The sequence below is a fragment of the Perissodus microlepis genome, chromosome 12, assembly GCF_051167445.1.
Source record: "Perissodus microlepis isolate ML-2025 ecotype Zambia chromosome 12, ASM5116744v1, whole genome shotgun sequence".
NCBI lineage: Eukaryota > Metazoa > Chordata > Actinopteri > Cichliformes > Cichlidae > Perissodus > Perissodus microlepis.
In genome coordinates, this window is record NC_140472.1 from 2272631 (window position 1) to 2516423 (window position 243793).

At 40.4% G+C, this 243793-nt stretch overlaps 12 protein-coding genes across 17 annotated transcripts; 6 read left to right on the forward strand and 6 right to left on the reverse strand.

Annotated features, from left to right (window-relative positions):
- The first annotated feature begins 490 nt into the window (after window positions 1–490).
- On the forward strand, window positions 491–5060 carry LOC146375572 (uncharacterized). Its single transcript, XM_084946687.1, has 10 exons — window positions 491–497; window positions 936–1145; window positions 1398–1475; window positions 1612–1767; window positions 1989–2024; window positions 2211–2237; window positions 3697–3906; window positions 4159–4236; window positions 4373–4528; window positions 4766–5060. Exons 1-10 carry the CDS (start codon window positions 491–493, stop codon window positions 4768–4770), a joined length of 963 nt encoding a protein of 320 aa, XP_084802813.1. The 3' UTR covers window positions 4771–5060.
- Window positions 5061–23039: 17979 nt separating this feature from the next.
- tubb2b (tubulin, beta 2b) lies at window positions 23040–25734 on the forward strand. The gene is made up of 4 exons (XM_084946464.1): window positions 23040–23173; window positions 24136–24244; window positions 24337–24447; window positions 24530–25734. Exons 1-4 carry the CDS (start codon window positions 23117–23119, stop codon window positions 25588–25590), a joined length of 1338 nt encoding a protein of 445 aa, XP_084802590.1. The 5' UTR covers window positions 23040–23116; the 3' UTR covers window positions 25591–25734.
- A 3003-nt stretch (window positions 25735–28737) lies between these two features.
- bcl2l16 (BCL2 like 16) lies at window positions 28738–29168 on the reverse strand. Its single transcript, XM_084946689.1, is given in 2 exon segments — window positions 28738–29072; window positions 29075–29168. Coding segments are annotated over 2 exon segments (429 nt in total).
- A 31271-nt stretch (window positions 29169–60439) lies between these two features.
- On the reverse strand, window positions 60440–64391 carry lmo4lb (LIM domain only 4-like b). Of its 2 annotated transcripts, none has more exons than XM_084947129.1 (5): window positions 64024–64391; window positions 63136–63425; window positions 62933–63029; window positions 62508–62666; window positions 60440–61792 (listed from the first exon to the last, which is right to left on the reverse strand). In XM_084947129.1, exons 2-5 carry the CDS (start codon window positions 63348–63350, stop codon window positions 61784–61786), a joined length of 480 nt encoding a protein of 159 aa, XP_084803255.1. In that variant the 5' UTR covers window positions 63351–63425; window positions 64024–64391; the 3' UTR covers window positions 60440–61783. The 2 variants fall into 2 exon arrangements, with proteins under 2 accessions (XP_084803255.1, XP_084803256.1); XM_084947130.1 differs by having other exon boundaries at window positions 63136–63373; window positions 64024–64390.
- A 13462-nt stretch (window positions 64392–77853) lies between these two features.
- On the reverse strand, window positions 77854–81823 carry ccn1l2 (cellular communication network factor 1, like 2). Its single transcript, XM_084947317.1, has 5 exons — window positions 81330–81823; window positions 80980–81193; window positions 79420–79767; window positions 79047–79249; window positions 77854–78952 (listed from the first exon to the last, which is right to left on the reverse strand). The coding sequence occupies exons 1-5, from the start codon at window positions 81396–81398 to the stop codon at window positions 78656–78658; spliced, it is 1131 nt and encodes a 376-aa protein (XP_084803443.1). The 5' UTR covers window positions 81399–81823; the 3' UTR covers window positions 77854–78655.
- Window positions 81824–95266: 13443 nt separating this feature from the next.
- Window positions 95267–121304, reverse strand: fkbp15b (FKBP prolyl isomerase family member 15b). 4 transcript variants are annotated; one of them, XM_084946116.1, is made up of 30 exons: window positions 121124–121304; window positions 113642–113745; window positions 113475–113553; window positions 113214–113283; window positions 113047–113121; window positions 112730–112828; window positions 112371–112520; window positions 112187–112255; window positions 109731–109874; window positions 109463–109605; window positions 109332–109380; window positions 109129–109245; window positions 107409–107493; window positions 107234–107334; window positions 107032–107101; window positions 106810–106919; window positions 106614–106712; window positions 106432–106526; window positions 105762–105864; window positions 104212–104244; window positions 103540–103711; window positions 101846–101982; window positions 101572–101727; window positions 101319–101471; window positions 100813–100905; window positions 99904–100017; window positions 97849–97956; window positions 96692–97359; window positions 95966–96074; window positions 95267–95792 (listed from the first exon to the last, which is right to left on the reverse strand). In XM_084946116.1, exons 1-30 carry the CDS (start codon window positions 121171–121173, stop codon window positions 95715–95717), a joined length of 3633 nt encoding a protein of 1210 aa, XP_084802242.1. In that variant the 5' UTR covers window positions 121174–121304; the 3' UTR covers window positions 95267–95714. The 4 variants fall into 4 exon arrangements, with proteins under 4 accessions (XP_084802242.1, XP_084802240.1, XP_084802239.1 ...); XM_084946114.1 differs by having other exon boundaries at window positions 101319–101456; window positions 104212–104295; XM_084946113.1 differs by having other exon boundaries at window positions 104212–104295.
- A 2528-nt stretch (window positions 121305–123832) lies between these two features.
- Window positions 123833–132347, reverse strand: fgf17 (fibroblast growth factor 17). Its single transcript, XM_084947218.1, has 5 exons — window positions 128581–132347; window positions 128460–128496; window positions 128047–128224; window positions 126157–126263; window positions 123833–124288 (listed from the first exon to the last, which is right to left on the reverse strand). The coding sequence occupies exons 1-5, from the start codon at window positions 128610–128612 to the stop codon at window positions 124007–124009; spliced, it is 636 nt and encodes a 211-aa protein (XP_084803344.1). The 5' UTR covers window positions 128613–132347; the 3' UTR covers window positions 123833–124006.
- Window positions 132348–134256: 1909 nt separating this feature from the next.
- LOC146375579 (negative elongation factor B-like) lies at window positions 134257–185900 on the reverse strand. 2 transcript variants are annotated; one of them, XM_084946566.1, is made up of 6 exons: window positions 185334–185900; window positions 184592–184777; window positions 184371–184483; window positions 184182–184284; window positions 183290–183385; window positions 134257–135360 (listed from the first exon to the last, which is right to left on the reverse strand). In XM_084946566.1, exons 2-6 carry the CDS (start codon window positions 184754–184756, stop codon window positions 135256–135258), a joined length of 582 nt encoding a protein of 193 aa, XP_084802692.1. In that variant the 5' UTR covers window positions 184757–184777; window positions 185334–185900; the 3' UTR covers window positions 134257–135255. The 2 variants fall into 2 exon arrangements, with proteins under 2 accessions (XP_084802692.1, XP_084802691.1); XM_084946565.1 differs by lacking the exon at window positions 185334–185900 and having other exon boundaries at window positions 134259–135360; window positions 184592–185255.
- LOC146375580 (ectonucleoside triphosphate diphosphohydrolase 2-like) lies at window positions 169551–180277 on the forward strand. Its single transcript, XM_084947145.1, has 9 exons — window positions 169551–169778; window positions 171441–171558; window positions 173695–173845; window positions 173957–174116; window positions 175938–176165; window positions 176663–176935; window positions 179221–179340; window positions 179640–179774; window positions 179871–180277. The coding sequence occupies exons 1-9, from the start codon at window positions 169662–169664 to the stop codon at window positions 180075–180077; spliced, it is 1509 nt and encodes a 502-aa protein (XP_084803271.1). The 5' UTR covers window positions 169551–169661; the 3' UTR covers window positions 180078–180277.
- Window positions 185901–185985: 85 nt separating the features above from the next.
- On the forward strand, window positions 185986–204071 carry nelfb (negative elongation factor complex member B). Its single transcript, XM_084946564.1, has 13 exons — window positions 185986–186245; window positions 189318–189478; window positions 189585–189684; window positions 190257–190487; window positions 193019–193204; window positions 193313–193425; window positions 193512–193614; window positions 194411–194506; window positions 197248–197390; window positions 198810–198916; window positions 200417–200558; window positions 201427–201535; window positions 203643–204071. The coding sequence occupies exons 1-13, from the start codon at window positions 186144–186146 to the stop codon at window positions 203799–203801; spliced, it is 1752 nt and encodes a 583-aa protein (XP_084802690.1). The 5' UTR covers window positions 185986–186143; the 3' UTR covers window positions 203802–204071.
- An 11024-nt stretch (window positions 204072–215095) lies between these two features.
- Window positions 215096–216723, forward strand: LOC146375582 (P2Y purinoceptor 2). Its single transcript, XM_084947211.1, has one exon. The coding sequence runs from the start codon at window positions 215102–215104 to the stop codon at window positions 216095–216097; it is 996 nt and encodes a 331-aa protein (XP_084803337.1). The 5' UTR covers window positions 215096–215101; the 3' UTR covers window positions 216098–216723.
- Window positions 216724–230808: 14085 nt separating this feature from the next.
- arrdc1a (arrestin domain containing 1a) lies at window positions 230809–243272 on the forward strand. Its single transcript, XM_084947019.1, has 8 exons — window positions 230809–230991; window positions 235186–235296; window positions 235539–235589; window positions 237460–237614; window positions 238125–238307; window positions 239721–239897; window positions 240314–240848; window positions 241918–243272. The coding sequence occupies exons 1-8, from the start codon at window positions 230874–230876 to the stop codon at window positions 241953–241955; spliced, it is 1368 nt and encodes a 455-aa protein (XP_084803145.1). The 5' UTR covers window positions 230809–230873; the 3' UTR covers window positions 241956–243272.
- Window positions 243273–243793: the final 521 nt, after the last annotated feature.

The following is a 243793-nucleotide window of genomic DNA, read 5'->3' on the forward strand; positions in this document are numbered from 1 at the left end:
TCAGGAGGAGGCCCTGCTAGGGCTGTAACAATTATACACAAAATGTAAACACAGAATGTGGGATATCTTTAACGCCACTCTGCCACACCACTATGAGTCATGTAGAAAAAAAACAACCATCATAACCGGCAGACAAAAATACAGAAGTGAGTCTGGTGTTTGTCTCCTCCTCCAAACAGAAAAGAGGAAGGACGACATTGCACATAAAAACCAGCTACACATTAGTAAATTGAACTGTGTGTTCACAGAACTTTCCTCCACACATCAGGAAGACTCTGAAGCAGGTGAGTGCTGAAGATGACTGTAGTTACAGGACAAGATTTGAGTTTACTCTTGTTATTTAGCCTTTTATTAAATTATTCTTTCATCATCACATAATATCTGAGTGCGTGGATGATTCTTTTTCATGTTGTTTGCAATCATTTCATGGATTGTTGCTTATTATTTTCACTCTCCCTATTTTATTTCAGTTTGCAAAGCACCAAATACAATGGCAGGTAAGTGCATTTAAATATTTGTCAGAACAACCGATCACTTTTATAGTTTTTTGCAGAAAAAACAATCACTTTTAAAGACGTTTTCATAATTAGAGGGCATTCTTCATCCTGTCTACACCTACAACCAATAAACATGCCCACCTCATGTTCTCTATCATATCCAGACTATCTCTCCACTCTGTTAAATAATGCATATGTACAGGGTATGAACCCCCTTGGACGTGGCGTGTGGATACTTCTTTAAGACACTCTGGCTAGCCCGGCCACGCCCCACAGCTTACGTATAAAACAACTGCGCAGACATGAAACCGGTGATTGTTTGATTGGAACGTGTCTCCAAGCGGCATAAAGGTGGAGAGATAGTCTCTCCCTCAGAGGACCAAGGTTACAGTGTAACCGTACGTTTCCTCTAACACTTAAAGCTTGTTTGGTTTGCAGATGAGAGCTTTAAAAAGGAGTTTCTTGATACCCACAATGCCTATAGGGCACAGCATGGTGCACCACCACTGACCTTTAATACTGAGCTGGATGACGCAGCTCAAAAATGGGCCAATCAAATGCTGGCAACAAAGAAACTTGGCCACAGTGACACCAATGATGGAGAGAACGTCTTCTATGCATGGAGCTCTAAAACCAAGAAGCTAACAGGTAAATGATTCTTTGTAGATAACTCCTTTGTCCACCTCTTCACCTGTCAGAAACAGGTCGCTTTGTTATCACAATAAATTAAAGTCTCACTAATCTTTAAAAGAAACAGATTCCACTGTATCTCTTCTCATTTCAAGTAAACAATTAGAAATGTTCATCCTTATTTCATTTTAAAGTTTCTGAGCTATAAAACCCGTACTCCAACCACCAAATTAATTCTTTATGTTATTTTTCTCTGTCTCCATGTTTCAGGAAAAGAAGCTGTGGATAAATGGTACAGTGAGATCAAGGATTATGACTTCAAAAGGTCTGGACATCAATCCAAGACGGGTAAAACACAGCCCTCCTGAAAAGTTCTGCATATACCTGTACTGTATATACCTGCATTGCTAAAGTATTCGTCATTACAAGATCAGGTCATCATCAGTAAGTAGTATGTTTTTACACATTTTCCTTTTTCCACTAGGTCATTTTACTCAGGTGGTGTGGAAAAGCAGCACTGAGCTGGGTGTGGGCATAGCCACTGATGGCAATACGGTCTTTGTGGTTGGGCAGTACCGCCCAGCTGGTAACATCACCAATGCAGGATACTATCAGAAAAATGTGCTCCCAAAAGGAACAGGTAACACTCACACACATTTTGATGTTCTACTTAAAGTGTTGTGTTTGTGTCACATTATTATTACAGATTAAGAAAGACGAATATATAAAGTACTAAATTTATAATTTGTCAAAAAAAAAATCTAAAGTATGTGTTGATTTGTGTGGTTTTGGAGGCCTACATTGAAACATTAAAGTGAGTGATCACTTTTCACATTAGTATATTGAACCGTGTGTTCACAGAACTTTCCTCCACACATGAGGAAGACTCTGAAGCAGGTGAGTGCTGAAGATGACTGTAGTTACAGGACAAGATTTGAGTTTACTCTTGTTATTTAGCCTTTTATTACATTACTCTTTCATCATCACATAATATCTGAGCACGTGGATGATTCTTTTTCATGTTGTTTGCAATCATTTCATGGATTGCTGCTTATTATTTTCACTCTCCCTATTTTATTTCAGTTTGCAAAGCAGCAAACCAGGTGACAGGTAAGTGCACTGACAGTGTTGGGAATGTTACTTTTAAAATGTATTCCACTGCAAAGAGAATACATGCACTAAATGTAGTTTGTAAAGTATTCTGTTAAGTTACTCAATGTGAGTAATGTATTCTGAATACTTTTGATTACTTGTGATGCTTTTTACAACTACATGGAGCTGTTTTGCAAAGAAGAATGGGCAAGGATTTCAGTCTGTAGATGTGCAAAGCTGGTAGAGACAGACCCTAAAAGACTGGCAGCTGTAATTGCAGCAAAAGGTGGTTCTACAAAGTATTGACTCAGGGGGCTGAATAATTACGCACACCCCACTTTGCAGTTATTTATTTGTAAAAAATGTTTGGAATCATGAATGATTTTCGTTCCACTTCTCACGTGTGCACCACTTTGTGTTGGTCTTGCACGTGGAATTCCAACAAAATTGATTCATGTTTGTGGCTGTAATGTGACAAAATGTGGGAAAGTTCAAGGGGGCCAAATACTTTTGCAAGCCACCGTATTACTATTACTGAAGGCTACTTGCCACCGAGCTAACATTGCTAGCTGGCATTAGCTGAGGTTAGATTATAGACTGATTTCAGAACTGCACAGCTAGCAGGTTGTTAATACTAGCCATCAAGTCTAACAGTCTGCAGTCTATGAACTAACCTCAGGTAGCACCAGCTAAAAATGTTAGCTCAGTGGAGAGTAGCCTTCAGTAATAGTAATACATCACACAGCAATAGTACATCGAAGATACTGAAGTGGCACATAACCGAGATAACTACTCAACTAAAACAAGGTACTTGCAGTAGACTAACGATAGTTTTTAAAAAAGAACTTACTTCCAGATGTTTCTTTAGGTTGGAGTCTTTTGATGCTGACAGCAGCTTGGCTGCTGGCAAACAGAGTTTGCATTGCACGGTCAGATTTCATCCCTTTCTTCTTTAAATGTAAAACCGTGTCGGAATTTCCAAGTAAGAAATGCATTCCTGCCCGTGCACTGCTGGCTCTGTTGTGCTGGCTCCGGGTCCATTGTGTAACTGATGCCACCAACATTAACAGGACACTTACATTAGAGCCTCTTATATCATATTTTGTTTGGGTTCCCGGCAATGCAAATTACCAAATTTTGACAGGGAATAGAGAGGGGATAGCCTAACATATGAAACAGGAACTGACCCCCATGTAATCCATTTATTTCAACAAAGTAACCGCATTCTAATTATCACCTATTTAGATGGTAACTGTAACGGAATACAGTTACTCATATTGTGTATTTTAAATACGTAATGTCGGTAAATGTATTCCGTGACTCATCAACACTGTGCATTGAATTATTTGTCAGAACAACCGATCACTTTTAAAGATGTTGCTTAATTAGAGAGCATTCTTCATCCTGTCTACACCTACAACCAATAAACATGCCAGCTCATGTTTCCTCTAAGACTTAAAGCTTGTTTGGTTTGCAGATGAGAGCTTTAAAAAGGAGTTTCTTGATACCCACAATGCCTATAGGGCACAGCATGGTGCACCACCACTGACCTTTAATACTGAGCTGGATGACGCAGCTCAAAAATGGGCCAATCAAATGCTGGCAACAAAGAAACTTGGCCACAGTGACACCGATGATGGAGAGAATGTCTTCTATGCATGGAGCTCTAAAACCAAGAAGCTAACAGGTAAATGATTCTTTGTAGATAACTCCTTTGTCCACCTCTTCACCTGTCAGAAACAGGTCGCTTTGTTATCACAATAAATTAAAGTCTCACTAATCTTTAAAAGAAACAGATTCCACTGTATCTCTTCTCATTTCAAGTAAACAATTAGAAATGTTCATCCTTATTTCATTTTAAAGTTTCTGAGCTATAAAACCCGTACTCCAACCACCAAATTAATTCTTTATGTTATTTTTCTCTGTCTCCATGTTTCAGGAAAAGAAGCTGTGGATAAATGGTACAGTGAGATCAAGGATTATGACTTCAAAAGGTCTGGACATCAATCCAAGACGGGTAAAACACAGCCCTCCTGAAAAGTTCTGCATATACCTGTACTGTATATACCTGCATTGCTAAAGTATTCGTCATTACAAGATCAGGTCATCATCAGTAAGTAATATGTTTTTACACATTTTCCTTTTTCCACTAGGTCATTTTACTCAGGTGGTGTGGAAAAGCAGCACTGAGCTGGGTGTGGGCATAGCCACTGATGGCAATACGGTCTTTGTGGTTGGGCAGTACCGCCCAGCTGGTAACATCACCAATGCAGGATACTATCAGAAAAATGTGCTCCCAAAAGGAACAGGTAACACTCACACACATTTGCTGTTCTACTGCTTCTACTTATAGTACAAAGGTGAAAATTAGTAAAGTCAGTTCACATGGAAATGTTTTTATGTTAGACCTAAAGTTTCTCTACACCTACCTTTTTATGTCCCGGGCTGCTTTCAATCAAAACAAAACATACTATTACTCCTACAGCTGACTCTGGACATCAGAATAACATTTGCACAGCTCACTAATATTTCCTGTTATTTTCTAGAGTAAAACTTTCCCAGTGTCAGAGAGGGAGCTGCAGCAGACAACAGACCTCAGTGCCCGGAGAAAATGACCTGGACCGTGTTGGACCCATCACATGTGGTTTCCTTCAATGTTCCGAGATTGAACACCAAAAAATACGCCTATCGCATCAAACATGATTTTACACAACTGTCTAGTCAAATACTTTCTAAGTAGAATTGGTGTTTTGATCATCATCAGTGAATAATTTTTGAGTAATGTTTCAATGATTTGAGTGCAGTACAAATAAAAACAAAAGTCTGTGCTTGTTGTCCCCACACGATAATAACTAAAGAATTTTTTTGAATTGAAGTTCATTTCACAAAGTAGCTCCTCCTTTTCACTCAGGGAACAACTGTACATTACACAAATGAACAGAAACTTAGCAGTTAGCTGCTTTTAATATGGGTTAAGTCAGAAAGAAAGATTGTTGCACTACAATAACAAAATTATTTTGAACTGAGCCAATAAAAAAAATGACTGATGATCAACAAGACATATTTAACTCTACTCAAGTTCAGTCATTTATTTACAGATTACATATTTGGTTTTTCAACTCACCTTTTATTTGTCGTAGTAAAATTTTAAAATTAAGTTTAATTGATTAAAACATTACATTTTCATGCCACTTATATTTTACTAATTAGTTTTACATAATTCTATTTTGTCAACAGGTTCCACACAATTGAATATAGGACACCCGACATATTGTTTTAAATTTTATTTATTGCCAACACGTTTAAAACAATAGAGCAGTGCCATAACTGAAACACACACTGCTGGCCCATCATGTTTACAAACTAACAGTCTGTCAACAGATTCAGCATAAAAATAATTGATGCACAATATTAACATACATCCATATCTGCCAAAGTCTTAAAAATTAAATATCTGTATGTAACAAAAAACAAAAAAACCCCGAAAATAAACAAAGTACACTTCACAACATTACATATGCACATGTGCTGCAAGTGTTTACATACATTCACTCCATTCCAAATCACACTTTTCTATGGAAGCCCGTTTCCGCCATTAAAAAACAAAACAAACAAAAAAAAAACAAGTATCCATATCCATACCTATAATTTCGAGTTACTTCTCTCAAAATTTCGAGTTAATAATTCGAGATTTTGAGTTAGCTCTTCCAATCAGTAATCAACGTGAATGAGGTCACTTTCTTGTTACCCAGAAGCATATGGCACAAAGTAACACACACTCAAAACCGGATCGCAACAAACTGGCGCTTTTGCGAGTACGTTTGCTGATAGTAACGCCGTGTGATTCAGCTAATAACACAAGGATTCCATCATTGTTGAAGCCAGGCTGAAAATACTCAGTAATCTGTTTATTCATGACTGGATGTAATACGGGTAGCTTAGCTGTAGCATTTGTACCTGAGGGCTTCAGCTTCAGGGCAACAAGGAAATTACGTCATTCAGATTACTGACTGGCAGTGGTAACTCGAAATTTTGAGTTACTTTTCTCAAAATTTTGAGTTAATAAGTCGAAATTTCGAGAAAATAAGTCAAAATTTCGAGAAAATAAGTTGAAATTTCGAGAAAATATCTCAAAATTTAAAGATATGGATCCTTTTTTTTTTTTAGTGGCAGAAACGGGCTTCCATACTTTTTCTTTACTCTTAGTCTGTATTGTATTTGGCCTTATAATTTACATAATGTTGCATGGAATATGAATACAATAGGAAGATACTACTACCTCATATCAATATAATTTTCACCAAATTATGACATGCACACCACCCTTCAACAAACGTTACAAATATTTTCTCAAGTGTTGTTTTTCCCTCCCCTGCTATTTTCAGACAATCAATCATTTTATTCACTTTCAGCCTAAAATGAAATTCTGTCCATTTGACAGAACATTCAGCCTCCAAATCAATTGTTGCCCCATTCATGCAGTTTATTCCTGAGCAGCTGTACCTTGGCATCCAGATGAAGGAAGAAATTCTGAAATACTTCAAAGCAAGCTTTCGGTTTGTGAGGGTAAACGAGATTCAGCGTTCAGCGATTACTGCCACCTTCTGGATGTAAGAAGTATATCCTTCTTATTCACTTAAATGTTATGTGATCAAGTAACAAATTAGTATTTGGTACAGATATTAACAGATACAATTATGTAGACTGTTAAAAAAAATATTTTTACTTTAAGCATTCATTTTTTGAGTATAAACTTTACACTGCAGAAAAAACAAGAAGCAGGAAGAAAAGCAGGCACAGATGAACTCTGAGAAGTTTGTATATGAAGTAAAACCCATTTGCGCTTTTTTACTTGACTCCTCGTGTTCAAATTTTGTTTATAGTATTTTGTTTTCTTCCACTAAGAAAAAAAACATTTAAAGCACCACAGTGGCAACCTGACGTCACACAGAAATGTCACATGATATTAAACTGAAGCTCTGCAGAGAGGGCAATCATAAGGAAGCAGTTCATTTAATTTGTAGATTCGAGCTGCTCTTCACCTTTTTGCCCAGCAGGTGTCACCACAGAGGACTGTGTTGAAAAGATTCACGTAATGAACCTTTTTACAAGCTGCACAAAGCTTCATTTGGCCATCATAGCAGCTGTGGCCTCTCTCGTTCCCGTGTCTTGTTCTTTGTCTCTACAGTTATGAGTTTTGAGCGCCATGCCTTTTTCTTTTACAATCCAGTGCGGACCTCCTTCTTCTTCGCCTCCCACGCCTTCGTTTTCTTCTTCTTCTGTTTTAATGGCGGATGTTAAACACCTTTTGGATGCATTACTGCCACCTTCTAGATCGGCGAATGGATTACAATCTACCGCACCACCACCATATTCTTTTTAAAATTCCCCTTTTTTTCCACAAAATATCAACAAAAACTGTATCCCCTTAGGCTCTTTGAGGTAATACCCTCATCCTTATCTTATTCTTGTTCTTGTGAAGGTTTCTGACTAACACCTCTCTCATGGCAGTATTTATTACCGTCTAAGAAAATATATGCTCTGTTGAAATTCATCTGCAATAATCCCAATAACCTGAAGCATGTTTGCTAACTATTTTACATGTGCCATTTAATCCTGTATGGCCAACTTTCATCCGTGATATAACATCCTCTTGTTTTCATTTATTCTATGACATATTATAAAATCACCTTCTTTCTTTTGAATATTGTAATGATATGTAGCCCTTACTTCCCTATCCCATTCTTCTTGGCATTTGTTTTTAATATGCAACTTAACTTCAGTTTTGCTCATTTTTACATTAAAATCTAACACATTTTTATTTGCTGAACATTTGCAAATTTATCAGCCAACCTGTTTCTCTCTGTGCCAATATGTGCAGGAACCCACATTAACTTGACCACTGTACCATTTCTTTTTATCCTGAGTTTTTTCTAATGCAATGTCTGGTCTTGGCTCTGACTGCATATATGAATACGTGTTAAAGCGCTACTTGAGTCTGAACATACTAAAACCTTCCTCACTCTAGCTTCCTCTACCAAATCTAATGCCATCAGAATTAGCATTAGTTCTCCTGTATAAACTGCTAAATTGTCTGTTATTCCTTTATTTTCCACAATATTTTGATCTGGAATAACAAAGGATAGACCTACTCTATTTTCGAGCATTTCAGAAGCATCTGTAATGATCTTGATATATTCCGAATATTCCTTTTCCATGTATTTACCCACCTCTTTACTGTCTGTCTCCCTTTTCAAGCAAATGTTAGTCAGTAACTTGTCCAAGGATCCATGGTGGAATCTCTGCCCCTCCAGGATCTTAATATATTTAAAGTCCTTTTACCCTTTTGTTATTTATCTGCATGCATTTTCCATGTAAGTTTATTTTTTTCTATAGCGTCCTTATATAATTTAACATTAATATGAAGATTTGATTTTGGATGATGAAAATCTAAATCCCCATTCTAATGCCCAAGACTCTAAACTGTATAAAGCCTCTTGCAATGTTGCTTTAATGAATTCTTTATTTCTTCCCTTCTTCCAAATAATCCCATCATCTGCAAATAGCGAGATACCCCTGGACTGTATTGCTAAAAATATAATTGATCATGATAGTAAATAAAACTGGACTAATTATACTGCCTTATGAATTGTTTAATATGCAATAACTGATTTGATCTTTGCCAAGAGTTGTTTTCCCAGATTTCTTTAATGACGTGTTTAATTCTGACAAAGAAAACTTCATATTAATTATGTCCTCTCTACCCTCTTCACCTTAAAGTATTTCAATATTTCCCTGTGAGGTTGTTCCTATTATTATTATTATTATTATTATTATTATTATTATTATTATCATTATTATTATTCTCTGTACTATGTTCCTTTGCAAGTTTTTATGCTAATAATCAAGAGTTACATTTGTCTTTTATCCTAATATTATCATTATGTTTGGGAAGTAAATAATCCTTTGAATTACCAGGCTTTAAAAAAGGTACACCAAACCCTGTCTGGTACACTTGTATGCAGTGATTCACAGTATTTTCTCCAATAATCCCTTTTAGCTTTTTTTATGATCCCTCTAACCTTTGCTAGTTTCTCTTGTTTTATTGCTCATGTACATTCTTGTGTCCATCATGGTACAAACCTTTTCTTTTTGTTCCCACGACTTTTAGAATAGCTCGGCTGCATAAGTTGTACGAGTTCAATTCATTTATTGGTTTATTTAAATCCAGATTTTTCAAATAACCCTCACTCAGCACCTTAAGCTTGTTCCAATTTCCTTTTCAAATTTCCACTTTCCCTGTGCGTCTGTTCCTCTGATAACAAAAATCGGATGGTGATCACTAGAGATGGGCAGTAACGCGTTACTTGTAACGCGATTACTTTTTTCAGGTAACGAGTAAAGTAAGGGATTACTATTGCAAAAACGGTAATTAGATTACCGTTACTTTCCCGTAGGAACGCTGCGTTACTGCGTTACTAAAACCGTGATTTTCTTGCGAGAATGTCTCATGACAGTGACGTAAGCGAGTGCGACGTTCGTGACAACAGCTGTGTGCAGATCAACAATGGATCATATATCGAGTGCGGAGAGAGTATGAGCGTGCAGCGTTTAAAGCGTGGAAGTACTGACCTTACTTTAAGTTTGATTCCATAAAAAGTGACAAAAACATTAGTGTCCGTTGTGCGTGGGAAGAAAAATTCTTTTTACAGCGAAAAATAAAACCCTAAACTTCCAAGCAAGCACCGAGTGCGCTACCACGTAATGGGAAATTCACAGAGAAACTTCTGCTTCTCTGACCGCTGCGGCAAACCTGCACCAGGATAAACCTCCGCCTACCCCACTCCTGCTTTACAGGTGAAAATAGAGCAACAGGACCGCTAGTCTTTGATGTTATTTATTTTCTGCTGTGTTTTACTTGCATCTATTTGAAAGAGTGAGTGTAAACACACACAAAAAAAATATTTTATGTGCTGGAATGTGCAGAAAATAAGTTAAAATGTTAAACAAATTTCTTCCAGTCAGAGAATGTTGCATATAATTTAATTTTTGCTTGATGCATAAAGTTAAAAGGTTAAAACTAATAAAACAAGTTTTAAAAAGAGACTTTTCCATTTGATTACATTTTGTATGATGGATTATGTAGAAAAAGTAGAATTGGGCTGAGATCTATCGCTTTATCACCTATTCAGGTTGTAAATCGTGTTTTTAAAAAGTAACTAAGTAACTAAGTAACTAAGTAATTAATTACTTTTGAAAATAAGCAATCAGTAAAGTAATGGGATTACTTTTTTGGGGAAGTAATCAGTAATTAGTTACTGATTACTTTTTTCAAGTAACTTGACCAACACTGGTGATCACTACCTGCTGTGCTAGCTTTGATACTCTCCAGCTTCACAAAATCCATCCGTGTACCTGATCCAATATTTTAAATGACCAACTCCTTATTCTCAATTACTCCTTCTAATAATCCCCTATCACTCTCATCCTGAGTCTCCCATAAAGTGTAATGTGAATTAACTCTTTTTCAAATGGGATTGATTGTAGCTTCTCTTTTTCTAACTGCCTACACAAATTATTCCCTCATTTGCCCATCCTACAGCACTGACGTCTAACTCCTGTGTTGTATTGACTTGTATATAAATTTTGTTTTATGAATATGGCACATCCTCCTCCATTCCTATTCACTCTGTCTTTATGTAAATCAAAGTATCCGCAAATAATAAAATCCAATGATTTTTCTTGAATGCATCTAAATCTGGTTTTGTGTTGGTGTCGTAATGAATCCTTTAAATTCCTGACCATTTGCTATCAGACTACGATATTCCAGTGTAATATCAACAATATTATGTAATGTTGTGAGAAGCCCCTCAGACGAGCCTTGCCCATGTCTAAGATCAGCCTGCAGTCGTCTTATTCCTGTAGTATTAATTAATTCTTCGATCTTAAATATGATCAACCTATCTCTAATAATCGGCTATGTACCACAGGCCTTCAAGCTGGCTGTAGTTAAACCTTTACTCAAAAAGCCATCTCTAGACCCAGCAGTCTTAGCTAATTATAGGCCAATCTCCAACCTTCCTTTCATATCAAAAATCCTTGAAAGAGTAGTTGTCAAACAGCTAACAGATCATCTGCAGAGGAATGGTTTATTTGAAGAGTTTCAGTCAGGTTTCAGAGCTCATCACAGCACAGAAACAGCTTTAGTGAAGGTTACAAATGATCTTCTTATGGCCTCTGACAGTGGACTCATCTCTGTGCTTGTCCTGCTAGACCTCAGTGCAGCGTTCGATACTGTCGACCATAATATCCTATTAGAGCGATTAGAACATGCTGTAGGTATTACAGGTACTGCACTGCAGTGGTTTGTATCATATCTATCTAATAGACTCCAATTTGTGCATGTAAATGGAGAGTCCTCTTCATACACTGAGGTTAATTATGGAGTTCCACAGGGTTCAGTGCTAGGACCAATTCTGTTTACATTATACATGCTTCCCTTAGGCAGCATCATTAGAAGACATAGCATACATTTTCACTGCTATGCCGATGACACCCAGCTCTATCTGTCCATGAAGCCAGATAACACACACCAATTAGTTAAACTGCAGGAATGTCTTAAAGACATAAAGACCTGGATGGCCGCTAACTTTCTGCTTCTTAATTCAGATAAAACTGAGGTTATTGTACTCGGCCCTGAAAATCTTAGAAATATGGTATCTAACCAGATTCATACTCTGGATGGCATTACCTTGGCCTCCAGTAACGCTGTGAGGAACCTTGGAGTCATTTATACCAGGACATGTCCTTCAACGCACATATTAAACAAATATGTAAGACTGCTTTCTTCCATTTGCGCAACATCTCTAAAATTAGAAATATCCTGTCTCAGAGTGACGCTGAAAAACTAGTTCATGCATTTATTACTTCCAGGCTGGACGACTGTAATTCATTATTATTAGGATGTCCAAAAAACTCACTGAAAAGCCTTCAGCTAATCCAAAATGCTGCAGCAAGAGTCCTGACAGGGACTAGAAGGAGAGAGCAGATTTCTCCTGTTTTGGCTTCCCTTCATTGGCTTCCTGTTAAATCCAGAATTGAATTCAAAATCCTGCTCCTCACATACAAGGTCTTAAATAATCAGGCCCCATCTTATCTTAATGACCTTGTAGTACCATATCACCCTATTAGAGCACTTCGCTCTCGCTCTGCAGGCCTACTTGTTGTTCCTAGAGTATTTAAAAGTAGAATGGGAGGCAGAGCCTTCAGTTTTCAGGCCCCTCTTCTGTGGAACCAGCTTCCAGTTTGGATTCGGGAGACAGAAACTATCTCTACTTTTAAGATTAGGCTTAAAACTTTCCTTTTTGCTAAAGCATATAGTTAGGGCTGGACCAGGTGACCCTGAATCCTCCCTTAGTTATGCTGCAATAGACGTAGGCTGCCGGGGATTCCCATGATGCATTGAGTTTTTCCTTTCCAGTCACCTTTCTCACTCACTATGTATTAATAGACCTCTCTGCATTGAATCATATCTGTTATTAACCTCTGTCTCTCTTCCACAGCATGTCTTTATCCTGTCTTCCTTCTCTCACCCCAACCGGTCGCAGCAGATGGCCCCGCCCCTCCCTGAGCCTGGTTCCGCCGGAGGTTTCTTCCTGTTAAAAGGGAGTTTTTCCTTCCCACTGTCGCCAAAGTGCTTGCTCATAGGGGGTCATATGATTGTTGGGTTTTTCTCTGTATCTATGAAGCGCCTTGAGGCGACTTTTGTTGTGATTTGGCGCTATATAAATAAAATTGAATTGAATTGAATAGTATCTCCTGTTATTAATTTCTTCAATTTATCGAGATCTTCTCCCACAGGAATGCCTGAAATCACTCCTCTCGCTCCTGTTTTTATTCCCTACTATAGACCACACTACATTCATATCTTCACCGTTTGAAAGCCCACCACCACCACTTGCCATTCTGAACCACTCTCAGTCCAGATTATCCCAAAACCCACCATAAAAAAACATTAGTGGTCAGCCCGGTCCGAATCTTTAAGGCTTCCTTCTTGGAGGTTGGCAAACAACAAAACGGTTGTTTGGAGTCTGGACCAAAAATACAAAAAAAAAAATCTCTAATCTTCCATAAAAAGCAGTATATGTCCTGATAACATGCTTTCTTAACTGACGCCTCCCAATGTGCCTTTCACAACCTGTACCCCAACAATGGATTGGCTTTTCCAGCCTTTCATTGGGTTTCTCAGATTTACCAATTAGCCAGTTGTAATTCAGAGAAACATGTAGTCCAGCAGAATATTCAATTTAATCTAAAACAGTTTAAATGTTTACACAATAAACAAAGCTCTAAAACAAATAAATCACACCAAACTAATATTCTGCCTTGTGACAACAATGCGGCAGCTTTAAGTTTGCTTCAAGCAAGAAGAAAAGATTTCAAGTTCACTGATTCTGATCCTATTGCATAATATTCATCTCAGCGAGTGACAGGTGCGCATGCAGATGTTTGACGATTGGGCCTTTCCCTATCACATCTTCATTCATTGTTCTTCAGTGGCATCCATACTTCCATACAAGAGACACCTGCACTTAGAAAAGCTAGTACCTGAAATGCTCAAGGGTTCTGCTGTAACAGCCAGCTTTATGTAAACGATGCGGCAGCCACATTGCTTCAATGGTGTTTTGGTCTGGGCTCTGTGGAGGCCAGTACATCACTAAGTTGTATGTTTTTCTATCCGGGTATGGTTTTACTTCACTTGCATGTGTGTTTGAAAAACCAGATGCTTTCGAGATGGTAATGACAGTTTGATGAACATCCCCAAACAAGTAACTGAAGTGCACTGAGATTCTCTGTTTTAAAGAGGCTATAGAGACTGTGTTATCTCTCTGCAGCCCGTCTAATGTGGCATATTTCAGCCTTTTCCTCACCCAGTTTCCTTTTTGCCTCTTGACAGCCATTCTTCCGCTAAGACTATTTGTGATAAGGCCTGCCACTTTTTCTTTTGTCCACTGCCTTTCCAGTTTCTTCACATTGTTAAAGTACACACTGCAGAGCATCCAAGGAATGTGCGATTTTTGGAACAGCCCTTTAGAAAGCAAAAATCTTTGGGATTTTTCATAGATTCAGCTAAAAAAATGGAAAAAAATTATGTGTTTTTGTGCTGCTAGAAACAAAGTACCTAAAGATACTATTTAAAATGGATCCTTTGTTAATTTGACTGTTATTACAAATTCACCCCTTGAGTTGTTGGCCATTTCATGCTTGAGTCGTTCATAGTTCAGTATTAAATCACTTAAAAAAAAAAGATTCCTCTAAAAATGGTCAGCTAAAAGGAAACTGAGGAGCGCCCTCGAAGTAAAATATAAAACAATTGGGTTTTATGTAAAGACGTTTCTAATAAAATGCTTAATCAGTTACACATTAGTTTTCCTTTAAAAATAATTCCAAAAAGCACCACAAGATGGCAACATAACACAAGTGAAACGATTCACCTGCTCTGTAAGTTTCAGGGAGAAAAGACCACAACCCTATCAGTTTGAAGATTAACAATAAAAATTAAAAAAAAATCAAGTATCACACTGTAATTTTACTGGAAAAGGGTTAAACACAATAGCATTTAAAAATAATAATAACTTTTTTCTTAAGATTTTTTTTTTTTGTTCAGCTTATCTTTGCTTCCCTGCACATCCAAGCATTTAGGCTTAGAGCTTTTTATTGTCATTGTGCAGTTTCTTGCACAGCGAAATTGGGTAGCTGGACCACAATGGTGCAAAAGTAAGAAGAAGAGAAACCAATATACAACGAGGGGGAAAATAAAATAAAATAAAAAGCAATGTATATGTATCCATATATGTGAGTGAAACTATATACATGGTGTATGTGTAAGAAACAGTGAAACAGAAACATGTGGGTCTGTATACAAGGGCAGTTATATAATATAATTAATAAATAAGGGTGGAGGGGCTATGGTCATTTATGGTGGAGATGGTAGCTCTGCTGGGACCAAAATATTGCACATGAGCCAAAAATATTGCACAGGACCGAAAAATATTGCACATACCAAGGATATTACACAGAACATGGAAAGACTGAGATATTGCACATAGATGAACAACAGCAGTGTCAGAGTGGATGTGTTGGGGAAGTCTTTACACACTCTTAGTTTGCATTAAGAGTTCTGACAGCCCACAGGAAGAAGCTGTTCTTTAGTCTGTTGGTTTTGCACTTGCAGTTATTTCTGCCTTTAATCTCAAACAAAACCATTTTTTCAGAAGATCAGATGATAAATACACCTTATACCAGACTGTTACCTTAAAGAAGAAGATTTAGGTCAAATTTGATGTGAATGGAATTTGTAACATTTTAACACAGGTGTGGCATACTGATGGCAAACGTCAAGCAACAAGCTGTCAGTTATGGGATGTTTGGCAGTACAAGTGTAAACTGTTGGTTTTGTCTTTAAAAAAGGATAATGAAAATGATAAATATATGTGTAAAGATTAGCCCAGAACATGCTTAAAAACACAGTGACCGAATCCATAATACATATGTAGGTAATTAAACGCTATATTCATGTTAAAAATCAGAGATTTTGCTCAGAACCACAGTGTATATAAACAGTGAACTACTTCCATGTCTGAAATATTAGTCTGAATACTCACCAGTACTGTCATGGTGACAGTACTGGTGAGGAAAATTAGCAGATAAGAATGAATATGCTCTTTGTCTGCCTGATTTGCTTCCTGCCACTGTGAAGGTACAAGGTACAAGTGATGTGCTGAAAAAACTTGTTTGTCATCAAAGAACTGCAGGTTTGATCTCAGTGATGTATCCTCATGGAAGATACTCATGATGTAATACAAGATCAAAGAGTTGACCATTTTATTCCAAGTTATGAAGCAGTGACAATAAAATATTTGGTATAGCTGATCAAACGGACAAAGGGAGCCCTCTTGTGGCCACAGATTCTCAGAAACGTGGCTTTGAAATAGAAGCGAGCTCCACCTCGAGACACAAAGAAAACCTGATTGTTTAATGCTTCCTTTGTAACTTACTCTTTGATGACCCAACTATTTACTGCTGAATAAAACAACAAAGGAGGAAAGTTGTTTTGTTTTGTTTTTTTAATGCAGGCATCATCTATTTGTGCTGTGGTTTTACCTTTTCTATCAACACCTGCTGTGGATTTCGGGCATGCATGTAAGCTTTGTAACAGCATTATGATACTTCTTCAGTTATTTCACTGTGGTGAACCCTTTGATTTTATTTGCACAATAATCACTGTATGCTTTTTCTTTGTCATCTTTGAACCTCTAATCTTTTCCCTGAGTCATCTGGTTTATGCATTTTATATAAACCGAGCTGCTAGCAGAACTAAAAAGTGGTAAATTTACTGAACATAATGCAATTAGGAGGAGAGTCTGGGGAAGTCACACACTTTGCGCATACTGGTGATTTTTGTATAAATCAATTTGTATTTTGTTTCCTAAATAATTTTATTAAAATACTATATATTTTATGGAAATATTTTTGGGTCAAGAAAAACCTCAATACATCTAATCTAAACTTTGTCTAATTATCTAATCTATCTAAGTACAGCCGTGTAAGTGCTGCTAATGTAGATGACAGTGTTGCAGAGCTGAAGACCTGTGACTAAAGTGTGAATACAGACCGTTTCTGAACATCTGTGCACAGCAGAGAGTTAGCCCTTTTTTCTGGTTACATTTGTTGATTCAGTTGAAATTGTAGATTTATTTCATGGTGCAGCAAAGGCAAGTTTTTCACTCACAGCAGTAGATACAGTATGCTATCACAGTATAGCATACCCCAGTACAACACAGTGCAGCCAGCTAGGCCCACAGCACCATTATCCCGCTGGTATATTTTTGTAACGTGATATCCTACATGAGCAGGGTGGGTGGATGCGCTGCGGACTTTCCCTGGACCATACTGACCATCATTAGCTCTTAATGTGGTGACTGCCGGGATGTATTAGCATCAAATGGACTTCCTGACTCAACTCTCTGGAGACAGGCGAACAGATACAATGCTCTTGAAGGCACATTACACATGAAGGGAAAAATCAAAGGTTGGATGCATTTGTCCCTCTATTATTTAGATACAGGGAAAACATTTCCTCCTGTTTTAAATGTTTGAATTAGCCCACATTAGAAGTGTTTCGAGCATGAAGGGTCTTCTTAAAGTCAGGCCACAGCATCTCAATAAGATTCAAAGTAGGTCACTCCAAAACCTTCATTTAGTTTCTCTTTATTGTTCGTTTATTTATTTGTTTTGCTTTTTCAGCAATGGTTGTAATGGGACATAAACCGTTAAAAAAGTTCAACTTTTATGTCATCGATCCACATAACATTTTCATCAAAGTCTTGGGGATCATCAAGATGTTTTTTCTGGAAAATGTCAGATGAGCCTTTTTGTTCTTTTTTGGTCAGCAGTGGTTTTTCCTTTAGGACTCTCCCATGGATCCCAGTGTTGCTGCCCAGTCTCGTTATTATTGTTCAACACTGAGACAAGGAAGCCTGCAGTTCTTTAGAAGTTGTTCTGGGTTCTGGGTAATGGCTTTCATTATGGGTTGCTTTAGTACCAAAGACTTCTGTCCGTCCTTCTACACCAACGCCTCAGTCCTTTCCAGACTGACAGAAGTGTCAGTGACTTTGAGTCTCATCTGTTCTTGCGTTTCTTTAAATCAGGGCGTGATGTCACAGGCTGGGTCTCTGACCCAGCGCTCTGAGTTCATTTTGTATTTGTCTCATTTTAGATTTGTGATTAGTTTGTGTCATTCCTATTTAGCTTTAGTTAAGGAAAGGCAGTTATTATTTATTGTTTCCTTGGTTTCTATGTTTGAGTTCTTGTATCGTTCATCACGTGTTAGGTCTGTTAAGCTTGTCATGTCTAGTTTCAGTGTTTCCTGTTTTATTTTGAAGGAGTCGTGTGTTCTTTGTTCATTGTATTTAGTTTCACTTCCCCTGTCCTGTCATTAGGCTCATGTCAGTCAGCTGTTCCTCCATGTGTTCCCACTTCCCCTAATCACCTCCTGTGTATTTAAGTCCTGTGTTTTCAGAGTGTCATTGTCAGATCGTCTGCTTTGTTTGCAAGCCAAGAAGTTGTGTCAAGTTGCCTCATGTCAAGTCCATGTCCATGTTCCTGTTGTAGGTTTTTAGTTAGTTTAGCTCACCCAGTTTAGTTTATTGTTAGCTTTGCCTTTTGTTTGCAGTTATTTTGCCAGCCTCAATAAACGGCTCGTTTTCTGTTATTCAAGTCATGTTTCACATTTTGTTTTCGTCTGCATTTGGGTCCACCCTTCACTCTACACACAGTCAGCCCTGCTGTTTGTGACACGTGATTTGTTCTCTTTGGAGATTTTTTGGTCTTCACTTTAGCAGACAGGCTGTATTTAAGTAATTTCTTGATTCAACAGGTCTGTCACATATAGAAAGATAACATTCACAGTGACTTTAATGGCTAATTTTAGAATCTCCAATTAACCTAATCCCATGCATGTCTTGACTGCATGGGATTAGTTCTTTTCAGAGAACTTGAAAAGAACCCAAGCAGACACAAGGATAACATGCAAGCTCCACAATGCATCGCCTCAAACTGGATTTGAACCCAGTGTCGCTCTCTTATTAATGTTATGATATGATTCATATACTGTATTATTGCATGTGTTTATATCTTTTCACATTTCACTTCTAAATATGTTTGTATGTAGTGGATGTTTCCAGAAGTTTATTCATTTTATCTAATAAAATTTTAATTTATAACTGGCCCTAATATTCCCAAAACCATCATTAGGAATGGTATTGGAAGAGTGGCTGTGAAGAAGTCATTCTTACGAAGCAGAAACAGTGAAAAAGGACTGAGATATACCAAAATACACAAGATCTAAACTTAGAATCAGTAGTACCAGGCCTTATGGAGTGATACATCCAAATTAGATACTTGATCTCCAAAAAATTGCCAGTATACACAAAGGATATATTGGACAGTAGAGATGTAAAACAATGCGTTTGTGTAACCAACTGCCTCTAAGAAGGTTTGGGGTTTCATATCAGGCAGTGATATTGTGGATTTTGTCAGAACTGATGGAATCATTAACACTGTTGAAGAACAAAGGTGGTGTTTGTGTGTGCGTGTGTGTATGTGTGTGCGTGTGTGTGTGTGTGTGTGTGTGTGTGTGTGTGTGTGTGTGTGTGTGTGTGTGTGTGTGTGTGTGCATGCATGACTCAAGACTTATGCACAGTACTGCACATCTCTGTAAAAGTCTATCCTGTCTTTTTTTCCCCAGCTTAGTCAGAGTTGATTTCCCAGGGTTTTCTTACAAAGCCACTACAGGGCGTAACCCATAGTGTGTGTGTGTGTGTGTGTGTGTGTGTGTGTGTGTGTGTGTGTGTGTGTGTGTGTGTGTGTGTGTGTGTGTGTGTGTGTGTGTGTGTGTGTGTGTGAGGCCTGAATGGGCTGTGGTGAGACTGACTGGCTGAATGCTGCTGCAGTGGGAGGCAGTAACCTGATAGGAGAGTGAATCAGTGTATTTCTCAGCAGAGGCAGAACATTAGTCCAGCTGTTCCTGTCTAACACCATCTTCTCCGATAGCCTACTTCCCACTGTTTTTGTGAATTTCTGTATCTGTGTTAAAGCTGCACAAAACTGTGGTGGAAATAATGCTGTCAGTATCTTATATTGACAGCAATACAAGATATAATTCAATATAAGTCATGCATGGTTCATATACACTACATCTGTAAATCATTTCTGACCTGTTTTTATTGTATAATGCAACTTGTTTTACATTGAATACCAGCTTATTCTTTAGAATATTAGTTCCTAATGAACCAAACATGGACAAAAATGTAGACTAGAGATGAAACGGATTCACGTGGCAATAGAAACCAAGTGATTTTATTCAGACAGCAGAAACTGTGAAGACTAACACAGATAGAGTTGTTAAATCATCGTTTAACAGAGTTATGGTTTATAATATTTTTAGCCGCTCATTGCTGGTGCTGGATCTCTGGAAAAAGAAAGCTCAGTTTAATTTCAGTCATGTAAACCAGGAGGCCCTAAACTCGCATCCCCATCTTCAGAAACTGGAAAAACGTTATGTCCCACAGCTTCTAGTGTCTGTTAACAACAAAAAAATAACTTCAACACTCAGTTTTATTTAAATAAAGATGCAAATGATTAGCACAATATGTTTGTAAGCTTTAGTTCATTTTCTCTTAAAAAAGCTAAAAGTTCTTCATCTGGTTTTCCAAGAACCAGATTTAGAAACATCGTGTCACAGAATCCATGTATCCTGGGTTGGGCTGTGGAAATGATTTTTTCTAAGACCATATTACTGAAACAAGCTGATTCAAAATTCTGTTGCACTGGACTCTATACTGTGGAGACTGCAAATTAACATACACAGTTGCATACACAATACGTTCTGTTAGACAGTGACAGTTGTGTTTTATTTCTGTGTGCGTGTGTGTGTCTCCCAACTGCATCTGTCTCTTTAATTTAATATTGATCTGGCTACTGGAGGCTGAATGCTGCAGTGTGCTGAGAGATGCTGAGTCATAGAAAGCAGCATCAGTTCAGTTGATGCACCGCGTGCTGCTGTACTGTAAGCACGCTGACTGACTACACTCATAAAGAACATTAAACAGCAAAAGTATCTCCTCCCAGTGCCCTGAAAGGCTTTCTTCATGCTTTACCTGACTCTGCCTGTCACCACAAATCACTGAGTGCACACACATTTCATGCACCGCCAAAGAAAGAGATCGGTGAATAATTGATAAGTAATTGCACACAGGCAATAAGAACAATAATGACCCAGATCAAAAAGGATACAGAATTTGCTTTATTGTAATGAATGTATCTGGTTGATCTTATCAGAGCCTGGAATTACTGAGATACTGAGGCCATTAGTCCAAGTTGTTTTTTCTCCCAGCAGGGCCCTACCCAGCCAAACATAATCTCCCTCTAAAAACCTTTGATTATAATTATTACTATTTTATTCTATGCATTTATTGTTTTTACTCCAAACAGAATCTACAGTCACACACATTATTCTTCAATGGTGCAATTCCAGATGTGGATTGGAGCTAACTGTTAAATTAATAATGTTAAACCTGCTCTTCTTTCCCAGTGTGATTCATTTTAAGATTATTTAACAACAAGTAAAAAACTATAATTAAACAATAAGTAAAAGCAAAACCAATAAAATGATCCTAGGTGAGATCTGATCTTTGGCCTCCAAGTCAAAAGTCAAGCGTGAAGGTTTTTCCAGCACGTCTACTCTAATCAAACATCAGCTAATGCAGGATTCAACCTTGTCAATTTGATTTCACAGAATTGAAACCATAAATTTACTGATAAAAGTTCATGGTACAAGGCAGGGCCGAACTGGGTACATCTCCATGTTGGTAACTTCCAGCAAATACACCAGAAAACAACAGCCCTCTGCTCAGCTATGAGAAGCTAACTGCTCATTTGTTTGTATCCTGCCATACTTTCTCTGATGTAGCTCTGCCATTGCGCAAACAGAGAAGGCCTTTGTGTGTCAGATTACAACACATACCATGCATGAGAATAACCTATATTGTATGATTTAAGCACAGCAGAGTCTGCTTGTACTCTTGTCCATCCAGGCCCAGGGTGAATGAAAACAAAATTAGATTTAAATAATAAGTGATATAAAAACTACTCGACTATCATAAAGGCAGCACATCTGTAAAACATTTTGTGAAGAACTGAGGCCATCCCTGTGTCTGCGCCACAGTCACATTGGCCCCTTGACATCCAGATTATCTATTAATAAGCATGTGTGCTCTCATTTGCTTTCACTCATTTAAAGCACCCAGTACAGTTCTAGATTCAGCATTTTGTGGTTTCACCACACCTTTTACACCCTTTATTGTGAGAATCAACAAGAGGAAAGAGCTTCATAAGATGAACACCAGAAACTTGGTGTAACGTGCATGTTGCTTGTTGTAAAGGTATAAGAGGCTGGCTCTTTGTCCTGAATCAGTACTCTACATCATTGTTTTATTAATAATGTGCTAAAAATGTAAAGGGACTGCAGGTTTCCCATTTCAGTAGTCATTGTGCTGATAATCCTATAGACTTATTGTTGTAATTGTTCCTAAATGTAACGATTATTTTCTTTACTTGCTGTTACTTCACACATTCACACGTATTCTTTATAATAGTAGTACGGGTTTACAGCACGAAATCCACTCATAAACCAGTAGAAAAGGGAAAGAAATGGTAAATGAGATTGCAGAATCCAGCTGGATCTGTCTACACCCAGGCCTCAGACAGGCATAACTGAAAATCACTGTCCAGCCCTCGAGTAAAAAGCAAGGCGTCTGAAAGCCATGGTTAGCTCTACTGCGACAGTTTCCGCTAGGAATATTTCTGATAAAATGGTCAGCCACGTGGACTGTTGCTGCTACTAGCAGCCCACTCGGATGACTGTTTTATATCCTTATGAATCGAAATGCTCTCATTTAGTCGATGAGATGAAACCTCTAGCTGTCTGCACTAGGAGCTAACACTAGGATGTCAAAAAACAATCCCTTTACAGTGTCGCATTTTCTTTCCACCATCACGAGGAAGTAGGTCAACGTCTACAGATTAGACATTAGTCATAGGTTTGAGATGAAAATGATAGGCAGACCGGTTAGACCAATCAGAGATTAGCACATGAACCTTTGATTGGTTTACATTTGTGTCTATAAAGGAAGTGTTCGCTTATAAGCCAATAGGCACTTGAGTTGACGCCTTGAGGGCGTTTCCTGGACGTATAAAGTAAAGCGTTGAGGCATTCGGTACGCACTTCAAGTGAACCAAAGTCTGTCGTTGAAAGTCGTACGCTACCTCCAGTAAATATGAGGGAAATTGTCCATCTTCAGGCCGGCCAGTGTGGAAACCAGATTGGTGCCAAGGTTAGTGAAAATATGTGTCATTTCAGGACGTTATTAAGTTGCATTATTTACGATCAACGTGTTCTTTGCACCAGAAGCCTGTGCATTGTGCTCGTTACGTCCCAGAAGCCACACCCTGGGAATATCAACGTGTCCTACTTAAATGTTGGCTAAGAAATTAGTAAACTATAGACTTAACTATATTTTGAGAACCTTGTAGAACCGTAATATATCGACGTCTAATTAAATAAAATGGAAAAATAAATGTAATGTTGAACAGTTTTAAGATTTCCCTGCAACCCTTTGTTTTTGTTATTTAGATCAAAGAAAATTGCTGATAAACTGAATGGTAACTGTAATTGTTAACGTTTTTACGTCGAATTAACGGAAACTGAACTTGGCCATTGTTCTCTTGGTGTATGCTGCACTGCGGAAAAAAGGGAAGTAAAGCTAAGGATTGTCGACAGAATACGCAAAGCCTTAAGTAAAACAGCCCTATAGACTATAAGCTTGCTGGGTTTGTGGGTTAAACTATAATTTTAAAGATTTTTGTCACACAAGTCGGATTATTTTTATTTATTTATTTATTTTAATTGCAGTTACCGGCTTCGTGCGGCCTACTTCGTGCTTTTGCTGCAGCCCGGCTTTTTGCCTGTAGTGGGCGGTTAGTGACGTAGCAAGGAATGTTCGAATTCATAACCATAGCAGCCAATGGCGTATGAGACCGCGCGCGCCTATGGCAGAACGGCGGGAAATTGTCGACCATTTTAAACTGACGTCAAGAATCAGGCGCGTGGCTTCATCCATGTTTATGATTTGTAAATGTAACCCTAAATCACATTACTGCAACATCAAAACTACAGAATGTTAAATATAGTGTAGTGTGCCTCTTAAAAGAACAATAGACCAGGATGAGATTGCTCTATTTAGTCACTTTGTTTTATTGCTCCCTCATTTTTGCCTTTTATTTGTATTTATTTTAGTTTTGGGAGGTGATCAGTGATGAGCATGGCATTGACCCAACTGGCACTTACCATGGTGACAGTGACCTGCAGCTGGACAGGATCAATGTCTACTACAATGAAGCATCAGGTAAGTACATCATCCATACAGCTTGGCCTAGGGCTGTATGTGTGTTTAATGATATTTAACTGGACTTTTTTTTTCTCTTTTTAAATAATTAGGTGGCAAATATGTGCCCCGTGCTGTCCTTGTGGATCTGGAGCCAGGCACCATGGACTCTGTGAGGTCTGGTCCTTTCGGCCAAGTCTTTAGACCAGACAACTTTGTTTTTGGTAAGTTGCATTATATTATGTCGAAATTTCGAAATTATGTTGCACTATGGTTACTAAGTTTAGTCTGGATTTGTTTATGCAGGCCAGAGCGGTGCTGGTAACAACTGGGCCAAGGGTCACTACACAGAAGGTGCAGAGCTGGTGGACTCTGTCCTGGATGTAGTGAGGAAGGAGGCAGAGAGCTGCGACTGCCTGCAGGGCTTTCAGCTCACACATTCCCTGGGTGGCGGTACGGGATCTGGTATGGGCACCCTGCTCATCAGCAAGATCCGCGAAGAGTATCCTGACCGCATTATGAACACCTTCAGCGTGGTGCCTTCCCCAAAAGTATCAGACACAGTTGTTGAGCCCTACAATGCCACGTTATCAGTTCATCAGCTTGTAGAAAACACAGATGAGACCTACTGCATCGACAACGAGGCCCTCTATGACATCTGCTTCCGCACCCTCAAACTCACAACCCCTTCGTATGGTGACCTCAACCATTTGGTCTCTGCAACTATGAGTGGCGTCACCACGTGCCTCAGGTTCCCTGGACAGCTCAATGCTGACCTTCGCAAGCTGGCTGTAAACATGGTGCCATTCCCTCGTCTGCACTTCTTCATGCCAGGCTTTGCTCCTCTCACAAGCAGGGGTAGCCAGCAGTACAGATCACTCACTGTACCAGAGCTCACCCAGCAGATGTTCGATGCCAAGAACATGATGGCTGCCTGTGACCCACGTCATGGTCGTTATCTGACGGTGGCTGCCATCTTCCGTGGGCGCATGTCCATGAAGGAGGTCGACGAGCAGATGCTGAACGTGCAGAACAAGAACAGCAGCTACTTTGTCGAATGGATCCCCAACAACGTCAAGACTGCAGTCTGCGACATTCCTCCCAGAGGTCTCAAGATGGCTGCCACCTTCATTGGTAATAGCACTGCAATCCAAGAGCTGTTCAAGCGCATCTCCGAGCAGTTCACTGCCATGTTCAGGCGTAAAGCTTTCCTTCACTGGTACACTGGTGAGGGTATGGATGAGATGGAGTTCACTGAGGCAGAAAGCAACATGAACGACCTGGTGTCAGAGTACCAGCAGTACCAGGATGCTACTGCCGAGGAGGAGGGAGAGTTTGAGGAGGAAGGTGAAGAGGACCTGGCTTAAGTGTACTGTTGTTGCTGTTAAATCTGTTCCTCCAACTTTGTCAGGAGTACCTGACCTAAAGTCTGTTTCCAGTCTGTTCAGTTCTTCACTGACGTGTTATCCTGTCGTGTCCTTCATTGTTCTGAATAAAACTTAAAAGACATATTTCAAGTTTCTCTCTTTCGTTCTTTTTTTTTTTTTTTTTTTTTTTTTTTCCTTTTTCCTAACTGTCTTAATATTTGCAGATGCTCTACACTGTATATAAAGTGTAGTTTCTTGACAATACTGTAGTCAGTGCAACAGTACACAAATTATTTTAACTAGCTTAGTTTATACAGTATCTATGATGAAAGCTGGCTCTTAAGCTGAATATAAACTTCAAATGGGCTTAAAAAATACAACTAACAGATCATGATGAGCAGTTTCACTATTAATTTGCATATTCCAAGTCTCACTAGTTGCAGAAAGGGCTCTCTCACTACCGAAATAGCTGTGCTGTCTACATTAATGTGAAAAATATCACTTGCAAGAAATTCACAAATAGCACTAAATACTTTATTGATGTACTTGTGTAGGTTTTTTGTTTTTTTTTTTAAGTCAGTAGGGGGCGGTGTTGGCTAAGACATTCTCTTCCACAAAATGTAGGCCGAACCTTGTCCAGCTGGCAAACCAGGTCCCGCTTTTCCGAAAAGTGATACACAAACCCACACTATCAGGGAGAAAAAGGAAGTGTTAAATACTGTAATATGGGCTGCCAACATAAACAATTTTTAAAGGCACCTGTTTCAAATGCACCGCCTTCATCTGTGCACAAACCCCCCAGCCTCAGAGGCAAATGAATCTGTTTCTGGCAACTTCACATGGAAATCAACCAAATGTAAGGCAATCTCAACCGAATCCAAAAACGACGAAGGCAGTTAAGAATACAAGTCATTGTCTAGCATGATGGTTAAATCTTCAAATTAGTCCAGAAATCTTGGAGAAATTATAGAAACTTCATTTTGAATAGTTAAATAAAGACAATTACAAAATTAGCCTTTTACCATCTTAAAAATAAAGCAACATTTCAAAGATCTGTGTCTACAGTGAATGCATGAAAAACTGCTGGCAGATTAAACTGTCTTTATGGGTCTCAGTAAAACAGTCAAGCAGACAGCTAGACCAGAAAAGTTGAGTGCATTACTATTATTCTCAAATCTGGCTTCCTATGTCCCAAAAGATAGCTGAAAATACATCTACAAGTTTACAAGGCACTCGGTGAACTTGGATTGTATTTCAAATCTAACTGTGTCTTATAAAAAACATCCAGAACTCTCAGGGAAACAGAAACTGGCCTTTGTATTCCTGGAAAAAGTTTTAAAAAGTGAAGCAGTTTTTGGTTTTTATACCCCGTAGAACAAACTCCCTGAAAACCTGAAATTAGCTTCATCTGAATCAGGCCTGAAAAACTTTACTTTGACGTGTTTTATTGATATGTTTGTAACTTCTTTCTTTTCATTTCTAGTGGGTGGATCTCCATGTTCACATAGAGTCTAACGATTAGCCTTTACACAGAGGATAGCGTTAAACAGCTGTCCCAAGGACATAACATAGACTGAGTCCTCATAAAGTTTTACTGCTGTTTTGACTTTGCTTTCACCAAGGCTGTAGCAGAAACAATCTGAATTCACTGGGACAATCTCTACAGTGGACATTAGCACATGTGTGGTATGTGGGAACATGAGATAAGACTCTTCTAATGGGTTGTTCCCCATGGCCTCAAGATTAGTCATCACAGAGCAGAATAAAACCCAAATTCTAATAAAAAAGGAAAAACTCCCTTTGAACAGGAAGAAACCTCCAGCAGAGGGGCAGTGAGGGAAGTGAGACACGACCAAAGCACACTGTATAAGAGAGCCAGAGATCAATAACAAGTAATGATTAAATGCAAATTGGTGCATACATCTTTAAATCTTTGATTAAAGGGCCAAACATATGTTTTAGGCATCATTTTACACAACATTTTTGCTGCAGTTGGTCGCTGTATCCAGTTACTGCCACATCTAGAGTGACTATAAAGAATGTGAAATCACAGTCAGAGATGGATAAAGATGTAAGAAAGAGAAAATAGGAGAGGAAGAGGAGATGTTATCATTTAAAGGTAAGGACAGCTCAGGAACATTTTACAAACTAGAAATTTAAAAACTTACATAAATTGTCTAATTTTTTAAATGAGATGCTAGATCTGTAGAAGATGGAAATTTTTGATTTTTTCATGTTGTGAAAACATACTGAGGTATAATAACAAATGTTCAATGAAAATAACAGGAAGCTTATTCAAAGGATAAACAGGTTAGCTTTCAGTACTGTTTTGCATTTACAGTAATGCACTATTGGAGCGGTGCACAGTGGCTGCAGTGTTAGGTTACATAAAGGGCAGTTTAAGTCATAAGGCACTTTATATTATAACCCAATAGTCAGACAACCCCTATGACGAAGCACTTGTTCACAGTAGGAAGGAAAAACTCCCTTTGAACAGAAAGAAAGCTAACCATCTGCCACGACCAGTTGGGGGTGAGGGGGAAGGGGCCAGAACAAACGACACACTGTGGAAGAGAGCCAGAGATTATTAAAAAGTAATGAATAAATGCAAAGTGGTGTATAAACACAGAGATACTGTAAACAGGCAAGTGAAGGAGAAATGCTCTTGACATGAGGCTCAAGTTTTGCACTATTGTACGACAGCTAAACTACAGTGGCTTGAAAAGTATTCGGCCCCCTTGAACTTTCCCACATTTTGTCACATTACAGCCACAAACATGAATCAATTTTATTGGAATTCCACGTGAAAGACCAACACAAAGTGGTGCACACGTGAGAAGTGGAACGAAAATCACACATGATTCCAAACATTTTTTACAAATAAATAACTGCAAAGTGGGGTGTGCGTAATTATTCAGCCCCCTTTGGTCTGAGTGCAGTCAGTTGCACATAGACGTTGCCTGATGAGTGCTAATGACTAAATAGAGTGCACCTGTGTGTAATCTAATGTCAGTACAAATACAGCTGCTCTGTGACGGCCTCAGAGGTTGTCTAAGAGAATATTGGGAGCAACAACACCATGAAGTCCAAAGAACACAGCAGACAGGTCAGGGATAAAGTTATTGAGAAATTTAAAGCAGGCTTAGGCTACAAAAAGATTTCCCAAGCCTTGAACGTCCCACAGGCTGTACCATCACCATCGCCACTGTCATGACAGTGTATAGCCATCTGGCCAGCTAGCACATGTACAGACAGTACAGTGCTCAGTACGGTGCTCCAGGCCAGGTCCCGGCGCTTTGTTCCAGGTGTAGGGGGAAAGAAGTGCTCGTCCAGGATACATATGAGGATCAGGCAGGCTGTGTTCTCTGTCACATCCTGGAAGATGGGGAAGGGAGTAAGGAGCTCGTTGCCAGCATGGTGCATGGCTGCAGTGCAGGCTGTGGGGACTGGACCCATGGTTCCATCTGCACCGCCACTGGTTAGTCTATGTAATCATAAGTCATTAGAAAAGCTTCTCTAACCAGAGGGTCAGGACTGTTGACGCTCAGTCTGACCTCTGGCACCTCTGACTGACACATAGCTTCAATATACAACAAGCTGTATTCTCATCAGGCTGACAGCCAAAGCCCAGCAGTACTACATTCCTCAATCCCATCAGTCCGCCCTGGGAGAGCAGGGATGCTGTCAATGTCAAACGAGCACAGAAAAGAAAGGAAAAATAACATTCTTATTGAATAATTAATTTTTTTTAGTATCTATAACTTACCTTCTACTCAAAAAAAATATCAGCAGGTGAAGCAGTGCTAAGGTCCTCAAGACTTTGACAATATGTGCTGCAGTCACATAGTGTCACACAGTCCCCTTACCAGCTAAATATAGAGCTCTAGTTGGAAACTGACACAGACCTCAGCATCATGTGCACAATTACAGCTTCCTGAAACACATCGCCATTCCAACACAACTAAATATGCTCAATAAAGCACACAGAGAAGAGCACACCCACTTTACAGCAAACAATCAGAAGCCATGATGCAGGGAGCTTTTTGTCTGTATAAGCAGAATGCTTTGCAGGAATATGAAAGTTCCTTTTTTCTTTTTAGCATTGAAAGTTTCTTGTTTTGACACTAAGTTCATTGTGAAGGTACTTGAACTTCTACTTGCTGTGCATGAACATACCATGTAACAGCAGCCACATCTCAGAGTAATCTGTGCTACATTCTGACACATGTTTTGCAGTCCTTATACCACACATCTGGCCCATGCTGTACACAGGGGGGCATAACGAGTCTGTCACAGAGCGAACACAGAGGGACAGACAGACATTCACACTCACGTTTACACCTGTGGACACTTTAGAATCAACAATTAAGGAAGCTCCAAAAAACAAAACAAAACCTAACAAAAATGAGTTTTTCAACACAACCAGCATGAAGAAGTGTTGGATGGCTGTATGGATGTACTGTAACATTCATTTTCATCCATATTTTAAGAAATTATGTAAGAAAGTGTTCTTAAATAGAAATGGTTACTGACGAAGGTCGTACAGACCGAAATGTTGCAAATGAATTAAAATAACAGTGAGCGGGACAGTGTGTGGAAGTTATACCACATTTCCACAAATAGTTTTCCTTCTGTGTACATGCCATTGATTTAGGTGTGCAGAGTTTTTGATTTGATTTGAATTTGAACAATTAATATTTTCTTCAGTGAAAATAAAAGCCAACTCTAATAAAAATAGAAAACTAATAACTGTGTGGACTATCCCTTTAACGAGTGCAGCCATGCTTGTTTTTCACCACATGGGAGCACTCATGTATCACTAGTCAAACTACCCCTCATTTACCATTGTGTGTGTGTGTGTGTGTGTGTGTGTATGAGTGTGTTTGAGAGGGGTTATTTCCAGATGATTAGCTTCATCTTCCCTTCCATACGCATTCACAACGTATGCTCCGCCAGATGGCCATAGAGCACAGTACCTTTAATAGTACCACTTGATCATGTCTTTGCGCCACTATAAATCAGTATATTAACAACCAACATAACTGGCATACACGGCGTTTAATTGAGCCCTGTGTGGTGCTTAAAGCCATTTCCTGAAAGGAGAGCAAATGCTTTAGGACAATGTAGCTTTAGCCTGAATCTTAGCTCATGGGAGAGCTCTCTCCTGGAATCGCCCACAATTTAAACACATTTCCTTCAGTGAAATTTAAATGTTTACATTCAAATACGTATTAAATACATCAGGTCAGAGAATGGGTGAAGAGAGTTAGAGAGAGTTAATTGGCTTGCATGTGTGACTTGATCCCCCCTCCCTCACACACACACACACACACACACACACACACACACACACACACACACACTACTTCTGATATGCTATCTAGAGTGAGTGGGTAAATGGTTACATAGTTGTTGCCCATTGCTGAGCCAGGAAGAAAGGAAGTCACATGGCTGATAGAGGCTCCTATCAGGCCTCTCACATGCTCGTGTGGCAACATCTGCAAGTTGGGGCACTTCCCCTCTCCTGCAGAAAGGTTTTAGGTTTGCCGACATAGTTGAACTTGAAAGGAAGCTGCAAAGTTAACAGGAAACACGCTGTGACTTTGTTGCCATTTGACTCCGCTGAGCATTTTTCTTTTTCCTGTTTTGTATTTTGTTTTTTTTGCAAAATGCAGCTGACATACAACACTAACACCCTGCTGTGAACCAGGTGAAATGTTTGCCACTGTTGCCACATTAGCAGTGTTAGCATTCTGCTAGTACATTTTGCTAGTGAGCAAAAATGCCAGGTAATTGTCATGTCCAGTATAATCAAAAACGAAACTATTTAAAATGTCAACGATAAAGGATTTATCATCTGCTCCATGTCATTGTTTGTTTGGCAGAGTTAAAATCCGACTCTGACAGCTCAGCATGTACCACAGAATCACTGCATGTATCAAGACATCAAAAGTGTAAGAAAAACACTAAAAACAAAGACCTCCTAGAAGCACGCAACTCAGGAGGTGGGTTGGGAGGGTTTTCTAAATACTATTTCTCCACCTTATAAAAAGTCTCTGAATTAATTCAGGGCTGAAACAGTGCTGTTAAATATGTTTTTCATAAGATGTGTGTATTAAAGATGGGTTTTATGTTTAATGTGGTCATGGCAGGGCATAAAGTTAATGTGTTAATGTTAAGATTTTGTATCCGTTAGACACTTCAGTTTAAATCCTTCACTCTTCCTATAAATCCTTTTTTCTAAACAAAGATTCTCCCAAATATTAATTTACAGTTGCCTTCTTTTCTAGCTTTGAACAGGTTCTGCTTTAGTTTCTGTACAAACTTCTTTGGATGTCTGTGATATTTGGGCTGGGGTTTTATGGGCACTGTACTAATAAACTACAGAGAGGCCTTGCTGTTCATCCAGACCTGGCTGAACAACATCTTGTTTGCTTACCTTGTTTGTATTTCTTGTAATCCTTATAATGACTGAATTTCTCTCATATTTGTCCCTCCTGAGTCATTTTTGTCAGTAAAACAAACAACAACAACAATAATTTCAGTAATAATAAATTATTATTATTATTACCATTATATAACATAAATAAAACAAAGACAAATTATCTGCTATTATTCCAAAACATTATGTACATTGTGTATAGCTGCTGAGGAGATCTTAAGTGAAGGTAACTGATTACTAAAGATAACTAATCAGTAAGATGAGGTGTACATTTGAGCAGATACAGCAAAGTTGTGTTCTGCTGAATGGAACAATGCAGTTTTTATGTGTGTGTGTGTGTGTGTGTGTGTGTGTGTGTGTGTGTGTGTGCGTGTGTGTGTGTGTGTGTGTGTGTGTGTGCGTATTTGCCTGTTATCTTTTAACGGCACAAGAGTATTTCTCACTCTCAGGAAGTGGCTTATCAACATCTACACGGAAGTAGAAGTGCACTTTTAAGTTTCTAACCAGTGGGGAAAAAGGCTCCAGCGAAAGCTCCAAGGTGACAGAGAAAGGTTGAACGAGGCAGACGGACGAAAAATGACCTCCTCCCGCTCCTCCCCACCAACCTGCAGTCAAACAATCGCGATCTTCACGCCTCTTTGTTCAGGACTCCCATCAGCCTCGCAGTGGGAGGTGTGGTCAGAAAGAAGAGGAAATTGCTGTGAATCTGTGGGTAATTGAAAACACCTATATCCCCCTGAGCCTCCATATCTACCTGCTTTAAAAACCTCCACACCCCTTCTTTCTCACCATCACCCACCTTCTATACCAATGCACTCCTAATGGCACCCCCTTCCCATCCTGTCCTTAATCTCCCACTGGACTGAATTGATGCAAACGATTGCACGCCCATTTGCTGTCTGGTGGAGAGGTGACCCACTTGTGTGGTTCGCCCGCTGTCTCCTGCCCTGCCTTTTCCCAATTGCAGGTATTGATGCCCCGCCATTGTTTCCTCCTGCCCAGGGGGTGGAGTGGTTTGAGCAAAAATTGGGGGACCCCTCAGGTGTTTGATGGCTTTTATCGATTCACACCAGACTCTCCAGTTCCTATTTACCCTCTGCTATGCTGTGCAAGCTTTTTAGACAGCAGCTGTATCTGCAGAGGTGGCTGTTGTTAAGTAGTATTATTCTGTTCCACTGATGCATAAGCACCCCTTTTTGTCTTCTCTTTTCTTCTGTGTGGTTGATCAATGCAGACAGAAGGACCCGTGCCGGTGTTTCTGCATGTCAAATGAAAGATGTGCGACTTTCAAATATCTCTGTTATTTGCAATGTCTTTTATGAGAAATACACCCTTTATAAACAAACGTCCAGAATTCATAAGGATATTTTAGGAACTCCAAAGTTTTGACCCTTGACTTCCTTAGCTTTTAGTGTGCATACATAGTTTAAAATGCTTTTTTTTTTGGAGTGTACACTTTGCCTTGCTTGCTCTGAGTAATGGGTAAATCTAGAAGTCTAATAACTAGCTTTTTCCTTCTATTTTTTAATATTGACTACCATTTCCTTCGTCACCGAAGAATTTAAGCTTCCCTAAAGGCTCTATGAAATGTGACATAACAGCACATCCCCCCTCTTGTTTTTTCTTTTTGAAACATAGGGTTTCTATTAAGCCTCATCATCAGTAATGACCCGCTGTACAAAATTGTCACCAGAGCTTACAAATAGCTGCCCTTTTAAAAGCGTGCACCAGCAGCACCTTATTGCTCCAGTGTCAAGCTGATAAAGCTCTTAAGGTTTTTTCAGAGTGAAATGGTATTATGCTAGCATGCAAGCATTATTTTCATTAGCACAGATGTTGTGTTTCATACATTTACTACTTCTCTTTTTACATGTTTCTGTGATTTCTGTGACTGCAATTGTTCACCATCAAAGTTATGAAAAAGGTCAACCAACCCTTTGTTTTGGACATAACTGGAATTCAGTTAACAGCAGGGTAGCAAAATAAGTGATCGTGCTGACAATCCAAGAAGATTAGCACTGTGCTGTCTGAGCCACATTAAATTCAGGAGTGGACATATTTTGGGTCAAATATGGTACATTTACTTGAAGTGTTAATATATTATCGGACAAGTCGGATAAAATGGAAAATGGACAAATACTTATATAGCATCTTTTTACTCGGTTGAGGACTTTGTTACTACAAGCGGGGGCGATTCTAGGATCAGAGCTTTGGGGGTGCTGAGCACCCAGAGAGCTGCCCAGCCAGGCAAGATAAACCTGTCTCTGTCAGTCCCTGCATCCTTAAACGTTGTCCCGAGTTTTCTCTGACTGTCTCCTCGGTGCATTTAAACCCCTGCTCCTCCCTGTCCTCATCGTCTGTTGTCTTCGTCTCCGTTATCAGTCATCATAATTTTACCATCTCAGTGCAAGTCTGCAAATTTCTTTATTAAATCATAAGATTCTTAAATTCATCAAGTCTCTCTGTGCCTGGGTCCTCGTCACAAAACATGACATCACTGTTTTGTACATTTTAACACAATTTAATCCCACATTTGTGAAAGAAAAGCAAAACACATCAAGGTTATTTAAATGCTGCCAAAGAAGAATGGATTGGAATAGAAAAAATCCTAACCTTAATTACTGGAGGAGAATAATGAGTGATGCTCATAGTGAGCAAAAAGTAAACTGGGTGCATTTTTTGGACAGAGATTCACTTTTAATGTGTGTGTTTAATATAGATGTGTGACACTTGAACCGGCAACCTTCCGGTTACAAGACGAACTGCCAACTCTTTGAGCCACGATCGCCCAGTAATAATAATAATAAAGGTCATTCAAAAACCATCAGTTCTGGCCTTCTCAGTTCGACTGGACGCTACATACTCTCATTGAGTAACGTAACGGAATACGTTACAAAATACATTTTGAGGCATGTATTCTGTAATCTGTAGTGGATTACATTTTAAAAGTAACCTTCCCAACACTGACTACTTAAGTCACAGCAGCCTCAGATAACATGCATTTGTCTACGCTTTCATATTACTTCAATGCTAAGGCGCTAAGTCACAGGTCCAATTGCTCTCACTTTAAATTTGATGTTTGATGTCAAAGCCACTGGTGGCTCTGAGAATTCACAAGGTGGTGAACTGGCACAAAAAGGACTTGTTGGGTTAAGGAAAAAATGGGTTAATTGCATCAAAATGTGAAATGAAAACTAAATTTAGATATTCTCATCCTGGGCCCATTATTCTGATCATTTGCTGTACAGTTTCATATGGAAAGCTCTTGTTTTACAATGACAATCATTCCCATTATAACTAAACATGATCCATTTACTTTTCAAAGAATTTTGCCTCCATCTCGCAGCTTTCATGGGTGAAATAACCTGTCTCAGTCATTATCATATGAACCAAAATGTTGGTTAAAAGCTAAATCAGCATAATCTGCAAACCTTTCTCTCTCATTTATTTATTTTTATTTCAGTATCTGTGTAATTAGAATGAGTTTACAGTGTCTGTAATGAGGGAATATTTCCCATCCTGACTACTGGGAATTCTAACAGGCTGCTCCTTTAATCAAAGCTAGACTTTTCAACTTTTTGCCACATCTGACATACAAATTAGCACAAGTCACAATAGGCACACAAAAGCTATGACTTCAAAACACGGAGCAGAAAGACACTGCAGTAGGATACTTCTCCGAGAACTGCCGGGAAAAACTGCAGTAATGAGCGCTTAGCACCAAACAGACAAAGTAAAGCAGGAAAAGAAAACAAAACAGGGAGCTTGCAGATTGCACTTTAACAGCCTATTGAAATGTAAAAAACAATCAGTGGCGTGTGATCCAACTGCAGCGTACAGAAATAGAGCTTTAGAGGTTGTTGTGCTGCGAAGGAGAGACGAGGTGAGACTCTGGTGCAGAGAGCGGGCTCTCCATGCACATAACTATCTCTTCATCGGCGGCTTTCTTATGCTAGTGTTCACCCACTGAAATGTATATCACTTCCAAATATTTAATTTTCAACGTGACGTGTACCTCTTGTTTATATAACCACAGCGTCCTTTCAATCGGAGCACCCAGAGGAAGGGAGTGATCTGTGCCCCCTCCTGCTTCCCAAACACTCTAATGTATGAACGCGTTCTCTCTGCAGCTCCCTTCCTCACACACACTCCCTCTCCACCTGCACAGCTGCTGAGATAATGAGATTAAAAATCTATTTTTGCGTGTCACCTGCAAGTGGTGCATTAGTGGAAACATTCGGCACCACCAAGGCTATTACCAGAATGAATGGGAATGAAATTGCTGTTGCCTTTTCCTCACTTTAACACCTGTCACACTTACAGAGTTGCGTACAATGACATTTTGTAAGGGCAAGTGCTCAAGCCAAAAAAAGGGCACCTAAGTATTTACTTAACAATTGCACTCGGTAGGACACTTTGTACTTGCTTACATACTTTATTTCTGTTTCTATACATCTATTTATTTCAGCACCTATACAAACATGCACATTTCTGTCAGATGACAAAGCAACAGTTTAATAATCAACAACTTCCCTTAGTTCCCTTTCTGTCTGTTTTCTTAATCTATCCTTTTTCATGGCATTGTGCTGCGGCTGGCAATTATAAAATCAATATTGCACATGATAATTAAAGGTTAATCTGTATTAAAATGTGCAGGGTAAAAAAATGATATAGATAACTAAGTGACTTGACACTTCAACCTTGCCCTCAAATGTGCACTTGCACGATCTCGGTGGATTCGTTATTTTAATTTGGTAGTTTTATCCAGATTAGTGTCTGTCTCTGTTGGTTTTTCCTCAACAGCAGGTCAGATTCACACATACAGCACATGCTACTAGTCATATGTTGCAAACTCAAAACTCATTCACTGACTTTTCATTGTTTCTGCTTGCTCGTACCTCTGAACAGTCGACACAGAAAGAAACCTGCCTACAGTGCCAGGAACCTGATTCACTTGCACACGCACAACTACTCGAGACGTGTTCCATTTTCATCCAACGTAGTGTGTTCATGATTTCAAAATACTCCAAAATACTGAAATGTAACAAATGTTCAGAAATTCTGTACAGGTTTGAGTCCAGAATGACAGGTTGAAGACTAATGTTTCTGATGACCGAGTATTTGTATGATCTTAGTGTGCTGTTATGCTCGACGCATCGCTTGTGTGCCGGGCTGTCACATGATGTGATTTCATAACTGAGGGCAGCACGTCGACGTGGTGATTAACATTAGCACTGTTGCCTCACAACGAGAAGGTCCTGAGTTTGATTCCTGAGTTCGGGCCTTTCTTTCTCCCCATGTTTGCGTGGCTTCTCTGAGTACTCCGGCCTCCCACAGTCCAAAGGCATGCAGTGAGAGGGGTTAGGGGTTAATTGGTTATTCTAAATGGCTGAATGGTTGCCTGTCTAGCCCTGTGACAGACTGGTGACCTGTCCAGATTGTACCCTGCTACCAGTTCCAAGGGAGAGTCTCGTGAATATCAGTATTATTTCATTTTTATTCTACAACTTTAAAAAACTGTCAAAATTTCAAATAAAATAAAACTACAAAAATGGCTTATGGATTTGGTTGTGTGTCCAAGATGTACGTCAAGGCTTTACTAAAGAAGACCTGTCATATTACATGAAACAAGCCGTTTTAGCTTTCTTCCCCCTTCCTCGGAGACAGCTTTCCTCTGATTGGCTTTCCCTTGTAAAAGCACACTCGCAGCAGTCATGTGTGGGGTTTCTATGCTCACAGTCAGCGGCAGGAGTCAGGAAGAAACATGTTGTGCTCTCACTGAGCTCATACAGAGACAAGAGCAGAACAAACGGAGTTAGAGAAGAACACACAAATGGATGACAAAGTGAAAGAATTGGGGGGAAAAGCCTCAAAAGAAAGACCAACCCAAATGTATGTCCTGATTTTCACAAGTGGTTTACCCCAACAGGTGCTGGAAGATTAAGAAGTTTCAGTTCTTCTTGGCATTAATCTTCCTTGTGCCTGGAACTCTGCTGGATAGATGAAACACCGTTCTTCCAAAGCATATTTTCTCCCAGTGTGTGTGATGATGGTGGTGATAGTGAGTGCTGTCTAACACATGTTCAAAATGTCCCATAGGTGTTTAATTGGGATGAGATCTGCTGAGTGAATGCCACAGCGCATGATTCACACAGCGTTTAGTGCCCTCGTGGGGGCAAATTCTGCTGGACATATTATTTATCAGAAGTCTTCACTTATTATTTCTTTGGTGTACTGACTGATCTCACTGTGTTTATTTGTTATTTGCAGCAACCAGAATTCAAGGGAAGACGGCAGCACTAGCAGGCAGATGACACCACTGCTTAAAGCAGCTACAGTACAGGCAGAATTTCCACCAATTCCCTCAACCAACTAGAATAACAACAAAAAGTTACATTCCCAAAGTCACAAACTCATTAACCTTTGCTTAGTTTAAAGTCAAATAATGGTAAATTTGACTGGTTCCACTCTGTGGGGTCCAGGCCTGTTGGCACGACTTTCCCACCTTTAGCCTCAGATCAATTCCAGCGCATCCTGCCTACTCTGTTTGCACAGCTTGCTGCCCAACACTCATACTAATACAATACATTACCTCAAAGCAGAGCAAACTATTACCTGTCATAATGGGAAGTGACTGCAGTTGGCTCATCAAACAGGGCGACCTAACGACTCTGTGAAACTCAGAGGTTTTAGCAACTTTTAAGTTTGGGTCAGTAAGAGCTCTGTGGTAAAACATGGTGGGTAATTCTCCTCACTTCTAGTGTCTCAGTGTTTCTGATATCATTACTTGCTTATTTCATATCACTGATATATTTGAAATGTGTTGAACATGACTAGTTTGAGTTGTGGGACCTCTGGGGTAAAATGTAAGTGCTTAACCCCCTGCTCCTTCCAGACTCCAGTAGTATGTACAGTTTGGGGTACAACACTGTATGAAATGTGACAGTGTGACTGAGTATCATCATTACACCACAGACATCGAAGTCATGGCTACCTCTGACTCGCATCACTGTGGAGCAAAGACACTATAAGCTCTGCACTTGCTGCTGGACCACAACATGAAGGGTTGTAATAAACTATTGTGCCATAAAACTACTTCACGTCTGAAATACTTTTCATTCACTCAGAATTTCCTAAAGATTCACAGTACTGTTTATTGCAGCTATAACCTAGAAAATGCATGCATAATATTAGAGTGGATTATTAAATACTAGATAAAGCTTTATGCTTTTTAAATGCATGCACCATTTACAAGTATTTTTGCAGATGTAGCTCCGTTCATACGACCTTCTGAGTGATGAGTAGGCACTTTCCCCCCGTTTGTCAGTGTGATTTCAATCGTCTTTGTTTTGGTTTTGTGTGAACAACAACATGGCGGTGAATAGATCTGTTGCCATGACATAAGTTTTGTTATGAACTGCCACTATCTATTATGAAGCTGAAATGAAGTGAACAAGAACTTATTTAGAAAAAAACACTATAACAGTACTTTTTTATTCAAACAATATGAGTTTTAACTACAAGTTATATAACCGGATTATATGTTGTGGTAATACGCTCCAGTGCAGAGCTGTGATCGCAGTCAGCAGGGAAAAAGGAAGACAAAGTGTGATATTAGGACATATTCTCAAAACATCTGATTGCCAACAGTGAAACAATCGATCACTAGGATGATGTTTGTTTTTTTCCATCTCAGTGTCACAGCTGAGATCTATGTGGGACTTTTTTTATTCTAGTAAAAAATGTTTTTTTTTAAGCACTATGTTAATAAAACCAAAATAGGAAGTTTAGATTTTACATTTTCCATGTTCCCTAGTGTTGTTTTAGCCCACCAGACATATCATTTTACTGTAGATAGGAATAACAACCTTATTTTGACTACTGTGGAACTGACCCACAGTTCTCAGCTACAAGATAATTGTAAGCACCTGATGGGACAGTCGGAGTTACTGATTCACAACCCTGCCCTCGCCCCCACCCTGATTCACTGTTGAAAAGTGAAGCCTTGCAGACTACACCTCCACTTGCTACAGTATTCTTGTGTTCAGCATTCCATTGTCCCAGTCACACTCCCCCAGTTTTATCCCCTTCTCACTGGAGCTCTGAGCCACAGGCTGATTTATGGTGCAGGAAAGGCTTAGGAATAAGTTGTAACTGCAGTTTTTTATGTGGTGCTGGTGAGGTGTAGTTCAGGTTTCACATTATGAGTCTGCTTTGGTGGTCTTTGTTGTTAGCTGGGGCTGAGTGTGGAACTTAGCTGGGAGGGAGCTGCTATCCCGCTACCTCACACAAGAGTAAACCAACCCAGATGGGCTTCTTTCTGGCCAGTTAGCTGTGTGCTGTGATTGGAGCGGCCACTGAGTCATCTAGTGCTGTTAATATTATGGCTCAAGAAAAATCTGATGGCTACAAAGTCTGGGTTTTTAAGGGCGCCTAAATCAGGATGCATGAGGAAATTGAAGGCCAAATTCTGAGAAGGAGAACAGAGACTGAGCGTGCTCAGAGAGAGCGTGTGGAACTGAAACACAGATTGAAACGATACACACTGCAAGCAGATGTGAAAAGCGGGCCACTGCAGTTTTAAACGCGGAGAAGGAAAACACAGAGTGAAGGCAGAGGAGATGCTTTTGACTGGATATGTGAAACATGCAGAGACAAGAGTGTCCTGTTACTGAAAATGGGGATCAAGTCCTATGCTGGAATGTTGCTCTTGCTCCCCTACCCCCATTTCACTCCCCCTCTCACTCTCTTCTAATCGGTCCCTCCATCACTTACTTGGCCTTTGTTTGACTCCCTCTGTGATGGTCCACTTCACTTAGCTCATAAACAATGCCTCCAGTTCCCTCCACACCTTCATATTTCTGCCTGAATATGAGCTTCAGCCTCTCTCTGCATACCTCCCTCCAAGTCATGTCAGACCTTTTTAACAGTAATGAATTGAGGAACTAAAGGACAGTGAGATATTTCCTGGATCCCTCCCCATCTCTGCGAGAAAGAAAAGGATAAGGTATGGCTGTGGCGGCTGGAGCATGCTGAGATAATGACGGGCTCGTCATACACATCAAAACAAAGCCAGTACTTGGTGGGTAAAAGGCCCTTTTTGTTGCCTTCTCTGTGTGCAAACAGCATCACAGGAGAAAAGAACAAGGCAGTAAAACCAGCTGCTGCACACATCTATTGTCAGAGTACGTCTACTTCTCAGATCAATGCAATTAAAACTATGAAAAGTGTAGCTCTTTAGGATGGTTGCTGCTACACCTAAACAGTGGACTTCACGTCGAAGCAGGGGTGTCCTCTTACCAAGAAGGGTGTCGTGTGGCGGCACAATGGTATGTCCCCAGGGGGGAGCATAAGCTGCCAGTGACAACTTAGCGTCATTTAAAAGCCTCTCAACGAAAACTCCTAACTCTAATTGTCCCTGCAATGCTTATCAAGGCTGCCAATCCCAACTAGAGCGTAAAGACAGAGCAATTTCCCCATTATAGCAGGAGCAGAAAAAGGAGGAGAGACGAGGGAGCCTTGTGTCTCCAGAGAGCAGTGCAGATGGCTTCATCTCCTAGTTCAAAAACACAGACAGGAGGGGTGGGGGCGAGGGACACACAACATGAACACTCACAGGCACTTGCAATGTCCTAGTGCACTTATGTGCACGCAGACAGAGGCACAATTCATGCACTGTGACAACATGCAATCAATTAGCTTTTAACCTCCTTTCTGCAGCCAGTTTTTTCAAAGAGCAGCCATAGAGGATTCATTTCAGTGATCACTGAGATCATTGCTGTTTTAAGCTCACTGAATGTCCTGCCACAGCGGTTAGATAAGCTCGCTTCAACACTGTGTGTCCTGTGCTTTGATCTCAGAAGTCCCAACATGGACATTTACATTAAACCTGATGGGAGAGCTGCATTTCCCCATCCTCGAAACGCAAGAATGCAGTACTAGGATGACAACAAATGTTGTCCTGATAGCATCACACAGACCGGGATTCAGCCGAAGCTTTACTATCCCATTGATGAGATTAATCTGTATACAACTCAGTTGAAGTACACAGGAACCCAGGCTGAAAAACGATACAGTGTGTCTGTGTGTGTGGAGGAGAGGTTGCCTATACTAAAGTCTCCTTTTATTATCAATGCAGACATCTTTAAGTGTCTGCCGTCTGGCTCCATGAGGCTTATCAGTTCCTGATTGGCTTACACAATTATAGAAAACACACACAGAAGTGTGTTAGCACACATACACTTGAAGCCATGCTTGTACGCACACACGCACACGCACGCACACACACACACACATACAGGCAAAGAGGCATTAAGCAGCCCACTTATATCCAAAATAGATCAACTTATCCTCCTTGAGGCAGCTGAGCGGTTGCACAGCCCATTAGAGAGCAAGTCCTACAGGCCTAACAGACAGCGACAAATATGGTTGTTTTATTACAAAAATCCATCATAGCATTCACCTAGCAGCACAGAAAGTGGGACTGTGTCAGTTCCCTTCAGTTTCTGAGGTCATGACCAGCAGAGTAAGCAAACAGAGTTAAAGATGAGGCCAGCGATTGGTGGAAGGGGCTGTTGGCCTGATCTCTTTTTGAGCAGCAAACATCCACTGCAGCAGATACAGCTGGAGACACCGAGATAACCAACTGTCAGGGATATCTTTTCTTTTTCTTTTTCTTGGGAAGCCTTCAATTCCCCGAGTTTCAACAGACCAATATAGGGATACTTTTTCTTCGTGCCACCCTTAACTGTCACCACACAGACACGCATCCTATTGTAGTGGCTGTGCAGGTGTACACGTGCTGATAAGAAGCATTGGGGCCCAGTGGGTCATCGAGGTTAGGCCACATAAGGGTGAGCTCTGCCCTCAGCCCTACACTGGCATTTCCATCCAGGGAAAGTACTGCCGAGGAGGGCAGAGGCAGCAGGGCTTATCAGGCTGGAGAATGAGAGCCAGGCACCCAGCAGAGCCATGGGGACTTGAACTTCTCGCCCAGCATCGTCTGTTTCAAACAGGAAAACCACAATCCACCACTGTCAGGCTGGGACTGAACATCAACCCCACCCTAACTGACTCTGTGCACCTCTCACCGTGCTTCGCAGTGATATCTCCCTCTGAAATGCCAAACTTGAACACACACATATACGCATACAAACCAGACAGTGACATTTCAGCTTTACTCTTTCTGATCAGCCTTTGTGCTGGCTCTTCAGAATCACTGAGATCTCTGAGCAGTTGGAGGCTGTAGTGTTAAGTTATCCTTGCATCACATGTGTAATCAAAAGACTGCAGTTTCACTCACCAAAGGAGGGCATTTTAAGGGATATTTATTTTATAAAGGGCAAAATGCTTGTGGTACTGAAACCTGTATCAGTATGGATAAGTGGCGCACTTCTGACTTTTAAAAGGTCTGTGCTGAGTGTAGATAGAGTGAAATAAAGTAAATGAAGTACTGCTCGTGTAACATGAAGAAAAACTAAGATATTTTTACTTATGAGAGAATATTAGGGCTGCTGAGTGAAAAAAAAGATTCAAATTGTAGATTTACAGAAAAAATTACAAAGTTATCAGAAATAATATAAGAGAAAGCTTTTTCATATTTCTCATGCTAAAATGTTTCAGATTCTCAAATGAATTTTAATATTTGACAAAGACAACACAGGTAAGTACAAAATGCACCTTTCATGCAGGACCTAGGCCTCTAATATCAATCTAATATCTAATATCAAACAAAACAACAGAGACATTAGGAAGCAATCACCTTTTATTGATGTAGACTTCCATTCTCCTTCTGTTAACATAACCTTTATGGATACAAGGAAGGTTATATTTGAAATGTAACTGGCTACAAATTACTAGAAAGAAAGATAAAGTGTAACAAGCAATGCCAATATTAATATTACTCTGTGCAAGCAGTAAAACCCTTTTAATAATGTTGCACTTAAACATGCTTGTGTCAGGCCCGCCTGCCTTTGCCTGGCCAGCTGGTTAAAATCATTGCAGATTCAGGTTGGTTTGATTGATCAGCAAATTGGGGAAGAAAGTGCAAATTCAGACAAGAGTCCCAGTGAAAACAATGGTAAATAAATGGAGATCATGTAAACACAGAAGCAGCTTTGTGTTCCTGCTGTTGGTGGTGTTGCACTGTCAAAGCCATTCGTCCCAACGGCTTCACCACATTACAGGGAGTGCAGAATTATTAGGCAAGTTGTATTTTTGAGGAATAATTTTATTATTGAACAACAACCATGTTCTCAATGAACCCAAAAAACTCATTAATATCAAAGCTGAATGTTTTTGGAAGTAGTTTTTAGTTTGTTTTTAGTTTTAGCTATTTTAGGGGGATATCTGTGTGTGCAGGTGACTATTACTGTGCATAATTATTAGGCAACTTAACAAAAAACAAATATATACCCATTTCAATGATTTATTTTTACCAGTGAAACCAATATAACATCTCCACATTCACAAATATACATTTCTGACATTCAAAAACAAAACAAAAACAAATCAGCGACCAATATAGCCACCTTTCTTTGCAAGGACACTCAAAAGCCTGCCATCCATGGATTCTGTCAGTGTTTTGATCTGTTCACCATCAACATTGCGTGCAGCAGCAACCACAGCCTCCCAGACACTGTTCAGAGAGGTGTACTGTTTTCCCTCCTTGTAAATCTCACATTTGATGATGGACCACAGGTTCTCAATGGGGTTCAGATCAGGTGAACAAGGAGGCCATGTCATTAGTTTTTCTTCTTTTATACCCTTTCTTGCCAGCCACGCTGTGGAGTACTTGGACGCGTGTGATGGAGCATTGTCCTGCATGAAAATCATGTTTTTCTTGAAGGATGCAGACTTCTTCCTGTACCACTGCTTGAAGAAGGTGTCTTCCAGAAACTGGCAGTAGGACTGGGAGTTGAGCTTGACTCCATCCTCAACCCGAAAAGGCCCCACAAGCTCATCTTTGATGATACCAGCCCAAACCAGTACTCCACCTCCACCTTGCTGGCGTCTGAGTCGGACTGGAGCTCTCTGCCCTTTACCAATCCAGCCACGGGCCCATCCATCTGGCCCATCAAGACTCACTCTCATTTCATCAGTCCATAAAACCTTAGAAAAACCAGTCTTGAGATATTTCTTGGCCCAGTCTTGACGTTTCAGCTTGTGTGTCTTGTTCAGTGGTGGTCGTCTTTCAGCCTTTCTTACCTTGGCCATGTCTCTGAGTATTGCACACCTTGTGCTCTTGGGCACTCCAGTGATGTTGCAGCTCTGAAATATGGCCAAACTGGTGGCAAGTGGCATCTTGGCAGCTGCACGCTTGACTTTTCTCAGTTCATGGGCAGTTATTTTGCGCCTTGGTTTTTCCACACGCTTCTTGCGACCCTGTTGACTATTTTGAATGAAACGCTTGATTGTTCGATGATCACGCTTCAGAAGCTTTGCAATTTTGAGACTGCTGCATCCCTCTGCAAGATATCTCACTATTTTTGACTTTTCTGACCTGTCAAGTCCTTCTTTTGACCCATTTTGCCAAAGGAAAGGACGTTGCCTAATAATTATGCACACCTGATATAGGGTGTTGATGTCATTAGACCACACCCCTTCTCATTACAGAGATGCACATCACCTAATATGCTTAATTGGTAGTAGGCTTTCGAGCCTATACAGCTTGGAGTAAGACAACATGCATGAAGAGGATGATGTGGACAAAATACTCATTTGCCTAATAATTCTGCACTCCCTGTATATTGAAACACACCAAATGTCGGCATTCCTCCGTGATAAAAAAAGATCAAATACATAATCAAATGATTGTGCTCTATTTATATTCACCATATATCATTTATTTACTAATTAAGTGATTATAATTACATTTATTCAGCAGCGGAAATGGACTTCCCACGAAGGGTGACTGGGCCCTCCCTTAGCCGTAGGGTGAGGAGTTTGACCATCCAGGAGGGCCTCAGAGTAGAGCCGGTGCTCCTCCGCGTCGAAAGGAGCCAGCTGAAGCTGACAAAGATGCCTCCCGGGTACCTCCTGGGCAAAGTGTTCCAGGCATGTCCCACTGGGACACACTGTCCCACATTGGAGGGATTATATCTCTCGGCTGGCCTGGGAACACCTTGGAGTTCCCCTGGACAAGCTAGAGGTGGCCGGGGAGAGGGAGGTCTGGGCTTCTCTGCTTAGACTGCTGCAACCGTGACCCAGTCCTGGATAAGCGGAAAAAGATGGATGGACCGTTGGATTATTCAGTGCAATGACCTAAGTCACAAAACCTAATCTTACTACTGTCTGCTTATTCCCCCAATCAGAGCTTTATTTTCTGCCCCTACAATATCATCCTTATTTGTTATAAAAGGAAACACATTTTTAAATGTGATACTTGGCAATTGTCAAACAGCAGTGAGTGTCAGCTTACTAACTGGTCCCCAAGTGATGATATGGTGTTAAGTTATGAAATTCACAGTGAACTTGAAAGGCTTACACCTTCTTTCATGTCCTTGTTGTCTGAAAATTCATGGCCTGATATTTGAATGACTGTGTAAAGAAAAGAAGAAGAGGTTTACGCTTTTTAAAACTTGCTATCATGTTTTAGTTTGAGGAGGAAGCATAAAACATTCAGTGTTACGCAATCATTTAAATAGATTTCCTTCAGTGGTGTTATTGATTGTGCTTCGGTCAACATATTAGTTGACCTTCTTAGCTGTCTTGGTTCAGGGGTCTTTGCAACACCACACTGAGCATACATCCAATGTGGCAGTGTGATAAATGTGTCACAGTTTTATTTGTTTAATTCATTAATAATTCTGTTAGCTAGGTAATATTTAAAGACATAATATTACTTGGGTTTACAAATGTTGTTACCTGTAAAAAAAAACAAAAAAAAAAAAAACAAGAGGAAATCTGATTATTTTTCGTCATTGCAACAAATTAATGGAATGAGAGTAACAATACCAGAAATAAGAACTGCTCCCAAAATATTATTTAGCTCTTCAGAAGTTCCAAAAATATATTTTTTCTTTTTTCGCAACATCTTGATAGTCAAATTGCATGTCCATCCATTCGTTTTCTTCCATGATGGTCTCGATAAATGGTAAATGGACTGGTTCTTTAATAGAGCTTTTCTACTCGAGCACTCAAAGTAGAGTATTCAAGTAGAGTACCTCACTGGCCCATTTACACAAGCAAGGAGGATAATTAGGCATGCAGACCGGAGACTGGAGCAGCCTGGGACAGAGCCACCAACCTTCCGATTAGTCGATGACCACCTCCTCCACCTCCTGAGCTACAGCTAACCTTAATAATTATAATTATTTAAAAAAATTAACATAAAAATATTTTAAAGAACAGTAATTGCATTGTTAGTTGTGTCCCCAAAAACATGTGCAACCATGTTACCAAACTTATTTAGCCTGGAAAAGGAAGAGAAAAAACAATGAGATGACAAAGAAGAAGTGGCATGATTGGGTCAGGCACTAACTGAATGTTTCACTGTAACCAAAGCAACCCTGTTACCCATATTGCTAAAAGAAGACACATTCATTTCAAGCCTCCTGCCTTTATTTGTCTAACCACATGTATCCTTGACCTTTACAGTAGATTACATTCCACTGCTATCATCTTCTTCTGAGAAAACACCAGTACTAGCTCTGATTTGCAACCCTGTTACCATACATATACAACTTCACAAATATATCTTAAAATCCTATATAATATTAGAATTATAAAAAATGTTTGTGGTCCTGAGTATTTATTAGTAACATGTATGTCATAATCTAAAGTAACAGTAATATATCCATTCAGCCATGTTAACTTGTGCAACCACGTCAGTCTAATTTTACCCGGTTACCATATCATTTTAGTGAAAAAAGCATAAACCTTTTTCTTAGCTCATAAGGGTTTAATATATTGCCTTTGTATTGGCTTGAATTATTATATGAGTAGATTTAAAAATAAATACTGAAATACAAAAACATATGACTACTGAAAAGCAGAACAGGTTCATTTTAAAGTTGCTGAAGTGAATGTAATGAAATGATTTAATCTTTCCATGGGTACTATGTGTACAATTTTAAGGTGAAAACTGAATGCAATCCACGTTAGAATAAGGTTGTAACCAGCGAAGTGCTGTGAATACTGTCAGACACACTGTACATTTCCTCCAGTAAAACACCGAAGCTCACTTTCACTTTTGTTGTCAATCATGAGAAGTTCAGCCACTCACACCAGTGAAAGCTCAACTCAGATCCACAGACAGGGCATTTTTCTGCCTCCTACAGCTCCACCATATTAACTTCCTTCATGATAAAAATAGTCCGACATAAAGGCAATGATATATGATCTCAGTCATTCACCTAAATTGGACAAATGAGGCCCACAGGTCTGAGCTGTTAAAAGCCCCCACCCATCTCTTCCTCCATCCTCCAATGTGTGTGTGGAGGATGGAGGTGTGTTTTTATGTATTAGGATCTATTTGTTTTATGGCACTATGTGTGTGTGGATGAATATAAACACACGATGACTCTGTTCCATGACCCTCCATAGCATTGGTTGGAGTGTCTTTTTAAAAAAAGATGTGTGTTTGTTCACCTCATGCTCTGCATGAAAGAGCGAGACAGTGAGAAGGAGCGTTGTTGCATCTGCTTCTCATTAAAGGGCGCTAATGAACGTGTGTTCCTCCTGGTGGAGTGGGGGAGTTGATGAGGGCCAGCCCTTTCCCAGCTCTCTGGTTTGTCTCAAGACAAACAGGGGAGCTCGATCCCCAGACATTCATCTGACAGCAGCTTGGCAGTTCCTTCTTTAATGATGAGGGTGATGCCCAGTGGCAGGCACAACTGTGACTGTACCTGGAAATAAAAATAAGTCATATTACACAGAGTACCTGAGATAGTACAGTGTTTATATTTATATGTAAGAGCCTTTGAATAACACAAATTCACCAGTTTCCTAAAGTCATTTTGTGCCTTTTTAAATATTATTGTTATTTGTCTTTTAGTTCATGTACTTGTGTACACGTAAATGTGCGAGGATCAACTGCAAAAAATCACGTTTTGCAGTTGTTGCTTTAGAAAAGTAATGTATTTTGCATTTAAAAAAATTAACAAGTACTGCATTATGGTAAATATTTTCTCTATGAAGAAAGTAATAAATTACATGCTTTGTTGCATTACACCAGCGAAAATATGGCATGAGACATGCCATTACATAACTAACAGTTGACAATACACTACAAACCCTGGGCTCCTCATTTTTTCACTAGTGTTGCATTTGGATAGGGTCAGTGATGATACCTGGACCCTACAGACGTTGCACAGGTAGTCCTTCCAAAGACCTTACAGAGAAACTCAATCATATGACCCCCTAAGAGCAAGCACTTTGGTGACAGTGGGAAGGAAAAACTCCCTTTTAACAGGAAGAAACCTCCAGCAGAACCAGGCTCAGGGAGGGGCGGGGCCATCTGCTGCAACCGGTTGGGGGTGAGGGGAGGGAGACAAGACAAATCCAATACAGCATCATCTTTGCTTTGGGCCGTCAGCTACGCTACTAAGAGAAAGATCTTAGAGATGAGTGTCCTCGTTAGGGATTTGTGTTGGTGTGTGGGGCTGTAGCCTCAGGTTTATATTGTTAGATGGTGATTATGAGACCATGTATTTTAGCTATTTTACAGAGTAACAGGAAAGTAATGTAACAAGTAGTATAGCAAATTACTTTTTCCTGGGAATAATTAAGTAATGTACTGCATTACTTTTAAGAAAACTGTAATGTGTAACAGTTAAAAACCTCAACAAACATACATAAATGTTTGACCCCTAGCATGCAATTAATTTGCATGAATGTAATTTCTTTATTGCTGCTTAGCAAAGGCGGTTATTCTCAAAACGGTGCAAAAGAGAACCCAATGACAATCGATAAGAGAGTCGATAAGCGATATTGATAATTGCTAAATTCTTATCAGTTCCCATCCCACATGAGGAGCCTGCTGTATCATTTTTTCACTTTGTTTTTGGGCTGTCTTTGAATTCAGCTCTCTGTAGGTTGATCATTTTTATTTCCATTAAACACTGCAGTATCCTTTCATTCCTAACACATTACACAGTTCGTATCCAACATGATTTATCTCCCACTGAGATCTGATGGGTTTTTCGAGTGTGTTCCTTTCATTTTTTTGAGCATTATAACATACCAGTCCAAACAGCACTTCACAGGCAAATGTGGTGGCTCCAGGGGCGATTTTAGCCCATTTTGGGGGTGCTGAAAAATGAATCAAAGCACCCCCAAAGATTTCTTACTTTTTTGACAATATTTGCTGTTTGTGTGACACACTACTAAAAATATAAAAAGCATACAGTACTGTACTTGTTTGAGACGTAACATTTTAACAATAAAAGTATAGATAACCCCCCCTCCCAAAATGGTTTGTTCCAGCTCTCCCCTGCTCTGGCTCTAGCACGGTTGCTGCCAGAGCGATGGTGGCTGAGACGCAGCAGAGCTGAGGTGTAAGTGCCTGGCTTAAAACTGGACATATTAGCTGCATTTAACCTTCAGTTACTCTTTATATAGTTGGTAGGAGTCAGACCATGTTTCTTTTTAGCTGAAAAACATTACACCAGGTAACCTGCAGGGTTGAAAACGTGTTTTCCCACTATGTTTGCTACCCTACAATCCGTCCTGCTCTGTTGTAAAATCAGCGACATTTGACCGTCCTGTTGCTCCCATTGAAATGTATGCAGCCTATTTAAAATCTAAAACTTAAAATTGTCCACAGCCTGCTGTTGTTACCACTGTCCTGTTTGAAATGGATACTAACTAGCTAACTGACTGAATGCCCATTAACCTTATAACTCCTGTTGTGTGTGTGTGTGTGTGTGTTTGTGTGTGTGTACAGAGAGACAGCCAGGTTCATAATGGATATAAGGAAGTTTTTTCAAAAAAAGGAGCCACATTCAGGTAAAAGTGTAAAATCAAACGATCCATCAATCAAGAATAATGTTGGATCAGTGTTTCAATGTTTATCTTTTATTAGATGTTCGTGTGGTTTGGTTATTTGCCTTTTGGTTGAAAGTACACTGAGAGAGGACTTTTTGTTAGTGATCTTAATAGAATTTTTTTCATATTAATGTAATTTTTCATCTAATTGAATACAATCTATTTGTGTATGATTGTCAGTCCAAAGAGGGAGAGAGGAAAGAGGGAAATGTGAGGAGAAAGTACAAGGTCAGGAAGAACCAGGTAAGAAAACAGACAGGGAACAGTGACAGGCAGAAACTGTTAAACTGACAAAGAGAAAAAAAAACCTCACACAATCTGGAAGTTGTGTCCTCGCTATATTAAAGCTGCTAAACAGAATCTGCAAAACAAACTGGGTTGAAACATTTTTGACCCTTTTTAACAACATTCCAACATAACATTGTAATTAATTGGGGAGATTAAAATTAATGATATATTTTTTGTGGTTCAGCCACAACTCTACTAAAACCTCAGCCAGTAATAGGTAGGCCAACTTTTGGACCGTCCAGTTGTCTGTATGACTGCCGCAGTACGTACATCACATTTGCGCACTATCAGTGCCAAACAGCCCTGGTGGAGTGAGGAGCTGTAAAAAGAAGCAGAAGCTCTGTTTATATTCTAAAAATGTTTTAAGCTTGTTTCAAAGATTCTGTACAGCAGCTTTAAATGTTTTCCAAAAGCACACACACACTTATCAGTGTTTCTCACACTTTTTACAGTGTGAACCACCTGAGAAAAAGGTCAAGCTCTCCTAAGGACCACTATGAAAGCATGAAACTCATAAATCTTACAACACAAAATTAGTATTATTAAATTAGTAAAATTAGTATCTGCAGTAAAGATTTTTTCATACATTGTATACATTCTACCACAGGCAAAGTTGCCTCCATTTTTATCGTTTTTATTAACATTTTGTAATCATTTATTTGTAATAATTTATTCTGTTTGGGAGTGTTTTTTATGTATCTGTATTATATTATACACACACATTAAAAGTGAATCTCTGTCCAAAAAATGCACCCAGTTTACTTTTTGCTCACTATGAGCATCACTCATTATTCTCCTCCAGTAATTAAGGTTAGGATTTTTTCTATTCCAATCCATTCTTCTTTGGCAGCATTTAAATAACCTTGATGTGTTTTGCTTTTCTTTCACAAATGTGGGATTAAATTGTGTTAAAATGTACAAAACAGTGATGTCATGTTTTGTGACGAGGACCCAGGCACAGAGAGACTTGATGAATTTAAGAATCTTATGATTTAATAAAGAAATTTGCAGACTTGCACTGAGATTGTAAAATTATAATGACTGATAGTGGAGACGAAGACAACAGACGATGAGGACAGGGAGGAACTGGGGTTTAAATGCACCGAGGAGACAGTCAGAGAAAACTCGGGACAACGTTTAAGGATGCAGGGACTGACAGAGACAGGTTTATCTTGCCTGGCTGGGCAGCTCTCTGGGTGCTCAGCACCCCCAAAGCTCCGATCCTAGAATCGCCTCTGGGTGGCTCTCTTGATTCTACTCTAATACAGGTATAGGTAGACATGGAGGCTAAGGGGCTACCAGCCTGACTTCTCATCACCGCTTTTGTTACTTATTGAACGGGTAAGGTAAGCAGTACTTGTCTAGTGAAATATGAAAACTGGCCAATCAAAATCAATGAAATTGTATCAAAGTGAGCACAATCCTTCTTCTTTCATCTTTGTTCTCTCATAAAGTTTCATGTCTGTCTGAATCTAGCCTTTAAAATTGCCGACATCTTGTAGCAGCAATTGGCAGTTATCAGTGGAAGCAGGATTAACTTGGCTTCACTGTGTGTCTCATTAACAATGGCTTGAGCTTTTCACGTTCAGCCCACCAGCTTTTTCTGCGTGTTTTCACAGACGCATTGACGTGAACTTGATGTGAGACTAGCGTGAAAGACAATCTGCTGCTGGCTCTGATTTCACTGCTCTGAGATCAGATACAAGCTCTGCTTTGCATGCAATCACATCTGACTTTAACAAGTAGCTTCTCGTATTTTTCCTTCTCCACAACTCTTCATTATCAACTAACAGTAAATATTTTGATGATAACTAGAGAAGTCACAATATTTTACAATTCTTCAGCCATTTGGTTCAAAATTGCAGAAAGATGTCCAGAAGGGTCCATGAGGGCGTCGGCTTATATCAGAATCAGAAAGACTGTTAATTGGGATAATCCAGTTTGTCTTGTTAAGTAGTGGAGGATTTCTTTTTCTCTTTACTTACCTTCCTGTAAAGCCGCTGGTCTTGATATGTCTGATTTACTTGTGCCAGCATTAATGCATACATTACTTGCTACTTTAAAAAAAATAATGCTCTGTGTTACTTAATACTTCTGGGATAAGTAGTTTATTAGATTACTCAAGGCATTATTTATGTGTTACTCTATGACTTGGACTGAGATGCAGTTTAACATTTGGCAAACCTCAGGCCCCGGTGCCAAACACATCCCTTTGAGAAGACACACAGGAGCTTTCTTTTAAATGCATGGGAAATTTACAGCTTCTTATATCGTGTTTTTCTTCTCTCTCTGAGCACTCAAAGGGCCTCATTCCCAAATTCATACAAGCATTTTTCTACTACTAGGTGCTTTTTATTTCACATCTCCAATGATTGAGATACAACTTGGGCTTCAGAATCTTGAGACGGCTGCAGCCAAGGATCAAACCACCAACCTTCTGGTTGAGATGGCCAGCTCTACCTCCTGAGCTAAAGCCAGCCACTAATGTCTGTTTAAATATAAACACAAGACAGCAAAGTTAAAGAAGATATGAAGGTTAGAATTTTGCGGTCCAGACTGCTAATCACTTGTTCTGCTGAAGATCAGGCTCTGGCTTCTTGCCTCACGGTGTCATACACTCAGCTTCTTCATCACTCTAGGTAACACTGTCATGCTACCAATGGTTGTTTCTGTGCTGGAGTGAGATTTTCCTTTAATGATAACAATGAAAAAAAGATGAAAGCATTTAAAAACTCATTTTATATGCAGAGAATTGCTTTTTATTTCTCCTGAAGAGTAATGGGGAGTTAAAATAATTTCTTCTTTTTTTGTATTTCAATTGTTCACAGATAATAATGGTGGTTCATTCCACTGGAACCAAATACTGTATGACGGGAAATAGACTGCATTTATTTCTGTAGTCTTACATATGAGTGAGGGTGCCTTAAAATTCATTATACAGAATAAGAACAGACATTCAAACAGTGATATATAACACTGTACATGTACTCTGCAGACCAGAAAAGTCCAATGGTTCTGCGTCATATCACATAGTGAAGAAATGACTTTGTTTATTAAGCACTTTTAGAGAAATGTTACAATGTGTCACACAAGTAGGAGCAATAAACCAAAATGAAAAAGTGATAAAACTGTAATGAACAGGTTATAAATCACAGAGAACAGTAATAAAACGAACACATTATAAAGTGATACTCAGAGCGATTATAGCAATCAATCAGGCACAAAAACAAAGCAGAGGCACGTTTAAACCTGATTTTGCACTAAGATGTTTTGGCAACTTCTTGGAGGCCACTTGTCTGTTTAAGTGAGTACAGTCTGCTTTAGTTCATTATTTATTTGTTAACTTTACAGCAATCCTTAGAATATCAGGAAAACTGCTCAGTATTATTGCTGTAAAGTCAAACAGCAGATAAAGTAAATTTACCATTATTATATGTGCAGCCTGTGTATTGATGTTGTGTTTTTATCTATCAGCAGAACACTGGGGGAGAGGTGAAGTAAGCTGGTGCTTCAACCACTTTGCAAACACCCTTCTCCTCCTGCCCTGCAGCTGTCTGTGAGTCTCTGCGGTGAGAAGGCCTCCCTCAGGTTTCTCCCACAGCCTGCTAAGGTGGGTATTGATACAACACCCCTGTGAGCTCCCCTAGCACAGGCACTGCTGGAAAAATTCACATCAGTGAAGTTGGCATCTTTTTAATATGTTGGTGTTGAGCTAATCCTGTCAAACTAGTCTGGTAAGCTAAACCTCTCAATCATAATGATCAGGAGTTTTCTACAGTCATTGTTCTGGATTCACAACCACAGAGAGCCACAGTTCCTTCGGTTCTTTCAAGGCTTTGATTAGTACTTCAGTACTTAACGCAGACACAGAAATTCATTCGTCATTAGGAGGAGCAGCAAAAAACAGCGACTGACCATCATAGTGAGCGATGGCTATCCAGGATAAATGCACTGATCAGTGTGCTGCCCTGACAGCAGCGTTAGCTCAGATGTTTGACATACTTTGAGTTTTTTTCTCACTCGGTTTGTCTCTCTGTTGGCTTTAAAAGAGGCCCCACGCTGAATCACCACACTGCCACTCAGGGACACCAGTGCACTTTAAATTACTCTAAGCCAGACTTCTTTAATGTCTGCTTGGTTAGTTAGCTGCATTGATATGCTGCATGACACACTGTTAGTTAGTGCTAAGTAACAGACAAATAAAATGCTACATTTTCACTCACTAATAACAAATTTCTAGAAAGCCAATATTATTTGTTTATTAAAAATCCTCCAAAAAGGCAGAAACACCAGTCCAGTCACTTGGATTAACACAGGTGAAGGATGCCCAGAAGCATTCTTTAGGGCTGGAAAATGAAGTAGAAAAATAAGGAGGAGAGAACTGAGAAAGCACCAGGTACAAGCTTACAGGCAGATTGAAGTATCTGCAGTTTCTCCCTGTTGCAGGCATTTAATGCTTTTTTCCACTTTCAGTGTCTTTGTAGAACAATATAGCTGGGACACCAGAGGTTGAAAGGCGGGTTACATTTGTTGACTCCATCACATTTATCTGTCTTTGTGAGTCTAGCTCTGAAAACACCATTCCTCAACCGTGTCCAACGGTGACAGCTATGGGTAATGACAGTCAAACGCTTGCTTGCTCTTCATTTACTCCGAGCTGGTAGTGTAACAGTTCACTCAGAACTCTTAAGTGCTTGTTAATTTAATATGCAAATAAGGCTCTTGTCAATCTGAAAGCATTTTAATGAAACGGCTTCTGCTTCCATGGGCGGCGGCTGCTACTGGTTGACTGTTGCAGTGGAGGACGTAAAATGGCCAGGGGCAGGTTGAGCAGAGAGTACAGGGGAGGTATAACTGAAGGATAGTAGAAAGACACCGAGCTAGCTAGTGTTTTAGGGGCAGAGCCCAGACGACACATTGATGGCCACATGACACTTGACATGCACTGACGGCTGGCTGCAACACTTGCAGACGATGCAGACGTCACCTCGGCACTGGACCTCTGTGATCTGTGTTATCCAGAGCTTCAAAACAGAATCCCGGGTTTTGAAAGGAGCAAACTCTTCATCAAGCAGCATCGGCACAATCACGATAGGGTGAAGTGCATGCCACCCTCTAAACACATCTCTGTTTAGGACAGAACTTAGCTTAACCTTTGCCTACATATGGTTGGTGCAGTGTGCTGAAATTAAGGTGAGCGTGTTATTGGGAAGGTGGTGGGGGTGGATTACAGGCGGCGTTAAGTCAAGCAGGAACCCTCAATGTTGCTAATTTATTTACAGATTTAATTAGATGGATAGAGCCCTCACAGATATAAGAAAGAGAGGAGAGATGTTGCCAGCGTTACAGCACTTTAATTATGGTAGCAGCCTCCTGATCCCTGCGCTCTGCTGTCTAGGGAGCCAGTTAATTAAAATCCTCATTATTTTACTTTTAATTAGTTCCCCCCTCTTTTGTTTCCTTTCACCATATGGCCGTGTTCCGTGGTCAAATTAACGTAATTGAGCTAATTAAGCCAATCACTTTAATTATTCAAAGCGTTCCGATTGGCCAGGAGAACTTTTCTCCCTCTCCCCTTCCTGACATTCCTGAATGAGGCTCGGAGTTGTAAAGTCCCTCTCTGTCATTACGCCCCTCTACTCCCCTGCTGTAGGCAGTGAGTTATGACTGCAACATGCCTCGCTTCCTACATGTTTCAGCTCTGCCTCGTGTTTTGCTCTAGTACAATGGCAAGGTTTGCAGCACTGGAGCCCTTAGTGAGTTCAAAAAAGGATTCAGAAATCACATTCAGCGCACTATGGTTATGATAAATTAGGTGCGTGTTGGAAATTGTTGTAGCTGGCTCTAAACAGTCGTGTAGCTCTTCGGGATTTGGAAGCTACCATAAATAGCTTTGGCAGGCCGGCGAGCTTTCGGTAGGATTGCGAGCAAAGCTAAATGCCGTAGAGATCTTTAAGCACACCAACATTCAACGTTTTACATGCTTGGGTTCTGAAAACAGTGAAACCAGATGGCATTTTTACAGCAAACATACCTATGTTGAGCTCAGTGCCTCAGGGTGGACAAGACCTGTCTATCAGCATTCACCAAGCACACTCCGCACACACTGAAGCTCACTTGAATCATTCATATTGAGGATCTGATTTCCAACTCGTCATGTACTTGGTCTGAATCCCTTGCTGTATTTTAAAATACTAGGCTCCCTGTTGCCATCATTTTTAACAAGCATAGGAGGCTGATGGAATTTATATTCTGAAATAGGCTGTTAATCAAGACAGTGGAGGTCAGTTTTATTGCAAATGTATTAAATCCACCCTTTAATAAGTGGTTAATGTTGTGAAAGGGTTTATTTTTTATCCAAACGAAGTGTAATCAAGTAGCTTAACACTACATCTACTAGAGCAGCCGTCCCCAACCCCCATGCCACGGACCCATCCCGGTCCCGAGTCGTTTGGTACCAGGCCGCGAGAGTTGAGGCTCAGGTGTGAAATTTACGTTTTTCAAGGTTTTTATCGTTATTTTTTTAATCGTTTTCATGGTTAACTCGGTTTCCCTGGGTCTTTTCCGTGTGTTATGAATAAATCTTCTTTTTTTTGGTACCAGTACTGGTTTTATTTTGTATTTATCCGCGACCGCGACACCTTAAAGGCCGGTCCGTGAAAATATTGTCGGACATAAACTGATCTGTGGTGCAAAAAAGGTTGGGGACCGCTGTACTAAAGGACACCTGAAAACAAAAATGACAATCTTATTAAACCAGAATAAGTAAACTACTCAGCAGAAAAGTAAACCCGAGATTTCTGTTAGCAAGTAATAATCACGTGTAAAGGAACTGAAGGAACTGCGTTGCTGTTTGTTAACCTATCAGGCTCCTGTTCTGCGCGACCAGCTCCTAGTTTGCATTTTCACGGACCGGCCTTTAAGGTGTGACAGACACTTTCTCTGCTTTTCAGATAAACATTAAAATGTTCCTTTGGGATGGGCTAACCTTGAACTATTCCTTAGTTATGCTGCTGTAGACTGGGGCTTGCTGGGGGATTTCCCATGATGCATTGAGCGCTTCTTCACTTGTTTTTACAATATAAATAAAATTGAATCAAAATAAATAGTAAATATTTCAGAACAAAGTTGCATATTAACCCTCTGATGTATTTAGCACTCCTTCATATGTCTGTCTGCAGTATCCTTTAATACCATTGGTAGTTGCTCCATTTGCTTTGACGTACACCTCGGCTTCCCCAGCAGTTCTTTTACAGTATTTCCACTCTACTGTTCACACTGAACAATAATGATAATTCCTTTCTATACTCTTGTTTTCCTTTCTTTATTTTTACTTACTCTCCAACTAGTTGCATCAGATAGCTGCTCATCCTTTAGCCTGGTTCACTTCCTGTTAACAGGAAGTGAACCAGGCTTTTTTTCTAGTGTTTGTTCATAGGAGATTGCTGGAGAGTTGTCTTGCTAATATTTCTAAGGATTTACCTTTCACTATAAAGCACTTTGAGATAACTGTTAACCCTACAGGGTGCTGCTGTAGCCTCTCGTATTTTTACGGTAATGTAGAGGCATTTGCTGTGCATCCATAATCTTATGTTAGAGCGGTATGATACCACTTAATACACAGAAAAATCACATTTTCATACAAGTAAAATATGAAAAAAGTTAGTCACAAAACGGCACAAACTGCTCATACTGCACTGTGATAAGAAAAGCAGCACTGTCACTTATAGTACCAGTTTAAAATGTAAAAATTTCACTTTAATTTGATTTAAATCAGTTTTTTATTTTTCATACATCAATTCACAACAACAGTCGCCTGAATGAGCAAGTACTTGGCAACAGTGGAAAGAAAAACTCCCTTTTAACAGGAAGACATCTCGATTAGAACCAGGCTGAAAATATTTTCTTACCTACTCGAGTAAAATCTAACAAGGAAGATGCAGTTGGTGTTCTTAGTTTTAGACCTAGGTTAAGGGATATTGCAGGTTCGAAGCAACGTTGTTAGGGGTGGCTGGAGAATAATGAAATTGTGTCATGTTACCAAAGCATTTATTTGTCTTTAAACTTACTAAATCTCATGAGAAATGTCACAGATTCCAGTTTATAATGCATCACCTGTACATGATAGACTCTGGAAAAGAATTAGCAACGTTGACACTTGCAGGAATGCATTGCTGCCAGTTCTGTAGTTTGGGGTGATAGTTGACACTGCAAATGTAACCGGGGATACTCAACATAAAAGCACAAAAGTAACGAGCACTTAGATTTATTATTGAAATGTATACTCAACTTTTTGGTCGCTTGTTTGGGGGTTGGCTCTGGTGCTCACACTCTAGGTCACATCTGGTGACACATTACAGAGTTGAAAAACAACTCCAGCATATTGTCTGGTTCCAAATACTCCACATACACAGGCACACTCGTGAGGAAGTGCTTCTGGCTGACAGACTGACAAATCAGCATCAAGGGGGGTGGCCATTTTTGATTTGTCACAGGAGTATCTGGGCAAGGAGGAGGCATCTCCTGTCCTTCTCATCATAAGCATGTAAAAATATCTTGGCATCTTCTCGTGTCTTCACACAGTGTGAGGTGGAAGAGCTCAGGCAATTACACTCATCTGCATGTGTTAATATGATTAATTAGCAGGAATAAACACTTTCCTATGACACAAGCTACACGGTGAGCCACACACCTGCAGAAGCTCTGATAAAAGACAACGCCTCATGGCAAAGTGCCTTTTCATGAGACCCGCTAATTGGCATCTGAAAACGTTCCGGCTAATTAGGAAAAGGCAGATGAGGCTTGATTAGTTTGAATGCAAAGTGTAACTTGTGGTGTGGTGGGACTCGGGAATGTGCCAAGGTTTTATTTCTTCACCATCACGATACAAAGATAATTGTAATTGTGATCATTTGCATACGTTAATGAATTTGCGTGACGCTTCTTGATCAGACGTGGAATAAATAATTGATGCGGTATCAGCACCTAGCATGACAAGTGGGACGCTTTGAAATAACTAAGCGCATTAAGGTGCGAGTTTGATGGCTGCCATGCTCCCAGGCAAGGTGTGAAAGTAGAGCAGATGCTATCTTGTGCTTCCTGCACACGGCGCACTCTGTTGCCACTATCACACCAAGATTAGCTCCAAACTACCGACAATGCGCTAAGACTTTAAACTTTTTATATAGCATTAAAAAGGCATAGCGAGTTAGAGTGAATTAGATGCAGCTCAAGGAAATGCATTTCAGAAGCATTGCAAAGTGGCAGAGAACAAAGAACAGCGACAGGAAACAAACCAGGCTGTGTGGGAGCTTTAATTGGAACATGGTAAACAGTAAATACATAAGATTTTTCAAACGCCCTGGATGTAGAGGGAGCTACATCCCCTTTAATTAGCCTGCTTTCAGATTAAGCTTTATAAGAAGCAAGCAGCCACCGAGTCAGTCAACCTTGGGATATGCCCCGAGTTCAGCCTCCCAGGAGCTCCAGCAGCACAGATACAGGGATCATGTTTAATTGCTTCTGTAAATGGTCAGAGCTCAAGCCCCCCAATTCCATTCCTCAGGGTAATCAGGCATGTTTTCACCATACAGGGCGAAAGAGAGTGAGAGAGCCAGTAACATCCACCACGCTAGGTACCATGCAACACGTTGCCACTCTAATGCCACTAACGGGCTTAACCTCAGATCACTTTGTGACATGTTACAAGAATCGTTTTAATAGAATTTTTCTTTCAATGCCACATACCACCACCATCCCAACACAAACACCAAACACGCATCTGGTAAAGAAACAAAACTATACAGCAGAAAAATAAAGTTTCACGGGATTGTTTTACTTTGTCGATGTGCAGGGCACAAGAGAAATCGATACGTGACAAAGCAGCGACAGGCTTTAAAAGCTTTCTGCTGCGGGTTAAAGGATTTCCAATGACTGAATATTTTCACATTTTTGTCATCCATCAATTTTATCTCCTCAGTGTCAGATCTCCAGGTGAACATGTACGTAAGAGCGAGATCAGGAGTTTAGTAATAAAAAAAATTAAATTAAAAAATAAAAACAGTGATGCTCAGGGGAAAAATGCCACAAGGCATCAAGCAAAACTTCAGTCATTTTACAGCAGTCCATCAAATGTTCACTCAAGCAGCTTTTGCTCTCCTCCACTTGGCATCCAGCCTTTTGTCCTTTAAGAGCCTTTTGCTAGTGCAACTCCTGAGTCTTTGCATGATGCACAGACCACTTTAACATTGACCACAACATAGACGGGACTTTGCATGTAGTACAGAGGGTCTCTCTGATATGACGAGTTGTGGGATATCTTGAGCGAGAAACTGAGAAACTGTGTCCACTCTGGGAGGGGATGAGAAGCAGGTGGGTGGTGATAGGAATCCACAACAACGGCAACAGTAGCACAAGAGAAGAAAGGAGTGAAGCTTTGGAGAGGAAGGCAAGGGCAGCGCGTGGCACGTTTGCCACTCAGCATACCTGCAGATGAACAAACAAAAGCAGAGTGACCACAGAGTCCTGCATCACTTATCAAGTGCTCTCTTCATCTTCAAATTAATGCATAACAATGCAGAATACCTGCTATTATTACAGTTCTAAACAGCAGTGTGACAGCAGCAGCTTAGAAAAGCAAGGAGTTTATAGGACTGTTTACATGTTGCATTTCAGTTCTTTACAAAAATCAGTTTGAGATCATTTTTTCACCGTTAGAAGTGCACATTTTTTAACTCAATGTAGCGATACCGCACTACATTAAGGAAAAATGTCATTACAAGTAACAATTCAGTCATATTTGACTGAACAAGGGTTTCTAATGTTCTTTGCAGACTAGTGATGATGTCCAAATAATACATATCAAATATGTGATTTCTGACTTTTGAAACATTTTTGTTCAGTTATTTGAAAAATGAAAGTTTTTCTTCATAACACAGTGGCTGTAGTTCAGGAGCAGTTCACCTACCAATCTGAAGGTTGGTGGTTCGATCTGACTGCATTACAGTTATTAACTTTATTGGCTGTACTGTATGAATGTAAGACTTTCTGCATTTACGTTGTAGTCAGGTTACCACAAATTTTTCTTCATTTTAATAATGCCGTCGGCCTGCAATTACCCTGTCAAAGAGGGAGTTAACAGAAGTTTCATTCCAGCACAGTGACGTTAACTGACAGTGAATTTACACTCCGTCTTATTCACCTTCTGGTTTGTTAGCACAGAGCTGCTCTGGAGTGCTGGCAGGTGGCTGTTGAGCAAGGCAGCGCCCGGTCTGTCGTGCTCACAGAAAATTGTACCGTTGATGTAATGGAAACGATCGCCGGGCATTAGTCTGTTCCTGCAAGTGGCACAGCTGAAACACTGCAGAGGATCGGGAAAGAAAAAAATCTCATGTCAAAATTGAAAGATTTTCAGTTGATGGATGGAAGATATTAAAAATAAAACACTACAATGTTGAAATTCTGTTGTAAAAGCACCTAAAAACATCTTAAAAGAAGTCTCAAAGCGTGATTATATGTGGGTATAATTCCTTTTTCTCCTGACACATCTCCCCTTCAAATCATAGATGCTTCTGTCGAACAAGCTGCGGGAGATGAAGCACAGTAACGTGAGAGCTGGGGATTTACCTTGAGGTGGTAAACATTTCCCTGTGCCCTCATCACCATTTCGTTGGCTGGAATTGACTGGCTGCAGGCACTGCACGCCCCGCTGTGCCCAAACAGTCTGCAAACACAAAAACAAAGATTTGGTTTTGGTTTTTGTAAGATCTGCATGGCCTCGGAAATCTAAAAATCAGCAGCTTCCTTTCCCTCCTTCCTCTGGCTCTCACCTGATGTAGTCGCTCCGACAAAGAATCATGCCCCCTTTGCTGTAGCAGGTGGTACCAATGTCCCCCAGCTGGGCTTGGCAACAAGAGCACTTGAGGCAGCGCGTATGCCAGTAGCGCTCCATGGAGAAGAGCAGAAAGCGGTCGGCAATCTTCCCCCCACATCCTGCACAAGACCTGGGGTCTGACGGTACACCTGGCACTTGGCTGTTCACCATGATGATGTGGCCCTCTGAGGCTCCTGAATACACAGGATGGGTGAGACGGGTGTAACCAATCAAGGTTCACTCACCCTTTAAAGATTTCAAAAACAACATTAATGCTATTAAATATCTGGAATAGATCTTAAGAGAACGGAGTTAGTTCCAATCTGAAGCACTTTTTCACATTTATGGTTACACATGCTAAACGTTTACAAGGCTTCAGCATGACTGCAACATGCTCGAACAGGCTGACCTCAACAGAACATACTCAACATGAGAGAATTACTGTGATATTTTTTACCCAGAATTCTTTGTGCACAGCGAGTAAAGCAGAAAAGGTCAAATATACGGTGTAGATTTGCATTCGAGAGCTTTGTAGTTTCAAAAGAAAGCTTTTTATGACAAAAATACCGGGAAAGGATTTACTCGCGTTAACGGTATGTCAAAGGTGTGTGTGCGCGCGCGCGCTGGAGGGGTGGGGAAAGTCACCAAATGTTACTTTTGGTAGAGTTCCGGTAACTGGGAACCTCTCAAAAACTATTTCTGTTCGCGGTCCTTTAGGTATATATTATTATATCGTAGCCTAAATGCTACTTAATGACACGAGCTGCTAGCTTTGAAAGCGGAGCTGTGCTCAGAAATGCGCGCGCGGACGTAAAACAACAGGAGAAAAAAAAAGATGCGTTACCTTGCGGAGACGAAGCTTTTCCTCCTGACGAGAGAACTTTTTGAACCTGGGGAAATATTCAGCCTGCGCACGCTCAAAGCTGTGGCCCCACACTTAAGCTCGACATGCTCCAGGATCCATATCGCTCCAGAAAAGAACAAAACAGGATTAGCCACGGAACATTAAGCCCGGGACGGTAATAGTTGAGCAAACTCTCCCCGACGTCCAACTCCGCGGATAAATAACTAGATGTACGCGTGAGGACGACACATGACGCAGCTCGTGTTCCTCCGCTCTCTGTCACAGCTGTCTGTCTGCTCTCCCCTCCGTCTGACGCTTTTGACAGCGACCCTATTCATCAAATTCCGTAAGGGGGCTATTTAAATTACCAAGAGGGGACGCAGCCGACGAGAGGCACGTAGCAGCCAGTAGAAGAGCAGGAGGCGTGTCCACAGTCAAAATGATTTATGAGTTTATGGGGCCTTATTAATATGCATATTTTCATTCCTTGAGCTCCTTACAGAGCTTCACTGAGAGTGTAAACTCTATAATTATGGAAGGATATTTTACAGTGCTTTGGAATATTCAATATCATTGTGTGGGCATTTCTTTAAAGGCAGTGAATAGCTGAGTTTAGATATATATCTCCTACGTCACAGAAAACTGTCGTTTAAACTGCAGATTCTACACAAGAAATTATGGAAAGTTAGTTAAAACTTCATATCTAGACGATCGTGTAAATGCGTTTGCAACTCTGAATCCATATCTATATAATTATCTATTATCTATATACTGTGTATTGTTATGATTTAAGAGTACCATACTACTTAAGTAATAATACACTTAAGTATTTGATTGACTATATTTTACAAGCCAGAATCCAGACTTTATTATGTGTCAGTTTATTGGGTTCACCAGTTCAAAGGCTTGTTAATACAAATATCTGATCAATCACATGTTAACTACTCAGTGCATTTAGGAATTAGACTATCTGCTGAAGTTTGACCCCACACCAAGAATAGAAAGAACTTATTTAAATGGCATGGCTGTGGGTGCCAGACAGGTTTGGTTGAATGTTTCAGAAAATGCTCATCTACTGAGATTCCCCTGCAAAGCCAAGTGTGTGGCAGCTCCCTCGGTGAAAATGCCTTGTTCATGCTAGAGGTCACAGGAGAATGGCCAGACTGCTTCGAATATACAGGAAGGTAACAGTACGTCAAGTAATCACTCATTAAAACCAAGGTATGCAGAAGAACACCTCTGAATGCACAACACATGGAACTGTGAAGCAGATGGGCCAAAGCAGCAGAAGACCCCACCAACTGCGCTCACCAAATGGGGCAACAGAAACAACAGTTAAGGGTGGTGATGGTGGTGTAATGATGTGGGGATGTTTTCTTGGCACACTCTGGGCACCTTAGTACAACCTGTGCATGGTTTAAATGCCACAGCCGAACCTGAATATTGTTGCTGAGCATATCCAATCCTTTATGACCACAGTGTGCCATCCTCTATGGCTGCTTCCAGCAAGATAACGCTGCATGTCAGAAAGCAACTGCATGATGATATCATGTCACTAAGGACCAAAATCTCTCTCATCCTATTGTTTGTTTACTTTTGGAACATGGTATGGCATGGTTCAATAGTTAAAGTGAGCCAGTTAAGCATACTTGCATACAGTGATGAAAGGAAGTGTATGGTAGATAATTAGTACACGCTACGCACCCTTTTTTATTTGTCGGTGATCAGCAGCACTTCAGCAGAGCAATCTCAGTAGGTCAGAGATTTTCATTCATGAGTGTACTTCCAGCTGAGTTCCAGTAGAGGGTCGTGTCCTATAATGTTCTGAATTTGGAGGTGAGCTTGGAGAAATAATGGAATCAGTTTATTTTTCAGATTTACATTTAAAGCTTTGTTTGTGTGTTTGGTTGTTTTTTACAATAATATGCCAATATAATACATATTTAATATGCTACACTGAACCAGTTTCACAGATGGTTGAGTGTAGTCACTGATAATGATACCAGTTGGTTCCTTTTTTGCTTTTCTGAATTTAGACTATTACATTTAATCTAAAGCTGCTTTCAGACATACACCATTCCTGTGCTGTGATACCAGCACTGAACAGGTTAGACCGCCCTGGTGACAGTCCCAAAACTCCCAACACTCCCAAAACTCTGTCCAAGTTGTTTTGATGGGGCAACACACTTTCTCATTGTATCCACTAGAGGGCAGTGAACACTCACTATTCAAATCCATCAGCCTCAACACTTTCAGATAAAGAAGCAACTCATTGCTTGTCTCTAAGTTGTTTTGGTGTCTGTCCATTATTTTAAATGCCATTATAAATAATCGTAATTAAAATCGTAATTTTAAAAAAACTGCTATAGTTTATGGTATGATTGTGGATGATTATGGATGATTATGGATGATGCAAATGTTTGTAACCAATGGGAGTCAGAGGAGCAATGTGAAGAATGTTTGCCAAATTGTAATAGTGAAGTTTTTTTGTTGTTTGTGTCTATTTTGTTATGTCTTTCGTAAAATACTGCTCAAAATCTAAGCCATGATTTATTTTTATTGTGGGTGTAACCTTTGAAGAGTTAAAGCCTCTTAGTAATTCACGGAGCAGCACGCAGCGGTCATATGTAGCACCAGGGTCTCGTTTCACTCTGTACTGTACCACTGTACATGGTTGAAATGACAATAAAAGCCACTTGACTTGTTCAAATGTTCAGGTCAGCTTTACTGTTGACCTGAGGAATAGTGCACACACATATACTTCCTCTGTGATCCATAGTACTACTCCTGCATTTCTCTGTGAAAAACATTTACCTAATGCGATGCAACAATTCCTTTAGCGCTGTCTAATCATATGCGTGGTTGTTTGTTTGTTTGTTTTTTTCAAACTCAGTATTTAAACTTAGACTTGACTTAATGACAATGCAATAAAAAGTTGAAAAGTATAGAGGCCATATTACCATTTAATTTCTTTTCCATCTATCTAAAGTCTAAAAGGCCTGATGTGCCATTTGGAATGGAGTTTGTTTCAGTTTGTTTCCTGTTGTTTCCTCAGCTGAGAAGCCTCAAGGCTGGATAACGACAATTTCTGGGTCTGATTTTCTTTTTCTGTGAACGGGAACTTGAAACAACATGCTCACATCTATAAAGGATAATGAATTCATTTTTTTACTTTTATATAGCAATACACTATATTGCCAAAAGTACTTTCTCATCTGCTTTCTCATCCATATGAACAGGGTGCACAGGGTTTAATATATCAGCCCACCCTTTGCAGCTATAACAGCTTCAGTTCTTCAGGGAAAGCTTTTTATAGGGCATCAGTTGGGACCGAATGATATTGGTTTGCACTAAGTGGCAGGATTGCTTTCTAATTAATGGTATCTTTCAGCTGGTGTCATGGTAGGAGGATTATCGGGAGACTTTTTGAGTGGATTGTTCGGTTTTGGCTGTGGAATATGGATTTGGATCACAGACTTTGAAGGTTGGCATTCAGTTCAATTCACTTTTATTTATATAGTGGATCGGGGAGAAGAAGAAGAAGAGAGGATAGAAGTATGTTAGGAACTTAGAGCAGCAAAAGAAGTTTAGAGGGGAATAGTTCAGATAACGGTAATGAAAAATGATTATCAGAGAAGACTTTAAAATAATACTGACGATGAAGGGGCGCAATTAGGCCTGATAATTTAGTCAAGAGAGCTGAAAAAGAAGTTTGAAGATGTAACACTAAAGTACTCAAAGATGGAAGTCTGTTGATAGCCGTTAAAACGGAAGAGCAGAAAAATAAAGTGTTAAATACTGAAAGTATCTGCAAAAGTGTGTGAGAGAGGAAAATATTGGGGGAGTTTTAAGTGGGAGTAATCACAGGTATCCCAGTAGAGGAAGTTTATCTTGCAGTGAAGTCAGCAGGATTAAAAGACTGGCGAGAACAGTCAATCGGGAAAGAGTTGACATGTGTCTGTAGTGCTGGAATTCCAAGAACTGGTTCTTCCAGGTAGAGTTAAGATCGGATGTATGAGTTTTCCAGTAAGGCCACATATACCTCTGCCTCTCAGGTCTTATAAATGCCAGAGGGCACGTCGCTGCAGTGTGCAAGGGGAAAGTGCAAAAGAAGGGAAGGGACAGTTTCAACAATCTTCAACAGCAGACCAACGACAGACTGAAGAAACCCATCCAGCAATCAGAGTGGAGAAGATGATTTTGTTCATTGCGTGTGCAATAAACTGTACAGACCAAGTAAAACACAAAACAGAGAAGATTAAAATGATTGTGAAAGGGGCAGAGACATTTTTGGCATAAAGGAATTTTAATTTTAATTTTAATTTTAATTTTAATTTTAATTTTAATTTTAATTTTAATTTTAATGTCCTGGGAGCATGTTCATAAGAGACTGGGGGGAGATGAGAAGTCAGGAGTACCAGGAGAGAAGACAGTCTGGTTTTTAAACAGTGAATGGGCAAGACAGGTTTCATTAAGGATCTTAGAAAGAAACTGGATATTATCTGCATTCAGGAGGCCTGACTTCGACCAAGTTTGGATTTTGTTATTAAAGAGTTTATAAAGAGTATGAGAGTGTTTGGAGAGATAGAAGGGAGGGTACAGGGGAGGGTGTGTTATATTTATGAAACAAGTAGTTCAGTATAGAGTCCTCGGAGAATAGAACGCAGATATGGGGTTTTGGATCAGCTGAGTGTAAAAGCAAAGCTTTATCCATTGATCTACATCCCTGCCCTCACCTGTAGTCATGTTCTGTGGGTAGTGACCAAAAGAACGAGATCACAGATACAAGCGAATACAAATGAGCTTCCTCTGAAGGATGGCCTCTCCCTTAAAAATAGGGTGAGAAGTTCGGCCATCTGGGAGGGGTTCAGAGTAGAGCCGCTGCTCCTCCACAGGAAGGTTTGGACATCTGACAAGGATGCCTCCTGGGTGATATGTTCTGGGCATCTCCTACCGGGAGGAGGCCCCGGGGCAGACACAGGACACAGGGGAGAGGGAGGTCTAGGCTTCTCTAATTAGGCTGCTGCTCCTGTGTCCTGGCCCCGGATAAGCGGAAGAAGATGGATGGATGGTATAAATGATCAAATGTTCTAATGGATTAAGTGTTTTTGTGGTAGGGAGATGAATAACATTAAGGTGTACGACCACTGTTCCACTTCTGTGGTCAAATTATATAAACAAGAGTTGGAAAGGGTAAAACAATTTATGTTTCTGGGGTTGTGGTTTGATGAAAGGGTGACATGGACTGTCCATATTTGAAAAATAATAGACAAAAGCTATAAAGTGTTGAATATAATGAGGTGCTCAGTGGGAATTGACTGGGGAGCTCATAGGAAATCTTTGAAAGCCATATATATTGGGTAAATTAGATCAGTATTGGATTTTGGGTGTATAGTATATAATTCTGCTGCCAGAGCAAGTCTTCATAAGTTCGATAGTATCCAGTATCAGGTGCTAAGACTCTGCACAGGTGCATTTAAAACAACCCCAACAGCAGCAGTACATGTAGAAATGGGAGAAATGCCCTAGACATCAGAAGAGAGCAGCTAACACTGAACTACTGTGCAAGTCTACAAAGACATGGTCAAGATCATCCAACAAGAACTATTTTCCAACCCTGCTGGGAAAAAGAGAAAAGAGAAATGAAGAGTGGGTGGACAGTCAATCGGAAAGCGGCTGAATTTACTCTGGACAAGCTCAGCATTAGCCAAATAATACCACCATGGGTATATGGTGGTAAATCTACTACACCACTGTCCCCTGATGCTATAGTAGATTTAACACTATTGGACAAAAAGTTTAATTTCAAACCCACAGACAGTGCAGGCATATATTGATCAGTATTACGGTTATGTCAAAATCTATATAGATGCATCTACTAACACAGCCAACCACAGCGGGATAGTATTTACTGTTGCTGAGTTTCGTGTCAAAGTAAGGAAAAGGATCAGTGGTGGATTATCAGTTTACAGTAGAGTGGAATACGGCAGAAAATTGAAGAAAGGTGGCAAAAGCAACGGGAGGAAGAGAGGAAAGGGCGATGGTTTTACAAAATCCAAAGCAAAACAGAAGGAATGAGAAGCGCGGAAAGGAACAGGAGAGAGGAGACAGACATGTTATTTTTAACAGGAAAAAAACATACATGAAAATCTGACCGCAATAGAGAAGATGAAACCATAGAAAATGTTTTAGTGCATTGTCAGAAATATGATGCTGAAAGAAGAATCGCTGATTCAAAAGCTCAGAGATATGAAAGTGAAACTGGACTTGGTTGATTTATTTCACAAGAACTCGAAAAGTGAAAGTTATCGAGCCATATTTTGTTTTTTAGGACAGATTCATTTGTTTGGGAGGATATTTTTTTGTATTTCAGTCCACACCAGTTGTTGGTGGTAATGCGCCATTTCTCTGTTTGCCAACTCCCAATAAATAATAAAAAGGAAACACAAGAAGAAGCTAGCGTTGTTCTTTTAAATTCATGGTTTGATTTCTGTGGATTAGATTTGTTGTTGCTGGCATCTCATCTGGCGAAAATTTCATGTCAGTAGCACCTTTAGAAATATATTTACTTAGAAAATTGTTGATGTTCGACATTTGTTTTACCTGCTATATTAGAAAACTAGACCAGCACTACTAGCTCTTTAGGTTCCTTGTAATACATAAAGTTGCCTTATTATCAAAAGGATCAGCAGTCGCAGTACTACTGGAAACACTGTAGTAGCAATTTTAGAAGGATATCCTATAAATCAGTGGTTGACGTCACAGTGCTTCCTCGACTGTGACCTCTCGGTCTAATCAGAAGGCTTTGTGGAAAGGTTGACTTTAGCTCCATAAAAGATGTTGCTGTGACACTCTCCTGGTTCCACACGTTCTTTTTCAGCACAGCAAGAATAATAGTAATAATTTATATGGAGACATACAATGTCATTTCTCATTATCCCACTTCAGTACATCCTTCTTTGGAGTGCATGGTAGCGGTGGGAGCACGTTTCGTTTTTTTGCTATGGACAAGAGTGGCAACCTGAGCCAACTTCCATACTCCCCGAGGCCCCTGTTTATTTCCGACATAGTTCCTGTTCCTCTGTCAAGGCCATGCTGAAAGTCACAGCCTGCTGCAAGGCTGGGCAACACCTGTAGCTTCCAGTCTGAGTTTCCAGCCAATATAAACCACTGTAGAGCATCACTGGATGGCAGGCTGCCAAGCCATCACATTTATGCAGCACGCTCTGTGAGACAACCTTCCATCTGAGGCTCTATTTTCTGTTTATTTTGAGGGTAAATCAGGGTCATGTGAGTTTTGTAGTATTTGTTCAGAAATTATCCACTCTAAATAAACCTTGATGTTTCATGAGTACACATGTGCTGGAGTCACAGTGTGTTCTGTGGGTTAGGATTAGGATTATTTAGTGGTAAAATTCTGTTTTCTTCGTTTTGTTCCTGCTGTTCAGTTTTGTTCTTCCAAACACACAAACATGATTCTGTCCCAGATAATGTACCCTGCACATTTATATTGTAGATATCATTTTGAAGGATTTTAACTTCGTTTCTGAGGATTAGTGTGTTTTATGCTATTTTGACATTCCAGACAGGCCTAATACATTTGAGATGGAACAGAAACTTTTCATAGTTGCTAATCAGTATGGTCTTGCCATTGTACGTGTACAACAAATTTGTGAAGAAATTGTGCGTCATGCTAACTGTGCCAGAATAAAATATAAATAGTAGACAACAGGAATAAATAACAAGCAGGAGAAATATATACAATCAATATATACACAAATAAGAGAAATGCACACATTGGAAATCAAGTTGCAAATTGCTTAGAAGTGGTGCAATGAATAAAATCTGTGTGAGTGGCCTGAGTAATAAGGGTTACTCACAACATTGCTCAGATTAGTGGGGTGTGGGTGGGATAGTGTTTATTGACAGTCTGAATAGCCCAGGGGAAGAAACTGTGAGTCTGGAGGTGTGGGCCCTGATTGATCTGAGGCGCTGACCAGAGGGCAGCGGGTCAAACAGGTGGTGAGTAGGGCGTAAGGGGTCACCTGTGATGGCCCTTTCTTAGAACTGTGTCAGCGTGGGAATAATTACTACCAAAAATAGATATAAAAACACCTTAATCAGATTTTTTTTGGTTCATTCATTTGTTCATCTAATTTGCTTTTGATGAATGTGTGGCTAATGGTAACAGGAGCCAATAAATGTTTATAAATGCCTATTTTAAAAAACAAACAAAAAAACAACTTGTCAGTATGAGCTGAGTGCTTAAATAAATCCAGCAGGAAATGACATGTTTATGTTTAGACTGTTGTTGTATTTTCAAATGATTGACAGGGATTGTACTTATGAATACTGGGGTGAAAATGACTTTATTCGTTTCTTGATCTTGACAGTTTCTCTTTTTGGTATTAACCGCTCCAGCTTTGGAGAAAACCATTCACATGGTGTTAAAGAAGCAGAGGTGTACAAGCAAGCCTGTAAAGCCTTGGATATATGGACCTCTAGATGATACCCATAAATCAGGTGGCGTAATACTTCAGTTGCTTTGCAAACAACAAACACTATCCCTTGGAATGGAAAAAAAGAATAGTGAGTGTTATAGTAGTAACACATTTTATTATTTACAGGCTTGTGATGTGTAATCCTTTACTGCAGGGGTCGGCAACCCTGGGCACACGTGCCAGGGTTAACTGATGGCACGACCATAGCTGGACTGGTGATTTTTCGTTTTTATGGGCCGATGATTTTTTTTTTTTTAAAGTAACAGTATAAATAATGAAAGGTGGTGGATTGGCCAGATGCTGGCCGATGTGTAAAAATAACTCAGTTGTTTGGTGGTGGCTGTGGCGGAGCTTCCACAGAGGCCAGCAGGTGGATGAGGGAAGGGGAGGCAGGAGGAGGAGAGACCCGAGGCAGTGGACTGAACTTCAGGTAAGAAGTTATGACCTGCAGTCTCTCTGGGTCAGATATAAACCAAGTTTAGGTGGAGTTTATTTTCGTTGTGCTGACTTTTTACAGTCAGTTACAATAACTCGTACTGCGTACTAGCTAGCATGACGGAGTTTCTATACAGCTGGGTGGGTGCTATGATGTTACTGACAGTGAACTTTATTTTATTCATAAGGTTAGTTAGTAGAGTTTCCAACCGTCCCGTAAAAACGGAATCGTCTCGTATTCAGAGAAACTATTACGCGTTTCGTGTTGAGGTGAAAAGGAACAGTTTGTCCCGGACTTCAGCTACAATGAAAAAGACACAAAGCTGGATTTATTCTGTGTCTTTGCTGCACAGCTGACTCTCCTCTCATTCTCTCCCCTCCCTCTCCTGTTGCTACTTCAATCATGAAACTGATCAATGATCAGCTGATCGGCTTTTCTCTCTTGTTTGTTTGTCACTTTGCGCCAGAAAGAGGAAACCAGCAGATGTCGCGCTAAACAACAGCAGCACGTTTAAGCTTGATCAGCTGTTGTTAGAATTTATTTAATATTACTTTCTAGTATCAGCTGATGTTTGCTGGAGCCACAGCTGTAAAGCTGCTGGTCATGATGTCGGTTTGGATATGTGGTGAGAGGGAAACATGAAGATGAAACCAGGAGATGTCCTTACTGGATCATCAGAGCTGAACAGGTGATGGAGAAACAGGTTTACCTTTTAGGTGACATGAATGAGTTGAAGTTATGAACTGTTTCTGAGAGACAAATAACACCAGGATCCTTTTCTATGTAGCTGACAGCTGATAGCTGTGCAGGGGCGGGTCTAGCAAAGTTTTGCCAGGGGGCAGGTAGGGCATTAACAGGGAGGGGGGGGCACAAAGACATACTTTTTTATTCTCATTTAAAATTTCTCGCTTTTAATAAATAATTATCCGAATCTTACAACCAAAGTTTTTATCTGATGTCAAATGTATAGTAATCATACTTATACCAACAAGACTGTACATCACTGTCACAACAGCGTTTGTTTTCATTCAAAGGCTTTATGGCTTTAATACCTGGGGGGCCGGTCTCTAGTCAAAATGCCCGGGCCGATGTTTTGTCCCAGTGCAGCCCTGGACACGACACGCAGTGAATTAATCTGAGAAGGTGCTTTAAAAAATAAATGGCCGGGCCAGCGGTGCACATCGCAAATCAGCTCGCATAGACACATTAGTTGTGCCGCTTCTTAATGACGGTATCTTAGCTAACAACCCCAACTACCAGATTCAACTTGTAATTGGCTAAAAATAACTTCGCCTACCAGTGAGAGGGACGTTGCTAGCTGGCAGTTTTTTCAAACGGTGTTGAAATTTCCACATTCCGACACTTCAAATGCTTCAGCAGCTGTCCGCTCAGCGCAGCATCAGCACCGCGGAAATACACGGATACGTCCGTAGACTCGAGACAGAATTCACTATGTGTTTTTGGGACTTTCAGGTGTTTGGACCAATGTTTTCTTTCTGATCAAACCAGAAAGCTTTAATGAGCAGCTGGATTTGTCTCGCATTAACTGGTTGGACACAGAGGACATTGAAATGCAGCTGATTGAACTGAAAAGCTCGACTCTGTGGGGTCAGAGTTTGCAGAACTACGAAGCAGCTGGAATCCACAGCTGTGTGTGTTCACGGAGCTGCATGTTCACCTGCTGGACATCACTACCTGACAGGTTTAACTGTCTTCAGAACATTGCAGAGGCCTTATTGACAGTATTTGGCTCTACATGTCTGTGTGAGCAGATTTTCTCTCACATGAGTCCTCAGGCAGCCGTCTGAATGCTGGACACTCGGAGACCTGTGTCTCTGAGTGGGAGACCAGAGATCACATTAACATGTGTATCTCTGTATTAACAAACATGTCATATTGGTCCAGTTTATTTTTCTTATCATTGTTGTGAGGAGACCATAAATAGCATTTGTATTTTCTGTTGTACAGTTCATTTGCTGTTATGAATAAAAAGTCTTTTTTGTTTCCAAATAGCTGATAACTATTCGCTGATAGCTGCCAACATCTGCAAACAAATATAATCCTATAAAGTTGTTCTATATAGTGTGTAACTGTTAATATAGAGCGTTATTAAATTTATTTCTTATGCAATCATATGGCACACTGACTTCTGGGGGAATTTTAGATGCGCTCATCATCAGAAAGGTTGCCGACCCCTGCTTTACTGAGAGAGATGAGCTCAAAGTGTAGCCAACAAGCTCCTCTGTCACAGGTGAAACTCCAACACGACCACTAAAAGGCATATTTTGTGGTACTCTGTTGCACTTTATACATGTTCATAAATCACACCAACACTTGAGCCAGTTTCTGAAACAGAGAAGCTTCAGACTACATCAATGATGTCACTCACCCTTAAAGAAGCAATCTCAATGGTTGAGTTCATTTCAATTTCATTTATATAGCACCAAATCAGAGGTAAAGTAAAGACCCTACAATACAATGATTATGAAAAAGGATGTTGTATATTTCAAACTGCTCTTGTAAGTAATCCTCCTTTCCTCAGATCTTCCTTCCTGTTTGCCAGATGCTGTCAGGGCCTGAGGTAAACACAGAGGCAGCATACTGAGCATTGTAACTAATGTAACAATATAATCTTATTAGAGACATTACATTACAGAGACATATCAGCACTAATGACAATATATTGATATTGATATATCATGATATATATATATATATTATATATATAATTACATATATTGATATAATATATGTAATTATATATATATATATATATATATTGATATATATATAATTACATATATTGATATAATATACTAATATTCTCAGGAATATTCCCTTATATCTACCTGGGGTACTTCTTTTGGGGGTGTAAAATTCACTGAAACACCAGGATGACTCTTAAACAAAGCAGCAGTTAATTGTTGTCAGGGGCCACCAGCTTTAGTGTATAACAACTCTGATCATTTACCTGAGTTTACGCCAGACAAACAGTGCGGGTAGACAATTGTCGTCATCTAGAGGCAGTGAACAGCGAAGTGGATGGTAAGGAAGTCTCCATGGTGAGAAGGCATTTATGTAACGTATGCTTCTTTCTGCAGCTCAATTTTATTCTTATTTGTCATTGTTAATTTTACATGGTTATATCTACACAACACAGATATGCCTACTTAAACAATAATTAATAATTGTAATAATAATTGTACTGCCTAAGGCAAGCATGCATGTATGTAAACAGAACTGGTGCTAACACGGAACCCTGTGGAACTCCATAATTAACCTGACTGTGTGAACCTGACTCCCCATTTTTATGAATATCTATATTTATAGATTTATATCTATTAGATATGATTCAAACCAGCATGGTGCCTTTAATATGTACAGCAGTAGGACCAGTGGTATTCCCATTAGGACATATTTGCACTAGACCCACACCCAGTATTGATGTGCAGCACATGCAGCCCAATTAAACTAAGACAAACAAAACAAAACCCTTTTGTAGTTCAGTTGATCATGGTCAGGACTACAGAGTTGGCCAACATGTAACTCACCAGTAGTTCTAATGATAGCCAATAGATCACTGTGTTCCCCTCAGAATAAGGCACAGGTCGGGGTGAGGAATGTAGTAGTCCACCGTAATGTTTGTGCTAAAGAGCCAACACTGCACGAGGACATGAGCAGAGGTGGGACGTAACAAGGTATATATACTATAACTATATGATACTTTCTACTTTAAGTAGAATCTTCAGGTGTTTGTACCTTACTTAAATATTTATTGAAGTGTTCTATTGTGCTCATAGTATGAGGTCTTTAAGAAAAGATGGGGCCTGATTTTTGAAGACCTTGTAATGAGGAGAAAGACTTTAAAGTCTGTTATGGATTTAACACGGAGCCAGTGAAGAGAAGTCGATATGGGCCACATATGTTGTCTCTTTCTTGTTGTGTCGGTACTCCTTGCTGCACTTTGGATCAACAGAAGAAGCTTTTAGAAGAAGGTGAAAATAACGTTACAGTAGTCCAGTCTAGAAGCAAAAACAAACGAGTTTTACAGAGCCACTCTGAGGCACAATGTTTGTAGAATGAGTGACCAAGATCTCACCAGTAGTTCTGATGATAGCAGCCAATAAGCCACCATGTTCCTCTGTCCTCTCAGAAAAAGGCACAGGCCAGGTGAGGAATGTGGTAGTCCACTGCAATGTTTGTGCCCAAGAGTCAACCAGAACCGTGTGTAAGGACCTGAGGTGAGGTGGGAAGTAATGCACAGATACTTTGTTGCTGTACTTAAGTTGAATTTTCATGTATCTGTTGAATATTTATCTTTTGACAACTTTTTACATTTACTCCATTTTAAATAACTTTCTTTACGTTTTACTTCTTACATTTACAAAACTCGTTAGTTTAGGTTTACTGCATTTTGAGGGAAGTTATTATTTTACATCATTATGTACCAACCAAATGGTGGGAACAATAGTGCATAAAAGACCATCCTATTGGTGTACGAATCACCCAGGCTTATCATACACAAAGAGATTAAAGGGCCAGCTTCCAGCTGCTCGGCTCTTTGTTCACACTAGTACAGCATCCACATTACTCCTGTACCAGTCCATCTGTCAGTCTCCCACTGCCTTCGTCCTCACTTTAATAAGCTTGTTGTTTTATCATTATTTCCGACTGGGAATCCTGCAAAGCCACGAGAGATGAAGAATGGTTGAAATTTGCAGAACAACCTTTAACCTTAGCTTGGAAATGTTTGCTTACTTGGACACACTGCATTTTTCACAACACTAATGGAATAATTAGAAACATTTTAATTCATATTGCTTTCTTTTATGCTGTGGAACCTTCACCCAGCATAACATCACCTCAAACTTTTGTTTACCATAAAGACACATCACAGGTTAAGTTTTTATTTGACATCCAGGAGTTTACAACCAATAAACTTCTAATACACAAGTGACACGTGTCAAATATGAAGCTTTAAGAACCCCTCTGAAACAAACATGTATTTATTATATGTACACAGTGATAGACACACGTTAAAAAACACAACGGTATCACACCTCGAAAAATGAGGTGATCCTCGAATATTCTCACTCCACAACTAAGAGTGAAGTCTGTATAGCCTGTAGGATTTTAATCAATATACCAAAGTAGCATAATAAGCACAGTCTGTAAACTCCTTTCTGAAAGCCTGTCGCTGTGAAACAGACACATCTCACACATTTCCCCATCAGTACTTGTACGAGAAACAGGTGGACTGTATCATGCAAAGCACAATCCATGTGAACCAACAATCGATGTCACTGCTCCTCAACATTTTAAAATGTGGTGAAGAACAAAGATGCATGTCTTTGATAACCATTACTTCCTGTTAATATGCCTGTTAAAAAGCCTTCTTTATGTTTGACAAATTGTCGTGTCACCCTCTGTGGAAAAGAAAACAAAGTTGAAAATAAATTAAAGTTTCAGTTAAAGCTCTCGGCCTACACTGTGGCATAGCAGTCACACTGTTTTGTGTCATCCTCGAGACTGCATAGGACGCTGGAGAGGCACCGCCTGTAGCGTGGACAAAGTGACATCATCATGACAGCAAGCTTAAAGTGCAAGCGAGCGGACTCCTTTCCCACCCAGCGGACAGACATTGAGGCAGTGAGTTTAGCGAGGGGGAGGTGCAGAGTCCGCTGATAAGTCAGCATCAGTCTCTGAAAGTGTGGATGTCATTGTAGAGGTTGACGGAAGTGCTGGAGTGATAGGTGTGTTTACCACAGCTCGTACCGCAGCTGCAGCGCTGAATCCACATTACATTGTAGAGGATGTCTCCACTGGGGCAGTGGAAGCGGAGCTGCACGGTGCGAGAGAGAGACGGGGCGCAGCAGCGGCCGTCAGTGCAAGTCCCACAGGTACGAGGCCGATATCGCTGAGCTGTGGAGCATCCACCAAAGGTGATGCTGACTGGCTCGTGTGGGCGGAAGGTTCGCTGACATTTCTTCCACTTCAGGATGACAGAGACAGAGCCACAGTTAAATAACAAATCTCAGATGTTCCTATCGGTATTCTCCATCCATCTCCATTTGAGTATACACTACCTTCTTAGTTATGGGAAGCTGCAGGTCACAGTGCTGGATCTGGCACAGTCTGGTTTCTCTGACTAGCTGACAGTCTGGGTTGTGATTGGTCACACGACTTGAAATGCCCATCCCACATGTGGCAGAGCACTGGGTCCACTCAGTGGTCTGTGGGAAACACTGGGGCTCATGTAATACCTCAGAGAGGGGGAACGATGCGATCTCTGCGTGAGAGCACAATACAGCAATGAAGTCATGGATCCCAGCAGACATTTAGTTACCTTGTGAGTTACTTCTTGGAGTTCTTGAGGGTTTTGTGAATATTTCACATCAATAAAGTCATCAACTTATTTGAGAGTGCTGCTCTGATGATTTACAGTATTTTCAACTTTACCTCTGAGTGTATCTGCTCCGCTGGCAGCTGGGAGGGGATTCTGTCGCTGGACTGGCAGCAAAGGACTGATGTGGTTTGGGTGGAGCTGGCTCTCTGTTGGCTCACTCAGCTCCTCGCTGATGCTGTTGTCATCATCACACACCCATTCTTCACAACAGCCACCCTCGGGCTGCGCCAGCCGGGGCTTTGAGCATCGCCACCGAGGCAGGGGCACTTGGTAGGGACAGAGGGGCATGCAGCCCACCACACCATTCATGCAGGTGCACTGGTGCTGGCAAACGGGCTGGAAGTCCTCACCATGCTGGTACACTCGCCCATTGAATGCACAGGGTACGCCATGAGCTTCAGCTGACATAGAAAACAGGAAACTGAGCTGTTAGCAGACACTTTTGAACTTCATGGAAGGATACGGCAAAAACTTAATGAGTCTGTTTGCTGCGTTTTTGTGTTTTTACCTCTCACTTTGTATGTTATATAGCTTTTTACGTCTCGCTCACAGGAAACACTGCTGATGAACGACCATTTAGGCTTTTCCATGCTTTCCTTCTGTTGTTTATCTATGTAACATGTGTTGAGGCCATCCTCTAAACACAGATGCTGTCAGCTGCCTCATAGTTCACCATTTTCCATTTTCGTTTCCATGGTAAAGCCACTTTTCTAGCTGAAGACTCAGAGTGTTGCTTTGTGTGTAGCAGCTTCACAACAGGAAAACTGTTAGCGTTATCACGTCTGCAGCTTTGATGCTAACATCAACCAATAATCAAGCAGTGGCTGTGTGTCAATGTGCTGCTGTGTCACTTTTTATGCTTTAGTGCAAATCAAACTGACTTTTTATTTCCCTGAAGGTACATAAAACGGTCAAGATCCATGGAATTAAAAAAAACAAATACTCATAAAATCTGTAAAATCTGCTCAACCTTTTACTTTTCTTCACACCAGGCCAGCTGAGCAGTCAAAGAAAAGGTTTCTTATGGAGGACGAGCTAAAGCAAATCATTTCTGACTGGAGGCCAAAAGAGATGCTGAAGCAATGTATTGCAAAAAAATAATAATAAATAAGCATGTAAACATTATCTAGTAAAGTTAACCTGACTAACCTGTAAGTGAGCCTAATATTGGCCCTTCAGCTAAGACATCCTACTCTAGAGAAATACACCAAGAAATCAAATGGATTTCCTATAAGGGAGATTTCATGCTTTTTGAACAGTTTAATGCTCCCTTGTGATCTGTAATGATCCCACAGTACAGATTCATAGCACCTTTTATTACAAATAAATGTTTGCATTCCTGCTTTTTCATTTATTTATTTTCCAGCTAGACCTTAAGCAGCTCCTCCAGAGCCATTAGAGTCATTACATAAAAGTGTCCAGAGTTCCTTTAAAATGCATCTGCAGGGTGTTTGTGGACAGTTGCCCTGTAATTTCAACAGTGTGCATCTACCCTTGCTGTCTGATTCTTGGTACAGGAGCTGTGTTTTTGTTTGTAGCTTTTGTTCCAACATCAGAATAATTATTCCTTTAATGATTTGAAGCTGTGAGCTTTCAATAAACTCCTTGCTCACCTTGACACAGTCCTCTCTCTGGGTTTCCTCCAGCCCCCAGATGGCAGTGCAGCCCCTTGATGTGATCACAAGGTTCTGTCGTGCTGCAGTCCTCATTAAACTGCCGAGCACAAACTTTGCAGCAGCCACAGTCGTCAGTTACATGACTGACGCCGGGCAGGCACAGTGGAGGCGAAGGGGGACAGGAACATTCAGCTGGGCATGCACTGTCTACCTAAATACCAGGGTCAGAGGTCAGCTCAGACTGATTTTTATTTATTTATTTTTTAAAATGGTAATCAAAATGTTATCTAAAATAACTATATGGAAGATCACAGAAATAAAAAGCATTTAAAGCCACAGAAACTCACCATTTCTGCAGCTCTGCCCAGCATAAACAGGGTGAAGAAGATCCGCTGCAAAGCAACAGGACAAAGCATCCTGATCTCAGCAAATAAAGCAAGCAAACAAAAAATTCCAAAGGACCAAAGTAGGCTTTCACATCCAGATTCCCAAGAGGAAAGAAGTTATTTTTGCAGCTCCAGGATGAAAAGTATCCAGAGGTGAGTTTGGCACCCAGAGGTAAATTTGCCTGTGCCTCTCCAGCAGCGTCTTGGTGTGAGCGTGGCTCAGCTCTACTTCAGTCAGAGGTTTCTCTCTGCACTTATAGACACACATGCCCCTGCCCTGTGACATCATTACCGCGCCTCTCAGCAGAGCGTCCAGAGAGAGGAGGAGGAGGAGGTGTGAAACACTTACAGATGTGTTAACGTCACAGTGTAATTATGGATGAGTCAAGGTGTCATTAAAGGTGTCACCAGGAAAACCCTGGTTTACAAGAGCTACTAAATCCTGGTTAAACTGCTTGTAGTTTTCAGAGTGTGTGTAAAAATCATTAGTTTTCTATGCATGAACACGCTGTAAAGGAAACAGCAGAGGATATACTTAGCACATGAAAAAAAGAAGCCAGCGGTTGGACAGGTGTAATGGAAAACTTAAGGAGGGAATCCCGCTCAGTGAGGCTCAGAATGATTAACTGTGAGAATGGAGAAACTCCCTGTAAACAGCTCTCTTCTACACTGAAAGACAATGTGCTCAGAACATCCTGTGTTCCCTCGTCTCTTTCCTAATGGGCAGCATTCCAGGAAACACAGGCTTATCCTCATGTTCCCATGATTGGCAGGAAAAACTCTGCATTCCCATTGTCACCGTGGTGGCACGTAAAGAGTGTTTTGCTGGAGAGCAGGAAAGTCCTTGCATTAAGTTGGCCTAGGCTGTCAAGAAACATGGGAAACTTAATTTGGCTTTCGATAAGGCTGCTGAAGGTCTCTGGCCTGTTCCTTAAAAGCAGCACTGTGCAAAAGTCCATGATTGTCCCCTTAACTCTTTACATTTTGCACCTCACAGTTTAGTTTGTGAAGCCACTTAACACTGAGCTATGAATCTTTCAAGCCTTACAAAGACACTTAACTCAAGGGATGAACCAGTGTTGTGTCTACTTGTAACAGACTATTTTAAATTGTATATACTTTGGACGGTGGGAGGAAGACTCCGGCTTCCTCCCACCGTCCAAAGACATGCAGTTAGTGGGGATAAGTTAATTGGTTAATCCAAATTGGTGTGAGTGCGGGAGTGAATGTGAGCACGAATGGTTGTCTGTCCCTGTGTGTTGGCCCTGCGACAGACTGGCGACCTGTATACCCCGCCTCTCGCCCTATGACAGCTGGGATAGGCTCCAGCGCCCCCGCGACCCTGAAAAGGATAAGCAGAAGCGAACGGATGGACGGACGGACGGATCTATACTTTGTTACTAGCAGCCTGTGACAAAAGCACGTCTACAAATAACATGACAAGCATAACACAATTCTGAAATAGCATATACATATCTTGGCATGGTGTGCAGTGTGTCCTTACAAAACTTGAGGAAACTGGACACGCGGAGGACAAAAGAAGAAGCAGGTAAAAAGGTAAGCTATAACAAAAACTTTAAATCCTTGGCAGAGCCTCGACTATTGTGATTAGCCTGTTCTATTGATTCCTGTCGTGCATTTACTGCTACACCTTTTTTTGAGAGTGAGAGAAAAACACTCATCCCCTGAACATAAAGAATAATGATGAAGAAGAAAAATGTCTCAGCATTTTATTTTTTCTATTTCTAGGCACCACATTGTAATTCACATGTAATTCACCACACAATAGCATAAATGTGAGCAACGTCAGCCACTTATGTAGGTTGTGTTCTAGGCTCTACAAGAGTTCCCCACAGAACTCTGATTCAGTCCTGAGGCATAGAACATGGATGAATGGGTGAATGAGACATAACACATCTATCACTCCCAGCATGTAAAGCGCCTTGAGCATCATTAGACCCGGTTTACTTGCAATATTTAACATGGAGAAGAAAGGCTGCTGAAACATCCACAAAGACTCCTTTCATTCCTGCAGTGGACTATTTTCACTCCTGCTCTCAGGAAGGAGGTCCAGGTGTCTCAGGACCAGCTTTGACCCTGGTGCCAGACACCTGAACTGTGACCCAGCCTGATCACATCCACATGAAACAGCCATGAACTGTCACTCAGTGCAGCTGCTTGCTGGCAGTTATCACTTTTCCATCTGCTAATACTCCACATGCCTATGAAGTTTATGTCATCTTTGGAGGATGCTTTCATTCTTAAACTAGCACAGTCCACTGCAGCTCCTATATTATATTTATACATGCAAATATATTTTACTGCTTCACTTATCTTGCAATTCTGTTTACCGAAATGACCAAGACATTTCAAGGTGTCAAAGATTTCACATTCAGGCGTGATTTGAAGACTCACCCAAGCCTCCCACAGCCCACCCTGAGAGCTTCATCAAATCTGAGCATGCTGCAGTGAGCCAGCCTGTGGCCTTCAGCTCTCTTCCTAACAGCAGGCATTGCAGCTTCAGACTGAAGCAGTCATGTTACTGTGTGCAACATCAAATCAAACACAGTGTCCCGACTTATGCAAGCAGCCACCCAGACAGCCCGGCCAGCTGGCTTGTAAAACAACTGGGACGCTGAGCAGCAATGGGAAAGAGGAGGGGGGGAAAGCACCTTGCTGGGCAGCAGCAGGGAGGTGAGCAGTAGCCTGGATTCTTGGCATTCCTGGCCCACAAAGCCAGGATGTGTGCACTGGCCACGATGTGCATCGGACACTGATGCAGGAGCAGGAGGAGTTGAGGGTGGAGAGGTTGCCAGTTTGGCAGCCTGCTGCCCTGACTGTGTGCCAACCATTGTTTGTCAGCCAGGCAAACTTTTCCAGACCACATGGAGGTCAGGAGGCATCTGGGATTTGTTTGTTTTCTCAGTTCAATATCTGACACCAACCACCAGCCTAACTTCCTATCAACTCCACCAACAAGTCAGTTTTCCTGCATGAATCAAGCAAGGCAGCACGAATGAATCCATGTCCAGTGTTTCCTTCAGACAGCTGTCATTTTCTATCCTGATATTTTTAGATTCTTTCAATGTGAGACTTCCTGGAAATCTGGCAAACCAAATGGCACAGAAAGAGTGGTGATCACAGTTTCGAAGCAAACAGGAAGTATGTGCAGGATACGTGTGGAGGTGCTGTTGCTTCTGACCACAGCGAAACAAGAAAGACACAACAGGAACCCAGACAGGACCCACAGCAGTGAGTGGATTAGAGAGAATTTATATATATGAAAACTCTGCCCCTCTCACCTGGTGAGGGGTGATATGTATATGGTCTCAGTTTTCTGAGAATTTAATTTTAATTGAGCATTACAGAATATTAACCAAAAAATATTTTTAAAAAGCCCCAAAACCCCCCCACATAAAAGCCTCAGGATGCAGGACTTCAGGTGGTGACCTCTGTCTCACACTTTTTTCAAAGTTTTCACATAACGTCACCATTAAATAGAATACTTGCAATGATTTCTGCAGATGGGTTTTCACTGTCGTTCCCACAGATGTCTTGGTTCGACGTTACCGTTCACATTTTGTGCTACAACATGAAAATGGTCAGAAAAGAGCACACATGAATTTTACATTTTCCCTCAACATGTGGTAGCTGGTAAGTGGCTGAAGGAGACTAGAGACATTGTTTGAGACATTGATGGTCATTAAGTGAAACACAGAAGTTTAGTGGAGGTGACCAATGTGAAATGTCTTTATAACCTAAAGCTAGCATTTTATGTCTGGTGACTGTCTTATCAATATAATCTTCCAGTTCAAAACATATGAAACATATTTTTGTCATTAATCCAAAAGCCTAAGTGAAGTGGTTCCATAGTGTTGTGGTCTACACAACAACATTTGCCCAAAAGGTTCCTGTTTCAAAACTGAGACGAGACACAAATCCCCTGGGGGGTTGCATCAGAAAGAGCAGTCAGTGTAAAAGGGAAAGAAAATCCACACAACCATCTGATGTGGTGAACCATGAGGGAGCAGCTGAAAGAACTTCAGTCCTAAAGCCTGAAGAAAAACCCACTGGCTGTTTTGTTGAGGGGCTAACTTGTGGAATTGGGATCTTCATCCCGATCTCACATTTGTAGCAGTTTATTCTGCCCCTAACTAACTTTCATGAACTGGTGTACGCTTTTATAGTACCAAAGTACTATATAAGTTATATAATATAGTGCCAAAAAACCCCACATTATTATTTTGGGCAATTTATATATAATTTCTTAGTTTTTACCTCCTTAATTTCTTTTTACATTCATTCATTACAGGCTACAGGATTTAGAAGCTGCTGGATCATGATTTAATAGAAGTTAAACTCTTCATCTAACAGCGTTTGATAAAACAGGAAATGACCATTAAAGTAACTGAATAAAGGTTAATGAAAATGTGGGCTACTCCTCCATGTGGTGTCTGCAGGTGTGGCTGTCCTGCAGCTGTATACAAAAGACAGTCATGGTTCAGCTGGCAGCTGCCCAGGAACCAGGACAGAGGGAAGCTGTGGTCTGCACATTCCTCCTCAGCATCTAATAGCAGTGATGACAGCGGGGAGCACAGAGCACTAGCAATAACCTGGCCATTGTGCGTCTGACATGAGCAGGTGTGCTGCAGCTCCTGATGGTCCCACCCCTTCCTCATGGTGCATAGAGAATGCAGCGAGTGGATTTAATCAATTAGTTTTCCTGGGTGCTGTAACTCAACAGCTTCTCTGTGGGCTGTATGTGTAGTCTCTGATGTCTTTAAATTGAGTAACTTACCCTTTTATTAGGTTATATAAACTGGGCAAAAATGAGTGCTTCTCATCGTATCAATGCATAAATAATAAAGAGGATCACCAGGAGCAAATAAGCCCAGAGGGAACTGCTTTTTTTTGTACTGCATTCATGCTATTGACTCATTTAAACCTACTGATCAGGTTCATTATGCAGGGAATAACCTGAACTTCACAATATAAAAACAAATTAATCAATAAAAATAAAATAACAGAACAATGGTTCCTTAACTTTTGTCATATATACAGTACTGTGCAACCACCTAATACTGAACAGAATTTGCAAAAAAGCACGGCATCAACCAGTGTTTAATCTATGCATAACAAGCAGCTTGGCAAGAAAAAGAAACCATCCATCCATCTTCTTCCGCTTTATCCGGGGCCGGGTCGCAGGGGCAGCAGCCTAAGCAGAGAAGCCCAGACCTCCCTCTCCCCAGCCACCTCCTCTAGCTTATCCGGGGGAACACCAAGGCGTTCCCAGGCCAGCCGAGAGATTTAATCTCTCCAGCGTGTCCTGGGTCTGCCCCGGGGCCTCCTCCCGGTGGGACATGCCCAGAACACCTCACCCAGGAGGCATCCTTGTCAGAGGCCCGAACCACCTCAGCTGGCTCCTGAAGAAAAAGAAACCCCTTTTATTTTTAGATAATTTGTTATTAGCAGCCTGTCACAAAAAAACATAGTTTTAGTTTTTTTTATTGTTTTGTCTCAGTTTTAATTGTTGTCTCAAATTGCGTGAGCAAACAGCAAAGGTAGGGGAGTGGCCAGTTGCATTAAGATATTTAATTGGGCAATACAGAGTCAGTAATGACAATGAACAAATGGGCTGCTGTCAGTCCTTGTACGGCCGGTGTACAGCAGCCATTCAGACCGCCATCGGCCCAAAAGTGTGTTGGTCCACCGGCAAAGTGCCCAGGAAATGCCCTGTATCCCAGATTAACAGTCCAATCACTATCTGCAGAGGGTCAGGCAAGTCCTTGGTAGTCAGCTGAACAGTGAGAACAAATCGTGGCTATCAACACCTACGCCCTGCCGTGCCTGTCAGATACCCTGCTGGGATAATAAGCTGGCCACTAACATCAAAACCAGGAAGCTCCTGACCATGCATGGAGTCAGTACCACAGTCCAGGATGAGACAACGAACATCCACGAGTACATCAGGAAGATGTAGAAGATTAGAGGCACTAATCATGGCAGCAAAGGAAAAAACTCTAAGTACAAGTGCCATAGAGGCTGCGGTTTGGGGGCAGGATGCAAGACGCTACCAGGCAGGGCATACATGGAACGCCATAATCAAGTGGCCGGCATAGTATACCGAAACATCTGTGCTGAGTATGGCCTGGAAGTCCTGAGGTCAAAATGGTAGACGTGGTCGAGAACGACCGAGCTCAGATCCTGTGGGACTTCCAGACAAGTAGAGGAAGACGACCACTGTGTGTAGACATAGCGATACTGAATAACAGCGACATCAGGAAGAAGGAACATGAAGAGCTGGAGAAGTACCAAGGACTCAGAGAGGAGCTCGAGAAGATGTGGAGGGTGAACAGTGGTCCTGGTGATAATAGGAGCACTTGGTGCAGTGACCCCACAAGCTAGGTGAGTGGCTCCAGCAGATCCCAGGAACAATATCAGAGATTTCTCTCCAGAAGAGCGCAGTCCTAGGAACAGTAAAAAAATTCCCAGTGAAGGACCCTCAAGCTCCCACGGCTCTGGCAGAGGACCTGAGCTTGAAGGATAAAGACCATCCGCAGGGGTGAGAGGGGACTTTTTATATATATATTTATTCATACATATATATATATATAACCAGAGAGGGAAAGGAAAAAGTTAAATAGACTGGTAGCTCTGTCCTGACCAGTATCCTAGACCACATAGAGTAGGTGGGCTAGAGGAAGATGTTAGCCAAGATAATGTCCATTAGGGACAACACCTCTCACACCCTGCATGACTGTCAAGGCCCTGAGCAGCTCCTTCAGCAGTGACTGTTACAGCAGCACAATACCCACAAAGGATAAACACTGTTAAAAATCCATGAGTATTATTATCGCTCCCACTGCACGTTATGTACACATAACCAAAAAAGAGTCCTACATCGTCATTATTCCATCCACTGTGCAATGTACCAGTACCACTGGCAGCAAAACAGCCCCACAGCATTATGCTGTCACCACCATCCTTGACTGTTGGTGTTCTCACCTTTATTCCTGCAAACATACCTCTTATTATCTTATTAACAGCTCAATCTTTGTCTTGTCTGATCCTTTGGCTTGTCCATGTGGGCAGATGAAAATTTTAGACGAGTCTGAAGGTGCTGATTTTGGAGTAGGGACTACTTTTTTGGTCGGCACCCTCTCAGTCCATGGCACTGTGAGTCTTGGTGGTTCCTGGGTTGTTCACATTAACCAGTTTCCTCTTATCTGACAGTTTGGGTCTTCTTCCAGACCTTGGGAAAATGTTGAAACTGATTTTTTAATAAGTGTGGGAGTATGTCATTTGAGCTTGTATGTATACTTTTGACTATGTGCAAGAAAATCCAAAATACATTTCAAATTTCAAATTATACGCCTTTGACGTGGTATATCAAAGGTGTACGCTGTGCCATAATTCAACCCTGGAAAAAGAACAATTCAAAGAAATAATCAAAAGCCCAAAATTACATGACATTCATGTCCAAGATGAAAACGTATGTAAACTTTGAATCATAACTGCATGTGAAGCTGAGCACTAACTAAAGAAGGAAAAAAGAACTTTTATCAACTGGCTAAGCAGAGAAATAAAGCTGGAAAGGATGTGCAGCAGGTTAGGGTGTTTACAGATGTACTAACAAACATTTCTTGTTGAGACTGAGATGAGAGGCCCTGATCAATGAGCAGCAGAATGACTTCTTGCGAATCAGTAAGAGCTCTTACAGATACAACGTTTGCTTTGTGCGTGTCAACAGATAAGTACAGAGAAGTCAAAAGGAGGTGCGTAATGTCTGTGAATCTAATGACAGGATATGATCAGGTGAATCAGTAGAAGCAAGACATGCCTTCTTGCTTGTGTGTGAATGAGACAGAGACAAGTATAAGAGTGAAGCTACAAACAGTAGAGTGAAATGTGGACACGTTTAAATACTCAGAGTCAACTATCCAAAGCAACAGTGCACAGAGAGGTGAAGAAGAGATCATAGGTAGGTTGGAGTAAATGGAGGCGATTATTAGAAAAACTTTCCTTTACGTTTGGTGTGAACAAACTCTGTAACACACTTCCACTTTTGTTTGTCAGCACTTGGGGAGCCCCAACCGCTTGGGTCTGGAATCCCAGAAACCACTGTGCCATCCCTGCAACAGGTTTCAGGAGATACAGACAAAAAGGACTCTGGAGGAGTCACGATTCATAATGTCATAGGAGGAGAGAAAAAGCCAAGCCAACCAAGTGGCAGCGTGAAAACAGAACTGAAGACACTTTAGCTAAAAATGACTGAGGCCAGAACATCAAAAAATGCCGCCTCTCCCTACAGCAAACCTGAGGTTATTTGACCTGCACACTGCATATTTAGTACGCTAGAATAAACAAACTGGTATTTCAAAGGAACTTTAGTGTGGGAGCTGGCAAAGTAGCCGACTGACAGACAGTGTCCTGTTAGTGGGCAGGGGAAAGGTGGCACCACCACACAGCACTGCCTGTGATTCAGAGGGGGAAATGTTATCGCAGTAAAGCTGTAAACACAAAATGTTCCAGAGCTCCCCTACGGGAATTGGGGCACTAACACATAAAGCTCATTGTGCCCGAGGAAGCTGGAAAACCATGTACACTAAAAAAAATCAAGTCATTTTTAATGAAATGACAGCACATAAGGTATTGTACATGTGAAAAAACACAGGCCTGGCTGTATTTTGTTTCCTTTGGTGAACTAGCAACATTACTTGTTTACTTAGTAGCTAGCAGCACGCACTAATACCCAGTGACAAATACTCAGTGTTACTGGGAACTAAAATTAGGCATAGGTGTTTGTGCTGATATTCAACTGAACTGAGGTCATTTATTCAAAGGGCTCTTTGAAAGTCTTCAAGGTTTAGGGTGTGAAAATTTGGGACCAACCTGAATGGACAGCATGCGTTTGAAATCTGGGTTTCTGTAGCTTTAAAATACAATTTATACAATCAAATCAAGCCAAGGAAACTCATTTGTAAACAAAACAATGTTAGTATTAAAGCTATTCTTGCTTCTGCTGTTGTTGGTCCTTAAACCAGCCGTGGAGAAGAGCAAAGCTATGACACACACTGAGGAGAAACTGAGCTTTAAAAACAATCAAAGTTTTCACTGCAGCCGCTTCCTGTGTTTTTACCTTTTTTTTTTTGTCTTTGACGTTCTTTCACATTTCTCCCACTTCCAGTGTCTCCCAAACACCACCATCACTCCCTTCCCCATATGCTGTGGCTGTGTACTGCCAGCAGGGGCCCATGTGCCACAAACAACCACTCTGGGACACTCTGGTTCTTTTTTGTTGTTGTCAGCCTGAGCCACAGAGAAGGCCTAAGTCATGATATGAAATGGATTTCTTTATAATGAAATGAAAGCTAATGTTTAAAAACAGTACAAGTGTCCACTAACTGTTTTTCTGACTTGAGCCTTGCAAGTTTGACTTTGAGTTGAGGCCTCCTTGCCTCCTGTTCTGTCCCACATTTGTCATCTGCATTTATGAAGTGAGAAACAAAGGAAATTGTTACCTTTGACAACTTACTTAGCTCAGGTGGTAGAGCGGGTGACCTACTTACCGGAAGGTTGGTGGTTCGATCCCATTCTGCTCTGGTCTGCATGCCAAATATCCTTGGGCAAGATACTAACCCCATGTTGCCCGCCGATGCATCCATCGGAGTGTGAATGCGAGTGAATGTTAGATAGAAGCATGAAAACCCTTAGATAAAGTGCTTGTATGAATGGGTGAATGCACGAGTTGTATAAAGCGCTTTGACTGCTCAGTGAGAGTAGAAAAGCGCTATATAAGAATCAGTCCATTTACCATGATGAAGCAATGTGATGACAAAGTTCAGTGAAACCTCATATTCTGACATTCATATTTATGTTGACACCTGGCATAAACCTACATCTTGTTGCAGTCCACATGGACCATTTCGTACAAAGACCTACTCTGCAGAAGAATGTTTTATGCCGGTTTTTTGCAGTGTTTTATTTTATGATTAAAAGGTCTTAGAGGATGTAATCTTTAAAAAAAAACATTCAAGTCATAGTTTAACTGTACAAACCTCTCAGATTTCAACTTGAACAAGTGCTTCCAGGACTTTTGGGTCAGTGCTGCACCATAGTGACCCGTACTATATTAGATAGTTTATATTTGGTTGGTTTTCCTGTTGTACCTGATGTGGCTGGATGACAGGAAATGACTTTACAATAACAAGTATGTCCTTTAACAAGTATCCTTGGCATACATGAGAAGTTTATGAGGAGTTGAGACAGAATTCATTTCCAGCCTTCCTGCATGGAGGCCAGGGTAATCAGGAAAATACGTGATCAACAAGCACTCTCTACACACGACACTGAAGACTAAACCCAGCAGTTGTGTTTGTATTAGCACTTTGATCTTATTCCCACTCTCACTGTGCAGTTCCTGCGAGTTGTCCAACTGAATCGCACGTAAAAGACAGTCCTAGGGAGGGTCAGAGACCTCTTTGTGTGTGTCAGCCTCTGATTTCTGGGTCAATATAGACTTCAAATGAGGCACTCTTAAGTTTTTTTTTTGATAAATATGGTTTTATGCTTTTGATAACATAACAGGATATTAGTGGTGTAGTGCTGTTTTGTTAGCTAAGTTTACTGTGGCTTCCCAACTTGTGCAGATTTGGGTTCTTTCCCATATTGACAAATTCCCAGGTGCAATGTTTTGGTTGGCTTTATGTTTTTTTCACAACCTCACCAGTTGCAGTCCGGAGATGGGTCATTTCTTTCCACCTACAAGTTTGGCTTACTGTTTTCCATGTACATGTTGCCTGGAAGGAGGCGCTGCTCTAAAGACAGTGTCAGTGCAGCATAAGTAAAAAAGATCGCCCAAAAAGACTGTAAAATGAGTGAATGTAACCCTGATCTTTAAGATATGCAATGATTCATCACTACAAGTCCAATAGTAACACTGTGAGAAATCATGAAGTCGTTTTTGACCAGAATATATCATTCAAAGTGCAAATTAAACAAATATGTTTAATATTTGTGCATATATGCATTTGTGCAACATCTCTAAAATTAGAAACATTCTGTCTCAGAGTGATGCTGAAAAACTAGTTCATGCATTTCTTACTTCTAGGCTGCACGACTGTAATTCACTATTATTGAGATGTCCTAACAACTCTCTAAAAATCCTTCAGTTGATCCAAACTGCTGCAGCAAGAGTCCTGACAGGGGCTAGAAAGAGATGGAAGATTTCTTCCATATTGTCTTCTCTTCATTGGCTACCTGTTAAATCCAGAATCGAATATGAAATCCTGCTCCTCTTGAATAATCAGGCCCCATCTTCTCTTAAAGACCACATAGGATCGTATCCCTCCAATAGAGCCGTTCAGGCTCATCTTCTGTGCAACCAGCTCCCAGTTTGGATTCGCGAGACAGACACCTCCTCCACCAAGTTAGCGCTCCACCTGAACTGTGGACAACCTTATTCCAAAGTGGGTTAAATTCATTTTTCGCCATGAACACCCAGAACACCCCATAATGACAAAGTGAAAGAAATTTGCTTCAAATTCATCAAAATCCATCAAAAAATTAAAAAAAAAAAATACATGTACATAAGTATTCACAGCCTTTACACAATAATATGTTGAAGCATCTTTGGCAGCAATTACAGTCTTACGTCTTTTTGAGGATGACACTACAAGCACAGCTTGGTGTATTTTTACTCCCATTCCTCTTAACAAGAACTTGAAGCTCCGTCAGATTGGATGGGAGCGTCACAGCCACGTGCTTCGCCCCAATCCAAGGTCCTGAGGAGGTTATCGTCAAAGATGTCTTTGATCATTGCTGCATTCATCATTCCTGTACTTCAAATAAAATCCACTTTCAATGTATGAGAATAAAATAAAGCAGGATACTTTCTCCTTGCTTCCTGCAGTAAAGCCACTTGGCTAATGGCAGTGCTGGTAGCAGCTTCTAAGAAATATTCTCCAAAAAATCCCAATGAGCCACTCATCATCAGCCCACCCTGACACATTAACCACAGTGATGGATGGAAACACATCATCTGGTAACACATATACTGCTAAAATTAGCCATCAGCCTGCATGAAACAGTAACACATTATTTCAAAGTGCTGCAGCGGGTTGAGAGATGTCCCCACCTTCATAAACTGTTGCTGTGGCCCTGCTGGGGAAAAGATTTCACCAGTCCAGCCAAAACGAATACATAACAAGTGCATGTAAACATAAAAGAGGTTGTTGGCAATTTAAATATTTAGACAACACAAGCAATATACAACCGAAAGTGAGCATATTTTCTGCCAAGGTGTGACATGTTGAGGCGACTTCCCTGGATTCATCCGCCAGCGTTTTAACACATTATGGTCTCAACACATGCATTAATTTCAGTTCTGAGTCACAGTTTGGTAAGGATTAAGAACCAAAAGATACTTGTTTAGGTTTCAGATCACGTTTGGGTTTAAATGCCACTTTCTCAAAAGACCCCATCTGGCAGAAAGCCATGAAGGCTAACTTCTCTCCCATATGCAGTTATTTGTTTTTTATGACAACTCTTATAAAGACTACTGAAAATAGTAAAAAACAAAGTTCCCTTTAGCTATAAATACTGCAGTGATGCTTTTTTCCTTCCTTTTTGCAGACAAATGCTGAGGATCAGTAGGAGCTTGGCCTGTTTTAAAGACAGTTACCTGGTGAGTGGCTACGTAAGAAAAATCCAACAAAAAGTGGAAAAAGTCCCCTGATCCTCGCAGGTCTGAGACGATCAGGTGATTTTTGTACCACCATACTATGAAAATTTAGTTACAGGCCCTCTGAGGGCATCAGGGTGGATAAATGTTGGTGCTTTTATTCACTTTATTATCACCATCATCTTTGAGACCCAGATTCATTTTCCAGGGCCAAAAAATACATCTAAGATAAAAACTGCAGCCTTGTCAAGTGTCATATTCTAAAGCTTAAAAAAAATCACATACTGGCACCTATTCGAGTATGAAGGTAAAATTATTACTTCATTAATTACCAAATATGGTGTACAAAAACACTGTTTTGTTTTTCTGTATGTAAATTAAGGTATTTTCAGCATTAATTGATACAAAGTAACTGAGTTGGTGAATAAAAACTGACCTGGAGTAAATTGCCTGATGCTTAACATTTCATGGGAAAGCAAGGCTGAGAAATGCTTTTTCTGAGGACTTGCAACAAAAGCTAGATTCAGTTTATTAGTCCCACATGTTTTTTATGCTGGGACAAATCAGAATGTTAGCCTTGAAAAAATACCAAGTCACTAACTGTACTTAAAATCATGAGCCAATGAAAATTTGACAGCTATATCCCACTGGAAAGGACTACTCAGAAGTCATTTATATACATATATGTTTATGTGTGTGTGTATATATATTTTTTTCTTTCCATATTTTTATGGAATTTAAAGGTACTAGATTTAAATGTAAGTTGCTGGACCACTGAAAACACTGCACAGGCTAACATTAACCTCCTAACAGACTAAATGTATTAAAGGTTCACTTCACGCCAACTAAAACTAGGAAAAAGGAAAACTAGGAATTTTTGGCTTTTCTCACATTTTAATTGAATTCACTAATTACTGAAACCTTTCATCTGACACCGAGCGTACATTTTCCTACAGGTTGCTCATCAGCTTGATGGGCTTACTCAGCAGCAGTGTAGCTTTCCTCTGGTCTAGAGCTCCCTCTCCTGGTCATTGGCAGACATGCCACTAAAGAGGTAATCATGCTTTGTGCTTTAACTTATAACCAATCAATAGTTTTTATAAATAAAAGGATGATGTTCACTTCAGTGAATGTTCCTGAAATAGCCAGGACTGAACTTACACAGTTACTTAACAGTAAAACAGTAAAACACACAACAATGAACCAGGAGAGTCAATAAAGGCCACATGTCTCTGATCATTTATTTTTTGAAATTAATATAAGCTTAACAAAAATATGTAAAAGTTCAGTTTTTAAAACTGTGATTAAAAACTTAGCGAGTACAGTCAAATCATTTATTCCTGCAAGTGAATCTGCTACACTGCCATGTTAAAATCTGGGACTGAACTGATTGCATCATCAACTGTTATTAAACAAGTACAGAAAGGGATTTCATTAGATTCCTCTAATTACAGGCTTTCAAGACTGAAGCTTTGCTTTGTCTGCAGCAGCCGATCACTGACCAGGATCACACGGAGCTGCAGAGCTAGACTGACCATCCTCTGTTCAGTCAGTTCATCTCTTTCACCTTCACGGCTCTACCGTGGAGACACAGCTGGTACACCTTGCAGTGTTTGTAGCTTTGAAAATTAAAAGACGCACACTAATAGTGTTCTGGTTCCATGTCAGTTCATCCAGTCCAGATCATCATCATCCTCGTCATCACCAAACAGAGGAGCAGGTGGTGGACGCCCCTTTAGGCTCTGGACACAAAGCAGAGGCAAAAAAAAGAAGAAGAAGAAAATCACAAATAGTGTCCAAGTGCTATAACATCTCTGACACAACACACAGGGGAAGGGCTGGGTTTAGTGGGATGAGGTAAAAGTGCTCAATCAAATCTGAGAGCTTTGCCTGAACTCTACAGATCCTTCCTTACCATCTCCTCTTCCTCTTCCTCCTCGCTGGGTGCTGCGGGGGGATTGGCAGGAGTTGTGTTCTGGAAAAATGGCTCCTCTCCATTTTCCTCATCAATTCTCCCAGTCAGACTGAGAGAATAGCAGAAAGAGGTGGGGCGAGGCAATAAAGCCAGCAGGATAGAGTTTATACAAGCGGTTAGTTAGCAGGAGGGTATGTCAGTAGTAATGAAGACATAAATATGTTGCAAGTTACAAGTCTTTTGTTAGCCTTTAAGACTTCTTAACACTCTATGTGCTTAACGTTACATTATTCATTGGCTCCACTGGTAAACTTTTCAGTATTACTGACAGCTGTTTGCCACCACAGTCTAAAAAAGAATACTTGAAACATGATGCATTCAAGGACGCATTTATAAGCACGAATTATAAGTCCTCACATGATGAAGTACATGAGCCCTGCTGTTAAAAAAAAAACGATTAAATATGTCATGAAATAATATAAATGACTTTGGTCTGTTACATGGTTGCTTTAATTGTACAATGTTCACTCTGTCCTGTGTGTATAATTTTATACTGAAACATATTGTTGTGATTGGCTGGAATAACATTAACCATAAAGTGTATATGAAAAATGGACGCAGCTTCCCAGTCTATAGGGAGGCCAATGAGGCTTTTTGTTTTTTGACAAGCAGAGCCACAAAATCAAACTCGTAACTTTACCACCAGCCGCTATGACCTGTACTCACCTTGTGTTCTCTCCCGAGGTGTCCTGAAGTGCACTCGGTGGTGGAGGTGGGTTGGATGGGGGTCCAAAGGCTTTATGAGGAGCAGCATTTTTTTCTCCTACATCCTCTCCATCATCTTCCACGCTGTCCACGCATGCCTCGCTGGTCACTGCAGCGTTTGTTTCTGACACAGCATCTTGCCCATCGTCAGGTGAACGCTCATCTGGATCCATAGACTTGCTGGTGTCTTTATCTTCTGCAGAGCTTTCAGGAGCAGGTTGCTGCCCCTCCTCCTCCTGTACCTCGCACTCTGCTGCTGGTGCTGCCGTTATTGTCAGCTCTTCCGATTCGAGTTCAGTCGTTGAAACCGGATGGATATCTGTGCTTTCTGAATGTTCTGCCTGAGTTGTTGTGTTTGACTCGCACACCGTCTCCTCAGCTGCTTCTTCCTGATCCTCACGAGTCTCCCTGACTTGATGAGAATCTGAATCAGTCACATGTTCCTCCTCCTCCTCTTCCTTTCTGACCTCTGTCTCTCCATTTATGTGCACATTCTGGTGAGGTTCTTCTTCCTGTTGTTTCACATTTTCAACCTCTTCTTTCTCCTCTTCCTCCGCTGTTTCCTCCTCGTTTGTAATTGGTCTTGTTGCAGCCCCGCCTTTGGCACTAAGGAGCTGCAGAGTTACATTCTAGAAGAAAAAAGTAACCACATTAATGGCTGGTTCTAGAATTCTGTGATTCAAAACCAAATGCCAGTCAAACACTTCCATTATCATGAGATGAGTGCTGTGATTGTACAATATGGATAAATGAACAATGCCTTTCCACCTGTGGTGATGTAAGACACCAAAAGATGTGTCGATTAGTCCAAACATTTAAGAACTCTGAATTTCTGCACAAAGGCTGCATATAAAAAAAGAAAGGTGTGGTCTCTGGCTCTGCTGCAGTGGAGGGGTGGTACAGTAAGCTCACGGGGGGCGGTGCCAGGAGGTCTGAGGGGACAGGTGAAAGGAACTGGAACTAATGAACTCTTGGCGTGTGTGGTGTGGCAAGGAGCTGCAAAGCTGGCTTCCTGGTTGAACATAAGGTGCCGAAGCAGTGGAAGTGTTTTAGAATACAGGCGCTACGACTGACACTCGAATGCTGTGAGGCTCCTGATCGCTTCAAAAGGATTTTACCTTAATGGTAGAGACAATGACCCCCAGCACAGCCTGGCCGGTGTACGATTCAGTGAGATCAAACTCCCCTCGCAGTGAGTGGAACACTCCGTTCATCACACGCTTCACCTACAAGAACACAAATGGTGAGTTATGTCCCAGCATGCACTGGCCTTAGACTTCACACAGCATCACACTAATGCGCGGACCAATAAGCAAACTTTTACTTCAGCTTATTGATATGCGCTTTGAGTGCTCAGAGTAGAAAAGCGCTATATAAGAACCAGTCCATTTACCAGCTGTGATCCACGATGTGTACCCACATTAGTAAACCCACTGATTATGAGTGAGAACACGTGTTTGGTATTTTTAGGACTAAATCATAGAAGAAGAAACTCTACGTCCCAAAATCAGACCTACTGTTGATCGATCAGAATGTACTACAAAGGTTATGATGGTGATCGGTCATGCTGTCTCAGTTTAAAGGAGCGTGAACATAATCCTGTATTTCATGCTCCTCACTCGATTTTTCTATATTATTCATTATATTCACTCATTACATTTCATCTAATGATGTTTGATTTTACAGGAGCTGCAGAGCTCCTCTGACCTAAGCTTTAAGCAACCATGACTATGGTGCAAATCAGCACTTCTGACTTCCTGTTGAAGCTGATGTCTCAGATATGTCTGAAGGTTCTCAGTCATCTAGATCATGGATGAAAAGAGACTTAAAAAGAAGAAACTTCAAGAATGTTTTTCTGTCTCAGCTCCTTAGACTGATTTCTCAGAGAAACCTGCTGTCCTAACTGTTGGCTTCTCATAAAAAAGATGGAGATATTCGTACTATTCTACATAGAAAACAAAATGAGAAAATGAATTTACTGAAGCATCATTTATGATACAAACCCTCTGTGAAAAACTGTGCTCTCGAGATATTAAACATTAATTATACAGTGTAAGTGTAAGTGTCTCTTCAAACAATACATCAGTCATTTAAATCAAATTAGGTTATAATTAGACCTCCGAAAATATATAAGAGATTTTGTTAAATATAAATGTCAACTTCATGCCAGGAAGATTTTAATAATTTTATTTTGCCAGGACAGATTTTCCAGATTTTACCTGCTCAGCAGCTTAAAGCTTTTCATAATGGCCAAAATGTTTCTATATAAGCACATCATCTTAGTCTTTGTGATGCCGTGTTGGCCACAGCAGAATCGTGTCTGTTTTCAATGCAGTCCTGTCTCAGGATCTGAACATCATCAATGTTCGATACAGGTTTTTCGTGCTGTGCGTACAGACACTGCTCAAGATTCTCTGATTCTTTTACTGATATTCTGTAACATATATTATAAAATCAGCCAATACTTTACAGTTGTGCATGTAGAAATATTATTTTTAAACTGTTGAACTATGTGCCCACACAGCCTCTCTAAGTCTGGGACCCTTCCCCAACTTTACTTCTAGAAGACTCTGTTCTCTCAGACTCTAGGAAGCTCGTTTCATACGCAATCATGTTACCGAGTAAACCATTTACTTTATATGGGAATTATTTTTTACCATAACTTTCTGTGTGTTATGACAAATCACTGGATTCTGCTTATATTTACATTTAAATCTCAGCTTTTTTTGTGTGTTTGTTAAATTGTACATTAAAAAGTTTCCCTTAAAAAAAAAAGTCAAATTCCTGCCAAACATACAGCATTTTCTATAATGTATATGTTGCGTGGGTAAAGTTACTAGATACACTTGAAAGTATCTCTCAACACGTCAATATAATAAATAAGAAATGGTTTTAAAATGGGTTCAACCTATATTTAACATGACGGACTCAACATCAGAATCCAGTACTGGATTGGAAACATCAGGCAGTCTTATGGAAAACAAGCTGAAAACTAAGAGTAAAGCACCCTGCACTGGCATCTGGAGGCATTAATGAGCGACTGCTGATCATTTCTGATTTTCATTCTGTGATTTCTATCAGCTAAACAGCTTCTTAAAATGACAGATGAAGACAAAGGCTGCACTGCACCTTCTATTAATTGTTCTGTTTGAAAGATTTCATGTACTTCTCACCTCTGCTGCAGTGTCTCCAGAATGCTCCTGCTCTTCCAGTTTGCTCTCCAGTTCTGCCACTCGTCTTTGCAGCTTCTGTCTTACAGTCGCTCCCTGCTGCTCCAAGGCTGTGTACTTGAAGAGAATAACATGACATAAATATATGTAATGTAAATCACAACGGTATGGTTGTAACCCCTCCCACCCCGTGCACGCCTCCATGATGGGCCATCGGAGCACACGCAGCAAAAGACGAGTGGCAGAACTGATCCTTACAACTCCTCCTCACTCTGTAGGTGATTTTCCTGAGGATTAATAACAAAGCTATTCTGTTCCCATTCAGACCGTGCAATATCACCAACAGTTTTTCATTGAATGTTTGTTTCATCTCCCCATCACATGCTGCTACTCTTTTATCCATTTGCACAATACTATGTCACTTTAAAATCACCTGCACTGATAAGCTTCAGGATTTAGTTATATTGTTACTTGTTACGGTTATTTGATATTATATTTTGCACTATCCTACTGTATACTTGTATTCTATTGTACATATTGTATCTTATTCCTCTGCTCCTCTGTCTCTCTCGCTGCACTGAGCATGTGTACAAAAGAATTTCCCTCAGGATAAATAAAGTTCTTCTTATCTTATTTTAATCAGTCATAACAGGCATTTAACAGTTACTTCCCAGAGAAACAGAGGAGTCCCCACCACACTTATTAACATCACTTTTAACATCAGGATTCTGTGTAGCTCTGCTTTTTGCTCAGGTGAAAATGTCAAGATTTGGCTACAGCTTAGGCACAGTCTCAGTGCTAAACGGCTAAATATTCCTGGGTAGTGAAGTCGCTGAAAAAATGCATTCCCAGCTAATAATAAATATTTAATCTTGTTAGACAAGATGAGTTAAATGCAGTCATCCATCTTACTTTTTCCTGAAGAGCGTGCAACTCCTCATAATGCTTGTGTTGCTGCAGCAGACTATGTTCTTCTGAGTCTCTCAGTTGCTTCAGAGCTGTAAACTATTGACAGCAAACATGATTCAACAACACACCATGTACCGTGTACGTGTCCCAATATAAACTTTTCTCAACTTTAAAGTGAACAATTGAAGAAACTACTGCTGAGTGGCACAGGTCACCGCAGTAATGAAACGTGGTAGTATTATATTATATATGTGGAATGTTTGCTAGTTACTAAATGAATGGTGAGTTAAAATTATTATTATTATTATTATTATAATAATCATCTAGAAAAGGTCAGTGTACTTTTCACATTTCTACGTTAATTAAGAGATTCATTTAAAAGGAAGGCAAGTTTTTTGGTTTTTTTAAAACACATTTCAGTGACAAAGCACCTCAAAGTGCTTTACATGAAGTGCCAAAGGGCGTAAAATGAACATCATAAGACGATATGAGAGCACGAGCTCATGCACCTTTTCCTGCAGCTGGGTTAACTTGTCCTGCAGACCCTCTCTCTGCTCTGTTAGTTCAGCCACCTCTCTGCTGTGCTGCTCTTTAGCTGAAGCCAACATCTGGGAACACTTGCCCTTCCATTCCTGCTCAAGCTCTGCCTGCAGCTGAGACAGCTTCAATAAGCATGTAAAGCAACGTTAATGTTCACAAAACACTGTTGATCTTTCGATTTAGAAGATGTGATCGCCCTTGGGCTGGATGCAGAGATGTGACCTGTTCTGATGCAGCGTTGTCACTGCTGGTCCTGGCCTTGCGAAGTTGAGCTCGGAGGTTGTCTAGCTCCTGCTGGCTGCTCTTGCGGAGCTCCTCCACCTCCTCATCCCGACGCTGACGCTCAACCTGCCATTTCTTCTTTCTTTCTGAAAGTGCCTAAATGTGAGGCAAACCTTTTTGTCAGACATCCCTTTTTGATTTAAAGAAAACCTTTTGTTTCCATGGTGACTGTGTATTGCTGTAATTCATTCACAAAAGAATGAAATCCGCTTACTCGTTCTAGGCTCTCCTTGTCAGTCTTCAGGTCCTGCAGCTCCTCTTCCATGGTGTTCACTTTCAGCTCCGTCTCTTTGCGTCTTTGTTTCTCTGAGCGGTACTGAGTCTGAACCCTCTCTGCCTCCTCCTTCAGCTCTGAAACACATGAACACACAGATGGTTAGTCCGGTCCATTTTTCAAGAAATAGTCTGACATCTTCTCCGTTGCTCTTTATGTACCAGGCACTAGATGTTCTTACACAGGGTTGCCTTGATTTTCTTGTTGCTGATGTCACACATGCATATTTTTTTAAATCAAACGTTTCTGTTAAAGTAACATTCGTAGCTCAGATGTTGGAAGGGAAAATATCTGTGTGGTCGGTTAGCTCTGGCCACAAGTTTACAGGGAAAGACAAAAGATTTAAGGCATGGACAGAACTTTCCAAATCACCACAAGGACACTGAGGCTGCTCTCCGTTTCAGCAAAAAGGGAAAGCGTGAGCTCCCTGCATGGTCGAGAGTAGAGAGAGCATACCATTAAGGCATTCGTTGAGAATGGAGAATTCAAAGAGAATTAAAATATTCAAAACTATCCATCCATGCATCCATGGATGTCAGATACACCCTGGACAGGTCAGCCTCCTTCCACCCCCATGACATCTGTCTGTTGCAGGCCACAGAGACAGCCAGATTTAACGATTAGCCTAACCCCATTAGCTGCGTGTCTTTGGACTGTAGGAGGAAGCCCGAGTACCCGGAGAGAACCCACACAAGCGGGGAACATCCAAACACCCCACAGAAAGGATTCTAACCCAGTCTCTTCTTATTGTGGGGCAACAAAAGTGCTAACCACCGTGCTGCCATTTGTAAACTTCTGGTGCTAAACGTTATGAGGATACAGGACAGGCTTCCTTCTGTGTGGCTGCTGTATGTTTTGCAGTAAAACACAGTTTTTGATCTCCTTTTCTAACAATCCGATTTCAGCTTCTGTGTGACCTCAACTATTCCTGTTAACTGTCATAATAATGTGAAGGAACAGTTATGTTAAAGAAAAAATGATGATGACTATGAACCAGCCAAAGTACAAGCTCGTTACAGATTTAGTCAAATTTATGTGTGAGTTTGTTCGCTCTCTCGAGGCGCTCAAACCTTTGGTTGTTTTTGCTTCTTCACTTTCAAATTGTATGAAATGTATTCATCTGATAAAAGGATTTGTACATTCTATAAATAAAATGAGTCTTATCCTTCCATGTTATGTCTAATATGTCCAACATGTCTTGCTTCAGGATCAGCTGCTCTAAGTTTAAACAACAAGACAAAGAAGCAGTTAAACCTGCGTAAATCATCGCTGTGTTTTTCTGTTGCAGATGTTTTAGAGAGACATGAATAAAACTTTCATTCTTTGGCAGCTGGATTTTGTTGAGCTCATTTTACTGAGGTTTATTGTACATGTGTTTCCACTGCATTCAGCTAATTGTAATCTCGTTACCTTACAATATCAAGCACTTTGAGATGACTTTTGGGAAATGATGTGAAATTAATAAAATAGACCTAATATCTGCGGAGGTAGACTCTGTATTGAATGCACTGAATGCACCTCTCTGATTGCAGCACCAAAAAATGAAAATTCTGATATTCATGAAAAGGCACAATTTTTTATAATGTTTTTTATAATTATCGGGAACAGTGTATTTAAACTGAGCACACAAGCACCTTCCAGCTGTGCTTCCAGGGCAGCGACGCGTTGGCAGCGGCTCTCACTGTCCTGCAGCGCTGTGCTCAGTTTACCCTGCAGCTCCGCGGCCTTCTGCTGGTGAGCTGAAGCTTCGAGCTGCAGCTGAGACACCCGCGCTGCCGCTGAAGCCAGGTCCTCTGTTAGACGAACCTGGGGGAGTTGGCGAGAGGTGAGAGGGGAAGATGTACTGGTGGCACTATATCAAAATAAAAGCCACAGAGATGGTGGAACAACATAGAAACAAGCCTGGATGAGTGTCTGCTGGTGCTAGCAGTGTGTCCCTGTGGAAGGAAAATGGTGAGTGCTGATTGATGAAAAGGAAGCAGAAGGACAAAAAAAGAAATAAGGTTAGTTGAGGTGCCAGTGAAGGATGATGAAAAAGGGTGATCCAGTGGTTGCAGTCAGACTGGGATCAAATAGGAGCTTCTCACAGTTCTTTGTGCTAAATTTTGTGCTTTCTGGTCTGCAATGACTATTTAGAGTCTCGGGATTTTTTTCAGCTGCGCTCTCTTACAGCATAACAAAACTGCTTTAGGCAGCATTTTCTTCCTGTAATTTAAACATCAATTATAATTCTAGATGCTTTTTCTTATTTTACAGATTCTAGCTGACCCCAGTCTGATGGCACTACACAGAGGAAACAGGCTCACCTGGCCAGAGCCCAGGTCCAGAGGCAGAGGATGCTGAGAAGAGAGAGCAGTGAATAGGAGTTTTTCCTCAGAGCAGCACTGCAGCTTGAATACAATGAAAAGAGCATTTGGAAAAGAGTGGAATCAGCAGACAGCAAACCTTTAACCAAGTCCAAACTACAAACAATCTTCTGGCGACACACAAGTGTACAAACTATAGGAGCACAATAAGAAGGCAGGCTGGAATCAACAAATACACCACGTTATTCAACCTTACACCACACCCTTTGTACACTTAATAAGCAATTCAATTACAAAATCACAAATAAATCCAAAACAGTTTAACCAACATTTATTCTCAGGTTTTAAGAACAAAAACAACAAAAAAATCACAACTACACTCCATGGAAATCAATCAGTGCCTCCCTCCTGAACAATCGGCTGATCTTGTGTGGAACTATATTAACTAACATTGTTGGTTTTTCATTAACTACTACAGCTACCACTCTTCCAGAGGTACTGCACAGTAATATGTTTTTTGTTTTAACTGTAGAACAAACGATTTGACTCGTGTTTAAACTTAGATAGGAACAGCTTATTGTGCCCTTTTCTAACCTCCTACTTAATGTTTTTCACTTTTTTGGCATATGGGATGGGAATTGCTATTTTCCACTGGAGTAAAATGCCGACCACACAGAGAGGGAAAGTCCTCCTGCCCCTTTGTCACAATCTGATTCTTCTGAAAACCTTTATGATAGGAATGAAGCGTGTCCAGAGTCATGGCTATCTAACACAAAAGTAACACAACCTGTCGTGTAAGTACATTACTCAGTCAGTCAGGCAGGGCAGACAACTGAAAGACAACAAATGACGAAAACCGCACATTGAATACGAACAAAGAAGTTACACAGCACATCAAAAATTTTAAAAAGTCACAAATTAAGTTTCTAATGTTTTATGAAAACCAGATACAGAATAAAGAGCAGTGGGCCAAATACTGATCCAATAATTAAAGACTTTAATTATATATAATTATATAACTTTCCTGTTTATTTGTTCATAGTACACACTCCAATAGTCTCTACAAAGTGTCTTTCCTCATATATCTGTATTACCACTGAATAAAGAAAATAAATGGCAACACAGTTACTCTGAAATAAGGATGACATTTTCTACTTTGGTTTACTTCAAACATTTTTTGTGTCTTCGAAGGAAAAAGGAGCCATGACTGTTTTATTAGTAATGAAACTTAATCTTAGTAAATATTCCAAAGGTAGAAATCAGAAATGCCAGAATGTTCAAGAATGTTTCACTTTGTCATTTCTTAATAATGAGTGACATTAAAAAAAACAAACAAAACCCCCATTAAATCTCAGTTGTGAAGACCTGCAGCCGCCTGCCACAAAATCAGCAGACTCTGTAATATGCTGCATGTGACCACTAAGTCCAACACATGTCCTGTTAAGTTCTTAGTCCTTTCACTAAAAGGGAAGTCTGTCACCACAGACATCCAAAACTTAGCCAACAGCCTTATTTGATTCATTAAAGACCAAAAATACCAAAAGACTCACTTTGTCCTGCTCAGCCTGCAGCAGCCTCGCCTGGTTCTGTTCACTGGACGACTTGAGGGAGTCATTCCTCTGTTCCAGCATCAGGTGACTCTGCTCCATGTACCTGAAAAATCACACCACCAGCCCGTTCACACATCTGCATCAAGCACACTCAGGCTCAAAGGCTCCCTCGTGCTTTCAATAGGCTATATGGGACTGCTTGGTTACTGTTAAGATCAAATTACAACATGACAGAGAGACAGACAATTAAACATTAGAACTAGAAGCAACCCATTCTGAACTGTTAAAAACTGCATTACACTAAAACTCGCTGGTATTGACAGAATATCCAGGCTTATGTCATTAAAAAGCCTGAATTACAGCCTGGTACAAAAAACTGTTATTGTTTCTGCTGTTTCTATAAAGTTTCATAACAACTGCAGCATCAAGGAATTTATCTTCACGTTAGCATTTCAGCTGCTTCCACATTGTGCCTGTATTAACAAACAATGGTAAATCAAGCAGCCACACACTTAACAAACAGGCTTCAAAATTCAGAGTCTATAAATGTCTGAATTTTACTGCCAAGATCCCTGATGGCACTGTGCAAGAAATAAGAATCTGAACATCTAAAAGAGACTTAAGCTTTAGGCCCCGTATCTGTGCGTAATTCTTAATTCTTTCAACTCACCTCTGGTTCTGGTTGATGAGATCTCCGATCTTACGGTTTTGCTCCTCAATGCGAGAACTTTTCTCAAACACTTCTTTTTTTAAACACTCATTTTCCTGAAAGCAAAATAAGTGCTCAGAACAGCTGCAGATGGGGGGATTTAACAATGCCTCTATAAAGCACTGCGCTGCTGATGCATGTACCTGAACAATTCTTTGGATATTGTGCAAGATCATGGAGGTTTCCATCGACACAGTAGACAAACCCGTGGAAAGGCCCCCCTGCCTTTGAAGATCATCGATCTGTTGAGATTTTGAGGAAAGAAGAAAAAAAACTAAATCAAATGTTTCTGCTTTGCATTAAAGCTGCTTAATGATTTTGTACCATTTCAGAGTGTACCTTTGAAGCCAGCTGATCCACTTTATCGCCTACTTTTCCAACAGCTAAGCGAATCTCTGTGTTATGCTGTCTGGCCTCAGTCATCAAGAAGGAAGTCACATCCCCAGAGCCTTGAGAAACAACGGGAGCACACAAGGGTGTGTAATTTGGAACCATTGCATCCAGCATTATTATCATGAGGTCATCAAATGAACTAGTGGCTTCCTGGTGGTTGAATCCTACCCATGTATGGGACAGCTGGTGCAGGGTAGACCTGGCCCACAGGCTGCAGTGGAGATGCAGCTAGAGGAGTCTGTGTGTAGGAGCAAGGCTTTGAAATAATGTAATGCACTGACATAAACACACATTTTCCATCTCTGCCACTACTTCTTCCAACATGTATTAAAAAAATATTAAGTTAGTACAAACAGTGGCGATGCTACACCTGGAACGCGTGGCTGCTGGTTGGCAGTCCAGGCTGTGCTGTCACAGTGCTCATAACAGGAAGTAAGGCGGAGGTTGGAGGAGCATGAGGATGAGGATGTACTGCAAGAAAAACACTGCAATTTTACAGATGCAGGAAGAGAGAACTGACGGATGAGTAAGGACAAGAAGTTTACCATGTGCAGCAGCTGCGGGAGCAGTGGTGATCGGCACTGGAGATGAAACTACGGGATGATCCTTTGCTCTGCTGCCACTGGTGTCCTGGAGATAAATGCACAGCAGTGTGAACTCACCAATGATGATGCCAGAAAACATTTTGTGTGTCATATTTTCATGCGAAAGAGATGCATTAATCTCATCATTTTTCTTTTTAGACTTGGATTAGATTTAAGGACATGTCGAGCACCACTGCAACTGAAATTTTCCTCTTTGGCTCTGCTGTCTGGTAATGTCCACAGTTTTGAAATCAAAATGCAATGCTAGTTTCCTGTTTTACACAAATCAATTTGCTAAATTTAATTTAAGAGCATAAGGCAGTGTAATAATCCCACACACCTCTACAGCCACACACCATATTAATCAACAAAAATCAATAAAGACAAAGTGTTAAGAGCATTCTAAATGTATGAACATATATATACAAAGATACTTATTATTTGTTATTCATTATTAGTCATATTAAAAAAATATGGTTACAATCGCAGTTTTGTAAAATCAATCTAACCTGAAATTTAAATGACTCATACATACTGTCCTCTATTGCTAAAGACAAACATAAAACACTATTTTAACCATATAAATGTTTTAAATATCATTAATAAAAGGGGGAAAAAGTAAAACATGTAAATGTTTTACAAACATAAAAACATCCAAACATTTGTGTTTGTGCACATCCATGGAGACACACAGACACACAACAGTATGAAGTACAGTTGTGTTTTGGGACAGTGTGGCTAAGTGCCAGCTGACCCACATTTCACTCAGATGCCACTTTAAATGTAACAAGAAATATACATACAATATAAAACAGTTTCATCTTTTGTGAAAACATAAGCAAGGAGCCATTTTATTCCATATACGGCGTTTGTGGGTTTTGTACAGACAAAGTTAAACAATTAAAGCACTGGGCTAATTTTCCATTGGTTTTTTTTACAGAAAAAAGCCTCCTAATCTAAATCAACGGTGAGAGCCAAGGAACAATCTCGGGGACTTCCTGACATAACTTTTTACCATAAATTTCTGCATACGAAAAAAAACATGAAGGCCGGCCTGTCCTGGGAAGCTTAAACACCAAGTCTTTTAAAGCAGGTACTGCTAATAACACTAATAACGCTAATACTTCTAATAACAACCCTAATAATAGTAAATAAAGTGCAAACGACAGTCAGGACCCATTCCACGACCTGAAAACATGAAGGAGCAACCCTCCCATCCACCAGTAAGAACCCCAGCATACTGGCAGCAAGTGTTTTCTATCCAACATTCATACGCGTATTCATGATGCATCCATTGCAGAGCACTGGGTTAGTATCTTGTCCAGCGGTGTTTGGTATGGAGACTGGAGCAGGCAGGGATTTAAACACCAACTTTCCAATTAGTGGATGACCTGCTCTACCTCGTGGACTACAGCTACAAACATTACACCGGCCCTACAGGAGGGCGGTGGTCATTTCCAAAGATAGAAATCTTTTTAAAGAAATACCTAAAAATACACTAAACCAGGCTTAGCTGCAGGATTCAGGTACATTTTCTGGAGAGTATTTTAAGCACCTGTGGGTTTAAAATGAACTACAGGTACAGGAATAAAGTTTATCAGGCTTTGGATACAAGGGCAGTAATATTTAGGTTACTGACAACAGGAAAATGCTAAACCAGTACACATGACAAGATACTGACCTCAAGCTCAGAGTCACTGGATTCAGGCTGGCTGGCCGCTCCTGTTAGAAACGGCAGCATGGGCTGGCCCATTTTTGCCATCCGAGAAATCAGTTTGGCTTTAGTAGCATCTGGATTCTGAAATTGGAGAAGAACAGCAGCTCCAATCTTCACAGCACCAAAACAAATGAATACAAAAAACACAAAATGAGGTGCTTGCTTACAGCCAGCTGCTCACTCAGAGAGTTTGACTTTGCACGAAGTGGTGGCTCCCTGGGAAGACAAATCAGCTACTGTGAGAAAAAAAAAAGTTTAGAATAATAGTGCTAACTATTTTATCAGGTTTAAATCTTACCCTGGTCTCCCTGAACCTGAAGAGGGGGCCTGTGCTGAGGGCTCTGGGACCAGATTTTCAATACTGAAGGCTGGGGAAGGAGCAGCAGAGTCTCTGGAGCCAGCACTCGCCCGATCAGAGCCACTGTCCTTTGAGAACTTGACCTAAACCACAAAACAAGCTCAATAAGCTTCTAATATTTCAGAAAGTGGTTGAACGGTAGACTATAGTTGCTAAAACAGATACAAGCAGATGAGGGAGATGTCGAGGACTGTGCAGCGGATGTTACCCGTCGAAGCTCTGCTTCAAAGATAAGAGTGCTGTTAGCCGGGACACGGTTAGGGACACCCTTAGATCCGTAAGCTAAATCGGGTGGGATGACAATGAGACGACGGCCTGCCTTCTTCATCCCCAGCATCCCTTCCTCCCAGCCCTGTGCATACAGCGAGGAAGAGGAAAGAGATGATGAGGTAATAACATAATAGCAACAGAAGAGTGATAAACAGCACAATCTCAGTGCTCACACACTAATTTAAAGCTATGCTAGAACCTTTCAAAAGCAACTGTAGCATTTTTGGATGATTAGAAACGCAGGAGAGACCCAACACAAGAGCAAATATAAATAAGTGATGATTTAATAAACTGCAAATTCTATTTATTTAATCGACAACATCATAAGTTAAGGTGAGCCTAAAAGCAGCTGGCTAATCCACTGGTCTCATTTACGACCCCAGCATTGTAAAACAAATTAATATCAAACCTAATGTGAGAATGTAATATTGGCTTTTTTTGTCATTTAAGCAGGCAGTAGCTAAGTCGTTTCATGTATTATGTGCTTTTTATTTTTAATGAGTGAATGAACTGTAACATATCTTTAAAACTGAGGCATTCTCCAACTTTCTTGGTTGACTAACAGTCTGTGGACAGTGAAGAATGTGGGCTGTAGTCTCTCTAACTGAGAAACAAACGGCTCTAAGCACAGTGCAGGTTACAATCTATAACATAAGAATAGAACCCTCTAATGTTGCTTTTGACAGTGTTTTGTTAGCTTGCCAAATTACATCACAAGCTAGCATGAGGCATGTCAGACAGTGATGATTATTCCCATCACCAAGTCTTGTACAAAGAAAAGAAAAAAAAAAAGAAAAGCACAAAGAAAAGATTTCTGCAACATCAGTACTGATAGGGATGAGTTTTTTCTCCCATACTGGCTTCTCTTCACTGGCTGTACTGTAATTCATTATTATCAGGATGTCCTAAAAACTCCCTGAAAAGTCTTCAGTAGCAAGAGTCCTGACAGGGACTAGAAAGAGAGAGCACATTTCTCCTGTATTGGTTTCCCTTCATTGGTTCCCTGTTAAATCCAAAACTCAATTCAAAATCCTGCTCCTCACATACAAGCTCTTAAATAATCAGTCCCCATCTTCTCTTAATGACCTTGTAGTACCATATTACCCTATTAGAGCACTTCGCTCTCACACTGCAGGCCTACTTGTTGTTCCTAGAGTATTTAAAAGTAGAATGGGAGGCAGAGCCTTCAGTTTTCAGGCCCCTCTTCTGTGGAACCAGCTCCCAGTTTGGCCTAGGGAGACAGAGCTCCCCTCTACTTGTAAGATTAGGCTTAAAATTGTCCTTTTTCATAAAGCCTAAGAAAAGGATATAGTTAAGGCTGGATCAGGTGATTCTGAATCCTCCTCTACTTATGCTGCAATAGGCTTAGCTGCTGGGGGCTTACCATGATGCTCCATTTCACTCACCATCATAATCATTATTCATTATTAATATCTGACTCCCTTCCACAGTGTGTATTGTATGCTGTCTTCCTCCCATCAACCCAACTGGTCATGGCAGATGACCACCCTCCCTAAGCCTCATTGCACCAGAGGTTTCTTCCTCTTTTAAGGCAGTTTCTCCTTACCACTGTCACCAAGTGCTTGCTCAAAGGAGGGTTGATTGTTGAGGTTTTGTCTGTATTATTGCAGGGTCTTTACCTTATAATTTAAAGAGACTTGAGGTGACAGTTTTTGTCATTTGGTGCTATACAAATAAAACTGAATTTTAAATACTGAATGTAGAACTAAATCTTTTCCAAGAACAGTCAAGATGGGAAGATTAGGCAGCTCTCTGCAATATGGAGACAATAATGTTTCGAGCTTAGTTCTTTCACAACAGGCTACTTAGTCATGGTAACAGGAACTCTGATCATCATACCTAAAATATATGCTAGTTGATGTACATACCGTACATATAATATTACAACATCGTAGCGAAGGACAGTCTGGTCACACAGTGTGTTAACATGAACGACACACAAACTTCAGTTCACTTAAATCCTGTGTGCATCAGTGAGTTTATCAAGTTGCACAGAGCTCCATAAAAATGTAGCTGGAATTACAGTGTTTAGCCATGACAGCTACATTATTCATTCACGTCTTACTTGATTCAATGAATCCACACAGAAAGCAATTAGCTCAGCATGCATTATCTTGCCGCTGAAGGTTGGTTGCTAACGCACATTCAATGCTCAGGCTGCCTAGATAATGCTCCAATGTATTTAGCGCCCTGTCATGTCAATCAGCAACCACCTCATTTAGTTTCACTCGAACCACCAGCTTCATATCGCCCGCACTTATTTCACCCAGTCGCTTTTTATGGTGTTGGGTTGCCACATCGCTGCATGTCACTTCCTGTGTGGACAGCCCTTTGAGCTACTATTCACAGTCACTGCAGTATACTTTCACTCACTCTGATCACTTTCCCAGCTCCAATCTTCAGTCGCAGCAACTTGTCTTTGTTTTGGTTGGAGTCAAACATCTGTAGCAATACAAATAAGATTCAAAGACTTGTTCGTCATCATAACCAGAAAATCCACAAGAGAAAAAACAAAAAACACTGATACTTGTTAAAATGAATGATGTGAGTGTTTGACCTGTCCACAAGTGTGGTTCTCCAAAAGCCAGCCCGTGTACACCACCTCCACAGAGTCTCCATTCTCCACTGACTGGCCCTCACCAAGACTGAGCTCCTGGAGTACCACCACCTCTATAGTCGCAGCGCTGTTCACTTTTGCTAAACATACCTGATGATAAAAGATAAGATAACCTTTATTAGTCCCACACATGAGAAATTTGTGAAGACTTCTTCATCATGCTTGTACATAATGTAGACTACACACATCGTTTTTTGAACATCGCCTGATACTTTTGGATTTTGTGCTGTCAATAAACAAAGTCTGTTTGTTTTGTGTTGGCCCAACTGTAATCACAGTATTTATTATTTGAGGCTCACCTCTTTGCAGAAGTCTGAAGCTGATTTCTCTGACTCAAACATAAGGGACCAGTTCTGCCTCTGATCATCATAAAAAGTGCAATAATTGTTTTGCTGTACCTGCAGAGGAAGAAGAGCATGTAGCCATGAAAACAGTCAGTGGGGGGGAAATAACATTCTTGGTAACAGCTATTCTTTACAGCTGTTACAAGCTTTTCAAAAGAAAAAATATCTAAAGAACAGGATTTAAACAGGTATCGCAATGATTATCGGAAATATATAACTAACAGAATTTCAGATGGTGCATCTACTTTTGTATCCTTCATGACTATACTCACCGTGAAAGCAAAGCCCACGTGAATCTTGGCAGAGGTTACTTGTTTCTGTTGGCTTAAATACAGAAGCAGCTTGTACTGAAGAAAAGAAGAGCTGAGCTCATTATTAAAAACCAAACAAAAGTCAAACCAGGAGCATAAAGTAAGAGACTAAATAACAAAGCTCCAACCTCTTTTGTTGTATGGTTGCCCAGCACAGCAGCTCCCAGCTTTCCCTGCTTCATGTACTGTCCATTAATACTACATGAGACAACACAGCTGTTCAGTGAACAGAGAGAGAACTTTGGGGGAGTAAAGAGTTTAATTTGTGTAAAGAAAAGGGGGATAATGCTCCAAACAGATGTAAAAAACAAACAAACATGAAAACTGACATTTAGAATATAGCAGCCGACATATTTAGATGAGTGCTTAAAAATGGTTTTCAAACTCACTATCTGAAGGCTTGGACTGCTGTTGCAAATAATACTGCTGGAGCTCCAGGTTGTGGAGCTGGCTTCTGATTGGATGGAGCTGCAATAATATTAAAGAAATGATCAGTGGTGGCTCTGCACGACAACTGGATGTAAATTCAGCAATGCTGCAGTTCTGAGACTGTTACCTTGGTTGGAGCTCTTTCTAGGCTGTTTGGGGGCTGTGTACTGGAATGACTCGTTCCCCTGACTGGTTTCCTGGTCTAATCCAAACAGGGAAGCCAGCTTGGCCCTAAAAAACACAAACGATTATGTACATGTGGTTGTATTTGCATTGCTATATGGTGCTTTAAATAAAAAAAATAAAAAAAACATGCTGGACATCTATACTGATACTGGGTAATGTGTTGGGAATGAAAGTATGCAAAATAATTTCATGGAAATTAAAATGATTATATAAAAATTATTATATTGTATGCATGTCTGAAACATCAAACCATGATCCCAAATAGATGACAGATGGTTCCCTGGGGGATCTCCCCTCAAACACAATCTTGACCAGCTGAAGTGACACCAACACGGCAGCATGGCAGAATGCACCAGTAGATGTGACATTGTTCTGGGGAAGGGCCTCTGTGCCACAGGGGCTGAGCAGTGAGCCGAACTCTTCACCCCTACTCTACAGCCCAACTGTTTACCACACATTGGTAGAAGGTTATTGCTACGGTGGTAATACTGTATACGTTTATACGTCTGATAGGCATGCTTGACTAAAATCTGTTCCCTTATGTCATTGCATTTTACTGTATTAAGTAATTAAAAATAGCTACAAAAGAAGTAACAATGCTTGCTTGGTTTTTTTTATTATTATCATCATCATCATTATTATGACAACAGCCAGAGACATACCAATTAAAGCTAGTAACATTGACTACTGAGCTAACCAAAAACAGCCTGGGTTTCTATTTCTAATACAGGTAGACTACAAAGACAGTTGTCAGGCACAGGCTACATCCACACTAGCCCGGATAGATTTGAAAACGGCGTTTTCGTCTGAAAGCGAAAGCGAGTGAGAATTAAAGAATTTGAAGAAAAGCTATCTGCAGCATGTACAAACTGATATTAATCTTTAATAGGACTGTCAAAATTGAGAGCAAACAAAACAACTGCTGTATAATGCCCTCTGCTATCTTAGTTTAATTGGTCACATGACTGCATCACATGACTAAAATGTAATTGTTTAAAAAAAGTCTCTGTTTTCGCTGTCCACACCGCGACGTGAAAGCACTGTTTTTAAATGTATGCATTTTCGAGAGCGTTTTCAAAACGCTGCATTTTCCTTGAGCGAAAACGCCGTCTCAGTGTGAACAGGAGGCCAAAATGGAGAGAAAACGAGGTGTGGACGTAGCCACAGTGTCATGGTGCTGCCCCCACCACCCACCCCTCTGTACTGAAATCCCACCTACTCTTATGTGTGATGGCAACTCTTCAAGAGACAAAGACCAGGAAGGAACCAGGTCCAGACAGTGTGTCACCCTCCTGCCTCAAAGTATGCTCTGACCAGCTGGTTCCCATCTTCACACTGATCTTCAACAGATCCCTGAAACTGTGTGAAGTCCCCTCCCATTTCAAGCACTCCACAATCATCTTGGTCACTGGGTTAAATGACTACAGACCTGTCACCCTGATATCCTTTGAAAGACTGATGCTGGCCTACTGGTGCTGGTTGTGAATCTTAGCTTGGCATTTCACCAGGCCTCGAGTATGGACAGCTTGTTGTACTTCTTAGGCACCAGTTTCTTCATCACACCTTCCTGCAGTTCTGACAGATGGCTAACTTCTCTCCATGCTGCCTTGATCTTGGCCTCCAGTCTTCTTCTCCATGGAGGGCAATACTCTTTATGGGTATTATTCAGCTTGTAGCCAAGTCATCTCAAGGATCACTCTTGCTATCGTATAGATCAGCTGCTTGGTTTCAGTGATGGTCGCAGTAGACATTGTTGCATTAACATCTTCTAATAGACTTTCAGAGGGTACTTCATCCATTCTTTGTAACTGGCCATGGATGATCCAGATTTCCAGCTTAGGCATAATCCTCTCTTTCAGGCCAGCTGCTCTCACATTCAACATACCAGTTGTTATTCGGGCTTGGTACCCAATCTTGAAGTGTGGGGATGATGGCAAGATGGCATACAGACATATGCAGCAGCACAGCGCTCCCAACTACTGTACACCTTTTTTGTGCTTTTGTCCTCTAATGCAGCGGTCCCCAAAACCCGGGCCGCGGACTGGTACCGGTCCGTGAGTCGTTTGGTGCCGGGCCGCGAGAGTTGAGGCTCGGGTGTGAAATGTATGGTTTTCAGGGTTTTTATCGTTAAGTCGGTTTCCCTGGGTCTTTTTCCGTGTTGTAGTCGTATGTCTTATTTTGAAAGAACTATTTACGCATTACCATAGCGACCAGAGAGCATCAAGAAGCAGAGAGGAGGATCTCCAAAGGTTGATTCTGTTCCTCTGGACGTAGCGTTTTGTGGGAGAAACGTTTCGTCATTCATCCAAGTGACTTCTTCAGTCTCAGCTGACTGCAGGTTTCCCCAAACGCTACGTCCAGAGGAACAGAATCAACCTTTGGAGATTTACTTACCTGGATCACTGAGCATGCATCAAGACAGAGAGGAGGATGTTACTCTCAATGTTGTTGGCACATTTCAGGAGGTGGCTGCTAATAAAGTTACACAATTACACAGTGAATTCGGTTTATTATTATTATATTTGCAAAATACCACAGTTTTTGTCTTTGTCTGTATCATTTTATTTTGTTGTATTTGTCCGGGACACCTTAAAGGCCGGTCCGTGAAAATATTGTCTGACATTAAACTGGTCCGTGGTGCAAAAGGTTGGAGACCGCTGCTCTAATGTGTGCCTTTCTCTTGTTTTGTATACGTGTCTCATATCTGTCATTTATTCCTGCCGTCTTTATATTTTATGACCCAACTTCCTCACTCCCCCTTGCCATAGCATTTGTGCAGAGAGTAAGGAGTCAGCTGAACAAGAAAAACACAATTCAGGGAGTTGCCACATATGCCCTGTCAGTCATCAGATACCTTACTGGGATAATAAGACAGTCTGGAGGAGACTGGTCCCACTGACATCAGGGCAAGAAAGTTCCCTAGCATGCATGGAAGGTTTCACCACAAAAATCCAGCACTCTGACACTTTACGCTAAGTGGAAGGAAAGAAAGCTTAGGACTAGTGAGTGCCAGAACCACTGTTCAGGATGAAACAAAGATCCGCCAGTATATCGGAAAGATGACACAACTGATCCTACAAATGGCTGGACAAAGCTGGACTAAAATACAGCACAGAGGCACTAATCATGGCAGCACAGGAATATGCACAAGACTGACAGAGGCTGGGTCTACAACACTAGGCACGAGCCCAGGTGCAGGCTGAAATGGTGGTTGTGGTTGAGAATGACCAGGCCAAGACTTCCAGATACTGATGGACAAATTGGTGGCAGCTAACACCACATGTAGTAGTGGTGGGCAAGAAGAGGAAGAAGCCTGTAGCAACAGATATAGCCATCGCAAGTGATAGCAAAGAACACAAAAGCTTGAGGAATACCAAAAGCTAGAGATGTGGAAGGTGAAGGCAACAGTGAGCCCTGTGATCATCAGAATACTGTTGACCACAGGCAGTACCCGCCAGACGGCGGTAACAGCACCAACATTTTATTTTACAGTCAAGTTCCCGGGTATAAACTGCATATATAGCAACCAGTTAATCATCTCTATGTATGCCTTTATTCTAGCATCAATACACATGTGTAAACAAGAAAGTCTCACAAAACCACACATCATCGAGCTGGCATCGAGATGTCATTATTGTAACCATTTTAACCACTACCAGCTGATGTTTTTTTTTTTAATTTATTCAAATATACCATTTTGTCCACGGTCATAATACCCATATGGAAAAGATATATATAAATCTTCTTAAGTTTGTATCTGTCTTGTGTGAAACTTGTATGAAAAGCATACAAGAGTGAAAACAGATATAAGATCCCTTGAAAAATTATATAAATGAAACTTGTATCTTTTGGATACTTCCTAAAACAATATATGAAAGTGGCCACTTTCATGAGTAAAGCATATAAGTCTTATATGATTCACTATATGAAGTAGGCCACATCTGATGCAAGTCTTTTATAAGTTTTTTCTATTTCTTTTCCATATGGGGAGGTAAATTATGTGGCACAGTAAGTAAACTGTCACATATTTCACATGACATCAAGATTCTTTCTCTAATCACATATTTTATAAGCAAATGGCTGAAATAATTAGTTCGTTATCCAATTACTTGCCAAGTAATTTTTAGTCACCGACTAATGGTGGCAGCCTGATACTGACCCCTGGAACTCCTTCCACTGGTAATCACTGGCATCTCCCAGAACAGACATGTTGAAAGCCTTAATGCATTCATCTCCGACGGTAAGGAACTGGGCTGAGGAGGGGCAGCCAGTTTGCATGTGTGAGTCAGAATCCTTTTAATGCTTATTCCAATGCTCGTCTCGCTAGCTATGCTGACCACTCGACCCCCAGTGCTATCACACTTGTGTGACAAATTCAACAGCGTAGCAGAAAAAGAAGAAAAGCGCAGCGCTCTGGCTTTAGTGCTGCACGGGTCTTTGGAGGGAAGAGATGGGCTGTAGCAGAAGCCTTCAACTCCAGTCTACTCTAACAAGCAGCATGTGAGAGGAATTAGATTCTATAACACTTGTCCCTCCTCAACAACAGGCTCTACGCTTGCCACTGATCCCAAACGCTCACACACACACTGCACTACAGTCACACAGAACTCGTGCAGAGGGAGGAGGCATGAGAAAAGTGGCAAAGATTAAAAAGTCAGCTGGAAGCTTTCCTAATACTCAGTGAGTCTGTCCCATGACAAAAGTGCACCAAGTTTGGGTCTTTCAACACACAGATCCCTTTTTTCTTTAAAGAAGAAGAAATATTTCAAGCTTCTGGAACTACTTTTCCAATGACACTAAGAAAGCTGCAAAACGCTGCATTTTGAAAATAGTGTCAAATTAATTGTTTTAATTGTTATGCAAAGATTTGAATTTACACACAGCTCCTTTAAGCTACCGCATTATAAGGCCAGGCTATGGCTGAAAAATGTAAATAAATAAATGACTAAATTTATTCATAGGTTTGATAGTGTGCTTGGCATCATTGTCCTGTTACATGGCTGTCTCAGCCAACCTTTAGCCCTCGATAGGTGGCCTTTTACTCCACAATACATCTCCCAGAAGCTCTATGAGTGTCACCTGGTCCAGTTCGAGACATGATTATCAGATAATGAGTTCATGGTTTTTAGAAATTTAGAGAGAACATAAAAATTTAACAATAAAATACATCACTGTTGCAAGAAAGAAAAAAAATTAGATTACTACTTCATAAAATTGTTAATCTAGTGATTTAGTATGCAGTGGTAAAATACACAATTTAAAACAGGTTAACTGTTTTATTGCTGTGAGTGCTCTTTATAGTGCTGCACATTAGAGTTCTGAAGCTTAGTGGATACAGTTAACATAAAATGATAACGTCCCATAGCGTAGTAAAGGTGAAGCGAAATTGATTTTGTTTTTTGGCATATCAATGTGAAACTGCTCTTACTGATTGAATGGGTATTTGTGGCATGCGTCCTATGCTCTAACTGCATTTCCAGTAGTGTAAAACAGACTAAGAAGGTAAGTCAAAATCAAGTACAAATATGTTAACACATTTTGTGAATCGTTAAATGAATCCACACACATTCCCATGACAACGTGACACACAGTTTGCATTAACTGGGATTACATCATGTATTTTTCATTGGTAGTGTTTTAAAACACATACCTGAATACATCTGATCGGTAAACGTCCAAAACTTGCTTCTACGGACATACGTCCCCATTCTTATCAATGACCGTTTACCTTCCTAATTCCTATGGAAGCAGTAAACTCTATAGAGTCATGTGAACTCTTTTTCACATAACTGTATACCACAGTTAAATGTAGTATGGCCATCAAAGTGTATATATATAGTCTATAGTCTTTCCCATGTTGCTTGTCTGTGTTTATTGTGCTATGGTGTGTTGATATCTGTGCATTCCTGTATTATCCTTTTGTGTTACACATTTCGATGTTTTTTTTTCCTCGCTACCTAGCCTGACCTGTCTCTCCAATGTGATGTTTGTGTATTGTATGTACGGTCGGCAAGGTCTGTCATCTCGGTTGTGGGCAAAAGACCTGCAACTGACAAATAAAGGCTATCTCATCTCATCATATCACTGTGAATCAGCCTGAAGTGTTCTCATTGTATTCATTTTATTATTATTTTAAACTGTGTGTCACAGTTTTAGAAGTCCCATATCATGCCGGTTTTGTGGCTTTAGTTTCTAGAAGTAACGTCTTCCTATGCACATGCACGCTTCCATAGCAAATACATTCATTTTCATTTACCAGTTAGATGTTAATAGTCAGAATGTGGTTCAGTAAGTTGGCTTGAGGAATCCTGTACTGCTTACATTGAGGGCAGGATGGGTTAAATGTTTTTCAAAAACACTTTGAAGCTCAAACAACAGTCCAGTATCTCAATTTACTTGGCTTTCATTTTTTTCTGAAAAGAAAATATCCCGATGTCAGATCTTGTTGTGCTCATTCACCGTGTGTGCAAAGCATCTCTCCTCACTCACACACATTTTTAAACAAGAAAGTCCGTGGCCAGTTCACTCCAAATACCTGACACACATGAAAAAACATCATGCACCAACTAATTTTCAATTTTCACCTGTCCATAAAATAAGTTAATAACGGTTTTTTTTTTTCAGTAAATAGAAATAATGAAACTCTTTAATTTGCAATAGCGTCCTTCTGAACGCGATGACGTTTACTGTGAAAAGGGGTAAACGTCATCGCGCTAGCCCATGTTCAAGATGTGTGTGTTTAAAAAACAAAAAGCCCCGACGTTTTGCAGGTTTTTGCCTGATAAAATCATCTACTTCTTTTATGCGTTTATTGCGGGCGACAGATAAACACGAAAGAAAAATTACATTTGATGAAGGCTTGAACAGTCTGAGAAGCTACATTCATGAATGCTACTTGGAAAATGAGTCACAGAATCATGTGAGCAGGCAGAACCAACACCGGAGTGTTTGATATAAGCAATCATAGTGCCTCAAACCTATAAGAGGTCACACTTTGCATGACAAAACGATTCAAACCCGCTCATACCTGTTAACTTTACACTGTATTAATAGTCCTGAACTTCACTTAAATGCCGTTTTATTTTCTTCATTGTATATATGAGGTCACTTTGAAATTCGGCACCGATATGTTGCTTTGACAAAACTTCACATCACTTCACCGTGATTCTCTTGATATTCCGATAAAACACGTAACAAAGGAAATTAAAACCATAACTGAAATATGTACTACATGTTAGAAAGGGGCTTAAAATGATCCGCCTGCTCTTTAGACTTTTTTAATGGTGGTGGACTCCATTTAATCACGATTAATACAAAGATTAAAATGAAAGCTGGGTCAACGGCTAGAACATGGGCTAAATCCTGGTGAGCTAGTTAGCTTATAGCCTAAAGAGCATTAGCTCGGGGTACAAAACCAACTCACCCTCCTGTGGGAGACAAGAAGTCTCCGTCCTCATCGTCCCCAACGAACATTTTTTAAAAGTTTGAAGCCTTCGTCTATTAAATAAAAGAAACGCACAAAAATATATTAACTGTTTGACATGACTAGTCTGCGACTTCCCCTTCCTGCTTGTGCAAAAGTCAGCTGACTGTCCACCTGATCCGAGTTCAATTGACCGCAACTACCACTAGAGGGGGCCAAAGACCATATATAATCCCTGAAACACGGACAGGACAGGTGAGGTAGGCAAATGGCACAAGGTCATCAGGAGTTGAGTGTTGCTCAGGCTGTGTCCCAATCCAATCCAGTTATCACAGCTCGTACATTTTCTTTTTACACATATATGTAAGCATTGAGCCAAATTTAGTAATGCCAACATATTAAAAGAACAATATTTGCCTCTTATATATGATACATCTATATATACACTGTCAAAGATACTCGTCTTTGAGTGAAGATTTAAGGTGATAGGAAATATAAATAAACACAACTTGAATCTTTACTGAAGCTCAGTATTTGACACAGTTCAAGTTCACTGCTGTAATATATCATAATAATCTGACAATAACTATAATATTGGCCATATTATATTTACATTACCAAAGTGAGATGATTTTAGTCTCATGAACAACATTAGCTAATTGTTATTTACTAGCTAATCTTAAAATGACTGTTCAGTACAGAAAAGCCCAACAATCATGTTTTTACAGTCACGTGGTCTCAGCCTCAGATACTCAACTAATCAAAGTGATCTCATTGAAAAAAAAAAACGAATTTACAAAAAAACATTTTTTCTTCATTTCTGTCACACAAAGCTGTATGAAACGTTGCGCGCGGTTAGTATCATGGTTGCTAGGGAACCTGAGCAGCGCGACGAAGGCTACACCGTCCCATTTCACAAGCCTCGCACTTCTCGTACTTCCTAGCACGCGCCGTACCTAGTACGCGAACTGCGCGTACTCCGAAGCATGCGGTCGCTGGATTGGGACACAGCCATTGTCAGGAGACGCTGTCCTTTAGTCAACTCTGACCTTCGACCTTACAAGAAAAAGAAGAAAAAGAGAATAATTTAAAAGATAAAATAAAAGTAGTAAAATACATTAAATTCTGCTGAGCTTCCATTGTTATTCCTGATTTTTAAAAAAGACAAATGTGAAATTCATAATCAATGAGAGGGCTATGATCCCTATATATGCAACTGAAATGACTGCTGCTGTACTTTTGGGAGCACTAATTATTACAAATAATTGTTATTGCTTTGTGGTTATTATATATGTAGTACATTTCATATATTATATCAATATATTTTTTTTAATGAGGTGAAGACACTATACATACATATTCACATCTGGTTTATGAATATTTAATGAAATCATTTTAATGTTATAAAATTATTTCTATAAATTTACTGTGAAAAACATTCTGAAGCCACACATCTGATTTAAATGGGATTAGTAAATACTCGTGTTTTTTTTCAAGTGTTTTCCTACCATTGTTTTAAAAATAGATCACATTATATTCACATAAATGCAACCACATTTCCCTCCATCAGTGTTAATACTGAGTAAGACTCAAACCTTCCTTGTTTGCCAAGTTCATTAAAAGAGCTACATTCACTGGCTCAACTCCAAACAGCATAGGTCAGTCCTGACCGACAGCAACACAGTTTAATGTGATATGAGCACTGGTGTTTGTATGTAAATGTATTTGCAGACACTAACAACACTCCATCCTTTCTGTGAAAGTATAAGTGGACCACTTGCAAGCACAGATTGGTAAACTGTTAAATGCAGACTGAGTTATCTCAAATAATTTATTGTTATGATGAGATGTTCATGGTGTGTCTGTTTGCCTGTGCGTCAGGCTGGTGACCTGTCCAGGGTGTACCCCGTCTCTTGCCCTATAGTAGCTGGGAAAGGCTCCAGGCCCCCCAGGACCCTGATAAGGATAAGTGGAAGAGAATGGATGGATGTTCGCGGCGTACACAGAACAAATCTTGCTGACACTGATAATGTACAGATTTCACCCTTAGCATTCCCATGAGGTTGAGTAGTGTCCTAAAATCCAAAACATTCCCTTTAGTTCATGCACGTTGATACATGAAATATCTTTGCCACTAGGCTAGGAGAAAATGTGGTATGTCATTGATCCGATTACAACGTCAGAGCAAATATCTAGACAGTGATTGTGTAATACAGCTAAACATTTAATGTCATTTTATTAGGAAAAATTAGATTTTACATCAAATTAAAATATGTTTCTCCATTCTTTCTTTTTTAATTGAAGTGGCAACCCCCCTTCTGATCTCTCTGGATAGATTACCCCTTCATAACAAATGTAGGGCTGAATCCAGCCAGCATGTTTGGGCCAAAAATTCAAATTTGTTTTAAATCTAACTGTCCAGCTGTCTCCAAAATGGCCTTATTGGAGCTCTTCGTTTGTTACCTGCTACTTTAAAAATGTTTCCTTGTGGTGTGAATGGTAGTATTGTGTCGACCTACTGGAACATAAAGAAAAACATCCTTTAAAGCACAACTGAATGTATTTTATGATTGATTTGAAATGTGAAAGTGTAGTATCTAATGGTGTCGTGGGCTGTTTCATAGGCTTCCTCGGATTTCTTGCTAGCCACCCTATGCATCGTGTCACTTCATCCCTCAACACTCGCACAGACGCAATAGACAATTTAATACAATCCACTTGCTTTACTCTCTTTCAGTATTTACACATGATCATTTTACAGCAATATTATGGCATCTAAGGAATTTTTCACTTGTCAAAAAATATACAAAAATAAAGTTGCATCTGTTTCTTCCCATGTCACAACTGTCATCAGTCCATCACTTTTGCTGCGCCTAGGAAGAGCTAGGTGATTTTCCTGTTCCGCTTCGCTCTACGTGTGGACGGAAATCTGATGAACTCAAATGGTTTACTTTGGTCCGTGTTGGGGAAGGGAGGTAATCCTGTGTGCAGCCTCTTGATGAAATGGACCTCTCTCTGATTCTCCCTCGTTCTGGAGGCTTTGATGGGCCTCCCTTTCCGGGTGAAAGCCACATACCAGCCCTCATACTTGGCATTCTGGAAGGCTGTGTAATTGTTCTCCAGTACAATCTCAGTGAAGATACAATCTTTGCTCCGGCCATTTGGCTGTGTGAGAAGACAGAAAGGTTTCTTGTGTTACACCTGGACAAAAACCGATTCATCTATATATAAAATTATTGCTGGAACTCATGGAATAAATGGCTTTATACAGTGTCAAAAAATGTCAGTTCAAACAGCTTAAAATAAGACTAACATTTGGAAGACAAAACCAAATTCTGATATAAATGAGATGCTGAGAGAACAAGCAATAACCCAGAACAATAACCCTTCTTATTTCAGTTTACTCAACAGTGAGCTTCTGCTGACTCACTTATGCAAATAGCTTCTGATGTGTGTCAGGTAGAATTATTATTTTCTTTCTCCACTAATTGCAAAAACAAAACGTATTCAGATTGCCTAAGGTGAGGGTTAGGGTTGGAACTGGTAGTCTTTATGACTTGTATTCATGTATTTCAGTTGGAATTATTGTTCTATTTGTTCCCTTATTGCCAAGATTTGGAAGAAAAATGGAAAACCAAAACGTTCATATTATCATTGCCTAAGATTAGAATTAGGGTTAAAGTTGTGATCGTCAATGATAACGACTTAAGCCTCACGTGGTTAAATGCTGGCAAATATTGTTACCTTTGCACAGAGATGTGCTAGCTGTCTTTATGCTGCGCTAAGCTTCTGATTTTAGATTATGTTAAAACAGTTGATAGGCATCAAATTAAAAATGTAATCACCCCTTTCCCCAATGATCAAAGGAAACTAATGTGATTTAATCATTTGTTGTCATCTTCTGATATGTTGATAACAGGTACAATCTATAATACTAGAAAAATGTAACAGACAATGTGTGATGGTTACATTCAAGTTTGTTGCAACTTTGTACACAGAATTATTGAAAAGAACTGTTCTTTTTATCTTTACCTACAGACTGTGTCACTGAACTTCTTATCTCTGTACAGATATCACAGCAGCCACAATTTCAACACCTCTGAATCGTGATGAGAACGAGATTTATGACTTGTCATGTCAGCCAGATATGTGATTCCATCTTTTCCATTTCCGTGAAGGAAGTGGAGAGTTGACTTATGACCAAACACACAGGGTGTGCATGATGGGAGGGTACTTCCCCCAGTCATTGTCAACCATGGCCAATAGGACTGAGTGATATCACTCAGTCCTGAGAGGATCCCTTTTTTCCAGTACTACATCATGTCCTGAAGTGACTGACAAGGTATGAGAATTCAGTAACAATGGACTGGAGCTTTAGCATCTGAGCTACAGTGTATGTTTTATTGGATATGCAGTCTGTTAAAGTAAAGTCTGTATTTCCTCTGAGGAAAAGTTTTCTCATAAGTGGTTTTCCAGATATGTAAGATTTTTTTGTCCATCTTATGGGAAGATGGTTACGCTAACTTTACATGCTACAGACGGAACAATAGCACTGATGTGTTCTACCTGATGTGTTCATTTTCAAGATGTTCAAGGTGTTCATTTTGCCTTAACCTCTCAGTATCCACCAGCATCCACCAGATCATTGGGAACCTAGGGTTACAGTTAGGGTTAGGAGTGGGGTTTGCGTTCAGTTAATATCTACCCCAAATAAAAGTTTTGGAAAAAAAATACTGCATTGGCAAAGTGTACTTCATTTAAAATATAAAATATTGTAGTTTCTGAAAACCTTCCTGTTTAGAGTGTAGCTAAAACAAAACCCAACACTAACCCTAGATGGGTTGACCTGGTGGATGTTCAGGTAAGATGCTAAAGTTCACTGACAAAGTATCAGTCTACTATAACACAGTTTGACCGCTTTTTTGTTTCTTTATTTCTTTTTGCTTCACCACATTTGTCCCCTACTTTGCTCACTAAAGTCAGCATAGGTGTAGTTTCTGCTACTGTGTTAACACATACTCCTCAAAACATACCTTTCCAACAAGCTTCCCCTTCCGGTTCATACAGAGGTAGCGCCCACTTTCTGCACCTCTTATCCTAACTCGACTGCCAAAGGTGTCTGTCTCAACAAACAGGCGAGCTGCGGGAAAGACACAAGACTGTCAGGGGGCTGAAGACAAAAGGAGCCTAGGACACAGCCACAGACTCACTTTTGTCTTGTGTGTGTAATAAGTCATGTACAAAATGTCTTTATGGGAATCAGGTATTATTGAAAGCACACAGTGACACTGAAATATAAAGCCCAATTTCTGCTGTACCGTGTATGACCAGCATTTAGTGTCTGCTATTCACTACAGATATAAAACCTGCAGGGATAATGAGTTAATGTGCAAGCTGTTAGTATAAGAATCTGCACTTCTTTGCTCTGTGGACTCTGTTGAGCTGAAACTCCTTAGTGATAACAACCTGATGAAAGTCAAAACACCAACTGATTAAACAAATGTTATGTCTGGTCATTAAAGACCTAGATCTTGCAAGCTGAATATACATTCTCACTTATTATTCTGCAGTTAATCATGGCCATTACAACAGTCTTGTGTATTGGGACTACAGAAACAAAGGGCTTGTCCTAATCAGCCACTAAATTCATCAGACGATGGTTTCATGGATACAGCAGGGAGGCTGAATTAACATACAGGACTGAAAACACCTCAAAGTGGGAGGGACGGGCAGGCTGGATGTGAAACTGCTGGCTTTGCCTGAGGACATCAGTGCCCAGCAGGGGCTAAATAGCTGCGCTGTGGGGAACCACAAAACTCCAGATTGTCACTAATTCCTCGGAAGAGTCTCTTTAACAAGGCATTGTCACTGATTGCAGACTAGTGTACTGCATTCTGCCAAACTATGCAAAACCCTTAGCCTCTTAACCTCCACCAAGTCATTTGTGACTTATTGGGACAGGAGTACGGTTTCGGTTCAGTTGACGTCTCAGTGGATTTTAACTGAATTTCTACTGAATATAGAATTTTCTCCTATTTGGAAGATCAAAATGTTAAAGCTTTTAACAGAAAAAAATGTATGACACTTTATTAACATGTTCAGCTACTTTGTGGAAAATGGCCCTTTTTTAGTATGTGGCTAGCATCATTTTGTGCCTTTTGATAATGCAACTATTACAATATATAGAAATTGTGGAATGAACAAATTTCAGAATTTTTAACTTCTTCAATTGGATTTTAGAAAAATAAATTAATACTCAAAGCCTACTGATGATATCCATGATTTTTAAATATCAAATATATTGTGAATGTAATACACATTTGAGATATGGTAAATAAGTGTGCAATTGCTCTTTTCGAGGTTTCTGTACAGGTATAGTTACATAGTCACAAAATGTACTATAATTATTATTATTATTATTATATTATTATTATTATTATTATTATTATTATTATTTCCTAAGGAAACATTAATAATAATATCAGTAATATTTTACATGAATATTCAGCCATAATATTAATGTAGAGAAAAGTTCATACTGTGGCAGCTCTACTCAAAATAAAAATACAATCCGGTGGTGAGAGTCTGTCAATATAAATGTATTAAATTATAACTAAATGTATTAAACCAGTTTGTGATCATTACATATTTATCCTGACACGTTTTAAATGATGTTAATTGCCCAAATGTTAACTGTACTTCATAGTTTGCGTGTTTCAACAAAAATGTACCTTTACATTAAGAAGAAGAAGAACATAAAACAAATCAGTTGAAAATCTTTTTCACGTAAATGTTTTTGTATTATTTTTTCGAGGGATGGGCTGCTGGAAAGAAAATTGACAACTTAATGCTTTCTCATGAAATATCTAACGGTAGGCGATCGTAATCCTTGGTTATTCTTAAAATAATTTGTTAGCTCTTACCGTACAGATTTCCATCCTCGGCGGTGGCGGTGACCCTTTTGCCGTGAATCTGGACGTGTTTCCCGCTAGTGCGACTGTAGAGCTGGTAAACTCTGACCTGTCTTCGGCTGAGCTGGTCCGTCACTGCGCCCTGCGTCCTCACATACTGGTTAAAATTAGGAGACGGGTGATTCTCCCCCTTTTTTATGCAAAGGGAAAAATAAAATACATAATGTTGTCTTTCTAATCTGGGATAAAGAAACGATAGCCAATTTTAGAAGCACCAAAATACGTCAGATTTTTTCACAAATGAATATTCTTTTGCACACTAACATCGGCACTCATATTCAAATGTCGTTTGGATTGTAGCCTTGTAATTGTTCCTTCTTTCAACTATTCCTTATTGTTAACAGGTTTAAGTTTTAGTGGCTTACCTGAGCCTGACACCACAGCACGAAAAAATGAAACGATCTGCAGGAGTAACAAAAAATGAATGAGCAACAAAGAAGTGATTTTTTGTGGCTATCATACAATCAGAGTGTGTGGCCCGCTTACATGTAAATACAGTGTTGGTTTATTCCATACATTCTCTCTCTTATTTTAACCGGTCAAGGAGCAGAGTTCTTTCGGCAGTAAATCCCAGAAGGATGCGGTAAATAAATCCAAGCGTTCCCACAGTGTCGCATATGCACTCCTGACCTGTCCATCCACACCGACAAAGTCTGCAGCAGTTATTTCCTGTCTCATTTATCAGAAAACTGATCCAGCTGATTGGGTAGTGAAAAATTCTTCGAAACATCAAAAGCGGACGCATCCATTATAAAGCAGAAAGGCTGTAATGCTGCTCTTTACATGACTAGGATGGAAACGTGAGGGGATCCCCAGCTCGCTGCGCTCCTGCTTGGTTTGATTCCAGCTTTTGAAAAGCCCTCTGTGTCACTGGGACCCGGCTACTCACTGGTTAAATGGTGAAAGGCTCAAGTCCCTCCTTGAAATCTTGTGGGTGGGGACAGCAGCGGGACCAATAATTTACAGTTTGTCAGAAGTGCTAAGACAGATTTCTCGAAACTTTCTAAGCTTTTCTTGAAACTGTAAATGCAAAATACAGTTTTCACAGCACATTTGCATCACACACAGTTTCAGTACAATGAAAAACACGTTTGCCCTGACCAAAGGTTCGGTCAGTCTGTTTATTGCAGATGTTGATGATTACGCTTCAATTCTTTAAAAATACCCACAGGATCTATTTTTCAATTTACCCCTGCAATTCACTGCTGTCGTGGATTAGTGATATATAAATAAAAACTGAAGCGAATACTGCTGTCAGTGTTGTGTTTAAGAAATGACATCTGTGCTTTAGTTATGTTTAACTTGTCCTTCCAGAGGGAAACACCTGGGACAGGTCGCCTGTCTGTCAGGGTTTAATCTACTTTTCAACATTAATTACAGCACTGTGTTTGAAAATGAGAAGCCTAATAGCAATTTATGGGAAATGTTGGGAGGTGTTAATGAAACTACAGCAACCCCCCACAACACTTCTGCTTGTGTTACCTGGTCACACTTTGGGCTCATGTAAAACAAATCATTTAGACAAAAGGTGTGTTTTTTCTTCACATGAGCAATCAGCATCCCGAGAGAAGCTCCTGAGCTGCGCTAACAGTGGAGTTCAGAACAGCCTTTTCTTAATCCGGCCAAAACAGTGTAAGAAATCTACGCAAGGCAATTTTGGATGTTGTCCTTAGGTTTTGTTTTTTTCCTGTTCCGATTTAATGTTGAAAACCACTCTAGTTTGTAAAAGCTCTCTGTTCAAGATAAACGACCTTTTGCTTTCCTACCCTACATAAAGTTTTATAATGTGAAAACAGGAGTGCAACTGGACACAATACCAGTGCACGATTGTTGAAACCCAGCAGATAAACATCAGTCACCAGCTCTGCTATGTTTGCTACAAGTGTGAGACGGACAGCACATGAGTTTTCTGAAAAAAAATATATATATAGCAGTTTGTGCCTTACCTGAAGGCTCTTCCTGGAGCACTCACCTCACTTACTCAACTGCCTGCAGCATTCTCTCCACCTGTGGAAAAGCAGACCAGTCACCTCTTCCTCAGGAGTCCAAGTAAGCTACCTCACTTTCACTCACTAATTGGACTTTCCTTACAGAATTTATTTGGACTTCTCAGACTAATAGCTCTCTGTTCACCCAGAGTCACACCTCTCATGATCATATCAGCTAAGAAGAGTCACCTCCGTCCTTGCTGCCTAAGTTCAGCCCATGTGGCCCATTAACAAAAAGTGGTTTGGGGTTCAGTGGTTGAAGCACTGATCTTCCACTTAGCAGATGCCCAGTAGACATTAAAGCAATAGTCAGTGGTTTTGAGACTGCATACTGGCCACTGTGTTCCCGTATTACATTCCCTATGGACTGTTTTAACTGCATGCAATCAACACATGGTCAGATACACGATATTGCCAAAGGTAGTCTCTTTCCCATGTAAATCACTGAATTCATGCGTTCCAATCATTTCCATGGCCACAGGTGTATAAAATCAGTGACCTAGTCATGCAGACTGCTTCTACAAACATTTGTGAAAGAACGAGTCTCTCTCAGGAGCCCCCTGGGGAACAAGTCCAGTCATGAAAAGGCCTCGCTACTAAATATTCCACAGTCAACTTTTAATGGTACTATAACTATGTGAAAGCAACTGGTAATGACAGAAACTCAGACAAGAAGTGGTAGGGCTGAATAAAATCACTTAGTGTGGTCGGTGGATGCTGAGGCAGAAGGTCTTCATCTTTCTGCATAGTCAATTGTTACAGACCTCCCCACCTCATGTGGCCTTCAGATTAGCTCAAGAGCAGCGCATGGAGAGCTTCATGGAATGGGTTTCTGTGGCGGAGCAGCTGCATCCAAACCTTATATCACTGAGCACAATGCAAATCCAGGGATACAGTGGTGTAAAGCACATCTCCACTGGACTCTAGAGCAGTGTAGACGGGTTCTCTGGAGCGATTAATCACGCTTCTCCATCTGGCAATCTGATGGATGAGTCTGATCTGCGGTTGTTTTTCAGGAGTTGGCCTCAGATCCTTAACTCCAGTGAAAGAAACTCTTAATGCTTCAGCATACCAAGACAGCTCTGGACAATTTCATATTCCCAACTTTCTGGGAACCGTTTTGGCATGAACTTTACGGTTCCAATATGACTGTGCACTAGCGCACAAAGCAAGGGCCATAAAAGCACGAATGAGCGAGTTTGGTGTGAAAGAACTAGACTGGCCTACACAGAGTCATGAGCTCAAACAGATGGAATACATTTGGGGTGAATTCGTATCATCAGTATCTGACCTCAGCTGACCTGGAAATTTCTGTCCAGGTACCCTCTCCTCCAACAAAATGGGAAACCCTGAACAAACCTTAATTCTGTGTTGCATTGTCAGGATTTAGAAATTTGATTTAGAGCAGTAAAATGTTACCTGCACGCAAAATGCTCAAAAACAATAAACAACAAGAAGAAAACAGAAAATCAAACAGAAATGAAAAAAGACGAATGAGACAAAATGAAAGAGAAAATAAAGGAAGGTAAAAAAGAGGAGCCAGAAAAGACAAGGAAAAGAAAGATGATGAGGAGAATTAGAACAGGGGAAATATGAGAGGTGAAAGAAGGAAAAGAACAGAAAAGGCAAGTGGAGAAAAACTAAAGAGGGGAATAGGAATGAGAGAAAAGGTAGAGAAGAAAAAATGATCAAAGAAGATCTGAGAAGACAGCAGAGCTGGTAGATGGGCGTGTATTTTGTTAGCTGCTGGGTCCAGATGAGGTGTATTTTGTGAACAACAGTGTAACATGAAGCTTCAAGTGCCTTCACGTCTTGGCCTTCTCACGTTCTCTTGACCTCACTACTACAATCATCCCCACCGAGGGCAATAAAGCAGTAAAATGCAGCAGTTAGGCATCTCTGACATGTTGATCTGTTTTTAACTGCTTGACAGGAGTCAGTGTTACTGACTGCTGATGTCACCTTTACTGTAAGCCCATCAACTCATCCATCAGTTCTCCTCTAGTGGAACAACAATTAGTATTGTCTTAGTAAGAAAACACACACTTAGTAATGTGAGTGATGATTTAACAGCATGATGCAGGCTGCAGCAAGTGTGTTTTTGTTTGCCTGGGGAAATAACTTGGCCCGTGCCAGCATATAATGCTGCAGTGACAGTTCCACATCATCCATGCGATGAGAACGCTCTCTCCCATTCATCGTAAACTGTCTGAAAGAAAAAATAAACTGACAACAAAATTCTTACAAACAGCATAAATTCAGTGACTGAGTGAATGATTTGTTCATGTGATAAATGAAATGATAAAACCTTGATTTCAGACAATAAGAAAACTAAGACTAGGAAAATTAAATTAGAGATTATATGGTTAGAAATAAAAAATAAATACAAATATATGTTTATTATTAACTGTGAAAGAAATACTTTGATCAAACTGGAAGCATCCCTGCTTGCCGTGAAACTGCTGAACTGCAAATTTCTCAGAAGAAAATTCGTTAGTGTGTCTGTGCAGCTTTCTCTGTTTCTCAGGGACATCTGAGGTGAAACGAGTTTGAAATGATTATTTTTCCAAAATAATTTCTATTAAAAAAAACTGAAAAGAACTTGGATCGGAACACCATCCCTACAAATTACTTTGGAAACGGTGCACACCAAGGTCACTGGCCTACGCTATAACTTAAATAAGTTTTGTGCTCCAAATCAGTGTGTTGAAATTGTGACTTAGCATCCTAAGAATACTGTAACTATCATGGTTGTTAGGTTGAGGATATAAGATAAATGCCTGACCCCTAATCTTTTCCTTAAGCTGAATCTATGATTGAAATGCATCTTATCTAAAATCTATATACAGAGTTGGGGTAGTGAATGGTGCACTTTCATTGTATGTTAGTTTTTGGTTTTTATTATAATTTGGTTGAGTTTAGTGATAAAAAATCTGGTTAGATTTCTTTTATAAAACAGGTTTAGATGTCAAAAATTAATGGCTGGGTTTGGATTAAAAAAACAAACAAAAAAACAACAACCTAGTTCTAGTCTTGTTGTAGCCCTGATGAACAATCAATATGTAACATGAGAACAGGTTGGGCATTAGCATTGTGCTGACCATTGCGTACTTGCATTCTGTTTATGGATCCTTACTCATCCCAAATACTTTGTATATCCCAGAAACACTTTTCACAAACATTAAACATTCATAAAGATATTCTGTCAGCAGGTCTGCAGATTGCATTGCCATCAGTTAAGCTGCTTTATACCAGCTCAGAATATGTTATGGAACTGATTTTAAGACTTTTGGTCCCAGTTAAATGAATGACCTACTGGTACCACACAAGGCAGTTATAGTGCTTTAGAGCCTCAGACCTCGGGCCTCAGTGTGTGGACAAGTCTTTATCTCCTTTTCTGACTGTGTGCCAGCTGTTCCTTTGATGTGCTCTTGATAGTGCCTGACGTTGTTTTTTACGTTGTGAATGGAGATAATTTTTCAAAACAGTTCTAGAGTGGATAAAATTTTCTTTTTAACAAGTGTATTGAAAAATCGCATTTAAAAAAAAACTATATACATGTACGTATAGACAAAACTTAAATCAAGAAAGGGAATAGAGTATTGGCAGTCAGGGCCACTAAAGCCCTGGAATAACTTAGCAGGAGAAAACCAGGCAGTCTAAGTCAACAATATATTTCAATCCCACCTTTTAAGGCTGTCTCTTCATTCATAGTATTTCAAAGACTCTTAAGCACTGTGCTGCAGCCCACACGTGATGTAAAGCTCTGAAGCTGTTCAGATGTTTTTCTAGAGCAAAGCTTTTTGTTTCAATGTTAGTATTTCTTTTGCTCCTGACATTAGCTGACACAAACTGAACTTACTTTATAAGTCACATTAACAATTCACCTCATAGGTAGCATTCTGCAAGCTTAAGAAACATGACCCGCAGTTACACAAGCTAGCAGGAATTATTCTGTACTTGATGTATGATGGCTGTTGCAGGACTTGCTGTCATCACTTTGGAACTCACTGTTTTCTCTGTTGTCAGCAAGATGTTTATGTAATGGGATACAGGATGAAGATTCAGAGGAGATGGCCCTCATGAAATGTAGCTTGCCCTGCTCCTCTACATCGTCAACTTCCAATACATATGTCAAACACATTACTGCAGGGCAGAAGATACAGAAAATATTTAATGCAACATGCAAAAACTCTGTATAATACACCTGCAAGGCCCTTTATAATTCTTCCTAAATTCGGTTTGTTTTATCTGATAGTTATATCTTATTATTAGTAATAGCAGACAAGTGCTGCAACAAAGGAATACTCCAAATCTGGGGTAAATAAAATATTTAATATCTTTATCTTTACCCCCAAACGGTTGATTCTGTTCATCTGGCCGTTTTCAATTGGAGAAATGTTTGGTCACTCATCCAAGTGACTTTGGTGTCACCTGGACCTGGTGCACCTAAATGTATAATGAGGGTATGCTGGGAATGCCTAATAAAGGCCGTGGTCCACGAGATCTTCAACTCTCACCAAAGCATTTCAGCAGAAGGATCATTTTCAGCACCTCTGTTGCTGAGGCTGCTGCACTGAGCGGTGGCTGCAAGGTTGTTGGTGCCTGTCATGGGGATAACCCTGGAACCAGCTGGTGGAGCAGCACTAACCACAGTGTGGTTAGTGCTGCTGATTTCAACCGAGGACTGAGGGCGGTGGAAGGAATACTTCAAGGACCTCCTTAATCCCACTGACACATCTTCCATAGAGGAGGCAGAGTGTGTGGACGAGGGGGGCGACTCCGGTTCTCCCCTCACTCTCACCAGACTTGAGAATGTGCTCCAACTATAGGGAAATCACACTCCTCAGCCTCACCATGAAAGTCCATGCCAGGGTGCTGAAAAGGAGAGTCCATTGGTTTTTCGAATCTCAGATACAGTAGGAACAATTTGTGTTTCACTCTGGTCGCAGGACACATATTTGAGGGTTCATGTGAGTTCATTCAACCAGTCTAAATGTATTTTGTAGACTCGGAGAAGGCATTTGTCCCTTGGAGTATTCTGTGGGAGGTGCATCAAGGGAGTGATGGATCGCCAAGGGTACAATTTTTCACAGCCTCCTGGGCACCTCTTGGGTGAGGTGTTCCTTGCAAATCCCATCAGGAGGAGACCCTGGGGCAAACCCTGGAGAGATTATATATCTCGACTGGTCTGAGAACGCCAAACCCAGCCATTAATGTTGTTCTCCTCGACAAGCTGGGTGAGATGGCTGAGGAGAGGGAGTTCTGGGCTTTTCGGCTTATATGAAAAAGAAAGAAAGAGAAAACTGATGAATGGATGCATCTTTAAATCCAGCACTATATTGTACACTTTACTGTCTGGACTATCGATTTGGCAGCTGTTTAACTGAAAGTTAGTTTGACTTTACCTATAAGTTTTAAAACGTTTGGACGTTTCTGTGACTTCTATAATGTATGATTTGTACTCACCCTCACTTTAACCCCCATTTGTACTGTTTTGCTGAACACACTGCTCAGGGGTGCTTCCCCCTTCAAACTCCCCCATTTTTATGAAAAAAGCAAAGAGAACATGGACCAGGGGTCCTCTTGTGTCGACCTGTTTGTCCTCCCTGGTTTTCCCTCTCTCTCACCTGTCAGCGTGCATGTGGTCTCTTTATCTATTTCATAGGCAGGGTTCCTCGAGGGTTTTATAATATGAGGCTTGTTCAACATAGGTAACTTTCTGTTATCTGAATTCACTTACACTAACAATGGCGATCAGGATAAATGCCACACGAAACTGGCTATCAGCTCATTAAGTTAACCCTGAGTTTCCCCTGCACATTCTCATTAAAGGGAGAATCTAACCAATCTCTACATGGATCATACAATTTTTCTTTCACAGAAAATGATGCTTATTAGTGCTGCCTACTCCAGAGATGTTATCAAACAGTGATTAAACATCTGCAAAGGACATAAAAATACAACAGTTAACTAGAACACAAGAGAACGCAATTAATGCTGCAGAAAATGATTAACCCTTGTATGGTGTTCGGGTCTGTGAGACCCGTTTTCAGTTTTTTTCAAAAGAAAAATTAAACAATTAATTATTTTTTCAACCTGAAATTCATTGGCTTTGGTTTATTTTCTGTGAAGAACATAAATCTGAACTAATTTTCAATGACCTCATACTGTACCTCCCCCCACGCATTTACATTACATTCAAGGTGTTCGGGTCCACTGGACCCAGGTCTAATAAAAGTGTTGAAAGTGTAGGTCCTGTGTTCCCACACTCTGTCTTCCTCCTTTCTGGTGCTGCTGATAGTGTTTTCTTCCCCTCCTGCTCCGCACAAAGTTGCAACATTGTTGAAAATTCAACTATCAACACGTCTGCTCTTACATTCCCGCACATTTTACCCTCTTTCTTGAGGGATCCAAATTTTATTTTCTCATACCCTGTCCCACCTGCAAATTAGGGGCATAATACTATAAATAAGACTTTGCCAGTGTGGTTATTTATCACAACTGATCAAGATGGCAAAAGATTATCTGCTGCGAGGGCCATCCAATTGATTTTGGAAGAGAGAGGGGCTTCGGATGATGATGTTGACAAAGAGGGTTCAGAATATTTCACATTTCTGAAAATTCAGAGTCTGACAGTGACTTTGAAGAAGAGGATGAGGTTGAGCACCGTTTAGTAACAAAACGAAGACGAGTACCCCATCAGCAGCCAGCTCCAGGACCAGAACAAGCCCACCAGACAGCAAGTGAAGAAATATGGATGTCAATAACTGGTGAAATTGAATGGTCTTCTTGCCCAAGAAATGAGCCACCTTGCAGAGCTGTTACTGTGATAAGTCAGGGCCAACACGGCTGACAGTTACTCATGTGCAGGACATCAAGTCTTCATTTGAGCTTTTCATCCCAGATTCCATCCAGAAAATTATTCTGGATTGCAGTAATCTAGAAGGAAGGTGTGTTTTTGGAGAGAGGTGGAAGGAGATGGACCAAATTGATCTAAGAACCCCAAAGGCCTACTTTGGGGTTCTTATCCTTGCAGGAGTTTTCAGGTCCAAAGGGGAATCCACAGAATCCCTGTGGGATGCAGAAACCGGCAAGAACCTTTCCGTGCATCAATGTCTCTGGAAAACTTCCACAAAATTTCCAGGATTATCCGTTTTGATGACCGAGACGACAGACCAGCTCGACGGCAGAGAGACAAGCTAGCTGCCATCAGGACAGTGTGGGATAAGTGTGTGCACCACCTCCCCCTGTTTTACAACCCTGGGCCTAATGTCACCATTGATGAGCAGCTGATCCCATTTAGTTGTGAAACATATTGCTTCACGTGTAAATGTGTTGTCTTTCCACTCACTCCACTTGATTAGAACTGATTTATGTTTTTTATAACATTTTATAAAAAAACCCCAAAAAAAACGAGAAGCACATTAATTCATAAATGTGATCTAACAAAGGTAAAGGGAAAAAATAACTATGTTTGCTGTTCATATGGGTTGTAATGGGGATGAAGTAAACATCTGTTTAGTAATTTAACATAAAATTGTTTGATAGTGTTAATTTGGAAAGCCAAAAACTCTAGCGGGTCCACCAGACCCATGAACACTGGCTGAGTAACAAAAATATGAACACCACACAAGGGTTAATCTGGTGAGTTAGCGCTCAGAGCAGTAAAATAAACATTTTAACGCCAGTTAATTATTTTACCATGATGGCTACACATTAGAGCTCTGAAACAGTTTGATGCAATTACACATTAAAGCTTACCAACCTAATGAAGGAGAAATTAGTTCAGTTTATCGCAGAACAAAGTGACATTAATTTGACTGATTGAACAGTTATTCTTAGTATGTGCTCTGCTATTTATTAGCTGCCGTGCCAAGTTAATTGGTGAAAAAAATGTACATTACTTGAGCAGCAGCCTTTTCAACTGCACCATATTTGTATAAAAGTCAATAATATTTGTTTAGGAAATTTAATGACATATGGATACAAATAACAGCATTGTGTTTTGGTTTCATCAGACTTTTTTCTTTTGCAAACTCCCACACAACTCCGGCCTTTCTCAGGGCTACTGTAGCTCCAGTGACAAACCAAAGGGGAGCTGGTGGTCTCCAAACAGCTCTGACCACATCGTAAAAATCTCAGCCATAAAAAGCAACTGGCAACTCTTTCTGACCCTGCAAAAATAGAGGCAAAGGTTCAGAAAGTGGGTGGTCCCCTTATGAATGATCAAAAGAAGAGAAAAATTTAAAAAGAAAAGAATGGAGGATTCACTTGGGCGAGCAGTGGGGGTCTTCTTGTCCTTCACAATCAGATCAATCTTCACTGCTCCCAGTCAACTGATTCTGCATCCTAGGAATGTTCTATTCAGAATGTGTGTCATTAGTTTTTATTTTGATGACGGCTCACAGGCAGAGAGAGATGAAAATGTACAACTTCGTGCTTATTACAAAGGCTGCTGACCCTTAGGTATTGCCCTGCCATTTGGAAGCTGACCATTTGAGCTTGCCAAATTTGACACAGCTGACGCAGGCAATAAATTTGAACTAGTTTCCCCACCCCCTATATCTATAATGAGTATTCCACTTCAAGGTCTTTGTACACACACGTATTCAAGCAATCATAATGGAAATCCTAATGTGATAATCATGGGATAAAAGTTGCCTTAATGAAGAACAATGCCAGCACTGCAGAATTATGAATCTGCACATGTGAAAACAATGTTTAAAATGTAGCATCTGCAAGTCAGAATAAGGTGTGTGAATAACTAAAGCGGATATGTAAGAGGTAATGGGTGACAGACAACATTGTTAAAGTGACCAGACTGTGCAAATCCCTCCCAGTCCTGCAGCGCTCCAATGTCTGACAGGTGAAACCCAAGTTGCTGATCCGTGATTAACACTTGCCAGTTGCAGACAGGCTCTGCCTGCAGATGAAGCAGTCAGAGAACTTAGGAACATGTCAGACTTCAAAACTAATAAAGTGACTCACACAACTGCAATTCTCAGGGCAACAGACACTGAGAGTATGGGAGGGTGAGGGGTTACAAGGGGTGGTGCTAATGAAAATAGCTGGATGCTGCCCAGCTACGCAGAGTCCACAGTGTCAAACAGGGCCCAGCATCTGTGTTATTTTTAAGGAGCAAAACGTCACTGAGCAATGAACATGCTCAAGGCGCATATCTAACAGGGTTAGATGCAAGGTCATACCCAAGCCAGATCGCTTTCTGAAGACAGACGCTGTCGCTAATAGTAGTGACACACGTGCTGTTGCTTTGAAGCAGTAACTGAAGAGAGGGCTCGAGAAATTCATTGTTGCCTTTTAATTGATGGTATTGGCATGAAGCTGCACTTTCTGTTGTGTCGTTTAAGAACTAACTGATATATACCCACAGACCAGAGCACAGATCCACAGGTGGGACTCTCATAGCTGCTTCTAAAATCTTGACCAAGACTAAATGAGTAAAAAAACAATTAGCCAGTGCCTTTCAGTTCTACAGAATCTCTTCATACTACTCAAATCTCTTTTAAAGCCTCATAAAAAAAAACATTACTCTTTGTTCTCACTTTTGTTTTATATCTTTTAAGTATAATTTTGATCCTATTTATCTGTATTTTAAAATGCTTACAAATAATTTTATTGATCTTTTATTATCAAAATGTACCTATACAAAGCACTCAGCTGGTCAAGGAATCCTGACTTCTACCATTATCAATTTAAATCTCATATTTAAAAAAACTGCAGATATCTTTTTATGAAATTAAAAAAACTGTCACTTGTCAATTTCATGTTCACATGTACAAACAGGATTTATAATTACTGGGTTGCATACATCTGCTGGCCACCATACTACTGCATCTGACAAAACACTGAACACTTGGGGATTTCTGGGCTGACTGAATCGTATCTTATCAGCTTACTCCACAATCAGGGTGGTGACCACTGGTTCATGTTCACGGCGGATGGTTTATTGCCAAGCGGAAGAGCCTCTAGTGTTTCAATGTTTCAAATTATTCACATTTGTTAAAGTGCTTTTCACTCACCGTGAAAAGCACTTTAGACTTTTGGCACAACTTATGGTTTTAGTCACCACTGATAATGAGCAGTGTTTGTAAACTCTTTTAATGACTCAATGGAAGAAATACATGTCGGCTTCTCATTTGGAATTGTCTTCATCCACAAGCAATTTCCACTCATTCTTTTTCTTCCTATTACAATCAAAGTCTAGCCTTATTTTTTTTACAGGTCATTTATCCACAATGCATTGCACACACAATGTAATGGTAGCACAAGTTATGGGAAAAAAATCTATATTAAACAAACTGATGTTCAAAACAAATTAATAATTTATTTTTGTAGTTTGTAATGATGTGCTTTAGCAGGGAAAGGCATCGTATTATATAGCACATTATGGTCAACAAACTGGAAATATAGCAGTTCCTTTTACTGACTGTGTTTACAGCCAATTAATATTTTTATTTACAACTTTTATATGGACTTTTTTTGGAAAGAAAAAGCCAGCTACATAAATCATCACAGTGTTTGTGGTGAAATAACTAGCTCTCTTTAAACAAATGATATTGCCAATATTTAAAAGGTTTAGGTGAGTTTCTTTTAATTTATCATGGAACAATTCAAGTCAAAGTCAAGTCAAAGTTAATTTATATACGGCATGTTTTTAAACAACCTCCGTGGACCAAAGTGCTGTAAATGTTAGACAAAAACAATCACTAAATTAGTAAAGTGAAGCAACAGTATAAAGAGCTGTCATTTCAGCATGTAGCTAATTTTAATTTTAACATTTGATAACCTCACAAAATTACTGAATCTGGCCAGAGAGGAAAAAAAGCATGCAAACAATGTGACCTCTGAACACCAGCTCAGGGAAACTGGACATTTATTAGAAATTAGTTATGGATGGAGAAACATGTGACCTCTTGCTCCCGGAGGACACATCAGGCCATTCTATTTGGCTGGTTTGGGATTTCAAGGACTAATTGATGGCCATTTTCAAGATTTATTCTGTCATCAGTTGACGGCAAAGCTACAGACATATGCCGCGGATGTCACTGGGCCTCGCAGTCAAAATACAACCCCCCCCCCCCCCCCCACACACACACACACACACATACACACACATACACACACATACACACTAGCCCTGAGGAATTCTTCAGAGTAATCCTTTTGAGTCAAAGACTGAGGTGTTCTTCAGTTCACAGAAGAAGCCAACAAAAACATTTGTAATCAAAGACAGAGAATCAACTTTATATATGTATATATTTGTGTGTATATAAATCAATTTAACAAACAGGTTTTATAGGTGTAGGCTAATGGCATTTTCTTCCCCTCCTCGTCTTTTCTGGGGGGTGGGGGTTTCACTAGTTCACTACTGGTACCATGAGATCATATCTGGACTCCACAGAGCATACACAGCCTCTCCTCTAGGATGGCACATCAATATGTGCCAATGGCAGAAAATTTGCTCTGTCTTCCAACACAGTCTCAAGAGCATAGAGCAGATTCCAGGAGATAAACAGTTATTCTTGGAGAGCTCGACGGGGCTGTAGAAGTTCCTTAACGTATCAGCAGGACCCAGTGAGGATGGGTACTGCTGTATTAGGGTCCTTTGATGGGTCTTTTGTATTAGGAGAAACTGGATAAGCACTGCCAGAACCCTACAAAATGACCTCCAGCAGGCCACTGGTGTAAATGTCTCTGGCCAAACGATCAGGAATTGACTTGATGAGGGTGAGGCCTGACATCCTCTAGTGGGCCCTGTGCTCATTGCCTGGCACCTTGCAGCCTGAGTGGCATCTGCCATAGAATACAAAATTTTGGACCAGTGGGAACCTTTGCTTTTCACAAATGAGAGTATGTTCACCCTGAGCACGTGTCACAGACCTCAAAGGGTCTATTTAAGCCATGGAGAACATTATGCTACCAATGTTCAGCATGACCACTACGGGTTGGGTCTGGATACAAGGCCAGCTGAGATCTTCACTCTTTGCTAGGTGCTTTCCTTTACCTGCCCTTGCTCTGTTGTGTTCCCTCCTAGTTTATTCTGGTACACATGCTTTGGTTGTATTCAAGCGTTGCTATGACAACAACCACGCCCATTAGGTAGTACTGGATTGTAATGGAAAATCAGTCAATCCTAGTCAAGTCGTGGCGATCCATGATGAGTCAATCTGAGTAGGTACTAATGGAAAAGATGCTTATGCTGCATGGACCCCTGTGCTGTAAATACCTGTGTTATACCTACTCGTATCCAGGCAATATTATTTTCTTATTTCAGTGAAAGAGTTAAACTTGCATTGACCTCCTGGGTCTTGCCTTTGAGTCCACTTGTTCTTGTGGTTATGACGTCACAAGGCCAAAACCCAGGGAACATGATACTGGCTCAAATCAGACAGAAGTGGATTATACATGGGCCAGATGTCAGTTGAGTCATGACATTCTGGGTCACATCAGAAAACATCACTGGTCCAAGTATGCTAAAAATGGCCCACATTAAAACAAAGTCTGCTACCTGTATTACAATATGTTTTAATTATACAGCCTTTTTAATCACACACAATTTAAAAACATTTCTATAATGTAAAAAAAATATCAATAATTAGAGAAGCTGTTCAGTTATTCATTATTATTATTATAATTATTATTATTTGGAACTTATAGGCCAAAGATATATGATTGCATGAGTGTTCCTAGGATACAAACTGTATGAAATATGTGGAGGAAAAACATGTAGTTCCCATCTGTGCACAGTTCTCCTCCTACCAGCAGCTTGGTCATTCTACTAGTGTGGTGAGAATGTGAGACCCTGGGCCCCAGTGCCAGTTGGTATGCTGCCGTGGAAGAGCTTTATGTAGAGCTGCAGCAGCTGTCTGCTCTCTCCCTCCTTCTCTGATCTCTGCTGTGCAGTTCACACCTGATCAACGACTGCACTTCACACAGGAATTTTCCATTTTCTATTTTCTGTCACCCTATGAAGCCCATCCCCTCCCCCAACCCCATCAAACAACAGCCACCAGACCAATGGCAAGACAAGTACCCTTCCAAATTGGCGGCTGGTGACAGCAACACCCATACTAGCCACTGACACAATAGCACGCCTGGTATTTCCATCCAGCTTCCATGACTCTGTTGCTGCCTGTCACTGATGAAAGAAAAGCAGCTAAAGGATACTGTTAAAGGTACTATGTTTAGGCATTTGTCATAACTACATTATTGTCAAATTCATTCTGGAAATAAGGATACTTACCTTAAACGAATAGGCACATCTTAAAGGATATTGTTATGTGCTTTGGGCCTGTACCCCACAAAGATTATGATTTTATCTGTTGGCATGAGCATCAGGACATCACAGACTTCAGAGTCTGTGGTTTACCCAGTTTGTGAGGCAAAATAAACAAACCCTTATGAAGGAGACATCTAACCATAAAAGTGTAATCTTCACAATGAAACCACAAAACACTACGCTAGAGTAAATCACAGTTAACCATCATCATTGCCTAAGAAGAACAGCAAGCTGCCCATACCTGAGGCCTTGGAAACTGGCATGCAAAGACTCACAGCCTTGGCCAGCCACTTACAGAGGTATACCAGAGACCTAGAAAAGCAGGAAAATAAACCAGCTGATCTCCACTGAACCATCTAAGGTGTACTCTCAGTGGCAGGGGAACAGCCCCACCAAGGCTGAAGATGAAGCAATATTAGAAGAGCACATGGGAGAAGGACGCAACACATAACAACAATTCTCAGTGGCTAGTGGAGCTACGTGCAGACCATATAAGGAGCCGGATCCAGTAGGCATTACAGTGACAGATATCCAAGAAAGAGTCTCCAATATGAAGAGTTGGACAGCACCAGGCCCTGACATGATTCACACCTACTGGCCAAAGAAGCTGACTGCACTCCATGAACGTCTGGCAGCATAAATGCAGGAGACACACCTAGAAAGGCTAACTTTAGGTTGAACAGTCCAGATACCCAAGGATCCCCAGAATAGACTGACTCAGCCAATAACCTGCTTCAGTACCCTATAGAAGCTCCTGTCAGGCATTATAATGGCTAAGATAGCCAGGCAGATGGCTCCATACATGAGTGGGGTATAGAAAGGAATTGGTGGAAACACCAAAGGGGCAAAAAAAATCAGCTTTTTGTAGAGAGAGCAGTTGCTCGACACTGCAAGACCAGACTGACTAATTTGTGCACCGCCTTGAAAGACTACAACAAAGCCTATGACTCAGTGCCTTCCACATGGACCCTGGAATGCCTACAACTGTACAAGATCAACAGGACCCTAAGAGCCTTCATCAGGAATTAAATCAAGATGTAGCAAACAACACTAGAGACCAACCTCAAGCCAAATGCACAAGTTACCATCATGTGCTCTACCAAGGAGATGCTCTGTCCCTACAGTTGTTCTGCTGGTCATCTACTGATTGGGAGGTTGGTGGTTCAATCCCTGGCTCCCCCAGTCTGCATGCCAAATATCCTTGGACAAGATACTAACGCCAGGTTATTCTCCAATACATCCACCAGAGTATGAATGTGTGTGAGTGTTAGCTAGAAAGCACTTAACAAGCATAGGAGAAAGTGCTTGTGTGAATGGCTGAATGTGGCATGTTGTATAAAGTGCTTTGAGTGCTCCAGGAGAGAATAAAAGCACTGTATTAGAATCAGTCCATTTATCATTTGCACCTCAGCCATATAATTAACAAGACTGGTTACGAAAGTAAGATCCATACCAGGGAGGTGACTGCTTCTGAGGAGTTTCTGTCTGAGGCTTCCGTGTATTTACTTTAAAAAGTAAACGCACCCGGACCAGATAACATCCCAGGTCATGCTCTCAAAGCATGCGTTAAAAAACAGGGAGATGTCTTCAACCTCTGTTGAAGTCCCCTGATGCTTTAAGAGGACTGCTATCATCCCTGTCCCGAAGAAACCTAATAAAGCTGTCTCAATGACTATCACCCACTAGCACTCACTTCCACTGTTATGAAGTGCTTTGAGCGTATAGTCAGGACTCAGATCACATCTTCACTTCTAGCCTACAGACTAAACAGATTCACAGATGATGCAACAATGCTAGCTCTGCACACTGTCGTTTCCCACCTGAACCATAAGTTTATTGACTAAAGCTCCCCTTTCAGCACCATAATTGTCAGGATCCTGAGTCTCCAGACCCAGCGTTTTTAGTTCTTTGTGATTTTTGTATTTTGTACTCGTGTGATTTATTCTATGGTTTCTAGTTTTGATTCATTGCCCTTCATGTTTCCCTGTGCCCCCTCTGTTCTGTGTAAGTCTGTGTTTCTTGGTCTGTGTCTTTGCATGTTTTGAGTTTCTTGTGTTTTCTGTCACTCTGTATAGAGCTCGACAGACCACGTGACTTTTGCGCATTGCTTTGTGGGTACGAGTGGCAACAAAATCAAAACACTGCATCAAGCGCTAGTATTTCCAGCACCGGTAATCATTAATTCTGCAGTTTTAATCCCTACTTGCATTTTATTTGCCCCAAAAACAGTTCTGTACAAAACGACGGAGAACACGGCAGGTCCGCACAAAGACAGACATGACGAGGAGGCAGAAGAAAAAGTACGAGGAAAAAATCAAAGGAGTGAAAAGGAGTTTAGAGTTTAGTTTGTGATGTTCCAGTTTAGTTTAGTTTGCTTTTGTATGCTTTTTCCCTGCCAGCAAATTAAGCTGAGTTCCTTGTGTTTAAACCTCGTGCCTGCATTTTGGGTCCAACTCCTGCCTGCCACACAGCGCTGCCTGACAATAATTCCATTCAGGCTTATCACCAAGCTTTGAAATCAGCTAATCAGTGTCTTCTTATGCAACTGGATCCTGGACTTTCTGACGGACAGACCACAGGTGTCTGTCACGTCATCTACACTGATGCTCCACACTGGTGTCCCTCTGGGATGTGTGCTCAGCCCCCCTATTGTACACCCTGTTCAGCTACGACTGTGAGGCCACACACAGCTCCAAGACCATTGTTACATTTGCAGACGAACCCAGCATCATTAATTGCATTTTGAATGGAGAGGAGTCTGCTTACAGAGCAGAGGGGAGAGCCCTGGTGTTGGGACAACCTGCTGATCAAAATCACCAAGACCAAGGAGCTCATTGTGGAGTACAGGAGACTGCAGGGTGGAGGGCACACCCCTGCTGACATCGAGGGGACAGAGGTGGAGATGCTTCAGGTTTCTAGAAATTAACATCAGTGAGGATAAGAGCTGGTCACAACACGTGGATGTGATCACAAAAGCAGTGAAACAGTGGCTCTTTTCTCTGAGGATGTTTGGCATGGACTCTCAACTTCTATCGATGCATCATTGAGATTATTCTGTCTTGCTGTGTCATGACCTGGTAGGACCTCAGCTCTATGGAGGAAGGTCAAATCAGCACAATGTATCACAAAGTCTACACTGCCAGCCATTCAGAACCTCTACAGACAGCACTGTATGAGGTTGGCCCTCCAGATGCTCTCTGATCCCAGCAATACACTCTTAATGCTTCTGCTTGATGGCAGCAGGTATGAGAGCATCCACACCCACACCAGCAGATTCAGGGACAGTTTCTACCCACAAGCCATAAGGGTACTGAACTGCTGAAATATCTGACAGCTGCTTTTGCTGTATCACTGTACATGTGTATACAATTACCTCTGCACAACAGCCACTACAGTATTTTGTCATAATCTGCATTTATTTATTCAACGCTTGTTGTTGTTGTTGTTGATGAATCTATTACTTTACGTGCAAATTTTGCTTTTCTTGGTGCAATACTGAGGGGGCTCTGAGCCTAAGAAATACATTGCTGGTAGTGATGTGCCATTATCACCTGTATATGACAAATGAAACTTGAACTACTCCAATTTTTCGTTCAGGCCCTGGTATGTCTCTGTTTCCTTTCTGATGTTGCTGTCTGGGACATTTATCACAACTATGGTCTTCTGATTCTTGCTAACCTTCCTAAGTAGAAGTACAGGTACTTGTGTTAAAATACTCTGAAAGTTGAAGTACTGATTCAATTTCCTTACTCTAATAAAAGTGAAAAAGTTCTGAAATGTACTCAAAGTAAGAAAATAAAAAGTAGATATTTTTAGGACCTTTTACCAGCATGTTTGTGCCGACCTAAATGAACCTTTTCTGCCTACATTTAATGAGAATCAGAATACTTTATTGATCCCTAGGGGAAATATTTGAATAAGAAAGAAGAGCATGTGCAAAAAGGGTGTAGCTATTGCAGTAAACAGTGTGTTAAGTGGATGAGCTGTGCAGTGAGATGGCCACAGACAGGAATGATTTCCTGTGTCGTTCAGTGGTGCTTTTTGGTACTCTTAGTCTCTCACTAAACGTGCTCCTGTGACTGACCAGTGTGTCATGGAGTGGGTGGGAGGTGTTATCCAACATCGTCTTTATCTTGGACAACATTTAAAGGCCAATTTTGCTTTTGGTTAGTGCTGTTGCCTCACAGCAAGTTCGACTGAGTTTGACTCCACCATCTGTGTTGAGTTTGCAGAGTTTGCCTCTAGATGTCTGGCGTTTTGATCTCCTCCGTGCCTGCTTCATGCCCAGGAGGACGGGGCTGTGGCCCCCACACCCTCTAGCAGATCATTACATGAAGGAACCTTTTAAATACAAGCGCGTCCATGCTCACAGGTGTACACACGGGTGCTCACACACACAAACTACACCCTTTTTGGCTCCTACCTCAAAGCACACTGTGCGTTGTCGATCTTACGTGCTGCACAATAATGTTTAATATTTAGTATTTACTGTGATATTCACATAGATCATCGCGATGATGTTGTTTATTATATTGCTCTGTTTTTGCTTGTTTTCTCTTTTTTCTTTCTCAACAGGTGATCCAGGTGATTGATATGTGTATATGTATTTTTTGTCTGTTTGTTTTGTTGGTTTTTGGTTTTTGCCCTTCATCACCGTCCCTCTTCCCCGCTCTTTTTCTTTCCCTCTTTCTTTTTCCCTTTTCTTTTCCCCAGTCAAGTCTGTCCCATGTTCAGCAAATGAAAATTAAAATAAACAATAAAAGCAAAGGTGAATCAAATAGACCAATATGGCAAGGCTGGGATGGTCCATTTGGTAAAGTAAATCCGTTGGGCATCTTTCTTTGCCTTTAGACAATAATTCTGATGGCAAAAGAACCAAACGGGACAGGCAAAAAAAAAAAAAAAGAGTTTGCATGTTTTACCCGTGTTTGCGTGGGTTGTCTCCACGTGGATTGTGGAATCCATCAGTCTCCGGCTACAGCTTATGTAGCAAATCATGACTGTAGACAGTCTCACTACCAGTGTTGGTCAAGTTACTTGAAAAAAGTAACCAGTAACTAATTACTGATTACTTCCCCCAAAAAGCAATCCCGTTACTTTACTGATTACTTATTTTCAAAAGTAATTAATTACTTAGTTACTTTTTAAAAACACGATTTACAACCTGAATAGGTGATAAAGTGATAGATCTTTCAGCCCAATTCTACTTTTTCTGCATAATCCATCATACAAAATGTAATCAAATGAAAAAGTCTCTTTTAAAAACTTGTTTTATTAGTTTTAATCTTTTAACTTTATGCATCAAGCAAAAATGTAATTATATGCAACATTCTCTGACTGGAAGAAATTTGTTTAACATTCAAACCTATTTTCTGCACATTCCAGCACATAAAATAAAATATTTTTTTGTGTTTACACTCAGTCTTTCAAATAGATGCAAGTAAAACACAGCAGAAAATAAATAAAATCAAAGACTCAGCGGTCCTTTTGCTTTATTTTCACCTGTAAAGCAGGAGTGGGGCAGGCGGAGGTTTGCCCTGGTGCAGGTGTGCCGCAGCGGTCAGTGGAAGAATCCGCGAGTTTCTCTGTGAGTTTCCCATTACGTGGCAGCGCACTCGGTGCTTGCTCGGAAGTTTAGGGGTTTTTTGCTGTAAAAACAAGTTTTCTTCCCACGCAGTGAACAGCGGACGCTAATGTTTTTGTCACTTTTTATGGAATCAAACTCAAAGTAAGGTCAGTACTTCCACGCTTTAAACGCTGCACGCTCATACTCTCTCCGCACTCGATATATGATCCACTGTTGATCTGCACACAGCTGTTGTCACAAACATCGCACTCACTTACGTCACTGTCATGAGACATTCTTGCAAAAAAATCACGGTTTTAGTAACGCAGTAACGCAGCATGCTTACGAGAAAGTAACAGTAATCTAATTACCGTTTTTGCAATAGTAATCCCTTACTTTACTCATTACTTGACAAAAAGTAATCGGATTACAGTATATGTGTATATGTATGGGCAGTAACGCGCGTTACTGCCCATCCCTGCTCACTACTGCTGGGGCACGTTCCTTGTTTTCTTTTACCTCTGGCTTGGTTGCTGGTCTCCTGTCAGTGGCTGTTTCCCCCAGAAGAAAACAAAGGACTTAAATACACGTGGAATGAGGACGAAACAGGAAACACATGGGGAACACAGCTGGGGCTAACAACACACAACGAGACAGAGAATGCAAAGCTGAACATAACACATCAGATGAGGAACCTTGAAAGTAAGTGAACCAAAGCAGAACATGGTGCAGGAGACAGGAGACTACCAACGTAAAACAGGAAGTAACGGAAACACTCAGACCAAACACAGACAGACCCGACACAGACGACACCGGAAAATAACAGACATGAAATCATAACTGAGGCAACGAGACACAAGAGCACAGGAAAGGCAATGTAACAAAACCAAAACTGAGTCAAAAGAACTCAGGTTGCCAGTGATGAGTCCAGAAAAATCAAAAGCCCAGCAGCAGGAGTCCAGAACAAACCAGAGGAGCTGGGTCAACCATGAGACAAAACAGAAAGTCCAAAGCAGTTCTGGGGGTCAACCTGGGGATCGAAAGAACCATAGTCCAAAAATGGAGCTGGTCCGGAGGCCGACTGTGTTGAAGACGGTGGCTGAGGAGCAGACGTGGCTGTCACCGACAACCCTCGGGTGCTGGGCCACTGGACGTGGCTTGGTAGGCGCAGGATGAACCTAGGCAGGACGAGCCAAGGCAGGACGAGCCGAGGCAGGACCAGATGAGAGTGTGGAAGCCTGAGGCAACGGCGCTGCCGGCAATGGCATGGAAGCCACAGGCGGTGGAGCAGGTGGTGGCTGAACGGACCTACCAGAGCCACCAGCAAACATGAGAAGGTGTTGGAAGGGTTCTCCCAAGCCTCCAGAAGGAACAGCCGGCGACTGTACACCAGGTGACTGACTCTAAACTGCTCTCCTCCAGTGAACAGGAACGGGTGCTGGGCCTGGCTGAACATCAGCCATCCCCACCCAAGGAACATATTCAGGTGCAGGGACGAACTGGGTTCTGGCTACCCTTACCCTGGGACCGGCATAGGTGCAGGAGCTAGCTAGACCTCTGCTGCTCCCACCTAAGGAACTGAAAAGGGTGCAGGAGTTGGCAGGGTCACAGTTGCCCTCACCCGGAGAACTGGGACAGGCGCTGGCTATGACTGGGCGTCCGCCATCCCCACCAGAGAAGTAGATGTGGGTGCAGAGACAAAAGAAGCCTCCCCCAGCCTGGGGACTGAAGCAGGGACCAGCTGGGCCACAGCCACCCTCACCTGAGGAACAGCCCTGGGAGCAGGAAAGGGAGGAGGAGAGAGAAGTCCAGGAGCAGTCACAGGTGCAGGAGTATTAACACAGGTTGTGTCTGAATAAACTGGGAAGGGAACAACTGTGTCCGGGGGTGAAGCAACAAAACTGACTGGCTGTGGAGTGAAACAGATGTCGAAATTCTGTTTGACATGTAAACACAAGAGTTCGTAGGAGAATAGTCACTGGAAAAATCAATACACTCAGGCCTCAGCTGGCTGGGAAACTAGAGAGGCTGACCTGCTAACAGAGTTACTCACAGTGAGTGAGGTGTCAGAGGGTCTGGGGTCCGAATGCTCGAACAGGCCAGGCTGAAAATCCTCCGGTGAGCCGGGCTGAAAATTCTCTGGCGGGCTGTACAGCGAGAACGCCAGCGCGCAGATCAGCAGCATCAAGTCGGGGGAGAGCTGAACAGAAGGAGGTGAAGAGTGTGTGCCCAGCTTAGTGTCTGTAAAGAACTGAGTTAACCGAGGGTTACTCAGAATGACAGCGTGTACCACACTCAGCCCAACAAGAGTCTTCAGTGGGAACTGCACAGTCCTGGCCACAAGTGTTCGTCAATGGGTCCTGTGCAGTCCTGGTCATCAGGGCCTTCAGAGGGTCCTATGGCAACATAACCTAAACTCAAGTGTCTCGAGCCACCCGAAAATGAGCAGCCAGAATGAGGGTCCCAAGTTACCTGAACTTGTGTATGGATGTCCCGAGCTGCCTGAAAACAAGCTTGTGGGTCCTAAGCACCCCCATAGGTTTTTCCATTCATGCCACTGGCTTCCTCACCATCTTTGGCCCTTTCTTGGCCTCCTTCGAAGCCGGACTCCATAGAAGCTGTACCTCTGTTGCTGGTCCCCCGTCTAACCTCCTTGGTCCTATATCCTGCAATACCATGACACAATTCCCTTTTAAGTGGCTATGACCTCCATGTAGACTGCCATCGATCTCTGTCTGTCCTGCTGCTTCACTGCTGGCATTCTATCTGGCCTCCTGATGGGCTCTGTCTTCACTGCTGCCAGCCTCCTGAGGGTTCCCGTTTTCTCCTCCACTGACAGTGGTTGCTAGACAAGCCTCTGGAAAGACCTCATTAAATAAATAAATATATAAATAAAGTTTTATTTATACAGCACCTTTCTAGACAGAGTCACAAAGTGCTGCACACAAGATAACAAATACTAAAAGGTAAAACAGACAATATAAAACAGGCAAAAATGAATCAAAAGCAGTTTTTAAAAGGTGAGTTTTGAGTTGGTTTTTTTTTACAAACAACTACTGAGTCCACAGTTCTTAAGGTTTGGGGAAGAGAGTTCCACAGTCTCGGGGCCACAGTGGCAAAGGCTCTATCACCCTTAGTTCTCATCTTAGTCTGTTTTATAGCAAGTAAGCCCTGATCAGATGACCTCAGGGACCTGCTAGGGACATAAGGCTGTAGCAGATCGGAGATGTAGGCTGGTGCCAGTCCATGCAAGGCTCTAAACGTCAAGACCAGGATCTTAAAATGGACTCTAAATTCAACAGGAAGCCAGTGTAGCTGAGATAGCAATGGTGTCACATGTGAATACTTAGAGGATTTTGTCAAAAGCCTAGCTGCAGCGTTTTGCACAACCTGCAGACGATCCAGAGAACCTTTGCTTAGACACATAAACAGTGAGTTACAATAGTCCAAGCATGAGGAAATACCTCATTATACCTCTTCTACCCTCCTATCCAAGGCATCATAGAGCCTACTTTTTTGAGCCTACAGATTTATTTTTAGCTAAAATAAAGGTTTGTTTTTTGTTTCTTTAGTTCATCTCCGTGTCTGCAGTTGGGTCCTCTATACTGTAACAGAATGACACACTTTTCCCTGACTGTAGCCTCCATGAGGTCTGTCATCAACCTTTGTTAATCTCTCCTCACATCTGGCTTCTACAGGCTGTATTTTACCCTCAATGACAACTTCAGAGCCAACGAGAGCCTATGCAGACTCTGCAGCCCTGTTATCTTTGCTCTTGCAGACAAAATGCATAGGATCTCTCAGAATGCCATCAGTCACGAGTTCTATACATATATGACTTCAGCAAACAAGGTCTTGTGTTACTTCAGTCAAGAGGTGAGAGAACTGCTAATGCATGGTAGTAGCAGTGATATGAGGCTCAAGTACCATAACCACAACTTAAGGACAACTGTACTTGTTCTGGGCCACTTCAGAGTTGGCCCCAGAGTGTAAGCTATGGATGAACCTAAATGTAATAAGCCTGTTTTGTCGTGTGTGCTGTGTAGCAGGCAGGATGAAGGACCCAAATGCAGGGCTCGACACACTAGGGGAAGTAAACTTAAAACAGCAGCTTTATTTGCTGGAAAAAACTCCACAATGAAAACATGAAAACTAAACCAGAAACATGAAAACTAGGGAACTAAACTCGGACAGAGAACTAGAAAATACAAGGAGCATGGAAGAAACACACAGCACGGAGAGGGTACGATGCAAAAACTATTGAAGAGAAACACAGGACTTAAATACACAAGCAGGACAACGAGAGGATGGGAACAGTAACACAGCTGGGACAAATCAGACCTAACAAGACAAGAGAAGCAAAATCAGACACACTGCACACAGAACAGAGACTATCAAAATAAAACAGGAAACACGACAGGCACAGAGGCTTGGACTTGACACTGAACAGAGGGAACTTGGAGCACAGAGATAAGAGTAACTGTGAAATGAGACACGACTGACTGGGGAACAAGAAAATAAGACAGAACTAAACCTACACTAAACATGAGAGGCAAAGGAACAAAACCCAAGAACTACAAATCACCAAACAAAGAAGAACCAAAGAGCCAGAAATACAGAACCATAAACCAAAATAATAAACCAAGATGAATAAAAACACAAAACACTGGGTCACCAACCCAGGACCACAACAGTTTTAAAAATGTTGAAAGTATGAATATTTGAGTGAAACGTAAAAGAGAAAAAGTAAAAAGAATTCAGAAAAATCAATACTCAATTAAAAAACAGCTACCTGAAAACTTTACTTCGATACAGTAACAAAGTATTGGTACTTCCAGCCTCATGAAACAAATGTCTAGGACTTTCTTTGTTTACATTTTTATTATCTTTCTGTCTATATTGTCAACAATAGAAATATCTATGCATTTTCCTTAAGCTGTACTACTGTAATTCTTTATGACTTGATTGCCCTAAAACTCTCAGTCCCAACAGCCTTTGTCAAGGTTCACTGTGTGGCAGGCTGAGAGAGGAGCCAAATGCAGGACACTGACATGAACTTAGTGAAAATAGCTTTAATGCTGAACTTGACAGACTTAGAGCAAGATACAAGATAAAGGCAAAGCTAGGAATGAGGGACAAGGGAAAAAAGAGCACACAGCGTGAAGGAAAAGACAGGGAGACGTAACAAAAACAAAGGAAACGGAGGACTTAAATACACACATGAGGTAATTAGGGAGATGGTACATAGCTGGGGAAAACAAGGCACAGGTGAACTAGGTCAGACTAAAAACAGAGGAAGCAAAACTAAACATAACACACACAACACAAGGGGCTTTCAAAATAAAACAGGAAGTAACTAGCATGCTGGGCCACAGACCGAGGACCAGAGGCTACAGCTATCAGCCTTCTCTCCTGTTAAGAATCAGTATTAATCAGTAATTAATACTGATTTAAGCTTCAATTAATTGTGCCACATATTATGATTTGAAACGGCCTTTTTCAATTATTATAAAATAGTTATTATTATACATTTTTTTAGTTTTACAATAACTGTTTAGGAATTGCAGCGGCTTTTATACATGGTCGCCCAATTTCAAGAAGTTAATCAATTAACTGGCAAACAGTTTCATGCCATAGCTGAACAACATGTGTGAATGACGATAAAACTGTTTGCACAGTTAAGAAAACAACTTCACCAAGCTGGGTTAGGTTAGGCACATACCATAACAGGAACACTAGCGTTTATTGATGATGTAATTGACGACTGAGGTAGCAGAGTTAACACTAAAGCATAAAGGCTTATACTCTCTGACACTGATCGAGCAATGCTTCACAGTGCAAATGACCAAATGAGTGCAAAACAAAAAAATGAGTTTGTTTCTTACTGCAAAGAGATGGGTTATTTTTCCAAGGTCAATTCAGTTTAGAGTTTAGTATCTGGTAGAGTATCTCAAGGGAACATATGATGGTGTCCATAGGTTCTAGACTTCAAATAGTCATTGACTGCAAAGGATTTTCATCCAAGTATTAAATACCATCGTTATCATTAAAATTATGTTAATTTCTCCAGTTAATTTTGTACCTCTAAGGCACTAAAAAACAGCTGTTAATGCAAAAGTTTAATAAGCCCCTTGAGTTAAAGCTGAAAGTCTGCACTCCAATCATATATTTATTGTTTGATTTAAAATTTAGTGTGGTGTAGAGAATTAAACCGTACAACACATTATTGACGCATTTGTTTATAGCTTGTACATTAAGACATATTTACGCTGAAGAAAATGAGTCTTAAGTTATTTTTCATATCTTTTTCACACATTTAGGAATTACATTGCTTTTGCAGAATAACCTGCAGGTCTGACAGAATTAAAAAGGAGAGAGATCATAATATTTAACGTCAGGGTAACCCCATCTAAACTATGCTCAGTGAAATGTCTAAAATGCTCAGAAAACTAGCTTAGTAACACCAGTGAGTATCAATAAGTATGTCATTATGCAGGAGGGGATACGGTCAGGTGGTCTTGGAGGGATCTCTCTAAGAGAACAGCACTTAAACACTTCAAAAGAACCCACACAAGTATGTCTCTTTTTTTCTTCTCCTGGATCAAGCCCTAAGCAAGTCCCTACAGGATCTATCAGTGTGGCTGCAATTGTGAGTGTTAACCTCCCATATCAGCTATTAATTGTCTCCATTAAGCCCTAACTGAGTGGCATTACTGCAATCAGAAGCTGGATCTCACTTGCTGATGGCCAAGTGGTCTTATTCAAAGGGTGCTCTGATAACAACGTTTGATCTTGTTTGGTTGAGTGGAAGGTAAACGACTGTGGGGGTCAAAGACGTTTGCAGTAATTCCATTAGCACATTCAGTTGGGTCATGGGTGCATGACCTAATTGGATGATGGTTGTGAACCCTCAAACGGGTATTAGCATAGTATTATGAAATAAATAACAGCTTTCTAATCACTCTGTACTAGAGCTCTTGTTTTAGGTAAACATTAAATGTTTCCACTTAAACAATTAAAAAAATTAAAATGTTGAGGAAGAAATATTATATTATCCAGATTTATTAAGTACTGAAAGCCCATTAGCAGAAACTAAATCTACTATTTTTCAATCGAATTCTTTTTTTTTCTTTTTGTACTTTCACATTTCACATCAGGTCAACATAGCCCACAATCATTGCTATGCCTTCTTCTTGTGTATTTCTGGCTACTTTTTTTTGTTGGAGTTTTTAAAATTTAACAGTAAGATAATATTAATCATCACCCCAGCATAAAGAATAATAATTATCGCCTTAACATAAAGACTCATGAACATCAGGAGATTCCTGGAGGGAGATTGCTGAAATTTTTTGAAATGGACATAAGGGAATGTACAAAGTAGTGGAAAAACCTGAGGGACAAATATGTTTGCCTCTGAAAAAAATCTAAAACAACTCACCACAACAAAAGCAGGAAAAAAAGCCCAACATTTGATTTATTTCTATCACTGGCACCGACACATCTGTCCCCAACCACACAGTAATTCACACCTAAGCATAAAACTACTTCTCCATAGTCAATGTACAGACCATGGACCTAAGAATATGTGACTTCACTGTTTTAAAGGGTTGTTTTGCACCCAAACAGAAATGTTAAACAGCAAAACTGGGAAATGGTAAACCAGCATTTTTAGTGTTCTACAATGCGTTTTGTTTTTTTAAATCAGTGGAGTCTGATGGCTTGGAAGAGAAAGAGTTATGTAATAGTTCAATTTTCCATTGGCAAAAATCTCTCCGATTGAAAGGTACAGGAATGAAAATGCTTCAAATACTGCAAATACTTTCTCCCCTTTTAAGCAAACTGTTTTGGTTGTTTCTTTTATTTTGTTTTGTTCAGTAGAAATTTTTCTGACTTCACTTGAAGCAATACATTGCTTACTTTCCAGTTACTCCTATAGTTTCTCCAAAATGAGGGTATACCAAATATCTACTGTAGGTAACGCACACGGGTAATACATGGACAAAGAAACTATCCAGCAAGAATCTTTAACGCCTTTATGTCTTAGTTACCATGCTAACATGTTTTAGTTAGCTAATTAGCACTCAACACTGCCACCTGGTCATAGATCAAACCAAAACAAATGTAATTGTTAACCTGATGGTGGTGGCAGATAAAAACCCAGATCATGATGATTAGAACATGAATGTCCTTAGCTAATTTCAAAAGGTGTCAAGATTTTTGAGTTTGGATTGTAGTGTCAAACCACAAGGTAACCATGCTGCTCGCAGTGACAAAAATGTTCAATTGATTGAGTTTTTCTTCTCCATTTCACCCTATCCTTAGCATCCTTTACCAGTCAGTGTCCCAGCATTTTTTAGTTCAATTCAATTTCATTCATACAGAGCCAAATCAAAACAACAGTTACCTGAAGGTGCTTTACATTGCAAAGTAAAGACCCTACATTAATACAAAAAAACAGGAAGAAACCTCCAGCAGAACCAGGCTCAGGGAGGGGCGACCATCTGCCACAACTGGGTGTGGGTAAGGGGTGGGAAACAGGACTAAGACATGTTGTAGAATAGAGCCAGAGATTATTAATAACTAAAAATTAAATAGAGAGAGGTGTATAAACACATAGTGAGTGAGAAAGGTGACTGAAGGAGAAACAGTCAAGGCATCATGGGAATCGCCCAGCAGCCTGCACCTATTGCAGCGCGACTAGAGGAGGATTCACCTGATCCAGCGCTAACTATATGCTTTATCAAAAAGTAAAGTTTTAAGCCTAATCTTATAAGTCTCCCAAATCCAAACTGGAAGCTGGTTCCACAGAAGAGGGGTGTGAAAGCTGAAGGCTCTGCCTCTCATTCTACTAAGGGAGGCAGGAACCTCAAGTCCACAGTCTGAGAGCAGAGAGCTCTAATGGGGTGATATGGTACTATAAAGTCATTAAGATAAGATAAGAAGACAGTTTAACTAATTGGTGTGTGTTCTCTTAAATATGAGTGAATCTGTATGCTATGCCTTGTAATGATACAGAAAGCATGACAACAGAATTGGTCCAAGCACAGAACCCTGTGGAACTCCATAAATAAGCTTAGTGTTTGAAGGTGACTCTCCATTTACTGAAACTCTTCAAATGATCGGTTAGCTGTTGTACGACTACTCTTTCAAGACTTTTTGATAAGAAAGGAAGGTTGGAGATGAAGGTCTGTGTTACCTAGCACACAATGCTACATAATGTTACGTCTGTGAGATTTTTTTTCTAATACTTTAAATTTTAAACATTTAAAGCCCCCATGTTCACCACCTCACCCCTGTATTTCCTTCTTCCTCAGTGTCTCCAAACGTGCCTTCCCCCTTTGCTCTTCCTTTATTTTCAGCCAACAGTAGCACAGTTTCCACCGGCATCCTGTTGCCCAACAGCACCATAGGTGGTTGGCAAACAGGTTAATATGGTTGTTAACCTGTGCCCCAACCAAAGCGGCACGGAAACATCGTTCTTTACGACCTGCACATTTGCTCTGACAGAGTTTTTATGCCTGATATCCTTCCTGATGCAAACCTCCCTATTTATCTTAGCTTGGGACCAGCACTAAGAGTACACTGGTTTACTCCTAGAGTGCTCCAACTGCACTAACCCCTCGTGGCTGGGTTAGGTATTTCTCCTTTTATATATGGGAAATTTGTCTTTGGGTTTTGTATTGCAAGCATTCTTTGTTTTTGTCATTTGTCAAATATATTTTAACATTTCTGACATTTTAAATCAACAATTAGCTTATTAGGAAACATTTCACTCTTTGGCCTGATTCTGACTTTTAACCCTTACACCATAACTATCTGAGTAAGCTGAATTGCACCTCTCCAGAAATGTAACTACATGTCAGGTCAATGCAGCAAAGACTGACTGGCGCAGAAGGTAATGGCACAGGATTAAAAGGGGCTTCCGGTTAAATCACAAATTACGACATAGAAGTCTAAATCACGCTTTAATGAGACTTCCAGTAAATACCTCTAAATATCTCCAGAGACAAAATAATGGAGCTACAGGGATACTTACAAGTATTTATTCACCTAGTCCTGATCAAAACGTTCCTGGAGAGATGGAAGGAGGAAGGTCAGCTCCCATGCAAGGCTCTCAGGTTCAGACAGGATACATCAGCATACTGAAGGAGCAGTCAACAGCAGAGCAAAGATAAAGTCTGAGATCTGACAGGGGATATGGTTACATGTCACTTCTGATAGCTCCCAGCATTCCTGAGAAAATGTCTGCCTATACCTTACTTCAGCACTCCAGTCCCCTCTCCCTCCTTCCCGTCTCTCAGGTTGACAGGCTGGGCAGCAGACACAGGGGTCCACAGCAGGGAGTGTGTGTCTGTGTGTGTATGTGTGGGGGGCATTGATGGACAAGCATCACCCTCCTACAGCCTCCCTCCCCCACAGCTCCCTGTATATTTCCAGTCACACTCCAATTAAAACAGAAGCAGCTCCCTGCTCTCAGGGCTGGTTAGGTGCAGACAGAAGGTCAGTCAAAGACAAAAAGAGTTAGACACCCACTCCTCACAATGTTTTTCTTTTACACCAAAGAAGAAGATGTGCAAGCACGACTTCTAATCTGTCATGGCTGTTGGGAAAGAGAGTATAAGCTTTCATTCTACCTGAAAGCATAGCAGTAAAATGTTCAAGAGATTTAGAGATTTATTGCCTTTTATTATTTGAACAAAGATGAGAAGCAGCACACGGGCCACACTCATTAAGCCATTGAGCCACTTACTTGAACAGAATATCTGCCTGTTTCCGTAAATCTATCCGGTCGTTAAGTGATGACGTGACGAATCCTACTTCCGGGCCTAAAGTAGTCTGCGTTTAATATGGCTTTTGTGTTGTTAACATGTTTAATGTTTTGTATTTTCTTCTATTTAATCTCAAAAAGCTCCTAAAACAGTGATCACTGTTGACCTCCCTCGGCTTTTATTACCGCTAATCATTTATTTAAGCTCAGTTTTTAAAACCTTAGGATGTAACTGCAGCATCCTGCCATGCGATTACATTTGTTCCTGACCACCGAGAACACTCACGTTAACTTTTATCGAGTGGAAAAAAAGTTAGCTTGTTTATATTATGCTAACATAGCTGTGTCGCTAGCGGTCACGTAGCACATCATTATATACCAGCTAGCCAAACTTCAGTAACCCTACAAACGTCACTGCTGTTTAGTTTTCTGTCTTCATTTATGTTGGAAGTGATAACAGAGCTGTACGTTTTAATTTGTTTCCAAAACCCCACAGTCAGGACGTGCTATATTGTATTTAGATAGAAGCTAGCGAGCTAACTTCCTGCTAACTTCTAACTCCGTTAAATGTCATAAATTCCGTTTTCATGGATGCCTGGATGTTAAACTCAATTGTTACACCTGGTAGAGCAGAACGCTGATCATTTTATTAAAGATGAAAGACTTTAGACAGTTTTTCAACTCTCAGTAATGCCATAGTGATCGTTTGATATATGGACCTGCAGCGGAGTTTAGGCCCAGACACAGCTAGTGACGTCAGACTTAACGACCGGATTGTTTTGTTTTGTGTATTTTTTATATTGGCAGCTGTGGCTCACCACTCCTACTTTGTGAAATATTTGCGTGATTATCAACTGATAATATCAAAAAGATTTTTCTCTTGTGGTGCTTCTTTAAAAGTGAAAACATTGTGCAAATGTTTGAAATCTTCATGAGGTCTAATGGCCAGCCGATTCTCTGGCTGTCAAAAGAAGTTTCGTTGTGTAATTTAGTTTAATTTCATTTTTGTAGCACATTTTCACATCTATGTCAATGAATACACACATGTAATAGTAACATTTAAACACATAGGGGAAATAAAAAGAGGGGAGTGAAGGAGAAGTTCCTGGTGCATCATGGGAAGTCGCTCAGCATCCTGAAGGCCTGAGCATCATTCTCCATTTGCAGTGTGAGGACAGACCATCGGGAAATACAGACAGTCCGTCTACCTGCAGAGAGTCTTCTGCACTCTCCAAAGCACACATGGACTATGAGCTACTCTTGCTTGTTCTTTTGTTGGTCTTCTCGGCCAACTGTCGAGAAGAGCAACTTTATAACACACAAAGAGTTGAAATAAAAATGAGTGTGAAAAACAATGAAGCTGCTATTTGCACTTTTCATCTTTATTTCTTTACCTTTGATGTTTCTTTTATGCTTCTCCTCTTCCTTGTGAACTCCACTGTCCCTCCCTTCTCTGTGCTAGCCCACTTGTCAACCATTCATCCATGTCGAGCGCTGCTTGCTACCAGGTAAAGCAGACAGCTGCTTAGGGCCGCAGTGGGGGGCTGGGAGGTTCGACAAACTTTGAACTACAGCAGTGTGATCTGTATAATCTGGGAATCTCTGCTCTGAATAAAAACCAACACGATTGTACATTCCTGTCTTTAACCCAGCTTTGTAGACAGCAGAGATGGAAGTAACGCGTTACTGTAATCCGATTAGTTTTTTCAAGTAATGTCAAAGCAAAGTCCTCTGCTTTTGTTCAATGCACACAGTAATACTTTGTGTGTGGGTACAAGTTGGGGTTCGGTATCTTGCCCAAGACTAAAATCACTGGGGAGTGGAAGATGGACTGGTTCTTACATTGCACTTTACGACTCTGAGCACTCAAAGCACTTTAAACTTGCCCCATTCAAACAAGCACCTTTTTCTTATGCTGTTTTATATGCATTCATTGCAGGCTGGGACCAAACCACCAAACTTCCAGATAGTAGGTGACCTACTCTACCACCTGAGCTACCTGTTGGTCATCTCAGGTGGCTGAGTCGACCACCGACCTTGTAACTGGTAGATGTCCATCTCTACCTCCTGGATCACTGTGTTGGCTTCAGTTTTCAGCCTGCTGACTGCTGCTAGACACTAGCTGACAAATATTTGGAAGCATTTTTATCCTAACACAAAGCAACAGTATTATATGCGTGTGTTGGCTGCTGCCCCCAAGTGGCTAAAATTCTCATTAGAAATCTGAATGTATTTCCAGTTCCAATAAATACCTTTTATGGTGCTTAACATTACATGCCATAGCAGTGGCTTTTGAGTGTAGAAAACCCCAACACCTGTAAGAACAAAGCCAAAGTGAATGAAGCTGCTCTACGATTAGAGCTACACAGCTACACTTTCAAAAGTAATGCATTTCATGTCCTGATAGTCGTTTTAGCCCTCACTCTCAAAAAAATTGCAGAATAGAAGAAAAATGCTGGACAGCAATAAAACACCCTCACACATGCTCTCTTTTAAAGACATTCCAGAAGCTACCAATAATTGATATCCTGCAGGGTACTGTATCCATCAGACTAACCCACCCACTGCAAATTCTGACCATCTCAATGCTCAAGTGCACCTGAACCGTGAAAGGAGGGTAAAAATTAAGTCTATTTTGGGGCATTAAAAAAAGCCTGCGGCTTATCTCCCGGCTGGAGCATTGCCCTCCCCTATCTGACACACAAGGAGGCAGGGAAGCTGTCTTGAATGGGAAACAACATGACACTTTACAAAGGCATGTTAGAAACAATTAGCCCTGAGTGCCAGGGTTTTGATTTGACCGTCTAATTGCCGGTTCAGTATGTGAGGTGAGGCTGGGAAGGATGGGGAGCTGTGAGAGCCCTGGGGGAGAGCCAGTGTCACACAATAGCTGCCTTTATTTCACATCCAGCTTCTGCAAAGTGGGTATGCTCAAAAGATTTAATCCCACATTCAGTCCTGACAAGAGAAGTCATTCATATTGAAAAGGTGGGTACAACACTGTTTCAGGTGCCTCCAGTCTACCTCTTATCCCTACCCACCATCAAAAGTCTAAGAACATTTTTTATTATTTAGTATTTTTTTTTTTCATCTTTGACTTTTTTCTTCTTCAGGTGAACAAGGTAGAGATCCTGATCCTCAACAGACTCGCCTCTGAATCCTTCACTGCAGCTCTTCTCAATGCACTCGCTTTTTCACAGAGGCCAGATTGTCCAGGATACTCTTCCTGACTGTAGTATTTGTGAGTGATGACTGACTAACACAAATAACAGTAGGCCATGCATGTGAAAGGATGGAACTAAGCTATAGAATTACAGTGGTTTGAGCCTCATACTTTCACCTCCTAACATGGCTGAGATTTCACCCCTCCACCCCTCCTTTCCCTCTGTTTCAAGAAGTCCATCCTCACATACCACATCCCCTCCCAAACCCCCACTCTTAAATATCACCTGCTTTCTGCTCTTTAATCACCTCAATAGGCATTCCTTCATGCAGTTTACAGCAGTCTGTCATGCACAGGTAAGAAGCGAAAAAATTCAAAAAGCAAGAGTGAAGCAATCCATGCAAGCTATAACGACAACAAAGTCCTTGGAGCGCTGCACAAGAAGAAAACACACGAGGAACACGCCTGTAAAAACCACTAATATCTAAATGTGACAAAGAATTCCTACACACACAAACACAAATTCAGGGTTCAAACAATTTGTGCCCAATGTTTAATAATAATAACCAGTTAGTTGAACTGGGATTAGAGGATTGTTTTGTAATTTTAGCAGCAGTTACTGTAGTTGAGAACAGATCGCAGTAGGAATATCTAAGAGAGCATTATTTTGCTTCTATCACAGCACACACTTTAACGGGTAGACCAGGATTTCTGTGGGGTTTGGTCATTTAATGTGCACTGTTAAGATTGTATTCATTGCTTTTTCACAAAATGTTGTGACACTGTAAAAACAAACAAATGTAAGAAAGTAATGGATTTAAAGAAACAGAAAGCAAACACTATGTTTACATTTATATCGAAAAGGGTCTGAGACATCTGTGTCTTCTCATCTCATCTGTGAACAACACGGATCTTCACTGTTTTCAAAAGGTGATAAACAGCAATACTGGTGGGATATGTGCTGCAGGTAACTTGGCTTTATCTTGGTGAATGTTTTTTTTCATAGTGGAGTCCATACTGTGTGCCTTGAGGTCTTGGAAATCACAACTATTTATCATATTATTTGATATGAGCTAATTTTTAAAAAATTTTATCAGTTAAATGAAGATAATTGTATCCTATTTTTATTTTCATTTTTACTTCTGACATTTTGCCAATCGAGGTTATGCATTTCAATGTACAAGAATGTTTTGAACTCATGATAGACTGGCTTGTCTCGAAGGACAGTCTCACTAAGCCTAGCTTGTAGAGTGTTTTCCAACAAGCCATATAAACCCAAAGGTGTGTTCACACTGATTAGAGAAGACCCTAAATTTCTCCATCACCTAGGTTGACATAGAAGGTCACTTCAGGCAGACACCAAGTCATAGGGGCAATAGATCCTGGGACCAACAAATGCACAAGTTGTAAAACTTAACAAGGTGTGAATGCCCTTTGTGTGCCCTGACTCTCCAGTATGCAGGACAGCCTACGATAGTTCTCAGGACCTTTGATACACTGCAAAAGATGTTGAGTCTGAAGCTATGTAGTCTTTAGAGCTCAGCTGAATTACTTTTGACAAGATGCACAGAAAACATGTTCGCCTATCTAACATAGTAATACCATAGATGCAGTCCATTTTCATCTTTAGAGTCACTTCCATCGAGCCGAGCTTCTGAAATGTATTCAATTTAAGCTTGGACGGTAAATGATCAGTTGTCAGGAACTGTCAGTGGCTTGCATTAAATGATCAATTCACACGAATTAAACACTAGTTAAATATATTCTGAAGTGTTCTGTTGGGTTACAGGAGGGATTTGGGAAAGCTGCTAATAAAGATAATGAAAGGAAGTTGATTAAAGCTATTAAAAGCAACTCTACTGTCAGTGTTGTCATAGTTACAGTGCTGTGAAAACATATTTCACAATAACAGGAGTAAATACAAAATGCAGATTTTACCAGACCTGATGAATCAAGAAAGCATTTAAAGAAAACTTGTCTGAGTGAAGTAGGCTAAATGATGAATAAGCAACACTTCATGCTACGATCTGAAGAAATTTACGAATAGATGAGAAACTAAGTCAGTGACATCTGGCAGTCCGGACAGGGTCATGATGCTGTTTCTAAGACTCCAGTGAACCATGATAAAAGACATTATCCACAAATGGAGAAAACCTACTTCAAATGTGTGGACGGAGGACGGAGGTATAAGTAAGTATGACAAATATGCAAAAAAACATAAATCGGGAAGGGGAAAAATACTTCTTATTGGCACTGTAGACAATAAGAGTAGTCTCTGTATCAGAGAAACAAAGAAGTCAAAGGTCATCATCTGTTCGTCTAGCTTCACTTCTGTTTATTTAGTCATTTATTTAAGTTAGTGTTCACAGCGTGGATGAACCAAACTGCTCTTGTGAAACTTTGCTTCCGTCAGCCTATTTCATGTGTCCTGTTTGCTTCAGGACCAAAGCAACAGAACGTATACAAACTTTGATGACTGTTAATTTACACACAGATGACGCAAACTGAACATAATGTAACATCACAGTTCTGATAAGAAAAACAGAAGAATTGCTCTTTGTAATAAATGTTTTTAAATTACATATAGATGTTAATAATTGCTGTATGTGTCGTGATGTCTGTGCAAAGATTTGATCTGGTTGACTCGCCCATTACAGAGGACATAGGGTACATATTTGTTTATGTATGCTTAAATATACTTTTAGTTACTATAGTGAACAAAAATAGTCTTTTCATTTATGCCACTAAATGGTTTAACACTGTTTAAATGACACAAAAGCTGTAATTAGAGTATTTAGCAAACAAGTTTTCTCTGAGACAGCTAAAGTCTCCCTCGTAAGAACCGGCGACTTCATTCTTGAGAAGTTTGATGGATGTTTGCAATCACCACCTCTCACCTGCAGCAGTAGCGCAACAGCTGCAACTGTAGTTACAAGTAAGAGCTCCAGGTGAGCACTACTGAAACAAAAACCATATGATTAGCACAGGTCAGGAAATATACAATTAAACCACCAATAACAACAAAAGATAACAGACGAAGAAGCTTGCAGCAAAATTAAGGCTTGTTTTTGTGTGTGTGTGTGTGTGTGTGGGGGGGGGGGGGGGGGGGGGGGGGGGGGGGGGGTTTATTCCTGAATACTAGAAGAATTTCTTCTTCCACTGCTCTTGCATGTGGCAGTAATATGTGCAGCCTTGAAGCAGTACATTTTTTACAGTGTAGCAGCTCTGTTGGGGGAGGAGTGGGTGTTTGGAAAGGAAACATCAGGTGGCTGGTTGGACACCGTGCCTGGACACTTCTGATTTATCTGTGCATTTCAGAATTATGTTGCTGACCTCTTCACCTCATGGCCATTTGTGTCACCCCTTGAAGTTCTGTTCATGTAATCATCCCCACCACTACCACACACACCCCTACCAACCACAGAGACAAAACAAACTGCCGTGTCATCTACAGTTCAGTACAGACACATTTGGTAGATGTGACAGTCCAGCTTTAATTTGCTTAAATCTACTTCTTGACCTGCTGAGGAAAGGCTCCTTAAAGATATCTTAAATTAATTCTGAAAAACATTTTACAATTATAAATGATGCCAAGGTGTTGCCAAGCTATTTTCCCGGGAATGTTGACATATTATCAAGTGTATTGTATGTTGTGTGATGGTATTTTAAATGTTTATTGTTGTTGTTACTGTCAGTGAAACTAAATGTTGTCAGGTGACTCATGAAAAGGTCACCAACTATCAATAAACGCACTATTGCATATCATGCAACTACAACTCATACTTAAGTATACATGTATGGTTTTTCTCATATTACCATGAGCCCTTGAAACTAATTAACTAACGGAAGAGTTGTAATATTCTGCAATCTGTATCTAAAGAAATTCCTGCACATAAGTCGAATCACACTAAATGCTATAAGAAGTCTCATCAAAGGTGCCTTTCAGGTATTAGACTGTGCCTCCCTCTGGTGGATGTCAAGAGTTAAGTTCTCCCTATTTATCTTCCAATGGGCCTGATCAAATCAGTTACACTTTGACATTACTTTGCCTGACATTTAAGCCCATCATGATCTTGGGTCTTTGATGAAACGTTTTTGCACTGCTTTTCCACAGAATGAACCTTTTGGGATTTTCTTACCTGCATAATTGAGCATGCATCAAGACTGTTTGAGCTTAGTTTTTCCCTCAGTTTAACTTTTCTCATGCTTTTGTGTCAATTCTTCTGTTTATGTCATTCTTTCCCCATTTGGCTATTGCTTTTCTATTTCATGAAGCGGTTGCAGAAGGAGGATCCATCAACCTGACCTGTATATATGATGGTCTTATAAACAACATCCAGTGGTACCGACAATACCAGAGATCCAGACCAGAGTTCCTGCTCTACATCATGGAGGGAGGATCAGTTCATCAAACTGTGTCGGGTTTCTCGGCTCACATTGACCAAACTAAGAAAAGTGTAGATCTGGAGAGCTCTGGATTTAATGACTCTGCTGTGTACTGCTGTGCTGTCAAGCCCACAGTGACAGGGAACACCAGAACTGTATAAAAACCTTTGGAGCAAAGACAACAAAATACTCCACAACATCCACCAGAGGGAGCTACACACCTTCGTTAGGATACAAACTAGAGTCATAACACACAGCTCTGATGAAGAGCCTTAGGAGTGAAGTTAATGTGACGTGAGCCTCCTGAGTCCAGCTGTGAGCATCAGACCCCTCACAGCTAAGTCCCAGCAAACATCACATGTCTCCTCTGGAAACATGGAAAAATTGGCTGTGATTTGGATCTTTTCAGTTCTCGTAGGTACGTATGTTTCTAACAGGAGCACCTGAAATTCAAAGACATTTTACAGCGTTACAGACCCAGTTTGGATTTTTTTTAAACAGCACCATACTGTTTTCTGCCTAATGCACAGACGAGGTCATTTGTCACAACAATAGCAAATGTAATACCACCAGTTTTTTTTTTAAAAAAAAGAGTTCAATATTCATGAAATAAAAACTTGTTTGATATAAAATATAATGCTACGTGGCCCTGGTTTACCCTCATGGATGAGGTGATGGGACAAAGGCCTTCCATTAGGCCTACTGCCTTAATTTCCTCTCTCCCTGAGGACACTCCAGGGCCAAATGCAGCAGTGGGTGACTAAAACAAAAGCAATGAGGAAGGGAAAAAACTAATTTTTAAAGTTGTTTACACAGGATTATCCCAAGTGACCAGTTCCTGGACCGTTTCTTTAACAACTGTAATAGATTACAGGAAGTCTCTGGCAATGTTGCTGAATCTGCCAAAGCAAGATCAGACATGGATGGGGTGCTGCAACTGAGACCTGCGGTTTGCCTTTTCTGCAAAGAGAGCTTTAGAATGCTTCCTCCCACTGTCCACTGCATCGTCCATCCACAGGGTTTGCAGGGTTGGCTCAATCGCCGCCACACCACTAAGATGTTTTCAGAATTATGCAAGCAGGACATGGTGGATGCCATATTACTACTAGTATAATACTTGTATCTCTGTAGCAGACAACAGTTTGATAAAGTGTGATGTAAAAAAAGAAACCAAAAGATTAGATTCTTTAAGTTTCAAAGAGATTTAGTTTATATATTTTATATTATACAATAAATGTATACGAGTGACCGGCAATAGTTCAGTCACTGAAATTATCCTTGAAACTAGCTACTCTTTTGTAGTTGCAGGCTCTCTGCAGTTTCTCCAAGGGACAGGAATTTCACATCCCAGTTCATGCATCCATAAGTGTCTTGGATAGCTGCTCCCTGTTCTGTGTTTTTCACATTTATTTATTATAGTTTAAGCCTGAAGACTCGTGCTGACAGATTTCCACCAGCTCCTTTGTTTTGACCACATTTAGCTGCAGGTGGTTCACCTCAAACCACCTCACAAAGCAACCAATCCACACTTCCAATAATGGCCGTGTCATCAGAAAATTTCTGAAGGAGACAAATTTCTGTGATGTAAACTGAAAACAGGCTGCAGCTGCACATAGGCAGGTGACATAAGTTGACCTGCTGTCACCTGGATCTGGAGCTGTACTGTAAACAAACACTGAATATACTTAACTAAAATAATTAAGTACATCAGTTCCATGGCTGGAAACTCTCGATATCCGAGCAGAGTAGTGGATCAGTAGGTTAAAGTTAGCTAATAATCTCTGGTGATTTAAGCTACACTGCCTAATGTTTCTGACGATATTTAGAGAACAAATAAAATAAGCACACACTATAAGTCACAGCAACATTCCCGCATTATCAGAATAGTTTGAACATGTGCTTTATTTAAGTTAAGTGTGTTTGAAACTGCATCACGCATCTCTGCATCTGTTCTCTGCTGCAGCAACAAAGTCTTATTATTAATAAGAAACCAGCCTGTGTGTGAGAGACCGTAACCTGAGGACATCAACAACACTGGACATAACACCTGTTTTCATTCTATCAATAGAAAAGTTACAGAAATATTAAATTTGAAGACAAATTCAGAAAATAATACTAAAATGCGCTATATGTAAAATTGGGGGGTGCTCGAGCGCCCGGGATAAGGCTGTAAACTCCCCTATGAAGCATTTGTCTTGTGCTTCCCATGAATGAAGCTCATATTCTATACACAGCATTTCAACCACGTCTGAGTGCCCGTGTGGGCACAAGTTAGAGGAAGCGGGACTCCGTAACATGCGCGTAACAAGCCAGGAGCTCACACGAAAGCCATAGTTATTTAATGCGCCTTTACGCGGAACTATTGGCGGCAAACATAAGCAGCAGAGTTCAGCATGGGTCTCCGGTGCTCCCAAACCGTACCGGCGGTTGTGCTAATCGTCGTGGCAGTTGTGGGGATTCTGTTGCTGGTCCTTCCAGCTAAAGAGACGGCGCTGCCTCCAGAAAACATGGTAAATATTATTCTAGACGCTATATATATCTATCTATCTATCTATCTATCTATCTATCTATCTATCACATTGGAGTGATGCAACTATCAAAATGAGTAGGTTAGTGTACAAAAAAGTTGCAGTTTGCAGCAGTATCAACTCAATATCATGCAAAGCATGTAATAGACACACCGGTCCACTGTGTAAATGAGAAATGGACTGGTTCTGGTTCTTACAGTGCTTTTCTACTCTGAGCACTCAAAACACTTAACACAACTTGCCTCATTTACCCATTCACACAAGCACCTGCTCCACCACATGAGCTACCACAATTCATGCTTTGCCTCTCCAAAGTGTGAAATGGCTATGCTTGCAGACGTTGAGAATACAGACCATACACGCATTAGGCCACTAATTCTTAAGCTACTGCACAACTGAAAAATTAGATACCTCAAGGAGAATTGCTCTTCATGAGACAACAGTGTATTGTTTTCAATTAGAAATTACCACAATTTTAAATGACATGTAATAAGTCATATTTATGCTGTTATATATCTACAAATAATGCTAATAAAAAAATTACACACTAAAGATAAAGAAATATTTAAGAAAAGGTCAACAAAAAATCCATCCATCCATCCTACGGGAAATTTAGTGTTTCCAATTAACCTAACTCTATAAACAAAACAAAAAACAACAACAACAAAATGTTTGTAAAAAAAGAAAACAAAGATAGAAATAAACTGTCTTGATGCTCGCTCAATCATCCAGGTAAGTAAATGCCAAAGGTTGATTCTGTTCATCTAGGTGAAGCATCTTCAATGGGAGAAACGTTTTGTTACTCACCCAAGTGACATTGAAAACGCAACGTGCAGATGAACAGAATCAACCTTTGGGATAGTAATAAAGTTTTTTTGTTCTTTTAAATAATCATTAAAAATATATTTAATTGTACTAATCGAGTGTAACATTAAAATGTTACATTGTTTTGTACTGTAATTGTTTTGTTCCTTTTTTCCTTTTCTGTTTATATTTTTCCTTGTATTTTCGTTTTTTTTCCCCTTAATTGATTATTTACATATTCTGAAAAAAAACATTTCTTGATTGTGTAATCCAATCACTGCACCACGGTTATTGACCAATAACAAACCAAAGTTGGGCGATATGAGAGGAGACACTTGTCTCCAGGGAAGAGTGTCTGTAGTTCAATACAAATTTATTCTGGGTGATCATGTTTATTGTTTGATCAAATATTTTATCCTAATGAGATTCGTCTATTTTAGATGCTAAATCCTCCATTCCCAGGACACAAGGGCTTACTGAGTGATTTCATGAGGATATAAATAATGTGAATTATGCTGTTACCTTCACAGTCACCAGATCTCAACCTCGCTTAACACACATTAAGATTTAGGACGTATGCATTATGCAGTTTTCTGTGCAATATGTTCTATCCCATCAGAAGCTGTTATTGACAAACGTCATGGTCTAAAACTTTATATATATATTTATGATATATGTATAATTGTGATATATCTGTGATTCATGTGTATATTGGAAGAGCAGATGAATGATTGTTAAGTCATTAGAGGGTCACAGAGATAGCTTACAAATACCTGATGAAGTTGGGAGGCTTACCTCTGCCTGTGGTCACCTACTATACTGTATATCTGTCTCTTTTAGTATGGAATCGTTCTGGATGCAGGCTCATCCCACACCTCCATGTATATCTACAAATGGCCGGCTGACAAGCAAAACAATACCGGCATCGTTACCCAGCACGATGAGTGTAATGTAGAAGGTGAGTTCATTTGCATTGTTCAAGACAAAGTTGATCAAATAAGAACTCAATCATTACTTTAACTCGTGGTTTGAGTGGTAAATGTGGGCAACAGCATATACTCAGAATCAGAAGCGGTTTTTGATACGGGCGGTTGCCCGGGGCAGCATCGTGGTGGGGGGCGGCATCACGGGCATCGGCAAAAAGTAAAAATAAAAATAGTTGCTCGTACTCATGCTGCCCCGACGTCATGCCAGCGCATATGGGGAATGGTACAGGCACCGATCGGTTTTCTATCGCCCATTTGCTGGGAGTAAGGGCGCCCTCCGTTTGCGAGGTGCGCCTGCTGCTTGCGGCACAGGGAGGAGAGGGCGGGGGGGAGGGGGATTCTCTGGCTGGCTGGAGCAGCATCTAATAACCAACTCGCCAAATAAAACAAAATAAAAATAAACCAAAAAACACGAAATCACCAGACATTATGATACAGACTTATAATTTGCACCGACGTTTTTCGAAATTCTATACGCGAAAAGTGAGCGTGAGAGCCCTCGGTGGGCCTGCTCGCTGCTGAAGTCAAAGTAAACTTTATTGTCATCTCCGCTACATACAGTCCAGTATATAGAGAGACGAGACGACGAAGCTCCAGTTACAGCAGTGCAAGTAAACAAACAATAAATATAAGAAGAGTAAGAAAATAAATATACACTTTAGGACCAGGAGTAAAGGGAGCAATAACAATTTAAAATGTATAACTTACAGTTTGATGATTTAAAGTCTCACACACAACCCGTCGAAAGGGGAGGGGGGCCGGCTGCTTCCAAATAGAGCACATGCTAGCACTAGAGGGAGTGTTCGCCCAGGGCGCCAAACAGGCTAGGACCGCCACTGCTCAGAATGAAATCTAACTTTTAGTTTCTAAAAGTATAATGAGAGGCAGAGCCTTCAGCTATCAGGCCTCTCTCATACCTACAGTTACATTGTAACCTTGGTTCACTGAGTGAGAAACTATCTCTCCACTCCGTTACACATTCCATATGTATGGGGTAACTCTTAAAGACACCCCGCAAGGAGACAGCGCAGCCGAAAACCCAGAAAGTGTACCAAAAGAACAATTTTCAAATGTACATATATACATGCCACCCCAGTCAAGGCCACGCCAGACGCAATGGCCGAGCCAGGGGGCAGAGGCTTCAGTCTGCCAGATGCAAGACTTACGTGAGCGAGTCCTGCAAGACGCAAGGATCGCAAGTGAGCAGCCACTCATGGTCAGCCCTCAAGTTGCTAGGCTGACCAAGGAACAACGGCTACTGCTGATGGGCACCCAGCACCCAAAAGACAGGCTGGCTGCCACGTTCAAGAGATAAAACTGCGTAAAGGTGGTAGCTGAGGACCATGCTGCCGCCGCACATGACCCAAGAGGTGGCCACCCCATGGGCCAAGTGGGCCCACACAACCGAGGGAAGGGGAGCTTCCACCCCCTTCCCATCCGGGAATCACCTGCAACACTCACTGTGGACCGATAGTGCCTGGAGTTCACTAACTCTTTTGGCAGATTTTATGGAGGGAGGTTTTTAAGTGATAGCCACTTTATCTCAGTGTTCTCCAGAGGCTCAAAGGGAGGGCACTCAAAACTCAATCACCAGTTTCACATCTGCACACCTGTTTTATACTTAAGCTGTGGAGCATGGCCGGGTTAGCCAGAGTGTCGCCACAACATAGGGGGAGTCATACCCTTACATATGGAATATGTAACGGATCACAAATATTTCTCAAATTATTGCTAAGCAATACCAAAACTATTTATAGAAATGTTGCTGGTGTTAAGTGGAAAATGTTTGCAAGCCTCTAGAACTGACCATTTAACCCCAGAAGGTTCCACTGGTGAGGACACTCTCACTTTCACTTCCACAATTTCACCCTATAGAAAAATATCCAGTGCCGTTAAGGATATTCAAATTGTATGTGTTGTGTAAGACTTAAGTGGTCCACTTCCTCACCAGACATTCTTTGCTAGCTTAGTAAGTACCAGCTGTTCCCCTTTTATTGACCTTGTTATCAATGTTTCCTTAGAAACACCAGTGGATGACTCCAAGACAAGAAAGTGCAGCCTTAGATCAGGTTCTTAAACAATTAGAGTTACTTTTTCTTCTTGTCCAGGTGGTGGGATATCAAGCTATGCCGACAACCCTAGTGGTGCAGCAAAGAGTCTCGAGAAGTGCTTGGAACAAGCTTTGACGTATATCCCCAAATTCAGACACCATCAAACTCCACTCTGTTTGGGAGCGACTGCAGGCATGAGGCTCCTGAGGTTAGTAGTAGTGGTTAATAATTCACCACAAACTCCATCAGTGATTAATATCTGTATTGAAATGAATTCAGAAAGTCTTACAATTGCTTCATTTAACCAATGTATTGATAGCATCACCAATGCCTCAAAGTCGCAGCGTGTAATGAAGGAAGTGGAAAACAAACTCCAGTCCTACCCTTTCAAATTCAAAGAGTCAATAATTCTGAGCGGGCAGGCAGAAGGGGTATTTGGCTGGGTCACTGTTAACTACTTACTGGAAAACTTTGTCAAGGTAAGTTCTGTCTCTCTGATGAATTTCTGCTTTTTCTGTTAACATGCAAGGCAGCTGGATAGCAGAGTGCACTGCCTCACAAACTCATGAAACATGAAAGGTTTTGTTTTTTTATACTCTGTGCAACAATTTTAGGATATGATTAGAACTGAAAGGGTCAGTGTCTTTAAACATAAACTTAAATAGTAGCTTCTGATTAAAATATTAATTTATAATCACATAGATGTTTTTATTGTTATTGTTATTATTTGTTTTGGACATAGCCCATATCTGTACATACACTGAACAAAAATATAAACGCAACACTTTTGATTTTTCTCCCATTTTCCATGAGCTGAACTTAAAGATCTGAAACATTTTCTACATACACAAATGACCCATGACTGTCAAATATTGTTCACAAATCTGTCTAAATCTGTGTTAGTGAGAGATAACAGGTGTGGCATGTCAAGGTGCTGATTAGATAGCATGAATAAATAAATGTTGGAGACTGTATGGAGAAACAGAAGCTGATTACCCACATATATTTTGGAAGTGCATAAAAATAAAAAAGTATTGGGAAGACCTTAAAATGACCATGGATAATATTCTGGGTTATGCACTCCCAAACACCAGTCAAATGATGTACCTTGGAAACATAAAGGAACTGGTATAAAAGGAGGGCATGTATCTAGTAAAAATAATCCTAGCCACAACAAAGAAAGCAATCACAAAGAACTGGTTACACCCAGACCCTCCCATTCAACAAGATTGGATTAGGATTGCAGAAGGTATCTCAGAAATTACTTTCAATATTAGACTGATGGGGTGTAAGTATGACAGACAATGGAGGAAGTGGAAAACATTTTTAAGTGGCACCAAAAACACGACATAAAAAGAGATTTGCATGTGAGAAAAGAAATGTAAACTCCAGACTGTTTGTTTGTAATTTTCTTTACTGTATTTTTTCAATACTAACTAAAGCTAATAAAAATTAAAGTTGCAAAAAAGAAATACAAAGCCATTACAAGCCATTCTTAAAGAAGGGTAACAGGGAAAAAAGATGAGATGTGTCACATTGCACAAGATCTGCAATGAAAAATAGGGGCAACAGGTCTGATGGAGTAAGCAATCAAAAGTTGAAATTTCTAGAAAGGGACTAATAACAGCCATCACCTAAAGAAGAGTTTTTATATTGTCCTTTTATTGTTTTATTGTCTATTGTCCTATTCCTGAAGACTACAGAAATTACAAAAAAGCTCTCCTAAGAGATTTCAGGCTGTACTGATGATTAAAGATAGTCATCCTAAGTATTCATGCTCAAGCCTGTTAGAATTGTTTGTTTTAGCCTGTATATGTTTCAGTAAATCGCTTCACCTATTTTCCAAGTTAGATATTTATTACTTAAACTGACTTATTAACTAATAATTTTACTTGTACTTAGCTGAGTATCTTGTTTGTGACTGTTAACTTACTTACAGTGAGTATTATTAACAACATAATGAAAACTGAGTTCAGGATCTAGTTAACATTTTTAATTAAGCACCATGTTAGAAATGTGATGGATTGACTGGTGTACATGAAGATGCCAAGTGCTGGAAGCGTCCCAGTTGAAAATTACATGTAGGTATTTTATGATGCATGAGTTGCATGTTTAGGTGGGGATGTGGCCTCTTTTCCATTTACAAGTGAAGCCAAACAGCTATTTTAGATCTAAATTTCTCTTACAGTTTTAGAGCATTCGAGTGCTTTGGTCATTTTTCCCTAAACGTTTTCATTGAATGTTATTGGTTGATTCTAAGCGATTCTAATTCCACTGTGGTGTCCTTTGTTATTACCCAGTATGGTTTTGTAGGTCACTGGATGAATCCAGGCAGAGAGACAATTGGAGCTTTGGATTTAGGAGGAGCATCTACTCAGATTACTTTTGAGACCTCTGAAAAGGTGGAGAATAAAAGTAACACAATGGAGTTGAAGCTTTTTGGAAAAACCTACAGACTATACACCCAGAGCTTCCTGTGTTACGGCCAAGACCAGTATTTAAGGAAACTGCTGGCTCATCTCATTAAGGTACTGTTCAACAAGTTAAAAGACTCTAACTGTTAATGGCACCCATGTAATAATCCCTGTTTGTTATAATGATTCTGTATCTTCTCAACAACTGAGAAGTTCAGATAGCAAGACCATATAAAACAACATATGTAAACATTTTATTGTCTTGCTGCAGTCCTACTAAGCAATAAGGATGTTTGGAACACATCTCCATTAAGCTTACTAAATGGATTAAGTTCACATTTGTTACATTTTGGGATCATATTGTTACATTCTTGCTAAGAGAGAGATGAAAGCTTGCCATAAAGATTGGACAGGAGAACTGCTAGCTCATTAACCAAATTAAATAACCAGTCTTTACCAGTTTTAGGAAAATCAGAGCTGTTGCTACAAGGAACCTTAGAACAATGCAGTGTCTGTGTTATGGATGGCTTTGTTGCTTCAATATGGTGAAATGATCTTTGTAAATTATTAAAAAATGTTTTCTAATAAAATTTTAATCTTCTAACTTTAAGGATAACTATCCAAACAGCACAGTGTCCCACCCCTGCTATCCAAAGCAGTTCAACGAATCTGTCATCCTGGGGAAGGACGTCTTTGATTCTCCGTGTACTGTGGACTCCAAACCAGACAAGATTGACCTGGAAATGAATGTAAACGTTGTGGGCACAGGGGACTACCAAAACTGCTTAGAGAATGTAAAGAAGATATTCTCCTTTGAGAATTGCAAATACTCCAAGTGCTCCTTTAATGGAGTCTTTCAGCCCAGCTTGAGAGGAAGATTCATGGTGAGAGGCTTTTAGATGTTGTCTAAAATATCCTATATTGAGGCAAAAAAGCATAGAAGCATAACGTAGACTCAATTTTGGGTATCATTTTTAATTCTTTGTTCTTGGATTGCTCATTGTATTGATTACAGTGAGTTTTCTTTAGTTCTTAGGTTCTAATTCTACTGTTTTTTCCCGCACAATTATTAGCATTCATAATTCATAGAAAAGAAGCTCTAGGTCAGCTGGGTTTTTGTGTGCATGTTTTCTGAGTGATCAGTTAAAACCTATGCATGGTAGGTTAATTGAGATATCTTAACCTGCTGTTAGTATGAATGTGATGCTGAATAGCTTCCTCCCTGCTCTCTGATGGTGTGGCAACCTATCCAGCATGTACCCTGCCTCTTTTCTTTTTTCATCTAGGATAATCTCAATGATCCCCTGGAACCCTCCATCCAAACGCCTTCACAAAGCACTGTTAAAACATTCAACAGGTTTATTTACAGATTGTTAAAGTAAAATTGCTATCTTTGAATCGGAGGTTAAGAGACAGAGATAATACAGGCTGTCCAATGGCAAACACACTGTCAACAGAAAACATGCCCACAGACAGACACACACAGACACAGACAGAAAAGAAGGAGAGAGTCAGTGGTAGTGTGGTAGTAATTGCATCAAACAGCTATGCAACCAGACCCTGGAATGTTCATTAGCGAACAGCCACCAACTTTAAAGATATGGAACGAGTGAATTGCTTCCTATGTGGACACAGTTTGAACAGATGTTTGAACAGTTTTCCAGATGTTCTACACCGAAATCGCCACGTGTATGAGAGCTCTCTGGTAGATATTTTGAATCCCTTATGCACACTTTCTGCAATTTTTGCCTAAGAGACTTACTCGCACATAAAAAGTTATACAGACAAGCACACAAGACTTAAAGAGCTGGAAAGTTTCAAGAAAACATTTGGATAAAATCACAGGAATCCGGCATTCACTTTATTACATATCAGTCACTCTGTCGCTGCTGTTGACTATGTTGCCTCTATTCCATGTGCAATATTTTGGTCTTCCCCTTTTTCTGTGCAATATTTTGTTCTCTGTGCAATATTCTGGCAGATGTGCAATTACCATCCCCATCCTAAATGACCAATGACCTCCCTTTCACCCTTATCTATATATTATATTACTGCCCTTGTACACACACCCACAATGTTTCTGTGACTCATACACCGTGTATATATATAGAGTTAGAATATTATACACTAGTTAGATATATATTCTTGTTTGTATATTGTTTTCTTTACTTTTTTAAAAATAGACTTTTGCACTTTGTGGTCTTGCTACCTAATTTCGATGTGCAAGAAATTGTACAATGACAATAAAAAAAGTTCAGATACAACACCTCTTTTACCAGTGAAATGTGGGCCCACTGGTGGACGATGAAGGTACTGCAGGTGCACTGCAGTGATAACAGAAGATAAATCTGAAATTACTCACAAGCATATACAATTAAATATTTAATGTATTTATCTATATGAAATTAATTAAACTGGTAATATGAGGTGATTAGTTTGCAATATGTCTTATTACTCTGACCTAAATATATGGCTTTTGTTTTGAAGTTTGTGCCCTGGTGGTAGGCTCGGTCCCACGTTGGCCTTAATACTGATTTATGCATATGACTGGATAGCATTAACAATTAATAGCCAACAGGCTGTATTCCTTATGTTTTTAATGCATTTTATTCAAGAAAATACATCACTTTCTCCTGGATTAGGGTGAAGACTTGAGATTTAGTGTGCCTATGAGATTTTAGTGTTGTTGTTGTTTTTGCCGCAGCAATCTTGACTTTGGGAATGACCAGGTTTTTAATCTTGACAAAGCAGTAGAAACCAGTGTTCTAGTCAGTATTTCCTCAGTTCCAGGTCAATAATAGTGCAGTATGCTCTTCACTGAATGAGCACTGATTTTTGCTTTCTGATATCCTTTCTTCTTTACACACACACACACACACACACACACACGCACACACACACCCACACACACACACCCACACACACACACACACACACACACACACACACACACACACACACACATTGATTGATTGATGATTGAAAATACTCCTAAACACTAAAGATGGATGCATTACAGGCATTTGTATCAGGACCTAATGGATGGTACTAATGCTTCCTTTGTGGTTACAGGTCACATTTTTAATTCTGTCTTCAAAAACAGAAATTCAGTCAAAGCAGCAGGGGGATACTTAACCTTCATCACTGCACTATTCTTTCTTCTCCACAGGCATTCTCTGCTTTCTACTTCACTCACAAATACATCTCTACCCTCACCAACATGGATATGACGTCTCCTAATCAAACCGCAGAGGCTGTCCGGCGCGTCTGCAGCATGAGCATCTCTGAGGTACTGTCCATAAAGACTTTGACACGTGTTGATTTGTAAATCCAGCAAACAAGCCACCAATTCTTCACCATGTTACTTGAAGGCTCTAAAGTCACTGTCGACATATATCTACATATATTATCTATTATATATCTATCAATATCTCTGTTTCTACACTTGTTTTTTATGCGTGCTTGATGTTTGTTGTATATTTCTGGCTTTGACAACTCAATTTCTCTCTGGGATTGATAAAATCTCTGATTATGACGAGCTTTAAATAACATAATACAAAACCTCACACATTGTATTTTCACTTATAGATGACGAATAGGACAAAGCAGGATACGAAATACATGAAGAATGTCTGCGCCGTCTCCAATTTCGTCCAGGTGCTCTTAACACAGGGCTACCATTTTAACGAGGTTTCCCTTCCTTCTATTTCTTTTGAAAAAAAGGTGAGAGGTGAAACGAAATGATTTGATGGAATTTAGAAACTGATAGAATCCACAATATGATGTGATATCACTGCACCTCTTCTTGTGTTTCTGTAGGCCGGAGGAGCATCTGTAGGCTGGGCTTTGGGTTACATGCTAAACCTGACCAATCTAGTTCCAGCCGAAAACCCTGTAGTGATGAAGGCCCTGCCCATAGGGCCCTGGAAAGGCATCCTCTGCCTCTCCATCATCCTCATCTTCTTTGCACTAGGATACCTTCTCTTTGTCTACAGAAAAACAAAAGCTAATGAAGGAATGGTTTGAGAGAGTAAATTTCTCTCAGGCAAAAAGCCTTCAGTAAACACCTTTTTAATTTTGGCTTTTTATATTATGTAGCGAAAATCATTCTTAAAGTAAAGCTTGCCCTATACAAGTTTTGCTTTAGATTCACAAATTTCAGTAAATGTTCAGCTTACTCATGTCAGTGTGCACAAAATCCAAAATAAATGGGATCGTTTTTTAAATGTTCCAGACTCAGTGTTCAATACAATACCACTTGTGATTAACTTGTCATTATTTAGCACTTTTCTAGTTTGAAAGAGCACTGAAAGTAGCTTTTAATACAAGCTATAGTACATAAACCCATTCACACACACACATTCAGGCAGTCTATGAATGCATTTTCTATCACACACTCATACTACCTCTGAACAAATCAGGGACAACTTAAGGTTCAATATAGAACTGTGGCATACATACTCTAAGACACCACTAACAGCTAATGTGTCTTTCAAAATAGCCATGTGCCTAACTGAAGGCTTTTGAAGTAGTGATGGGATTTCCGGCTCCTTTTAGAGAGCCGGCTCTTTCCCCCTGAGAAAGCGCCTCCTTGGTTTTCCATTGAAAGTACTGCTTGCTCGCCATTTACACCATTATATAGCTTATCAACTAATTTGTCCCCCCGTATCCAATCACATCCAGTACTTTCTCATTTGAAAGAAGTATGGAAAAGAATGTCCAAATTATTCAAATTTGATCCATATCTTAACCAATCTGCTGGTATTTGGTATAACCCCAAACTTTCTATTGCTAAACTACCCTTCTTTTGGAAGCTCTGGTTTCAGAAAGGTATAACAGTGTTGGGGGATCTTTACGAAAATAGTCTATTTAAATCATATGGAAAACTTGCAGAAGAATTTGATTTACCTAGACAGGAATTTTGGAAATATCTACAACTAAGACATTTGATGGCCAATACATGTGGTTCATTCGCAAAGTTCCCTTTAAGCTGCGACTTTCTGGAGGAAATAAAAAAAACCTTTGGGCGTGGACAAGAGGCATCAGCTTATTACAAAATGCTTTTATTAGCTTCTGATCCTAACACACTGTCCCTCAAAAGAACGTGGGAAATGGACTTAAATCTCAACTTTACAGTGGAGGAATGGAATGGCATCCTCAGGAATCTGAAAAAAAATGTCACGCGAATTACGTTCAAGATTGGTTCAATTTAAGATTTTAAATAGAGTATACTGGACACCCTCACGGTTGCATAGGGTGGGTCTAGCGACTGATGATGCATGCTGGAAATGCCAGCAAGGAAGTGGCACACTTTTACATTTGCTTTGGGGGTGCTCCAAAGTCCAAGATTATTGGATTCATATTCACACTGTAGTAGAGAAGGTTGTAGGTCAAGGGGTCCCATTTATGAACAGTCTTTATGTATTAGGAGACCCTTCAGCTTTGAGTCACTTATCCACTTCTCTTGCTCATTGGGTACAAACGGCGATTATGCTGGGGAGGAAGCTGCTGGTGAAAGAGTGGAAGGCCTCATCGACTCCTACCTTCTCTCAGTGGTATATCTCTTTGGGACAAGTGGCAGCTTACGAAAGATTATCATATAGACTGCTAAATAGACTGGACGATTATAATGATAAGTGGGCTAATTACTTTTTACATACAGGTCAGTGACGTATCCGGCTAAAGTAGTTAAGGTCGGACTAAATAGGATAGCTGTAATCTGGTCTATGTGAAATGTTGGCATCACCCCTTTTTTTTTTTTTGGGATGGAAATATACATTGATTCTCAATTTGTTCTGTTGTTGTTACTGGGAATGTCCATTCTGCTATTTTTTGGGTGTTTTTTTTTTTTTTTTTTTTTTGTGTATATTAAAATTTAATAAAGTTTGAGTCATAAAAAAAAAGAAAATATGAGTTACAGGTGTTGTGACCACATCAGCACTGCGATGGAGACATGCGCCTAAATTGTCTTCGCCCCTACACTTCTATGGGATTAAGGCAGCTAGTTTATTGTAGACTAAAAGAGAATTTGTTTTCATAGCTTTCAATACTTGTTGGGAAAACACGTAAACACAGAGAATTGGAGAGATTATGATTGTTAGACAACAGGTGCTTATGAAACCACTTCCCAATCAAAATGGTAGAGAATTGAAAGCCAAACTGATTTTTGAGAAACGTGATGTGAGGTTCTGAAGGTTTTCCAGAACTCAGATGCATTTCCAGAGATGTTTTCAAGATATATATATATATATATGTATATATATATATATATATATATCATACGACTATTATAGTAAGATTATCAGTATTTTAAAAACCATTTCTTATTATCTGTCGACAGTTGACATTAAATACCATGAATTGGATAAATTACTCAATTTAATACATTTTCATAATGCAATCAAAGGTTAGACAGCAAATTATTTTATAATTCTAATGATCATTTCTGAGTACTGCTGGCCAAATAAGACAGTGTTTAGGGTGCTTCTTATCCACTGTAAAAGCTAATGCGCTGAACCATGAGTTTGGCCTGTCTTAAGCATCTATTAATTCCCTCCAATCTGTCCAAAAATGTTCTCAAAGGTTCTGCACTGGCTTCCTGTAACATTGAGATTTCTGTTTCACATCTTGGTTCTTACTTTTATACCCTTACAAGGCGAGGCTCCCTCCTACTGATCCACTCCACTCCTATTCTCATGTCTACAAATAAAATTTTCTTGTTGTCCCACACACCTGTCTGAAATCTATGGGGGACTGTGCATTCCAAACCTTAGCTCCCAAACGACTGAATAGCTTACCGCCCTCTCTTCGTACCACAGCCTCTGTGTTAAAAAACAGTTTAAACTCATCTGTTTGCCGTTTGGCTCGGATTTTATGTTCTGTGTTGTTTTACAAGTTCATACATGTTCATTTTGTCCTTAGACAAGCTGGTTATTGAAACCTCTGTAAAGCCCACTGTGACTGGTTTCTTGCCTTTCAAAGGGCTATATAGTATGAATACATTTTACTTTTTTTTTTTTATTAACCGAAAGAAATTCACAGGTAGAAATCAAACTAAAGGAATTTGCTTCAGTTTGATTTATAGCTGGTTTAAATAAAAATACAGATTTTTCCAGAGACACTACAATACTGTGAGTAACAATTTGGATATTTACGTACACAGCAGATCCCCTGTTTTCTAATCAGTGAAAGAAAAAACTTGATGCACAGATAAACCTGTGTTGTCGCCATTTACGTACCAAACGAGGCTCTTTGAAGACCTGACTGTCAATCATGTCCCAGGCTCCTTGACCCAGTGAGAGCATCCTCAGCAGCAGCATCAGGTCAGGACTATCCTGTGAGCAAAAACATACAACATGAGACTGTTATCAAAAATGCTGCCCCATCACAGTATATGTAAGCGGGTACAGACAACTAGTAATTAGCATAAGACAACATTTAAAATTAGAAATGCACTGCTGAACAGCATTGAAATATTATGTTTAAACTAAATAAGTGCATGAATTTTTTTCTTATTTCGACTAGTTTAAAACAAGCCCACATTCAACATAAACTTAGCTCACTAACTGAAATATAACATGTACTGGGGCAGTATGGTGTTGTCGTGGTTAGCACAGTTGCCTCACAGTAAGAAGGTCCTGTGTTCAAATCCTGCTTTGGGCCTTTATGAGTGCAGTTTGCATGTTCTCTCCTGGTATTCCAGCTTCCTGCCCCCCAAGGATAACTGGTGAATCCAAATGTGAGTGTGAATGGTTGTCTGTTTCTGTCAGTGGCTGCATGAATTAAATGCACCGCTCTGACTTATTGCTTAAAATAAACCATTTTTACACTGTTGTATTTTCTTCTTTTACTGAAGTAACCTCACCACCTCAAACATAATATGACACTGCAGAATAACTGCTGGGAATTCTTGTGTTTTGGGTTTATTTCAACTTTCTGCGTTGCACAACTAAAACTTGCACTTAGAGTTGCACTGTTTCATCGTCTACACTTCTAAATGTGCCTCCCTTCCTTTTCTTTGCCACATTGCGTGTTTTTGCTGTACCACCACAAAGTTGTCAGTCAGTATAATACCGCAAATTGTCACAATTGTGTATCACTTCTTCTGTTTCTCATGCACAGTATACTCACTCGTGGCAAAGCATCCTGACTCAGCAGCTCTTGCAGGTTCCTCATGATACTCAAGACTAGGGTGTTGCAGGCAAACGGGTCACACAGGATCATAGACAGGTCCCTGGAATGCACAATGATCAAAACATTATTTTGTGCATCTACCAATGATCAGCAACTATTTTCATAAGCCAGCTCCTCGTCTTTTACCCAAGGACTTGCTCTTGTCCTTTCTTCACTCCATCCAGGAAACCCTGTAACTCTCTGGCTCGCTTACCATCCACAAACTTCTCACGGATACAGGCATCTAAACACCACGTGAACTGTCAAAGTGCACAAAACAAACGAAAAGAACCCATTCAACACACAAAGTAAAATACACTGGAGATGTGATTAGGGGCTTTATTTACCACCAGTATCTGTGCCCTCACCTTATGGCAGGGATCCACCGAGCAGATCTCACTGATGTCCAGGTCATGAAGAGACATGAGCAGTTCTGCTCTCAGGGTGCAGTAGTGGACATTCCGGGTTCGCAGAAAGAGAGTTCGTAAAAACTGCAGCACCATGTCATACAGTTTCACATTCTTCCCGATCATCTGAGTCAGCTTTAGAACCACCTACAGTACATAGACAACAGGAATAGTCAGCAAAGGTAATTCCAAAACAGGAGCAGTATATAATTTACATGCTCCTGAGAACCCCAGACCTTTGACTAAGAATGCCAAGTTATTTTTACTCTCCCCTAAATACAGCACTTTCATCAACTATTTAGACCTGCTGTTTTGAACATTAATGATGGGATTTCCATCGGCCGGCTCTTTTGGCTCGACTCACTAAAAAGAGCCGGCTCCTTCAGCTCCCAACCGGCTCTTCGGGTTGTTTTGTTGCTTTAATTTATTATCAACAACAATATAAAATTATGCACAAAAGGAATTACTAATGTAAAAAAATGTGGTTTTATTTATATATGTTTATATATAAATATACACGGTGGCCCCTAGAGACAAAGCACATACAAACTCCAAAGCACATTGTTTTGGAAGTTCAGTTAACGCTAGCAGAGCGACCTAGATCACTTAAACTACACAATTGAAAGCATATGTGTATTGTTTGTGTATTTATACACAAACATTCATATATATTCAAATAATTTTAAAAAAAATGTTCATTTACCTGTTACTACCACACACCAAATCTGGTCGTTGGTACTTGCTGGGTAAGAGGGTAAGAGAAAGAAAAAAAAAACCCCATGGCTCGGGTCGTTCACTTCAAAGAGTCGGCTCTAAGATCCGTTTCATTCGCGACCGACACATCACTATTTTGAAGATCGATGTGTTATGTTTAAATAAAAAAAAAGTTGTTAGTTGTTTTGATGGAGTAAAACTTTTCAAATATGCTCAAACTTTTTTGTATGAGTCTGCAAATATGCTTTTTGATCTCTTTAGTTAAGCATTTTAAAATGACTTTATATGAGACTTTAAATAAAACTTTAAACGTATTTTTCCGAGGTAATTATGCTTCTACCACGATCTTTGCCACAATTGAATCCTCCCATGTATTTCAATTGAGAAGTTAGTGAGTACGGCCAATTTACGGTGGAGCAAAGGGAGTGTGAAATAGAGCAGACAGCTTCAGCTGAGTTCACCGCGAAAAAAAACACAGCATGAAAGGCACAGACAGTTAATGCAGCGGACACTTTTAACACTCGGTTTTACATCAGCTCTTTGTAGTTATGACTTCGCGCTTCTCCGCAGCTTGCAATCTAACCCCTTGATGCTCGCTCTTTTACCGCAGAGCACGCTGGAACGATTCATCGCGGATGTTTCTGGCGGAGTGCTTACAAAGTTGCAACACAGGAAGCTCTCACTGAAAAGGCGAATGTGTTGTTTTCTGCAGAAGGAACTTACTTTTGTTGACTAAACTCCCGTCAGAAGACATCAATTTGACTCAGATAATTTAATTGATGCTTAAACTGAAAGCAAGATGTTCGCGGGGCTGCCTGAGCTTGGTATATCCAACGGAGAGGATCTTAAAGAAACTCTCACTAACTGCACAGAGCCGCTGAAAGCCATCGATCAGTTTCAGGTAACACCCAACAGCTTAATGCCTCGAGTGATAGAGTGTACATTTCGACTAACGGTAAATAAGCGTTCCCGGATTGATAAACAAACGATAGCGTATGTTCTTAACCATCCAAAGCTAGTCACCGTTCTCCGTTGTTTCCTACCAAGCAAAGCAGGAGAGAGGATTGGAGATGGCAGACAATCTTTGAGCGTAATCTCACAATGCACAGAACGTATGCCGTTCTGTTGTGTTTGTTTGTGGTGTGTTTGGAGTGTTTTTTACCTCCATGAGGTGAGAGTAGGTGATATAAGTCAACGACAACTTAGAGCTTTAGAGAGTTTGAACAGCTATTTATTGTCTTAAATAGGTAATACAGTTTGAGCACAAACCATAGACTGTATATGAAAAATGGGCATACTTTTGTCATGTGAAAAGTGAAACCAGTAAGTGTACTATTTGGCGTTTCGGTTTTATATCGGTGCTCAGGAGATAACCCAGACTGAATGGGCCCCATGGAGGAGCAGCAAAAAACAGATTCCTGCCCCTGTCGTGATTTGTGCATTTTTAATTTTTATTTTATTTTATTTTTTTGCGTCGAAGAGGTTGAGAGGATTTAGTCCCATTTAAAAAAATTATATTTAAAAAGACTTGTATTCAAGTCAATCTTCCCTAAGTATTAGGGATGTCACAGACACTCTTTATGGCAACAGTGGGAAGGAAAAACTTGTTTTTAACAGGAAGGAACATTGTATAATGGGATTAAGTGTAATGGCTCTACCATATCTAAACCTGCATTCTTTTACGTAGCCACCTTGGGGCAATACCTTTGGTTGTATAGACATGTATGGGAAAGCAACCATTAAACTTCTTTGATTCGTGTCCTCAATAGACACTTTACTGGGTGATTCATGGGCTCAGTATCTAGTTTCAGTTTTATTTAATACAGCCTGATATTCATGTGCCATTAGAGTAACTATGGAGGATAAAGCAGGATATTTTTTACATGTGACTGACTAGTTGGTAAGATATGAGCATGCAGTGTCTCTCCATGGCACTGAACAGCGTGGTTCAGAACGTCGGATTGATAACTAACAGGTGATGTGGCTAACTCCATCTTTTGCACATTTCTGCCCCTGCTGATTTGTAAATTCCAGCTATGTTGCTTTCCTAAAATGGCATAGATGTAATAGTCTTGTGCAGTCAAAAAGATGAGCACTATCCATGCAGTGTCCACGAGAGTATATAATCACTGTCTTATAAGACCCGTTGCATGTGTAGTTTGTTTCATAGAAGAGTCTGTGTAGGTTCTCAGTCACCCAGGTCATGGTCATCTAGGAGCTTGGAAATAAAAGTTTCTTGAAGATCACCTTTCATCCAAGAAGCCTCTTCAGTTCAGGGAACTATTTCAGAAAACTGAAGAAGCTTCTTGGATGAGAGAAACATGAAGAAAACATCTTCAAGAAACTTAAAGAAGTCCAGTGACTGTGAAACACACTGAACCAGTGATTGCCTGCAGTTTAAAGCTGCAGATCTCACTGATGTCCAGGTCATGAAGAGACTGGCTGTAGTAAAATAAGAAATACATTTTAATAAATGATTGTAAAAGTAGAAAAGTTAAAGTTTATCATCCTGCCCACATCTGCGGTGAATCTTTGAAATAAAATGCGCCAGCATTTTTCCCTCTTTTTTTTTGTCCTCAGTTTTTTTTAGGAGTAAACACATTTGTCCCTCAAGTTTTTCCACTTCTTTGTACATCCCCTCATGTTCCTTCCAATAGCTTCACCAGTCTTTGCTGACATCTGTAAGTCCTTGTAATGATGCTTTGTTTATTATTTCCTATATTGAGATGATCATTGTTATTCTTTCACCGATAAATTAAAACACTGCAGCCAAAAAGTAGCTAGAAATTTGAAGGAAGAATGAACAGTGCTGAATCAGCTGATCACAGTAGCTGAAGTAAGTGTGATTTTTAGGGGGGAGCATGTCAAGTTACAACATAGGTAATACCTTAGGTTTTCAGAGGTGTTACAATGTAAATTAAAATCTAACATAATTAGAATAGAAATATCCTGTGTTTCTGTTTTTGTCAGTTTGATCAGATTTGCCAACTCAAAGTTTTGCATTAAACGTAGTCTATCTTATCAGAGCTTTAACAATCTTGAACATTTTCAGCTTGGGAACATGCCGAGGCAGTTTTATTATTTTCCCAGACACCAACCATTATGACAGCTACAGCAAATCAGCGATTTAATCAAATTCAGATTCACTTGCAACAAATTCAGTAACTTTTTATTTGAGCTTTTCAAACACCAATCCCCAGCATTCACTGGTAATACTGAGTGTTTGTGGCTTTGTCGGGTGTTTGTTTGTTTGTTTGTTTTTTGTTTTTTTGGCATCATGCTAAGCTCAAAATATTTAGGTTTTTGACTGGTCGTCAGGGAAAAAAGGATATTTCCAAAGGCGATGTGAAAAACAAAACGGCCATCATCAAAATGACTTTGGTCAGTGATAACAATTTAATTTTTTTTTAACAAAAACATGACATATTGATTGAAATTTTTTTTATAAGGGATTTCCCTAAACTTTATAATTCAGATGACTAACAAATGTATGGGGGAATATGAGAATAATTCATTTTTTGGACAACCTACAATAAGTTGCCGTTTTTTACAGACATGTATTCCTATTATGCATATAGGCTATGCCCATGTCGTGTAGCTATTATAGCACAGTTAAAGTTGATTTGTTATTCAGCTCTTAGTTCGGTTTCAAATCAAAATATTCAAAATGAAAACATGGTGTATTTCTTCTCCTGACGTGCTTAATTCTTTTTTCTGTTTACATTTTTAGGCAAAGAGTCAATAAACCTACTAAGTTTATTCATTTATGCAATTTACATTTCATACTTAACTTACATTTAATACTTTGTGGACCATTTAACGCCCATATTATATGAAAGATATCATGGAGTATAAAATGTGGTTGGCCATGTTTTACAGGTGTGTGCCCTTATGGGTAAGCTGACTTTGAATAGAGTAGCTGCACGGCTAGAACTAATTCCTGATGAGTCCTTGACATGTTACATTATTGCAGATGGAAAATGGAATCTTGCTGCCAACGCTCCAGTCTGCTCTTCCTTTTCTCGATCTCCATGGGACGCCTCGGCTTGAGTTCCACCAGTCTGTCTTTGATGAGCTTAGAGAAAAGCTGATGGAGCGAGTTGCCGTCATAGCAGAGGGGAAGGAGGAGGACAGGTCTGTGATTGGTTGTGTTTTGGTTTTTTTTAATTTATTTGTATGCTTGCTGAGGGAACCAGTGTTTTTATGACTTTTTTTTTTGGCTCTTTTCTTCTATCTATAGATACAGGAAGCTTGAAGAGCTGCTCGAGAAGAGCTTCCCACTTGTTAAAATGCCATCTATTCAGCCGGTGGTGATGCAGGTCCTGAAGCATCTACCTAAGGTAAGTATTTCAACCATTATCTGTTATAGGAATTGATCCTTAATTGAAAGGATTAATAATTTCATCCGTAATTAATCCTGCATTGAAAATACAAAGCAAATGTGGCTAAGGGATTTATTTTAGTTTAAACTATCACCTGGTAGTTGGATTGGGCTCGGATCACTTTCACACCATAAACAAAGCACTCTGGAGTTCATTTGGAACCATACTCAGACCACATCCTCCAAGAGCCTCGGTGGGAGGGAGGTGGGGGGAGTTTGATTTAAAGGGATTAAATACCACAGGTGTGTGAATATCCTAAGACATGCTGCATTTGTTTCTTGGCCAACTCTCCTTAATTCCCACAGAACAACCACTGAGAGTGTCTACTATTGCCAGACACTGGTACAGCATAGAATTAATCAGCAAACTGGAGAAGTTAACTAATTTCAGTCTCCAGCATTAGCTGATGCTCGTAGTAAGGGAGGGGAATGTTGTAAGCAGTACATGAGAAAATATAGTTTTGACAAGAAGCCAAGGATCCGTTTTAGGCGGACCTCTTTTTAACCTTTATTGCTTGCTTCTTCCTGCAGGTGCCAGAGAAGAAACTGAAGATGGTGATGGCTGACAAAGAGCTCTACAAGGTGTGTGCAGTAGAGGTAAAAAGGCAGATCTGGCAGGACAACCAGGCTCTGTTTGGGGATGAAGTCTCACCTCTCCTAAAACAGTACATTGTGGAGAAGGAAGCAGCTCTGTTCAGCAGCGACCTCTCCATCCTGCACAATTTCTTCAGCCCTTCTCCAAAAACACGACGCCAAGGCGAGGTGAGTTGCAGAACACAATAACACTGGCTCCACATTTATTTCAGACTAAACAATGTAACACAATTTTAATTTCCTTAAGCTCCTTTAGCAGCCATTACAATCTGGACATTTCTTGTTTAAAAAGAATGATAGAATAGAATCAAATAGAATAGCTCTTTATTGTCATTGGACAATATAATGAAATTATGGCCAGCAGCACCTTCAGGTCCAGGTGGTTCTTCCTCAGGACATGGAGGAAGTGCAACTGCTGCTGGGCCTTCTTTACCAGAGCGATGGTGTTGTGGGTCCAGGTTAAATCAGCAGAGATGTGGGTCCCCAGAAACCTGAAGATGGAAACAGATTCCACCCGTTCTCCATTTATAATAAGAGGGTAGTGGACCTGTCTGTGCCTCCTGAAGTTATGAGTTCTTTTGTTTTAAGGACGTTCAACTTCAGGGTATTTTCGGAGCACTAGCGGAACAAGTTTTCTATCTCCGCCCTCTACACTGTCTGATCTCCATCGGCATACTTGACGATGATGTTGGTTGGGTGGGTTGGTGTGCAGTCATAGGTGTACAGGGCGTACAGTAGGGGCTGAGAATGCAGTCCTGAGAAAACATAGTGGTGGTCCCAGCCAATGGTGGGCTTCTTTTGCACCATTCACAGACAGTAAAAGCCACTGTAGTGTTGTTTAGGTCGACAGGCTTCTATAGCTCTCGTCTCAGGCCATGTGCATTGTCTGTTTGGCCGTCCTTAGATCTGATTAGTCTCCCAGATCCCCACAGCTGTGAATCAGATTCATTTATTTAAAAGAAAAGAAGTTTGGTGCAACTTCTTTACTTGCACGGGTGTCATCCAAGTAGACTTATCAATAAGCAAGCTCCAGTCAACCTTCTGTTACTTTCGCTTTGCTTTGCATATAGCTCATGTTGACATATTGTGTGCAAGCTGTCATGGACCAAAATAGTTGAGAGACATACAGAGGACTTGCCTGTCCTGTTGTCCTGTTATATTGTATGTGCTTTTCATAATGTGTCTTGCACAACATGCAGCTAGCTGGCACCTTGCCACGGTGTTAGCAATCTGTAGAAATCAAATGCTAGTTATGTTTGCATTGTATCATTGTAACATGAGTTACAGATGACTAAAGTCAATGTGTTAGAATAAGTCAGGATTATGGATCGTGCTGTACCTGGTTGTAACTATTGGGTGCTAGCATTGTCACTCTGAAATGATTTTGTTAACAATTCTTAGCAGTTCTGACAGTGGAATTAGAAGAAAGGCATAAGCACAGAAAAGCAATGAAAGAAAAAATAATATGTCACCAAAGATGCCTAGGAAACTCTTAAATGTTCAATAGTGATGTGTTGGTCGCAAACGAGCCAACGAGCCGGATCTTTGACGTGAACGACGTGAGCCGGCTCCTTATTGGGAGCTGTGGGTTTTTTTTCTCTTTCTCTCTCTCTCTCTATCTCGCACTTTTTTCCCGCTTCACTCCGCACGTCAGCCTTGTGCTTTGCGCTGAGCAGAGGAGGGAGGGGCGTTAGTTACACTCGCAGTAGCACAGGAACAGAGCGGGAGGGAGAGAGAGAGAAAGAGAGACAGGGACAACAAGGTCACGTTAGAAAGGTATAGTAATCATCCACAACTATTTTCAGTTGCAGATGATAAAGGATTCAGAAAGTTTATTCATACATTTAAATAGTTAAAAGTTGAAATGTAAATAGTTGGTTTTTGTATTATATAATTTATTTATTACATTTTATGTGGAGTGAATAAATACAAGTATATTTACGGTGGCCCCTACAGACAAAGCTCGTACAAACTCCAAAACATGTACAAACTCCGAAGCACGTGAAACCTCCAAAATGTGCACAAACTCCAAAACACAACAGAAGTTCTCCAGGATGCAGGCGCAGTGTTGAGCTTTTGTTATCTTGTGGCTACACAAGCCAGCAAGTACCAACGACCGGATTTGGTGTGTGGTAGTAACAGGTAAATGAACCTTTTTTTTTTTAATTATTTGAATATATATGAGTGTTTGTGTATAAATACACAAACAATACACATATGCTTTCAATTGTGTAGTTTAAGTGATCTAGGTCGCTCTGCTAGCGTTAACTGAACTTCCAAAACAATGTGCTTTGGAGTTTGTATGTGCTTTGTCTCTAGGGGCCACCGTGTATATTTATATATAAACATATATAAATAAAACCACATTTTTTTACATTAGTAATTCCTTTTGTGCATAATTTTATATTGTTGTTGATAATAAATTAAAGCAACAAAACAACCCGAAGAGCCGGTTGGGAGCTGAAGGAGCCGGCTCTTTTTAGTGAGTCGAGCCAAAAGAGCCGGCCGATGGAAATCCCATCATTAATGTTCAAAACAGCAGGTCTAAATAGTTGATGAAAGTGCTGTATTTAGGGGAGAGTAAAAATAACTTGGCATTCTTAGTCAAAGGTCTGGGGTTCTCAGGAGCATGTAAATTATATACTGCTCCTGTTTTGGAATTACCTTTGCTGACTATTCCTGTTGTCTATGTACTGTAGGTGGTTCTAAAGCTGACTCAGATGATCGGGAAGAATGTGAAACTGTATGACATGGTGCTGCAGTTTTTACGAACTCTCTTTCTGCGAACCCGGAATGTCCACTACTGCACCCTGAGAGCAGAACTGCTCATGTCTCTTCATGACCTGGACATCAGTGAGATCTGCTCGGTGGATCCCTGCCATAAGGTGAGGGCACAGATACTGGTGGTAAATAAAGCCCCTAATCACATCTCCAGTGTATTTTACTTTGTGTGTTGAATGGGTTCTTTTCGTTTGTTTTGTGCACTTTGACAGTTCACTTGGTGTTTAGATGCCTGTATCCGTGAGAAGTTTGTGGATGGTAAGCGAGCCAGAGAGTTACAGGGTTTCCTGGATGGAGTGAAGAAAGGACAAGAGCAAGTCCTTGGGTAAAAGACGAGGAGCTGGCTTATGAAAATAGTTGCTGATCATTGGTAGATGCACAAAATAATGTTTTGATCATTGTGCATTCCAGGGACCTGTCTATGATCCTGTGTGACCCGTTTGCCTGCAACACCCTAGTCTTGAGTATCATGAGGAACCTGCAAGAGCTGCTGAGTCAGGATGCTTTGCCACGAGTGAGTATACTGTGCATGAGAAACAGAAGAAGTGATACACAATTGTGACAATTTGCGGTATTATACTGACTGACAACTTTGTGGTGATACAGCAAAAACACGCAATGTGGCAAAGAAAAGGAAGGGAGGCACATTTAGAAGTGTAGACGATGAAACAGTGCAACTCTAAGTGCAAGTTTTAGTTGTGCAACGCAGAAAGTTGAAATAAACCCAAAACACAAGAATTCCCAGCAGTTATTCTGCAGTGTCATATTATGTTTGAGGTGGTGAGGTTACTTCAGTAAAAGAAGAAAATACAACAGTGTAAAAATGGTTTATTTTAAGCAATAAGTCAGAGCGGTGCATTTAATTCATGCAGCCACTGACAGAAACAGACAACCATTCACACTCACATTTGGATTCACCAGTTATCCTTGGGGGGCAGGAAGCTGGAATACCAGGAGAGAACATGCAAACTGCACTCATAAAGGCCCAAAGCAGGATTTGAACACAGGACCTTCTTACTGTGAGGCAACTGTGCTAACCACGACAACACCATACTGCCCCAGTACATGTTATATTTCAGTTAGTGAGCTAAGTTTATGTTGAATGTGGGCTTGTTTTAAACTAGTCGAAATAAGAAAAAAATTCATGCACTTATTTAGTTTAAACATAATATTTCAATGCTGTTCAGCAGTGCATTTCTAATTTTAAATGTTGTCTTATGCTAATTACTAGTTGTCTGTACCCGCTTACATATACTGTGATGGGGCAGCATTTTTGATAACAGTCTCATGTTGTATGTTTTTGCTCACAGGATAGTCCTGACCTGATGCTGCTGCTGAGGATGCTCTCACTGGGTCAAGGAGCCTGGGACATGATTGACAGTCAGGTCTTCAAAGAGCCTCGTTTGGTACGTAAATGCCGACAACACAGGTTTATCTGTGCATCAAGTTTTTGCTTTCACTGATTAGAAAACAGGGGATCTGCTGTGTACGTAAATATCCAAATTGTTACTCACAGTATTGTAGTGTCTCTGGAAAAATCTGTATTTTTATTTAAACCAGCTATAAATCAAACTGAAGCAAATTCCTTTAGTTTGATTTCTACCTGTGAATTTCTTTCGGTTAATAAAAAAAAAAAGTAAAATGTATTCATACTATATAGCCCTTTGAAAGGCAAGAAACCAGTCACAGTGGGCTTTACAGAGGTTTCAATAACCAGCTTGTCTAAGGACAAAATGAACATGTATGAACTTGTAAAACAACACAGAACATAAAATCCGAGCCAAACGGCAAACAGATGAGTTTAAACTGTTTTTTAACACAGAGGCTGTGGTACGAAGAGAGGGCGGTAAGCTATTCAGTCGTTTGGGAGCTAAGGTTTGGAATGCACAGTCCCCCATAGATTTCAGACAGGTGTGTGGGACAACAAGAAAATTTTATTTGTAGACATGAGAATAGGAGTGGAGTGGATCAGTAGGAGGGAGCCTCGCCTTGTAAGGGTATAAAAGTAAGAACCAAGATGTGAAACAGAAATCTCAATGTTACAGGAAGCCAGTGCAGAACCTTTGAGAACATTTTTGGACAGATTGGAGGGAATTAATAGATGCTTAAGACAGGCCAAACTCATGGTTCTGCGCATTAGCTTTTACAGTGGATAAGAAGCACCCTAAACACTGTCTTATTTGGCCAGCAGTACTCAGAAATGATCATTAGAATTATAAAATAATTTGCTGTCTAACCTTTGATTGCATTATGAAAATGTATTAAATTGAGTAATTTATCCAATTCATGGTATTTAATGTCAACTGTCGACAGATAATAAGAAATGGTTTTTAAAATACTGATAATCTTACTATAATAGTCGTATGAGATATATATAGATATATATATATATATATATCTTGAAAACATCTCTGGAAATGCATCTGAGTTCTGGAAAACCTTCAGAACCTCACATCACGTTTCTCAAAAATCAGTTTGGCTTTCAATTCTCTACCATTTTGATTGGGAAGTGGTTTCATAAGCACCTGTTGTCTAACAATCATAATCTCTCCAATTCTCTGTGTTTTCGTGTTTTCCCAACAAGTATTGAAAGCTATGAAAACAAATTCTCTTTTAGTCTACAATAAACTAGCTGCCTTAATCCCATAGAAGTGTAGGGGCGAAGACAATTTAGGCGCATGTCTCCATCGCAGTGCTGATGTGGTCACTACACCTGTAACTCATATTTTCAATTCCAAAATTTTAGGTCATGGCCCTAGTGACTTAATAATTACTTCCCTCATGCTGTCCTTGCATTGTGTTATAGGCAGAACTACACAGCTCTTTAACTTGAATATCTCAATAAACCTTGATTTCTTGACACAGAACTAAAAACACTTACCACAAAAAGTAAGATCATTCGTGTTTAGTCAGTTATTTCTTTCTTGTAAGAATGCTTCTTCGCCCTAAATCTTATGCTGTTGGAAAGCCTATTCATGTCCCATTAAATTGTGCCACATTTGTAAGGGCAATCCATTAATAGGTTGAGCAGCAAAGTTGACTGTGGGTTGCACCTAAAATTTGCCAAATCTTCTCTACCAGTGCCATACAGCTAATTCTTCTATTGACTCTTGTCTTGAGCTTCTGGTACCCCAGGTGCTGATAGTGAGATGCCTGGTTTGTACCTGTGAGCATGGACCCTGCATGCCAATCTGGTTATGCCCTGTGCCATATGGCAACTTCAAGCTGGTGTTCCCCAAAACCAATTTGCAGCATTATTTGAAGTGAACCCTAGTACCATCTCCAAATTGAAGGCCAAGCTCCAGTGTAACGTGAGATGTCAGAAATAAGCTGCAAAGTGGGTGTCTGAGGAGACAACGCCGCGACTGTATCCTTACCCTCTCAGCACTTAGGAACCATAGACAGTCTTCTACAGATATGCGGAGATTAGCCCTCTACCCAGACTATCCAGAACAGACTGCACACATCCAATCGCCATTCACTGCCTTTCACTGTCAGGTCCATTTCTACTGGTGATGGTAATATATGCTGGAAACTTGTGGAGGAACATTATGTTCAGCAGTGAGTCCAGATTCTGCCTATGGCACTTGTGATGGCACGGGGCAGCATCTCTGTCACTGGAAATTTAGGCTTGTCATCACTGGAGGCAATCTCAAAGACTACATCCACTATTTGGGAGTGGAGAGAATGAAGTGGCCTGCATGCAGGTTCAACCCCATTGAATATTTCTGGGATCAGCTTGGGTCTGCTGTTCTTGTCAGAGTGACCAATTCATCAGAGATGGGAGCCCTACCCCTGTAATAAAAACATTTTAGAAGCACCAAGAGCACTCTAATGCAACCTGAGTTTATATTTGGCATTTTCTGCACCCTGTTTGTACTGTAACAGCAACAGGGAAAAGCTGCTTCTCCACCTCCTCTTTACCTCTGCACGTGCCTCGTTCCTTCCTCGTTTTGCTTTTAAAAAGTGATGATGCGCATTGTTGAAGTCTTTTATATTGTCCGGTTACAGTAATCCGAATCAACAAATGATAAATCTCCATTGTAATAATTTCAAACATTACTTTGAAAGATATCACTGCAAGTATCACGAAAGCAGTCCAGCAGAAGTCACCGTGACATTATTGGTATTTTTATGTCACCCTCAGGATTTGGAAGTGGTTACTCGCTTTTTGCCTGCAATGATGTCAGTGGTTGTGGATGATCACACCTTTACTGTGGAACAGAAGCTCCCAAGTGAAGAAAAGAGCTCGCTGTCATACCCCACCACCCTGCCTGAATCCTTCAACAGGTAAAAACACAGCATCAAACATAGGTTGTCATCAGTACTTTCATCTCATAGCTTCCTTTCTCGGGAGGTAAGAAGCACTGTTACCACGTTAACCCTCACATCTTACTCTAATGTAGGTCACTTCTAAATTTAACTATAAAATGTCAATTCTTCACATGTTTGTACAAAAAAAAATATCACCAAACACGAGTGAGGAATCATAAACCACAAGTCTTTTGTACTGCTCCTTTATTTTTCTTCTCAGAGACAGTCGTTTTAAAGGGGGGGACTAGTAAAAGCGCTATACAAATACAGGCCATTTACCATTTAAATTATAAACTATAGAGATGTTGATGTAACATGATGTATGTAACCATGTATGAGCTATAAGAGATGAGTTGCATTGACTTCATTACTTGAAACCTTGGGCATGTTTGTCTTTATGACAATGACTTGTATGCTTCTAGCAACTTCTTCTTTGGTCAGTTTATTATCCCAGCAGGCCAATCATCAGTAGCATCCGATGATTGGCAGGGCATACGTGTTGATTCCACAGATCTCGTGCTTCCTCTGCAGCTGTTTGGTAGTTGCATCTTTCCCAGTGGCCTCTTTGTGGTTAAAATTTGCCTGTCAGATTTCAAGGTATTTATAACGATCCTCAGTGTCTGCAGTGTTGCCTTCTATCAGAGCAGTCCCTACAGCTCCGTCTAAGTATTGTGAATCAGTGAATTGATGTCTTACTTATTTCTGGCATAACGTTAGAGTCAACCATCTGTAGAGGAGGTGGCCTATCTGTAGCCTGTCATATTTAAGGACCTGGGTGAGGAGCTATGCAGCACAGCAGTAGGGACAGAGCATCTCTTTGGCTAATCCCGCACTTGATGGTGGCTTTGGCTTGAAGTTGGCCTTTAGTGTCATTTTCCATATGCCCACTGAATTACTGTTGAAGGCTCTTGGGGTTTTGTTAATCTTTGCAGTTGTAGGCATTCCTGGGTTGAATCATAGGCTTTCCTACACAAGTACACATTCTGGTCTGCTCTGTCTACCATGGGCATCCAGACTATCGATGACACACATAAAATAATATACAACCGACACTTTATTCACTTTTAGTCACTTACAGTTATTTATTCACCTTTCAGTCACTTTGATTTTAAAACTGTATATTCTGTGTATTTATTATCTCACTCTTATTGTCCTTGTCTTCAACGTTATGCTGCTCTGTTGTATGTTAATTGCTCTTTGGGGATAAATAAAGTCTTTCTGATTCTGATTCTGTCCTGGGTGGAATTTGAAATGGGATGTAGTGAATTAGTGGGTGGATCCGTTTGTGGAGGCATTTCATTAAGTCGGTTCACTAAGCTGAACAAATGGTGACAGTGGTTGTCTCCAGGGCCACACACAGAGGTGTAGCAGGTTATTGTTTCCCTACCCCCTCAGATACCTGCAGGAGAACAGAGTGGCCTGTGAAATGGGTCTCTACTATGTCCTCCACATTGCCAAGCTGAGGAACAAGAATGCCTTACAACGGTTGCTGCCTGCACTTGGTGAGTGTCTGAATTATAACTATAACAACAACAATTTTATCTTGTAACTTGAGTCAAAATGCAGTATCGCTGCCTTTTTTTCACGTAACTGAGTCTTATACCTGATCTCTCAGTTACATTGCTTGTTTTTTGGTTTTGTTAATAAATCACAATATTAACAAAGATGTGCGCGATTAGTCGACTACTCTTCAATATTTTCGGCAGTCTGCAACAGACACACCAGTCATGTAATATGATCGTTAATATTTTGATTGCTGTCCAGTGTCAGTACATAGTTGTTATGTAGCCCTCTGCCCCCAGATGGAGCTGCACCCCTCCTAACGTGGTTTGAAAGTATTTTGCTCCAGAAAATGAAAACAGAGTTGTATCTAGGCTTTGTCAGAATAAACTGGCTGTCAACACTCAACATGAGCAATACACATATTTAGCACAGGCATGGGGATGTTCATTTTCATGTAAAGAAAGCTTTTGCTAACGTTAGCCACACCAGTATGACATTGTTTACCTGAAAATGCTACAGTCCGTAGCTCATCACAGCAGAAGATATGCTTTCACTCAGTGTTGTTGAATGCAGAGGCTTTCAAAAGTTCATTAAATATAATGAGCCTGAATACACGGTGCCTGGCAGACTGTAGCACAACCAAAACTGACAGAGGAAATGAAGCTAAATATACAACAGCAGGCTGTTCAAATTCCATGACAAATGAGTCGTGTGTCAAAAATCTGTCCTTTTATTACTGAAGGAAATTAGCAATGCTTTTAATTTGTGGATTAGAGGAAAACTTGGCAGCATATCTGCGAGGTGCTGTTAGCAAGTTGGGACTGGAAGACGAGGTCGTTACGTATCCAGACAACAGAAGCAATAAGGTAGTGGCAAACAACGTCATGTTGGAGTAGGAAGCAGTTTCTTGTTTTGATGATGAAATTTGATGAAAAGTGACGGTTCTGATCTAAACAGGACAGTCACAAAACTGATGGACGCACATGCTGTGTGTTCCTACCTTAGAGCTGTCAGATGACAATTAAGGGCGTGGTCCCTGTGCTCCCTCAAAAGTGCCACCACTGGTCTGTGTGGGGAAGCACGCGTATCTGTGTTGAACTTTTACCATGAGTTTGCTGAACAATACCCTCCTAACATAATTAAAACACATGAGGGAAGAAATTAATAATTTTCAATTATAAAATTGTTCCCAACCCCAAAGTCAGCCATGTATTAGTCGTTTCTCATGACTACATCAACTTGCAAGTCGCTGTCTATGTTCCCACTACATCTGCTGTTGTCAAAGAGTTTTTCTGCTGCTGGACTTTTTGCCAATGAACTGAAATCACGTGTTTCACCCCTATTTCGCTGTTTAGGCTTTTGTAGTTTAGTCAACTAAGAAATTAGTCACCAGAAACATATATTCAGAAACTTCACATTCAGTGTGTTAATGACAGACCATTCCACCTTATAGGAACAGTTTGGGTCTTACAAGTGTTTCCTTTTTTGTTCCCCCATAGTGGAGACCTACAATGATATGGCTTTTGGTGATATCTTCCTTCACCTGCTGACTGGACACCTCACACTTCTCTCTGATGAGTTTGGATCAGAAGAGTTTTGTTCAGTTGTCTTTGATGGATTCCTCCTTACATCTTTCTCCAGGTAGGTTGATTCAGTGTTACAGTATAAGACTACATCACCATTCTCATCCCACAGCACCAAAGTTGACTGAAAAATACACAAAGCTCTTATTACCACCCAGCTTCTGACAATAGCGGAAAGCTTAGTGGTTCAGTAGATTCAGATCCCCAACTGCTGACCGTCCCCTTTCAACGCCACCAGCCTAAATTCGCTGAGCAGTTAGGAAGGTGAATGGGTGATAATAATAACAATCAAGATTTAATTTCTGTAGCATCTTATAAACACGTTTTACAGAAGTTTAAAAGTGATTTTAAAGATGTAAGCAGGTGCTGAAAGGGGCCATCCCAAAACTGCCAGTCCATGTCCTTAAGCATGAAAACGTGGAAAGATCGTTTATTCTGTGTGTATCAGGACATAATTTAACTGTGAACATAATACTGCATGTAAACATGAGTTCCTGTTAGCATAATACAGGAAGCTAACAAGGCAATCACACAAGTCACCTTCAAGTGTGGAATAAACTGTGCTGCATTGGTCTCACCCCCAAGAGTCCCTTATACAGAGGTCACAGCTCAGTGAACAGCTCTCCAGTTGGGGCAGTGAGCACTCTTGGTCATTCAGTGTTAGAGAATAGAGGATTCTCATTGGCTAAAGACTCATGATTGACACGTCTTTGCCCAAAGAGCAAACACCCTTCTCTCATCACATGATTTGTTGTTGTTTTAACCAAGACGTCAAAGTATTTATCTATTTACTTCTTTGTGTATCTTTTGCATTTTTTATTAACAGTGAATAGAATAGCTTCTTTCTAAAAGATGAGGATAAAAACACCTTTGGTGTGATCGTGTACAGTAAACATGTCTGTTTCTTCTGTCTGAATTCGTTACAGTAAAGAAAATGTCCACAGACACACCCTGAGGATGTTACTGCATCTACACCACAAAGTGTTACCATCATATATGGAAACTTTAATGAAAACTCTGGACCCTCCAAAACAGGTAGGCTTTATCTCTACATTGAGTTTGATTTCAGGTGGAGAGCTCCATTTAAACCCTCGTGTTGAACCACTTTTTGGCACAAGGGAGCAAAACGATCGCATGAGTGCTGCTGTTTGGAAGAATAAAGTAGTCGTGGCAAAACAATCACGTGACCACTTCACGATGACAAAGCAACAAGGTGATATATACCAGTTAAATTGTGCTGATAGTCCACGTAAAACCAGAATCATGATAAACAATATATACGCAGAATAGTTTCGTCACGTTTACTGTCTAAGGACAGCGCAGCGAGACCTCTCTGCTTATGACCTTATGTCAGACCTGCAGGTATCAGGCTGTGATGTTCTCCTTAAAGTGGACAGAAATTATTTTTTGGAGTGGCACAAATAATGTGTGGCATCTTATTTAATGCAGAACAGCTGATTGTTCTGTAAATAGGTTGAAATGTTTATTTAAAAAGGGTAAAAGGTAAATGGCTGCAAATAACTTTGTTGTTTGCAAAACTTGTGCATAGGATTTTAAAATTTGCAATTTATATTTGCATTTAAAGTTATGAAATATGATCATTTTTTTTCAACTTTTTTCTACTCAGTTTATGTTTTTTGTCTGATTTCAGATCAGTTGTGTTAATACAGTATATCAAAATGAAAACATAACTGTAAATTCAGACACGTGAGGTTGTGTGAGGATGATACCAAACAAGGCAAATAAACCGTTTTTAGAGGTGAAATGTGGAGGAAACATCAAAAGTGGTCGAAAACAGCCAATTATGCTCTGGACCCCAGAGGGTTAAACATTTTTCTAAAGTAATGCAATAGTTACTTTTCCTAGTAAATAATTTTAACTCCGTCACTAACTCAGGTACTTTTTTGAATAAGTAATTAGTAACTATAATTAATTACCCTTTCAAAGTAACTTGCACAACACTGGTCATTATCACCAGAGGTTTTGGGAAGAACTATTGTGAGACATTACCCCTCCCTGTCATGCGAACACTTAAAGTCACCTGACAAAAGGTGTGAGTGGGGGTTGAAGGGCCTGGGATGGACTCTCAAGAGTACATTGCTACATTGCAGGTGGCAGGCAGCTGGTGTTGGAGCCACTCCCTCTGTTCAATGATGGTTGATCACATACGCATCTTAACTGGCCCCAATACCTGTGTGTGTAAGGATGAACTTGAATATTTAGATGACAGTTATATCTAATTCAAAAATGTGACTTATCAATAATTGCTGGTAGCTGACCATGCTGCTGACAGCGATTAAGCATTTAGAACATTGTAGAACTTGCAGTTCCTCGACCACAGTGGCGTGTACTTCCTCCCCCTCGCTGTCATTTCTCGTAATAGTCTTTCTGTCTTTGAAATTTGCACTTCACACTGTGCCGCTGCACACAGACACACAGCTCCTCTACTCACTAAGAACAGAATTAATTAACATTCATAACCCTAAACAACACTTGGAGGAATTTCAGAGGTCAAAAAAAGTTTCATTTTCAACAGCACTGTAGTGTTGAACAGTTATTAGGTTAACAGGTTATAAATGTTAACCTGGTCGGCACACAAACTGTCATTAGATGTTTAACTCCTAGCAGTTATCCACCACATTGGCATCTGTTGTCTTTAATGTAGCATCTAGCAGCCTGTGGTTGGATAGAAGATAAATAATCACTCCAGGCTGAAAGGATCATGGATGGGATATTGAGCCCTGACTGAGCAGATTACAGGCAGAGGTGAACTGGGCGAGTCCGTGCTGTCTGTGCAGAGCAGCTAGAAAGAAGGTTCAGAGTTTGGAGAACTAATCTGAATACATAAAGATTGACGTCTGGAGCAGAGCAGTCTAATCGGATGTCAGGCCTGAGGAGAAGAGCTGCAGACTGAGATGCAGCAGTACGAGCAGGGGATCAGAGAGGCTGACAGATGAGATTCAAGATTCTTTGCTGTCATATTCATAGTGAAATTAAGGGCATACAGTGTGGACAGGATGATGCACTTTAACTCATTTTTAAAATGTGGACAGTGATCATTGTAGTCTTACACACACACGTGTGAACGCGAGTTGAATGTCAGTATATTGTATGTGCTGACATGTGTGCTGTGTGTTCACAGTGCAGTGAGCCACTGAAGGAGCTCTACACCCAGCTGACAGAGAAAATGGAGGCGCAGAAAAAGAGCCCGCCTCCAACAGATGAAACTCCATCCCTGGACTTGGGGCTGCACCCAGTGACCGTTCCCACTACGGCCTCCACACCGACCACACCTCTCTGAAGATCTTAATCACTGATAGACTTTACATACAGGCTGCAGCTGATTCATGAAAGGCTGGAAATTTTACAGTTGTGTAGGATTTTTTTTCTTTTTCATCAAGGTTTAATTTCTGTAGACATGTGTCTTCCAGCTCTGACAGTGTACTCCTGTTTTTTTTTTTTTTTGCATTATTGTTCAGATATACAATATTTTCATGTGTATCTGTGCTGTGTGTGTTTATGAAGTGTGTCAGTAGTGCAAGAACCCTGTAAATAAAGAACTGTTTGCAAATATAGTTTGATTTACTATGAGCCAGGCAAAATGCACCACCTCGACACTAACACAATCACTTGATGAGATACACTCGACTGCAACAGGAAATAAGAGACTGATGTGTGTAAACCCCATTGGTTAACTTACCAACAGCCAAACATAGAGGCAGAGTTCGACATGCTGAAGACTTGTTTGACTCTAATAAGATCTCACACAAGCATGAACATGTCAGTTAGATGTCCCTGCGCGTTTATTACACTTTGAGAAAACAAAGCAGAAAAACAGGGATTACAGTGAGAGTTACCAAGTACGGATCTGCTCCGAGACCACTGGAAACTGCATGAGTGAGTGGGACACACACACACACAGTGAAACAAAAATGATCAGTGATGCCTCTGACATTATTGCACGAGTCTTGTTTTCTTCATCAGTGGGTCTTTTTTACTCAAATATGATAAATTATCCTCACCACACACACATACACAGTGATGCTCTCACCGTGTACCCTCTCGCTCTCAGGTGTTCCTCTGCACACAGACCAGCTGAAAAAAAGGTTTTTTTTTAATCCAAATGGCAGTTTTGATGAAGTATTTCTTTTCAGTTGTACACGCAACAAGAACAACATCTTAAATTTTATGAATTGTTGCCTAGGCTTCAGTAAATCTCATTAACATAGTTAAAACGTAAATGAGATGACATTTTTCACGCAAAAGATGTAAAAGTAACTTAATGTCAGACAAAAGACTCATTGTGCTCTGATTGTCACGTGTTGACATATGGATATGTTGACTCAGCAAAGGTAGTATTAATGGCAAATGTTTTGCCTCATTACTTGCAAGCCTTACTAAGCTTTTGTGCTTTTTTGTGTTGTACCCAGAGGTTTCAACACAGCTGTTACATAAACTGGTTGAGGTCCTAGTTAGTGCTGTGAGCAAAATGGTGCCAAACCATATTTTAAAAAGTAACTTTATTCTAAAGAAAATAAGAGTACAAGTACTTTTTTTCCCTCGTCAATCTGAACTTATTTTGTAAAACAGTTTTTGCTGTTTCTTTAGAAGTAATGTTATTTCTGACTCAATCGTATTTTAAGATCGTCCAAATACTTTAGTAGGCATTGTAATCCTACTGCAGCGTATTTAAAAAATAAATACTTCACTGACTTTTGTAGGGTATTTGTTTTGTGCTTTGACTGTAATGCAGATGATTGGTCTCTCCCAGTGCCCCTGCACTGCAGTACTGTAATCTCACAGTGCCAAGTGCCACTGACAGCATGGGTAGCAATGTAACTTCGTACATATACTTTGATATTTGAATGTACTCTGAACTTCCAGTATGCTTTATTTGGCTATTTCATGCTGTTTGCAAATGTTGCATTTTGTACTTGTAGATAAAAGTACCAAGCAGCATACAAATAATTAAAATAATCTCCATCAATAATGAGTACTTTTACTCTAGGTTCCTAAAGTGTATTTTGATGCTTAAATGTTTTCTCTTTGCAAAATGGTTATTCAATACTAAACAATGCACTCTTGTGCAGCTTATTTTAATGACATACATTGATATGAGAGCACAGGGCCGAACCTTCTTCATGCCTCAAAACTGTCCTCAGTGTATTCAATTCAATTCAATTCAATTTTATTTATATAGCGCCAAATCACAACAAAAGTCGCCTCAAGGCGCTTCATAGATACAGAGAAAACCCAACAATCATACACCACTGTGTTTGAGCAGGAACAGGAAGTGATACTCTACCGCAATATTTAAACAAATATTCTTATTTCCTGTGCCCTCATGTCTCTTGTTTGTGATCCATTCTGTACAAGCCCTTAAAAACAATCCTGGAAACACTTGTAGTATAATGTGTATTTACAGATCCTGTGAGTCTGATCTTTCAGCTCCTATGCAATACCCAGATAAGCAATAAGTGTGACCCATGTGGACAGTATACAGTAAACAGACTCCCTTCGATTTTTCTTAGTTTTCTGTATATTTCCTCCTCCTCCTCATCATCATTGAGAACATTTTAATATCAGATAAAGACAACACAAGTAAAATGCAGACAAAATGCAGGTTTTAAATTATGATTTTATTTATTAAGGCATAAAAGCTGTCCAAACCTACCTGGTGTGAAAAAGTAATTGCCTTCCTTGTTAACTGTAATTAAGCACACTATGTGTAAAGCTGAGTTTCACCAGCCAATAAATCACATAACATAATCTGTCTGACAAAGTGAAGTAGGCTAAAAGATTTAAATTGCAATCACATCATGATCTAAAGAAACAAATCTGAAACAAAATAACTGACTTCTATCATTCTGGAAAGGGTCGCATTGAAGGTGTTCATGAATCAACAATAAGAAGGAGACTTGACAAAAATGGCATCCATAGAGCCACAGAGAGCTCCAAGGGAAAACCACTGCTCACCAAAAAGAACAACAAGGCTCATCTCACATTTGCCAAAAATATCTTGCTGATCTCCAAGATTTGGGGAAAATATCAAGTAGACTGATGAGGCAAAAGTTGAACTTTTTGGAGGATTTGGGCCCTGTTATAAAAAGAACAGTCAGCAGTTCATGGTGGCACTGTCATAGTCTGGAGCTGCTTCACTGTTTCAGGATGACTTGCCATCATTTATGGAACCATGAAATTTGCTCTCAATCCGAAAATCCTGAAGGAAAATGTCCAGCTATCAGTTCACGTCCTTAAACTCAGGGCGCACTCGAGTTATTCAGCAGGGCAGTGATTCAAAACACACCAGCAAGTGCACTCCTGAATCACTCAAAAAGGAGGAAGAAGAAGGGTTTAGAGTAGCCTAGTCCTAAAAGGCCAGACTAAATTGCTATTGACATCATTCAAACTGTTTGTTCGTGCGCCAGTGTGACCAAAATAAAATAATTCTGCAAAAGGAGCCACCTCAAATTCCTGCACAGGGATGTGAAAGAGTCATTATCAAGTATCACAAACACTTGATTGCAGTTTGTGCTGCCAAGGGTGGAAAAAACAGGTATTAACTTTAGAGGGAAATTATGTTGGGTTTTTTTTGTTGTTTTTTTTGTTTTTGTTTTTTTTTTTGTGTCCCGTTTGGATCTTTAGCCATCAGAATTGTTGTCTTAAGGCCAAGAAAGATGCCAAGCAGATTTATTTTACCAAGTGGATCATCATGGCCTTGCCATATTGGTCCATTTGATTGACCTTTATTATAATTATGTATTTATTTTATTTTCGGTTGCTACAAACGGGACAGATGTGACTGGGGGATAGGACAGGGAGAAAGAATGAAAGAAAGAGAGGGAGAGAAAGAAAACCAAAGGGGAGAAAAGACGGTGAGAAGGGGGGGAAGAAAGGAAAAAACAAACAAACAAACAAACAAAACGCCTGGATCACCTGTATGGAGAAAAAAAACAGAAGAGAAAGCAAACAACAAAGAGCAACATAATAAAAACAGCACCATCACAATAAACTAGCTAGCAGTAGATAACAGTAGATACTAAATAATAAACGATATTGTGCAGCACGCAAGATAGACAGCGCACAATGTGCTTTGAGGCAGCAGCCAAGAAAGGTGTAGTCCGCGTCTGTGAACACCCGTGTGTACACCTGTGTGCACACCTGTGTGGATCAGCATGCTTGTATTCCAAAGGTTTCTCCATGTAACGATCTGCTAGGGAGTGTGGGGAGCCATAGCCCCGTCCACCAGGGTATGAAGCAGGTATGGAGGAGATCCAGGCCCCAGATATCCAGAGGCCCCAGAGTACAAGGACCCGAGGAGGACCACCAAAGGGGGGGGGAACCGTGCCACCCTCCTGGGAAGAGCTGAGTAGAGCCCCAAACGAGAGGTCACCCCGCAGCTACGGAGCAGAGGCCAGAGGGGGTTGCAGTGGCGTGCCCGCGGGCTCTGCCGGCACCCAGCTGTGCCAGAGAGGACCGAGCTTCAGGCCCAGAGGCCTGAGGGCATCCCACCCCCCGGAAGGAGCCCAGGCGCCCGGCCCCGCCAATCGGCCACCAGGAGTGAGCCGGTACATGCATGAGCGCCCAGCCCCAGATGACAAGGACCACCAACACACCAACGTCTAAGGGCATCAGCCACCGGCAGGGAGTGTGGTGAGGGGAGATAGGGAAATTATGTTTAAAAAATAAATCATCATTTCAAAACTGCATTTTATGTGGATTAGCTTTCTGTAATATTACTTTTTTTTCATTATCTACAATATTTAAGTGTGAAAAGTATACAAAAAACTGAAAATTTGCAAGGGGACAAATCCTTTTGTCACTGTAATGTATAACATGGTAAATTGTAAATGGCTTGTATTTGTATAGCGCTTTACTTAGTCCCTAAGGACCCCAAAGCGCTTTACATATTCTTATATTATAACATTATAACACAAATAACACAGAATAATATGAAGCAGTCCAAACAAATCTCAGACGTCTGAAAGCTGCAAATAAATGCATCAGTTTAAGAAAAGACTGCAGAACACATTCTGTATAAAGCAGTGTTCATGTCTGTCTGCCCTCAGAGCACACAGTGTTATTCTGTCTGTACTATCCAGGATTCTACATTATACCACGATGTTGACAATATTTCCCCAGCTGGAAATATGCACCGTTTTTGTTCCCCTCATTGTTTTTCCATTAGGTTACCTGGCAATTCCCTACTGACTCTCACATCCTCTACACACTATCATGTGTCCCTGACATGTGTTACTAATAAAAGCAGGTCCGTTGTCAACAGAAGATGCAAAGCAACAGGTTTCTCCATGTGTTTACAGCTGACGCAGTTCAGTAGTAGACTACTTCTCTCCAACATTATTTTAATATAAATGAATCCATCAGACAGATGAAAGATGATTTTGGCCCCTCGCAGCATTTTAAAATGTTACTAGCTATGCTGGATTATGTCTTGAGTACTGAACTTCTTCACAAACCAAATAGTGGCATAACAGGACAAAACAGGAACTCTTTGAATTCACAAGTAATATCTGCTAATACACACACACTGCATCTCCTTCTTTGTGTAGTTTGTCATCTGCAAAAGGACATGTCTCTTCTTTCATAGTGAAAGAGCAAATGTTTTTCAGGCCACACGGGACACACGGGTTTCATTAAGTCACCATTGAAGCACCTGCTCACTAAACATAGCATGTATATAAAAAAATCTAGCTTTCAGGTCTGAAACGCGACGCCAAACATGGTGGCTTCTTTGGTTACAGTGTTGCCTGAGACCTTAGTGCACTTTCCCGATAAATTTAAGGTCGTTTCGTGCCACTTAAAACACCATGAAATTAATTTAGTACATTTTGGTCCTTTTAGAATCAGAAAGAGGGCTAAGATGACATACTGTCGGGTGGCCCTGTGTTATGGCTGAAAATTTAGCATCATATGTGTCTGCAGTATTTCTTGGTTTCTTAGAGTCACCCTTCATTCTCTGCATATCAGTGTGGTGGCAGTAAAAATGTTCAGCTTCATGCTCAATGCAACTTTCCAGCATTCATCCATTACACAGGTCAGCAGGTAATAATCATCACAGGTACTTTTCTGTTAGTTATTTTCACAATGATTTCAAACCTGTACTTAGTTTTTCTCTAGGACATCTAGTTCTTCTGATGAACTTTTTTATACATTTTGTGTTTGTTGACCACTATTTTTGGACCAGAAGTCAAAGCGTACAGCACAAAAGGAAATGAAGACTTATTGGTAAAAGCGGTCTGCTGTTTGCATGGGTATGTAAGGACGATGGTTTTCGACTATGTCTGTAAGCAACCAAGCTTTAAGCTTGAAAAGCATTCAAGTGGCTCTGTGAAAACTTAATCACCTGCATACCGGGAAGTAAACAGAAAATGGGCTGCTGCATGTCACTGAAAACCCATTTCCTACATTCATATTTGAAAAGTCTGTGCATGGTGAGTAACAAAGGAGAACGTTTCCAACATGATATTCAGCTAACAGAGGGTTGCTACCGGGGTTTCTGGGATGAAACTATTGCTGAATGCTTTACTGTGACAATCCAGATCTAATATTGTACAAAATAAAATCATACTCCACGCCTTTCTCGACATGACTGGAAAATAATAAAGGCATATGTCAAATCTGCACCAAAAAAAATGTAGGAAAGTGTGTTTAGGTCACTTGCAAAAACTTTTTTATGTTGCTTTGTGTTATGTGCTGGGCTTTGAAAAGCACCAACAATGCACTGCATTCTGTTGCTTTTCAGAGCTTATGAGACATATGCCTGTATTTTATTTAGCAGACTTCAGTCACTTGGCAACAGCATCAAATGTACATGGAACAAGCAAGTAGTAAGGCTAAAAAATGAAGCCATCAGGAGTTGCTACAAATTGCAGTTCCTCTAACGAACACTTGAAGCTAATTCCAAAAGAATGTTAATGTCAATAGAATGTTACATAGTAACTTTACAGCATTAATGGTGTGTGTACAGCTTGGTGCAGAAAATAGATTCAAACCCTAGGGATAGTTTTCCCCTTCCTTGCTACTATATGGTGGATGAAAGTATATTTTAACATTCATCCACACATCCACGTCCACATCTGGCTGCTTGACTGACAGCATCCCAACAGACAGCCGTAGCAAATCAATGTGTACTAGGCCTCACCTTCTCTACCAGAAGAGGAAAAAAAAGTCAAAATTTTGATATTAACCCTCTCAGGCTCAAATTAAGTTTTTGTTGCTAATGATCAAAAGAATACCTGCAGTGGTACTTCTGAGTAAAAAAAACTCATAAAATATGTATGTGGGGTAATCAGGTTGTTAGCTTTTAACTGTTGCAAATCTGCAACGCCTGCCTTGAGAGGGTTAAAGTTGAAAATCTATTTTGAGAAAAATAAGTGTGTAAAAAATGAAAAATGTGTAAAAAAGTGGAGATTAGAGTTGTTGTTTCAAAACAAACTGCTACGGTTGCTACACTTTCTGAGCTGTTGAAATCATTCTTCAGAATCAGTTTTAGCAACAACAAAGCATGTAAACATATTGTGGTGATGAGTATGGGAGTATATAAATGGTTACATCCTCGTGCAGTAAAGTGGATTTATGTTGTATCACAAGACAGATCCGAGACGACAATCTACACATTTTTAAGAGTCACAAAACAGACAGAAACACAAGACAATAAATATACTTTGTATATGAAGCACCCCTCATAAAATCAGCAATAAGAAATTCATTCTCTGTGGGTGGAAATGGAGGTCTCGGGCTCATGTGGTCTGATGAAACTGCAGAATTGCAAAAAAGTAAAAGAGTTCACAATTCACATTAGTTTCTGTTACAACTGCTTTTTCATTGCATGTGAAAAGCTGCATACTGCAGAGGCACAAACGTTAGCGTGCACTCCTGACACTTTTTCTTTGGTCAAGTTTCTAAATGTGTTTTAATGAAGAACTCTATTAGAACGTAAACAGAAGGAAGATTTGATTAATTATTTATCAGTTATATGACAGCAGTCTTATCTTTGTATAGATCCATTCACTGAAAAATCTAAAGAGAACTGAAACAGAAAAAAAGACTGCTTTGACTGACGGGCATCCCAACAGGCAGCTGTAGCAATCAGTCTTTCTCTAAGAGAAGTCACAGAAGGAGACTCTTAACAGTGCTGGTGCAATGTTAAAAAGAATGTTTACCTTTAACCACAGTGAAGTATGACGACCATATTGAGAGAAACAAAGTTATTATTGGTCATTTTGAGAATAAACTGAAACTGTGTAACAAAAAAAGTGTGAAAAACAAAAAAAAAATGTGGAGATTAGAGTTGCTGTTTCATGACTAACAAGGAAGGAAATGATGTCTCTTTTAGCACTTAAACCTATTGTGGTGATCAGTATAAGGATGGTGAGAAGATGGTGCAGAAAGCTGCATCTGGTCAGACGGAAAAACATGAAATCATGAAAAGATGCGAGGATATTGATGGTTATGCCCTCGAGCAGTAACCAGAATCTGTGTTGTAATACAAAACAGCTGATCACTTTGTTTCACGTTTCACGTCATCTACACGAGGCACATTTAAGGAAATTGTTACTTTGAGTCCTGACATAGCTGGCAGAAAAAAAAAGCTGCAGTCAGTAGTTGTCACTGTAGAGCTCCGCCCCTAACAACTCTACATGCTGACACTCCTCAAGAGAAGCAGTCATTGTGTTACTGGATACAAATTACTGAGGATAACTTCAGCTCTGGTAAGATCTTTAAAAAACAATTGCAATTACAAGAAAGTACAAGACTTACATATTTCACTTTGCTTTTGCTGTAAAGCATGTGGTTCATTCATATATATGCGTCACATATGTATGATTGTAGCCAATGAAATCTTTCACATTTTCATGTAAGCTTAGAAATAATAAGAAACTGTGAGAAATTACACGAGTACAGTTCTAACTGTAAACATAAAAGAACATTAATATTTCAGACTGTGGACTAATGAGCAAGAAGATGTACTTTAGTGCCCCTCCGAACCAAAGGTCAAATTTCCTTGAGTTAAGGAGATGAAACTGATTTTATCAACTCATTGTTCCAAAAAACACTCTTAAATGTAAACAGTTATAGTGGACAGTATGGCATCTAAAAGTGTCAGAAGAGCTGTTAGTTTGATCTTAGACACAAGGTTGGTAAGAGTTAAGCACGTGAAGCTGTAAAACTCTTTGTGGAAACTGAATCAGTTGCATCAAATGCAGGAACAGGCAGACCAAAGGTGAGCTCACTATTGGAAGATCAGTTCAGTGAGAGATAGAAAAGATACAGATACAGGATTTGATTCCACAAAAAAGCACAGGTCCTATCAACAGGTAGCTATTGGTGTTCTTAGAGGATGAGGAAAATCTTCAAAACACCGTTCAGAAAGATAAAGCAGGACAAATGGCTCATGCAGACAAAGACATCCAAACATTTTACAAGAAGAAGCAGCACCTCAAGATTCAAAACTGCATATAGATCCATAGAAGTATATCTGAATCTAAAATAGGTTAATAGAATTCTTCCAAAAATTCTTGGATCCAGATCTCTAAAATCGCAGAAATCACAGGCATCGTGAATTCTACTAACAGACATCATTTTTACATTACCTCTACCAGGGAGGTTAAAGTCTGAAGACAGAAGAAGACCAACACGCAAACATAACTGCATGTCACCTGACCTTAGCTCCACTGAACACTGACGCTGTTAGGAAAGCTGCCACATCACGCTGGGATGATGTCTGAGTCACCAGAATCTGGAATCCATGCAGCTCTTCACTCATTACTACAGCACATAGGATAGTGCAATTCAAAATGTTCAGACAGGATCATAGAAAGGCTGACAGTAAGAAAGTACCAAGCAGTTAATAAGCCTATTTAAGCCTGATGCATACAGGAGACATTTATTTATGTGTGAATAACAAATAAGAAAAAACGCAGACTGTTGTACTCAGACAGGCAGTTTCAAAGCTGAGCCTGAAGTCATATCAGCATGGGCAACAAGGGAAACTGCTTCAATCTCAAACTGTGCTGAGATTGAAGTAGATTGAAGAGAATGTGGCCGGATTTCTTAAAAGTTGTTCATTATTCATTCAGCATTATGAATAAATAATGAAAAAGAGTGCAAGGGCAATAATATAGAAAAGATTCAGTAAGAATAAACGGATCAAAGGCAAAAAGAATGAATAAAGTGAGATTAACATGCGGCACTGAAACTGAATCTGTTGAGTACTTTACTCTTACTTTACTGAAGTGGATTGTTTGAATGGTTTCAAGGTGAACCATGCTGCTGTGCAGTTTTACCACAGTCAAATGTCAGGAAGCCTTGTTTTGGGGAAGCAGTATGATGGACACGGATGTGTAGGTGTGTTTATAAAGGAAAAACAAACACACACTTCTCAGTTGCAGAACAGCATCAACAAAATGAAAGGATTTTTCTCCATGAGCTTTCTCTTTTTGGGAGGAATTGGCTAAACATACTGCCAATTCAGAGTTCAAACAAAGGCTTTGGGAGCCTGAAGTGACTGTCACTCACAGTCCTCAATAAACAGGAGCAGATGGCATTAAATGGTTAAAATAATAATCCAGAAGCAGGACAATAATACTAATACTTTTGCATGCTGATTGGTCAGTTAAGGATTCCTAACAGCACACAACACTTTAATGGCATTTGATTACCCAGTTTATCTCAACCCATTCTATTAAACAGATGGTAAAATTTGCCAGTAAAATGTTACCCCGTGTAATTTAAGGCCTCATTTATTTTCAGCAATCTCTTGATCAATCCCAAGGAGGGTTAGGGTTGCTTGCGTGAAAGGGTGAATGAGGCAAGTTGTGTAAAGTGCTTTGAGTGCTGGGTTAGAGTAGAAAAGAGCACCGGTTCATTTACATTCAAATCAAAACAGCCATATCCTCAACAAAATCTCAACCAATAAGCTTTTTAAAAAACAAGCAAACAAAAATCACCTAGAGAACTGTGGTGGTTATGTAAGCCCCAATAAACCCCAAGCAAACACAAGGTTACAAAAACTGAGATGTGCACAACTGGCCAAAACCATACCAAAATGTGACTTGCACCAATATGTGTGTCATTTTTGGGCAAGAACAGCGAGTACAAAGGGCCCATTTATATTCACTGCTGCAACCTTGTCTCACAGTAACCTGTATTTAAAACCGCCATTGAGGTACAGGAGCCGCTGCAGTATTATCCTGAACAACAGGTGTCGACACTCACACAATATTGTCACACAAACGCTGATATAAAAGAGGAAGAAGTCAAAACCAGAAGCCAAGAATTTGTCATGTGTTTGTTTTTCACTGTTCCAACATCTCCCTCTGTATGTCTCTGCGCCTCTGTACGGGAACATTAAACCGACACAACCATACACTTGCGTCTTCAGCTGTGCCTTGGTCGCCACAGCTGAACAGGTTACAAAAAGATACACATGGTGTGACGCCCACGACACAGGCAACGCAGTGAGCATAACTACCCATTACTCTCTTTGGAGCCAGCCTCAAGCGGTCAAACTACAGCTTTTGCCACATGACTGTGTTGTGATGATTGTTTTGTTTTCTCACAGGTGGAAGGAACTCAAAGATGCCTGGTGAAGTTCTCTCTCAGCTTGGGAATAACAGCAATGCTTCTGGCCTTTGCCTGGCGGAGAGTCAGCATGTGTCTATCACCATCCTGCTCTGCCTGGTCTTCTTTATTGGCTTCCTCCTGAACACCTTCAGCCTGTGGGTGTTCTGCTGCCGGTTGCCCTGCTGGACGTCTGGAACCACGCTGCAGTTCCACCTGGCCCTCAGCGATGCCATCGCCACACCAGTCACTCCCATGATGGCAGTTTACTTTGCTATGGGTAACAACTGGCCATTCGGTCAGTTCCTGTGTCAACTCAAGATTGCCCTGCTGAGTTCACATTTCTATGGCAGTACCATTTTCCTCACTCTCATCAGCATTCATCGGTATGTGGCTGTTGTTCACTTCAACAGGAGCTCTTGTATAAAACGGAAGGAGTTCGTCAGGAAGCTCTGCGCTGGAGTTTGGTCTCTGCTACTGATCCAGGCTCTGATCTTTGCTTTTACTCTTCCTACCACCACAGAAGGGAAAAACAAACAATGTCTCTCCATTCATCAGACCAAACTGACAGAATCCTACTTTGTCATTAACTTTATCCTGTTTATCTTTGGGTTTTTACTCCCCTTCTTTGTGTCTGCTGCATGCTATAGCCGCCTAGCAAACACCTTAACTCGCTTAAACATTAGCACAGCTAAAGGTCTGAAAGTGAAGGTGAAATCTCAGAGGATGATAGGTGTGTGTCTGGTTATATTCGCTTTGTGCTTCCTGCCTCTGAATGTGGTACGGACTGTAGGAGTCATATTAAAAAAATACTACCCGCAACAATGCCATCTTCTCCTTCAGTTTGAGACAGCATATTACTCAACCTGGATTTTTGCGGGAGTAAACAGCTGCCTGGATCCACTGTTGTACTACTTCGGTTCGCAAAACTTTCGAGATACCTTCCAGTCTTTCAGGAAGGGGCAGGTAGACATTCAGAACAGAAGTGATTCAGAAATGACTGGAAATTTCTAACATGTGGATATGACGTGGATATGACTGGTATCTGAGTCTCAAGATCCAGTGCTGGCGGAAGAGAATATGTTTGAAATTCCCATTTAGAAACAATACAGATGTTATATTGTTAGCTGGTTTACGATGAAGATCTCTCTACGTACCCACAATATTAACAGATATCATACAGTACCCATCTTTTATCTATTATTTCACAACTATCTTATACACAAAACTATTTTCTGTATTTTTTCCTTTTCTATTACTAAATGGTGGTGGTAGTAATCACCATATTTATGAACTGCACTGGGGACCAGCAAGTGGGTGGGATTGTTAATAAACTTACAAACCATACAGCAGACATTCATGATTGCATCCCACCAAACCATGACAGTCTGTATTATAAGGGATTCTGGAATGATCTCATGTATTCTAACATTGTCAGTATCACCTGTGCGTTTCCTGTTGTCACATGCCAAACTGCCAGCAAGAAAACCAAGTCATGTGTTGCCACACCACACTCCAAGTTTCACATCCAGACTCCAGCCTGTGGTTAGACAATAAAAGCACCTAGGTTAAGGTAAAGGAAAGACCATGGTGTGAAACTAAATGTTGGCTCTGAAGTCACTGTGTTCTCTGTGTATTAAAGTAACTGTTTTATAATAAAAGACAACTCCATATCTTGGTTGTGCAAGTTTTATATTATAGAGGACACAAATAATGTCTTTAAAATGTGTTTTCTTTATTTTAACCCTCAAAAAAGTTCAAAAAGACAGAATTCAAAAATATAATTAGTGGGCCCACAAAAGAGGTCAACTAAATATAACTCTAATCAAAACACAACTTCCAGAAACTGAAACAAACAAAGTTGACACAATTTAACTCACAAACTGGCCTAATCGCAAAGACACAGGAGGGTAGATTTTATAGTGGTCGGCATTCAAAGTCCTCAGCCCTTGGCCACGCCTTTTGCCCAGACAGGAAACAGCCACCGCCCCAAACCAGGAAACTCAAAGAAAGAAAAACATAATTAATATAACAAAAAACATCTTTAGAAAAACCACACAATGCTATTATGTGCACGCTTCATTAAATTAGTGTCAGGTTTAAGTAAAAGCATTAATGAATTATATTAGTGAAGCAACTGCAAATCAAACTAATAAAGTGAATGAATGGACTTGTTTTATCTATGTGTGGCTGACGCCATCACACAATCACTCACACTGTAATCCATACAGCAATGCTTTTATTGTGCTAAGAATTTGATATAATAATTCCCACCACTTATTTCCCATGCCCATTGATTCTTTGACTAAAATGCTCCAAAAACTAACAGACTTTGCCTTTGCAGATCTTAAGATCTTTGCAAATTTAAATTTGTCCTTCCCCAATTTAGAAAAAGGTCAGTTTCCTCTCCTTCCATAGCACAGATGTGATACACAGAAGCAGTTTCAGTATTAGTAACACAGTAACTGTGGGTTTGTGAAATATTGCCTTAGCTCAAGTCCCAAGAGTCCAAGACTCTGTAACACTGTTCAAGTGACATTAACAGGCACTGCTGCACAGACCACTGTTGTGTCAGGTGGCCACAACAAAAAAAGATATTGAGTGTGCCAGCAGAAGTCAAATAACCACAAACTAAATGCTGGTGTGTTTCGAACTGACAAAAATATGGAGAATTGGAAAATGCAATGGCCATTTAATGACCCAGCACTCCAAACCACAAACTCCATATTATATTCTAACTTGGGGTGCATTCATCGGAGTGTGAATGTTGATTAGTTTGCACTTGTGTTTGGAAGTGTTTGTGAGATTGGGGGTGAATGAGGCATGTTGTATAGAGCACTTTGAGTACTCTGGGAGAGTAGAAAAGAATCTATACCATATAAGAATCAGTCCATTTGCCATAACTTACTTCGATTAGCCTCTTAATACATTCTTGTAGTGACGCAATAATCAGTGCACAACACATGCACTCTCCTGAATAATAATGTTACAACTTCAAGAAAACTATTTTTTAATGTGACAAACACAGAAAGCATTACAGAGGAACAGACTTACATACTTCGCACATAATAAGTTGCCAAAAATAAAACCATCTGTAAGGCAGAATGAGCCTATTGTTATGTGAAAGTTAGTGACTCATTTAGCTTCTTAGTGGTCGAAAGTGAGAGGCTGGCAGAACCTCTTCCTTTTCAGTGTTACTTTACACAGCTAATCGACACTTGCACTTTAATAACAAATTACATGGATGCATCAATAGTAATAAGTAATTTAAAGGCTGCAACTAGCATTTACAGAAAGGTATTCCTAGAATAATCATTGCGTTCCATTAAGAATTACTTCTATCACCTAAAGCCTGTTTACGAGCTGAGCCCAGGAACCTGTAACTTAGAGGAGCCACAAGTATAATGGGTCATTAGTGCAAATTAGTGCAGACCCTGTGGTGTCTACGTTACACACACTAGCTTTGTCTTCAAGTGGTACCAAGTTCAAAAAACAAGACTTTTACTTTTTATAAATTATTTGTCAAGCACATCAAAGTAACAGAGACCAATATTATTTCTGCATAGCTGATCTAGTTGCAAGTAAATTCAGACATGGGCTGCGTGACATTGCTGGCTTTAGGAAGGCTATCCTAGCTGCTATATGGTCAAAGGCAGGTTCCAAATTAAGTTAGGCGTTCAAATTTCCAGTGAGAATGACCCCAAACTAGGATTTTTATTTTTGCTTCACCAACTCCAAGTTAATGATCAAAGATGGCAGAAGTGCAGATGTATCCTTGGGGATCAGGACAAGTCTTCATGCTGGAGACTGTTTCCTGGATATCTGTGATGGTTACTGGATCCTGTTCAGGGAGGTTCCTGCGGTCTGCTCTTAGCTCCACTAGCCCCTAAGCACTGTATTCAGCACACACACAAATATATACTGTTACTGTTCTTATTGTGTTGAAGTGTATACACACTTGTGCTGCAGGGACATTTATTTTTAAAGAACAGAATTCCCACCATGTGCCACATGTCAAATACACTTATAGTGAAGTTAAAGCACGTGAACAAAGGGGCAAAACATACCTGTTAGCAGAAGTATGAAGGTGCGCAGGGAAATCTGACGTACATGGTAAACTGCACCGACGATAATTAGGGAGGAATAACCACATCAGCCTTCTGCCATTTTGGATGAACGCTCACGCCACTGAGAGAGCGCCAACTTTATTAACAGCCACACACATGTAAATCACACCTCAAACATAAATAAACCCTCTGGCTGTTTCCATAATTGAGAGCATTTTCTTTCTTCATGTCAACACCCCCACTTGCTCTCATATTATGACTCTCTTAAGTAACAAAAACACATATAGGGTTTCTCAGCCGGTGCTGTATATATGTCTGTATACCTGGTTAATGTCCAAACATAAACTTTTCAAACTTGAACAACTTAACTTTTGTTGCAGGTTTTGTCATTACATCTGCTACCATCTCTTCTGTTGAACAATAATCCAGAGTTACTTTTCCTTCACTCGCAGTTGACCTTACAAAGTGATACTTTATGTTAACATGTTTACATCTTTGTCTCGTTACAGGATTCTTAGCCAATCTTCATAAACCTTTGGCGGTGCATATTTTTGTCCATCGATACCTCGTAACAGTTACATTAGGATCAAACACTCCTGTAGGTAGGGTTGCAGCTACAGCCATGCACTCAGCTTCACAGGTAGATAATGCAACAGTAGGTTGACTTTTGGTTTTCCATGAAATCAAAGGACCATTTAGAGCCAGACTTATACAATAACCAGTCGTACTACATCTGTCTGTTACATCAGCTGCCCAATCATCACTGTATGCCCACAACCTCAGTTCTTCATTGTCACGTTTTCTGTAACACAGTTCTTTCTCGGATGTTCCCTTCAGATATCTCAGTACATGTTTTACTGTGGTTCATTGGTCTTCAGTTGGCTCAGTGAAATACTGTGACAGTTTACTGACTATAAAACTCAAGTCTGGTCTTGTGCATGTAGCCGAATAGATCAGACTACCACCTGCCTCTCTGTACCTTTAGATTAGATTAGATGAAACTTTATTAATCCCCTGGGTGGGTTCCTCCGGGAAATTCCTCACTCATCTTTTCTGCACCATCAGTGTAGTTCAGTGTTTTCTCACAAGGTGTCAGTCTTTCTTTACAATCCTGCATGTTGAACCTTTCAAGTATTTATTCCACATATTGTTTCTGTGACATTTTTACACAGTTATCGCTCTGGTCAAAATCTATTCCAATGAAATGTCTCAGTTTACCCAAATCCTTCGTTTTCAATTTTGCTGCAAGCATTTCCTTCACAACAGTTAGTTCACTTTCATCACTAGTAGTGATGATCAGGTCATCTACCCATATTATCAAAATCACCTTCTTATTTCCTGTCATCTTTGTGTAAACACAATGGTCAGTGGGATTTTGCACAAAATCTTTCTTCACTTATCTAATGACTGTATCCTTTAGCAACATAACGTGCCTTGTACTTCTCAGAACCATCAACATTGTTTTTGACTGTGTACACCCATCTACCCCCCACTGTCTTCTTACCCTCAGGCAAAGGTGTTATTTTCTCTTAGTGATTGCATCTCCTCATTCGTTGCACTGACCCATTTCTCTGAGTTAGATGAAGTCATTGCTTCCTTGAATGTTTGGGGTATGTTACACATTGCTCTAGAACAATAATCCATGTTAGTGAGTACTTGATCACAATCCTATTTGTACCTTGCAGCCTCGCAGTCAATTTCACTCTCCTGTGACTGGCTGCTCATCTCAGACATGGTTACTGGGATCTGTTCCTGAGTATCTGTGTGTTCTGTACCCACATCAGTCTTTTCTCTGGTCTTAGTGGACCTGTTTTGTGTCTCAAAGTCACTGTTATCATCTGGCATCATGTCAGTTTGTATTTGTCTCTACTCTTGTTTTGGTCTCAAACTTCACCAGTCTATGCTTCTGTACTTTTCTAGGTAGTAGCCCATATAAGCTGGACTGTTCCTGTCATTTGTGACACTGCCCCCTGCTGTCCATTAAGCAAAACTCTGCCTCCCCTCTTTGCTCTACAACTCCGGTGCACTTAGTGCCGTCAGCCAACTCTACGTAGTGTGTCTTGGTCTGGAAACTGTCGTCAAATTTTCCGAACTTCGTTATATCTGTAATAATATGCGAAGTTGCCCCTGTGTCCACCATCAGACCCTTTTTGTTGATGCCGCCTTCTGACTGGAACTCTGTATCCTTGCTGCTTATCCAGAATGCGTAGTCTTTGCTGCCCAACTCCTCGGAAACTTTTCGTGCATTGTTCTGTTGCTGTCTCCATCTGCAGGTTGAGTCCCAATGAGTGGTTTTACACTATTTACACCACTGCTTGCACTGACACATCCTGGCTTTGTGTCCCTTTAGTTCCCATCTGAAACACACTATGTCTCTGTTGCCGGCTCCCCGGTCATTCGAATGTTCAAACATGGGTTTGTCACTCAGTCGTGCACATCCTTTTATGACGTTGCCATCTGATGCTGCAGCATTTTCTCTGTGTCTTCGTAGCTTCGCAGTTTAGTTTTGAATTCAGCAAAAGTCAATTCAGCTTCACTTGGATAGCAAAAGGTTTGAATGATTCTGGCAGTCCCTTCAAAACCATTGCTACCAATCACTCAATGTTTCTCCAGCATTTCTCAGGGCTGTGATAGCTGTCTCTGATCGTATCACATACTCAGTCGCAATCTCACTGCTGGACTTTTGGAGCGAAGTCCCTTTACTTGGATAATAGTTTTTTAGAATGCCCAGCGCCTTCCATCATCCATCCATCATCCGCAGCTTCTCGCATAACAAGAGTTATATGGGGAACTTAGCACAAAAATTTAAACTGAAAAATGAAAATATAGAAGTGCTAAAAACTGAGTTTCTAATGGGCACTTAAGGCTCATTACAAGTTGTGCTTGTTTTAGATAGTTCTCAGCAGTTTCATTAGGGTGGATTTCATCTGTCAAGGCTTAGGGGCATTGCTGCTTTGATCTACAGATATCCTTACACTGGCAACTGCACTTTCACTCCAAGTAACTGAACTGGAACTCTCCACTGTGTTTGTGGTGTCAGTGTGTTGTGTTAACATTTTAATATAAAACTAGCTGACAAACAATTTGTCAGGGTTTACAAGGAAATTGGCAGCAGGTTTATCCAGTTAAAGATAATTCACAGGTGGCATCGAACACTGCAATAATTGCAAAAATGGAACTTGTTACCGATGGACAATTGCTGGAGATGTGATGGCCAGGGTGCCTCGATTCTACATATTCTATGGAGCTGTCCAAACTCTTCAGTAGTGGTGGGAAAATATTATGGAGGTCATCTTCAGTGTTCTGAAAAGAAGATTTCGCATCTCACCAAAACTGTCCGTGCTTGGTACAACCACAGAACTGCGACTTCTCCCCTCATAAAAAGAGATGGCTCATCTTTGCCCTTACAACGCCTAAACGGATTTGCTAAGACACTAGCGGAAAAGCCTCCCCCCTCCCTATGAAGAATGGTTAACAACAATGATTAAACTTGCATCTTACAAAAAAAAAACAAAAAACTATCAGTATAACTGTATTTGGTCTCATTTTATCAGTTGGCTCTCCACCACTTGAGGTGCAGAGGTGTGTAACAGGGGAGTGGTAGGTCTGGGGTCTGGTGCTTGTAAAATAGAGTATGATAAATGTTATTTTTCTTGTTTTGTTCAATAAAAATTTGAAAGCAAAAAAAGAGAGAGATGACGTTAGTGTTTCCGTCATGCTGGCTTTAAACTGTACCAGGCTTGTTAGACAGTATGAAACACATACAGACTTCGCACTGTTCAACTAATATTTTCATTGTGAATATTAATCATGAGTGTAAACAGGCAGTCCAGCTGCTGTCTTAGAACCCTGTGCACCATGGAGCTAGGTCAGTATATCAAGGATATCTTTCCCTTATCTGAAATCACTGACCCCAACACTGGCAACATGATGAGTTTGTCAAAGTGGAATGAATGTGATTGCTTGTACAGGTGTTTGTGAGTTGTGTTGTGTGTTATCTGCATTTCCATCCGCCTAAAAGACTGTACTAAAGAGAATTTAGTACAGCAGGCTGCACGCTGGTCATTTAAGACACATTCTTCCATAATTTCCCCGTCTGAAACACTTAAAACATCCTGTAAATAAAAGAGTGAGTGAAAACGTCCTCCGACAGTTTGAGTTTGTATTCTCTCAGCTGCAGACTCGCTGCTGTTTAAAGGTTTGAGAGCAAAGATTAGTTATAAAAACAAACGTCAAACATGGGCTCAGTCAAAGTACACATGTGATATGAGGTCAGCAATTAGTATCAGTGTCTGTGTCCAGTTTTAAAATCATATATGTAAAATAGTTTGCAGTCAACACGTGGTTTGCAGACATGTGTTTTGCAGTTTTCCAGCAGGACCCTGCTGTAAACCTAGCTGCACAGCTGATGAACGACCGATTTTTAGTTTCAAAGATACACGAAGGATACTTCACTCATCCAGCCTCTCTTGTTACCATGGTTACTACATAAGCTGCTGTAAGTTAAACAGCTGGCACTGTGGTAACTAACTGCCCATATGAGTGCTTATGTTTTCATTACAAAATAATTGTCTGACTTGGTTAACTTGGATAAATTATAGTTTATGAGTTTCATACATAACACCCTCATGAGTTTCCAAAACAAACTGGTAAGAACTGTACACCACTATAATGAAATAAATAGGCCATTACCAAAATACATGTGCTGTATTTTAAACTATGACATAAATGTGGAGGTGCTAGTAACACATTTAGTTATAAAGGTAATTTTCCTGCTTTTAGTATCATTCATGAGCAGCATTAATTGTTTTCTAAGATCCAGAAATCTGCTATAGTTTCTAACAAGCCTTACAGTTACAGTTAAACTTAACAAAACCGAAACACCAACATCAAAAAAAAAAAAAAAAATAGACAAACAAATCCACCCACACAAATCAGATGTTAGTCTTAGTAAATTCTAACAGTGTAATCATTTCTGGACAGGCTGGAGTTTTCATGACCAACATGCTGGTTCAGAAGCTGCTCCTCTTGGTGGAAATGTGCCCTCTCTTTCCTCCTTGTATAAAAAAGTTAACGTTTAACTCAAAAGTAAAACAGTTTTATCTAAAACAAAAACAAAAACCAACTCATATGAACACCAGATAATTAAGAAAAAAGAATGGTTCAGTCTCCAGTAAAATTATAAAGTTTCATAACTGCAATCTGAGCCAACCTGATTAGCGCAGCTGTAAATAAAACACTGTTGCAAACGACACCTGATAGACAGAACTGAATTAATTGTGGCCAGTGTTTAACCGCCACTGAGAGCTAAAACTCAGCGGAGTTTTAAAGCTGTGTGCCGGTGATCAGATACCAGCCGCTCATAAAGTGCTGTGTAGATTTCTAAGTGTCCATCGCTCTCAGTTTAAATCCTGTTCGTCAACTTTAACCCAGGTCAGCCACTCTGAGGGAAACAAGCTCCAGCAGCTCTGAGCTCAAGAAACAAACTACATTTACTTATTTTGTGCACAACATTGATTCGACATATTATATCAAGCAGCAGCTGCCCACACTAAACTGTGACTATCACCAGATAACATGGGCGTGTTCGCTGAATTAGCAGCAGGTGTTAAACAGCTGACAGGTGAGCTGGATGTACGCAGGTAAACTGAGGGTCTGTCAAGCTGATCACTGGTGTTGTGAGAAGTTTCTTCAGTTCTAAGCCTTAGTCTGATTTACTGAATAAAGGCTACGCAGTTCAGGTACCAAACACAAAGACTACCCCTGAAAATGTTTTGACTGTGCAGCATCCTTTCAAGGGAAATCACTGAACGAAGAACTCTTGCAAGGGCCAGACCTAACGAACACACTGATTGGAGTACTAACAAGGTGTAGGTGGGATCACATTGCCTTGATGTCAGACATAGAAGCTCTGTATCACCAGGTGAGAGTACCTCCAGAGTACAGTGATCTTTTGTGTTTTCCCTGGTGGCCAAATGGGAACTTGAATGAACCTCTGCATGAATACTAAATGATGGTGCACTTGTTTGGGGCAACATCCTCCCCAAGCTGTGCAAACTATGCACTGAAAAAAGCAGCAGAAGACGCTAAAGAAAAAAATGCCACTAGCGGCAGTTAACACTGTTCTGGACAACTTTTATGTAGATGATTGTCTTCTGTCAGTTTCAGATGAAAAGGAGGCATGTACTATGGTCAGGGACACGAGAACACCGTGTTTCTGCTAGTTTTCACTGTTCTTTCAGGTTTGGGTGATCTTTAACAGTCCCAATATTTTTCTGGTTTTGTTTGTACACAAATGCAGGACTCCCAAGGATGTAGGACTCCTAAATTCTATTTCACTGATCAAGCAATGAAGGGCTGCCATGGTTTTTGAAGTTTTGGGAGGCTTTGGGTTTTTCTAACTTTGATTATCTTTGTATCATTGTTCTACATTATCTGCTCGATATATCAAGACAAATTTGCAAAAGTGCTGTGACTTTTTCAGAGATGTCTGTTACCCACCAGCTCGATAGCTGACCGGGAGGTCGAGGCTCACTAGAACCGGCGAGAACACCTGACTCCTGGCACATCGTTTTCTACACACCCCTGCCCCCTTGCCCACCCATTTAAAGTTCAGCTTCACAATTGGATTTTATTTAATATTTAAGTATTACTTGGAGAGCTTTTTTTTTTTGTCTGTTTTGGGTCCAAACCTCTGTCGAGCCTCCACCTCATGAAAGAATGTCTGGAGAGTCTGGAGTCTTTTGCCTCCGCCAAACACACTGCACCACCCCTCCTCTTCAGCAGAGCCACACCTTTGCCACAGGAATGTGAAGTAATTGAAGAAATATTTGCAGCTAAAATTCGATTCATAATAAAACAGTATCCTACATAAATAAAGTTGGGCTTTAAAATAAAATTTAAAAAAAACCTCCAAGCCATTCTCCTTTTCTTTTTTTTTCTCTTTTTTTTTTAAAGGTGCCCAATGAGGCATTCTCATTGCATAGTTCAACTTAAACTAAAACTCCAATGCATTTCAGCATACAGGCCTGCATCAAGGATTTAACTAACACACTATACTAGATTTTTTCTAGTGGTGTTCCACCAACAGGTGTCATGGTCTCCCAGTCCTCCTGTTCCAGTTCACCCATTTCTCTCTTTTGCTCTCTCTCTCTCTCTCTTCTATCAGTATGTATCTCTCTTCACTTGCATACCCACCACGGAGGCCGTGGAGACTGTCAGAAAACGACTACAAGAAGACAGCTCCTTGGAGGACAGGACCAACTTCACACCCGATCAGATTTGCACACTGTTAGACCTCTGCCTCACCACTACATATTTCAAATACAACGAAGGCTTTTACAGACAAAAACATGGCTGTGCCATGGGCTCCCCCGTGTCACCTATTGTAGCCAACCTTTACATGGAGGAAGTGGAAAGGAAGGCTCTTGGCTCTTTCAAAGGAAGAGTACCCAGCCACTGGTACAGATATGTGGACGACACCTGGGTCAAAATCAAGACACAAGAAGTGGAATCCTTCACTGCGCACATTAACGCTGTGGATAAAAACATCAAGTTCACCAGGGAAGACACAAAGGACGACTGTTTGCCTGTCCTGGACTGCGCTGTGCACATTGAAGAGAACGGCAAACTCAACATCGAAGTTTACCGGAAGCCCACACACACGGACCAGTACCTCCTCTTTGACTCCCATCACCCTCTGGAACACAAACTTGGAGTAATTAGGACCCTACACCACCGGGCAGAACATGTTACCTCTAAGCCTGAAGGAAAAAAGAAGGAACACACACATGTAAAGGAAGCACTCAAAACGTGCGGCTATCCTAAATGGGCGTTCTTAAAGTCAGCAAAGAGGCACAGAAAAGAAGACCAGACACCAGCGAGGGAGGATAAGAAGGACAGACGCAACAACATTGTCATCCCCTATGTAGCCGGTGTATCAGAAAAACTTAGGAGAGTTTTCTCCAAGCATGACATCCCGGTGCATTTCAGACCCAGCAACACGCTCAGACAAAAACTGGTTCACCCGAAAGACAAAACGCCAAAACACAGACTTAACAATGTGGTGTATGCTGTACAGTGCAGCGAGGAATGCCCAGACCTCTACATCGGAGAGACCAAACAGCCACTTCACAAGCGCATGGCACAACACAGAAGAGCCACCTCCACAGGACAAGACTCAGCAGTCCATCTGCATCTTAAGGATAAAGGACACTCTTTCGAGGATGCCAATGTTCACATTTTGGACAGAGAGGACAGATGGTTTGAAAGAGGAGTGAAAGAAGCCATCTATGTCCACTGTGAGCGACCATCTTTGAACAGAGGCGGGGGTTTACGACACCAACTCTCTGCCATCTATAATCCAGTTTTGAGATCCCTTCCCAGATGCCTTAACGCCCACTCACATCCTGGGCCATCTGACCTCAGGAATTCACATGATAAGGTGGGGCCAGGTTTCACAATGAACACACCCGAAACTCTGGCTGATTGGGACCCACACCCAGTTTCACACCTTGGCTCAGGCGATTAGAGGATCATCAGGGGGTCCTTTTGTCCCTCTGTGGGGGGATACTCCCACTAGGTTTATATCTGGGACTCTCCACCATTTGACCTTAGAACTGAAGAAGCTTCTCGGATGAGAGGTGAAACGTCTTCAAGTAACTTAAAGAAGTCCAGACGCTTTTCTTTGCAAGCTCCTTTGACTACGATGACCTGGATGACTGAGAACCTTCACAAACATATCAGTATGTGTGTTTTTCAAACTTGTCTGGCACTTTATGCAATGAGAATGATGACCCGATGCGATGTTGTGCCAAAGACATTTTTGCTTTTTACAAGATGAGCTCTATAAATTCTCTATGGGCTCCTTGAGTTTGTATGTTACTTTTATCTGTTTATTCATTCATTTCTACACAAAATGCGTAGGATGACAATGTCTAAGCTGACAGGCAAGACAATAAAAAAATTGAAGATAGGAGAAAATAGTAGAAAATATTAAAAAAAAGGAAAGAGCACTAATACAAAAGCATGATGTATCGCCAACTGCTGTACCTGTAAGAAAAAAACAGAGAAAGAAAGAAAGAAAGAAAAAACATACAGCACCTTCAACAGAAAAATATGAGCACAGGAACACAGATCAACAATCAATTGATAATAAAGGTGGGAAGCCAAGGAAGGATACAGGAGATTCAAGGCATCCACAGTCCCCAAGGGTACTGTGGGGGCCAAGGGCAGGGGCCCAAGGCCCAAACTGGGAGCTGATTCAACAGAAGAGGGCCTGAAAGCTGAAGGCTCTGCCTCCCACACTACTTTTAAATTTTTGGGTGTACTGCCCTGTCCATAAGAGAGGAGTGTCCTCCAAGCTGTGCAGTCACTGGCAGGTGCCGGCGGAGGTCGGGGAGCGACCTCCAGAAGTGGTGTACAGGATCCACGTGCTGGGCCCGAGGGGTATGGTGGTGTTGCATCAGGACAGACTCTCACCGTACCGACCGCTCGCTCAACAGTCGCCAGGGCAGGGGATGCTAGTGGCACCCCATGTTTTGATCTGAGTGACTCTTCCCCTGCCGGTTGAGATCGGCCGGTGCGCCGAATGGCGACACCGGGACATTTGCAGGACTTTGTGTTGGGTAATGGGGTTGTCGGGGATGACTGACCCCTTAGGTGGGGGCTATGTAGCGGGTCAGGGCTGTTTGGGTTTTATTTGGCAGCTGTATTCTGTTGTTTCAGGCGGCAGCGTTATGTTGCCATGGTTACCACGTGACGCGCTCTCTCTGCGACTATGTTTTTCTGTGTGGGGTGAGAGAGCGCTGTTGTGTCGTTGTTGTTGAATGCTAATAAACGGCTGTGCTCCCTGGCTAACTCGGGGGAAGCAAGACCAAACGACACCTCTCTCTCCTCCTTGTCTGAGCAATATGGTTTGGTTAAAGATGTTTTGGTTAAACCTTTTGCCTCTTCACCAGGTAAGTCTACCTGTCTTGTAAGCAGCCCAAAAACAAATATCAGAGGTGAAAAAGACAAGTCTATTAATATCTTTCCCCCCAGTAGGACATGCCCAGAATACCTCACCCAGGACGAACCTAGGAGGCATCCTAGTCAGATGCTCAAACTGCCTCGACTGGCTCTTTTTGATGTGGAGGGCTAGTGGCTCTCTTCTGTGCCCATTTGAATGACTGTACTCTTCATCCTATCACTAAAGGAGAAGTCAGCCAACTGTTGGAGAAAGGTCTCACTAGTTTGTAAACGTTCCCTTTCACTCTTTTTGCAATCCCTCTGTCACAATTTTCCCCAACACTTGTCTCTTGCACTCTCTTCTCTATCTCTGGCAGAATCAGGCTGAGCCTGAGCCATCCGCCACGACTGATTGGGGATGAGGGTTGGGTAATCTGAATACATAATTTCCTTAGGGATTATTAAAGTATTCTGATTCTGATCTGTCTTGCTACCTACTAGATTTCCCTTCTCTGCAGTGCATACTTTTTCCATTTCCAAATTCTCTGCCACCTGGTCCCTAGTCTCTCTACAGATCACAATGTTGTATGCAAGCATCGAAGTCTACAGGGACCGATGCCTAACCTCATCTGTCACCCTATTTTTCACCACTGAAAACAAGAACAGGTTTAGAAACAGTTCCTAATGCAATCCAGCAGCTGTTACTTTGTTCCATTAAGTCATAAGAATGTAATCTGCAAGAGCACTCCCTAATGACATCAGCACATTATACTACATTGCATAAATGTCACTATCTAAAGACAATGTTGGTATCATTGATAATTAATTGTCTTTGACATACTTAACTAACTGTTTTAACATAAGAACAAGGTAAGTATGCAGTAATACAACCTCATGGTTTTATTAATAAGCTTCATCCAAATGCAACTAAGCTCATTTGATATTAACCTGTTATGGAAACCCACCAAACAATAGACCTTCTGGGGATGCAGCTGAGTTACGCTTAATTAAGTAAGAAAAAAAAACAGTCTGGAGAAAATTCAATTCAATTCAATTTTATTTATATAGCGCCAAATCACAACAAAAGTCGCCTCAAGGCGGTTAATTGATGGGTTAATTTTAGTTTGCTCACTGCTAACCTTAATATCACTGAGAATACTTAAATATCTTAAATGTGACAGTTGCCCCTCAGCTGGCTCATGCTTCATTCAGCTGTGTTAATGTAAAAAGTGTCATTTTTAATGACACCACTGAATTTCCAGGAGGAACCGCACCCGAGGGATTAATAAAGTAATCCCTAATTTAACAGTGTTTAAGTGCTCACCACTTGGTCTGATGGTGTATGTGGTGTGTAGATACTCTTCGTCAATTCTGCTTCCCAGTTTCTGGGGGAAAACACTCTGGAATTGCTAATGGTTGTGAGGCGGTCGTTCTCTCAGCCATTAAGTTCTGGGAGTTGATCTACGATAAGAATACAGAGGCTGTGAATGCTGCAGGTAAGTGTAATGGGTTTTTATGCATGTAGATATTTTTAGGCATATGATACTAGGCAAAGAAAATGAAACATTTGGAAAACTTTACTTGTTTTATGCTAAGAGATATGCTAAGAGACAACTTCGTTATTAATACGCCTGAAAAAGCAGTCTTTTATGTAACGTTTGTCCGGTGAACATGACGTCACTAAAAGGGGTGGGGACGAGGAGGTAAAAGTGAGCGCTGTCGTCTGTACGCACAGGTGATTTTCAGTCTTGTTTCGCATTGCGTCGGGTGAGAAAATGGGAAAGCTTCAGGAGTTTAAGATTGCCTTTGAGAAAAACAAAGAAGTGTACAGTCCGGGAGAGTCCATCTCTGGAACCGTGACAGTAAAACTGGGCCAACAGCTGCAGTGCAAAGGTAAGAGCCATCTGCGCTCAGCAGGTGGGAAAACGTCGACCTCGAGAAACGAGGAAGTGAGGTGATTTGGTAACTAGTCGTAATTCCTACACTGTTCCTACACCTCGTTTTAGAAATAACTTCTCCTATTTGAAGATCACTCAGAGGTTGAAAAGCCATCCTGTGGTATTCTGTGTTTGTGGTTCTAAAACTTACATATGATTTTTCATTGGCCGTTTACCGCGGTGTAGCTCTACACACTGATTCAATGGAAAATGTTTAATGAGGCCTAATGGGAAATTTGCTTCTGTGTTTTGTAACACTTGGTTCAATGTTTTATCCCAATTTCCCAAACTATCCAAAACAAAAAAATGACGGTCTTTCATTAAATTACAACAAAATACCTGTATTTTGGACTATGTAAATATTCTGTTTTGATAGTTTATAATTTAACATGATTCCTAGTTCAACTCCTCAGTCCTACTCGGCTTTATAAGCATAGATTTCTTACTGTTTTTATGTTAGGTGTAGTTTAAGTTTAGTTAAAAGTTGAAAGATTAGCTCAGAAAATAAGTTTAATTATACATTATTGCAGCACTGTATTCTATACACCTCACTTTACCTACCCGACATTCATATTCAATCTAAAATGACTAATTAACCTAACATGCTTGGCTTTGGTGAAAACTAACTTGAGGAAACCCACACAGGCATCAGTCCCCAAAGAAAAGCACCAGCCAGGATTTTAACCAGGAACATTTTTGCGAGGCGACTGTACTAAATACTCTATCACTTTGCTGCCTTATTCCAGTTTTGACTCTGTGTCAAGGCCCCCCCTCTCTGAAGGGACCCTCTAAAGTAATGCACTGGGGTTGAACAGTGTCTAATTGGTTCTGTTGTTTTATTTATTTTGTAGTGTTGTATAGTTAGACTGTACATTTTAATCCACTGGAAAACATACTTAAGACTGTCATCAAGAGACCAAAATGAAACTTGAAACAGGAAAAGTGAGTGTCATTGTCCAGATCGCTCTCCAAAGCAACATCTCATCCATCTGAATGCACTTAATCTTTCTTCTTATTTGGGATATTTAACATCTCAAAGGTTCTACTGTGTCAACAAGGACAATAAAAAGTAACACATTTGAATGCAGATTGCAAGGGAAAGGTTTCTTCTACGTCTTTGTAGTTCTCAACCTGCTGAGTGGCTTCTTTGTGTTTTGTTACTTTGAATGCTTGCAAGGCCTCTGGTCTGTTTACATTCCTCTTCAGGTAAAGCTGGTCGGACTGTCAGCTCAAGATCTCTTATGCTACATGCTACAGTTTGACCGTTTAAAATACTAATGGTATATTGAACTATTTTAAGTACTGTGATGAGACCTGCCACTGAAAAATATTAACACTGCAATAAAAATCTTCGTTTCACTCACCACTATTCACTTAAACAGCCAGTTTATTGAAGAACCCACAAACAACTTTTCATATGTTTTGTTCTGTTTTGGGAGTTCTTGAGACTGGTAAAGGTTTTGTTTAATATTCTAAACTTTTTTGGCGCTCTTCATTCTGTTCATGTGATGCCATCATTGTAGCAGTGTGCCCCTGGACAACAAAGAAAAGCTTTCTTCTATTGCTGTTAACTCAAATGTGTTACTGAGAACATTTTGAACATTTTTATGTGACTTAAAATTGGGAATATGACAACATGTATTTGGACCACAGACTGTATTGAAAAGATGGACATTCTTACCTTGATGTCAACCATTTACCTCACCTGGTTCCTGCACCGCTCCACTCACTGTAACAGAGCACGATGTCAGACGTGTGCTCCTAGCAGTGAACCCCAGGAAGGCGGCCGGTCCAGATGGAGTACCTGGCAAGGTACTAAGAGCATGCGCACACCAGCTCACCCTCATCTTCACCAGACTCTTCAACCTCTCACTGGATCAGGCAGCCATCCCATCCTGTCTAAAATCAGCCACAATCATCCCAGTGCCGAAGAAGTCTCCCATCTCCAGCCTGAATGATTACCGCCCTGTGGCCCTCACACCGGTAATCATGAAATGCTTTGAGAGACTAGTCCTTCAGCACATCAAGGATTACCTCCCCCCAGAATTCGACCCCCACCAGTTTGCATACCGTGCAAACAGATCCACAGAAGACGCCATCGCCACAGCCCTCCACGCTGTGCTGAGTCACCTAGAGCAGCGGCAAAGCTACGTCCGAATGCTCTTTGTGGACTACAGCTCAGCCTTTAATACAATCATCCCGGACATCCTCATCACCAAACTGGTCACTCTTGGCCTCCCTCCTCTCACATGTGCCTGGATAAAGGATTTCCTCACAAACCGGCCCCAGACTGTAAGACTCGGCCCTCATCTCTCCTCCACTCGCACACTGAGCACCGGCTCCCCACAGGGCTGTGTGCTGAGCCCCCTCTTGTATTCTCTCTACACCCACGACTGCAGTTCGACCCACAACAACACTCTCATCATCAAGTTTGCTGATGACACCACGGTAGTCGGACTCATCTCGAAGGGAGACGAGGCAGAGTACAGAGAGGAAGTCCTGAAGCTGGCAGCATGGTGTTCAGAAAACAACCTGGCACTGAACACCAAGAAAACCAAAGAGCTCATTGTTGACTTCAGGAGACACAGCACCGACTTGGCCCCCCTCTACATCAACGGGGAGTGTGTGGAGAGGGTCCACACTTTCCGGTTCCTTGGTGTCCTCATCTCTGCTGACATCTCCTGGACAGGAAACATCTCAGCGGTCATCAAGAAGGCCCAACAGCGGCTGCACTTCCTGAGAGTCCTCAGGAAGTACAAGCTGAACTCCAACCTGCTGCTGACCTTCTACCGCTCGTCCATTGAGAGCCTGCTAACCTACTGCATCACGGTATGGTACGGCAGCTGCACCAAAGCAGATAGAGTGAGGCTTCAGAGTGTGGTCAAGACAGCACAAAAGATCATCGGCTGCCCTCTCCCCTCCCTGATGGACATTTATTCCTCCTGCTGCCTCACCAGAGCAGCAAACATTATCAAGGACAGCTCCCACCCTGGCTTCAACATGTTCAGCCTGCTTCCCTCAGGGAAGCGCTACAGGTGCATCAACACAAAAACCCACAGACTAAAAAACAGTTTCTTCCCCAAAGCGATAACCACCCTGAACTCACACATGCACAGATAACACAGCCCCCCCACTTCCCACTTCCTCTATGGACCACCACTGTGCAATACCAATTCTATGTGCAACAACTCAACTGTATATACATAACACTATTTATACCAATTCTATGTGCAATAACTCAACTGTATATACATAACACTATTTATTACATATTACTTACGGCTTGTATATTGTACATTTTTTATATATATATATATATATATATATATATATATATATATATATATATATATATATATATATATATATATATATATATATATAAAAAACACGTGAAATTTAATTGGCATTCAGTAATAGACACCATAGCTCAATTCTACAATTTTAATGACAAAAGCTGAAGCACAAACTTCTTGGTAAGTCATTATTTTAACGAACCATATTACTTGTTAGATCATTTTTTTCAATCGAGATGGTTCTCCAAAGGCACCAACTGCACAAAACTGCTTAAATAAGTAATGATGTATGAACAAAATGGAGCCAAATTTGGCTAACACAAGCTGTAAAGCTGGGGTATTTTTTCTGTTCATAGAATGTAGGACCTGGATTTTATGTAATGGTTACTTTTGTTTCTGTTAATGAAGGATTACATTAAAACGGTAATAAAGCATTCAGACTAGTTGAATAACCTTCAGACTTTGACCAACAGTAGACTGTAGGAACAATACAATGTTGTGGAATATTTGGCTGCCTTTAACACTTTCCTAATCTGGTGCAAGCATTTTATGGTTTTCAGTATAAAGTCAAGCTTTCTTTATACTTTTGACCAGTAATTTGTTTTCGGTCTGTTTGTTACAAAACATTAGCTGGCTTAAGCTATTTCCCAAATCAAATAATGCATCCTAAACTCTCTTGAAGGGAGTTTATTACAGGTCTTTTGCACATATTGATGTTGTATAAATCTGGAGCAATATGCCATTAAACAGATCAATAACACACCCTTGAGGAAAAGACTGATTACGAAAAGTGTTTCCTGCTGTGGCTACTACAAATCGTCTGTAGTTAAACTTGTGTATTTTCTTATCTGCAGCTATCAAAGTGAACTGCAATGGTTTCTGCGGCATCACCAATAAGGTCAATGACACAGCATGGACGATGGAAGAGCAGTACTTCAACAGCACGATCTCAGTGGCAGACAAAGGTGTGCTTCCAAATGCTAATTAAAACCGTGTGCAAATGTCCAGTGTCCACAAAATACTTCCTTGTGAGATGGTTTGTTGTGATAATTGAGACAAATTTGCAAATGGAACTGGTTCATGTGACAATATGTGAAGACTACAACTTCTCATTTTCCACTGCAGCCTTGAGGCATATCTCACTGTTGGGAAACAACTGTTACTGTTCCCATCAAAGGATTTTATTTGTGCTTTGTGTCCCAAATAGGTACCCTGAAAGAGGGAATGCACACATTTCCCTTCAAGTTTCTCATACCAGGTAGGTGAAGTTGATGGGATATTTCTGCATGTGTTTATTTTCCCCTTGCATTTCCCAGTCTGTCAGACATGTTCTGGCATGTTGTGAGGATGGGACTGGTTTTCTTTTCCTCCCAAAATGTTAAAAATATATGTGTGTACACACACACAATATGCATGCTTTTGTTGTCTCGTCAGTTTGCGTCAACAGACGCTCGTCATATTCTGTGATATGATTTACTCTGAGGTGTTTGACGAGGTTAGTGGTTTTGCCACAGCACCTCACTTTCTTGCCACATGTATCTCAAACCGCGTCGCTGCTGCTGCTGCTGCTGCTGCTGCTGCCGCCGCTGCTGCTGCTGCCGCCGCCGCCACTGAGAGATGGTGCCAAAGATTTAGAGTGACCTTATCAGAATTTTGTCCATCACTAGTGATAAGGCAATTGCAACAGTTCTTGTTTTGGGGCCACCACAACAGATAATTTGGCCCTTATAGCCTGCCATCAGTCATCTTTTCTCTGGAACGGGCCAAAATTGCAGAGCGTATACATGGTCTAACTAAGAAGAGACTGGTGTATGCTTTCCACTACCATCCCTGTAATGGTTACTGTGACGTCAGCAGTATACAGTTTGTTCCACTGACTCATAACAATGCAATCTTTGAGAGAACTCCCTGATTACACCATTAATTGTTATGGACTCTTAAGATAACTGTGCATAAAGATGACGACACAGTTGAATAATGAGGAAATATTTTAGTACCACCATTTGAAGACTTGTTAACTTTTTATTCAGTGCCAAAACTGTTGCCTGAAATAAAATACTTGACTTCCTTTCTATACATTGTCTTGATTTGTTTTGTCTGTCACACAATGGAACACAGGCAACAGTGTTTAGTCATTGTGTAGGTGCATGTCTGCAAGATGACATGCAGACAAGACAAGAAGCCTTTTCTGTAGTGTAGCTAGGATCACAGAAACTCAGAACCAGTCAAGCCAGTTTTTGTGAATCTGATATGAATCATTCAGCTTGTTTGCTTTCACTCCTAGAGTGCTGGCAGGTGCCTAGGAAGTTTTTGTTTGTTTGTTTCTGTATTTGTCAAGATTTGGAAGGTTAATAAAGAGAAGAGCTCTATACTTTATAAATTAATACCATAGTTCTTTTGGGAAAAGGTGTCAAAACTCAGCAGCAATTTTGGAATTAATCTGAATGGATTATAGCTTTAAATTCAGTTCAGCGGCTGGGACATAAAAACTCCCTGGATTGTGTCAGTCAAATCCAGTGAAAGCTATTTCAAATGTTTGGTGCCCCAAAATAGGTAGTTTTTTCCCTGCAAGTTATGCTACTACCAATATTACTGTTCATGCGCACAGTATCAGAACTATATACAGCTTCATTAAAGGACTAGAGTTAGTGTTGACAGAAACCATGTCTTATACTACTTTATGTTATAGACAAACAGAAAGCGGAGTTGGTTACATTTTTACAATGTTTTAAAGCACAGCTGTACATGTAGGTTAATTAAACACAGCACAAAGTACAATTACTTTGTTTTGAGGTATCTGTATTTTACTTGAGTATTTATTCTCACAATGTTTTCTTTTGGTCCCTACATTCTTCAACAAAAGTCTTTATAGTCTTCATGTTCAATAAGTGTGTTACTTGAGGGTTAACACATTTTAGAGGAGTTACTCAAACATCCCTTCCAGACATTAAAAAGATTTAAATCTAAAATGACAGATCACTAATATTGTGGCCGCTTGAGGAAAAAATATCCCTACTCTTGGGTACTCTTCACTCTTTCTGCAAAAACTGTAACTCTTTTAAAAACAACAACTGTAGTTCACACTACTGTATAGCTACAAACTAACACAGTTTACTTCTTCCCCGCAGCCACTGCTCCAACGTCTTTTGAAGGCAACTATGGAAGGATCATTTACAGAGTGAGGGCTTTTATTGACACACCACGATTTTCCAAGGACTACACCACAGAGAAAGCTTTCTTCCTGCTAAGCCTTCTGAACCTGAATGGAGTGCCAGATATATGGGTGAGACATTATAGCTGTATGTCTGTATTCAGTCCCTGAATGGTTGGTCCTAAACATTGAGTTAATTACTCTTCAGAGTTCAAACACACAACAGCCAAGTTTTTTTTTGATTTGGAGCTTGGACCAACCCTAACACTTTGCTGTTTATCAGAAATAGTTCAAATTAATCCACAAACTTTTGATTTTTGGATAACTGGACAAAGAACACAAGAGAACATGCACATCTTCCTCATCCCATGGGGCAGGTGCAGAGCTGAAAACAATGGGACAAGGAGGAGGTAGAGTCTGATGAAGAGCAGGTGTGCAGTTGAAATGTCAACTAAATGCAATAAATGGGGAATCTAGAGTTCTGCATTTGTGTGAACCGTTAATTCTAATCCTTTGAATAACTAGACAAGAAACAGTTTGAGTGTTATTTGCTTTGTTTTGTACTTATTGGCATTTAGATTCACCAAATTAATTTAAAGTCAATTATACTATTCAAAGTGTCTTTTGCCATGACCCATATAGGGAACCTGCTCATCTGCAGTGACTCAGCAGTTCACCTACATGTTGATGAAAACTGGCACAATAGTCTTGAGGGCTCAGACGCACATGAAGGGTTACACACCAGGAGAGATCATTCAGGTGACCACCAACATCCACAACCAATCTGGGAAGAACACCGGCAACATGGCAGCCAGTCTGATGCAGGTTAGAACTTTATATCTCCTTAACTCTGGTTATCTTCTGGTATTAGTTTTCTCACTTTTAGTGTTATGTTTTTACATTTACAATCCATGTTTTAAACTTATTTTCTGTATCTTCTAAATATGATGGCTGCGTTGATAAACCCAACAGAAGACCAAACTTGAGTTTCACACTATCCGGTCGTTAAGTGATGACGTGACGAATCCTACTTCCGGGCTTAAAGTAGTCTGCGTTTAATATGGCTTTTGTGTTGTTAACATGTTTAATGTTTTGTATTTTCTTTTATTTAATCTCAAAAAGCTCCTAAAACAGTCAGTGATCACTGTTGACCTCCCTCGGCTTTTATTACCGCTAATCATTTATTTAAGCTCAGTATTTAAAACCTTAGGATGTAACTACAGTCCAGCCCATGCAGCAGTATATGAATGACTAACCTCGTATTGTGGATGGATTATCTCAGTTGTTCTCCTGGCTGAAGTTTGGTCCTTTTACAGCATCCTGCCATGTGATTACATTTGTTCCTGACCACCGAGAACACTCACGTTAACTTTTATCGAGTGGAAAAAAAGTTAGCTTGTTTATATTATGCTAACATAGCTGTGTCGCTAGCGGTTACGTAGCACATCATTATATACCAGCTAGCCAAACTTCAGTAACCCTACAAACGTCACTGCTGTTTAGTTTTCTGTCTTCATTTATGTTGGAAGTGATAACAGAGCTGTACGTTTTAATTTGTTTCCAAAACCCTGCAGTCAGGACGTGCTATATTGTATTTAGATGGAAGTTAGCGAGCTAACTTCCTGCTAACTTCTAACTCCGTTAAATGTCATAAATTCCGTTTTCATGGATGCCTGGATGTTAAACTCAATTGTTACACCTGGTAGAGCAGAACGCTGATCATTTTATTAAAGATGAAAGACTTTAGACAGTTTTTCAACTCTCAGTAATGCCATAGTGATCGTTTGATATATGGACCTGCAGCGGAGTTTAGGCCCAGACACAGCTAGTGACGTCAGACTTAACGACCGGATAGGAATAACAGTTTCTAAATTTACTATCGCTAGCTACTAGCAGTCCTGCTCGCATTTAGCAGGACTAGCCCTTCTGGCATTTTCTTCTATAAGTTAATTGAATGTCAAAAGTATTTGTTAATCTGTCTTTGCATGCATATGAACTTAACTGACATACCATTCTTAATGAATAGGGTTCTAATATGATGTTGGCCTAGGCTTTGTAGCTATTACAGCTTCAATTCTTCTGGGAAGGCTTTCCACAATGTTTAAAAGTGTACTTATGAGAATTTTGACCATTCTTCCAGAAGCCTATTTGTGAGATCATACGCTGACTTTGGGCTGTATTTTGCAGTCACTACACACTGATCACAGTTTCTGATTATCCATAGTCGTATGTTTTCAGAGAATAACCTATGAGACGAAGAAGCCGACCCATGATGTGAGAACAATAGCGGAGGTGGAGGGAGGCGTGGTGAAAGCTGGCAAGGAGGTGGAGTGGAAGGAGCAGATCATTGTTCCTCCCCTGCCTCAGTCCTCCCTCGCTGGCTGTGAGCTTATAAAGATCGAATATTATGTCAAAGTAGGTTCATATTCCTTCCCTGATACATACTCAGTATTGTTTTGCTTCCTGTCTGAAATATTATGAGTCGTATGTGCAATACTGTAAGCATGAGGATAGCTGCAAGAACCTATATTATTTATGTGTACACACACACACACACGTACACACACACACACACACACACAGTTTAAATGATGATCCCAATGTTTAGCCAAGGTTTTGAATAATCAGGTCAGTGACAAGCAATTCCTAGTAATCCCTAAGAGCCAAGAGCTCCCATAGTCTAAAAAATGTGATTTTTGTGCTGATTTAAGCTTTTGACCAACTGACAAAGCAGATTTACATCCACTAATATTGACAAAGAATGAAAATCAGAGTCTATTCCACCAACCGACATTCTTTTTTTTTTTTTTTTTGTTCTGCTGATGAACCAGGTGTGTCTGAAGTCTCCTGATGTCATGCTGACACTACCCATCCACATTGGGAACGTCTCATTAGACAAAAAACAACGGCCTTCCAAAAAAGCATCTGCTCCTTCCACTGGGGATACGCCAGCCTCTGACTCAACACTAGACGCATCCATTTCTGCCTCCTCGCCCACCTTGCCCCCTCGTCCAGCCCCAAAACCTGCTCCTCGTCTTGCCCCTCGCTCTAGGGGATCCTCCCGCAATTCCCCCAGCGCTCCTCCAGCTGAGTACCACCCAGGAGCCGAGGGAGGGGCCTTGATGAATGAGGACTTCCAAAACAAGCGGCAGTCTCAACTGGTGTCACCCAATGCATTTAGTTATGCACCAGGCCTCTTTTTTCCTCAAAACCAGCAGCCAGTCGGACCAGCTGCATCACCCAACGGGCCTGAATTTAGTGGGTCCACAGGGACCACAAGTCTTTACCCCTCTTTGAATGGTACCACTTCAGTGGCAACACCACAGATCCTGCCTCCAGACTACAGCACTTCAGATTATCCAAAAGGTCAGTTGCCACACAATCTACCACTGTTGCTCTAGAAATCAGTAGACTCTACTTTTTAAAAACTTCAGCGATGGTTCAAGCCTCATCGCTGAGTAATTACTCACAGTATCGACTGCAACAACTTTAATGAACCCTTAGTTACTCCTAGAAGTTCCTTTAGTAATGGTTCCTGTAGCTGCTTATTAGACTTTGGACTTGATTTAACAGTCCTAGGCCATGCAACACTAATGGTTAAGGCAGGACTCTGACATCCAGTTTTGATTTCTTCTCCTATATCAGCATTGATGTGGAGGTTTCAATAGCAACGCTTATCTTTTGGGAGAATACTACAGTGGCTACCTGTGCCGTCATGGCAAGCATAAATAGATGGCTGTATGATGATTTTACCAGCAACCGCTCTGGATATTCTGGGGCCTTCAAAACCTCTTGCTGCAATTTTGAATTTATTGTTCCCTTAATGATTGAAAGACTGTGTAGCAAAGCAGCCCAAACCATGACGATCCCTCCACCATGCTTCATATTATGTCATAGTCTGTAGGAATGTTTTGTACCTTTGTGCAGTATGGCAGCTAGTTTAAAATCTCAATCTGCATGGAATTCTTTGGAACCCCAACTTAGTTCAGTAAAAGTTTCTGGTGTGATACAGTCACTGCAAGGTGTTAGTGGTGTTGCTCAGCAATCCCATGGGTGTGGCTCTTTGCAGAATCAATGCAGCTCTTCCCCACAGCAGTACTCTTAAGGAAATTAATAGAAGGAGATTGATTGGCTCTACAAATTCACATATAGGAAAGTCCAGTTGCGAGATAAAGTCTAGTTACCCAACTAGCTTCATGCTGTGAAAATAGGTGCAGTAATTTGATCCATCAGGAGAACCACAGCTACTAATGTGGTCCAAACAAGAGTGTATTCTGATTGAACAAAGTCAACTGGAATACAAGGACCTAGCTCGTACTGCTTGTTTTGTGGCAATATATAAAGTGTGGTATTTAACAGTGTTTAAATATTAACCAGTTGGTTTGATTGTGTGTGTGTGTGTGTGTGTGTGTGTGTGTGTGTGTGTGTGTTTCAGAGGCTCCTCCTTCTTACAATGCGAGCTGCAACACATGAGATGGACAAAGAAGAAGAAACCAGGAACGACTAACAATTAACTGATATTCAACAAAATGTTGAGGTGAAGTTCATGTGTAATGTTGCCGCATTTCTAATATAAGAGCCCTGCCATTTTAAAAAGTTTAAAAAAAGACATTCACAATACACATGAAACCTAGTGTATCCTGGTGTAATGAGGGGATTTTTACTTTACGCTTTTAGAAATCATTTTTTTGATAAAGTGATCAAAAGTGGCTGCCCGGTGAACAAGTGTCAAAGGAGGAATCCTTTCTGCAGCAAGTCACCAGTCCTTTAAAAACCAGATTTGATATGCTTTTAGCACATTGAATGAAAGGAGAGAGAAGCTACATTTTACTTGGTTGTACACTATTTAGTTTTAAATTGTGGGTTATTAAAAATACCTTAAATAGCATCTGTGATGTCATGTTAGTTTTTTATAATATAATATAATATGATATAATATAATAATTGAAAACAAGTCCAGAATTTAATTATTTTGATGTCATTCCAAATTTAAACTGTAGGATTTGAAATGAAATAGATGTCGCCTTTATTTTCTTGAAATGCTTTGTTCAGAAAGTGTTTTGTTTTTGTTTTAATATGCTTTTAATCAGTTTGCAGATTTGTGATGGTGTTAAACGAGCACTGTTCCTTTTGTAAGCTGTCTACATGTAGCTCTGTGAGGGCATGATAGGGTGGAGTTTAGCCAGATCTCCATCTGTTAAGGCATTTACTTTCATGTCTTGTGCTGTAGGACATAAAAGTAAATGACCAGTGGGGTTGTGTATTCCTTCTTTTTCACTACTGCATGTATGTCACCTACATTATATGTTGGTTCTGTATGTGCCTTTTAGTTGTTCCACGATAAGGCAGGTGTGACCTTATGCTATATTTGGGCCTTCATAATGAATAACACTTGAGATTTGTCTTCATATTTCTTTGTTGAATCACTTGAGCATGCTGAAAGCCCATTTATTTATTGTTCCAACTACTGTTTGGATTCTAATAAACCTGTGAAACCCATAAACTGTACTTAAGACTCATTAAGCATTTTTTTAAGACCCATTTTAAAGAAATGCAGTTACACCAACCGGTCATTTTCACCCACCACTTGCTAACTTGCCTATATTCCTGCTAAAAGCCTGACAGAGTCCATCTGTTTGTTTTTTGCCTAAGTGCAGTGTAGAGTTTGAGGCAGAACGAGTCCCATTGCTTTTTGTTTTTGTTATCACTGGCTGCCAAAAACCTGGAGTTTCATGTGCCACTGAAGGTTTTTGGAAACACTTTGTAAAGGTTTTTTTTGTTGCATGATTCTTAATATACAGTGGTGTGGAAAAAGTGTTTGTCCCCTTACTGATATTTTTATGTATGTTTGTCACATTTGCATATTTCAGATCATTAAACACATTTAGTTTAGTTTCACTTTAGCTCAGTGGGTGAGCAGGTGACCAGGTCTGACCCAAGGCCAAAATAAATAAATAAATAAATCGAAATAACACAAGTGAACCCAAAATGCAGTTTTCAAATGAATGTAATTAACATTAAGGGGGAAAAATCGAAACCAACATGGCCCTGTGGGCCCCCTAAACTGCAATAACTGGCAATGAGTCTTTTACAGTTCTGTGGAGGAATTTTGGCCACTCCAGTCTTCATTTAGTTTTTGTTGAGCCATTCAGAGGTGGACTTGCTGATGTGTTTTGGATCATTGTTCTGCTGTAAAAAACAAAGTGTGGGTCAGCTTGAGGTTACGAACCAGTTGTTTTTCTTTGTTATCTTTGTCTAATATTTACATTTGTTTAATGATCTTAAATGTGGCAAACAAGAAAATCAGGAAG

Bases quoted from the DNA above. Each gene is read 5' to 3' on its own strand.
- lmo4lb (XM_084947129.1), bottom strand. From the start codon at position 63,350: ATGGTGAACAGCCAAGTGCCAGGTGTACCGTCAGACCCCAGGTCTTGT. The intron at 63,030-63,135 runs GTGAGAGCCAGA...TTGTGTTTGCAG, and splicing joins TGTCGGAGCGACTACATCAG to ACTGTTTGGGCACAGCGGGG. The intron at 62,667-62,932 runs GTAAATCCCCAG...GATCCTCTGCAG, and splicing joins GAAATGTTTACCACCTCAAG to TGTTTCAGCTGTGCCACTTG.
- LOC146375582 (XM_084947211.1), top strand. From the start codon at position 215,102: ATGCCTGGTGAAGTTCTCTCTCAGCTTGGGAATAACAGCAATGCTTCT.
- nelfb (XM_084946564.1), top strand. From the start codon at position 186,144: ATGTTCGCGGGGCTGCCTGAGCTTGGTATATCCAACGGAGAGGATCTT. The intron at 189,479-189,584 runs GTCTGTGATTGG...TTCTATCTATAG, and splicing joins GAGGGGAAGGAGGAGGACAG to ATACAGGAAGCTTGAAGAGC. The intron at 190,488-193,018 runs GTGAGTTGCAGA...TATGTACTGTAG, and splicing joins AAACACGACGCCAAGGCGAG to GTGGTTCTAAAGCTGACTCA.
- arrdc1a (XM_084947019.1), top strand. From the start codon at position 230,874: ATGGGAAAGCTTCAGGAGTTTAAGATTGCCTTTGAGAAAAACAAAGAA. The intron at 237,615-238,124 runs GTGAGACATTAT...TGACCCATATAG, and splicing joins ATGGAGTGCCAGATATATGG to GGAACCTGCTCATCTGCAGT. The intron at 238,308-239,720 runs GTTAGAACTTTA...GTATGTTTTCAG, and splicing joins TGGCAGCCAGTCTGATGCAG to AGAATAACCTATGAGACGAA.
- ccn1l2 (XM_084947317.1), bottom strand. From the start codon at position 81,398: ATGCTTTGTCCTGTTGCTTTGCAGCGGATCTTCTTCACCCTGTTTATG. The intron at 81,194-81,329 runs GTGAGTTTCTGT...CCTGGTATTTAG, and splicing joins TGGGCAGAGCTGCAGAAATG to GTAGACAGTGCATGCCCAGC. The intron at 78,953-79,046 runs GTAGTGTATACT...GTCATCCTGAAG, and splicing joins AGCTTCCCATAACTAAGAAG to TGGAAGAAATGTCAGCGAAC.
- fgf17 (XM_084947218.1), bottom strand. From the start codon at position 128,612: ATGTATGGAATAAACCAACACTGTATTTACAT. The intron at 128,225-128,459 runs GTAAGCCACTAA...TGCATAAAAAAG, and splicing joins TGCTGTGGTGTCAGGCTCAG to GGGGAGAATCACCCGTCTCC. The intron at 124,289-126,156 runs GTATGTTTTGAG...CTTCTCACACAG, and splicing joins AGGGGAAGCTTGTTGGAAAG to CCAAATGGCCGGAGCAAAGA.
- tubb2b (XM_084946464.1), top strand. From the start codon at position 23,117: ATGAGGGAAATTGTCCATCTTCAGGCCGGCCAGTGTGGAAACCAGATT. The intron at 23,174-24,135 runs GTTAGTGAAAAT...TATTTATTTTAG, and splicing joins GAAACCAGATTGGTGCCAAG to TTTTGGGAGGTGATCAGTGA. The intron at 24,245-24,336 runs GTAAGTACATCA...TTAAATAATTAG, and splicing joins CTACTACAATGAAGCATCAG to GTGGCAAATATGTGCCCCGT.
- LOC146375579 (XM_084946566.1), bottom strand. From the start codon at position 184,756: ATGATCGGGAAGAATGTGAAACTGTATGACATGGTGCTGCAGTTTTTA. The intron at 184,484-184,591 runs GTGAGGGCACAG...GCACTTTGACAG, and splicing joins CGGTGGATCCCTGCCATAAG to TTCACGTGGTGTTTAGATGC. The intron at 184,285-184,370 runs GTAAAAGACGAG...TGTGCATTCCAG, and splicing joins GGACAAGAGCAAGTCCTTGG to GGACCTGTCTATGATCCTGT.
- LOC146375580 (XM_084947145.1), top strand. From the start codon at position 169,662: ATGGGTCTCCGGTGCTCCCAAACCGTACCGGCGGTTGTGCTAATCGTC. The intron at 169,779-171,440 runs GTAAATATTATT...TGTCTCTTTTAG, and splicing joins CGCTGCCTCCAGAAAACATG to TATGGAATCGTTCTGGATGC. The intron at 176,166-176,662 runs GTACTGTTCAAC...TCTAACTTTAAG, and splicing joins TGCTGGCTCATCTCATTAAG to GATAACTATCCAAACAGCAC.
- fkbp15b (XM_084946113.1), bottom strand. From the start codon at position 121,173: ATGTTCGTTGGGGACGATGAGGACGGAGACTTCTTGTCTCCCACAGGA. The intron at 106,920-107,031 runs GTAGGATTCAAC...TTGTTTCTCAAG, and splicing joins ACCAGCTGTCCCATACATGG to GCTCTGGGGATGTGACTTCC. The intron at 101,728-101,845 runs GTAAGCGGATTT...CCTCACATTTAG, and splicing joins ACAAGGAGAGCCTAGAACGA to GCACTTTCAGAAAGAAAGAA.
- LOC146375572 (XM_084946687.1), top strand. The intron at 2,238-3,696 runs GTAAGTGCACTG...TTTGGTTTGCAG, and splicing joins AGCAGCAAACCAGGTGACAG to ATGAGAGCTTTAAAAAGGAG. The intron at 4,237-4,372 runs GTAAAACACAGC...TTTTTCCACTAG, and splicing joins TGGACATCAATCCAAGACGG to GTCATTTTACTCAGGTGGTG.